Below are 280,460 nucleotides of genomic sequence, written 5' to 3'. Positions count from 1 at the left end.
CAAACTCTGCCATTGTTTTATCAACTAAGTGTATATAATTATAAATCCTTTGCTGTCATTTCAACAATGCTGTGAACAACTTCACCAGGAGTAGATTCTATCTCAAGTGACCACTTTCTTTGCTTGTCTATAAGAAGCAACTCCTAAACCATTCAAGTCTTATGAAATTGAGCAATTTAGTCATATATTCAGGCTCCACTTGTAATTTTAATTCTCTTGCTATTTCTACCACACCTGCAATTACTTCCTGCTTTGAAGTTTGAACCCCCAGAGTCATTCAGGAGGGTTGGAACCAACTTCTTCCAAACTCCTGTTAATGTTGACTTTTTGATCTCCTCCCATGAATTATGAGTGTTCTTAATGGCATGTACAATGGTGAATCTTTTCCAGAAGGTTATCAATTTACTTTGCCCAGATCCAACAGAAGAATCACTATTTATGATAGCTATATCCTTACAAAATTTATTTCTTAAATAATAAGGCTTGAAAGTTAAAATTACTCCTTTATTCATGGGCTGCAAGATGGATGTTGTTTTGCCAGGCATGAAAACAACATTAATCTCTTCTTACATCTCCATCAACTCCTGAGTGACAAAGTGTGACATTAACCAGCAATAATAATTAGAAAGAAACATTTTTTTTTGAGCAGTAGGTCTTAATAGTGGACTTAAAATGTTCAATAAACCATGCTGTGAACAGATGCGCTGCCATTCAAGTTTTGTTATTCCATTTATAGAGCACAGGCAGAATATATTTAGCATAATCCTTAAGGGCTCTAAAATTTTCAGAATGGTAAATCAGCATTGGCTTCAGTGTAAAGTCACCAGCTACTTTTGCCCCTAACAAGAGAGTCAGTTTGTCCTTTGAAGCTTTGCAACCAGGTATTGACTTCTTTGTAGCTATGAAAATCCTTGATAGCATCTTCTTCCAGTATAAGGCTGTTTCGTCTGTATTGAAATGCGTTGTTTAGTGTAGCCACCTTCATCAGTGATCTTAGCCAGATCTTCTGGAGAACTTGCTACAGCTTCGGCATCAGCCCTTGCTGCTTCACCTTACATTCATGTTATGGAGATGACTTCTTTCTTTAAACCTCATGAGCCAGTCTCTGCTAGCTTCCAACTTTTCTTCTGCAGATTCATTACCTCTCTCAGGCTTTATAGAATTGAAGAGAGTTAGGGCTTTGCCCCAGATTAGGCTGTGGTTAAGGGAAGGTTGTGACTGCTTTGATCAGGTTTGATCCAGACCACTCAAACTTTCCCCATATCAGCAAGAAGACTGTTTCACTTCCTTATCATTTGTGGGTTCACTGAAGTAGCACTTCTAATCTCATTCAAGAAGTTTTCTTTTGCATTCACAGCTTGAATAACTTGCACAAGAGACCTAGCTTTTGGCCTATCTCAGCTTTCAACATGCCTTCCTCACTAAATTTAATCATTTCTAGCTTTTGATTTAAGGTGAGAGACAAGTGACTCTTCCTTTCATGTGAATACTTGGAGGCCATTGTAGGGTTATTAACACAATATTGTTGTGTCTCAGAGAATGGAGAGGCCTGAGAAGAGGGAGAGAGGTGGGGAAATGGCTGGCCGGTGGAGCAGTCAGAACACACACAAGATTTATTGATTCAATTCAGGGTCTTATATGGGCATGGTTCACGGTTCCCCAAAATAATTACAATGGTGATATCAAAGATCACTGATCACAGATCACCATAACAGATAAAATATAATGAAAAAGCTTGAAATATTGTGAGAATTACCAAAATGTGACATAGAGACATCAAGTGAGCACATGGCATTGGAAAAATGGCACCAATAGATTTGCTTAACACGGGGATGCCACAAACCAATTTGTTAAAAATGCAGTAGCTCACACCTGTAATTCCAGCACTTTGAGAGGCCGAGGCAGGCGGGCAAATCACGAGGTCAGGAGATCAAGGCCATTCTGGTTAACGTGGTGAAACCCTGTCTTTACTAAAATACAAAACATTGGCCGGGTGTGGTGGTGGGCGCCTGTAGCCCCAGCTATTCAGGAGGCTGAGGCAGGAGAATCGCTTGAACCTGGGAGGCAGAGGTTGCAGTGAGCCGAGATTAGCCTGGGCAACACAGCGAGATTCCGTCAAAAAAAAAAAAAAATGAAGAGAAGCACAATAAGATGAGGTGTGCCTGTAAAGGTCTGATGCTATGCCGTGGACAGAGGAAGAGAACATGGTTTTACAATACTGAGCCATCACTCTTAGTGGAGATATGAAGGTAGGTTTCCACAAGCCGTGGTTCCAACATTTTTGTCAGTTCATCAATACACAATTTTATGTATATTTTAGTTTAAAGACACTTTATTTCATGTATATCATGTATATTGTTGCTTCATTAACATTGAGCTCACAGTCAACAGCACTAGAACTCATACCAGAATCAAGTTTATTAAGCTTATTTCATGTATATATTTTCTCTCTAAGGCACATCACAACCGTTTTGCACCTAGGAACACTAGATAGTACTTCAATGCTATCCCTGGGGGCCCAGAAAAATCACCAAAAAAAAAAAAAAAAAAAAAGGTTTACTTATAAACTGGAGGACAAAACAAGAGGGCAGAGCCGCCTTGCTTTTCCTCAGCAGGAAACTTGAGTCTTCTGGGGTCTCTGTCCATGAGTCCCTGTAGGTTGTACTTGTAGGTCGATGAGGCAGTCATGTTTTCAGACAGGACTAGAAATTCACAGCCCTGTTCCAAGGCTTGCCTGGTAATGAGATTAGAAAGCATGACAAGGAGTAAGAAATATCAGCTCCCATCTCTACTCCACTGCCTTTTGGGTGTTACAGATCTCCCCTTTTTCTCAACATCTACACAATCTTCATCTGTAAAATACAATGTGGTACTTATTTACATTTGGTCTTGAATAGTTTGCCATTTGGGTTTTGTTTCCTCTTCCTTTCTTAAAATAGATGTTAAAGTCTGTCAGAGTTGAGTGTGGATATTATGTTAAACCTCCCATAATTCCTGCAAAAAAGTCTTATAAAAATTTCGTAGCTCAAAAGATTTATTTAATAAACAATTTACTAATCAGTAGGTTATATTTTATCCATGCCCAAGTTTGCACAGTATAGACTAATAAACATAAATGGAGTCTTACATTTTTTTCTTGAAAGAAAGAATACTATTCATGGTTTCCTGGCACATGTACAAGCACCTCAGTGTGTTTTTTGTTATGTTGAAGATTTCACTGATTTGTAATCATTGCCATTAAAATTACTGTGTAGAACACTAAGCATAGGGCTTTTAAATGACTTTTGGTAATAGTGACTAGGGATGCATGAAGTGAAGAATCAGTGCTTAAATCACTGTTAGAGTCTATTCAGTTGTTCTGGTCTTCTATACCCTGGAAATTAAACAACAGGTTAGGGTTGACTCCCAGCTGCTAAAATGAGCTAAAAATAATTAATGATTTTCCAGCTTGAGTCATCTAACCATCTACACTCTGACTCATTTTTCTGATTTATAACATTTTAAGTTACTACCCTTTTAATTTTTCAATCATTATTTATACCAATAATAAAATATTGGTATTCATTCCGAAATAGTTATTGAACATCTATATGCCAGGGACTGTGCTAGATGCTAAGGACATGATCCTTTCTTACCAGGGAGTTCACGATCTGGTGAGAAGGAGGGAGAAACAGGTTTTTATAAAGCAGCACCTCATGGTAAGTGCTGTGCATAGAGGGTAAGCTGAGTGCGTCTGTTAGCACTGAGGGAAGCCTCCTAACTCAGGCTGGTGAGAAGATGCAGAAATGTTTCTTTCAAAATGCTTGCCTCAACTGTGTCTTAAGAGTAAAGGAATTAGCTGGGTAAGTTTGTGTTATCCCCCAAATAACGGTTTAGCCAAAGAAGACTATTATTGAAGTTAACATTTTATAAAAATGAAGATTTTTCTATTTTGTCTTTTCTGTCTTTGTCTTTTCCTTGTCACTTAAGATGGTGAACTTTCTTAACTTCTTTAAAGGTTAGTAAAACAGCCACCTTCACCCCCTCCTTCATCTCTATAGCCACTCCACATGGAAAACGCTGGGCAAGTGGTTGATTGACTCAATGAAATTCTGTTTAAAAATACCTTACTTAATGTATTTCGTTGCTTTAACATTAACATTGGCGTTGACATTAACATTAACATGAGACAGTCATGTTTTCAGACAAGACTAGAAACTCACAGTCCTGTTCCATGGCTTGCCTGGTCATGCGATTAGAAAGCATGACAAGGGGTAAGAAATATCAGCTCACGTCTCTACCAACAGCACTCTAACTCATATAAGTACGAAGTTTGTTTAGAAAGTTGATCATTCTGTAGGGGTGAAATGCAGTAGGAATCTCAACTGTCCAAAGGGAAATTGTATTCAACAGTTTTTACTTACACCAGTTCCCGGTCACTTATAATGTATGGGTGTGAAGGCATCTTGGGAGGTGGAAGGGGCACAGAAATGAGAGGAATGAGTAGAAAGGACAGGTGAAGTGTGCTGCTCTGGCCTATGAACCTTACAAATACATTGAAAGAGAACATGAGCTTTGGGGCTCTATTAGATTCTCACTCTGAAAACTACCAGCTGTATCACCTAAAGGAAGTGTCTCAGCCTCTCTGCGCCTGGCTTTCTGCATTTGCGTCAGGATGTTATTGGAGGTATTAATGGACGTGTTCTTTCCCTCCTCTTCCACTGGGCACCTGTACTTTTAAAGCAGTGGTTTCCAGCCATCTTCTACATTAGCACCACATGAGTGGTTTTTAAACATTTCTAATACCTGGGTTCTAACCCCCAAGTATTCTGATTTGTCTTTTGAAATCTCTCTCGGTGATACTGATGTGCTTCCAAGATTCACAATGACCATTTTAGAAACTGTCCACAACAAAGATGAAAGGATCTATATTCTCAGCTTTTAAATTAAAACGTTGTCACCCAAGTAAGCAGACAATAATGAAAAAGAAATATGAGCAGGCAGCACTAGAATTTTTACCCCTAATTACAGGGGAGTTGGAGAGATAAAAAACACTGGGGAGGGCAGAGAAGTATGAAAGACTTAGACATGGTTCTGCCTACAGATTTCACCCTTCCTCTTCCTACTCCCATGAGAGCAAAGAGGACCTGGCCTCGACAGTTGCACTGGGAACTCTGATGGTCAGATAGTTTTAAGAACCTTAGGGATAGAACAAGTGCTCTTTGTCACTTTGCATTTTTCACCCTCTCAAGTGGTGTAGGAAGGCAGAGAGGAGTTTCCTTGAAGCCCCAGGTGGGCTGTGGAAGTTAGTGGGAGAGAGAACTAGCTAGTAAGTCAATACTACCAGGAGGCTGGAAAAGGCAGCTTCCATTTCCTGAAGCCACATGAAGAAAAGGGTGAACAGAATCATTCATGAGGGTAGGAGGGGCTACACAAAGGCAGAGGCACTCAGAACTCAGCCTAGCTGGAGGACATACTGACTTCACCCCACATCGTGCTACTAAGCTGGGCAAAAGGAATAAAGAGAGATAGTTTGCTCAGAAAGGGGGCCAGCACCACCTTTTTTCCACCTCTACCAACTTCCCAGTTCTCAGGAAACTTGGAAATTGGAGTCTACCCACCAGAGAGTTGGCTTTGGTGGTGGCACACACCTGTAGTCCCAGCTCCTTGGGAAGCTGAGGCAGGAGAACTGCTTGAACCCACGAAGCGGAGGTTGCAGTGAGCCAAGATCATGCCACTTCACTCCAGCCTGGATGGCAGAGCGAGATTCAGTATCCAAAAAAAAAAAAAAAAAGTTTTTTACTTATTTATTCAAAGATGCTTTTTTTTTTCTTTACAGCTCCAGGATGGCTTTTTGCTGATTAGAGGATTTTTATGTTGGTGGTAATGTTTTCCATGACTCCACTTGCATAGTTTGACCTCTAAGTAAATGAATATTACTATACCGTTCTCATACAATAAAAGCAGAAAGTCGTATGTCATCAGGTTCCTTTCAAACACAAATGTGCACTTCTGGACTCATTGTTTACAGGTGACATAGACAAATTAAAGAAAGTTTAAGTAGAATGTCACAAAGATTATTGATAATGTCTTTAGGGAAACTTAAAGGAGTCCGAAGGCTCATTAATTTTTGAAAGCAGAAATCTGGGTGATAGCTTGATCATGGCAAACACGTCTATTGTTCATGATCACAGAGTAGACCATAAGCAACACTGCAAACCGCAAATAATTGCTTGGTGACAACAATAGCCAGTTTCTAAATCTTCGATGTGACTTTCACATGTTGACACAGTCTAAACTGAATCTTCAATAAACATGATGGACAATATAAAAATAAAAAAAATCTATGTAGTAGGTCAATAGGAACATGGCACAGTAAGCTCTGTTACACTAGCTGATGTCAAATTCAAGGACCTGGCCTAGTAGGTAGACTTTGTCTCAGTTAAGACCCAATGAGAATGTCAGCTCTGCTAGGGATGTAAATAAGTGAATTAATTTTTGATTTGGCAAACCATAAAATAGAATGAAACAATTTAAACTTGAATTTGAATTACTGCATATTACCCAATGTTTCAGCATATTGTGGAAGAAGGAAAAATGTCTAGCATAAATAATTATTTAAGGAATCATTTTGCAATTTAAAAATTCTTATGAGCACTACAAAATTCAGTTCTTCAAATATTCTACTATTAAACTTTTGAATAAAAGCCAGCAAAGAAAATGCACTTATAGAATTTTGCAGAGAAAAACATTTTCATGAGCTATCTCTTAGGAGTTGTTTTTTGGTGGTAAGTTCCTTCTCATGGTAATAGTTGAAGCACAGAACTCAATTCTTCAGGGAATATTCCTACAATCAGTTTATGAAGCAAATTTATATCAGAAAAATTAGAAGTCAAATATATCCCATATAATACTGTTGGGGCTCAGAGAACAATACCGCAAAGTGTGGTACTTTGACATGCTGAGTACTTTGAACCAAAGAAGGAAGTACTGGAAGGGCTCGGAAGCAGTCTCAGATGCAGTCTCCCTCTGATCTTCTCCTACCCCCCTGTCTCCCATTCCTTTTTCTCACCCAAAGCAAGTTATAGAAACCAGAATTCCTCTTCCCATGATGAGTGTATGTGTCTATTCTCACACTGCTATGAAGAGATACCTGAGACTGGGTGATTTATAAGAAAAGAGATTTGATGGACTCACAGTTCCACATGGCTGGGGAGGCCTCAGGAGACTTACAATCAAGGCGAAAGGCACCTTTTCTCAGGGCAGCAGGAGAGAAAATGAGTGCCAGCAGGGGAAATGCCACACTCTTATAAAACCAGCAGGGCCAGGCATGGTGGCTCACACCTGTAATCCCAGCACTTTGGGAGGCCGATATGGGTGGATCATCTGAGGTCAGGAGTTTGAGACCAGCCTGGGTAACATGGTGAAACCCTGTTTCTACTAAAAATACAAAAAATCAGCTGGGTGTGGTGGCACTTGCCTATAATCCAAGCTACTTGGGAGGCTGAGGCAGAAGAATTGCTTGAACTTGGGAGGTAGAGGTTGCAGTGAGCCGAGATCACACCATTGCACTCTGGTTTGGGCAACAAGAGGGAAACTCCATCTCAAAAAATAAAAAATAAAACCATCAGATCATGTGAGAACTCACTCACTATCATGAGAACAGCAAGGGGGAAACTGCCCCCATGATTCAATTACCTTCCACTAGGTTCCCCCCATGACACTTGGGGATTACAGGGATTAAAATTCAAGATGAGATTTGGGTGGGGACGAAGCCAAACCACATCAGTGGGTCATAGAAATTGGAACCCCTCAATCCCAAAAGCAGTCAGAAAACCTAGAAACATTATTCTAACCTTAACCTGCCTTTCAGTATACCAGTTGGCCATAAGGAAAATGTCTAATCTACCTTGTCTGATAGCAGATCATAAGACTCATTCCAGAGGCGCCCTGCTTCATATCCAGGAGGAAGGAATGCCACACAGAAAGACAGAGAAGAATCTGAGCAGCGAGGCCTTGCTGGGTTTCCCTCCTCAGTCTATTACCATAAGATGATTCCCTTTTGTCCAATCACATTTCTACACAGCTGTCTATTCTTTAATGAATGTAAGCATTAAAATAGACTGTTTTACCTGGATCTTTGTTTGTGAAGTATCCCGGGTCACGACAAACTTTGATTGCACAAATTTGTTGTGCTTTTGCCTTGTTAACTTGTCTTTTGTTATAGTAATGTTGGCTGTGACCCTTATGATGGGTGAGGAAAGGTATCACACCTTTGCCTCCCTTACATTACTAGGTTATAATTAATTCAGGAATTATTTACATTTTACATTCACTAATTCCAATCAATCACACAATCTATGTAAAAAGAACTCTGTAAGTTTTATTTTGTTGTTCATGTTTACAGAATTGTTATATTAGTTTATTAATTTCAAAACTTCAAACAATTGTTTAAGCATAAAACAATCATGTTCTCTTAGTGAAAATCTGTGAGTTACTTTTAATAAGACTAAACAAAAAATTTATAAATTTTATTTAAAAATGAGAAAAAGAATCCAAGAATTTCCATCATTCATTTAGGTTTCTGATTTGGAACTTTGAAAAAAAATAATTTATGCATTCATTTCACTCCATACATCAAAATTAATTCCATAGAAATTAAAATATTGAATATTTTTAAAATGTAGAAAAGCTAGAATAGAATATAATTGAATATTAAATTTTAAAGTGTAAGTAGTACTTTCAGAGTTCAAAAGTGATAGAGAGATATCATTAAGGGAAAGGTTAACATATGTGGCTTCAAAAATTAAAAATTCTGTCCATCAAAAATGACCAAAATTAGCAAATTTAAAAATAATTTAACAAAAAGATGTAGAGAACAAAAAAGTATTTCCAGCTACCCTTCCAGGTTCTTTGGCTGGTCTATGTATTAAACTGGCATAAGAAAGATCAACAGAAGAAAAACAATTTTAATTATGTCCATAGAGGAGTTTGACAAAAATGTAAGACTCACCAGATAATTAGGCTTACATATCATCCTGACCTACAGAAAGGAATAGGAGTTTAGGGATTCTAGGTAATAGTAGAGGCAAATTATGTGAGGGCAAACGGAGGAAATGTGTTGTGAATAGAGGTTGCTTTCTTACACAAGTAAAAGTCTCTCAGGTGATGCAATTGTCGCATATCTTTACTAATGAAAATTTCCTTCATGGGTGTAAATTCCTGCACACAAGGGAACTTTTATGTTTTATTTTAGGATGTTGAAGGGGAGAAAGAGCTTTTCTTGCTTTGACTGGCTCTCAATTATTTTTAGCTCAAAGTAATCAGTATGCCAAAGTGGCATATTTGGCCTATTCTGATATCCTAGAGTCATATTTTGGGATGGTATGTCCTAAACTTCATGAATAGAAAATGGACTAAATTCTCTAGACTCTAAAAGACCTTGTATGGCTATAGCCTTGATGCCAAAACCCAACAAGAACAGTCTTAGGAAAGATGTTATGAAAAATTATTACTATCATTGCAAACATTCTAAATAAAATGAAGGCAATTCAAATTCCATTGTGTATTAAGTGTGTGTGTGTGCTTGTGTGTGTGTATCACTTTACCCGTCCAGGTTGAACTGAGGAATCAATGGATGGTTTCAACTCCAGAAAATGTAGCAGTGAAAGCAGTGGATTATTGGAGCCAGTTGATACTGTCTGATGAAAGCTGATTGTCAAATTTTCAAATAAAATGTAAAAGAATTTTATTCAGGCAAGAAGAAAATGAATCTGGATGAAAGGTAAAAAATACAGAAGGAAATGAAAAGAAATTGAAATGGTAAATATGAGTGGTAAAGCAAAATAAACAGACTGCATAATAAAATTAAAAATAGTGTCATTTTGTGGTTTAAAATATGCAGGAATTAAAATGTACGGCACAGAGTCCATGCACCAACTCTTAAAGTGATACACAGAACAAAGGCCTGGACATTAAGCAATGAATTCCAGTTGTGTTTTGAAGGTTTTGTTTACTTGTGTGCTTTTTCTTCTGCTGCTTTTTTAAAATCTTAACTGGGGAAGGATTGAATTGGATTGCCTAGAGCAAGCTTTTCCAACCCGTGCTGGCGGGCCGCGTGCTGCCCAGGACGGCTTTCAATGCTGCCTAATACAAATTCCTGAACCCCTTAAAACACTGTAAGACTCTTTTGCGACTTTTTTATTTTTTTATTTTTATTTTTTTAGCTCAGTAGCTATTTTTTAGTGTTAGTGTATTTTACATGTGTCCCAAGACAATTCTTCCTCCAATGTGGCACAGAGAAGCCAAAAGATTGGACACCCCAGCCTGGAGTTTCAAGTTTGCATACTGCCAGCGGTGCTTAAGAATCAACTGGGCATGTAATTGATCAAGGAGAATGGAATATTTTAATGCCATGGGAGGTGAGGGGGATGGAAGGAAGCACAATGGACATATATCTCTAGAGCATTAGGTGTGAGTTTTGAAAGATCTGGGAAAAGACAAGGAATATGGTATAATTGCATCTATGTCAGGAGTTAAAGTGCTCTAAGAATCCTGGATTGTCTGGAAAGAAGGTAAAACCACCACTTAATGTTATAATTTCCTAAGTCAAGGATAAACGTTTTATTTAATCACTTACAAATCAAGACAAAAAGATATTAACCTAATAAAATTGGTCAAAGGTGAGTGAGATAGTTTAGATATTTGTCTCTGCCCAAATCTCATGCTGAGATGTAATCTCCAATGTTTGAGGGTGGGGCCTGGTGGGAGGTGTTTGGATCATGGAGTGGATCCCTCAAGGCTTTTGCTGTATTTGGATAGTGAGTGAGTTCTCATGAGCTCTGCTTGTTGTAAAATGTGGTACCACCCCCTCACTCTCTCTCTTGCTCTTATTCTCACCATCTGAGACGTCTGCTCCCCGTTTATCTTCTGCCATGAATAAAAGCTCCTTGGGGCCCTCACCAGAAGCCATGCAGATGCCAGTGTCATGCTTTGTATAGATGAGGGCCTGCAGACCCATGGAAAGATAAAGCCCCTTTCTTTATAAATTACTCAGCTTCAGGTATTTCTTTATAGCAAGAATGGCCTAATACAGTAATGAAAACGTGATTCAAGAAGAAACATCAGTGGTTCATAAATTGATGAAAAGTATTCAAACTCACTGGAAATCAAAGAAATGCAAATTCACATCATAAGATATTATTGCACATTCATCAATTTTTAAAAGGTAAAAAGAACTAACAATTGTGTGGGTGGGACAAGGAGAATTATAAATTCTCACCCATTATTGGTGGAAGTGTAAATTTAGATGACAGCATGGGAGGACAAGTTGGCAATGTCTAGTAAAGTTGAAGAGGCAGATCTACATCCCAGACTTAAAGAAACGCTTGCCCACATGCATGAGGAGACATGCACAGATACTGATTGCTATATTGGTTGCAATTGCAAAATGTTTTAAGCAGCCTAAATGTCTAGCAACCAGACAGTGGATAAATAAGTGTATACTTCTATGAAATACAAGAGATAAGTTGAAATAAACTAATTGGAGTTAAAAGTATCACTATGGTTAAATCTCAGCAATTATAATGATGAGCAAAAAAAAAAAAAAAAAAAGCAACTTATAAAATATTTACTGTATTCTCTTTTTCTATAAAGTTTAAAAATATGTGAAACAATGCTTTATGATACTAATGGGTATGACATATTTATCAATAGTATAAACGATTTCCAGGAATGAAATGTAGCAAATTCATAATAATATGGAAGGAAGGGAAGAGAATGGAATCAAGTAGAAGCACGCAGGGTTTTAACAATTTCAGTAGTGTTTTGTTTTTAAAATCTGACACAACATTGGCAAAATGTAAGCATTGGATAGAATTAGATAGTAAGAACACAGGATTTATTTTATACTATGTCCTTTACAGTACTATTTTTATATATTTTATAATTAAATGAAAGTTTTAAAAAGATAGTTGCAGGGGTAGAAATAGATCAGAACAGACAAAGGTGATGTTTGTGAAAATGGAAAGAAGTGGAGGGATGTGAGAAGTACTTGGAAGATAAAAGCAATAAGATGTAACATGTGGTATGGATTATGTACGGGGGTGAAGGAAATGAAAGTGGCATGGGATTCACTCTGCAGGCTTGCACAACTGGTTGGAAGATGGAATCATTCACAGACTGGAAACAACATCCAAACTACAATTTCATGTATGATCCCACTTTCAAACATGAGGTTAATATTCTACGAAATGGGAAATGAGGGAGAGTAAATTGGTGCAACCCTTTCGACATTTAACATTAACATTTAACTATGGCTGGGACGTTTAGAATTTTCCCAGTAATGCCATTCATAGTAATCTATCCTAAAATCATTTCTAAGTGCAGAAAAAGTTTATGCACAAAATCACGTTCGAATTGTCCCAGTAATTACACTTATAATAATCTATCCTAAAGTCATTTTTAAGTGCAGAAAAAACTTTATGCACAAAATCATATTTATGGAGATTTATTATCATAAAAATTTGCAAAAACTCAAAAATTCCAACTGTGGGAGAATTCCTAAATACATTGATTTTTTTTTTTTTTTTTTTTTTTTTTTTGAGACGGAGTCTCGCTCCGTCGCCCAGGCTGGAGTGCAGTGGCTCGATCTCCACTCACTGCAAGCTCTGCCTCCCGGGTTCACGCCATTCTCCTGCCTCAGCCTCCCAAGTAGCTGGGACTACAGGCGCCCACCACCATGCCCGGCTAGTTTTTTGTACTTTTTAAGTAGAGACGGGGTTTCACCGTGTTAGCCAGGATGGTCTCAATCTCCTGACCTTGTGATCCGCCCATCTCAGCCTCCCAAAGTGCTGGGATTACAGGCTTGAGCCACCGTGCCCAGCCATAAATTGAAATATTTACTTGGAGAAACATTAAATGTTCTTTAAAATTATGATTTCAAAGAGAGGTGAATAAAAAATAGAAGGTATCATGAAAAAGGATATGATATAATGTTTTTCAAATAAAAAAAGTTAAAAATTATATAAAAAAATGTATTTCAACTACATTTCAAGGCAAAAAACAAATGTTTTTAAAAGACTGAAGGAAATGTAACATTTTTGTTTTATTGAGTTGTGGCTGTTTGAGCTATGGAAGTATGAGCGATTTGATTTCTGAGTTTTTCCCGTTCTCTGCTTTTCTAATGAACAAAATGAAAACTTTAAAACTTTAAAATTACATTAAGAAAACAAACAAGTGTAATTTTGGTTGGGCTAAATATGTAACACAATTTATGTATCCATTCCTCTCTTAAATGTCCTTTATTTCTAGGTTTGTGCTATCATAAATCAGGGCTACTATAAACATTCTTGTAAATATATTCTGGTGTAATTGTACAATATTTCTGTTAACAGGTATACTTAAAAGTGGAATTGCTGAATTGAAGGGAGTGCATATATTATTCAATTTTATGATATAATTCCAAATTAGTTTTAAAATTATTTGCATTCCCATTCATACTTTCTTAGCAGTGTACTGTAAGAATTACTCTTGCTCCATGTCCTTCCTGACATGTAAAAATATTTTGTAAATTGTAAAGGCTGTACAAATAGAATGGACAAATATAATCAATATTGTTCTTTATTATTATCTGCACACACTTCATCAATGTGTGTTTATTTTTATAAACATTTTAAAAAATTAAATATTCCTGAAGTATTGTCAAACTAGTGGGTATAAAATCACATTATATTGTACTCCTAAAATAGATTTCCCAGAACAATAATGAGATTAAGTATCTTTCTGTTTCCTCCTTTGTAATATATGCTCATGTCTTTTGTTCACTTTTTTATTGGATTGCTGGCATTTTCTGGTCGACTTCTGGGAGTTCTTCACATATTCTACGTGTATGTTCTTTGTCAGTTACATGGATTGCAAACATTATCTCCACTTTGAGACTCCTCCCTTTTTTCTATATCTTTGATTAAAAGGCACTCTCATTTTAATATGATAAACTGATCAGTTTTCACTTACTTTTTGTACTTTTGTGTTTAGCAAGGGAAAACATTCATTACCCTGGAGTTACAAATATATTCTTATTGTATTTTCTCCGAAAAGTCTTAATATTTTGCCTTTCTTATTTAAATAAAATTTTCTTCCAATGTAAGTAAATTTAATATTGCTTATAGTGTGAGGAAGGGGTCCAAGTGCATTCTTCTGCATATAGGCCCGGTACAATTCTATTAATAGTATAATTTTTCCTCTGAGATTTGTAATGCCAACTCAATCATATATCACATTTCCACATGCATGATTTTATTTCTGAAATATCTATTCTATTTCACTGTTCAATTTGTTCACCACTAGGTCAATACTACAGCATCTTAATTAATAAAGCTTTATACTAAATTTTAATATCTGCTTAAGAATATCTCCCAGTTTATACTTCTCCTTCAAATGCATCTTGGCTCTCGATGGCCCTTATCCTTTCACACATGTGTTAGAATCAGCAAGACAAATTCTACAAATACTACTATAAGACTTTTTATCTAAATTTTATGGAATCTACAGGTAAATGTAAAAAAATTTGAATTTCTCATCCATAAACAGAGTAACCCTTTCTATTTATTTAAGCCTTTTTAAATGTCTTTCAATAGAATTGTATCATATTCTTAATAAAGACTTCATATATGTTTTGTTATATTGATCCCTAAGCTCCTTGTATATTTTGTTGCTATTAATAATAGAGGTCCTTTAAATGACCATCTCTAGCCTTTCGATGTTCAGAAATGTTAATATTGATTTAATATTGATTTTTTACTTACTATATGTGCTAAGCTCTCAATTATTTTTGTAGATTCCTTTGAGTTTTCTTGGTAAATAATTATATAATTTTCAAACACAACTTTTTTTCCCTTCCAATTACTGCTATAAAAATATTTTTGTATGGATGCAAAGTGTTAATAGGCAATGTCCATTCAGAACAGCCTGTATTTCTTTTATCATATTGTCCTCATCAGTAATTAATGTCAAGGTTATATTAGTCTCCTAGAATCAGATGGCTAGAGTTCTCTACTTATGTATGTCAGCATGGTTGTATAAGTTTGGAATTATTTCTTTACTGACTGTAGTAGAACACACATGTAAAATCATTTGGGCTGGAAATTTTCTTGTAGACAGACTTTGAACTGCTTGTTCAATTTCGTTAGTTGTTTGTAGGGCAATTTTAGTGTATTTCTTTTTGATCAATTTCAGTGGGCTGTATTTTTTAGGAATTTGTCTATTTCTTTGCAATTTTCAAATTTATTGGCATCAAATTAGCAATCTTCTATTTTTTCTCTTTATTAATTCCTGCTTTTATTATTATTAATGCCTTTCTTCTACATTCTTTATTCTTTTATTATTTTTCTGACTTATTTCATGTTTGTCTTTATTTTTTGTTTCTTTTTTGATTTTTATTTTTTGAGATAAGGTCTCCATCTGTTACCCAGGCTGGAGTACAGTGGAGCAATTATTGCTCACTGTAATCTCGAATTCCTGGGCTTAAGCAATCCTCCCACCTTAGCCACCCAAGTAGCTGGGACTACAGGTGTGCTACCATGTCCAGCTAATTTTTAAAATTTTTTTTGTAAAGGTGGGGTCTCACTATGTTGCCTAGACTGGTCTTCTTTATCTACTATATACATAGAGGGTTTTATATATCCCTTCTGAGTTTTGCCATGTAGTGTTTCTATTATAATGCAGTTCTAAGTAATTTTAAATTTTTATTTTTACTTCGTTTTTGACCTAAGAATTGTTTGAGAATTCTGTTTTAAATTTCTAAATATGTGGGGTATTGTTGGGGTACAATTCCTTTTGTGTGTTTTTATTTCCAATTTATTTTTTATTTTATTTATTTTTTGTGTGTGTGATGATGTCTCGCTCTGTTGCCCTGGCTGGAGTAAAAGTGGCATGATTTCAGCTCACTGCAACCTCTGCCTCCTGGTTCAAGCAATTCTCCTGCCTCAGCCTTCCGAGTAGCTGAGATTATAGTTAGGCACCACCACACCTGGCTAATTTTTGCATTTTTAGTAGAGATGGGGTTTCACCATGTTGGCCAGGTTGGTCTTGAACTTCTGACCTCAAGTGATCCACCCTCCTCGGGTCGCCAAAGTGCTGGGATTAGAGACATGAACCACCATGACCGGCTCCAATTTAATTTTATTGTGTTTAATAAATGTGGTCTCTAGGATAGTATTTCTCTGAAATCTGTTGAGACATACTATGTCATCTAATAGATGATCAATTTTTATAAGTGTTTCACTTATGTTTGAAAGAAATGTGTATACTGCCACTTACAGATATGTATATGTTTTTAGATCAAACTTGTTCATTATGTTTAAACATCTTCAATATTCTCACTGATTTTTTTCTGTACAATTACTAAGAATTGTGTTTTAAAAGTTTCTATTAAATAGCTTAGTTCCTCCTATTTAAAGTGGTGAAAAATCTGTCTTAACAAGTATTAATATAGGTATATTGCATTTCTTTGAGTTTGTAGTTGCTTGATATAACTATTTCCAAGATTTAATTTAAATTTTTCTGTGTTGTCTCTTATAAAAAAAAATAGCACTGGATTTTTATTTCTTTTACATAGTCTGACAATTTATTAATTCAACATCAATTGTAATTATGTATATGTATGAATTTATTTTTACCATCTTATTGTTTGCATTTCCTTCTTTCTAAAATTTACTTTTCCCCAAATCTTTTATCTTACTCCATTTATTTCTCTGTCTGATTATATACACAATAATTATATTCTTCTAGTGATTGCCCTTTATATTTAACATGCACATTTAAGAAAGTCTAAAGTTAGGGCCAGACATGGTGGTTCATGCCCATAATCTCGGCATTTCGGTAGGCTGAGGTGGGAGGATCACTTGAGACTAGGCATATCACTTGAGGTTAGGAGTTTGAGACCGGTCTGGGCCACACAGCAACGTCCTGTCTCTACAGAAAATTTCAAACTTAGCTGGGTATGGTGGTGCATACTTGTAGTCTCAGCTCCTTGGGAGACTGAGATGAGAGCTTGAGCCTAAGAGCTTGAGGCTGCAGTGACTTATAATCATACCTCTGAACTCTAGCATGGGTGACAGAGCAAGACCCTGTCTCTGGAGAAAAAAAAAAAAAAAGTCTAAAGTTAGGCAATATCTTTATCTCTTCCTGCATAATACAAAGTATTTAAGAAAGATTTAACACCAATCATTTCTTCCCCACCTTATATATAATTGTGTTCATTAATTTAGCTCTGTCATATTATTTTTAACTCTAGGCTAAACATTATCATTATTGTTTTATATCATTGTACATTTTTAAAAATTCACTCTCCTGCATTTCAGATCTTCTGGGAACATTTAACTTTGTAGTAATTATGTCTTTTAGAAATTGCTTTCCCATTTGTTTCTGAAAGATTGTTATTTAATTCTAGGTTAAAAATTGATTTCTTTCATAATTTTGAAATATTATTACACTGTCTTATGCCTTTAATCATTCCAGTTGAAAAGTTAGCTATTAATAAAATAAAATAATGTTTTTTATTTGTAAATAATCTCTGTTTTTTCTTCCAGCTACTTTTAAGATACTCTCTGTTTCTTTGGTGTTTTATTCTGCAGTTCTTTTAACATTTGTCTATGTTTGAATTCTTTATATGTTATGCTTGGTTTTGCTATGCTGCACTTCCATCAAGTCTGAAAAATCTTTAATCATTTTGAATATGGCTTTTTCCTCTATTCTCTTGCCACCTCTTTATATAATTCTGGTGTAACATATAGTAATCTTTATTATCAAGCTTACATACGCTTTAAAGCTTTCATATATTTCATGTATTTGTCTCACATCCTTTTTATCTATGAAATTTCTCTAGTTATACTTTCCAGTAAACAATTCTCTCTTTAGCAGTGTTTGGACTTCTTTATTTCTTATATTTAATATATTTTATATATTTATATTAGTATATAATTTTAATTTATTATATACTGTATATGGTTACAATATTTACATTTAATATTAAATATCACTTTTAATTTGTAAAAGTTTAATTTTGTTCTTTTAAAAAAAGTATCTTGTTGTTCTTATCTCATGCTATTTAATCATTGTATTCATTGCCTATAGCTGCTATAAATTGCCACAAGTTTCGCAGCTTAAAATGAAGAAATTTATACTTTCATAGTTCTAGAGGTCAGAAGTCTAAAATTAGTATCACTGAGTTGAAATGCAGCTGTTGGCAGGGCTGTACTTTCTCCAGAGACACTAGGAAAGAATCTGTTCTTTGCTTCTTCTAATTTCTGTGGTTGCATTACTCTCGTCTTGTCTTTGAGGTCATATTGCCTTCTTCTCTTCTCTTCTCTTCTGCTTTCCTGTGTCAAATCCTCCTCTGTCTCCCTCTTAGACAGATACATGTGATGGCATTTAGGGCTTACCTGGCTAACCCAGAATAGTAGCATCTCAAAATCTTTAACTGAATCACATCTGCAAAACCACTTTTTGGCCGTATATAGTAACATTCATACCAGAGATTATAATACAGCTATCTTTTGAGGGGTCATTTTCCAGCCTACCACAATCATGATTTAATTCTCCTTTTAACTTTTTAAAATGTAGTATACATACTTACTTTGTATTATGTCTAGTCATTCTAATAAAAGTCATTGATTCTGTTGATTATTACTAGTGGTGTCTATTTCATTTTATGTTTTGTGATTTTTCATTTTGATTCCATGTTTCTGAAACTCTATCTGCAGTATGTTTATGCCTTAGGAGGAGCATTTGTTCATCTTGAAAAAAATTGCCTTTGCTTCTGCCAGACAACTGAAGATCCACTTTAAATTACAATTCCAGGCTAGTATTTTTTTTTTTTTTTTGAACCATGCAAATGGTGTTAATTCAGTCCTCAGACCCAAATGATGACCAGCCTTTGTGAATACATTTTTGGGAAAAGTGTTTTAACCTTCAGCCAAAGACAGAGTTGAGTCTTGTATACTTCTGAGGCTTAGGATTTATTCAAATATTCTGATAAAAGAAAAACTTCAGCCTAATTAAATTTAAAGAAGATTAATTGAGCAATGAATGATTCACAAATCAGGCAGCCTTCCCAGCCAAAGTTGAAGAAGATTTATGGGCAGAAAAAGGTGAGTGACATATAGAAAATGAAAGCGAGGTACAGAAACAGCTGGATTGGTTACAGCTCAGCATTTGCCTTATTTGAACATGATTCAAACAGTTGGCTACATTTGATTGGCCAAAACTCAGTGATTAGCACTGGTATAGGCTACGGTCTGTTTACACCTCCACTTGTTATATATAGTTCATGGTGTACAGAAAAACCTAGGTTTTTTTTTTTTTTTTTTTTTTTTTTTTTGAGATGGAGATAGAGTCTTGCTCTGTCACCCAGGCTGGAGTGCATTGGCACAATCTCAGCTCACTGCAACCACTGCCTCCCGGGTTCAAGTGATTCTCCTGTCTCAGACTCCTGAGTAGCTGGGATTACAGGTGCACACCACCACGCCTGGCTAATTTTTGTATTTTCAGTAGAGATGGGGTTTTGCCCTGTTGGTCAGGCTGGTCTCGAACTCCTGAACTCAAGCAATCTGCCTGCCTCAGCCTCCCAAAGTGCTGGGATTACAGTCATGAGCCACCACACCCAGCCCAGAAAAATCTTTAGGCTTAGTTAAAAATATGTAGGGAGGCAGCTTTAAGCTGAACTTGATTTAACAATTCCCCCCTTTTGGTCATTTTAATTTCGAGAGATTGACCAAAAGTTTAGTAATTGATGTCACTATCACCATTGGTCTTGAAACCCAGTGGGAAACAATAGAACAATGTTTTGCAAGGTAGAAATAATGATTGAGTAGAGGGTACCTCTTTGTGCTGAAGTGTTCTGTTTACAGGAGAAAAGCAAACCTGGTTCATACTGGGATGTATGTGTTTCCTTAAAGTCTTAGGACTTTAAGACTGTGATCTTTTCCTGTTGGACAAGGCCTTTTTACCATTATATAATGTCCCTCTTTGTCTCTTTTAACTGCTGTTGCTTTAAAGTTTGTTTCGTCTGATATTAGAATAGCTACCCCTGCTGGCTTTTGGTGTCCACTTGCATGAAATACCTTTTTCCATCCCTTTTCTTTAAGTTTATGTGAGTCCTTATGTGTTAGATGAGTTTCCTGAAGGCAGCCGATAGTTGGTTGGTGAGTTCTTATCCATTCTGCGGTTCTGTATCTTTTAAGTGGAGCATTTAGGCCGTTTACATTCAATGTCCGTATCGAAATGTGAGGTACTGTTGCATTCATCATGCTTTTTGTTGCCTGTGTCCTTTGGTTTTATTGTTTTTGTTTTTGCTTTTTAACTTGTAGTTTTGTTTTATAGGTCCTGTGTGATTTCTGCTTTAAAGAGGTTTTGTTTTGATGTGTTTCCAGGATTTGTTTCAAGATTTAGAGCTCCTTTTAGCAGTTCTTGTAGTAGAAGCTTGGTAATGCGAATTCTGTCAGCATTTGTTTGTCTGAAAAAAGACTGCATCTTTCCTTCATATATGATTCTTAGTTTCACTGGATACAAAATTCTTGGCTGATAATTGCTTTATTTGAGAAGGCTAAAGGCTTGTAGGGTTTCTGCTGAGAAGCCTGCTGTTAATCTGATAGATTTTCCTTTATAGGTTACCTGGTGCCTTTGTCTCACAGCTCTTAAGATTCTTTCCTCCATCTTAACTTTGGATAACCTGATGACAATGTGCCTAGGCAAAGATCTTTTTATGATTAATTTTCCAGGTGTTGTTTGTGCTTCTTGTATTCGGATGTCTAGGCTCTAGCTATGTCAGGAAATTTTTCCTTGATTATTCCCCTGAATATGTTTTCCAAGCTTTTGGAATTCTCTTCTTCCTTAGGAAAACTGATTATTCTTAAGTTTGGTAGTTTAACATAATCCCAGATTTCTTGGAGACTTTGTTCATATTTTGTTATTCTTTTTGCTTTGTCTTTGTTGGATTGGGTTAATTCAAAGACCTTGTCTTCGAGTTCTGAATTTCTTTCTTCTACTTGTTCAATTCTATTGTTGAGACTTTCCAGAGCATTTAGCATTTCTAAAACTGTTTCCAAAGTTTCCTGAATTTTTTATTTTTTATTTATTTATTTTTTTAAGCTATCTATTTCCTTTGTAGCAGGACGAGTCATGGACAAAACCCCACAGGCACCAAGATAGTGAAGGAAGTGGCTTTAATCAGCTGGAAGCATCGGCAGACTACCGTCTTAAAATCCGAGCTTGTCAGGTGCCCAACTTCTGTCCCTTTTAAGGGCTCACAGCTCTAAGGGGGTCCGCATGAGAGGGTCGTGATCGATTGAGCAAGCCCGGGGGTACATAACAGGGTCTGCAAGCACCCGTGGTCAGAGTGAAACAGAACAGAATGGGAGCTTTCACAATGTCCTTCCATACAATGTCTGGAATCTAGAGATAACATCCGTTGCTAGGTCAGGGGTGGAATTTTAACTACCAGGCTTAGGTCAGGCAGGCCCAGGCCTGGGCGCCAGGCTACCTGCCTTTTGTTTCGCTTTTCTTTCCTTTTCTGAGTATAAAACAATATAAAACAATACGAGAGGGTCTGTCTCTCTTCTCTCACCTTGAATATTTCTCCCTTCACTTTTGTATCTTTTTTTGGATTTCCTTGCATTGGGCTTTGCCTTTCTCTGATTAGCTTAATAACTAACCTCCTGAATTCTTTTTCAGGTAAATCATGGATTTCTTCTTTGTTTGGATCAATTGCTGGTGAACTATTGTGATTTTTTGGGGGGGTGCTGAAGAGCTTTGTTTTGTCCTATTACCAGGGTTGGTTTTCTGGTTCCTTCTCATTTGGGTAGGCTATGTCAAAGGGAAGGTCTAGGGCTGAAGGCTGCTGTTCAGATTTCTTTGTCCCATGGGGTGTTCCCTTGATGTAGTACTCTCCTCCTTTTCCTATGGATATGGCTTCCTATGAGCTTAACTTCAGTGATTATTATCTCTCTTCTGAGTCAAACCACCCAGTGAGTCTATCTGGCTCTGGGCTAGTACTGGAAGATGTCTGCATAGAGTCCTGCGAAAGGATCTCTTAGCCATGGATACCAGCACCTGTTCTGGTGGAGACAACCGCGGGTGGGTGGGGAGCAGTGTGCAATAGAACCCAATGAGGGTTCTAAGCTTTGGTGTTTTAATACTCTATTTTTGTGCTGGTTAGTCTCCTCCCAGGAGGTGGTACTATCCAGAAAACATCAGTTGTAGAAGTATAGAGAGGGATTGGCAGTGGGCGGGGCCCTAGAACTCCCAGGAGTATATGCCCTTTGTCTTCTGCTAACAGGGTGTGTAGGGAAGGACCATCAGGTAGGGGCAGGGCTAGGCGTGTCTGAGCTCAGACTTTCCTTGGGAGGGTCTTGTTGTGGCTGCTGTTGGGGATGAGGATGACACTTCCCGGTCATTGGAGCTGTGTACCTAGGAGGATTATGGCTGGCTCTGCTGAGTCATGCAGGTTGTCAGGGAAGTGGGGGAAAGCTGGCAGCCACAGGCCTCACCCAGCTCCCACGCAAAACGAAGGGCCAGTCTCACTCTCACTGTGACCCCTCCACAGACAGCCCCGAGTCTGTTGCCAGGCAGAGGGCACGATGGGGTTGAAAACTTGCCCTGAGCTACTCCACCTCCCAGCTGCAAGAGAAAAGGGCTTAGTTCTCCCCCAACCTGTGGAGTCTGCGCAACAGATTCGCACCCTCCCCCGAGTTCTGGCAAGGAGGCTTCTGTCCCATTCAAAACATTACAAAGTTCAGCTAGAGATTTCCTTCTCCCTGTGTGGTTTTACCCCCTGCTCCTTTGGTCACCCACCTGATGGGTCCCTGTGGTGGCAGGCAGGAATGGCCTGCTAGGGGACCCAGCGAGCTCCCAGGGCCTTTTTGCTGCTTCCTCTACCCCTGCACTTCACTTGGTTCTCTAAATTGGCTCAGCTCCAGGTAAGGTCAGAAACTTCTCCTGCAAACAGACCTTCCTCTTCTCCAGTGGGGGTGTGTGTTCAGGAGAGGAGGGTCACCCTTTTCCACTTCTGTAGTTGGGGCCCTCACAGTATTTGGGGTGTCTCCCGGGTCCTGCAGGAGCAGTCCACTTCCTTCAGAGGCTCTGTGGGTCCTCTCAGGATTGTTGGTTTATTCTTGCAGTCAATCCGGAGCCAAAATTTACAATGAGAGCTTTCGCAAACTCCTCAGTCTGGAGCTGCAATCTAGTCCTGCCTCCCATCTGCCATGATTATCTCTCTTCCATCCTATTTAATTTAAAACAACCCTTTAACCCTCTAAACTAGGCAAAAATGTACATTCCCATGTCTTCTTATAATCTTTTACTAAAGGCACATTTCACTTTCTTCACACACCTGGCATGTAAAACTATTTTCTTTAGAAGTCTCCAGTACATGTTATACTGTTAACTCTTAGCAATTTTAGTGAAAAACTTGGTCAGTAAGTAATTTTAATTATGTATTAGGTTTGAACCTAGGACATCAGACAGAAGTACAGATAAGGTCTGACTCTTTCCAGCATAGCTAGGGGGCATGACTAACTCCACACATCCCCAGGCCTTACCTAGCTGTAAAGCAGGCATGTTGAACAATTTTCAAAAGTCAAAGCAGTTCACAACCTTAAAGCGTTTAGTAAATATCTGACCTGCCTAATTTGGACCAAATGTCTACATTTTACCAATGATCTTTTTTTTTTTTTTTTTTTTTTTCCGAGACGGAGTCTCGCTCTGTCACCCAGGCTGGAGTGCAGTGGCCGGATCTCAGCTCACTGCAAGCTCCGCCTCCCGGGTTCACGCCATTCTCCTGCCTCAGCCTCCCGAGCAGCTGGGACCACAGGCGCCCGCCACCTCGCCCGGCCAAGTTTTTTTTGTATTTTTAGTAGAGACGGGGTTTCACCGTGTCAGCCAGGATGGTCTCGATCTCCTGACCTCGTGATCCGCCCGTCTCGGCCTCCCAAAGTGCCGGGACTACAGGCTTGAGCCACCGCGCCCGGCCTTTACCAATGATCTTTAAAGCTGTTTTTATTTCCTAAAGATGACTAAAGTCACATAAACTAAAAGGAATTATAGCTTTTATTTTTCTTTCAAAATATTTAAGTACTTATTTTTCTTTAAGCCAATTAATTAGAGCTCTTTTATATAAACATTAGACACACAACATATATATAACTATACAGACAGATAGAAGACGCAGTGGTTGTAGGATTTTTCATTTACCAGTTTGTAAGTTTCTTAATTGGATTACTGGCTTTAGGGTGGAGTCCTTGGAGGAACAGAGAAGGAAAACAATACAGTTTCTAAGACCTAATAAGCAGGCACAGTTGAAAGGCAAAAATAGATCTCCAAAATTAAGAGTCCCATTTTTATATCACATCCTGGATCCCCAAAAAGAAGGAAATGCTATGGAATAAGACAGTGCAATGCTTTTACTATGCATTTTATTGCAAAGCAACCCAAAATCAATCAGTCAGTCAGCCCATTCTGTGATTAACCCATCTCCCACGGGAGTCTTATCTCAGTGGCGAGTGGAGATATTTTCATACTTTCTAGGTGGCCAAGAGTATGCTTCTCTAATCCAAAGGTGCAAAAGCAAAATATTCCCTCATAACTGCCATTAGCCATTACTAAAGTATATTTCCTACCTAGGTATTGAACACCAAAGTGTTCTCATAATGAGAAGTAATTTCTGATATCCCCCAAAGCCAAAAATGTCAGAGTATGCAACGCGAAACAGAGCAGAGCCCCAAATTTTGAGAGGGGTCTATCTGACTCCAATTCCTGGGGTTTCATGAGGAAATCAGATGTTCTTCCAAAAACAGGGTTGGTGGTACCTCCTGTTTTTCCCAGGGAGCCCCAGGCTCCTAGAGCTTGAATACCCACTTTTAATTAAACTGACTTTTAACCATAGCACTCTTAAAAAGAAAAAAAAAAAAAAGTCCTTTTAAATTTCTTATTACTAGACTCTAGCTAAGCCAAATGGTCAGTATTTCTGGCCTTTGAACTTTACCAAAGGTAACCTCCCAGGTACTTAAAAAAAGGAAAATTCAAGAAGGGATGCCAGAAGTTGTTCATGGAGGGGAAGAGAATCAACAAATAGTAAAGGTCACACAGATATCAACCAAAAAGTACTTATTCCCTAAGCCAGGATTGAACCTAGGCTGCTATTGCAAAATGGCAAAGCCTTAGCTGCTGAGTTACAGCATTGGGCAGTTTCCATTGCCCTTCCCAGAAGGAGACTACAGCAGTCCATTTTGAGCTTGCAATGGCTTTTAACTGCTCAAGATAATGTTTAGAGCTAACTATGACATTGTTACAGGTAGTTAGGCATGAGCAGGGCAGGAGAGGGCTCTCCCCACCCAATAAGAATGTTGAGTGATGGCTCAGAAATGATCACATTGCCTCTCTAAGAGTGATAAATTGGCAGCCAGCACCAGGGAGAGGCCATTTCCTGATGGTCCACACCTGCTGCATTAAAGTGTTAATTGAACGCAGATGCCAGGGAGAAGCAAAAAGGGGCTTCCAATAAAATCTCAGGTATTTTGCAAGTTGGCCCAGGAATGTGCATTAAGAGACAAAATGGCACTCTGCTTAGCACCCAATATCAAATTGGCAAGTCTCAAACTTGGCCCTGGATGGGCCCTGTCATCTTTAATTCCTTTAAAGTGGATTAAAAGATTTTCAACATGTGGTCTCTGGGGAAGATGGTTGCACCAAGTAACAGAAAAGATAAGAAAGGGAAAGGAGAGAGAGAGAGACAGAAAAGCATTGCCTGTGGCAGTCGGGAAGGCAGGAGCTTAGGGAAGCCAGAGAAAGACCCACCCATCCCAGTGATGCTGATCAAAAGTTCAGGCAGTTGCTTGTCAGCCACAAAGGGATCTTTTCCAGCAGTCCCAACAGCTCTCATGTTTCCGGCTTTGGAAAGAAAGAAAGCTCCCCATGTCCGATGATCCTATACATGCCTCATCCTGTCACCCATAGCTGTCAGCAAAAAGTGCAAGGCAGATTTAATTTTTTAAACTTAATTAGTCGCTTAAGTTTTTTATTTGCCTTTTGTAAAGTCTTTAAATGAAAATACTGAAATCTTTTTAGAAACTTCTGCATATCAATAGGCATGCCTACAGGAGACTAATTTGGGAGCCCTCATTTTCAAATGCACTTCAGTGCAGTTTTGTTCATTTGGAATGTTCCACTGTAAGTTATCTTTAGTAAGATTTCACTATTACTCTAAGACTTCACTACTTCTGGGGTCTAATCCTTAAGCATGTATAAGCTGGAGGGAACTCAGTTTTCCAAAAATTAAGGATCTCATTTTTTACCTAAAATATTGGTTTTGTTTTCAGATTCCCTTGACTGACTTAGTCAATGATTTTTTTTTTCCTACCTAAGCGCGCAAGAAATGAGAGAAAAAAAAAGGTAGAACACAAAAATCCCTTTGAATTTTCAAAAGCCAAATTTTTACACCCCCTGCAATATTACTATTTACTACCAGTTTCTTTCTGACCCAGTCAGATGTGAGAGGCCTCTAAGTGGATCCAAGTCAGTTAATTACTGGATCAAATCTGATCCTGGACCCAGTCCAGTTTCTGTCATGACTTCCAAAGCCAGTTTGGATCAGAAATTTGCTCAAAGAAACTCAGAGAGTTCAAAACACATATCCTCGGAGCTCTGAAATGTCAGAGAGAACTTACCACAATCCCCAGCTGCTCCAATAGATCAATGGAACTAAATGGGTCCTGTAGGTACTTCACTTGGTCACTCAGCTCTCCTGAGGGTCGCTGGAAGCACTACTTCGGATCCCATCCTCATCGCTATCTGATAAAAGAAAAGTTTGGCTGGGCACGGTGGCTCACGACTGTAATCCCAGCACTTTGGGAGGCAGAGGCAGGTGGATCACAATGTCAGGAGATTGAGACCATCCTGGCTAATACTGCGAAACTCTGTCTCTACTAAAAATACAAAAAATTAGCCAAGCGTGGTGGCGGGCGCCCGTAGTTCCAGCTACTCGGGAGGCTGAGGCAGGAGAACGGCGTGAACCCGGGAGGCGGAGCTTGCAGTGAGCCGAGATAGCGCCACTGCACTCCAGCCTGGGCGACAGAGCGAGACTCCGTCTCAGAAAAGAAAAAAAAGAAAAGCTTCAGCAGAATTAAATGAAAAGGAATTTAATTTAATAAAGCGTTCACGAATTGGGCAGCCTTCACAGCCAGAGTAGTCTCTGAGACTCCGGAGCAGCCACATGGTAGCTTTATGGATAGAAAAAAGAAAATGACATACAGAAAATGGAAGAGCGGTAAAGAAACAGCTGGATTGGTTACAGCTCGGTGTTTGCTTTATTTGAACAGGTTTGAACAGTTGGCTACATTTGATTGGCCAAAAGTTGGTGATTGGTACAGGTGTAGGCTACAGTCTGTTTACACCTTCACTTGTTATAGTTCATGATGTACAGAAAAACCTTTAGGCCTAACTTGAAATGTGTAGGGAGGCAGCTTTACGCTCAACTTGATTTAACAATTCCTTTATCTGAGGTTATAGTTCTTTTTGAGTTGGAACTTTATAAAGGATATTCTCCCATTTGGCTTTTTACCCTTTGTAATTACAAGACTTCCCCCCCGCAACCACGCCCCTTATTTCTCTCATCATGGAAATAGGAAACTGTGTATGCCTCCAAGGATCCTTATCTCTCCAGATACCCTCTGACAGTTCTCTCCATCTTCATATTTACTTTACTATTTTTTAGTCTTATCTCTTTGTATAAAAAGTATATTTAACATTTTCAACAATGTAAATATATACACATTTGTATTTAGTGGAATGGTATCAGGTTGTCTAGTGTATCATATTGTTAGAATTGAAGAATTTCAAAATGTTCTTTTGTAAAATTCAAATTTACAATAATAATACCATATTTTCTCATTCCTAGTTTTTCCTTTCTCATTCCCTAGACATTGAAGAAGTAATAGTTGTCATCTTCAAATCTTACCCTATGGAACTAGGATGCACTGAAAGAGGAACAAAGCAGACACACATCGCCTTGGGGTGTTAATGAGGTGTCAATACAGCTCTTTGCCAAAAATAACTCCTGACTCTTAAGATGATGCTTGAAATCTTCCTGTGAGTCACTATTCTGGATACCTTGAAGACAGTTGTTTTTAACATATTTGTTAAAAACCAAGTATTTTCCTACAAATGGGTGATATATTAATTCGTTGTCATATGTGAATGCATGTTTTGTATAAATTTCTGGGATACAAATGCAATTTTGTACATGCATAGATTGTGTAATGGTCAACTCTAAGGTTTTTATAGTATCCATCACCTGAATAACATATATTTACTCATTAAGTAATTTCTCATTTTCTACCTCCTTTTCACACCCCCGTATGCTAATATCTCAAAAAAAGAATTAGGGACTTGAGTTTGGTAAGTTGGATTGAGAAAAATAAAAATAGTGTGTCACTTCAAAGTGAAGGTTCATTTGGAGTGTCTAGAGAATAGAATTTATTGAAAGCAAGAAAGATGGTTCCAAAGAATGTTCAAAGAATGTTAAAAAAAAAAACTTCTGAGATATCGTTCATTATCTATAATATGATGGTTATACTTGTAAAAAAAGTTTACAAATGTTAAATATGATGATTGGGATTTCAGAACTTTCAGAATCAGTGTGTTTAATAGCAATCTCAGGCAGTATTTAAGAAGAAGTAGGTAGACTTCGAGCAAGACGTCATGCAATCAGATCTGTGTAGTGAGATGGTTGATGGGGAGAAGGAAAGGCTTTTTAAGGAGTTGGAAAAAAGTATGAGACAGATACAAGAATAGCAGAGGTGGAGGAAGGCTGGTTAATAAGGCTAGCCCCACTGAAATGCTGGGTTAATTCTGAGAATTAGTTATAGATAAGGTTGGATAGGTAAGTGGGTAAGTGGAACCCACGGAGAATCTGGAAAGCCTGATGGTTCTATTAGCAATAGTATTAGAAGTTATGTTCCAATGTTCATTTTGAAAGGAAAAACCAAAGTAATTATACTAGTTTAAGTAAATATTAGCAAGTTTATTTTGACTGTGCTAAAATAATCATCATATACACAAACACACGTACACGTGTGTGTGTGTGTGTGTGTGTGTAACACCTCTTTGGAGGTTGGTGTTATTATCCTCATTTTACAGATGAAGAAACTGAGTCTTAGATCATTTGACTGGCTTAGATCAAACAGCTAATAACAGTGGAGTTGGGACATAAGCCAAGACTAACTCCTCAGTCTTTGTTCTTCACCATTATGCCACATTGCCTCCAATTTCTAGTTTTCTTTCTCTCCATTCCTGGGAATACTTAAATAATTACTATCACAGTGCATCCGATAAAAAACATTAGCAAATATTCAGTGAAAATACAAATTAACAACCAAGGTTAGTGGATTAAATTTACTTGAAGTAAATGTTGCACCAATTTGGTGGACAAACTTGAAAAAAGAAAAAAATATGCAACTTCCTCTTAAATATATTGACCTCCATCTATACCAGAATGCTTCATTTTCTGCATCTCTAATGGCATCTGTTAAACAATCATCTGTTTTTTTCAGAGGAGGAAGAAAAGGGCTGCTCTATGCATGAGCTGGGTCAACAGTTCAAAGCATTCACTAGAAAAATGAAGAAAATTAACACAATTTGACAAGCTGTAGGAACTTTCATGCAATGTGACATTTTAAACTAGTTCAGTAAGGAAAATACATAATTATTGCTCATAGCTGTCACATGAATATAGCAGCCACTCTAAATGCTGGTGAAGAAAATCAATCTGAGAGCAAACAAGATCCATCAAACTGCTTGCATAATTCAATGGCCTGTAGAAAAAAAGTGTTCTTCCCTTTTAACTCAAATATTCAAGGAATTTTGCCTTCTACCTTATTATCTTTTCTCCTTCCTCCTCTCCCTATTTCCAGCTTACCTGCACTAACACACACACACACACATACACACACACATTCACTCCCTCATCTGGTTTCAATAACTCACAAATGATAATAGTCATGATTGATTTCTACAATTCATAAGCTAGAGTGCTCCACCTAGATCTATGTTTTCAATAAAAGCAGCAGAATATTGACATACATTCTTTATTTATAATAATTATAGTTATATTCTGTAATTTATGCATTGCTGTGGAGCATTTATTATATGTTTGATTCTGTCATCACAATTCCCTGTTCGTTATTACTCAAATTTGCTTAATGTTATACTAATTTCTGATTGGCATGTAATATTTATATATCTTTCTATGAAGTCTGTCAGTTCTTTTTGTCACTTGGGTAGTATCATTTCTTCCAACAAGGATCATTGCTTTATTTAATGAGTCTCTTTTTTGAAGAGCATAAACTACTGCCCTTGAATTTGCTATACCCTAAATCTGTTTTTATGCTCTCATAGTGTAAAATTCATGACACACACAGTGAGTGTGTTACATTTTCTACATGTGTATTAGGGTTGATCCAGTCATCATCTAGCTTATTTGGCAGCTTCTAGTTTTCTCCCCCTGAAAGTCACAACCATATTGTTATCCATGATCTAATAATGTTATTGCTATCACAAATCTAAGCATGTTATTACTATCTTCATATATTAAAAAAACTCTCCATAACCCAAGGACGTTTCACAAAATTTGATCTACCTGATGTTATCTATATTGCTTCCAAAATAAATAAAAACAAATCAGATAACATTTTTTAAAAGTAAACAGATTTCAAGATCAAACACATTGTGAAATCTTCATATTAACACTCCCTCTTATCATTTTATTATATTGTAACAATATCTATAGTTAAAAACAAAATTCTGCTTAATTTGGTTTAACTCAGCGTTTCCCAAAGTTGACTACACACACACACACACACACACACACACACACACACACACCCCACAAATACACATATTTCAATAGTGGTGGGAACATTTCTGAAAATTTCATGAGCCTCTATTTTTGCAGAAGTGATGAATCTACAGTAAGCAAGTCCACAGTATTCTGCATGACACAGGAGGCCTTACCTAGTGGGGCCTCTGCCCACTTCTCTCCCAGCATTGCCCATCTCTGGCCAATCATTCATTGCACTCTGGGGTCCAGCCATTTATAACAACTTGCAGTTTCCCCAAGAGGCAAGTGTTTCCACAACTCTTTGCATTCACATGTACTTTAGTCTCTCTTGGGAAAGTTCTTTGCCTATCAAACTAACTTCTCATCATTCTTGCTTCAATTTTGAAAAATAACCTTATTTTTTGTGACAGCTTCCCTGAACCCTCATACCATAAAACCTATTTATATAAAATTAGCTTTTCCAAAGTGTTGTATGAGGTATGATTCTAGTTGGCACTCAAAGGAAGAATGTTTTATGTTAATAGTTATGTATTCATTTTAGCATATATTAAAACATACTGGTTTTCTATCATAATGATTAAAATTGGCTTGTGTAATATATTGAGTTTATCTTAAGAAGTAAGTCAACTTAAATAGAAATTTAAAATAAAAACAGCTTATTTGGATATGGTAAAATAGCATGTAAATGATCATCACTAACTGATTACATTATTAACACTTATCAACTGATTCAAAATTGCAGGGCCCATGATGAACATCAGAGGGCGCCAAATCATAAACACTTTAAGACATAAGCATGTTAAAGATGACTTTATTTCAATGGTAAATTCAATGATAATAACTATAATTTCTTGATTAGCTATTTGTTCTAAGCACTTTGTTAGGCAATTTACATATATAAACTCATTTTCTTCTCACAATATTTATTAAAAGTAACTATTATTATCTCCGTTCTCTAAATGAGACTATTTCAGATCATAACAATGTTTCATTGTTTTGTTTTTGTTTTGATTTGTTTTTTTGTATTTAACATTGCTCAAAGGACTGTGCTAAGGCATCGATGTAAATGACCTCGGTTATAATTTGCAGTAACCCTGTGAGTTATGGTATATTGCATTCCTTGTTTGTAGATGAAGACACTGAAGCTTAGAGAGATTAATTAATTTGCTCAAAGTACATGGTAAGGCAGTTATTCGTGGAGACAATTCTGTCGGAAGCTAAAACTACATGTTTTACTAAGGCAAATGACCTGCCAGGGATCTCAAAATAAATTCTCTCCCTTTATCTCTTTCTGCATTTTCATGTGCATTAAATACATAATATCTCAGAGTGACGTCAGCAAGATGGCCAATTTGAGTTAACTGGATTTCATCCTAACCACAGAAAGGAGCAAAAACAATGAATAAACAACTGTATTTCAGGTAGAGTGGCCGAGGAAGAACGCCGAGAGCACCAGGGATACAGCAAAAACTCTGTGGAGAACAGAAATCCAGAAGAGTAGCTTAGCGAGCAAAGCAAGGCATCCTACCTCTGCCACACGCCTCCCACAGAGAGAACAACTTGGAGTCAGAGGCAACTTCTTTCTACAAGGAAAAGGTGAGCTGGAGAACCCTAGTGGCCTCCATTGCTTCCATGTATGCTAGCAGTCCTTGCTATAGGAGAGCATCTCAGTCCTCACAGGCTGTAAATCAAGTCTAGAGTGTAGCTGGGAGTCTGTGCAGTTACACTGTCTCATAGTAAAACTCTTTTTGAGTATGCTCCACCACCACAACCTACACTGTTCCAGTTTGGTGCCACCTTGAAACTGGGACCACTACTAGAGTGTGTCCTGCTCTGTGGTCACTAGCAACTGATTCCATTGCTAAGACCCTGCCATTGTGCCACCATGTTCACACAAGGGCCTGCAATACCATAGTTCCAGCTGTCTAGAGTATAAACCAGATGGAATGACCAAGAACCCAGCATCTGAACCCATACAGCATATCACCCCTCCAGAGAACAGGTGGAACTGCATACAGGAGAAGCTGCCAAACAGCCTATCAGCTGCCAGGCCTGCACACACCCACACTGCACAGCTAATAGATCCACCAAGCTTTGTGGGCTCCCACCTGGCCTGACAGCTGGTCCTGTGGCAGCCTGGCCTGAAGGATATACTACTGCATTCTGCCCAGCTCCACTGTGCCCATGAATACCCATCCACAGCCTGACAGCTGGTCCTGAAGTAACCTCATCCTTCTGAACAAGCTACCACAGAGCTACCTGGTCTTGAATGCACCCAGTAGCACCCCTACCTGGCCTCTAACAGCAGGCCTGGCAGTAGCCCTGCCCTCTGAACAGACCACTGCAGAACCGCCTGGCCCCATTGCACCCATGAGTGCCCATGCCTGGCCTCTGACAGCCAGCCAAGCAGCTGCCACTGTCTCCTCAAAGAGCCCACAGAACTACCTGGCAGTCCTCCACAAATACATTTTTTCTGGCCCAACATCCAGCCTAGTGCCCCCGTCTTCAGCAAAACCACACCATCACAAACACCAGCAGCCTTGGTCATTGAGGCAATCACAGACATATTTGACAAGCATTACAATGGAAGAAACTACACAGAGACCAAAATACCGAGTTCACTCAGAACTAAATCCAACTCTCTACAGCCAACCAACATCCTAAAACCCACCTAGAGGAAAAAGTTTCTCACTCAAAAGCTACTTCACAAAATTGGAAAAAGTGACTTTTATACTAGATGTGCAGCTATCAACATAGAAACATAAGAAACATGAAAAAGGAAGAAAACATGACACTCCCAAAACTCAAAAACTCAAATAGGCCTCAAGAAATATCTGAGAAGGGATTCAAAATAATCTTAAGGAAACTCAGTAAGATAGAAGAGAACATAGGCACACAATTCAATTCAATTAAGAAAACACTTTATGGCCAGGTGCAGTGGCTCATGCCTGTAATCCCCATACTTAAGGAAGCCAAGGCAGGTGGATCACTTGAGATCAGGAGTTTCAGACAGGCCTGGCCAACATGGTGAAACCCTATCTCTACTAAAAACACAAAAATTAGCCAGACATGGTGGCACATGCCTGTAATTCCAGCTAGTTGGGAGCTGAGGCAGAATAATTGCTTGAACCTGGAGGCAGAGGTTGCAGTAAGCCAAGATTGCACCAATGCACTCCAGCCTGGGTGACAGAGTGAGACACAGTCTCAAAAAATAATTATGAACTGAAGGAGAAATCCAACAAAGAGATAAATATCATTAAAAAGAATCAAACAAGTCTTGGAGGTAAATAATTCAATAAATGAATAACAAATATAATTGAGAGCTTCAACAACAGGTTAGATCAAGAAGGAGACACACTTTTTGAACTTGAAGACAGATCTTTTGAAATAAGCCAGTCAGTGGACAAAAAAAAAGTAAAGAAGAGGGAAGAAGACCTGTGAGACTTACGACACACTATTAAATGAACAAATACTTATTTACATTATAGCTACACCAAGGAAAAAGGATGGAGAAAGATGTAAAAACCTGTTTAAGGAAACAATAACTGAAAACTTCCCCCAAGTATTGGAAGAGATATGGACATCCAGATTCAGGAAGCTCAAGAGTTTCCAAATAGATTCAACCCAAAAAGTTCCTCTCCAAGGCACATTATAATGAGACAAAGACAAAGAGCAAATTCTAAAAGCTTCAAGAGAAAAATGTCAAGTTACATATAAGCGAATTCCTATGAGACTATCATCAGATTTCTCAGCAGAAACCTTGTAGGTCAAGAGAGAATGACCGTATTTTCAAAGTGCTGAAAGAAAAAAAGAAGGTCAGCCAGTAACACTATATCCAGAAAAGCTGATCACCACTAGACCAGTGTCTTCTTAGTCCATTTGCATTGCCATAAAGAAATACGTTGGGCTGGGTGATTTGTAGAGAAAAGGGCTTATTTGTCTCAGAGCTCTGCAGACTATAAAGAAATGTGGTGCCAGCATCTGCTTCTGGTAAGGGATTCAGGGAACTTCCACTCAGGGCAGAAGGTGAAGGAATTTAGTGTGTTACATGATGAGGGTGGGACCAAGAGAGAAGAGAGAAGATGCCAGATGGTTTTTGACAATTAGATCTCCTGAAAACTAAGAGTGACAACTCACTTACTATTGGGGAAATGGCATCAAGCCATTCATGAGAGATCCAGCCCTGTGACCTAAACACTTCCCACAAGGCCCCACATCCAACATTGGGGATCAAATTTCAAAGGATATGTGGAGGGGAAAATATCCAAAATATATCAACCAGTCTTACAAAAAATTCTTAACAGAGTGTTACAACTAAAGTGAAACAACAATAATCACTGACATAAAAACCTAAAAGTATAAAACTCAGGACGGTTAGGATAAACTCATAAATCAAACTCAGATTACTCCAGTTATGTAACGGTGCTATGTAAATCTTTTAACTCTCTAGTATGAAAGTTTAAAGCCAAATGGTCAAAAACAACAACAGCTACTATTAGTAGCTAAGGTACACATAACAGATAAAGAAGTACATTAAAGCAACAAATGTAAATTATTTGGGAGAGGGAGAGGGGAGGAAGTGTAGAGTATTATCATATGACTACAGTTAAGTTTTTAATAAGCTTAAAATAGTCTATTATATCTACAAGACTCTTTGTGTTACTCTATGGTAACTACAAAGAATGAAATTACAGCACATACACAAATGAGAGAGAGAAAGGAAACAAAGTATAACACTCCAAAAAAAACAAACCAAGCAGTAAACAAAAAGAGAATAGATCTACAAAACAACCAGAAAACAATTAAGGAAATTATGAAAGTCCTTATTTATCAATAAAAACTTTGAATGTAAAGTAATTAAATTATCTATTTAAAAGATATTGAGTGACTGAATGGATAAAGAAACAAGACCCAACTATATGCTGCCTCAAAGCGACCAATCTCATCATGAAAGACAACCATTGGTTGAAAATGAAAGAATAGAAAAAGATATTTCATGGAAACAGAAAGCAAAAGTAAGCCGGAATAGCTATATTTACATCAGATAAAATAGACCTTAAGACAAAAACTATAAAAACTGACAAGGTTATTATATAATGATAAAGGAACCAATTCAACAAGAGGATATAACAATTATAACTATATATGCACCCAACACCAGAAGACACAAATATGTAAGGCAAATATTATTAGATCTGAAGGGAGAGATACAGTGTAATACAGTAATAGTAGGGGACTTCAACACTTCACTCTGAACAGTGAACAGATTATCTAGACAGAAAATCAACAAAGAAACATCAGATTTGAACTACCTTAGACTAAATAAACCTAACAGATATTTACAGAACATTTTATCTAACAGCTGCAGAATACTTGTTCTTCTCAACTGTACATGGAGCATTCTTCAGGAAAGATCATATATTAGGCCACAAAAGAAGTCTTAGCAAATTTAAGAAGATAGAGATCATATCAAGCATCTTTTTGAACCACAATGGTTTAAAACTAGAAATCAACAAAAGAAACTTCAGAAACATTACAAATACATGCAAATTGAACAATATGCTCCTAAATAACCAATGGGTCAATGAAGAAATAAGGGGAACTCTACAAATTCCTTGAAACAAATGAGAATGATGAACACAGCAAAAACAGTTCTAAGAGAGAAATGCACAGCAACAAAGGGCCACATAAAAAAAGAAGAAATATTCCTAAATAACAACCAAATCATGAACCTCAAAAAGCTAGAAAACTAAGAACAAATAATACTTCTTTCAAATTAAGTTGAAAGAAGGAAGGAAATAATAAAGCTCAAGGCAGAAATAAATGAAATAGAGACTAAAAAAATTCAAAAGATCAATGAAATTGATACGGTTTATCTTTGTGTCCCCACCCAAATCTCATCTTTAATTGTTATCTCATGTTGAGGGAGGAACCTAGTGGGAGGTGACTGGATCATGGGGGAGGTTTTCCCCCATGCTGTTCTCATAATAGTGATTGAGTTCTCATGAGATCTGATGGTTGTATGTGTGTTTGGCGAGTTCTTCCTTTGCTCACTCTCTCTCTCTCTCCTGCTGTCTTGGTCCCTGCTTCCCCTTCTTCCATGACTGTGCATTTTCTGAGGCCTCTCCAGCCATGCAGAACCATGAGTCAATTAAACCTCCTTTGTTTATAAATTACCCAATCTCAGGTAGTATCTTTACCGCAATGTGAGAATGAACTAATACAGAAATGAAGGGTTGGTGTTTTAAAAGATAAACAACATCAACAAACTTTTAACTACACTAGCCAACACAAAAAAAGAAAAGATACAAATAAAATCAGAAATGAAAAGGGGACATTACAACTGATACCACAGAAATATAAAGGATCATAAGAGACTATTATGAACTATTATATATCAACAAATTTGAGAACATAGAATATGTGAATAAACTCCTGGACAATACAGCCTACCAAGATTAAATTATGAAGAAATAGAAAATACAAACAAACCAATAATAAGTGAGGAAATTGAATCAGCAGTAAAAAGTCTTCTATCCAAAAGAAAAAAAAAATTTAGACTTGTGTCTTCTCTGCTGAATTCTGCCAACCATTTAAAGAACTACCAGCCTGAGCAACAAAGCAAGACCTGTCTCTACAAAAATACAAAAAATAAATAAAAATAAAACTTAGCCAGCCATGGTGGTGGATGCCTATATTCCTAGTCACTTGAGAGGCTAGGGTAGGAGGACTGTTTGAGCCCAGAAGTTTGAAGCTGCAACGAGCCATGGTTGTACCACTGCACTCCAGCCAGGGCAACAGAGTGAGCTCCCATCTAAACAAATAAATGAATACATTTTATGAGGCCAGCATTACCCTGGTTTCAAAATCAGACAAAAACAACACAAAAATGAAAGCTGCAGGCCAATATCCCTCATGAACATAGAGGCAAAAATTCTCAACAAGATAGTAGCAAAACAAATTCAACTGCATATCAAAAAGATAATTCACTCTGATTAAGTGGGATTCACCGAAGGTTGCAAGGATGATTCAACATATGCAAATCAATAACCATGATACATTACATTAACAAAAAGAAAGACAAAACGCATATGGTCATTTCAACAGACGCAAAATTAAAAGCAGTTGACAAAAATCAACATTACTTTATGAATAAACTCTCAAAAAATTAGGCACAGAAGGTGTGTATCATAACAATAAAGTCCATATATAGCAAACCCATAGCTAACATTATACTGAATGAGGGAAAAGCTGAAAACTTTTTCTGTAAGACTAGGAACAAGACAAAGATGCCCACTTTCACCACTTCTGTACGACATATTAATAGTACTGGAAGTATTAACCAGAGTAATTGGGCAAAAGAAAGAAATGAAAAGCATCCAAGTTGGAAAAGAGGAAGTCAAATTGTTCCTCTTTGCATATGACATAGTCTTATATACAGAAATACTCCACCAAATACTGTCAGTATTGATGATGATTTACAGTACTCCCAAATACTCTACCAAAAACCTGTTATAATTAATAAACAAATGTATTAACATTGCAGGATGCAAAATCAAAATACAAAAATGAGTAGTGTTTATATATGCTAATAACGAACTGTCTGAAAAACAAATCAAGAAAGCAATTCCATTTACAATATTAATGAAAAATAATATATCTAAGAATAAACTTAACCAAGGGGTAGAATATCTCTACTTGGAAAATTATAAACGTTGATTAAATTGAAGAAGACACAAATAAATAGAAAGATAACCTGTGTTCGTGGACTGGAATAATTAATATTGTTAAAGGAGAGAATCACTTGAGACCAGGAGTTTGAGACCACTCTGAGCAACACAACAAGACTCTGTCTCTACAAAACCTAAAAAAAATATTAGTTGGGGTTGGTGGTGCATGCCTATAGTTCCGGCTACGTGAGAGGCTGAGGAGAGAGGATTACTTGGACCCAGGAATTCAAGGTTGCAGTGAGCTATGATCACATCACTGGACTCCAACCTGGGCTACAGGGGAAGACCGTGTCTCAAAAAAAAAAAAAAAAAAAAAGCTTTATTTACCTTTACCTTATCCCAACCACCCTGTATTGATACCTCTTATGCTCTGTCTCACATTTCCTAGGTCCGTCCTTTTACTTCAGCCATATAGAGGCAATCAGTTGCTAGCAAGTATAATCAGTCAACACCTTTCCTCAGATTTCTGGTTACCTTATGGTTACCTATAGCTTTAAACACATTTGTTCAGCCTTAAAGAAATTTTTAGGTTGAAGATTTAGAGCCTTTTTTGTTTGTTTGTTTAAGAATAACAGCACCGGCCAGGCACGGTGGCTCATGCCTGCAATCCCAGCACTTTGGGAAGCTGAGGCAGGCGGATCACCTGAGGTTGGTAGTTCAAGACCAGCCTGACCAACATGGAGAACCCACATCTCTACTAAAGATACAAAATTAGCTGGGCATGGTGACACATGCCTGTAATCCCAGCTACTTGGGAGGCTGACGCAGGAGAACCGCCTGAACCTGGGAGGCAGAGTTTGCCATGAGTGGAGATCGTGCCATTGCACTCCAGCCTGGGCAACAAGATGAAATTCCGTCTCAAAAACAAAACAAAACAAAAACAAAAACAAAAACAAAACAGAATAACAGCACCAAGTTAAGTTGAACTGTTCATCTGGGATAGGTTTCAGATGAACATTTGATTGCCTTTACTACTTCCCGCTTCTGTTCCTGGACATATGCCTAATAATTAGATTATTGCTATTTTCCAGGTCTTTGTATTTTATTTGTGGTGAATATAAGCAATAAGAAAAATGTTCTTCAGGGCTCTCAGCAAAGATATAAGAGGTGTTTGAAAGTGTTTTCTAATAATCTGGTAATTGTTTAACAACGATGTGTGAAGTGTTCCAATAGAAACTTCTTATTGCCTCCAGTGGACTTAAAAAAATCAGCTTCTGCTTTCTTTTTATTTTCATAATTACTGTTAGTCTAATACTGAGTTAAGCTTGAATACAAAATAATAGAATATGAGAAAAATTGGATCAATCAATCTTCTTTATGCTTTTCATTTAACAAAACGCCATCAGCATTTAGCCACACAGCAGATTTAATACCCAGTCACTATGAAGCAACTCTGAGAATAATGGAATGATTTGGAGTGCCTCTGGTGGTTACAGGAAATTTTACAGTGATTTGTGTGGTGTTTAGCTCACAGATTTCTTCCTCAGAAGACTGAATGGTTTTAGCAACGAGCTAGCAACATGACTCCACAAGTTCTTTGAGTAGCCTTTATTCTTGTTGCACAGGATTCCGGCTTCTGGCCTCCTGGAGTTAATTGCAGCCGCCAGCCTTTCCTGCAGAGCCAGCTGCTTTTTATGGTCAGAGGAGATAAACAGAGGCTCAATAAGAGATCTATTTCTAGGCATTGAAAGGGCCTCTGTGCCGCTGGTTGAGGGGAAAATCATCCAATCTCCCTCATGAAATGCCTGGACCATTTCTTGGAGCTGTCCTCCTTAAACTGGCACTTCCTGTACCCAATTTAAATAGTAGATAGGCTAAAAAATATAAGCCTTAAAAAGTCTTAAGGTATGAAATCATGTCTAACTGAGCAAAACAACATTCTAAATTGGCAAGCTAATATGTGTTCATCCAATGTTGAATTAATGGCCAGTATGGGAAGCATATTAATTTGAGGTCACAATTATAACCCAGCAGTTGTCAATAACATTTTCTGGGTGAAGAGTCATTTGCTTGACGGAAGGGGAAGGGAGTTTCCATTCATTGAATACTACTTTGGTCTTCCTACATGAATGGTATCCAAAGTACACTTATTCCCATTGTATAGTTATTAAAGCAAAATTTAACTTTATAAAATTGTAAAAGAGGATTATAATTGCTGTAGTTTGATTTTATTGCACATTCTTGGTTATATAGTATGGTATAAGTATGTGAGAAAGCTGGTTCCCCTTATAGTCAAGGGAAGGAAATCTGGCTACAGGGTTGAGCACCTGGTCCAAGGCCGCAGCACCAAGGACGAGGCAATAGAAACCAGGCTTTTCGACTCCTGACTCAATGTCCATTTCACTACCCGGACCACCTTATTTATATGATGTAAGTTTCTTGATTAGGAAGCAAGTCAAGAATAAAACCCCTAGTTTCAATCGTAACGTTAAGAATAAACATCTTCTTTTACAATGATTTTTATTTCCGAAAAGAAATAGCCTTCTGTCAAGAAACAATGCGCTTTTAAGATATTTTTCACTATTACCAAATGATTACATAAAAATGCATACTGTAGAAGGAGACAGAATGACTTGATTCCAGCTCTAAGAAATAAATGTGCTGCTCAAATGATTTTCTAATAAGATAGAATCTGCTTATACTGCTATTTAAAAACTATTTAGGTCCATTTAAATTAGTTAGAATCACCTTCACAAATAGGAGTGTGCCTTTAAATTCAATGCAATACATATGGAAATAGGTTCTCTAAGGTTTAAAGACTTTTGAATTTTAGTGTAAGATGTTGTTGACTTTGTTCTGTAATAAAAACACATATATTTTCTAGAAGGAAAACTCTGCCTGTATCAAATTAGTTGTATGTCCCCTGCATCCTAAAACCAGATTATTCTGAGGAACAGTGGATGTGGAGTGGGTTTTCTAACATGGAAGGCTGGGGTGCTCCCTGGACAGTGCTGTGGCCTGTCCTGGGGCCCCTGCTATTGTGGGGTTGGCTGTCCCAATACTCCAGGGAATTCCATATAGGGAAGAAGGGAATGTGTTCTTTCATTCCTTCAAAAATATTTGTTGAGTCATTGATTACTATGTATTAGACACTGTTCTAGTTACGGAAGCACCACATACCGGACATTTTAAAGTCACAACAACCCTTTCCCATAAGTCTATTATAATTTTATAGATGAAGAATCTGATATACAAACAGATTAAGTACCTTGCCCCAGGTCCCTGAGCTAAAAGGTAGTAAAAATTGGAGCCTAAATTTGTATAGGCCCAATGTCTATGTTCTTTCTATCATGTCTAGTGTACATGTGTAAACATATGTGTGTATATATATACACACACACACATATATATATCTCACATTTAGGACATACTTATGCTAAAAATTACTGCTTGTCTATCTGAAATTAAAATGTAACTGAGTGTATTATATTTAATCAGGTAACCCCTTGGAAATGTTTTTCAGGGCCAGCAATGAGGCAACAGGATATTATCACGTTTCCCTTATTTCTTTCCTTTGCATGTTTCAAAGTAAATTGCATACAGAAATTCAAAGATGCTTTAAGAAATCTTTTGTTCAAGAAGAACAGTATTTTGTTTTGAAGGATGTTACTGAAACAAGGAAACTAGGAAAGCATGCAGCTTTCCTTCCTTTTTTCCCCTTTCCTTCCTCTGTCTTTCCTGTTATTATTCTCTTTCTTTTCTTTTACTTTTTACTTCCTTTCTTCGTTCCCCCTTTGTAGAGCACATATTAAGGGCCAGGACTTGTGCCATGTTGGGAATAATTGTCCCTGCCTTGGAGGAACACAAAGACCTTGAGGAAACTGTGAAAAGTGCTGTAATGGGTTGAATGGTGTCTTCCCAAAAGTTAATGTTCTCTTGGAACCTCAGAATGTGACTTTATTTGAAGTAGGTTGTTTGTGAATGTCATTGTAGTATTTAAGTCAAGGTCTGTATTCCTTTGTTAGGGCTGTCATAACAAGGTACCACAGACCCGGGGTGGGAGGGACTTAAACAATAGAAAGTTATTTTCTCACAGTTCTGAAGGCTAGAAGTCCAAGATCAAGGTGTAAGCAGGGTTGATTTCTTCTGAGACCTCTCTCTTTGGCTTGCAGTTGGCCATCTTTTCTCTATGTCTTCAGCATAACCTTTCCTCTGCGTATGCCTGTGTCCCAGTCTCCTCTTATGAGGATGCCAGTCATATTGGGTAAGGGCCCACCCGTATGACCTCATTATACCTTAATTACCTCTGTTAAGATTCTATCTCCAAATACAGTCACAGTCTGAGGTTGTGGGGATTAGGACTTCAACATATGAATTTAGAGAGAACACATTTCTGCCCCAAAGATGACACTGGATAAGGTTGGGTCCTAAATCCAATGACTGATGTGAAGATACAGCAAGTCAAAGAATGCCGTGAATTGCTGGCAACCACCAGAAGCGAGGAGAGAGACAAAAAACAGAGTCTCCTTCAGAGCCTCCAGAGGGAAACAGTGCTGCTGACGCTTTGATTTCAGACGTTAGGCCTCTCTATGAGAGAATAAGTTTGTTGTTTTAACCCACCCAGTTTGTGGTATTTTGCTACTTCTACCCTAGAAAACTAATACAAGTGCCTTACTCAGTGGTGACTTACAAAGAGTCCTTATGGTGATGCACCCTGGATGGTACCGGCAGGATGGCATCTAACAGGAGAAAATGTTGGGGCTGTGGACGATGAAGAAGTAGGAGTTAGGAGGAGGAGGAGGAGGTAGAGACCCAGTCTATGGGAGTATGCAGATGCACAGCCTCTTGACAGGGCCTGTCTGGGTTAGAGAAATAACAGAATTGAACAATTGGAACGAACTTTAAATATAGGTTACATGGACCGACATTTAATTGCTGAAAGAGATCTTAGACATTACCCTTGCACTCCTTGATTTTAGACCAAAGTCTGGGAAGGTATGTGGCTATGCCAATATCACAGAGCAAATTAATGTAAGAATTCAAGATAGGAATCCATTTGTCCTAAATCTTTGCCTAGTACTCTCCACAATCCCAGGATTGGAGTCCAGCCTTCACCAAACTGCACATACAGGGTAGGTCTAATAACACAGGAGGAGCCCTAAACATGCTTACTACTACTACTAATCAACTGAATTAAGTAATATTGAATAAACTTTCAATGAATTGAATGCCAGAAAGAAAATAACTCGTATTGTACTATGTACTTTCAGATACACTGTCTCATTTTATGGGAACAAAAACTTCATACCTGTTTTGTTATTATTACCCAGTTTCCAATTACTCTTTTAGAGTTGCAGATGTGAAAGGACAGTTTGGGTACCCTGCCTGAGAGTCCCTGGTTAACAAGAGAAGGGCTCTGAGACGCAGTCTAGCCTGATAGCTCAGGGCTCCCAGGCCCAGGTTTAGATCACACCTCTGTCCTTGCAGACTCTGTGATGGGGGGAGGTTATTCAGTCTCTGTCAAGGCTAATAAATAATGCAACAATGGTGATTCTAATAGTTTAAAACGGATCGGGACACCCTGATGTAGTGGGAAAAAACTTGCCCTTGGTATTCAAATCACCTTGATGATGCAACTCTGTCCTGACTTCACTTTCCTCATTTCTGAAACGGGAATAATGCTTAACTCATAAGGTTGTGAGGATTTTCCAGGAAAATCACACACAACCCCGCACGTTTCTACTCGTTAAAGGAACCCAGTCAGCTGAAGTTCTTGCCACCTTTCGTCCCCACCCCATCCCCAGGGCTCCTCCTGGTGGACCCTCTTTCCTAGCCTATTTTTTAAATTTTTCTCTTCATTTTGTCTTTCCTTTCTCTCTCCATTTCATCTCCTTCTCCTTCCATTCCTTTTCTTTTGGGTTACCTTTTTAATGAGATGTAGAAAATGTATCAGTAGGTTTATGAAAAATGAACTGGCAGATGATGTCATCAGGACACTGAGGAAAACTGTTTTCTAACCCCCGCCAAAGTACTTTAATTTAATTCATACATTTACTTCCTCAAAAAAAAAAAAAAAAGAAAAAAAAAAAAAGCTTTTATGCTTTCAGCACGCAGGTAATGGAGACAGCCTCGGGTCGTGTTGCCCACGCGCAGATGCTGCTTGCTGCCTCCCAGTCGCTTTCCTCGCGCATCTTCCCAGGGGACATCTGCCCTCCCGGGACTGTGCTCCAAACAGGGGCAGGGAGGTGACGAGCAGCAGGGGCAGGGAGGTGACAAGCAGCGTCCCGCAGTGTGCACCGTGCGCTTCACTCCGCACTCCTCTCGGTGCACCCAGACCCAGAGCAGCCCCCGCCGGGCAGGCAGCACAACTGCTCTGGACCACAGGCCGCCGCCCTCTGCGTGCCGGGGCTGCGGGGGACGAAGATGCCACGTGCACCAGCTCCGGTTTCCCGAAAGAAGGTTTTCGCAGCCATGGGCAGTGGACCTTGAGTCTCCTGCTCCGTGCGCTGGGAAGGGATCAACTGAGCGGAGCGGAGCCATCAGCGGTCTCTGTGTGGAGGCTGCAGCCCCGCCGACGCCCTCGCCCTCGCCCTCGACTTCGCCCTCGCCCTCGCCCTCGCCCTCGCCCTCGCCCTCTATACTGTGGACAAAGGCAATCCGGATTTGTTTTTGTTTTCGTTGTTGGTGATGGGAGCTGGAAATTGGAGAGGAGAGAATTTTGCAGTTGTGAAAGGGCATCTGTCTCTTCCCTTACTTATTATTTGCTTAAGAGATAACAGAATTTTCCCAGGGCAGGAACCGCAGGCTGGCAAGCAGGAGACTTGAGTTTGATTTGAGACTTTGCTGTGTGACCTCAAACAAACCATTGAACTGTACTTTTTAAAATTTTATTTATTTATTTATTTTAGTTTAGCTGGGTTTAGCTTTGTTTTTTTCTTTCCCACATTGTTTATAAAATGAGGATACTAATAACACTACAGAGGGTTTGTAAGGATTACATACACGTGGACAGACTATGTGAACACATAGTAGGCGCTAGATAAATGTTTGTTTTGAAATTATCCATAACAAGACCTACAATATAAGGAATAAGAAACCGAGGAAGCCCAGAGAGGGCAAGTTAGCGTGCCAGCTGGAGGATGAGAACCGAGGCTGGAACTAAGGTTTCCCGTTTCCAGCCTCGTGTTCTTCCCATTTCCTGCTCCTCCACTGATTCTAACCTAGTGCACTTACAACTCCGGAGAAGGAAGACCCAGTTGGAATCCCTGGCTTCATCATTACGAAGTTGAGGTGTCTTGGGCACATCTCTTATAAAACATTTTTGCTTTATAGTTTTATAATTTGTTCCTCAAACATTTCAATGCCTATGATGTACCTGCCAGTTACCATAGATGGTGCAGGGGATCCAAAAATGAATAGAACATGATCCCTGACCTCAGGGAATTCACATTCTTGCTAGAAGGCCTCATGCATAATATAAGCAAAAATAGATAACCAATCTGTTGTTGATCATATTAATAGAGCATGGTGGAAGGAAGAGTTCTGTTTAATGTCAGGGGTTGGGGGATCCCAATGTCTCAACGGTGAGCGAGGACTGGAAAGGTAACTTGGAACGTGCTATCCAGGTTCCATCTGCACCCCTTACCTTTCCCCATGCCCTCCTCCTGCCCCAAGCTACTCTGTCTCGTCCCAACCACCCACTCCCAGGGCTGATTCATTCACTGCCCAGCCTGAGAGTGTTGATGACTGACAGTTCTAAGCTGAACCCACTCTGGAGTGTTCTCAGCTGAAAGAGTCACCTCCTCCCAAAGTCATGCTCCCAAGGGCAGCTCCCATTCGATGACTGATCTATGCAGAGTGTTAAGGCTTACCCTTATTTCAATTTGGGACAACTCTCTGCAGGGCCTTCCCAGCTTCCGGGGATAGGTTATGACTGATGAGCTCAGGCCTGTGTGGGGACTTCATTGCAGTCTTGTTTCTCTCTCTGCCCAATCCTGTTTATTTCACTCCTTCCTAGATGTGCAGTAAACCTTAGCAATAAACGTCCGGCATGCAAATTTCCATTTAGGAATCTGCTTCTCAGAAAACCCCATCCTGAGACAGAAGTGATAAAGTCAGATTGTTTTTTGTAGCATCACCCTAATAGCACTGTGAAGGATGCAGTGGACAGTGCCTATGGCCAGTCACATCACAGGCATGGACAAAACAGAGGGGAAACCTGAAGGCAAGAATCCCAATGCTTGCTATTATCTGAATAAGAAATAAGGACAATCTGAATTAAGGGGTGAAGGTGAATAGAGAGAAGTTATTTAGGATATATAATTGAGAGGGCTGATGATAGATTGAGCTAGGTTGGGTGAAAGGTAGCCAGACAGGACGAACTCCAGCTTTTTGTCTTGGGCATCTCAAATCCATGCCCCAAAGGTTGAACTTCTCACCCTCACATATCTGAAGGTTTGAATGCCGAAGTCCACTAAACTATTCTTGGTTAAGCGTAAAATAGCTGTGTAAGTTTTTCTGGACCAGCTTTTGAGAATTTTGAAAAAATTGTGAGTTTGACTCTCACACAGAGATTTGCCATTCTCTTTTGGGGATCCATGACAACATGGGCATCCTCCTATGGGTGCTCAATAGCTATTTATTGAATGAATACAGAGAAAAACTATTACCAAGGAAGTGATTTGGTTTTCACTAGTGAAGATGGGGAGAAGTTCAGCTGTGTGAAGAAGAATACGGCCATTATTTATTTTGGAGCTGTCCTTCTGGCCAGCTGATCTGTACCTTTTTCTTCTGTCCATTTGCTTCACTCTAGTCTCATTGCAGCAGCCAGAATGATCCTGTTGAGACTTAGGGTTGGCCATATCACCCTTCTGCCTACAAACTTCAGTGGACTTTTCCTCTCACTCAAACTGAATGCAAATGCACCATAATTACTCACCTACATTTGCAGCACTGCCCCCACCTCTCTGTTTATCCTCCTCTCCTCTCCTATTCCAGCTTACTCTGGAGTCTTGCCTTTCTGAGCCCTTGTCTCTGCTGTTTGCTCTGCCTAGAATGCTTTGTTAGCTCATCAATACAGCTCTCTTGCCTGTCTCATACTTTTGCTCAAACTTTACCTTCCCAGAAGCCCATGCCCTTTTACCCCCACTATCTGTCACTTTCCCCTGCTTTATTTTTCTCCCTTCACTCCTATGATTTACTTATTTAGCTTATTTGTCTGTTTCCTGTACTAGAACGTAACCTTCCTATGGCAGACATTTTTTGTCTCTTGTTCACTAATCTATAACCATGATTTATAGTGTCTGGCATGTAGTAGGAACTCAAAAAATATTTGTTGCATGAATAAATGGCAACTGTGCCTCAGAGAGTCAATCTCTATAGGTCAGGAGACAGGGACAAGGTTCATGATCTGCTGTGACTGTTTCCATGGTGTGGTACCGGGTTTTGGGTCCAGGCTTTAAGAAAATGGTAGCTTTGGCCGGGTGCAGTGGCTCACGCCTGTAATCCCAGCACTTTGGGAGGCCGAGGCAGGTGGATTACAAGGTCAGGAGATTGATACCATCCTGGCTAAGACGGTGAAACTCCATCTCTACTAAAAATACAAAAAAAAAAAAAAAAATTAGCTGGGCCTGGTGGCAGGCGCCTGTAGTCCCAGCCACTCGGGAGGCTGAGGCAGGAGAATGGCGTGAACCCCGGGAGGCAGAGCTTGCGGTGAGCTGATATCGCACCACTGCACTCCAGCCTGGGCGAGAGAGCAAAGACTCCACCTCAAAAATAAATAAATAAACAAATAAAAATAAAAATAAAAAAAGAGAGAGAAAAGAAAATGGTAGCTTCAATTTCCAGGCTATTTGGGATGTTGCTCTCAGAATTCAGCCACCATATTGGTAGAAGGCCAGAGAAGCTTGCTGTGAGGCCTATGGGAAAAAGAACCCAGGCCCTAGCTCACATAACCAAGTGCTTGGAAAAAACAGAGGAACAATGAGGTCTCTGGGATGATGGAGATTCTTGAGAATGCTGCCAGGATTGTTCCAGCTTCATCTCACATTCTCTCTGTCAGCAGCTTCATTCTAAACTGAGGGTGTTGAAAGAAGAGAAATGTGTAGTCTCACAGTTCTGCAGGCTAGAAGTCTGAAATCAAGATGTTGGCAGGGTCATGCTCTTTCTGACAGTTCTAGAGGAGAATCCTTCCCTGTCTCTTCCAGTTTCTGGTGTTTGTTGGCAATCTTTGTCATTCCTTGGCTTTAAGTGAATCACTTTAGTCACATGACTCTCTCTTGTAGGTGGCAGAAACATAGCTTCTGGAAGCTTCCAAGCTCACATTTCACAGCTACATCATTAAAAGGGGACAGAGACAGGCTTTTTATTGTCTCAAGTTCAAAAATCCTAGGGAGCGGATTAATTGGCTTAACTTGACTTGGGTGTCCCTCTGTGAACCAATTGGTGTCATTGATGGGAGAAGCATGAGAAAAGATGGCAGCTTCCTAATGAACAACATGGTTGGGTGGGTAAGACAGAATTACTCAGAGGACAGAACAATAGATGTCAGCTAACATATGATAATTGACTCTTTGAGCAAAACTTTATATTTAACCAACATGCTACTCTAGAAATGTACATGTTAAGCATTATCCATTAAAATAATTTGCCTTTTAGAATGCTTCATATCACAGCCCTGACACAATGTCTAGGAGTGATACTAAGCCAGTATTCTGCACTACTTGTAACTGACATCAATGAATCATTTTGTGTTGGCCAACATGTTTAAAATGAAGCACGGTCACTAACAAGAACTAACATTTACTGAAAGCTTGTTAAGAGCAAGGCATTATTTTAAGTGCTTAAGCATGTATTAAAACTCAGTTAATCCTCACAACTAACCTTGGAGGCATTGCACTGTTATTCCCAATTTACAGGAAACTGAGTCACAGAGAGGTTAAATAACATACCCAAGATTATATAGCCTGAAAGAAGCCAACTTGGGGTTTAAATACAGGAGCCTAGCGTCAGAGCTCTTACCTTCTTCACAAACCTACCTTAATTGTGATTTGAGAGTTAAAACCGGGCCTATCAGGAGTTTCATTTTTAATAATCTAACCATTTCACTTTCAATACCAGTCTCCTTATTGAAATATACATTTAATTAACAAGTATGTGGAGCACAGTATTGGGCAAGGGTGAGTAAGAAACTCCCTAAGCAGGGGCTCCATTGGTGACTGACTCATCATCTTTCAATGGACTATTCCAGCTACATTAAAGGCATTAGAAAAAATTGTTGTGTACCAGACGACATAATTGGCTCAAAATAAGGGGGTATGTAGTTTGATAAACACTATTAAATGCCAGAATCACATTCGGCCTGCTCAACACTGGAAGTGGTACTCTGCAACCAGGACGCCAGAAGATACAGGAGATTCATGATTCCCATCTCATGTTTATGTTGGAGCATATGTCATGACACATATTTGTGGTAAATTGTGTAAGTTAAATACGTCTCTGCTGTTCTATGTATGTGTGTGTTGGCAACTGTAGCTATAATAAAAAGATATCACCAGTTTTGTATTTAAACATAGCAGCTTGGGGCTTGGAAATATAGGAAAACAGAAGGAAATTATGAGGGCTTATTACCATGAAAGGAACTAAATGCAAATGGATTTAAGGAAAAGTTAATTTAGAAAACACATTTGGCACTGTGTGTTTGTGTGTGTGTGTCTGATTTAAAAAGATTAGATGCCATTTTTTACCTGTCAAATTGGCAAGTATTTTTTAAAAAGAGATAAAATAGTTTTAGTGAAAATGAAATGAAATAAATACTCTTGTAAACTGGTGATGGGAGCATAAATTTGCATCAACTTGAAATGGTATCATTTGGATATATGTGGGAGCACATGCTTCATAATTGTTTTCAGAATTTGACCTTGCAAGTCCATTACTAAGGGTTTATCTCAAGATTTTTGTTCAAGAATTTTCACTGTAGTCTGCTGATAGCAGGAAACTATAAATAGCTAAAATATATGCCATTTGAAAGGTTAACATCATGTTTTCAAAGGATTTTAGTGACCCAAGAAAGACAATGTAGTATCTTTTTTGCTCCACTAATTTTTAAAATGGAAGCATAAAATACATTCCAGATTTTCTTTTTTCTTTCTTTTTTAGACAGAGTTTCCCGTTGCCCATGCTGGAGTGCCGTGGTGCAATCTCCACTCACTGCAACCTCTGCCTCCTGGGTTCAAGGGATTCTCCTGCCTCATCCTCCCCAGTAGCTGGGATTACAGGCACCCGCCCCACGCCTGGCTAATTTTTGTATTTTTAGTAGAGACAGGTTCCCCATGTTGGCCAGATTCGTCTTGAATTCCTGATTTCCGGTGACCTGCTTGCCTTGGCCTCACAAAGTGCTGGGATTACAGGCTTGAGCCACTGCGCCCGATCCAGATTTTTTTTTTTTTTTTTGAGACTGAGTCTGGCTTTGTCGCCTAGGCTGGAGTGTAGTGGCGCGATCTCGGCTCACTGCAACCTCCAACTCTTGGGTTCAAGCGATTCTCCTGTCTCAGCCTCCCGAGTAGCTGGTACTACAGGTGCACACCACCATGCCTGGCTAATTTTTTGTTTTGTATTTTTAGGAGAGACAGGGTTTCACTATGTTAGCCAGGATGCCCTTGAGCTCCTGAACTCATGATCCGTCTGCCTCAGCCTCCCAAATAACACCCTCATGAAGTAACAGACTATTTCTATAATCGTAGATTTTTTATTTTCCTTACCAGTCAATAATACCCACCCCAAAAGTAATCACTGTTCTGACTTCTATTATCATTGATCAGTTTTGTCTGTTTTAGATCATCATATAAATGTGATCCTACAATATATATACTCTATTGTGCCTGGCTTCATCTGCTTAACATAGTATCTGTGAGAGTCAACTGTATTTTTGCATGGATTGCTCTAATTTTTAGAAATTAAGATTATTTTCATTCCAATTGTTCTATAATATTCCATTCTATGAATATAGTACAACATGTTCATGATTTTACTGTTGAGGAAAATTCTTGTACTTACCCTTTGGTCAACAAAGGCCATTCTTTCCTTAGTGACAGATCCAGGAAAATAATTGCTAGGTTATAGAGTAGGCATATATATTTGGCTTTAGCAGTTTAGTGGTTTCCGCTTTCCCATCCCTGTATAGGCCCCTTGCTATAGAGAGTAATGACCACTCTAAGCTAATCTCTTACTTCCACACTCTTTGCTTCTTTTTCATGCCTCATGCAGAATATTCGCACTGATCTTCACTATTCTGTGCTCTTTCCCCAAAACATGCCACAGCAACACAACGCAATCCACCTTCCCAAAAGCACACCCTTGGTTCATTCCTGCTCCTCCATTTCTAGAATCCAATGTAGAAATTACTCCAGTAACTCTAGGCATGATAGTTTTGTTGCTGTCAAATTTTATTTTTTAATTTTTAAAAAATTCAAATCTATTGGAAAAAAAGACAAGAATTTTCTCTTTTAAAAACTTTTATTACGCATTGCTAAATAACATTGCACGATGTATTGCACACATCATGCGGTAAACAGCACTCCACAGTAATCCATACAATAGCTCGTACAATGACAATCAAAATAGTTTGAAAACCATTATAGTTTTCATTTGAGTGTCTTTATATTCTTCCATGCATCTGATTTCATAATTAAGATTACTCTTCCATTCTAAAGCAACCAACCAAAAATAATTTTTTGTAAAAGCCCAACCACAAGAAAAGGTCATTGAGACATTATGAAAAGTCCGAAATTAGACTCCAAAATATCACAAGGTGTCCGTCTTTTGAAAGACTTGTCCCTAAAATTTGTGTGATCTGACACTTGGGTTGGTTTTACTGCCAGCAGCACGAGAGACTGTACTTACTAAGAAGGAGCAGTACATTGACACATTGACTGAAAATTCTTGAGGTAATAGATTTTTAAATTTCACTGCTTAAAAAAAAAAAATCTCTTAATGTTCAGGTCCTGTCCAGCAGGACCTACCTGTTGGCAGGAAGATTCTTTTCCTTTTTCTTTGTCAAATATTTACACATATCTGCATATACAACCTGTCTTTGTCTTTTCTAAGCACATGGTTTATTTTAATTATTCAGCATACATTCATCAGGAAAAGTTGAATTATATATTATGATACATAAAGAATATAACAAACCCAGTATTTTGTATAAAGCTAAAACAAAAGGCACAGATCAAGAAGAGCAAAATAACATATTATACAAAAAGGCTTGATGTTGATAAAGCTCACTGGGAATGAATAACATGTAAATTGCAGACACCATGGTTCTCCAGCATCTGTATGAAAGTATATTACTGACAAAATATTGCCAAGAATAAGTTGTAAGGAACTGGTCAAATTCCTGAAGTACCATACAGTTACTTTTATTTTTAATGCTTTTGGTAATTTTGTCCTAATTGGAGCTATAGATAAAACGGAGAGTCATTTCAACTCCTGTTCTAAACTTAATTAGCATTTGTTATGGTTTTAAAGTACAGTTCAATTTTAATGGCTTTAATTTCTGGTGTTTAATATCCATTTGTATAGATTAGCTTAAAAATGAACAATGAATTTAGGAAAAATACATTGGCTAACCTGCTGTTCTAGAGATAATTCAGTAGATTAAGGTAGCAAATGCAGCCCATGTACAACCCTAAAGATACGCTGTCTCCTTAGCACTTTAAATAGAGGGACCAAAGAACACTCACAAAAAATATATGGCTCTTTAGATAAGAAATAAAGTCAAGTGAAAAAAATAAGGCACTATTAACATATATAAATGTTATATACTCATCACACAAAGCACCATATGGAAGATTAAAGGGATTATACATTAGTGCTATGGGAAAAAGAGAATAAACCCAGTTTCCCTGGCTTTTATTCACCAACTTCTTCCTTTACTTTCAGCAATCAGAGTGTAAATGCTAACGTGGAAGAAAAGTATATACTATGCTAAAAACACAATTCATGGAACCAACAGCATGAAATAATCATTTGGAAATAAGTTGATTGCTCTAAAAAGTGTAAGAAATCAGGTTTTTAAGATACTCCTTATTTCCTAACATTTCATCTCAACAGAATTTTTCCTTTGCAATTTCTTTTGAGAGATTTCCACGTATCAACATTGTCTAATTAAAAAAAAATTTACTCTACCCCCTCTTTCATAAAATATATTCAGAATGATTTCTTCCACATAGTTTTGTGATTATCAAAGTTAATAGTATAACTAATGAAATAGAGAAAAAGTTAAAAAATAAAATTGCATAAATATTTTCCAATATCATTAAAAAGAATCAATGACATCTCTTTTCAACCAGGCCCATTTTAAACTTGAAAAATATTATAACTTTATTTGGAAAATGGCAATAAATTTTATAGAAAACTAAAAATATGCAATCTAATGAAATGATGGACAAGATCTGGTACAAATTACTATTCATCTTATAATCAAGAAATTTCTTCTAATTTTCTATCGTTAAGGAGAATATAATTAAAATGGAATATATTCTGATATTTAAGTAAAAGATGGCAATAATTCCTTAAAACTGTAATTTCTGAATATACAGTAATAACAGATAAACACTCAATTTTTTTCTCTTTATTATTTTACTCTATTTGGGAAAAGAATGAATAATTTAATTGTCCACAGTTTTGAAATATACATTGATATAAATATATTTGTTTCATAAAAATGCCTTACAATTTTGTTTAAATAGAATCAAAACAACTAGTTCGTTAATATTTTAACATCACTGTTGTGTTCCTTCTATAGAAAATCATTTCTGTCATCTCTCAGAATTTACTAATTACTATGTTAATAATTGCTTCTAAAAGGAACAAAATTGTCAATTAATTTTCATATTAAAAATGTGTAACATTGTCCTTGGTCAAGGTAAATGGTTTTATACGTATATGCACACACACACACACACACATACACACAAACTAATTATTCTGTTTCATGTGAAATATAAAGTTGGTCTACTTTTTAAAATACCATCTAGAGGATTGTAATTGTGATGAAAATGATCAAATAATAAAAGTTATTGAGGAGTTGCCATATGACACTTAAAAAATGGGTCTTAGAAGGGTTTGTTGTCCGCTGATAATGAAATTATGATGCTTTATCTAAAATTTTCATTATAAAGAAATATAAAGCATGCTAATTTTCTATAAAATGAAAGAATTTAGATATTTATATCAAATATTTAGATACTAGTGGCTTGAAACAATACAGATATATTGGGATATTGAAGAAGTAATACATTCACAAAAGTGCTATTTTTAAGAATTTGATTGGATTACTAATAATACTTCCCAAGCTGGGACATGGTGAGGTGAACACATCACAAATTTGCAGAGAACCAATGACAGCATAGCTTGCCAGTCACAAGAATCTAAAAGGACATTTCAGCAATTTCTGGGGTCCTTTAACACTCAAGTCTGCCTCTCCCTTGTTCTTTTCTGTTATGTACTGAATCTATACTAAATACATTGTGACTTATACCTAATTCATATCAATAAAAAAGTCAAACACTTGCAAATGACAAATGTTTTCTCTAGAATAGGATTAATATCAGTTACATTCAATGTGATCTACTTTAGATTATCAAAAATCTAACAATGTTCACAGAGTATGAATCCATGACTGAATCTTATATACAAATGCTACACTATGTAAATCCACCCTAAGTCCAAGCTGTAGGACTTTTTGCTGAAACAAAGACCATAAACCATACCTATAACCCTTTTTGGATGGAGAATGAATGACCTGGGGTCAGGTTGGATGAATGTCCACACATGCTTTCTGTCCAACTAATATGCAAACACAATATTGATCTTACAACAGTCACGAAGCAATTTCTGAAGCTTGGTTTTAGAGTATTATTAGGCCCTCTGATCCAACTGGTATCTTCATTTGCTTGACTTACTTCTTGGCAGAGGGCTAGGCAGTGTTCTCCAACTCCTATAAAGAGGAAAAGTGTTCCAGGCACTCCTGATACATTTCCATTTACCGATAAAATAAGCCAAGGTAAATTATGCTCACTACCAGAGCTAAATTCTGGAGTGCGTTCTTTGTTGAATTCATTTCATTACAGTGAAAGGAGTTAAGGGCGAGACAGAATTTATCCCACACTTGGCCAAGATGGGAAGAAGACTGAAAAGGCAAAAATCAAGATAATTAGGAAATTTAAGAGAAAAAGGAGCTCGATGGTGAAGTATGTGAGTATCATTTCACAAGGAAAGTCATTTAGTATTAATAATGGAATAGAGTGACACAATATAGCACAGAACTGAAAAAAAGTATTTCTTGTGTTAGTAAGTCTGAATAATTTAAGTGATACAAAGTTAGATACACCAAATGAAAATTTTTAAAAGAAAAAAGGAAGTGACAAAAAAAGGCAATGGCAATGTTTTGTGTATTAAAAAAATTATTGCCTTTTACATTCATATTGTTATTCTGAAATAGTTCTTTAGCCGAAAAGATATATATAATTTGTAACATGCATAATTACATTATTTTAAAACTGGCAATATGTATAGGGATTTTGTAAGGTATGTGATATAGTAACGCTTCAGCTAATGCTCCAAAGTAGCAATGAGAATAGTCTCACTACTGTGACTCTGTTTCTTGGATTTGGAAGAAGTCAACTAAAGTTCCAGCCTTACAAATAGTAACAATAGAAGTCCCACACAATTTTTGGCTATGAAATGTGTATTTGTTCTATTTTCAAAATTACAGTTACAAAGGAGTCCCACTGTAATTCTCTCTAAATGTTTGTATCACTGGTTTGCATCCAAAAGGTAACATTTCACAATCTTAAAATACTCCCCAAACTTTGGAACTCTGATTTATCAAATTAATAATTGTGGCTATACAAATGAACAATGTGATTTTGAAGACAGGCATAGTAGGTGCATGCTTGTAATCCCAGCTACTCCAGAGGCAAAGGAGGAGGGATCGCTTGAGTCCAAGAGTTCGAGACCAGCCTGGGCAACATGGAGAGAACCCCGGTCTCAAAAAAAAAAAAAAAAAAAAAGAATTTTATAACTTATTTTCCATATTAGGGGGGACAGTATCATAATTAAATTATAATAACTTTAAATACAAAATATGCTTGAACTTGGGATTGGTATGCAAAACTGGTAGTTTTGATTGATCATATTTTTAGTCAGGGAGATTTCTTTTACAGAACTCATGAATTATGAAACTGCAGTTAAAACTTTCAGTAGAAATTAACTCAATATTTTAAACAAACATTCCAAGTAGATATATTAGGTGACACTTAGTGAGTATTATTTGCTAGGTTTGGGGTCCTGATAACCATTCCAAGATTACTATAATTTCAGAAATTGCTACTTTTCTTCAGGTATGTTTTGTTTTAAATCTTTAGCTTCTGATTCCTCCCAAATTTAAAGAGATGACACACTCTTTAAACTAACACTGTTATCCTACTGTCTCCATTGAAATATATGTATATTGTATATTGTCTCCATTAAAATGTATGCATTGATTGCTTTAACTTTGTCATTATTTAAATGGCACAAGTACTTTAAAGTGCATTACAAAATTTTAAGGCTATGTTTATAACAGATATTAACATAAAACAATAAAGCAGACCATGGGAAAGATCACTTTCAATAGTTGGGAGAGATTTCAGCCACAAATATGGAAGAATAAAAATATAATCCAATGTGAAGACTCACATTAAGGCTTATGTGCAACTTGCTTATAAAATCAAAATCTAAAAATGTTTTTTGGCATAAATTTTCTTGTTTTTATACTTAATAAAGTATGCCAATTAAGTTTATAGAGGCCACTAAATTTTTCATAACTCTAAATGTAACAGCCAGTGTAAAAGTGTAATGTTAAAAAAAATTCATTTAACAAGGGAGCAGCTGAATCGATGTCTTGGCAGATGTGCCCTCATTTGACAAAGGTCAGGAAGGAATGCTAATGCTTTGCACATGCCAGAGTGAGTTTTTTGGCCCCTCCTGTCTCTCCTCTTCTCCGTCAGTGAAGAGGAATAGTTAGAATAGCAGAGGTATGGAGAAAAATGAGGATGAGGAGGGGCACCCGGGACTGGAAACGATTACAGTGGTTCATAGGTATTTTAGGAGAGCAGTTGGTCATATATCTGGGTGGTAAGATTGAAAGATAAAGGCTCAGTTGGAGCCTTGGGACTCAAGAGATAGTGGGTGTCACAGAATAAGGTATTTTCTGACAAGCACCACTGAATCTTGATACCACAGCAGAGAAAGTACAATTACAGATATCATGTTGTAACCTGACTTGTGTTTAATTATCTTTGTTTTCTTGTCTGTTCTACTCTTAGGATACAATAGCACCTATGAGAAAATCAAGGTGGTGGCAACACGATGTTGCTTGTACCAAAAGGTCTGACCCCTCTCTTCTAACTCCACATACATACATTATTCCATGATTTATAATTATCCCACCAAATCACTAAATCATACACAATCTATTTTTCTGGGAATTGCTGTGGGCATTTATAATTGCCAACATATTCTTTCCTACTTTTCACAATGGCATAATTAAGTTCCTCTGTCAAGCAACATACACAAAAATGGATAGTGTTATTAAAAATGTGAAAAGTATCACCAATTTGGCTTGAGTATTTCATTTAAATCCCTCAAGTTTTAAAATGAGGCAATCCGAAAGTCAATTCATCTTTATCTGACAGACATCTCCTCAAATTTTATTTTTATTGAAAAATGATTTCCTATTGCAAGTTTTGGCAAGGTATTTATTTGGCTAATCAGGCAGAAAGGGAATTATCCTTCAAAAGATGATTTTCTTTAAAAATTATGCACTCCTGTACAATCTTTCTTTTTATCCAAAAAAGGGTCTCATATTATTTCTATGACCTCATCTCCTGAAATTACATTACAATGTTTATTACAAAGATCTTGTAAAAAACAAATATACAATCTTATGGATATGTTCACGCAAGGTGACAAAATTATATGCAAAAGGGTCTTCACTCTTGCTTTCTTTGTAATACAGAAGTGAAAATAATCTTGTAGTCCATTCAACAGGGGACTAATTCAATAAATTAAAGTATACCCCTAGAATGGATTATGCAGTAATTTATAAAAGAATGAGGTAAATCTATTTAAACACTTACGGAAAGGTATCTACTGATATATAATAAAATGACAAAGAGTCGTAGCACAGTAAGAATATTTTTCTATTTGTATAAAATGAATACACACACAGACACATACACAAACACACTTATTTGTATATTTGTAGAAAGTGTCTGCAAGGACACATACCAAACCATTAACAGTGGTTACCCCTAGAAAATAAGGGGTGGGGTAAGCAGAGAAAGTTGCATTTTATAAATTCTGTATGGTTCAATTTTTTAAAGTAGTATATATTAAATTTACAATAAAAGCATATAAAATGACAGGCCATGGATAGAAAGATACTTATTTTATGTGCACGTTTCTTTTTAAAGTAGTTTTTAGAATTTCTCCCAAAAGTTACTACTATTGTTTTACCTTCAAAGTTGGCACTGACGTATAAATAATACTTTTTATTTTCTTCTCTCTTTTAAAGATCTTGATGAAACTTAGTAAAAAATTCACAAATAATCATTTTAAGTTACCAGCAGGGAAAGGCCTAATAGATATGACCCTTTAAGGAGAAAAATGTGTATGTTAATTTAAAAATATCTACTCAATAGAAAAATGAAAAACCTGTGCAACACAGCGCACACTACTTCAAGCATTGGTGAAATAGCCTTCACTGAAAACAGACACCACTTTGTAACAGGAATATTGGAAAGTTTTCTAAATAATATAAAAATATGTTCAAAAGATAAGTTATTTAAAGAAAGAAATAAAAATCCCTGAGTAGGCCAAAGATAACAGATACATAACCTAGAAAACAGATTATCCAAGACCGAAGAGTATGTTATTCAGCCAGTCGGTACATATGTATATGGCATATGTGTTCATATGCAGTTATGGGAATATTTCATATATACCATACATATGACATATATACATCACACATATACAGATCAGCTAGGTTTAGAGTTCATCATAGTCACATATTGCCAAACTAATGCCTAAGTTCAGGAAAGATGAATTTACAAAACCTAAGTACTCTTATGACAGGCTAGAAATTCTCCTTCCTTCAGTCTTAACACTAGAACACCTAAAATAGGCACTCAATAAATATCTGTCAAATGGATGGATGGGTGAATGAAAAGATAAGTTTGTGAAACCAGGACATCACTATTTCTTGTATTATATTCTGCTTTAGAAATATGCTATTCTCGAACCATAAATGTCACACACTCCTCTAAGTGGAAATAGACAACTAATCCAGAAACTGTAGTACAGTTATTCTGTGTTATTTGGAAAGAATGAAAGCATGCTGGCTTCTTATTCACGCAAGTAAACTTCACTTTTTATGTCAAACAAAAATAAAATATTCTTACACTCTGGAGCTCAACAAAAACAAACTACTCATGTTAATGCATGTTTTATCATATCATCTATTTCAAATCAGACAAGGTTGCTGACAAATGTACATCTAAGACAGATGACTAATTTTAAGAATTTGGAGACAATTCAAAGCTTTAGGCTTTTTAGGGGTCTTTTTTTTTTTTCCTGTTTGCTGATGAACTTTTGTGATGAAAACAAAGGCATATCAGAGTCTAGTTACTTGTCCATTTCTTATTTTTAAAGCTTTCGTAGGTTAGAAAAACTTCCTGAAAATATTTCCTTCACTTTTTTATTTCCTTCTCTAAAAGCAGCTGATATTGGACAAACTCAAGAACATAAAAAGTTTTCAAACTAACTCCTCCATAAGAAGATGCCCCCCAAAATATTACATGTTTGAGCAGTTAAATGTAAGAAAAAATCCTTCAAAACTAGTATTTCTTTTTATGAAAAACCTTGAGAACAAATAAAAACAGAGAGGAGGAGGCAAGAGAGAACAGGGTTAGGATATTAAATGATGTAAGACCTTGACCTAAAGCAGAATTATCTATAATTACAAGTTGGTTAAAAAAATTAGCAGAATAGGATTTTTTTTAAAAAGGCTTAAGCAGTTCTCTACAGCAAATTTGTTTTTGAGATTAAATAATCCCAATGCGAAGGATCTATCTATAGAGTGAAGCATGTATTTCAAAATATAAGATTTTTAAAAAGATTGAATATTTGGATCTTGAGAATTTCCTAAAAGCAGCCAGTTTTGTCAGTTTACAAAGCTTAATACTCCTTGGGGTGACATTGCACAAATTTCTGTGTTTGTGTGACAAAAAGAAAGAGCAAGAAATAGAAAAGTTCAGCATCAAAATAGCCTGTTGTCTACGTTGACTTTAATTTAATACATTGCCAAATTACGTCCACAAAGGAACCATCATCTTTCAACAGGTCTACAAAAATGTGGAAAAATAGTGTAGCAGTATGGAACTGGGTAAGTACAAGGTTGCTGGGCCTAGTTTTAATACATATTTATATACACACACATTCACACCCCTACACATATACACTTCAGTAACTTAGTATTCTTCTCATTAATTTACTTTCACTCATTCCCTTTTGGACATTGAGACTTTTAGCAATTATAACATTGGAAAGATAAAGAAATTATACTGCTGGGGCCACAGATTATAATAGGTGCATTCAGTGAACTCTTATCTTCTGAAAAGTGGCCTTGCTTGTTGGTACAGATAGGACTTCAGCTATTCACACCAAGTCTCACAAGATGGCCTGGAAGGAGGTGTAGAGTTCAAAGACAGTCCAAGCAGTTCTCAGAAGAGGTGTGCTCAGAAGAATTCTGAGGATAACTGGTTCTTAAAGTGTCTTCTTCCAAGAACCACAAAGGTCAGAGTTATGATACAGATGTTTATAGTTTATGAAAGTGACCATTTTTTAAAAGCAGCAGCAATTTGTTTAGGGAAAGGACAGGATACCATGTTGGGAGTGCACCATAGCTAGAGGCATTGTGGCCCACGGAGAATCACTGGGAGATGAGATGGTAGAAGTTTCCTCTCAGTATTTTTCAAGATGTGACTCACAGATGGGTGTACCATTTGGTATCGCTCCTACTCCAACCAGCTTAGCTGGATGAAATCATCCGCGTGCTACCAGTGCATACCTGTCCGTGATCGTTTTCTCTGTTTTTTACAAAGGCAATAGATAGGAAATACAAATAAACCTAGGGATAAAACAATTAAAGTTAGTTAGGATGAGAGGCATTTAGGTTTTCCTATTTTAAAATATCCATGTTTATTTGTTTGCAATCTATGAACATGAAAAGAGGAAGGCATCTACGCTATGAAATGTATTTACTTCTACAATAATTCATTCTTTAATATTTCCCTTTAGCTTTTCTCCCCTTCTAGCACCCTCAGTGATACCAGTTTAATAATAATGATTCCTATCAAAATATCAAAACTTTGGTTTAAATCTCCTTTATTGTCCACAGTCATATCATTTGCACACTATGATACTCATACTTGTTTCAGGCAGTATAGCGTATCACTTAACAATACAGGCTGTGGAGCCAAATGTTGGGTTTGATTGCCAGTTCTACCACTTATGAGGTCCTAGTAAGTCTTAATTTCTTCAACTGTATAATACAGATAATAATATCTATTTCATAATGTCCTAACTCACATTGCAAGAACTTAAATGTCAGATGCTTTATAATTCTGTCCTGCACATTTATTACTTGCTAAACAGAAGTTGACACATGAAAATCATTTTTTTAGCAAAAAAAAAAAAAAAAAATCTAATATATGGAACAATGATCAAAGCAGCCTTTATCTATAGCATTTAGCTTAAAGTTATTAAAGCAATAGTTCTCAAAGTATGGTCCTTGAACCAGCTGCATGAGTATCACCTGGGAACTTTTTAAAAATAAAAATCAATGGACTTTTCCCATATACTGAGTCAGAAACTGCAGATAGAAACCAGCAATCTGTGTTTTATCCAGCCCTTGAGGATATTCTAAAGCATGTTAGAGTCTGAGAATCGCTGCTTTTTTTTTTTTTTTTTTTTTGTTCTGAGACGGAGTCTCGCTCTGTCGCCCAGGCTGGAGTGCAGTGGCCGGATCTCGGCTCACTGCAAGCTCTGCCTCCCGGGTTTACGCCATTCTCCTGCCTCAGCCTCCCGAGTAGCTGGGACTACAGGCACCCGCCACCTGGCCCGGCTAGTTTTTTGTATTTTTTTTTAGTAGAGAAGGGGTTTCACCGTGTTAGCCAGGATGGTCTCGATCTCCTGACCTCGTGATCCGCCCGTCTCGGCCTCCCAAAGTGCTGGGATTACAGGCTTGAGCCACCGCGCCCGGCCGAGAATCACTGCTTTAAAATATGTATGTTAATATACTTGCATAAATAAAACTAGGAAAGCAAATCACTGCAAGGTTTTCTATTTGTCAGTGCTCAAGTGTATGTTGGGAATATGTTCCTGTACACACTGATTATCTGTTTGTATCCATGGCATCTTTTATGGGACCAAACGAAACACATAAGGTGCACTAGAACTTCTTTTCCTTGATGCTTTAACCTGAACTCAGAATTAGAAAATTTGGGTTCTATTCCACTTGCCTTTTTCCCTAAGATACTAATTCTATTAACTTTGTATCATAAAAGGGTTAATAATGCTTTATAAGATACATGAATCACAATGTTTATAGACTGAAAAATTCATACTAACATATCCTACAGGAAACATACTCCTCTGATCTTTTAAATGCTATGCTGGTACTCTATCTAAAGCAGGCACACAATAGAAATTATGTCCATTTAATAACTGATTCATATTATTACATTTACACTCATATTCTCTCTATGGCCCTCAGATAATTCTAATCTCAGATACATGAAGTGTTTCTTACCGATTACAACCGCTATGGCCCCTAGTGCCAATCCCAAAACCATAATTAGAGGTGCAATGAATAATTTTCCAGCTGGAAAACAAAAGGGAAAATAATTTAAGGCGTCTTAAAACTAACTTACCATATAATTACAGTGATGCGTTTTAAATACCACAGTGTATATTATTTTTTAAGTAGTCTGATTACACTGAAGGCTGTATATATCTAAGAAATATATCAGGATTAGCTATAGAACAGATACACATGTGTAAGTTTAGTAACTTCACCAAAGCCCTGAGCACATGCATCAAACATAAATCACTTATCCTTTCTAACCAAAAACATTCCAAAGCAACTGGCTTACTGTATTCTACAAGACAGTTAATCTTTGTGCTTTTCCTTAAGATCCTTTCCATTTTCAGTGTTCGCAATGCTAAAAGATTAAGAAAGAAGTGGCACATAAGAGTTGGTAGGGGAAGAGTCGGTAGGGGAAAATCTTGTTAGCTCACAACATGGAGAGCTGGTAGGTCCTACAGAGGGCTTCTGTCCAAGCCCACATCTAAAGAAGTGGTTTATTTACATCCTGGGTCCAAAGAAAACTAATAATATGAACGCCTAACAGACTGAACTACAAAGGGGACATTTCAAGATGTTAGAGAAAACTACGAATAAATATGCAGTATGTTGAAAGTTACTCAAGTGAATCATTTTAACAAATTGAAAAAGGAAGCACTTATAAAAAGTCAAAAGTGCTGGTAAGGATGTCAAGTGATATCAGCCAGAACTTTCTTTTCTAAATGAATCATTAAGCAGTGATGATAAACTTTAGCCATAAGTATACATAGCACAGTACAAAATCAGAATCCCACTGACTTTGAAAGACACGGGCACAAAAAAGAGGTTAATAAATAACATATTGTTTTTGTATTTTAAACCGTAAGGCATGTGACACAGCTTCAGAGCTGCACAACTCAAATGCCACAAGAGATGAGAGAGAGAAACTTTGCAGTAGACTCACATAGCAGTTTAAGAATGAAACAGCAACATCATTCTATAAATTAAGTAAGTAATTTAGAATAACCAATTACATTAAAAAAAGAAACTAACACAGCCATTTGTTGGAAGTTTGTCAAAACATATTAACTTTTTTATTCTTAAGAAATGATCTTTGGAACCAGATGACCAGGTATGTATACAATACTGTTTTAAATATCTAATTTAAAAAGATCGCCATTCAATTAGCAACATGTCTAGACATGGGTTTTATTTATATTTTTTGCCAATGACAGAATCCAAGTAAGTAGTAAGTGCCATTGAACAATTACATTTAGTACACTCTTAAAGTGATGCTTAAGAGTTTAGAATATATAAGCACATATATTTTAAAAGAATGTGTTTTTCTCCTATGGACATAGCTCAGTCTGTTCATTCATATTTCCTTTTAATTATCAGTATATTTTCCTAAGAAAAAAACATGACTTAAAAAGTAACAGCATTGATTTTCTTTTTCCTCTCAAACATCACAGAATTCAAGGAACCAGATAGGAAATAAGCTTATTCCAATTATGTAATCCACGTTCAAAACATGTTTACATCTACTTTTGAAACTGTCTTAAGGGACTGGGCATACTGTCTCTTATTCCTAGGTTAGTAACATTGTTCTAAAACATCATATTCAATTGCTGAAATAATATTCTATCATATCCATATATCATATTTTATTTAAATATTCCTATACTTTTTTGTTCCTTTTTCCCTGTTTTAAATTATGCTTGCACATAAACCATTTTCAGTCTATCTAGATTTATCATGTTTCAAAATGTACTTCACATTAGTATCAAATTTCTTTGAGAAAGAATTGTACAAAATTTTCAATTCATTAAGCATGAAAGTCCAGTATTAAGTATTAACTTGATAAAACATTTGCTAGTCAATAGTTAGCAGATGTTTTATCAGGTTAATACTTAATACTCAAAGTATCTCATTTTGAGACTGCTGATTTACATTTCTTTGACAGCTAATAACACTGAATATTTTTGAACATATGTATTGGCTATTTGTATTTCTTCAATTCTGGCTCCAGGCTTGTCTCTTTTTTAAACTGGGTATTCGTTTTCAGAGACGGCTTCACTGTTTTTGTTTATATAAATTATTTGCCATCTAGAAATCAATTGAAGACCTATTCTTAAAAATTATATGACTTGATTTAAAAACTCAGAATTTTTGTATGGAGTAATATGAGAATTTAAAATTTATCCTCAGCCACTTTTATTCCCAGTACGCCCACACCTCACTGGGGAGATGCCCCTACCTCAGAGGCTGCTAATCATCCCCAAATCTCTCTTCTCCTTTATAATATATGAGCAGAACCTCTGATCTCTAGCTGATCACGTGGTTACAGGTCACATAGAATGAAGACAATGTTTCTAACCCTTCAGCTGTGAGAGATGAAGGCCCTTTCTCTGCCTCTGGCCAAGGACCACATGAGGCTGTATTCCAAGACTGAGGGAGCAAGTTGTGTTACATCACACAAGGACAGTGGGTGGGAGGGCTTCCCTATACTCCATCTTCTCTCTGAAATGGCAGGGAGTAAGTAACTTTGTAAATTACAACATTACTTTTCCTGCTTTTTGTGGAGATGGGGGAGGGAGGACCACTTCACTTGGAGTTATGGTCCAACAGCAATTAGAGGCAGCTGTGCTTGGGGTGGGGAAAGTATGTGTGGATGAAAGAGTTTATCTTAAAGCCAGCTGCTTCCTACTTTGACAGGTTTAACCTGATGTGATTTTATGTGCACACATGCACATGTACCCACAAAAGACAGGCCAAAAAGGAGGCTGAGAGGTTGGGTCTTTAAGAGGTGATTAGGTCTTGAGAGCAGAGCCCTTATGACTGGATTAATACCACTATCATAGAATTGTGTTAGTTATCAGTGGAGTGGGTTCCTGACAAAAGGGTAAGTTTGGCTCCCATTTTCTCTGTCTTCTGGGCTTGCTGGTCCTTCTGCCATGCTATGATGCAGCACAAAGGCCCTCACCAGATGCAGCCACTGGATCTTGGACTGCTCATCCTCCAGAACCATGAGCCAAATAAATGTCTTCTCTATTTAATATAAGGAATGGAAGGAAACATGCTGCCATGACAAAATTAGCGGTGGCACTGAAGTAGAAAATAAAATAGCAATGCAGAAAATACAGTATTTTGTGTTTTCATGTTGCTCTCTGCATATACAGATTTGCAAATAGATTCTATCTCAAAACTTAATTTGCAATTGATTTTCTCATGGTATTAGAGGTTAAGGTTAGATTCCCTAGTTATCCCTCCAATGTCTGTTTAATACATATATATTGGTTATGTAAGGATAACATCCACCATATTTGCAAATTAAGAAGTGGCACACACTGGAAAATCATTAAAAGCAGTCTTGACTATTGAAAGTTATTGGCTGTGGAAAATTATGCTCAATTAACCTCAGGAAGAATATTTTTATAGAGATCACATAGATTTTAGAAAATGACGGCATTGGTTTCCATATGTGAAAGTGCATTTGCATGTATATGTTCTATCTTTTACCTCATAGAAATCTATCACTAACATCAGCTTTGTTCTGATCAGGTATCATACGCTTCTAAGGAGGAAAATGGTTCACAACAGTCATGAAGTGACCAAGGGCTAAGGAGAGATATAAAGATTTTCATTAAGTAACTAGGCAAAAGTAGAAGGAACACGGAAATGTGGAAGATGATAAAAAGTGTTGCCTATACATGAGAAACACTGCCAGAAAAGGAATTCTAACAGACATCCACATGACGAAAAAGGGGAAGAAATCTCACATGGTTACATTCCAGATCAGCAGGGAATGGAATACATTCCAGAGGAGTAGAAGAAGAAATATTCAGTCAAAGAACCCTGTATTACCCAAAGGCAGTGGCATTTGGCCAGGGTGATTTGTCTATGGGCAGGTGTCTGTGTTTCTGTTTGCGTATTTGTGTGCCAGTGTGGGAAGGGGTTGTGTATGTGTTGTTGAGGAAGAGGGGGTCAATCCACAAAAGCATTTTCACTTGGGTAATTCACTTGGATAATTAAACTTGGGTTTGTATGCACTGAGGGCATTTGATATTATTATATTAACTGTTACCTATTAATAATTAAAACAATGGAAAATATATACAACTTATCAATTATATAGATATAATGGAACTCTATTACAGGGCTCTAAAAGGTAGATTTCTTTCCCCTGCCTTCCTAAACTATGCTCCATGCTGTAATGTATTGCATGTCCTCCATGAATGAGTGGAGGATATTGACCTGCTGCTGGATATTGTCCATTACAAAAATATACATGACACGGCCCCTCTTGTTAAGTGGCTTACAACAGGGTTTCAGAAATTTAAGAGGCAAATAACTTGAGATTTCTATGTGTGATGACTAAATTGCTTTTTCGAACAAAATCTACTTGCTCATATAAGTAGTGTCCTGGTAACAAAATTTAAATTTAAAATTTTAATCTTAAAGGGTGAGAGAATATCCTCCTGTAAATACTGGGCACATGGCAGGTGCTCTGAATTACCATGGCTGCACATTTCCAAGTTCTATTTTCACTACTTAATTCCCAGGGAAGATACCCATAAGCATATCAGACACTCACCACAGACTGACCCTCGCACTAATCTCCTTAAATGAGGTCTCTCTGGGAGGTAGCGATATTTGCATCCAAATATACTGAGGTTTGATGTGTGGTCTCCAAAAAATCGGAGCTGGCGGTATCTCTCACCACATCGGTAACAAAAATTAGTGTTACATTGTGAGCAGGTCATATGGTCACATCCTTCAGTTCGCTGGATGTGGATCTGTATCAGCAAGAGAGGGAAAGAGAAGGAAAGTTAGTCAAGTTTTTAAAAAGTAAAATCACAAATTTTATGAAACAACACTTACCAGTTTCACCAAAATAAGAGTCTCTCATAGCACTCCTGAGGCTGTGAATTTGCTTATAATCCTACCCTCCAAGATTATCTTTTTACCAAATACTTTCATGTGTGCAGAGCTTGATAATATTTCAAGTACTCAATCTGTTGACTTGTCTTGACCAATATAAAAGCAAACACATTCCAAGGAAGACACATTTATCTTTCCGGACATACCCCTAGCTCAGTGGTTAGAAGGCAATTTAAAATGCTTTGAAAATATATTTTGTTTTTGCTATGATCAGCAGGAATGAGCCAGCTTGGGGGAATAAGCAGAGATAAAGAGTATCCCTTAAAAGAAAGGATTACATAGAAGTTTTTGTGAATAAATATCAAAAAGCAGAAGTCTCTTTGTTGAAGGAAATGATAGCAGATATAAATGTATTTGCAATATCATTTTAGTTTTCAGCTCTAATATTTGTAAATGTGTTGTCTGTAGAACTGTTTGTACAATGCCATCTGTGCAACTAAGCACTTTCTTCTATTGTTGCAGTCAAGTTACATGTAAACACAGCTTCACCCATCATGTAACAAGGATTTCATTTTTGGGTAGTTCACCATATATACATATATATGTACACCATATATACCATACAGTCCTGGCATGGTATATATACGTGTCATGGTATATATACAGTCACTGCCTCAAGCACTGAGACCATGTTATAATCAAGGCTTTACTCTTTGAGATAAAATTGGAAATTCAACTTAGAATCCTCATGGAAAGGTACTGTATGTAAATTAGAGCCATCTTTATCTGTGCATACTTCGCTGCATGAATAATTATAAAAGACAACATAAATTAACTTAACATTATTTAATCAAAATAAATAATATTTTGGTTACACTGCTGATACGGTATGGCTTTGCGTCCCCACCTAAATCTCACCTTGAATTGTAACAATCCCCACGTGTCAAGGGCAGGGCCAAGTGGAGGGAATTGCATCATGGGGGCAGTTTCCTTTATGCTGCTCTTGTGATAAGGAGTGAGTCTCAGATCTGATAGTTTTATAAGCATCTGGCATTTCCCCTGCTTGCATTCATTCTCTCTCCTGCCGCCCTGTGAAGATGTGCCTTCTGCCATGATTTTAAGTTTCCTGTGGCCTTCGAGTCAATTAAACCTCTCTTTCTTTATAAATTACCCAATCTCAGGTATTTCTTCATAGCAGCATGATAATAGACTAATACAATTGCCCAGCTCTCCTGTTACTAAAATGAGACCTCCTAAAACAAGTCTATTTCACTACTGCAGGGGTGTCCAATCTTTTGACCACACTGGAAGAAGAAGAATTGTCTTGGGCCACACATAAAATACACTAACACTAATGATAGCTGATGAGCTAAAATAAATTGCAAAAAAAATCTCATAATGTTTTAAGAAAGTTTACAAATTTGTGTTGGGCCACATTCAAAGCTGTCCTGGGCAGCAAGGGGCCCGCAGGTTGGACAAGCTTGCACTTGCAGTAGGTACTTGCTCCATTCAAGTCACATCTTTACTCATTCATATGTGAGTTCTTTGCTTACAAATTTTATTTAAAACGCTCTCAATACCATTTTGATTAGTGTAAGCTTCTATTCATTGTGTTGTTTCGGGACTAGAGTGTCAGTGAATATTTTAAAGCAATTGGGAATTTTACAATTAACAAGTGTTTCAAATCCTTCAGTAGTTGTTTGACTCTTGTCAGTCAAGCCTTGGCCACAGGCCACAACTTTGCATATTTCCTTTATAACTACATTAAAAAAAACTGGTCAATGATTATGGAGGTGGGATAAAATCATCCAGGAAAAAGAGAAGAGCTCTGTGAAAGGAGAAATGAAAAGGTTGAGAGATGAAAATTTTTCTTTACTTTAAAATAAAACCTTGTTGTACAGCTTTTAGGAATAAAAATTTTTTGAAGCTCCTAACTCCAAATTATGTGCAGTATTTCAGTTTTAGGGACTAAATAACTAAAATATAAAACTGCAATTTAAAGGAACAATATGAATTTCAAAAGAACTCATGAGGCTGCTTGTAAACTAGTAATGGCCGTTAATCATAAAAATTTCACTTAAATGATAACACCTCTCTCTCCCCCTTCCTCCCACTTCTATCTATCTATCTATCTATCTATCTATCTATCTATCTATCTATCTATCTATCTATCTATCTATCTTCTGTCTACCTACCTACCTAACTGGAAGTTTCTTAGTGACTGTGACCATTCTGAAGAAGTAATAATTAAGTGGAACACAGCATATTACAGGCGGGCACTTCATACACGGGGAAAGGAAGTGATCAAGGAAAAAAAGTTTGCCAATTGGCTGGTAGGACTCTATGTATTCAAAATCGTTAGGTGAACTGGGAGATGAAATGTTCATTCCTTTCCAGTGGCTGGCTGATACCTGGCAGGTAAGCTTCAGCGTTACAGGGAGGTTGGAAAGAACATGAGCTTTGACTTCACAAAGCCCTGTGTTTGAATTCTAGCTCCACTAGCTGTTTAAAAAGAAGTTACTTTACCTCTCCCAAGCGTCAAGTTAGAAAATATTCCTTACCCAGCAGGGTAAAATGTGATAACCTATACACAGTGCCAAACTCGTTTTGGCCCATATAGAGTCAGGTCAATATAAGTTGTTTCCCATCTACGCATTCCCATTTACCCACTTAAAATGCCAGAAATCAAATACCTGGGTATTTTAGCTGTAAGTTCCTGGATTGCCAGGCAGTCCCCTTTCTTACTGCTTCATATGGGCAATTCTTAGGCTGACGCTGGACCAGAGAGTGCTTTCCTAGATAGGCAAGGGTGCGGTCAAGGGCATATAAGCACCTAGGGTCAAGGGTTACCAACAAATCATGATTTGGGCAAGAAAAGCAAAATCATGTTTCTTGTTATGGGTTGCCTCATCCTTTTTTAGTCATGGTGATTTTTTTTTCCCTTTTACAGGACAGACCAGTAGCAGTGGATCCACATTTTGCGAGGCCTGTAGATTAATTTGAGAAGCCTTCTTTAAGCAAAATAATGCAACGTACAAATATCAATTAGATACAAAGCCTAAGAAGAACCCTGTGCAGGTGAAGGTCTTTGAAGCTTAAGCCCTTTGCTTTCTGTAAGTCAGTCCCTAGTCCAGCACTTACCCTCTGTTGTTCATGTTTATCAATGGTTACTATAGCCACATCCATTTAGCACAGTAAATGGCATTAGGAATACCACAGGCCAACAGCCCTACAGGACCTCTGAATCATTTCTGATCCTTATTTAAATCACATGAGCACCAGGACATGTTTCAAGACAACTGCTGAAAACCCGAAGCATCGTACACTCAACTTTTTGACTATATATTGTGTTTGATCTTAAAGTGGAGATAATACGACTTAACAAATTTCCTGATTTGACACTGATAGCAGTGTTGTGGGTGATCTACCAAGGAAAGAGCGCTGATTTTTGCTTACAGCCTATTATGTGCCAAGCATTGTACACAGATTAGCACTTTGAAGCCTTACAACGGCACCATAAGATTGGCATTCTTTTTCATAACCAGAGCTCAGAAAAGTAATCTGCCTGAGCGATAATCCTTGTGAGTGAGAAAGGATTTTGAATTCATGTCTGTTTCTCTATTATGCTAAGTAGTCTCTTATTACGAACTTAAAAGGTAACACCAGAATATCAATCATATTATTTGCCAACCAGTCAGACAAACATGTCAGCTCTCCCTCCACAAGGTATAGCTGTGTCTTCTTGTTTTTGCCATTCTATGCCCTTCTTCCTTCAAATGGCATCACTTTTCCTGACAGAAAAACTTGTTCTAATAAGTTTTGCCTCATATTTCACATATAATTTTCAGTGTAATTTTGTATCTGTTTGTCATATTGCTTCCTTGGGTTCTAAAATCTTTATGTGGCCTACTTATTATTTCATTTAAATAATTAAGATTGCAATTTCTAGCCTTTCTCTTTTAACAGTCTTTCCTTATTAGCATTATTATATTCCAAACACAGCAGGCAACTAAAATACTGTTGATCAAATAATATTTCTGTATAGGAAGTGGTAAAATTGTAAGCTCTATAGTAACCTTGTACATTTTGGGATTATATGGCTCTATAGATTAATTTGAGTATTTTATACACATAATCATGGAAAAAATTGTTTCATCATTTACCAACTTTCAAGTACACAGTGCTGCCTTTAATATTATTATGAATATATCTTGATTATATATGAATATTTTATTATTTGACACTAAGAGAAATAAACTAACAAAATGCAATTTAATCTGTAACAGGAGACATTATTTTTCACATTTGTTAAGCAAGCTGTAATTCTGAACTCATACCACCAGGGTGTAATACATTTCTTATGCTAATGAATTCCGCAAGTACACCTTTATCAGTCTCACTTTGTAACAGTGTCAGCTTTGTTTTTAAAACATAAAGTCTTAAAACATAGGTTTAAATTGTATTTACAGAAAGTTCATTTTGTTCTCAATGAAGCTGTTTTTATTTTTTATTACAGCTCCCAAAATATTCATCAGTTTAGCTCTGTTAAAAAATAAACTAATTGCTCAAATGGCTAAAATTTAGTACCAAAATTCTCTTTTTACTTAAAAGATGGAGAAAGATTAGGTAATCCTAATCCATTAGATAAAACTGACCACTCATAAACCACGAATGACATTTGATTTGTTAGTACTCATAGTTTCTTCTATCTGTAACAAATAAGGATGACATTTAAGGAACTGAATATTTAGGCATTAAGCATTACTTATATCTTTCTATACTTAATGTGGTAAGATGAAATGTTCAGAATAAGCTAGATATTCCCTTTTAAGAGTTTGATATTAAGTCTACATTGTAGTAGATGGAAATGACACAGGAGCCATTTTTGTCCCTAGGATATTCTTCAGAGGATAGATGAAAACCTGTAATAAGAGATTAATCTATATATAAACATACTGGCAGATGCTCCAAGCTGAAAATATCATTGGTTGAAAATGGGCAATTTGTAGACATGAGATGTGAAAACACAAAACATAACATCCAAAAAATGCTGGCAACCCAGTCCACTATGGGTATCAGTTGTTCACCCTCGTGATGGTGTGCGTGACTGCCAGCTGCAGCTCGCTGCCACTGCCCGGCTTACTGTGAGCCTGGGAAAAGATCAAAATTCAAAATTCAAAGTATGGTTTCTACCAAATGCATGTTACTCTCACATCACGGAAAAGTTGAAAAATGATGAGAAAAGTCGAAACCAGGTCAGACCATCCTAACTTGGGAACCATTTGCATGAAGAAAACAGTATCTGTCCTCCTCAAGTGGTTTACATTTAGTTCAATAAAATGCCCACAAAGTATCTAAAAAAATAGAACTGGAACGTGGCCTTTTATTTTCAAACAAGGTTCTACCTAATCATAAGGTAGAAGAATAACAATAAATGAGCTGCTAAACCTACAATGTTTTAAGACTAAGTCAGTATACATCTGTATTTGTCTCCAGTTTCACCAAGAAATGAAGGCTTACTTTATTGTTTAAGCAGCATTCAATAACTAAATTGACTGTTATGTATTACTGCTCCCAACAAATATTTTACTCTAGATAAAATCCTAACCTCTAACTTATTTTTAAAAGTATTTTTATATATGTATTTCCTGCAATGACTTTTGATACCTGGAAGAATTAATTAGAAACAAAAGTTACAAGGAAAGCTTTAAAAAAAATTTCCTGAAACTCAAACAAATCCCATAAAAAAGTGGACAAAGGACATGAACAGACATTTCTCAAAATAAGATATACAAACATATGAAATAAGTCAACAAACATATGAAAAAATGCTAGCATCATTAATTATCAGGGAAATGCAAATTAAAAACACAACGAGATACCACCTTACTCCTACAAGAATGGCCATAATTAAAAAGTCAAAAAACAATAGATGTTGGCGTGAATGTGGTGAAAAGAAAACACTTTTATGTTTGTGGAACTGCAAGTTAGTACAATCAGTATGGAAAACAGATTCCTTGAAGAACTAAAAGTAAAACTACCATTTGATCCAGCAATCCCACTGCTGAGTATCTATTCAAAAGAACAGAAGTCATTATATGAAAAATACACGTGCACGCACATGTTTACAGCAGCACAATTCACAGCTGCAAAGATGTGGAACCAACCTAAGTACCTATCAACCAATGAGTGGATAATGAAAACATGCTATATAGACACCATGGAATACTACTCAGGAGCATAAAAGAAATGAAATAATGTCTTTTGCAGAAACTTGGATGGAGCTGGAGGCCATTACTCTAAGTGAAGTAACTCAGAGATGGAAAACCAAATATCACATGGTCTCAATGATAAGTGGGAGCTAAGTTATGGGAATGCAAAGGTATAAAGATGATCTCATGAAGTTTGGGGACTTGGAGTAGGGGGTAAGAGTGGGAAAGGGATGAGGGATAAAAGACTACGTACTGGGTACAGTGTACACTGCTCGGATAATGGGTGCACTATAATCTCAGAAATCACCACTGAAGAATTTACCCATGTAACCAAAAACCAACTGTACTCCAAAAACTATTGAAATAAAAAAATCCCCTGAGATTTCACACCAGTCAGAATGGATATTATTAAAACGTCAAAAAACAGATGCTGGTGAGGCTGCAGAGAAAAGGGAATGCTTATACACTATTGCTGGGAATGTGGATTAGTTCAGTCACTGTGGAAAGCAGTTTGGAGATTTCTCAAAGAACTTAGAACTACTGTTGGACCCACAAGTCCTATCACTGGGTATATACCCAAAAGAAAATCATTTATGAAAAAGATGTACTTGCATGTTCATTGCAGCACTATTCACAATAGCAAACAAACTGAATCAACCTAGGTGCCCATCAACAGTGGATCGGATAAAGAAAATGTGGTATAGATAGACCATGGAATACTACTGAGCCGTAAAAAAGAATGAAATCACATCCTTTGCAGCAATATGAATGCAGCTAAATTCAAGTAAGTAAAATGAATCATCAACTGCCATGTCAGGGAGTCAATAGACAATTTCAAGGACTAGGTGTAAAAGACTACTATTTAGAGGTAATTATCAGATGTAAAACTCCAAATGAACAAGAAGCAGTTGCTTCTATCACAGGGGACTATTTTGCAAAAATAAATAAGATGCTGATTTCAATATTATTTGGTGTCTCCTGCTATAATGTTAGCTTTTTAAGGCCAATATGCTGATAGCATTTTGTCTCCAATGTACCGAGGTTTTTTTTTGTTATAGAAAATTTCATATATTTCAAGTTATGTCTTATCATTAATTTATAATGACAAGAATTCATTAAAGTGCAGTATACTGTCCAAATCTCATTCCTCAGGGTAGAGCCGTACAATAAATGAGCCTAGTTTTCTTCCTTCTTCTTTACCACACTACTTCCCTTGATCCCACTGCCCCATATTCTCAGAAATCTTCAGATGCCAGTTTTCCCCTCCTTCAGCTTCATCTTCACCTCTCCTCTCTGTGATTATACATCCCATCCTGCTAAATCCTTCCTTTAATTCCACCTGACCCTCTACCCAATGATTACCCTTACCTTTTCATATTTAACACATTTTTCCAAAGAATACTCTACTCACTGTTCTTACTTGCATGTCAATTCCACCTAAGCTGTCTGCAATCCCATGTTGCTGAAACATCTAGCTGTCTTTCATTCATTTATTCATTCAACAAATAGTTTGTTCATTGGTAAAATCTGACAGGGCTCCTGCCTTTAAGGAGCTTATAGGTGTAGACAGATAGTAATTGATTGTACTAACAAATATATATTCATAAACTATGCCAAATGCTGTGAAGGAAAAGTAGAAAGTATGAAGACAGAACTCAATAGACGAGCTTGACCTGGTGTAAGGGTCAAAGGAGGTTTCTCTAATAAAATGACATTTGATCTAAGAAATGAAGGACAAGTAGCAGCTCACCAGTTAAAGGGACTTAAAGGTAGGGAGAGAATTCTAAATACAGCATATTTATGGCATTGTATCTACTAACTGAGAAGCACCCTGCACTAGCCCTGTTGCAGCATTCCTCACTCTACATTTTAAAACTCTTTAATTATCTATATCCCTCCATTCAGACTCTCTACTCTCCCAGGCTATAAAATCTACAGGGGCCCAGATCATGTACTTCTTTTTCATTACCTCATTAAAGGGTCTTGCACAGTACCAACACACAACATGTTCTTGATAAATACTTTTTAAAAAAACATGAATATTATACATGATCCCCTATCTGCCAAATATAATGAACATGTTTTAAATTTTTATCTTATTGTAGCTCTGTGTCATTTAATCAGTCGCTCAGTACCTCCTTCCTGACCTTTGATGTACTCTTGCTTCAGTGACATCTTTTTTCCAGTTTCTCCTCTCCTCTCGGAGGTTTCTGTTCCTTCACCGAGCCCTTAATTCCATCCATGACTCACCACACTGCATTTGCTCCTTGGGTGATCACTTCCACATTCAAATGGTTTCAACTTTATTCCAACAAAGGTGGATCTTTATTTCTACTGACCTGGCTCCTGAGCTTCTAACTCACATAGCAACTGTTTGCTACTCAGATACACCTATATCCCTTACAGCCATTTCAAAGTCAAGTGAACAAAACCAAACTCATCATCATTTCATGATTCACCACTGCAACAGAAAATAAATAAATCTAACTCTGTCTCCATCATTTTATTTTAGTTTATGGTATCACCATCCATTTAGATACCCATACTAAATATTCAGTGGTTATCCTGTTTTTACTTCCCACATTCAACTTTCCATAAAGGTCAGATAGTTTTAGCCCCACAATATTTATCTAATTCTTTTCTCCTCCAGCCCTTTGACAACTAGCCTAGTTCATATTGTCATTATTTCCTTTTACACGTCTACAGCTACCACCATAAAATAAATAAGCAGCCAACCTAAAATATAAATCTGATACCATTACTCTCCTGCTTTTATTTTTCAATGGCCCCTATAGTCTGGAGGATACAACCCAACTATCTTAATGTTGTTTGCAAAGTCCCAGCTCTTGGTAGCTTCTCCAGCCCCACCTGTCACCACTTCCTTCCATAAACCATACGCTAAGTTAACCACAAAGTGCCTATGGCTCCCATAGACATCAAACACTTCCTGGCTCTGTGCCTTTGCAGTTTTAATTGTAATCTCCCTCTTCAGGATACCTTTCAACATGTCATAATCCATCCAACAATCCTCCACAACCTAGCTCCCTCGGATTCCTCAAGATGGTGTTAAGTCCTTTTGCTATAAACCCTCGTATAATACTCTCTGCAACATTCCACTTAAGTGTAATAGTGTTTATCACTGTCAGTCTAAGGACTATGTCTCCCCTTCTGCAAGTTCCACGAGAAAAAGAACCGCATCTTACAGTGCACACAACAAATTCTCATTAAAAGTCCTTATAACGTAGAATGAAAAAGTATATTCATTTATTTATTCAGCCATTATCTATTATTTAGTGTTATCCAAAGCCTGGTAGCAGCTCTAAATACTAGAGGTAACTCAGAGAATAAAATAGATCAAATATCTGCTCTCATGGCTGCAAAATATATTCATTATTTTATGTAGTGATAAGTAATATAATACTATGGAGAAAAAATAAGGCATATGGGAGGGGATAGTACCTACTGAGGCAGGGGAGAGTGGTTTGAAATTATAGATAAAGTGACCAAGGGAAGTTTTACTGAGAAGCTGAATTTTCCTCAAAAACATGTAAGAAGTGAGAGAGCTGGCCATGCACACATCTGTGGCAAGAACATTCCAGACAGAGGGACAAGGCAAGTCTGAGACCCTGAGAAGGGAGAATACCTGCTGTTTTGAAGCACAGCCAGCAGTGAAATTTGACAGTAGCGGGGTGAAGGAAGGAAAGATGAGGCTAGAGGAGTCACAGAGTGGGGACATGTCCAGAGGGTGACAGGTTCTATGGTCGTCATAGGACTAACTTTGTTCTGTGTGAGATAGGAACCACAGACAATTTTGAGCAGTGATGTAATCTGCGTTATGTTTAACAGCATCATTCTAGCTGCTAGATTAAGAATGTAGTGAAGAATGAGAAACCAGTTAGGAGGTTATCATACAAATCCTGGAGAGGGAAAGGTGATGATGGCTTGCCTCAGGTTAGTGATAGTGGGGGTGCTGCGATGTGGTCAGATTCTAAATACATTTTAGTGGCACAATCTACAAAATGTAATGACTCATGGGACGTGAGAAATGAAAGAAGCAGAGTCTGGGATAACCTAAAGTTCTTGGCCTGAGCAGCTGGAAGACTGGAGTGGCCATTTACTGAGACGGAGAAGCTATGAGAAGAACTGTATTGCAGAGAAGAGAACATACTGTATTGGAGAAGTCTATTAGATCCGGTTGAAGATGGTGAGTAGCTATTTGGATGTATAGCTTTTCTCACAGTTCCCCAAAACTTTATGATCTGCCTACCGACTGAGCCAACAGCAAAATGTGTGCTCTGTTTTTAATTCTATGGGTAGTTTGCTGTAGAAAGAGAAAGCAACTCTTAGAACCTGAAAGGAAATGAAAATGGAAACTAATGAATTACATAAGAAAGCTTTAGATCCTTTAGCAGAAATGTCTCCATCAGCACCCACATGGAAAATGGACAGCCTTTTACTCAACTTCCTGTCTACCTAGATCACTGGAATTCATCCTTTGCAGAATCCCTCATCATCTATAACAGAGCCCTTAACAGGCGCTCTCATGCCCCAGGAGACGCTTCAGAATTTAGTTGTCGTTGTTGGCATGTCTAGTTGTCACAAAGATGGTGGGGCTGGCATTTATGGATGTCCTGCAATGCTTAGCATATCCTGCACAATACACCACTGAGCTTTTTTCGTGTAATTTTTAAATGCATCCGACATTCATATTGGTAAAATTCTGTTTGAAATATCTTGAGTTAAAACCAAACTCTATTTTACATAGAAACACAAAATAACATTTGCATGGTTTTAATATACAATGAATTTTTCAGTTCTATAACTACTGTGTAAATTGATGAGACTGGTTATATTTAGAACCTAATTCTACTTTATATAAGCCCAAAACATGTTTGCATGGTTTTAATGTACACTACATTTTCTAGTACCCTAACTATATATATATATATACACACACACGTACATACACACACATAAATACATGTATGTATATACATACAACTATAGATGACATGCTATATATATATATATAAAATAAATACACACATACTTATTTTGTCCTCATTTAAAAATATTAAATATAAAGGATAGGCATTGATAACGTTCAAATTTCACTTCAAGGTTTCTTAAATCTAAATGCATGCACAAATTTGACTGCTTCATTATTTCTTCATTTCTTCTTTTATTTCTTCATTTTTGGGTACCATAAACTGTCATGGTATCTGAGTATTTACATGTTAAAATATGCATTATTTCATTATTTCATTATAATATTTTCACATTTCTATTTTATAACTAAGACAACATATTGATTTTTAAAATAAAATATTATAAGTAGTCACATTATATTTAATCTCAGGACAGTAAGCAAGTACTAACATTATTTGTCACAAAAACAGGGATTGGATACAATGCAGTTAATATCCTAGAAAGTATGTGCCATCAAACAATCATACTTCTAACAACTAAGGTCTAGAGCTTGGCATACCATAACAACAGTGCCAATGATAACCCTTGCTCCAGAGTTAGTGATTTCAAGCAATCTGAGAGTTAAAAATGGTTTATCAGTAATTCAGGGAAAGCTATTTTATCCTGAATGGGCACTATTTGAAAGTAGTCATCAGCCTCTGAATGTGCTTTTGCAGTGATATATGACGTACTAAGGAATTGCAGGATACCTATAAGATACAACATTAATACTTCACATTCTTATTTCAGCAACTGCAAGTTACACAGCCACAGATCTAAGAGACCACAAAAATGGCTTTTGTGTTGACCTTACGTGAACAGGGGAAAATTATCCATTTTCTTTGAGTCAATACATTCTTGCCCAAAGCATTCTGTTATAGGATTTAAGGGAATAAAATATCTAAAGGGAAATATCATGACAAGTAAATCCCTGTAATTCCATATTTATCATAAATTATGATGAAATACAATTCACTTTTTTTTGCTTGCTTTTTTGGTCATTACTTAAAGTCTCTGAAACTCGTTCTGCATCTTGAAATGGTGGTAATCACCTCTTGTTTACAACTTTCTTTTGAGAATTGAGACAACAAATGTAACTTACATACTACCAAGCCTGTTATGCTACAATTATTGTGCAAAACCTTAAAGTTTTATCAAATCACTTAATAATGATGATCTGAATGGTACACTGAAAATCAGAATCTTAGTATCACATCTGAAGTTTGGATGAGAAAATATATTTACAGTAACTACAAAGGAGACTGACATGCAATAAATGTCAGTACATGTTAGTGTTATTATTACTGTGTTAACACCACAAACAAAGCGCACCGGACAAAGGTACTTTGTATAGAGATGGCATATCAGAATACAGAAATGACCATTCACATTTGATATTTCTTTTAAAGACAGAAAAGTAACTTCCTGTCATCTAGAAATCATGAATATGTTGACCCTAGAATAAAATATATTGCAATTTAGTGTATGTATGTGTGACAGTGCTTAACTGTTTATTTGCTTTTATAATGTATAATCCTGTTTTTAGCTGCATCTCACTTTTAATTTTTGACTTAGAAACTTTTCTTCTTAACTCAGACTTTAGTATCTAATCTGTGGTATAAAACAGTCTAAAATGAATTTTTGCATGACATTGAACAAATACTCTAATACCTCCAACAAAATGTAGATTGCCTACTTGCTTTAAATTTAATATTAAAACGATTACGAACTAGATTTGGTTTTGTAATGACTAAGTCTACAAACTAGATTTATTTTTGTGATAACGAAGATAACTAAAGAAGGCATTTCAAAATTAGCACATATTTTCCATAGGCTAAGAATTTACATTAAGTAGAAAACTCATTGTTAAGATAAAAAATGGTATTTCATAAGTGACTGAAAAATACTTTGCATTAAGAAGCAATGAGGCTGTGGCTCATGCCTGTAATCCAGTACTGTGGGAGGCTGAGGCGGGCGGATCACCTGAGATCAGGAGTTCCAGATCAGCCTGGTCAACGTGGTGAAACCTCGTCTCTACTAAAAATACAAAAATTAGCCGGGTATGGTGGTGGGCACCTGTAATCCCAACTACTCGTGAGACTGACCCAGGAGAATCTCTTAAGCCCGGGAGGTGAAGGTTGCAGCGAGCCGAGACAGCACCACTGCACTCCATCCTGGGTGAGAAGAGCGAGACTCTGTCTCAAAAAAACAAACAAACAAAAAAATCAAAGAAAGGAACAATGAGATTCAAATAAAAAAGGCTAAGTAAAATTGATCTTAACGTGGTAGTGTTATGTTTTCATAAAAATATTCTATAAATAAATTCTAGATATGTTTGTATATTTTTATCTTATTATAAAAACCATACTTGTAAGTAAGTATCTTGATTATGAGGAAAAAACTTTCAATGTTCATCAGTATTATCTGCCATAATACAATTATAAATAAAAATTTTGATTTCTAAGCACAAGTCAAATCTCTTCATAATACTATATCATGTATTAAATTGGTCTATCCATTTGAGAAAAAGGTAAAAGCTCACTAAGAGAGAAGCAATGTTTATAAATAAATAAGATAAAATTTTGTTGCATTTAGAATACTAATTAAAATAATGAATTAACAGATTATCAAACCTTGCCTAGATTAGCAAATTTAACAAAGACATAATCATTTAAAACTCACCAGTGTAAGTACAAAATTTTCTTTAAAAATTAGCAGCAAGAAAAGAGACTATCATGTATTATAGTTTAAGATATTGTAATTTAAGATATAATTTAGAGATAAATTACAAATCATTTGATAAGGGGAAAGTCATCCCATAAACACAATTAGGTTAGATGGTTTCAATTTGGAAAAATATTACTTCAGGTACCCAATGCATAATAAACACTAAAATAAATTATGGTTGGATTAAAGAGTTAAAATATTAAAAAATCAAATAGTTAAAAGAAAGGAAGAAAATTGATCTTTTAATCAAACTTCTGAATAAATGACTTTTTAAACTTAGAAGCAACATGTTTACAAAAGATATACAAAGATATGTAAATATGTAAAAATATGTATTTATATCATATATGTGCTTGCGTATGTGACCACAAAGAAAGAGAATAATTTGGTCAAACAAAAATAAAAAAAATTAAACAATACATATGCAAATCAATTAAGTAAAAAAAAACAAAAACAAAAACAAAAAAACAAAACCTACCACTCAAATAAAAAGGAAGAAACAGAAAATAGGGAAAATGTGGAGAAAATAATGCCAGAAGTGGAATTTAAATATCTAAATAAAGAGCTCATATAATTTGATAATAAAAATATGCACCAAATTTCTATCTGATGTTATATCACCTTGATAAACAAATCATCTGAAAATCAAAATATGCACCCACATAAATGGGCAAAGGGTATGAACAGAAAATTTTAAAAGGGAGCATTACAAACTCAAAAATACATGAATTTATATTCAGCTTACAAGCAAACAGGAAAATATAAAATATAAGAAAAAATACTTTAAAATTATTAAATTAATATTTAAAAAGCACTTAAAATGCCAACAAATGCTCATACTGAAACATGTCCTCAAACTTTCTAGGTGGAATTATAAATTGATTCATTCCTTTTAGAAAGCAAATTGCCAATATGTGCTAAATACTAAAAACTTGGATATTCTTTAACCCAATCATTCTACCTTTATAAATATATCCTTTCAAAGGTATAAAATATGGAAAAAAATTCTAGATGAATATCATCCACACATTATTTATAATACACAATTATTTTTTATTCCCAGAACAAACCAAGCAAGCCTTGGTATCCAATAGTGGAGGAATATTTAAGCAAGTGTTATACAGTTCATAGTTAATGAAATACATGTTTTGAAAACTATTTAGTAATATGAGAAATGTTTGCAATGTTAGGTGAAAATACTAATGATATTAAATTACTTGAACATCACAACTAAAGCTTTTTAAAAAGCCATTTAAATAGGGTGAAAGACCAAGGGCACACAATAAGATGTTAGGAGTGAGTATACTGGAGCAGCAGAATTCTGGGTGAATATTTTCCCTCTCTTTTCCAAATTTCTATCTGATGTTATATCACCTTGATAAATAAATCATCTGAAAATCAAAATATGGTTGGGCGCGGTGGCTCCTACCTGTAATCCCAGCACTTTGGGAGGCTGAGGCAGGTGGATCACTTGAGGTCAGGAGTTTGAGACCAACCTGGCCACAATGGTGAAACCCTGTCTCTACTTAAAAAACAATTTTTTTTTTTTTTTCCAGGCATGGTGGCTCATGCCTGTAATCCCAGCTACTTGGGAGGCTGAGGCATGAGAATTGCTTGAGCCTGGGAGGCGGAGGTCGCAGTGAGCCGAGATAGTGCCATTGTACTCCAGGCTGGGGAACAGAGCGAGACTCTGTCTCAAAATAAATAAATAACAATATTTACTAAAATTATGAACTAATTTAAAACATATACCTATAGTAGCGTACAAATGTATATACTTTCATAACAAAATTGTAAATACATTTGGTTTTCATGATTGAAAGCTTTATATGAAAATATGTGATAATTGTTTACCTGGAGGCATTATGTGAGAACTTCTTCATTTCTTTTTCACAAATTCCTGTCATCTTCCTACTTTATATTTAAAAATGGTAAAAGATATATTTATGAAAAGAAAGCCTTACAGTATAAAACAAAAATCAGTTCACTGAGTAATATCTCCTCATGGGTTTCTGTTATAACAATAGAAATGTTTCATGGGGCAAAACGTAATTTTAAGGTCCAACAAAAAAGGTAAAGTTTTTTTTTTATATTTATTTATTTATTTATTTATTTATTTATTTATTTTTAATTTTTTTTTGAGACGGAGTCTCGCTCTGTCGCCCAGGCTGGAGTGCAGTGGCCGGGTCTCAGCTCACTGCAAGCTCCGCCTCCCGGGTTCGGGCCATTCTCCTCTCTCAGCCTCCTGAGTAGCTGGGACTACAGGCGCCCGCCACCTCGCCCGGCTAGTTTTTTGTATTTTTTAGTAGAGACGGGGTTTCACCGTGTTAGCCAGGATGGTCTCGATCTTCTGACCTAGTGATCCACCCGTCTCGGCCTCCCAAAGTACTGGGATTACAGGCTTGAGCCACCGCGCCCGGCCAAAAGGTAAAGTTTTAAAGTCACGCTTAAGAGAGAAAGAAAAATGAAACCATTTATACTCCAAATAAATCATAAAATATGACTTAGACAGAAACTTCATAGAACCCAAATCCCACCAGAAAGTAGGCTCTCCGCTACAATGTAATAATGTCAACTGATTCCATGGGTCTTTTCCTTTCAGCTATTTAAAAGGTAATCCCTTTTAAAGCCCTGACCTTTTAGCTACTACTTCAAAAGGGAACCAACATTTATGCTTTCTCTTAACAGTTTATCTACATTTGTTACAACTGTGGGAAGGTGTTAGAGTAATCAGTAAATTCCCCATGGTTGGCTTCTTTTTCTTTCCTTACATTATAGTCCATTTAAGGTTGGGTTAACAGATTGCAGTAATAAATGTATATATTTTGTGTGACATCAGTTTATTCAGAATTTCCCCAATGTATAATGCTGTAGTGGTGTTCATTCCAAATCCAGCTGTAGAACCAGGCTAACTTGTAATTGTTTTTACAGCTTTCCAAAGGATATAAAGTGTACTTACGAATAACTGTTAAGTAGAATAACTTAACAGTACTCTAAGTCCCTATTGGTCTTTGTTTTGTTTGAAACTGAGCAGTAGCTTTGAATAAACTAAAAACGAAAGAGAAAGGGGGGAAAGGCCTCATTTTCTAGTTGTTCTTTAATGGAATGAAAAATGAGAGCACTGAGCAACTGATGCAGTGATCTGAAATAGCCCAAAACAAAATGGGTGACTGTGGATGAATTTGCCTTCTACCAGGAAAACAAAGAGAACTTTAGGCCAAATATCTTTAGACATCACTTCTATTAGAAAGCCAGGTCATGTAAACTATTTCAAAATTTCTTCCAATTGCTAAAAATGTAACACGTTATTTCATACAATACTTTTTCCTTACTATATTTATAAACTAGTATGTGAATTTGGTATAGTAAATCTGTACATTTATTATTATTATGGTCATTTATAGGCTTAGAATATACTTTTACTTCTAATTGTATTCATAATTATTGAATTTTAAATTTTTTGGCAACAAGTTTCATTTATCTGGTGATAAGTCTCCAAGAAGTAATTGCAGAATTGTGCTTAAAAGATAATTAGGCCAATTTAGAGATTCTTTCCAAAAATAAATTTGGCAAACGGTAGAAACCACATATGGCAAAGTGTACACGAACATATGATTTTCTAAAGCAAGATTTTTTAAAACTTTCAAACTTCAACAGAACCCTATACTATAACTATCAAATGCAAAGTTTTCTGGTTGAATTTACTGGCTGACCTCCCCATAGGAGAGTCTTCCCTCGCTGTTTACTTGGCTAACTTTGAACACATCTAGGTCTGAGCTCAAAGTGCCTGCTAAGTCTTCATTACTTGCGTGATTATCAAAAGAAAGATGAAAAGTGGGATTCATAAAATCCCTAAGTCCTGATTTTAGCTATGAGCTTTTATTTCACCAGATTTGCAAAAAAGCAAAACAATCAGTTCAATTTAATATAATTTTTTAAGTGATCAGCAATGTCACCAAGGAAAGAAAAGCAAGATTGCAAGGATTCAAAACCTATGTAATTGAGAAGTAATTATAGTACATGTGGCAGACTAGAAATAATACTTTTATATCACTTTTATGCTATATTTTTCCTATAAAGTACATCCTCATTTTTAAATGTAATATAAGGACTCCAGTATCTTAAGTCAATATTTATATGTGGCCTCCTTAAATTTTGAAGGGTAATGCAAATAATAAGAATATACATTGTTTATCTATAAAAATTTTCAGTTTAATTATATAATTACTTTTCTAAAATAAAAAAGCAAATACTCTTTTTCTACATACCTGCATTAAGACAGTTATAATTTGCTTCAATATTGTAAATATTGTTCAGTCATATCCAGATGTACATGTTTTTTCTTTTCCTCCTAAAAGTTATCTCACCTTGCACTTTGGACACTTCTGGGCATTCCTCTGCCCATGCTCAATTTCGCTGGCCCAGTGACGCAACAATTTGTCTCCTTTTTTGTACTCCTTGCAGTTAACACCTTCATGCCAAGGAGAGTGGCACTTAAAACACCAGACGAATTGGCAGGTAGGGCACTGGATCTGTGTAAGAAAAAAATCATATTAATTACTAGTGGACATACTGAAAGTGTCTAAAAGGGTAAGAAGGTGATGCTTGGGGAAATTAGCTAAAAGTTTATAATTTAAAATGCCTCCCCATCTATAAGACCAAAACTACACTAAGATATGAATACTCTGTTACTAGGGGAAAGAATTGCTTTGGCGAGGATGACTTGGCTCTTTGTAGGCTGTCCTGGAGTTAAACATTTGATTCTGGAAACCAATTTAGCTTTAGGAAAATCTCCCAGATTTTAAGTGCAATCTCCCAGATTGAACCTGAAGGCTCACAAGGCCCCAAATCCACACACTCAGGCTGCCCTTTAATTCACCTTTCCCTTGAACGAATTACCCAGCCGTTTCCATTGTCTTCTTAAGAATGGCTTATTTCATTTTATTTTTTAAAAGCCCCACAGATGCTTCATCAAATAAAAAACACAATAGCAGTCTGGGTGCAGTGGCTTATGCCTGTAATCCTAGCACTTTGGGAGGCTGAGGCGGGTGGATCACTTGAGGTCAGGAGTTACAGACCAGCCTGGCCAACATGGTGAAACCCCACCTCTACTAAAAATACAAAAATTAGGTGGGCATGTTGGTGCATGCTTGTAATCCCAGCTACTCAGGAGGATGACACGAGACATGAGAATCTCTTGAACCCAGCAGAGGTTGCAGTTGAGCCGAGATCGTGCCACTGCACTCCAGCCTGGGCTACAGTGAGACTCTGTCTCAAAACAACAACAACAACAACAACAAAAACACAGTAAGAAACTGCTAGAACAGCATTTGCTATGAAGCAGCATCTAAAATAATGGATACTCCTGGTGTGCTACCAATGTAAGGGAGGCTAATTATAAAAATAATGCAAAGCATTCTATTATTAGAAATATATCAATATAGTGGCCCTGTGGCCTGTACTTAGAAAACCATCAGAAACGGGCCTTCATATTTCACTATGTGGAGGGTATATGACAGTGCACGTGTAAGTTTAGTAAGAATATGTCTTCTGCTTGACATGGAAGATATTTTATCTGACTTCCTTTATTTTGAATGATAGTGGAATATTCCATTCATACACATTATTTTCACTCCTAACTCTCTAAAAGCATATGAGTATAGCCTGACTTAACAGAGCCTCATGTGATTACAATGGATTATAAATTGCCTCATTATGAATTATATTTATAACTGACCACTCTCTTTGCTCCTCTATGTCACGTCACTGCAGCACATGTGAATTTGCTGACTACATTTTAAAGGTTAGAATTTCCTTTGGTAAACTATACACAATATTGTCACTTAATTTTTTGGAAAACAACTTTTTTGACAATGGAGGTTCTACTATATAGATTAATTAGCTGAGTGGCAATTACAATCACAGCTCTTCTGTTAACAACTCAAAGCACTGTAATTTTCACTTATGTCAAGAATGGATAATGCTCTTCCTGTGAAAATATGAAGTAAAAGTACTTTTGTTATTAACTTTATGTAAAAATGGCATTCTGTCATAAGGCTTAAAAGATTTTCATGTTTATTTATTTATTAAAATTCTGTTCAATGGTAATATCTATGCTTAATATGTTACATGCATTATTTATTTTCATCCTCAAAATAATGCTGGAAGGTAGATATGAACATCATCAGTTTACAGATGATGAAAATGAGACTCAGATAGATTAAATCACTTGCTGAAGGTAACACAGAAAATATGTGTTAAGAAGGAATTTAAACGTAAGTTTGTCTGGCTCCACATTTAGCATACTTTTCACTATACTTCTTATACCAAACGGCATTTGTTCTTTGACAACTGGCAACTTAAAAATGTAGTAGTCAAAGATGGTCATGTCATTAAACTATTCAATAAGTCAGAATTCCACATGATTATCAAGATAAGGTGAACTTTGAAAATTCTTTTCAAGATCTACTCTATACAAATTGAGAAACTACTTGGTTTAACTAAAAAAATTAAAAAAAAAAGGATGTTACTATTTAGTTATTTAAAATAACTGTTTTTTTCCTTTTTGATCATTACAATTAAAATAAATCATTTTTAAAAGACAACAAGTTGAAGTAGATGAGATTCAGCTAAGAAAACAATATAAAATGTTTACTTCCAAAATGTTTACTTCCATTTGTCATTGAGCAATGAAGACTAGATGTAAATATCACATGGAGCCTTCCTTTTGAATGTAATGAATGAAATGAGGAAAGTAGGAAAAAATTGCTTTTCCTTAGGCATCTACCATTAAGTCAGAAGACCTGAATAGTTAATTTAGTTATTTTCTACTGGACGTTATTCATAATTCTGAATCACTAGATTCTAGCATCATTAAATAAACTTTTTGAAAAGATCTCTCTAGTTTTTAACCAGTCTTAGATTATATTTACGAAATATTAGAATGAATGTAAAGATGCTTTGAAACTGGGATTCGCTCTATAAATGTCTGACATTGAATGGCTCAAAGATCTTTGTGAATAAGTGCTGAACTATCACATTTGTGAATCTCTAATGAAGACAATTACAGCAATGCATGATTCTCCTAAGGCACCAGAATAATAAAGAATCTGTCGTGTTGTTTCCACCCTGGGACTCTGGCTCATAATAAACAACTAAGTCCTACTGCAGATCCTATTGCAAATCCTCACCAACAGCACAGACTTAGTGGGAAACTGTGACCAAAGTTATGGGACAGGCTCTCAAGTGAATACGAATAAGTTAAATTCATACTGGATTGCTATCTCTCACTGAAAACATCAAAATCACTATTTGCTTGGGATTAAAATCATAAAAGGACTAACAGCCAACTCCAACAACTTGGGTATTAAAAGACTACATGTGAAATTGTCCCAGATTTTTTGTTCTGAAGATGCCTCATTCATTTTGAACTTAATCACATTCAAAATTGGCCTTATGTAAACACATATAGACATCAACACTGCATCTTCCTCCACTCTTTTATTTACAGTTATTCTTCCACATGAAATGCTATCTCACAACCATAGACTCACCACATAGAGTGCCTGCCTTCTTAGTAATTACAGTCACACAGAAGTCGTCCTGCCCTGTTCTTGTGGCTCAAAGTGTGATTGCAGGGCCAGAAACATCAGTATCACCTGAGAACTTGGTGAATTCATGAATCCTTAGACCTTAGAGCCAAAAGTGCTCATTTTCACAAGGTCCGAAGGTGATTCGTATGCCTCCTAAAGTTTGAGAGGCTCTGCTTTATACCATGTGACTCCATCGCTCAGACCACAATTTATTGGACCAGGAATGAGTCCCTAAGCCAAAAACACGTATCCACTAGTTGGCAAGCTGCCTAAGCGGTGGCATGAGCTTTGTGTAGCGGGGGTGCTCATTGTTGAATGGAGATTAGCCAAGATAGATTTTTCTCTCTTGAGGAGTGTCATGGAGATACAAAGGATGCCTTCATGGAGGAAAAGACAGAGAAGAGCTAAGTGACTACAATGCAGACCACTGAAGAAGGACACAGACATTGACTTTTGGTGAGATGACAGACGGGCTCTCACACTACCAGAGCTTGTGTCTGATTCTCTATGAGGCCTGCCTGGGCAGCTGCGGAGAGTATTTTCCTGCCCTTCCTACTCCCCATGGAGCCTTACGGTAAACCTCACTAATTGAGGTAGCCCAAGAAATAGCACATTTCTGCTTCTGGTAACTGGGAGAGTCCAATGAATTACATCTACTAAAATCTTATCTTGATCAAATGCTCCTTTCTTCAAGTTGTCTTCCCTATTCCTTGCAACTAGATTCAGTACCTTTCTTATGGAACTTCCATTAGGGATGTAGATGTCTAATCTCTCCAACAGCCCACAAGTTCACTCCTCAGTGAACTGTGTTTGTCAAAGGCTTTGTCTCATGTAAAATGAATGATTTTGCACACAGTTTGGATACCACGTATCAGTTAACATTAAATGAATACAAAGAAAAACCAACATATCTAATTTATGACTAGCGGCTGAGATGGTATTACTAATTCCTATATTATCAGATGATGTTTACTAAACACATTATCCTAATGAACTTTTACTGAACACTATGATCAATGCACAAACTCTTCTAAAAGAGGCAAGCAGGGCTTCAAGTGCTTCAAGAATCAAGTTATCAAAGCTAAGAATCTTGATTAGCTTTCTCCAGAATCCACAAAAGATAAAAGAACTTTACATTAGATTTTTGACTTTTGAATACCCTTAGTTTTACCAGAAATCTGTGCTATACTGAGATGAAAGTACACCAACTCACCTGCCCTAGGAAAATGGCATTTTCTCCTGATAATTCATCAAGTCAAGTAAGGAAACAACCCACAAAATAAAAACAGTGTCTAAAACCAAAGAAAACCCCAGATCATTATTTTCCTGCTTAAATGCTAGACACCCCTATACACATCATTATTTCAAATAAATCACAAAGTCTTTACTTATCAAATTCAAAATACTAGACAACACCCATGTGTAAAGTAGCACTGCAAATATAAGAGCTAATTCAGTTTTCCAAAAAGGATTGCTTTACTAGAACCTCAGGTTCAGATTCCCAATAATGAAACACATTTATCAATTCATTTTCCTATTCAACAAATATTTATTGGGCACCTTCAGGTAGCAGGAACTGCCTATGTTGATTGCAGGCAGAAAGAAATGAAAATACTTGTCCTTAAGGAACTTACTGGGCTCTGACAGATATAAACCAAAAGAGCTATAAAGGCATATAGTAACTGCTAGAATAGAAGCTAGGACAAGTGGGTGCCAGGGAAACAGGCTTCAGTGAAGGCTGGAACATAAGCGTTCAGAGAGAATGTGACCTTCAACAATGAGTAGAATGTTACCGAGACAAGTGTTGAGGTAACACTTTGGGTAGAGGGTCCATCCTGAGCCACCACACAGAGGCCCAAGAGCACATGATGCACTGGGGAAACAGCAAGTGTTCTAATGTAGCCTGAACAGAGATGTCACTTCAGCTAGCTCAACTTTGATCCTTGCTAAGTGTACAATAAACAGAGCCAGTAAGTTCCTATAATCCTGGCATGTCCCCCAAAATATACCATGGTCCAGAAACTCTGCATAGGAAACACGTAAAAATCATGGCTGTCAGATTCGGGTATGTCCTAAAGAAATGAACCAAAATGGTAAATAACTGGGAAATCTTGTAGTTATTAGTTATAAAAATGTTTTAAAAACTGAAGATGCTTTTCTTGAAGATGAGATGTGGAGAGGTACAGCATGTTATAGAGAGGAGAAAATGAGTCTTGATGCATGGCTTCAAATACTTTTAAGGAAGCACTGTTCGCTCCCTTATAACATCAAATCCTAAAGCCAGATTGTGGCTTTGGAAAGAAAGGGTGGCAATGGAAAGAAATTCTCCATATGGGAAAATAAAGTTTTGACTTCTTGCCTTGATCTTACTCCCTGAGATTTCACTGCCTACTTGGGGAGCTCTCCATGCATGGAAATGCCAGTAACATACAGCCTTCATGAGGCACTGCACCCTTGAACACAGTGCGAATGTGGCCAAGTGATCCTTGCCTTAGTTTCTCACAGCACAGCTAAAACTAAGCTGGAAAGGGAAAGAGAAACTTTCCTAAAGGCTGAGGACCAACAGCAGACCAAAATAAAACAAACAAACAAAACCACACACACACACACACACACACAATGTAGAGTAACACATGACAAGGTAAGCTATATTGAGATATGGTGCCTATTTATGTAAATAACCTTACTGAACTCCCTCAATACTGATTTCCTTTTACATATGCAACACAATTATTTATTGCACAATGCATTCACCTCAATACTAGCTTTTATGTTCAAGCCAGACTCATGCATTTTTTTGGACAGCATGTTGGAACTTGAGAATGGGGGTTGTTTGAAAAAGTACTCTCTCCCTAATTTGAAAATCACTATTCCATATTAGTCTGTCTTGCTCCTACCACCTGGAAACACCTTAGGCATTTACAGACTCTTCCTGTAAACACAGAGAGCAAAGCCCAGAGAAGTATTTGTCTGGGTCTATTTCTTGTCTGAGGACCCACTTCTTCACTAGTGAATACAAAGGGTACTGGAAAATTCTTCCCTGATTTGCATAGCCCAAAGTCCTGGCCAGAAAAATGTGGTATCATATTGTTTTGAACAAGATGTCCTGTTCTGAACACAACAGCATCAGGATGACATCTCACATAAAGCAGCAAGAGGTCCATTGTGTTACAGTGTACAAAAGGAAATGGGAATATTTTCTGTGAGGAATAAGTGAAGGCAGGAGGGAAGCATACCTTAGCCCAAAGGTAACAATGAATTCTTTCAAATCTGAGGTTTTTGAAAATGGAAAGGAATGATTTATTAACAACAAGTTCCTTAACAAAAGCAGTGTTCAGAGTCTGCATGGCCAACTGGTAGGCATATTGTAGAGGGGATCTGTGAACTGTGTACACAGCACCAGCAGATTATCTTACAAATCTAAGTAGGTAAATATGGAAAAGTAGTACTACAGAGAGTGGTAGATAACAAATGTAAGGTCTTCACTTCATTTCTTTCAGAATATCTTCCAGACCATTTTATAATGAACACCACACTTGGTCTACTTTAACACACTAACACGGGGGCCATCAGAGAGAGACGATTCTTCACTTGTTCATTGTGCTAAAGACCCAATGACAATGGGATAAAGTGAAAACAGTTCTTAGTACCACTGCAGGTCAATTTATCCTAGCTGCAAGATTTGATTATTACTATAGTTTTTTTTGTATGTTTGTTTGTTTTTAAGGTGAAGTGTAGGCTAAAATATCAGATAAAGCTCAACATTTGGCTGTTAGAAGTTCAAGCACAAGTTAAAAACCTCTAAAAAATATTGTGTCTAATTTATGCATCAAAAAAGCAAACAAAGAACAGCCTTAGCAAAACACTTCATTAGTAACTGGAGAAAGAAATGCTAATATAATTTAGTAGGCTTGCATCATAGCTGAGTGTTACACATTTTTTCAAGGGTAATGTATGTAACACACACTTTGTTTACACTGGCGTCTATCAACAGGGCTAGACAACTTTGTCTTTATCTGCCTCATAAATCTATGCCAACAACAACCATTTAAGAAACTACACTTTTTTTTCTATCGGCTCCTGACATGAGTGATATATTAATCCCAAGAGAAATCAGTGTGTGTTGTAAGCTACCCTAACCTTGTAGGGAAGATGCACAACCAGAGTCTCCATTTGTAAACACTGTCAACTTAAAGTGATGGTGTCAGGGAAAACTGGAACAAAACAGCATACTAATTACATGTTCATGGGAAAACTTTACACATTTTTACATATGGGAAACAGTTCTCAAGTCATCTTTACCAGAAGGAAGATTAAGCACGTTTTAAAGTACACCTGTTCTCAACAACCAATTCATTTGACTGTATTCTTAAAGCCCTTAGAAAATTCTTTTACCACATGAGAAAATATTTGTTTAGTGTTTATAAAAGGTAATTTCTACTCAGAGGATTTATAAGAAAGAAAAAAAGACAGCTAGAGAACTAAGGTAAGAACACAGACAGAATTTCTCCAGGGAATTTTATTGGTTTTTTTCTTTCACCTGGTGGTAAAAGATGCGTCAAACATGCCATTATATAAATTATCAAGATTCTGCTTAACATTTGTGGGAAGAAGAGTGGGGATTATTAGTCTTGTCTGAAGAAAACCAACAAGAGAATTACCTCTAACATCTTTTCTAACATGCTGATGAGCATGACCTTCAACTCTTTCTCCAAATCGATATGAAAAGGGGGATCATTTCTTAAGTCTACACTTGGAATAAGAATGAAACCTAGAATTGCACCTACCTCAGTAAAACTTGTATGAGTAAAATAACTACTTTTAATCCTTTAGATGTCTCTCCTCTCTTCCATAAAGAACTGCTATCACCTCCTCTATCTCCCAAAGAATATTTTTTTTATTTTCGTAAGTTCAATGACCATCCCCTTCACTGCCCCCAATATTGATGACTTCCAGCAAATTACTCCTGAGTCATGTTTTCTAGGCATCTCTTTGATGCCCTAACGGGTCTTCAAACTTAACACTGTCAACATATTTCAAACTAAATTAATTTTCCATTTCCCAAACCTGCTCCTCCTCTTCCAGACATAGTCAATTTTACCCCTCCTTTCTGCCCATTGTCCACCACTCACCCCATGTTTTACTTCAACTATATTCTTTTTTACTCCCCCATGCCCTTCTCAGTACCCAGGGTTGCTCATTCTGCTCTCTTTGCCTAATAATAATAACAATCATAATCCTTTCCAGTATGTATCATACATGGTGCTAAGCAATTTATATGTGTGATCTCATTTAATTCTTACTACATTCTTATGACATAGGTACTATTACTATCCCCAGTTAAAGACGTGGAAACGATACTCAAGGTGACAGAGCTAATATGTGACAGGCTGAGAGTTTAATTCCAGTTTGAAAGCAGTGCTCTGACCTGCCTTTTCCACCTTGGTAAATGCAACATCTCAAGGCTTAATGTGTTTACTCTTACATGAATTCTTCAACAAATATATTTTGAGTGCACCCTCTACCAGACATAGTGCTTGACACAGGTTATCAGCAGTGAATGAAGTGAATTTGGACCTGGACTCCTAGAGACCAGTTAGAAAGAAAAACTTAAAGCAAATAACCACAAACATATATCATAAAATCCCAGGTGATAATTGCTATAGTGAAAAGCTTTCAGTGTGGGTGATTTGTTTGTCTCCAGGCATCACATGAGGACATTAGAGTCACAACTTCAACATTTTTTATTTCTCCATCATTAACTTGTTCTCTTATTGATATGTGGTTGCTGTTGCACTGATAAATTATAGGAACTATTCAGGTTAGAAATTAGATTTCTAGTTGGAAATTGAAGTCAATTTTGTAGAAATGGAATGGTAAGCCTTTTTGGCATCATGACAAGAGTTTTAGGGAGAGGAAGACAGAAATACTATGAGTGAAAAAGTGAGACTGGATTTGACAAAAGGCAAGGTTGTCTGAATGTAAATCTCTCAATTCACAAATGCACTTGTTCTATTTGATATAGTATGAGTTTGACAATGTTCAGAACATAATATAAAGCTCTATTTACTCAAATTTTTGCCAGAAGGGAATTGTTGGGTGTTGGGCCTAGAAGGATAAATGGACAGGTAGGAGCTCTAGTTACTGCTTATTGTTATATTCTTTTTACCCTTTATCCACCTGCCGAGTACAAACAATTTGACAAGTGGTCTTTACAAAAATTAAAACCCCCAAATATGATATTTTAAGTCTCAAACTTCATGTGAGAAGCACTAACGCAGCTATAAAACAGTTATAATATTTTCAAACAGCTGAACTGATGGCAAAGGCCATAATAAATTTCCAAAGAATGGCATCTTGGATCAAGATACTGTAAATCAATGACTCAGAATAATATTAAAATAAACATTACAAGGGTTGTATCAATAGATACAAACCCACTTAAGCCTGTAAACATTACTATAAAGAGACGTTAAATTGCACAGAAATGACAGACAATAGCAGCAATCTTTTTTTTTTTTTTTTCTGTTTCTGTTGCCTTATGATGCAATGTATTGTGTGTGAGTACTTAAATTCACTCCTCTTAAAGTTACAATAAATGACACCAATTTGGAACTACCTTATTCTATTGGGGAAACTGAATTTTTAAAAATATTGCAAAATAAAAAATGTTCACCTGTTCATCGCAAAGAACAAAGATCTTACTCTCAGTACAGGGTGTCATACTGGGCCCATGAATTTCACAGTTGTTTGGCTGGGGTATCCATGTCAGTGCTCTCCTTACCTATAATACCCAGACAGGTATGGGCATGTAAACCAAGCAGTTAATGTTAATGTAGACCACAGAGTTTCATGATGAAAAATGTTATATAAACTTTACACTAAAATAAGTAAAAATTATTGCTTCAGGAATTACTTGAATCATCGTTAGAACTTTGTACAACATAGATCAAGGAGATTACGGACTTCTGTTATCGATCTTCTCTTCTACACTAGTAAAGAAGAGTAACAAAAATAATCATCCTCAAATTCTGTGGTAGTTTTACTCTTTTGAAATTTGCTGAAGTTTCATTTTATAGTGTAATGAGATTTCCACCTCACACCCACTGCTGAGGATCTTAACTGCTTCATAATCAACATTTATTGTGTTGTTGAATTCCTCCTCACACCAAAGCAAATTTTTCTTTTCCTCTACTAATCGAAAGGAGTCAGTTGAGTTTAACAAATTTAAGATGTTGATCCATTTGCCCCAGCTTCTCTTCTTACCCACAACAAATCGATGGACATTGGAGAAGCCTGACCTCTGGGAAATGTTATCAGAATAGCATGGGATCACTCAAAATTATATAAATATAGAATCTTCTATTTGTCAATTTTTACACATTTCACTCTCAGTACATGTGTACTGTGATACATTACACTCATCACAACATGATTTTGGTGATTTTAGATGAAATGAGATATAAAACATTTCACTGTTGCCATAATTTTGACTGAAATTATAACTCTATTATCCATTTCATGAAAACAACACATTTAAAAATTACTCAATTATTCCCACTCTAACTCAATTTTGTACATGTTTTAATTACTGCAATTTTAAAAATTAGTATAGTCTGAGTTTCTATATATCAAATATTAGAAAAAAATTGAATATCCTAATTGATGGAATTACAAGCCCTTCTAAATTCCTGTTCTTATACAGTAACACACAACTGCAATAAAAATAACAACATAATCTAAGGATATATAGCATGATATAAAAGTATTCTATTAATGTTCAGTTAGCTTTCAACAGCACTGTAGGGCAATACTTTAGTTATACAATTTTGTAACCTCAAAAATAATGCTTTTTATAGAAGGGAAAAAAAGGATTTTATTCTAACAGTTATACCTGATAGAGAATGGCCTACATAAAAACAGTAAATTAACTATGAGAGTCAAGCAGTTTCAAAGGACGACTCATGAAGAAGCTTTGATTAATCTACAAATACTGTAGCTTATCACTGCAACAGCAGAGGAAACTACCTACTAAACAATGGTCCCCTCAAAGCTACAAGATGAATAATGTAACCGCTGCTCTCAAGAAAGGGAACGTGACCAGAAACTTACCTTAAATGGAGAGGACTTCAAACAGCCTTTGAAACCACTTCATCCTGCCATTTTGCTGTAATGACAAGGATGAAAACTACTGCCACAGCCTCACTGGTTTTCTGCTTCATTTACTGCAAACATTCTCTGCTGTGGATTAGTCACCTGGTGAGGCTCAAAACTTTGGAAGACAATTGTTCTGGGGTGGGCCTGGGGCACTGGTGTGTCATGAAAGCTCTTGGGTGATTCTAATACACAATCAGGGCTGTGAAGAAATGCTCTGCTGCCACAGTTGTTGCCTTGGTTTCCCAGGCTTCTGTCTGGCCCTCTTGTGATAGCTTCTGTGAATGCTGCCAGATGACATTTCTCTAATTCTCTAATGCTTACAGAGTTAAATGCAAACTTCTGCGCAAACTGCACAAGACTCAACATGATCTGCTCTTATCTGCTTGATCAGCTGCCTCTCCCCTACTCTCCACCAGCTCTAGAAGCACTTGATTGCAACAAGCCTGGCCTTAGCCTCAGGGGCCGTGCACTTACTCATTCCTTGCTTTGAAATGCTCACCATGTTTATCTGTCTGGAGAACTGCACCTCCTCTGTGAAGCCATTCCTGACATCCTAGAGCCCAACCCTCCTTTGAGTGTTCTCAAAGCATCCTATATGTACACAGTTTTGTGTTTTTTTCTAATCATATTGGACGGTCATTTTTAGAACACATGTCTCTCCCATCTTCGTTAGACTTTTTTGAAGCAGGGACTATATCACATTTGCTCTATAGCCCCCAAACTTAGCACACTGCCTAGCATATACAGCATTCTGTATTTGTTGAATAAATGAATGATATAATTTATACTATTTTTACCTATTATAGATATAGCAAGAGGAGACTTACATTGGGACCACTGGAAAAAAATCAAGTCCATAATAATAAAGAAAAAGTCTTAGTATTTATTTAGTATTTGGTAGTAGTAACTATTATTAAAGATCAGCCTTCCAATGAGGTTACTAGATTAATTTTCAACATGGTTAAAGTCAAAGACAAAACTGTAATTAATTCCTTAAGAGTGCGCTCTTATCATCAGCCTCCCCAAACCATATGCTTTCAGAATGATGGCCAATAAATGCTCACCTTCAGCTCCATAAAGAAACCCCCTTAATGCCCACCACAAGTGGATCTAATCTGGCTGCTTCTGCTATGTGACGTCTAACCCACAACTCTGGTGAAAATGCTTACTTTGTATTTGCTTTCTGATCTGGAAGGGGTGGGAATATGTCCTTTTTTCTTGAAGGTTGTAAAGTGCTTGCACTGAGGACATGGCTTGGTGCTGGAATCAATACGGCCAAGTTCCAAGAAGTACTTATACTTGATGGAGTCTTCATGCGTTAAGTTATAGACAACAGTTGTTTCTTCCAAGAATTCAAAACACTCTGTGATGGGGCATTTGATTTCTACTTGGCCAAGTTGTACCTGCATGATGGAAGAGCAGATGGAAGGAAAAAAAAGTCACTGGTTATTTTCTTTCATTTTTTTTTTTGTATACAGTATTACTTATTTCATGATTGCAATAAAGGATTGTGTGCAATTTTTAAGATAACATAATCAATGTTAATCACCTTGATACCTGCTTTCGGCAATACCAAAATAATCACTATATAATGTTTCCGAAATGATTTAAAGGGCATTTAAGTCTTCTCTGATTATTGTTTTTGTGACAAGAAATGGACCTAAGCCACAGGCTCACCAAAGAAGCAAATGATCATCTCATGTTTCTGGAAACTGCAAGGTTACACAGCATTCAGATGATGCACCGACTGCAAGAACTGCAGGGTCACGCAGCATTTAGACAACATGCCAACTAAAAGGTGTTTCATATTTTTCAACATCACTGCAGAATACTTCAGCACTAAACTCTGGGCACATTTTACTATTTTAAAAGGACTAAAGAGATTCTGTAATGTAGAATGCCTAATAGTTTAAAAAATGTTACAAAAAATAACTGTTTCCTCTGACCCTTCTGTGTTAAGAACATAAAGTAAGTAGTTCCTATATAATGAGAATCATAGGAACAAGTAAGAAAATGAAACCAGCTACAACAGTGTAAAAAAATCCTTATGAAATCTGGCTACTACTGAGATAATTTACAAAATTAATGTATTCAAAGGACTATGGCGCTAGATTAGGAGAGAAGGGAGGATACATCAAAACGCGACATTTAGTATGTGGTATGGAGTACTAGATATGGTTAGCATTAAATATTACAATAAAAGATTACAGCACAAAGTATGGACACAACTAATTTTTAAATGATTAAAATAAACAACTTTGAAATAATGAGTAGCTAGAGTGTTTTTCGTAAGTGGTGAACAATAACTCTTTATATTCATGGCATTACAATCTCTTTTGTCCATCCTAATGTAGTAAAGGGAGGCACTAAAAACTCCAGATGACAAACAACACCAAACCCTTTCTATTTTATTTGGGTGAATCTGACATTCTCAGAAAGCAAAGCATACACACTTGCAGTAGAAAAGTATGCTATGAAGACTCAGGTAGGAGTAGGAGAAAGCCATGCAGTTTGGGGAAAGAAAAACACCACAGAGAGCAGTTAAAAAAAGAAAACTAAATTCATAGTAACTGTTAACATTGCTATTTATCTGGCACAAGCTTGAGGTAAGGTAGTTAAGAAGTTGCAGGCTGACATGTTGAATATCAGTAAAGAGCATGAGCTAAGCTGAAAGCAAAATGAAAGAGGCTGGCTTTGGATAATTCTCCTTATTAGTATTGACCTGTTAAAAGTATAAGCTTTGCATAATTTTATGCTACTATTGTACAAAACACGGCCCAGAGAGGATTTAAAAATATGTGCCCATTTTTTTCTACTTTTTCTGATGAGTCTGCTCACAGTCCCAATCAGATTTTATTATTCATGTTACAGTGTTATGATGCTATTATAATTCAAATTATGTTTTAGAATAAATTATTTTGTTCTGCCTCAAGACAAAAATTCTCAGGAGATTTTTGTGTAGATAAAAAACCCTGTGTAACATACTAAGAACCTGGTTTAATGAAGTATAGAACTTAAGCATTAAAAAATGACTAAATGTTTCCTCTCTTAATATTCTGTAGACATTTATCGAGCACGATTCTGAGGCAGGTACGGGCTAGGTACTGAAGCTTTCCAGATGCAGGTCAGTAAAGAGGCAATCAGGATGCAAAATGGTGAGTACAAGGTGTCAGGAGAAGTACAGTAATCTCATACTTGGGGGGATCCGAAGAGGTTTCTTGGAAGAAGTGAGGTTTCAAGTGAGAGCTTAAGACTAGCAGGATTTAGCCAAACAAAGGTGAGAAGGGGTTCCAAGCAGACAAAAGAGACAACTTGGGCAAAGGCCTGGAGGAAAGGGAACACAGCACTAGCATACCCCAAATGCACATGCATCTGAACTTAAAGATCACAGCCTTGGGACAGCTCTTAAAGATGAGCAGCAGCCTGGACCACAATGTGTGAGTAAGGAAAGATGAGGCTGTTATGCAAAGATGAACCAGCTTGGACCAGAGCACAAGGGCCGAGCATGAAGCCATCTTAGGAGTCTGTATGTTTTTCCGATTTAAATAGAAAGCTATGCAGTTTTCAGAATGTGAAAGATAGTTTTTTTTTAAGTCCACAGAAAATGGGCTTACTTGGGCCACCTCGAGAGGCACTTGTTATTGGGCAGCAGTACATTTTTATGATTAAGAGCCTGAATTTTTTATTGTCAGGTCAGTGTTCGAATCCAGTCTTCCTCACCTATGAGTTTATTTTAACTATATAAATGATAACAATGGAGGCAGCAATTTCACAGCCACTCAGGAATGACCAGGTGTTATGGAAACTGAATGCAGTTTAGGGACTAGAACAATCCAAGGCAGCTAAAGAGGGCAGGTTGTCTTGATACTCCTTCAGCAGTGGGTATTTATTACTCAACCACATCAGGATACCATCCAACATCCAATCAAACACTTACTTTTCTACTGCAGTATTGCTCAAATCTGCAAACCTATTCAATTTCCATAGAATATATTACTTCCTCTAGATTTCATACCCTCTGCATTGACTATTCCTTCCCTTCCCTTCTTTCTCAAGGCTCCAAAATCCCTATCCTACTACATTGAACCAAAGACCTCATATTTTATTGAACACATAGAGGCAATCAGATGCATATTCCCATACCTACCCACTACCAGCTCTAGCAATTTACATCTCTGTTTTCTGTCTTCCCTCTATAGAGGGCTGAATCTATTTCCAGAACAACTGTATACGAGTCTCTTAAAGTGTCTGTAAAGTGTCTGTTGGGCATTCCAGTTTCCTGGCCCACTCAAGGCCTACAGAACTGGGATCATTGTTGACAAGCCAGTAATTGGCAGTTTGGAACAGCTACTCATACAATCATTCTTCTTCATACTAACAGTATCCTCTTTTTCACAATATAGTGTTACTCATCACCTATGCAATCTCTTGGCCTCTCTCTACATGCAATATCTTTTTCAGAAAATTGTCCTCAAAAGATCACTAGCAAACAACTAATTATGATTAAGTGAAGTACACTTTTTCATGTGTTCAACAAGGTATGTATTTCATCAATTCAAGAATGCATTTTAAAAGCACATTTTAATTTCTTGAAAGTCAAGTTTTTTATAATCAAAAGAAATTAGTATTGTACATAGTTTACTTGGCAGTGTTTTTACTTTCTTGGTGGTGCATAACCGAATACTGCATCCTACTATTGATCACATCTTTGATTTCAGTGAAATGTGGTTTCTGTGAGCTAAGTAGTGTGATGGACTTCTGGAGAGATAAGAGGAGAGAGAAACACAGGGTTTGTACTGGAGGAAATGAATAATAAACAAGCAAATAAACAAGGCAGATTGTAACCTGTGTTATGAATGAACTACACATCATGGAAGCAATCTCTAAGGAAATGACAACCTGAGTTGAGAACTGAAAGGCCTGTCATGCAGAGAACATGGGGAAGAGACAGCAAATAGAGGAAACAAGAACATTGGCTCCAGCCAGAAGGTGTCTGATGTGCCTCTGCTCAGAGCACAGAACTCAGTGACAAAAATACATACTAAAGGAAGGAGAGAACAGTATGAGATGAAGTTGGAGAGTTAGGCAGAAGACAGATCACATGGACCTTGTTGGCCATGGTAAAAGGTCTGTATTATAGACAATACGAATCACTGGTTTTAAGAGGATGACTGACATGCTCTTCTTGGAGAAGAGACTGTAGAGGAATAAAAGTGAAGGCTGGGAGAATTCTGGAAGTCTGGATTCAATGACTCTTCCCACAAGTGATGTCTAACTGTTACAGGCAGTTGATAGACGACTGAGAGGTAACAAGATACAGGGTGTATTTTGGAAGTGGAATCAATGAGATTTTTTTAAATTGACAAAAATTTTATGTATTTATGGTATGCAACATGAGGTTTTAATATATATGTACAGATAATATATATTAATCAAGCAAATTAATAAATGCATTACTTCACTGCTAATTTTTTAACAGAAGTAAGAACAAAGATCATTAATAGGAGTGGTGAGAGAGGGCATCCTTGTCTTGTGCCAGTTTTCAAAGGGAATGTTTCCAGCTTTTGCCCATTCAGTATGATATTGGCTATGGGTTTGTCATAAATAGCTCTTATTATTTTGAGATGTTACATCAATACCTAATTTATTGAGAGTTAACATGAAGGAATGTTGAATTTTATCGGAGGCCTTTTCTGCATCTATTGAGATAATCATGTGGTTTTTGTCACTGATTCTGTTTACGTGATTGATTAAATTTATTGATTTGCATATGTTGAATCAGTCTTGCATCCCAGGGATGAAGCCAACTTGATCATGGTGGATAAACTTTTTGGTGTGCTGCTGGATTTGGTTTGCCAGTATTTTATTGAGGATTTTCGCATCCATGTTCATGAGGGATTTTGGCCTGAAGTTTTCTTTTTTTGTTGGGTCTCTGCCAGGTTTTGGAATCAGGATGATGCTGGCATCATAAAATGAGTTAGGGAGGAGTCCCTCCTTTTCAATTGTTTGGAATAGTTTCAGAAGGAATGATATTAGCTCCTCTGTACCTCTGGCAGAATTCAACAGTGAATCCGTCTGGTCCCGGGCATTTTTTCGTTGGTAGGCTATTAATTACTGCCTCTATTTCAGAACTTGTTATTGGTCTATTCAGGGATTCGACTTCTTCCTGGTTTAGTCTTGGGAGGGTGTATGTGTCCAGGGATTTATCCATTTCTTCTAGATTTTCTGGTTTATTTATGTAGAGGTGTTTATAGTATTCTCTGATGGTAGTTTCTATTGCTGTGGGATCAGTGGTGATATCCCCATTATCATTTTTATTGTGCCTATTGGATCCCCCTCTCTTTTCTTCTTTATTAGTCTACCTAGTGGTCTATCTATTTTGTTAATTTTTTCAAAAACACACCTCCTGGATTCATTGATTTTTTTCGAAGGTTTTTCATGTCTCTATCTCCTTCAATTCTGCTCTGATCTTAGTTATTTCTTGTCTTCTGTTAGCTTTTGAATTTGTTTGCTCTTGCTTTTCTACAGTTGTGATGTTAGGGTATTGATTTCAGATCTTTCCAGCTTTCTGATGTCGGCATTTAGTGCTCTAAATTTCCCTCTAAACACTGCTTTAGCAGCGTCCCAGAGATTCTGCTATGTTGTCTCTTTGTTCTCATTGGTTTCAAAGAACTTCTTGGTTTCTGCCTTAATTTTGTTATTTACCCAGGAGTCATTCAGGAGCAGGTTGTTCAATTTCCATGTAGTTGTGTGGTTTTGAATGAGTTTCTTAATCCTAAGTTCTAATTTGATTGCACTATGGACTGAGAGACTGTATGTTATGATTTCAGTTCTTTTGCATTTGCTGAGGAATGTTTTACTTCCATTTATGTGGTTGATTTTAGAATAAGTGCCATGTGGCACTGAGACAAATGTATATTCTGTTGATTTAGGGTGGAGAGTTCTGTAGATGTCTATTACGTCCACTTGATCCAGAGCTGAGTTCAAGTCCTGGATGTCCTTGTTAATTTTCTGTCTTGTTGATCTGTCTAATATTGATAATGTGGTGTTAAAGTCTCCCACTATTATTGTGTGGGAGTCTAAGTCTCTTTGTAGGTCTTTAAGAACTTGTTTTATGAATCAGGGTGCTCCTGTATCGGGTGCATATATATTTAGGACAGTTAGCTCTTCTTGTTGCATTGATCCCTTTACCAATATGTAATGCCCTTCTTTGTCTTTTTTTGATCTTTGTTGGTTTAAGGTCTGTTTTATCAGAGACTAGGATTGCACCCCCTGCTTTGGTACATGCATCCCAGAACTTAAAGTAAAATTTTTTTAAAAAAGAAAAAAAAATGTGGTACATATGCATCATGGAATACTATGCAGCCATACAAAGGAATGAGGCCATGTCCTTTATAGGGACATGGATGGAGCTGGAAGGTATTATCCTCAGCAAACTAAAGCAGGAACAGAAAACCAAACATCACATATTCTCACTTATAAGTGGGAGTTGAACAACAAGAACACATGGACATAGCAGGGGTGGGGGGCAAGAAGGAACAACACATACTGGGCCTGTCAGGGGATGGGGTGGAGGGAGGGAGAGCATTAGGAAAAACAGCTAATGCATGTGGGGCTTAGTACCCAGCTGACAGGTTGATAGTTGCAGCAAACCACCCTGGCACATGTTTACCTATGCAACAAATCTACACATCCTGCACATGTATCACAGAACTTAAAAAATTAAATTAGAAAAGAAAGATCATTAATACACCAAAAAAAACTTGTATCAAGCTCCTAACAATAGGATAGGTAATATAAAAAGTTCATAGTATAAAGTGAATTAAGCCATGAATCCTGCCTTCATAGACCTTGAGAATGTAGCAATTAAACTGGTATTGATAGTCTTCTAGCAATTGGGATTTGTTGGTATTAATTCATCTAATATTTACCCAATAGTTTAAAAAACTTTTTATTAGGGATAATTAAAAGTATATGTGAAGGTTGGCAGATTAGCATTACGAATCCTTAAACAGCCATCCTCTAGCTTACATTGTCAACTTATAGCCAATCTTATTTCTTCGATACCCTGAGTAATATGGCCCTCCCATGTTATTTTGAAGAAAATACCAGATATCATGTCATTTCATTCATAAATATTTCAGTATGGGGCTAAAAAATTAAGAAGTCTTTTTAAAACCATAACCATGATACCATATATCTCCAAAAATGTCAATTTTTTAGTATCAAGTTAACATTCTAAATAACATATCATCTAAATTCTGTTTACTGGATTTTATCTCCTATTAAGTACTTAAAGATATTTTGCTGCTCAGTGTGTTCAATGTTAATACAACTATTTATACCACTGAAAAAGATGCTCTTCAGTTTTTCTGAACAAAAACATTTCCAACCTTGAAAGAAAAAAATTGCTTAACTCTAAAGGCATCTATAAGGCATCATTAAGAGACACTATTATCCACTTAATGTTCAAGCTACATGGCTAATTTGCCACCCGGGAGAACTCAAAAGTAACTTAATGACTCAGGTGATGAAGACCTTTGGAAAAGTGGCAGACTAATTAATTAAATTCTCCAAAGAAAAGGATGAGAAAAAGTACAAGCTCAATTTATCAAATGTGTGGTTTATGACTCTGATCATGGTTTTAAGTGGTCATGACAGTTTACAAGGTGCTTTGGATTTTGCTCATTTGATACTAGAGGATTTCATATTTCCTCTGTTTTGAAAAATGGAAATATGTTAATATGACAGAGAGAAAAGAATACTGTAACGAAAACGGTAACAATAATCACAAAATACACATAGATCTACTACAGGCAAAGCACAGCTCCAGGTAGTTTGTGTGGATTAATTACTTTGAGGTGCACCATGGGGGCAGATTGATTTCAGACTCACTGATGTCCCCATCACTTTACTCATCAGTGATTATGGGAAGGTGCCTGCTATACTGACACACATGGGTTTTTGTTTATTCAGAAGCTACTACAGGGCTTAGTGCTAGATGCCTTTGAATTTTTCTAGAAATGATTTAAAAAATCAAGTCAAAAATTCTAGAAATCTCTTAACTCTAAGCAAGATAAATACAGTACAAAGACAACCACATTTAAGTACATCAACTAAAAGTGATATACCAAACACACAGTAACAAGAAGTAACCAGAGAAAAAGGCATATTCCCAAGTAGAAAACTTCAGCCTCAAGTGCCTTGCTGGTAGCTTGCTGTTTAAAAGCTACTCAGTTTTTGGTATTTTGATACAACAGCCTGAATAGACTACTACTCTTGATCTAGAAAAATAAAGTCGTAAAACTATTTCTGCCAGAAATAAGACTGATCATAAAGCTACAAGAATTACATTAGTATGACAGTGGCACAAGGATAGATAATAGAACAATGGAACAGAAAAGAGAATAGAACAAAACCACTTCCATATGAACACTACAGAGCAGTGGGGAGGGTGCTTTTTTTTTTTTTTTTTTTTTTTTTAATAAATTGTGCTGTTGGTTTAATATCCATTAAAAAAATCAGTCTTGAAGAATCGTCACACTGTCTTCCACATTGGTTGAACTAATTTACACTCCTACCAACAGTGTAAAAGCATTCCTATTTCTCCACATCCTCTCCAGCATCTGTTGTTTCCTGGCTTTTTAATCACCATTAGTCGCCATTCTAACTGGCATGAGATGGTATCTCATTGTGGTTTTGATTTGCATTTCTCTAATGACCAGTGATGATGAGCATTTTTTCACATTTGTTGGCTGCATAAATGTCTTCTTTTAGGAAGTGTCTGTTCATATCCTTCACCTACTTTTTGATGTTTTTTTTTTTCTTGTAAATTTGTTTAAGTTACTTGTGGATTCTGGATATTAGCCCTTTGTCAGATGGATAGATTGCAAACATTTTCTCCCACTCTGTAGGGTGCCTGTTCACTCTGACGATAGTTTCTTTTGCTGTGTAGTTCTTTAGTTTAATTAGATCCCATTTGTCAATTTTGGCTTTTGTTGCAATTGCTTTTGGATCTGGAACGAGGAATACCATTTGACCCAGAAATCCCATTACTGGGTATATACCCAAAGGATAATAAGTCATTCTAGTATGAGGACACATGCACACGTATGTTTATTGCAGCACTATTCACAATAGCAAAGACTTGGAACCAACCCAAATGCCCATCAATGATAGACTGGATAAAGAAAATGTGGCACATATACAGCATGGAATAATATTCAGCCATGAAAAAGAATGAGTTCATATCCTTTGCAGGGACATGGATGAAGCTGGAAACCATCATTCTCTGCAAACTAACACAAGAACAGAAAACCAAACACCGCATGTTCTCACTCATAAGTGGGAGTCGAATGATTAGAACACATGGACACAGGGAGAGGAACATCACACACCGAGGCATGTCAGAGGTTAGGGGGCAAGGGGAGAGATAGCATTAGGAGAAATAACTAATGCATGCGGAGCTTAAAGCCTAGATGATGGGTTGATGGGTGCAGCAAACCACCATGGAACAAGTATATCTATATAACAATCCAGCACGTTCTGCACATGTATCCCAGAACTTAAAATATAATAAAATAAATATATAAATAAAAGTAAAATTGAAAAAAAAAAAAACTTTAACAGATGAGGAGCTGCAAAACACACACACACACACACGCACATACACAAATCAGTCTTGACTTTTATCTCAAACCAAGTAGACTGAAACTGTAAATATAAAAGGTGAATGAAAAAGTTTCTAAAGATAATAAAAAAGAATATCTTAGGGGCATGCCCAAGATGGCCAAATAGGAACAGCTCCAGCCTCCAGCTCCCAGTGTGAGCAACACAGAAGATGGGTAATTTCTGCATTTTCAACTGAGGTGCAGACCGACACCTCACACCTCACACAGCGGGGTACACCCCTGAGACGAAGCTTCCAGAGCAAGAATCAGAAGCAACACTTGCCGTTCAGCAATATTCTATCTTCTGCAGCCTCCGCTGATACCCAGGCAAACAGGGTCTGGAGTGGACCTCAAATAAACTCCAACAGACCTACAGCTGAGGGTCCTGATTGTTAGAAGGAAAACTAACAAACAGAAAGGACACCCACACCAAAACTCCATCAGTACATCACCATCATCAAAGACCAAAGACAGATAAAACCACAAAGATGGGAAAAAAGCAGAGCAGAAAAGCTGGAAATTCAAAAAATCAGAGCACATCTCCCCCTCCAAAGGAACGCAGCTCATCGCCAGCAATGGAACAAAGCTGGATGGAGAATGACTTTGACGAGTTGAGAGAAGACAGCTTCAGTCGATCAAACTTCTCAGAGCTAAAGGAGGAACTATGTAACCAGTGCAAAGAAACTGAAAACCTTGAAAAAAGATTTGATGAATGGCTAACTAGAATAACCAATGTAGAGAAGTCCTTAAAAGAACTGATAGAGATGAAAACCATAACATGAGAACTACGTGACAAATGCACAAGCTTCAGTAACTGACTCGATCATCTGGAAGAAAGAGTATCAGCGATTGAAGATCAAATGAATGAAATGAAGTGAGAAGAGAAGTGTAGAGAAAAAAGAGTAAAAAGAAATGAACAAAGCCTCCAAGAAATATGGGATTATGTGAAAAGAACAAATCTACATCTGATTGGTGTGCCTGAAAGTGACAGGGAAAATGGAAACAAGTTGGAAAACACTCTTCAGGATATCATCCAGGAGAACTTCCCCAACCTAGTAAGGCAGGCCAACATTCAAATTCAGGAAATACACAGAACGCCACAAAGATACTCCTTGAGAAGAGCAACTCTAAGACACATAATTATCAGATTCACTAAAGTTGAAATGAAGGAAAAAATGTTAAGGGCAGCCAGAGAGAAAGGTCGGGTTACACACAAAGGGAAGCCCATCAGACTAACAGCAGATCTCTTGGCAGAAACTCTCCAAGCCAGAAGAGAGTGGGGGCCAATATTCAACATTCTTAAAGAAAAGAATTTTCAACCCAGAATTTCATATCCAGCCAAACTAAGTTTCATAAGTGAAGGAGAAATAAAATCCTTTACAGACAAGCAAATGTTTAGAGATTTTGTCACCATCAGGCCTGCCCGACAAGAGATCCTGAAGGAAGCACTAAACATGGAAAGGAACAACAGGTACCAGCCATTGCAAAAACATGTCAAAATGTAAAGTCCATCGATGCTAGGAAGAAACTGCATCAACTAGCTAGCAAAATAACCAGCTAATATCATAATGACAGGATCAAGTTCACACATAACAATATTAACCTTAAATGTAAATGGACTAAATGGTCCAATTAAAAGACACAGACTGTCAAATTGGATAAAGAGTCAAGACCCATCAGTTTGCTGTATTCAGGAGACCCATCTCACATGCAGAGACATACATAGGCTCAAAATAAAGGGATGGAGAAAGATCTACCAAGCGAATGGTAAACAAAAAAAAAAAAAGCAGGGTTGCAATCCTAGTCTCTGATAAAACAGACTTTAAACCATCAAAGATCAAAAGAGACAAAGAAGGTCATTACATAATGGTAAAGGGATCAATTCATCAGGAAGAGTTAACTATCCTAAATATATATGCACCCAATATAGGAGCACCCAGATTCATAAAGCAAGTCCTTAGAGACTTACAAAGAGACTTAGACTCCCATACAATAATAATGGGAGACTTTAACACCCCACTGTCAACATTAGACAGATCAATGAGACAGAAAGTCAACAAGGATATCCAGGAATTGAACTAAACTCTGCACCAAGTGGACCTAACAAACATCTACAGAACTCTCCACCCCAAATCAACAGAATATACATTCTTCTCAGCACCACCTTGTACTTATTCCAAAATTGACCACATAGTTGGAAGTAAAGCACTCCTCAGCAAAAGTAAAAGAACAGAAATTATAACAAACTGTCTCTCAGACCACAGTGCAATTAAACTAGAACTCAGGACTAAGAAACTCAATCAAAACCCCTCAACTACATGGAAACTGAACAACCTGCTCCTGAATGACTACTGGGTACATAACAAAATGAAGGCAGAAATAAAGATGTTCTTTGAAACCAATGAGAACAAAGATACAACATACCAGAATCTTTGGGACACATTTAAAGCAGTGTGTAGAGGGAAATTTATAGCACTAAATGCCCACAAGAGAAAGCAGGAAAGATCTAAAATTGACACCCTAGCATCACAATTAAAAGAACTAGAGAAGCAAGAGCAAACACATTCAAAAGCTAGCAGAAGGCAAGAAGTAACTAAGATCAGAGCAGAACTGAAGGAGACAGAGACACAAAAAACCTTCCAAAAAAATCAATGAATCCAGGAGCCGGTTTTTTGAAAAGATCAACAAAATTGATAGACCGCTAGCAAGACTAATAAAGAAGAAAAGAGAGAAGAATCAAACAGATGCAATAAAAAATGATAAAGGGGATATCACCACTGACCCCACAGAAATACAAACGACCATCAGAGAATACTATAAACACTTTTACGCAAATTAACTAGAAAACCTAGAAGAAATGGATAATTTCCTGGACACTTACACTCTCCCAAGACTAAACCAGGAAGAAGTTGAATCTGTGAATAGACCAATAGCAAGCTCTGAAATTGAGGCAATAATTAATAGCCTACCAATCAAAAAAAGTCCAGGACCAGACGGATTCACAGCCAAATTCTACCAGAGGTACAAGGAGGCGCTGGTACCATTCCTTCTGAAACTATTCCAATCAATAGAAAAAGAGGGAATCCTCCCTAACTCATTTTACGAGGCCAACATCATCCTGATACCAAAGCCTGACAGAGATACAATAAAAAAAGAGAATTTTAGACCCATCGATGTAAAAATCCTCAATAAAATACTGGCAAACGGAATCCAGCAGCACATCAAAAAGCTTATCCACCATGATCAAGTGGGCTTCATCCCTGGGATGCAAGGCTGGTTCAACATATGCAAATCAATAAACGTAATCCAGCATATAAACAGAACCAAAGACAAAAACCACATGATAATCTCAATAGATGCAGAAAAGGCCTCTGACAAAATTCAACAGCCCTTCATGCTAAAAATTCTCAATAAATTCGGTATTGATGGAATGTATCTCAAAATAATAAGAGCTATTTATGACAAACACACAGCCAATATCATACTGAATGGGCAAAAACTGGAAAAATTCCCTTTGAAAACTGGCACAAGACAGGGATGCCCTCTCTCACCACTCCTATTCAACACAGTGTTGGAAGTTCTGGCTAGGGCAATCAAGCAAGAGAAAGAAATAAAGTGTATTCAGGTAGGAAAAGAAGAAGTCAAATTGTCACTCTTTGCAGATGACATGACTTTATATTTAGAAAACCCCATTGTCTCAGCCCAAAATCTCCTTAAGCTGATAAGCAACTTGAGCAAAGTCTCAGGATACAAAATCAATGTGCAATAATGACAAGCATTCTTATATACCAGTAACAGACAAACAGACAAACAAATTATGAATGAACTCCCATTCACAATAGCTTCAAAGAGAATAAAATACCTAGGAATCCAACTTACAAGGGATATAAAGGACCTCTTCAAGGAGAACTACAAACCGTTGCTCAGTGAAATAAAAGAGGACACAAATGGAAGAATGTCTTCCTATGCTCATGGATAGGAAGAATCAATATTGTGAAAATGGCCATACTGCCCAAAGTAGTTTAAAGATTCAATGCCATCCCCATTAAGCTACCAATGACTTTCTTCACAGAATTGGAAAAAACTGCTTTAAAGTTCATATGGAACCAAAAAAGACCCCGCATTGCCAAGACAATCCTAAGACAAAAGAACAAAGCTGGAGGCATCACACTACCTGACTTCAAACAATACTACAAGGCTACAGTAACCAAAACAGCATAGTACTGGTACCAAAACAGAGATATAGAACAATGAAACAGAACAGAGCCCTCAGAAATAATACCACACATCTACAGCCATCTGATCTTTGACAAACCTGAGAAAAACAAGAAATGGGGAAAAGATTCCCTATTTAATAAATGGTGCTGAGAAAATTGGCTAGCCATAAGTAGAAAGCTGAAACTAGATCCTTTCCTTACTCCTTATACGAAAATTAATTCAAGATGGATTAGAGACTTAAATGTTAGACCTAAAACCATAAAAACCCTAGAAGAAAACCTACGTAATACCATTCAGGACATAGGCATGGGCAAGGACTTCATGTCTAAAACACCAAAAGCAACGGCAACAAAAGCCAAAATTGACAAATGGGATCTAATTAAACGAAAGAGCTTCTGCAGAGCAAAAGAAACTACCATCAGAGTGAACAGGCAACCTACAGAATGGGAGAAAATGTTGGCAATCTACTCATCTGACAAAGGGCTAATATCCAGAACCTATAAAGAACTCAATCAAATTAACAAGAAAAAAACAAACAACCCCATCAAAAAGTGGGCCAAAGATATGAATAGACTCTTCTCAAAAGAAGACTTTCATACAGCCAAGAGACACATGAAAAAATGCTCATCATCACTTGTCATCAGAGAAATGCAAATCAAAACCACAATGAGATACCATCTCACACCAGTTAGAATGGCAATCATTAAAAAATCAGGAAACAACAGGTGCTGGAGAGGATGTGGAGAAATAGGAACACTTTTACACTGTTGGTGGGACTGTAAACTAGTTCAACCATTGTGGAAAACAGTGTGGCGATTCCTCAACGATCTAGAACTAGAAATACCATTTGACCCAGCCATCCCATTACTGGGGATATACCCAAAGGATTATAAATCATGCTGCTATAAAGACACACGCACACGTATGTTTATTGCAGCACTATTCACAATAGCAGACTTGGAATCAACCCAAATTTCCATCAGTGACAGATTGGATTAAGAAAATGTGGCACATATACACCATGGAATACTATGCAGCCATAAAAAAGGATGAGTTCACGTCCTTTGTAGGGACATGGATGCAGCTGGAAACCATCATTCTCAGCAAACTATCGCAAGGACAAAAAACCAAATACTGCATGTTCTCACTCATAGGTGGGAACCGAACAATGAGATCACTTGGACACAGGAAGGGGAACATCACATACCGGGTCCTATTGTGGGGAGTGGGGACGGGGGAGGGATAGCATTAGGAGATATACCTAATGCAAATGACGAGTTAATGGGTGCAGCACACCAACATGGCACATGTATACATATGTAACAAACCTGCACATTGTGCACATGTACCCTAGAACTTAAAGTATAATAATAATAATAAAATAAATCAAATAAAATATAAAAAAATAAAAAAGAATATCTTCATGATATTGGGGAAGGGAAAGATTTCTTACACATGATATTAAAAACACCATAACATTTTGATAAATTGGATTGATTATAATTTAAATCTTTGTTTACCAATTGATATTGTTAAGAGAGAAGAGATGCAAACAAAAGTGTGAGAAAAGATTTGGAATACATAAATGACAAGTTTTGTATATCCAGAACATATAAAGAACTCCAAAGCAATGAGAAACATGCAGACAACAAACCTATAAGAAAAACAGTCGAGACTTTATGGGTACTTCATAAAAGACAATGTTCAAATGACCAGTGAGCATATGAAAATATGTTCAACTTCATGGGTCGTCAGGGAAAAGTATAATAAAACCACACTCGCATGCAATTTGGAAAGAATTGAGTTATCATAGTACTTAAAAGTTCACCAAAACAATGTTTAAATATTACAGTTAAAATAATGCTGTGCAATTAATGAGACATTAATGCTTTATGAAACCAGTCCAAATGTACTTTTCTACAATAATCTTTTTTACATTACTTAAACTTTTCTTCCCTTCCTACTATCTGAATGTTTGTACTCCCTTATTCTCTTATGCAAAATTTTAAATTTTTAATTCAGTTTTTAAAATAAGTTCAAAAATTATCATAGTTCATCAACCAAAAAGTATAACATAGACATACAATTATCTCTTACAACTGTCCTCTTTTCTCCATTCATCCCACAAAATGGTTGTCGTTTCCTTCCAGGAACTTGTAAAGCATATACATGAAATACAAATATACATATTTTTGTCCTTTTTTAACTTAAATATTTAACCCAAATGTTAGCAAATAATATTCACCTAGCTTTCTTTACTTGACAAAATATTTTGGAGGTAAGATATATATATATGTATATATATATAGCATAAGTGTTTCCTAACTATGGTAGATATTAGATGCAGAATTGACAGTAAAACCAAATCTTTCAATTGGTCTTGAAAATAAGGCAGATTATTGAGAATTATGGGTATAGAGTTCTACCTATCAAAATTGAATTAGGAATATTATTTAAGTTTGTTTCTGAATACATTTGTTAGTCTCAGTTTCTATCCCACATCCTTGCACTAATGAATTGTGGGTTTTCTCCTAACCCTCTTTACTGTGTGATGGAGAAAGCAGCTGATATGGTTTGGCTGTGTCGCCACCCAAATCTCAACTTGAATTGTATTTCTCAGAATTCTCACTTGTTGTGGGAGGGACCCAGGGGGAGGTAACCGAATCATGGGGGGAGCCGGTCCTTCCCATGCTATTCTTGTGATAATGAGTAAGTCTCACGAGATCTGATGGGTTTCCACTTTTGCATCTTCCTCATTTTCTCTTGCTGCTGCCATGTAAGGAGTGCCTTTCACCTCCCACCATGATTCTGAGGCCTCCCCAGACATGCAGAGCTGTAAGTCCAATTAAACCTCTTTTTCTTCCCAGTCTCGAGTATGTCTTTGTCAGCAGTGTGAAAACGAATTAATATAGTAAATTGGTACCAGTAGAGTGGGGCGTTGTTGAAAAGATACCAGAAAATGTGGAACCAACTTTGGAACTAGGTAACAGGCAGAGGTTGGAACAGCTTGGAGGGCTCAGAAGAAGATAGGAAAATGTGGGAAAGTTTGGAACTTCTTAGAGACTGGTTGAATGGCTTTAATGAAAATGCTAAAAGTGATATGAACAATAAGGTCCAGGCTGAGGTGGTCTCAGATGGAGATGAGAAACTTGTTGGGAATTGGAACAAAGGTGACTCTCATTATGATTGAGCAAAGAAACTGGCAGCATTTTGCCCCTGCCCTAGAGATTTGTGGAACTTTGAACTTGAGAGAGATGATTTAGAGTATCCGGTGAAAAAAATTTCTAAGTAGCAAAGCATTTAAGAGGTGACTTGGGTGTTGTTAAAAGCGTTCAGTTTTTAAAGGGAAACAGAGCATAAAAGTTTGGAAAATGTGAAGCCTGACAATGTGATAGACAAGAAAAAACCCATTTTTCTAGGGAGAAATTCAAGCCAGCTGCAGTAATTCGCATATGTAGCAAGAAGCCTAATGTTAATCCCCAAGATCATGAGGAAAATGTCTCCAGGCCATGTCACAGACCTTCATGGCAGCCCCTCACATCACAGGCCCAGAGACACTGGCAGAAAAAGTGGTTTCGTGGGCTGGGTCCACAGTCCCCGGGGTGTGTGCAGCTGAGGGACTTGGTACCCTGTGTCCCAGCTGCTCCAACCATGGCTGGAAGGGGCCAATGGACAGCTCGGGCTGTGGCTTCATAGGGTGGAAGCTCCAAACCTTGGCAGCTTCCATGTGGTGTTCAGCCTGCAGGTGCAAAGAAGTCAAGAACTGATGTTTGGAAACCTCCGCCTACATCTCAGAAGATGTACGGAAACTCCTGGATGCCCAGGCAAAAGTGTGCTGCAGGGTCAGGGCCCTCATGTAGGACCTCTGCTAGGGCAGTGCGGGAGGAAAATGTGGGGTCGGAGCCCCTACACAGTGTCCCTATTGGGGCACTGCCTAGTGGAGCTGTGAGAAGAGGGCCACTGTCCTCCAGAACCCAGAATGGTACATCCACCGACAGCTTGCACTGTGTGCCTGGAAAAGCCACAGACACTCAATGCCAGCCCATGAAAGCAGCCAGGAGGGAGACTGTACCCTGCACAGCCACAGATGCAGAACTGCCCAAGACCATGGGAACCCACCTCTTGCATCAGCGTGACCTGGATGTGAGACCTGGAGTCAAAGGAGATCATTTTGGAACTTTAAAATTTGACTGCCCCACTGGATTTCGGACTTGCATGGGTCCTGTAAACCCTTTGTTTTGGCCAATATCTCCTATTTGGAATGACTGTATTTACCCAATACCTGTATTCCCATTGTATCTAGGAAGTAACTAGCGTGCTTTTGATTTTACAGATTCTTAGGCTGAAGGGAGTTGCCTTGTCTCAGATGAGACTTTGGACTGTGGACTTTTGGGTTAATTCTGAAATGAGTTAAGACTTTGAGGGACTGTTAGGAAGGCATGACTGTTTTTTGAAATGTGAGAACATGAGATTTAGAGGGGCCAGGGGCAGAATGATATAGTTTGGCTGTGCCCCCACTGATACCACAACCTGAATTGTATCTCTCGGAATTCCTACATGTTGTGGGAGGAACCCAGCGGGAGGTAACTGAATCATGGGAGCCGGTCTTTCCCATTCTATTCTTGTGATAGTGAGTAAGTCTCACAAGATCTGATGGGTTTATCAGGGGTTTCTGCTTTTGCTTCTTCCTCATTTTCTCTTGCTGCTGCCATGTAAGAAGTGCCTTTCACCTCCCGCCATGATTCTGAGGCCTCTTCCCTAGCCACGTGAACTCTTAAATCCAATTATAGCTGCTTTTCTTCCCAGTCTGGGGTATGTCTTTGTCAGCAGCATGAAAACAGAGTAACAAAGCAGCTATGTCCTAAGTAAACTAAGCCCTATGGGAATCCCACCCTACACAATGCTGTCGTCATCTGAGTTAATTCACAGAAAGCAATGTTCATTTTATGTAGCTGATTTCAAAAAATTTTTTTTATTCCAAAACTTTTCATCTTCAAAACTACTTAACAGATACAACAAGATCATTTCTTATGATAATAATTGCAAACCTGGGAGGTAATCAATATTTGACACTTTAAAAAAATACATGTTCTACATTTTTACTAACAACATTTAAACTTTTTCCCCCTACAGATTTTGGTCTTTCAAAACTGACAAGTATCAATGCCTTCTTAGATGTTAAACCAAGTTAACATAGTTCTTTAACAGAAATTTCAACGGAGCCTTTTCATGCCAAAACAAAGTATCTTTGTGCACCATAAACCCAGTTCTACGAATGGTCTGTTCATTACCTGGAGTTTTTAGATTCAATAAAGAAAGAAATAATTTCTTCCTTCCTGGCTTCTATTCATTACTCCCAAATATAAAATGCTGTTTAGTGTAGAGGAACCATATTTTCCTTTATATCCCCCAGGAACTAAATTAAAGTGTATTTGAATATGAAAAAAGCAAAGAATACAAATGTTTTTAAAAAGCTGTCTTTGCTTTTGATGTTTAATACCTTCAAAATAGGGAGAAAACTTATTCTAGGAATATAACAATGTCTCTTAAAAATATTACTGGATTAGAGAGGTGTCCAAAAAGGACTTCCATGCTGAAAGAATATACTCCAAACTCTTACTGCAAAGTTTGCAATTAGGTTGAAAGGGGGTTGGAATATTCAGTTTTAAACATCTTGTTATTGAAAATACATTTTAGAGAATCCTGTTCTGCTTCAACTGAGCTTTCTAATTTCTTTGGGTGATTCAAATACAGTTAAAACTTCTTGATTTGCTATTGGTCAACCAAGTAAATATTTTCTCACATGTTACGACTGAGATAGATCAAATGTGAAGTTTGATTGAAATAATTCACTTAAGAAAACTAGCTAAGATAAAATATATAAAAGGCAGTAAGACAGCACATCAGAAGACTTACATAAGCAGTAAAAAAAGCCCAGTGGAACACATCACAGTAATTTAACAGAGTAAATAATAAGTAAAACTAAAAAAGAAAAAACTTATTTTAAAACGCTCTTACACCATTCTCTTTTAAGTGAAACATAGGTACAAGTGTAAAAAGAGAATAATTGCATAATTTAAGGATTTTCATATAGTGCAATTTTGCATTAGTTATTATTTCCAGTTTTATTTTATGCTCTTTCTACTTTTTAATACTGAATTACAATACATTTTGTCATAATATATATTCTAGAAACATATTTCTTTTGGAACCACACTAAGTATATACACTGAGAAACTCAGTGTGGTTCCAAAAGAAATTTTGCACTATATTCACTCAGTACAGTTCCAAAATATACATTGTATACACTATATACACTCAGTGTAGTTCCAAAAGAAATATATAACAACCTAATTAAAAAATGAGCAAAATATTTGAATAGACATTTCTCAAAAGAAGACCTACAAATGGCAAACAGGCATATGAAAAGGTGCTCCTAACTTGAGGTCCTCAAATTATCTTTGTGTGTTATTCACGTGTGTATTGTTGGGAGTAGATACTCCTAGATTTTGTCATATATTTAAAGGGGTACTAAACCAAAAAAGGGGGATTAAGATAAACTAACAAACTATATCTGGCATTAAGAATAGGACACACAGGAAACCAAAACAAACCTGGACAAATGGGATCACATTAAGTTAAAAAGCTTCTACACAGCAAAGGATATAACCAACAAAGTGAAGAGACAACCCACAGAATGGGAGAAAGTATTTTCAAACTACCCTTTGACAAGAAATTAATCACCAGAATATATAAGGAGCCCAAACAACTCTATAGGAAAAAAATCTAATAATCCGATTAAAAATGGGCAATGATTTGAATAAACATTTCTCAAAAAGAACACATAAAAATGGTGAACAGGCATATGACAAGGAAGGAAGGAAGGGATATTTTCAAATATCAACATCACTGATATCAGAGAAATGCAAATCAAAACTACAAGAGATACCATCTCACCCCAGTTAAAATGGCTTGTATCCAAAAGACAGGCAATAATAAATGCTGGCGAGGATATGGAAAAAAAGGCAACCTTTGTATACTTTTGGTAGGAATTTAAATTAGTACAACCACTACTTCTAGGATGATTATTTCCACCTGCCTTGTCAGGAATCTCACCTCCCTCTGCTAACTTCGGACACTCAAGTTGATAAGCATGCTTAAGTTTCTCCCAATACAAAAGCAAAAGAAAACAAAAAACTCATTAGGATTGTGTGCCTTGGTCTCCACTCCTTAACCTCTTTCCATTTGCAGCCAAGCCAAATGAAAGATTATTTAATGTACTTGTGTTCATGTCCACATTAAAAAACCCACTGCTATCTGTCTCACTTCCTCCACTTTCATTCTCTACAAAACTATCAATCACTTTTTGGTTACTAAATATCCATTTGAATCCCTATCTTGCTGCCTGCCTCCTTTGCAGGATCTGACACTGTTGAGTTCTGTTACTCAACAGTGACCCTAGAACATCACATTCTTGACTTTCCTGATTTCTTTCAGTCCCCTGTATCCTCCTTTGTGGATTTTTTCTGCGTCTATCCTTTAAGGCTTCCTGAGTCTCTGAGGTTGCATTTATAATGAGTTGCTCTCATTGGTTAATCTTTCTGAGGGGTAGTTACTCTTCCACCCTCATGGTTTCAACTCCACATATATATATAGTGAAAGCTTCCACATGTTAAACACCAGTTCAGATCTCTATACTAAGTTTCTGATATCTACGTTTAATTCCCTACTTGATGTCTTCAGTCAAATACCTCAAACTCAACAGTCTAAAAGCAAACTCATCACTTCCCATGACCCCTGAATGCCCACTTTCACTCAAGTTCTTTTTTTGGAAACAGAGTCTCACTCTGTCACCCAGGCTGGAGTACAGTGGCATGATCTCAGCTCACTGCAACATCTGCCTCCCAGGCTCAAGTGATTCTCTCGTGCCTGAGCCTCCTGAGTTGCTGGGATTCCAGGCATGCACCACCACACCCGGCTAATTTTTGGTATTTTAGTGGAGACGGGGTTTTACCATGTTGCTCAGGGTGGTCTCGAACTCCTGACCTCAGGTGATCCGCCTGCTTCAGCCTCCCAAAGTGAGCCACCGCGCCTGGCCTCTTTCATGTTCCTTATCATGAAAACGGCACAGAAAGCAAAGTAATAACCCCTCCTGACTTTTCTTCTGCTTCCTCTCTCCCTCAACCATCAACAAAATCCTACTTTATTAATTCTTAAAACAATCATTTACATCTTTTGATCTCCACTGCTACTAAGTTAGTCCAGGCTCTGGAGTACTTTTTGTTTCATTTTGTTTACTTCACATATTTGTGGTGAAAGTACTTAAAATCTACTCTTTTGGCAATTTTTAAGTATACAATGCATTGTTATTAACTATAGTCACCATGTTGTACAACAGGTTGCTTGAACTTATTCCTCCTAACCGAAATTTTGCATGTTTTGAACATCTCCTTAGTCCTTTTCCCCTGACACCCATCCCCTGGTAACCAACATTCTATTTTCTGCTTCTATGAGTCTGACTTCTTAAGATTCCATATATAAGTGGGACCATGTGGCATTTGTCTTTCTGTGCCTGGTCTATTCTACTCAACATAATGTCCTCCAGGTTCATCTATATTGCTGCCAATGACAATATTTCCTTCTTTTTAAAGACTGATTATTATCCCAGGGTTAAATATACCAGATATTCTTTATCCACTCATCTATCAATGGGCACCTAGGTGGTTTCCATATCTTGGCTATTGTGAACAGTGCACAATGAGCATGAGAGTACAGCTATCTCTTCAACATACTAATTTCATTTCCTTGAGATATAGAAGCAATAGTGAGATTCTGGATCATCTGGTAGTTCTATTTTAAGTTTTTTGAGGATCCTCCATACTGTCTTCTGTAATGGCTGTACTACTTCACATTCCCACCAAGAGTATACAAGCGTTCCCTTTTCTCTGGAGCACTCTTTTTAAAACACAGTCTGATCATATAACTCCAGTAATTAAAATACTTCAATAATGCCCTTGTGTTCAGGATAAAGTGAAAACTCCCTCCATGTGAAAATGTGACCACTTTTCTGGACTCCCTCTTGCCCCATTGCAGGCTATGACTCAGTCATATTTGATTTTGTCTCTGGGCCCTTCTGCATGCTTTTGTTCTACCCAGGACATACTTTACACATATTTTTCTTGCTTAAATCCTTCAGGTCTTACCTCAGACATTAAATTCCTTTGGAAGCCTTTTGTAATCCCTCAAAACTGTATCAGGTGATCCTTAACAGGACTTGCTCCTGTAGCAACCTGTGCTTATTCCTGTCATTTTTACTTATCCTACTGTAGCATAATTGTTTGTTTTCCCTATTATCCTATGAATTCTTTGAGGGCAGAAACTGTGCCTTGTTTATTCTTGCATCTCTAATACCTTGCTCACTAACCTGACATAAAGTAGTTGCTTAAGAAATAATTGTTGAAATTCAAAAAGGTTAATAGAGATAGTGTAAGGTTTTTCTAAATAATGATCTCTAGCCACAGAAAACTCAAGGTCAAGCAGGGCTATAGGTGACAAAGGACAGCACCAGGCCACTAGTCCAAGGGACATTAATTAAAGGGAAGGAAGTGTGATTACGTATGTTTGTTTTGTCTAGGGTGCAATGTGTAATTGTAAGTAGAAAAATCAGCATCCTGTTCTGGACTATTCTAAGGGGTTCATGGGGTGGGGAGAGATGACGGCCAAATTGGCCTTGATCACTGGTTTATAAGAAGATAAAAATGTTCAGTCTTAAACTACCAGGGCAGAGGCCGCATGTAGGCCAGAAGTCCAGCCTCCCTTAAAGGAACCACCACACCCCTGGCTGGCTGCAGTTCAGTTGTTGCTCTCAGTGAGGTAATTGAAAGAAAAAGGGCAGAGATGTAGAGAAAGAAAACCCTTCTGGCTCTGTCAGTCATCCTTCCTAGTCCAACTTCCTCAGAGTTTCCTAGGCTGAACAGGTTAAAGAACGTTAATTGTTACTTATTTTTGTTAATGTGCTAATTTTCAAAACTGTTAATGCCTAAAATTTCACTGAACTCGTACTCTACATAATGGAGCTATATAAATTTTACCTAGCTATTGAATACTCTCTTCATGTTTTGAGGGAGAATAGAAATGTATTTTCTCTTATAAACCAAATACATCTGCTGTGGGTCTCACTCGCTAGAACCAGCAGGAAAACAGGCCAGGCTGGTGGTGCAGGCCTGTAATCCCAGCAATTTGGGAGGCCGAGGTAGGTGGTCACCTAAGGTAAGGAGTTCGAGAGCAGCCTGGCCAACATGGTGAAACCCCGTCTCTACTAAAAATACAAAAATTAGCCAGACGTGGTGGTGCATGCTTGTAATCCCAGCTACCTGGGAGGCTGAGGCAGGAGAATGGCTTGAACCTGGGAGGCAGAGGTTGCAGTGAGCTGAGATCATGCCAGTGCACTCCAGCCTGGGCGACGGAGTGAGACTCCATCTCAAAAAAACTGGGGAAGGCGTGGGAAAGTGTTTAATGACAGTCCTGGGAGTGAGTGGTCTTACTTATTGAAGAGCACAATGTCTGATCTTCCTAGTCAATTTTTCAGTTATACAGGGGAAGTAAGGTCACCTGTGTTTGTGCAGCTGATAAATGATTTTATAAAGGAAACTGGGAAAACAGAAAAATGGGGAAAAAAATCAGGCTTTGTCTTACCATCCCAATACTATCAATATTAACATTTTCATATAATTCCTTGTAGAATATATGATATCTACTCTACATGTACTCTGAATTCAAGTACTACATGTACTTGGTATCTTGCTTTTCCATGTAACATAAGGTAAGCATTTTCCACATTACTACTGTCTATAATCATTGTTTCTGAACATTGTATAATGCTTCAGAGAGTAGAGGAACCACAGTTAAACTCCACATGGAGGCCGTCTCCAACTTAATGCTATTATAAATAATGTGGGATGAATAACTTTTGCATAAAGTTTATTCTGGGTTTCCTTAGGGTAGATTCCTAGAACTGAAAATATTGGGTTAAAGTATCTGATTACTGTAAGACTTTTAACACATATTGCCAAACTGCTTTCTTAAAGCTGTATTTATTTACACTCCATGATAGTAAATACAACTTGCCATGATGAGTTCTATCATTTAGAAAAATAAGCATACAAACAAACAAATGCAAAAACCCTCCAAAACTTTTGCCTTTCATTTGATAAGCAAAAATGGCAATATTATTATTTTAATGCTTGTGTGTATCTTACTAATTATAAGCTTTAATATATGTTAAGAGTATTTAAGAGTATTTATTTGTTGTTTTCCCCTCTTCCATGAATTTTCTAGGCATGTGTTGACCTGTAATAGTCCATACATAGTACACAGTATTCATGGAGATTATATAATATTCCATGTGAAGTAAAAATAGTTTCCAACAAGTCAAGCCACAGCAGCAAGTCTTTATCTAGAATCCTACCCTGAATAGACGTTTACTTGGCAGCCCAGTGACAGTAATTAACATCAGAAAGCAGGGCAATTAAAAAAAAAAAAAAAGGCAACAACAACCAGATCTCACATCCATGAATCATGGTTCTATAAAGTCCCAAACCATCTGGTTGACTGGGCTCCAGCCCTCCACTCTGAGAAAGACCTGCATGATAGTAGTAAAAACTAGGGGGACTTGTGAATGCCAAATGCTCACAGAATATTGTCTGCCTCTGAAATCATTTCACATTCTCTACCCTTTTAATAACAGATATTGATTTGTCTCAAGTACTCTTTCTCTGGATTATATACTTCTCATAGGCACATACCAGATTTTATTTGTCTTGGCATCTTAGGGAACACCAGGACTTTGCCCTGCATACAGTAAGCACTTAGTATTTGTTTGTCGAAATACACTAAAATAGTATAATCAAGACCTTGGCAGACATCTGAGCCTAAGCCAGCGGGTGTCTGTGAATTGCACTGGTAGCTATTTATCATTCTCATGAACAGCTCTAAGTTCTGCTGAAGGTGGGAAGTCTGGCACAGGGAACTCACCCCAGCAGCACTGCATGGGAAAAAACCAGAGACCAGCACTTGGCCCCTTGAGACAGGCGGGACGCCTTCACAGCACCTGGAGTCCCTCGCCCAGGGTTACTGTGCTCTTCTCCACAAAGCTGACTAAGCTAAGAGGCAAACAGCAACTTTAATCTGTTGGGCAAAAATGGCAACATGTTATTTTAATATACATTATTTTAATAGAGGATTTTTTCACTTTCCCAAAAATAAAAATAAAAATAAAACAATGATGACAGGTGATTTTCAAGGAAAGGGATTTTCAAAGGGTGTACAACTGAAGTGGCAACCTGGATTTTCATTCTAACACCTCGATGCTATTAGATTACATATTTTCAAAACATTTAACTAACATCTAGTCCACGTTTTAGGAAAACTGTTGATTGCCTTCAATTCCATTCTAGGTGAAGAGTTTCGTAAAATCCAAACTTCAAACTCTTTACCAAGTCCCTGTATTGGCAAAGAATCTACTAAAGCACTTAAAAAAATACACAAACCCTCCTTTTTTCTCATTTTATGCATAACCATTAAGAGTTAGTAGAGTTCTTTTATTTAATCAAAATATAATCATCTCATCAGGAAACTTGGCACAAATAAAGTGGTTTTAACCTCATATAAACTCCATATTCATATTTTCCCAATTGTTTCCCAAATGTTCTTTATGGCTTATTAAAAAAAAATTTAGTACCCAATCAAGGATCACACAATAACTTTCATTTCTCTTTCACCTGTTTTAATCCTTCCACTTTATTAAAAAAAACCTGTAATTAAAAATTTGAAATAGTCAGGCATGTTTTGTAGAATGTGCCACAATCTGAATTTGTCAATTATCTCCTTGAAATAAAAGTCTATTTAATCATTTTTGGTGATGGGTATGTAATCTGTAGTTGATACTTAACCATGCGACAATATTGTGTTCCCCAACAACTTTACCCAGTGGTTTCACCATCCACTGATGACCTGAATCAAACACTGCATGGGTGGTTACAAAATTGTAATTTTTCTAGTTCTATTGTTCCTTCTACATTTATTAGCTCACATTCTTCTGTTTAAAAAAGCATTTTCATGCCACTTTAAAAAAATATCACCATAAACTTAGAATATCTTTTTTTATTCCATATGTTGTAATCCATTACTCTCTTTCAAATTGTCCCAATTTGGCCAGTGGTGATCTCTTTAACTCATGATCCTTCTGATGGGTCTGCATTAGCCTTGAATGATTCCTTGTCCTGCAGCCCAGATCAGCTGATTCTCCAGAGTCCTGTTTCTTTTAGGGGAGAATGATATTTTGAAACCAAGGTCCACACTTTAGATGCATTTAATTTCTACTAGAATATCACTGCCTGTAGGCTCTTTTGGTGATGAGTCATTTATCAGTTGTATACAGATTTCTTCCCTTTGTTTTAAATCACAACTTCACACCGATGCCTCAGATTCTAACCCAATACTACAAGGGTTCTCCTTCATCTTCCCTCATTCCATATTTGTAACTCTCTTCTCCCACAGAGTACAGATATTAACTTACTTATTAACTTGCTTTATCTTCTAATAAATACAGAAGAGTTTCCTAAGTACTGTACCAACAAACTGGCACCAACAAACCACTACATACAGACCAAGATTTTTTGAAATTCTTTTTCTACTCAGAACATAGAGCACTGTGTTTAAAAATTGTCTGAATGAATTTTTCCGTGTGATTATGCAATCAATTTGATAAATAGCTTAGTTCCTTGGTTTCTGTTCTTATTCTTTTTTCAGGCTTGCTTTCTAAAAAAGCCTTTTTGATTTAATTTCATTTTTGCTAAGTAAAAATTAATATGGTCCAAATGTCAAAACTACATGAAAAGTATACTAGGAGTATTTTCACTCAGAGAGTATTTGTACTTAGAAAGGCATACTCAGAGTATTTTTACTACACACTATCTCTTCCACAGCATTCCCACTCACCTCCATAGGTGACCCTTTCAATGTTTCTAGTTTATCCTTTCCATGTTTCTTCTTGAAAAATAAGCAATCAGATTCATATACTCCTATTTTTCTTTCATGTTGCTCTAAAGTATTTTAATCTAATTGAAGAGACAAAGAATTCTCACATAAAAGTTAGCTAAAGAATACCAGGCAGAATACTGGTGCCAGAAGTAGTACAGAAAATACATATACTTTCAGTAAATATTCTGGTGGTCTTCTCTAGTATATCTGTAAGAGGTATTTAGAGACAGAATTTGACAATCAGATTAATCATGCTTGGAATTTAATAATCTATAAACTTCCAAAGCTTTGCATTACCAAATACATAGTACAGTAAGATTCTTTTCCTAACTGAAGACAATTTTCAATTCTCACACAAATGGTAGTCATTATGTGCATTTATTCTCAAACATCAAATGAGCACTAACAATGTGCCATGTGCTTGAGAAGGAGCTATTACACATAGAAAACACTGGAAACCGTGAAAACCTGCCTTAGCACCAAATTTTAGAAATGTTTAGCAACATAAGTAGGTATAAGCTAAAAGCTCCCTTTTTTATTTTTAAATGTATTTTATTTTTAATATTTTTATTTTACTTTAGGTTCCAAGATACATGTACAGAATGTACAGGTTTGTTACATAGGTATACGTGTGCCACAGCGGTTTGCTGCACCTATTGACCTGTCCTCTAAGTTCCCTCCCTTTGTCCCCAACCCCCCAACAGTCCCTGGTGTGTGTTGTTCCCCTCCCTGTGTCTGTATGTTCGCATTGTTCAATAGCCACTTATTGGGAGCTGAACTCTCAGTCACTTACGAGAACATGTTTGGTGTTTGGTTATCTGTTCCTGTGTTAGTTTGCTGAGGATGATGGCTTCCAGCTTCACCCATGTCCCTGCAAAGGATATGATCTCATTCCTTTTTACGGCTACATAGTATTCCATGGAAAATACACTATTATTTTTTATACACTTCCTTATTGATTTTAATTTCCTATTATTTCTTTTTTAATTATACTTTAAGTTCTGTGATACATGTGCAGAACGTGAAGGTTTGTTACATAGGTATACACGTGCCAGGGCATTTTGCTGCACCCATCAACCCATCATCTACATTAGGTATTACCTAATGTTATCCCTCCCCTTGCCCCCCTCCTCGACAGGCCCTGATGTGTGATGCTCCCCTCCCTGTGTCCATGTGTTCTCATTGTTCAACTCCCGCTAATGAGTGAAAACATGCGGTGTTTGGTTTTCTGTTCCTGTGTTAGTTTGCAGAGAATGATGGTTTCCAGCTTCATCCGTGTCCCTGCAAAGGACACGAACTCATCCTTTCCTTATGGCTGCACGGTATTCCATGGTGTATATGTGTCACATTTGCTTTATCCAGTCTATCACTGATGGGGATTTGGGTTGGTTCCAAGTCTTTGCTATTGTGAATAGTGCTGCAATAAACATACGTGTGCATGTGTCTTTATAGTAGAATGATTTATAATCCTTTGGTTGTATACCCAGTAATGGGATTGCTAGGTCAAATGATATTTCTAGTTCTAGATCCTTAAGGAATTGCCACACTGTCTTACACAATGGTTGAACCAATTTATACTCCCATCAACAGTGCAAAAGCGTTCCTATTTCTCCACATCTTCTCCAGCATCTGTTGTTTCCTGACTTTTTAATGATCACCATTCTAACTGGCGTGAGATGGTATCTCATTGTAGTTTTGATTTGCATTTCTCTCATGACCAATGATGATGAGCTTTTTTCACGTTTTTCATGTTTGTTGTGTCACATAAATGTCTTCTTCTGAGAAGTGTCTGTTCATATCCTTCACCTACTTTTTGATGGGGTTGTTTTTTTCTTGTAAATCTATTTAAGTTATTTGTAGATTCTGGATATTAGCCCTTTGTCAGATGCATAGATTGCAAAACTTTTCCGCCACGCTGTAGGTGGCCTGTTCACTCTGAAGATAATTCCTTTCTTTTTTTTTTTTTTTTTTTTTTTTGAGACAGAGTCTTGCTCTGTCACCCAGGCTGGAGTGTAGTGATGCAATCTCGGCTTACTGCAACCTCTGCCTCCCGGATTCAAGCAATTCTCCTGCCTCAGCCTCCCAATTAGCTGGGATTACAGGCATGCACCACCAAGTCCGGCTAACGATAGTTTCTTTTGATGTGCAGAAGCTCTTTAGTTTAATTAGATCCCATTTGTCAATTTTGGCTTTTGTTGCCATTGCTTTTGGTGTTTAGTCAGGAAGTTGTTGCCCATGCCTACGTCCTGAATGGTATTGCCTAGGTTTTCTTCTAGGGTTTTTATGGTTTTAGGTCTTATGTTTAAGTCTTTAATCCATCTTGAGCTAATTTTTGTGTAAGGTGTAAGGAAAGGGTCCAGTTTCAGTTTTATGCATATGGCCAGCCAGTTTTCCCAACACCATTTATTAAATAGGGAATCATTTCCCCATTGTTTGTTTCTGTCAGGTTTGTCAAATCTACATGGTTGTAGATGTGCAGCATTATTTCTGAGGTCTCTATTCAGTTCCATTGGTCTATATTTCTGTTTTGGTACCAGTACCATGCTGTTTTGGTTACTGTAGCCTTGTAGCATAGTTTGAAGTCAGGTAGCATGATACCTCCTGCTTTGTTCTTTTTGCTTAGGATTGTCTTGGCTATACAGGCTCTATTTTGGTTCCATATGAAATTTAAAGTAGTTTTTTCTAATTCTGTGAAGGAAGTCAATGGTAAGGCTCACTTTAAAATAGAGAATACAAGCTAAAGCTTCACTTTAAAAGGGAAAACTCAAAACAAAGGGTTTTAGTAAATAACTCTAACTGGCCTTAGAAGTACCAATGTTTTCCGTGATATGACCTTCAATTAGAAATTCCTTAAATATCCAGATGCAATCATTTCTGACTTTAAGGGTAATAAAGTAAAGCCAAAGTGCTATTCAGATGTAATCTGATTTCTCACAGCTTATAAAAACTTAACAGATTTGATAGTTAAATACATTTGTAGTAAAATATCAAAACAATATTAACCATACGCAATATTGATAATATGTTCCAAACATGATACCAAGTGCTTTTGTGTGTATCATTTTGTTTTCTCTTCATAATATTCATTTGAGGTTATTTTATTGTATTTATTATTATTACCCTCGTTTTACAAATAATGAAACTAAAACCTTTCAGAAGGTCAGTAACATTCTCAAAGTCACAGAGCAATAAAATCATGTCTAAGAAATGTAAAATTCAGAGTTAGGTAAGTCACCTACATGTATTGTCTACTCTATTTTTATCAATATTATACATGTATGTTACTTTTTAAAAGTGAAAATGATTCTTACAAGGAGGGTAATAAAAACAGAGATCCAACCCTAACTCTTATTCCTCAGAGGCAAAGAGTTTTCCAATCTTAGCTATTTATTTTGGTATTACCTTAATGTTTCTAAGTATACTTATGCTCCTGTATTAGAGATTGACTTCCTATTACAAAAGATTAGAACTTACAACTCTGCTATCTTTCTTACCATTTTACCCACCTCCAACCATCCATCCTCTCAATAGCCATAGTACAGTTTTTTGTTAATTAATAATCTACATTTAGAATATTGTGACTATATAAGCAACACTTATTATTTATTGCTGAGTCTAACAATACATATGTTATTCTCATATAACGATTACATTCCTAAACCTAAATTTTTCCCTTTTTATTTTTTAGCTTTCTATACTAATTACGAATTAATTTCTAACCCTTATTACCTTTTACTGTCCACTTGAATTATAAACTTCTCCGAAGATCATTTTCCACCAAATCAGACGAATAATTTAGTTTCTCAAGTTCCATTTTTTTCCTTCTTAGAGCACACTTTCTGGTGCCCTCTCTCTTTCTACAACACCTACTGGTGCTAGGCCTGCTACTTTTCTCCAACACTGAAGCCTTTGGTCTCCTGGATTCCATGTTGCCTGCTCTCTTGCTTGATGTTCCCTTTTTTGATGGAGAAGATTCTCATGGAGGTGTCATGAAATTTACATTTAAGAGAGAGGCAGTAGGAAGCTAACTGGAAGATCTGTGAGCCAGCCTCATTGGCTAATTGCATCACAGTGATCAGGGGCAAGCAGGCTTTTTCACTGGGAGATCAAGTGTCCCAAGCAGCAGTAACCTAGGGTCTCTTCCTTGGGGCTATACACTTTCTCCAGAGAAGAATCCCCCAGTTTTATCCCTGGAGGTGTATGTCCAGCTGCCAGTGCTAGAACATGTGGCCAAATGGAGTCAGGGGAGATTTACCACCCTTTATATGGATTCCCCATAGATTCCCTACTTTCAGTATGGTGCCTCTATCTTACCACACTGCAGTACCTCCAGTGCACACCTCCAGTCTTCATTACTCTGGGAGAGCGGTAGTCACCTGATTATGGTCAAGAGAGGTGAGGGGGGTAGCATTCCTCTTCCTTATTTAGGTTTTCAACTAGTCCTACTACCATCTTTACCAAAAACTTTCTGAGATTCACTGGTGCACACTAGCCTCTTTATTGTTGATATTTCTTTTTTAATCGTCTTAGTTAACAAACAGCTTTGCTAAGACAGTTTATCCATCTATCCTTTTTTTTCCCTAAAAATAAATCTGATTTCTGGTTCACTGTTGGCTTTTCCTTTTCTCTCACTGTCTTTGTGAGTTAAAGCTCAAGTTTTATAAATGCTAATGTGTTTGAAAGGTCTTCAACAAAAACAGGATGCTATGTTTTCACCAAAAATCTTGTGCTCAAAGAGAACTGTCCCTTAAATAAAATATCGTTCTGTTGCATAACTAAAGCCAAATTCTGAAGAAAATACTATAAATAATTCTATTTTCTTACTCAATACCAGTGCCCCCTGGATTTCCATTAGTCACCTAATCTTATAAAGATAAAGATAATTGTTAATTTTCCTCAAATGAAAAGGGGAAGGCTTAAGTAAGAAATTATTTAAAACACTGTACAAAATACAGATATAAAACAGTGACATTATATGATTCTATACTACCTCTAATTAACGCTCATTTGTAAGTAAGGAACCCTCACACCATGTCTCTATAAAAAACATACAACTTTTCTTAAACAATTCCATGTTACCCTACCACAAATTATTGAATAACTACTGTTAGAAATGGATACCTGTTATACTTATAAAAACACTAAGTCAATTGATTATGTACTACTAGAAGATTGGATATAACCAAAAATATTTTAAATGCATCAGAAAGTATGTGTCATGAAAATATATGGTACCCTCTTTATAAAGTGAATTCTTTATCTTAGCAGTGGCAATGCTATGTTTCATTCTGACCTTTCACCACTGCTTATGTTAATCTATTTATTATGCTATGCTTGTGTCAGAAAAACTACTGAACACAGTTTGAATAGAAGGATTAAAATGACTAGTGCCCACAATACAAAAATACACTCAGTTAATATGTAATAATAACCTCCCAAAGTCAATGGCGTTTAAATATAAATAATTAAGAAAAGAATTTAATCCCTATTTTAATGATAGGGTTATACAGACTTGAGCTTAAAGTCCTACAGAACAGATGATCCTAGTACCAAGTGCAGAGATATGTGAACACTTCTCATAATAAGATTACCTACACAGAAGTCTTCTTTCCCCAAGGTAGGTTATCCTTGTTATTTTAGCCACTCATACACTTGTTTTGTATACCTAATTTGTAATTCCACAGAACAACCTTAAAGCAGCTTATGACAATAGAGACAAATAAAGCTACCAAAGACGGGGAAGGAACACCTGCCAGTTCATCGAAGAGCTAATACTGCTGATTCAAAAACCTTGCTTAGGACAACTACCAATTAATCCTCACATTTAACAGTTTCCCAGTGAAAAGGCAAATGAAAAATACAGTATGGCGTATAACTGTTTTTGTTCAATAAAGAAAAACATACTAACTCATTGGGCTAGAGGAAGTTTTCCATACATGAAATGCTAAGAAAATTCATATGACATATTTACACTGAAAGGCAGTGTCATCAAAAGCTTTCAACACATATTTTCTTATGACCATGTCTTTTTAAAAATTTTAAGTTGTACTCACAGCTATGATTTACTACAGCAAAAGTGAAAAGAAGCAAAGAGAAACGGTGCATGGGGCGAAGTCCAGAGGAAACCAGGCTCAAGTTTCCAAGAGTCTTCTCCCAGTGAAGTCACACAGAATGTGCGTAATTCCTCCAGTAATTGCGTGTGTGATGTGTCATCTATCAGGGAAGTTCATTAGAGACTTGCAACTCAAGGTTTTTCCTGGAAACTGCTCACGTAGGCTCCCTCTGTCTAGCAAGCACTAAAACTCCAGAATTCCAGAAGAAAGGCATGTTTTCAGCATTACTGTGAGCACCAACAATTTAGGCACTGTAAGCCACTCTTATCATTTAGGGAAAGTTTTCTATCAGGGTAGGAAAAGGCTTAGTAGTCACGTTCCCATACGTCAGCCAAGCGTCAAACTTACAAAGAGAACTTTCTAAGGACAGCAGTCCCAACCCTGTTAACTCTTTTCTGCACAGATTCCATTAAAAATAATGGAGTGACCATTAAATAATGGACTAAAATAATGGAATGGTCAGTAATGACCCACTACATTGATTTCATATCCCATTGAAAAGTCATGGCTCAATTCAAAACACAGCTTTAGTATATCCCATCTTTAAAAAAAAAATCTATTGACAATGTATTCCCCTCAAGCTTCTGATGTTTTCCTCTTCTCTCCTTCACTGTAAAATTTGAGTGCTCTAAATTTTGTCTTTACTTTCTTGCCAACACTTAGGTGTTTAATTTTTTGAGAAATTTCTTAAAGCCTGGAAAAGTACAAAGAATAATGAAAGAACCATATGCCTCTAGCTGTTATTAAGTTGTTATGTTTGCTTACAGACTTCATCTATCTATCCATTTATTGAAGTCTCTTTTAACCAGACCCTTTCCCCTCATATTCTCATTTCTTCCTCCAGTTGGCATTCAATGCCATTAGATTTGTGGGCTCCTTGTATTTTATGTACCAGTGAATCCATTCACATAACAGTGGACACATACTGCTCTGTATTGTGCTTTCTTCACACAACATTTTTTGAGATCTACTTATGCTAGTGAACAAAAATTTATTTTTTTTGCTGAAATGCTACATTATATTCTATCGTATGAATATACTATATTTTATTAATCTAATCTCTAATTGCTAGACTTTGAAGTTGTTTCCAAATGTTCTTAGAAATAGTACAGCAATGAATGCCCCTGTACATGTTACGGATGTGTGTGAATTAGAAGGAAAATTCTTGAGTTTTGAGAAGCCATGTCTCTTTTTATATTACTATTTTCTTTCTGAGCATGTGAAAATGTAGAAAATAGAGAAAATATACAGTATGTAGCAGTACCAATATATATACTATTATAATGTGTATATATATTAAAATTTAAGTAAAATAGGGATCATACTCTACATATTATCATAACTTGGCATTTATGTTTATTATAACCGCTTTTCTTTTCTAAAATAGCATAAAGTTCCTCCATATACAAGCATCCTACTATTTATGTAATTAATCTCTACCATTCAGCATTTAGAGTTTTCCATGTTTTCTCTACTATATTGTAGTGATGAATATCCTAGTGTATTTGTTTGTGGGCACTTCTGATTATTTTCTTAGAAAAACTGATAAAATTGCTGACAAGTATGAACTTTTTAAAAGATGTCTTATAAAACCGATATATAGCCATTTTTAAAAAATCAACACATCTAATGAAGGTTTTTTTTTACAGGAATGTAAAGTAATAGAGTTTAGGTATACAGCTTTCTGAAGATGTGACTTCAAACTATGTAATATGTTCCTTTGCTTCCTTTTCTGGAATATCAACTATTTTAGGTGACTTTCTGATAAAAACCAGATAGCACACACATTGTTATCAAGCAAACAAGTGACTCTAAGTGACTTGTTAAGTGTTAGGTGAAAGTGACTTCACCTAAGTGACTGCTAAGTGTTAGGTGAAAGTCTATATGCTTCAGACATGAAGTAGCTAAATGGCAATGTTGCTGGCTTTCTGTCAAAATAAAAACACATATTTAAATATAGTTATACAATCACAGGACCAGTTCATCTCAGTGCACATGTGGCCTGAAGAGGATTTTGAGCAGGGTCAACATGGTTTATTGGGAAGGCGCTTTGGGTTTGCTCCAAAGTTCAGTCAAGCACATGCATGACTGAGTCCCTAACAATACTACACTAAAGTACAAAAGAGATACCTTGACATTCAATGGTATTAATTTTTATTTTAAAACGTAACTTCCTTTCATCACAAACGTGAGTTCATGGGAAGATTGCATCCCAGGTAAATGAACGAATCACTAGGAGAATGAAGTTTTCATACTATCAGAATAAGACTCTAACCCATGAGAAAAGTTTGGTTTTAGTGTGTGTGATTTTGAACTGCTTCTGACCATAATTGGCTAAAGACTCAGTTATCTCTGGAGGCTGATTACTCCAGCTACAGTGAGATGATGCAATCATCAGAGATGGATTCATAGCTCATTTCCTGCACCAGAAAGGCATATACATTGTTTGAATAATAGCTGTACCAAATAACTTAATGATAACATTAAATAAGAGGAAAGCAGAGCTTGATATCAATTATAATTTGATTTTTCTCTCTGTAATTCAGTTTCCTCATCTACATATACCTCACAGAATTTGTACCGAGGCTGTGGTGAGCTAATCCATGCAAGGCATTTAGAGTACAGCCTGGAATGCAGTACAAACTCAATAACTGTGAGTGATTGCTATCATCATTTCCAAAATCTCTTCCCATCTACTCTATGGTGGTATTTTGATAAAGGCATGCAAGAGTTTTCAATCTATTCCAGGATCACTTGGTTTAGTTAATGACCATCCATTCTGACCAAGTCCAGGGAAAACAATGTAAATGGTGCTATGTGAAGTTGTCTAAGCAAACAGCATCCTCTGGATGTGTGTACACACTAGCCCTGAACGAAATCCAGAGTCAGTTCCCATTTAGAGAACAACAGGCAGACAAATAAAAACCTTAAATAAAATAAATTCCTTTTATAAATAGTCTACAGGATGACAGTATAACTTGCATATATAGTCGGTGGGGCATTATGTTTCCAGGATTTATGTTAACACATTTCATAAATTAATAAGAACTGCTTTTATTTGTTGCTGCTGTTAAATGTCCTTTACCTTAGAAACATCATCCAGTAGGTACATGACAGAAGAATGGGGATTTGGAAATAGATCTGCTAGACTAAAGTCTTGTGCTCTTTCTGGTTACCACTCAGATGACACAATGAATGATTAGGATGTAATTGATATATATGGAGTATTCTTGCTATTATATATCCATTTTCTCAGAATTCACATACTTCTCTTTTACTGTATTATTTAACATGCATTAGATATGGTAGCTGAATATGAACTGTATAAGTCTTTACTAAAAGAAAATAGCCAAAGCTTTCAGACTTTTTTTTTTTTTTTTTTTTTTTGAGACGGAGTCTTGCTCTGTCACCCAGGCTGGAGTGCAGTGGCCGGATCTCAGCTCACTGCAAGCTCCTCCTCTCGGGTTCACGCCATTCTCCTGCCTCAGCCTCCCGAGTAGCTGGGACTACAGGCACCCGCCACTTCGCCCGGCTAGTTTTTTGTATTTTTTTAGTAGAGACGGGGTTTCACCGTATTAGCCAGGATGGTCTCGATCTCCTGACCTCATGATCCGCCCGTCTCGGCCTCCCAAAGTGCTGGGATTACAGGCTTGAGCCACCGCGCCCGGCCTTTTTTTTTTTTTTAACCCAGGCATATTCTGGCCTCAGGGCTATGGTACCTGCTTGACATTCTCCTGGAAAGCTCCTCCTCTAGGTGTTCCATGACTCATTTCCATAGTTCTCTTGCATCATTCAGGTCTCTTATTAACATCCCCTCATCCATGAACCATTCCATGACCATACTCTCAAAAACAGCACACTCATGCACGCAAGCACGTACCTTTCTTTTCGGCCTATTCCTACCCTTCTTCTTATGTTAGCTTTGTTCTTCTGGTAATATTAACCATTATCACCCCTGTCTTGTTATGTGTATTTGTTTATTACCTGTTTCTTCTCACTAAATTATAATCTCCAAAAAGCAGGACTCATTTTGTTTAATCGCTATATCTCCAGAACCATGAACAGTTTATAATATATGGATAGGTGAATATATTGTTTCATACTGAAACAATGAAAAAAATCAGAACTAAATGTCAATGATTTCAAGTATGTTTCAATTCTTTTGTTCTTATGGGCATATAAGAAGAATCAAGACAGAAATGTTAACTTTCTGGAAATAAACATTTAATATTCTGTATCTGAAAAACTACCCATGAAAAAGACTGGGTTGTTCAAAGATATTTTACTAGAAGTTCTGAAAAGATACCTTCAATTTAAGGAGTTATAAAATAAGGATTTGAAAAGGAAGTGGAATATAGTGGTCAAAACATAAGCACATAAATAAGAAATTCAAAGATGATCATAGATTTGCTAACAAAGCCAAACATCAAATTAAAGCATCACATCTGCTTTATTCAAATATTAGTGACACTTGCACATTACAAAACTAAAATAAAACTGTAACTCCCAAAACTGTCCGCTACCATATTACACTAAGGAGCACCGAAGGAAAACATAGGAACAAATTCATGAAAATTCTGCATAGAATAAATTTCTGCAAAACACAAAACTAATGCCTTCTAGGAATACGTCAAATACTCTAGTTATAAATCTACCATTATCAATGAGGTTCATGTTGAATTATAATCATGCAAATATATTTCAAACAGAAGATCCAAAGTAGTATAAACAATTGTGAACCATTACCCAATAATGGGTATATTCAGTAGGCATATATAAAATGGGTATACATAAAAACACACTGTAGACATGACGGAGTACCTTAAAAGTATTTGCTGTACATATCTCAAATTCATCAGTAAATGTTAATTTGCACAAATTATCCAAATTCTGTCATATAAGCGATTCAAACTGAAAAATACTCATTCTGTTGTGCTTACCAGGATAGCTCTTAGCAATGCTTTCATTTTTAGTATTGTATATGCTATATTTTAAATATTTGGAAACATTTAAAGTGCTTCAATTCCTTCCTATTCCTTCGTAGTTTCTTATTCCTTAGTAGTTTCCTATTGTTTCTTTTTAAGTATCTTTTTCTTTTGCAAGACTACATACCAAACTACCTCTGACTAACTCTTTTATTTAACCTAAGGCTTTTAATTAGATTCAGTATATATTTGTTCAATGAGTATCCTTTTAAAAGTAGAAAGTGGCTTTTGATTTTAAAGATGCATCTGGCCAGTCCCTCCTGATGGGGACTCCACATCACACTAAAATGCATATGAAAGAGTCAAGAACTCAGCACCAAAAATTAGGGCTGGTGGTTATTATCTCACCAAGAAGAATTTCTTTAAACAACACAGCTGATCAAAGTAGATACAGAGGAAAATGAGCAAAGAAAAGAAAAATGAAATGCAATGGAAAGTAAAGAACTAGATGGGAAAATACCATGAAAGAAATAATACTGGCTTCCTAGTAAATCATTTTTTAAAAAATTAAAGGTGACTTTTTTAGAACCTGACATTCCTTGCTCTCTCATGTGAAACTATGGGATCTAATCCAATAAAAAATGTATCTACACTAATGTCAGTAGATGCTTTCAGACATTAACCAAGTGATATTTTTCAAAGTAATTACATTTAAAAAATTGTTAACAAGGCTAAAATAATAGATCAAGAAACTGAAAATCATGAGGTGAGATGAACAAAGTAGGGGGCTCGGGAATTGGAGCATGCTGGGTCTAAAACCCAATTCAACATGTATCTGGCCCAATAAGTGATCGTCTAATCTCGCTGAGCCTTCAGTTTCTGATTTTCCAAGTGAATATGATAATGCCAAAATTGTCAGGCTGTAATAAAAGAAGGTGGCACCTGGCACATAACAAATACCTAATAAATGATGGTCATTATTATTACCTATATCATTGGAGGTGAGAGCCCAATTACATGTAATATTTACTTGCTTTCAGTCTTTAGCTTTCTACTGTCCCCAAAGGTTAAACTTATTATGGTCAGCCTTAGACAAAACTTTAAAAGAAGAAACACTTGTCTTTGGTGTTCTGCTTCTTTGCCTTTTTAACAGCTCCATTTCTTTTCTTAACATTCTTGGTACCCTATACCACCACCATACTACCTTGAAAAATACTGCTTTCCAAAGTGATTTAAGAAATCTTAAGAGTCAGTGCTAATGTGTCTGGCATGCCAGTGGATTAGGTGTCAACCTTCTCACGTTATAACTGAATTCAACCCCCTGTCTTTTTGAAGGTACATCTTAACTGAAACATTGAGTCTAACTGCAGAATTGTAGGTACTGTAGTAGCCCCGGGAGGGCTGGACTTTGGAGCTGGCAGACCTTAGATCATTCCTCAGCTCTCTCTGCTACACCCAGGCACAGCAGCATCAGGGAGACTACTAAACACACATGAACCCCAGAGTCCCTGGTTTAACCTGTGGGTAATAGGGTAGTAGGTACAAAGAAACAAAAAAGTACCCTTTCTGTAAATTTTGCCTAAGGCATTAAGTAGAATAGGTAGTTTATTAGTAAATTGTAAAAGATCTATTTTTTTTAACACAGCAAACTATTTTTATTGCATAAAATAAACTTAAGCTTGTTTAAACTGAAGCACATTTAAGCAAAATTTCCTGGAGATTTAATGTGAAATTGTTTGCATCAGAAGAAGCGGAAATTGGTATAGACATCCAAATCTGCCAAATACGATATTCCTTTGAGCTATTTCATGAATTGCTTGTTTAGAAGAGAATTACAGTAAGGCAGATATCTAATCTTATTATAACTTCTTACATCAAGTCACTTCATGCATTACACCTAAAAAGCACATTATAATGAGAAGAATCAATTGAAACTAAAACTGAACATACTTGATCACTAATAAACGAGAATAAAATAGACAAAAACATGGTCAATTGTTATACTCTGGCAATTCTTAAGGGGAAATAATTACCAGTCACACTGAGCAGTCCAGTGTCTGCACCTTAGTAACACTATCTTCATTCCTTTAGAGCAAAATAGGGAACGAGCATAATGTAAGAAAACGTTCATTTCAGATACATGAAATGGATCACACGCAGAGAACAGGCAGTACACCCTGAGGGTGCTGGCCAACTGCAGTCTTCTCTTCCTCTTTTCTCTGTGAAAGCCAAATCTGCTGTCTGAAGACCTGTCTGACCCTCAGATTTAGTTAAAAAAAAAAAAAAATTGCTAAGCTGTCTTCAATTCACATTAGCAAAAGAGAACAGAAAACGACAAGCATGAACCAAAAAACTATTTTCTGAAACTAGTCTAAAATAGCTGGAGCAATATGGGAATCTGAACATTTTTAAAGATTGTGTAATATAACATGGGTCAGGTTAACTGAAAATAAAATTGAGAGGACATAAATAGTTTTTGCTGAAAGTTCTCCCAACAAATGTGCATGGAGATGGAATGCAGCTTGTCAGCAATTTATCTCTGATACTAGTTAGGAGAGCAAAGCTTTGATATCTGTCTACGTTTTCAGAGGGATCACACAACAGAGGTTAAAAAAAATAGAAAGAAAAGGAAGGAAGGGCAGGAGGGAGAAAGGAAGAGAAAGGAAAGAAAAAAGAGCCGATAATTATAATGCAATAGAGTAGTCAGCTGCCAGGCACCAACATCCTACCATCATAATAAATGATTACATGGATATAGCTCTCCACGGTAAATAGTCTCTGTTTCTTTTCTTTTCTTTTCTTTTCTTTTCTGCCTTCTTACATTCTTTCTAGAAAGAGATGGCACCATCTGAAAGAAAATCACTTATACTCGAGGAAAGTGAAAAAATCTACTCTTCCAGGCTCTATGTCTGTGAGAGGGCTTTGCAGGAGATGTTCTGAAGAGATTACAAGGGCTCCTGCAGCAAAAATAAATGTGGCTTCTTCATCTATGTACTTTACCTTCATCCCTTTCTTGAACTGGTTTATGGGTGTGGATGAGAAGAGAACTAATTATACAACAGCTTTGATTCTCCTACTCTTTATCTTTACTCAAGTGCCAGCAACGCACCTATGAATATGAGAAGAGAAAAAATGCAAAAGGTCAAAGAACAAATCCCTTTATGCATACATTTCTAACATGTCTATTCAGGGAAGCACATTCTATCTACTTCCTTGTTCTCTATGAACCAGTGATATAAAATTACATGCAATAATATATCATTTTCAACCATTAAACCAGGGGAAATACATTTTATGATAACAATGCTAATGTCAGTATGGAGAAACTAATATGCACACGTTGCTGGTGGCATAGTAAAGTAGGCTGGTGGTTTTCAGTTCAATATGGGGAATTGAGCTGATAAGGAAAATCTCTCCACCAGTCACACACACATAAAAGTATTAAACACAACATTTTTACTATCTAATTAAGCTTGAAACAAAGAGAAGGAAATCTACAGGATTAAAAAATAATAAATAAAAAAATAAATAAAAAGGTAGCCCCTGGGAAAGGACCAGATAGATACAAGCTGGGGCTGAGGGCGATCAAAGGAAGAGAAATGATACAGTCACAAGGAAAGCTTGACCTGACCTAAATGCATAAAGCCACGGAGGGCTGCTATATTTGCAGGACTAATCAGCACTCTGTCAAGGGCACAAAGCTTTTCATCAGCTTGACTAAGGGTAGAGAAAGAATAACTCCAAGAAGCTGGAAACCAAGACCTGGACTGTGCTGATGACTGGGATATTCAGACTCACAGTATATGTGTGATTCATGGACCCTGAGCAGAAAAAAGGTAGGATGGCAGGTCCAGGATTAGTTAGTGCTTAACTTCCTTCCAAGTACAGAAGTCCCACTTTATCTATGGTTTTGCTTTCCATGATTTCACTTACGTGTGTTCAATTATGGTCCCAGAATAGGTGAGTACTACTGTAAGATATTTTGAGAGAGACCACATTCACATAACTTTTTTTTTTTTTTTTTTTTTTTTTTTTGAGACGGAGTCTCACTCTGTCACCCAGACTGGAATGCAATGGTGCCTTCTCGGCTCACTGCAAGCTCCACCTCCCGGGTTTACGCCATTCTCCTGCCTCAGCCTCCCGAGTAGCTGGGACTACAGGCGCCCGCCACCACACCCGGCTAATTTTTTGTATTTTGCGTAGAGACGGGGTTTCACCGTGTTAGCCAGGATGGTTTTGATCTCCTGACCTCGTGATCTACCAGCCTCGGCCTCCCAAAGTGCTGGGATTACAGGCATAAGCCACCACTCCTGGCCACATAACATTTATTATAGCATATTTTTACAACTTCTTAATTTTATTAGTAGTTGTTGATCTCTTATTCTGCCTGATTTATAAATTACACTTTATAACAGGTATGTACGTATTAAAAAATAGTATATATAGTGTTCAGTACTATCTGTGATTTTAGGTATCCACTGGGGGCCTTGGAACATATGCCCCCTACATAAAAAGTACTACTGTCTGGTCCTTTAACCTGAAGTATAAGGGATGTCTGTGGAAAATAGTTTCCCCCCAGTAAAGATGACTATAAGACAGTGCAAGCCAAAGTTAAGAACAAGAAAACAGACATGTGAGAAGCATTAGTCACCACAAACAAAAGATGTCTGCACACCAAGCACTGAAGAAAACAGAACAAATGGGAAGATACTTTAAAATAGCTATGTTTAAAATGCTCAAAGTCAGCTGGGAGCGGTGGTTCACACCTGTAATCCCAGCACTTTGGGAGGCTGAGGCGGGCGGATCACCTGAGGTCGGGAGTTTGAGACCAGCCTGACCAACATGGAGAAAACCCGTCTCTACTAAAAATACAGAAAATTAGCCAGGCGTGGTGGCACATGCCTATAATCCCAGCTACCTGGGAGGCTGAAGCAGGAGAATCACTTGAACCTAGGAGGCGGATGTTGCAGTGAGCCAAGATCGTGCCATTGCACACCAGCCTGGGCAACAAGAGCAAAACTCCATCTCAAAAAAAAAAAAAATGTTCAAAGTGATAAAAGGAAGAACTGAAGCTATTAGGCAAGAAGAAGCCTGCATGAAAAAAATGATGTAAACAATACAAATTCTAGATAAGGAGCACATTCTTTGAAATAATTCAACTGACAAGTAGATTTATAGACTAGATACAGCTGAAGACAAAATTTGTGAACTAGATAACAAATTTCACAATTAATTGTCTAGAACTTTATTTACATATTTAATAATTACTGTAACAGAACAAATAAAAATCAGACAAAGCTGTATACACAAAGATGTCTATCATGCATTCTTATTTATTTATTTATTTTTTGAGACGGAGTTTCGCTGTTGTCGCCCAGGCTGGAATGCAATGGCGCAATCTCGGCTCACTGCAACCTCTGCCTCCTGGGTTCCATTGATTCTCCTGCCTCAGCCTCCCGAGTAGCTGGGATTATAGGTGTGTACCAGCACACCTGGCTAATTTTTATATTTTTAGTAGAGATGGGGTTTCACCATGTTGGCCAGGCTGGTCTTGAACTCCTGACCTCAGATGATCTGCCCACCTTGGCCTCCCAAAGTGCTGGGATTATAGGCATGAGCCACTGCGCCCAGCCCATGCATTCAACTTTAATAATAAAAATCAAAACTCAGAAATAATTTTTAATGTCCACTGATAGGAGACTATTAGGTTGTTATATATTCGCTCAGAATAGTATGCTTTCATTGAAACTAATTATGAAGTTTATGAAGCAAATTGGAAAATGTATGTTAAATACATTTAACATCTAAGTTTAAAAAAGCATGCTGTAAATTTCTACGGATTATAACTACATAACATAATAGAAAAAATGAGTACAAGTAAAATAACATTATAATAGTAACTGTGCTAGGAAAGTGAGATTAAACTATTTTAACTTTTCTGTAGCCCTTTGGTTAGGAGTTGAGTAGTACTAATCACCTGCACCGAATAACTCTTTTAATGGAAATTTCTCAACTCCTGCATCACAGTTATAATGTAAATTTTGGAAACTCGAGTCAAAAGTTCATCACTCTTTTCTCTTCATTTATTGCAACATAAACATCTCCAACATAAAGGCATACTCTACTTTTATGCTCCACTCTTCATTCACACTTCAACTGACAGAGTCACCTCCGAAAAAGCAGGAGTTCCTGGGAAGTATCCTCAAGCCTCTTATCATTTGCAGGAGCTATGGAAACAGTACAGACTTGGAAAGCACTTTCCTGGGTCTGGCAGCGTGCCTTAAAAACTATTTAATTAATTAACAGCCCATTACCAAGTTCTTATAACAAACACCTTTTCTGACCTATTCCTCAAGGCTGGCACAGTATAAATTATTTTTATCTGAATTTTAAATACTATTCTTAGAGTGTGACATAAATCAAGTCTGAATTTCCAGTATAAATAATAATAATTTCCCATAATTCCTAACTATGCTAATACCTTATGTTCTATATAAACCATATTTAATTAAACAAGTCTATATTTGAAAGCTTTCTATTGCATACAGTTTTATCTAAGAGAATAACAGAATAATCACATGAAATCATATTTAGAATGTAACATGGTACATGAATTTCTAGCATTAGAAGAATCTTAAAGATTCTTAAAAATTAAGTGCTCCTTCAAGATTTCAAAGGTATGGATTTAAGAAAAAAAGTTCTTTCATAAGATTTTCAAGGAAACTTTTTTTTTTTTTTGAGACAGAGTCTCGCTCGCTCTGTCGCCTAGGCTGGAGTGCAGTGGCGCAATCTCGGCTCACTGCAAGCTCCGCCTCCCAGGTTCATGCCTTTCTCCTGACTCAGCCTCCCGAGTAGCTGGGACTACAGGCACCCGCCACCATGCCCGGCTAATTTTTTGTATTTTTAGTAGAGACGGAGTTTCACTGTTAGCCAAGATGGTCTCGATCTCCTGACCTCGTGATCCATCCGCCTCAGCCTCCCAAAGTGCTGGGATTACAAGCGTAAGCCACTGCACCCGGCCTCAAAGGAAACTTTAAAGAGCTGTTGTTCAGTGGTGACCAGTTCAGTGAAGCTTCAGTGATGACCAGTTAATGACTGAAAACCCAATCCAAACATATCTGTTTTTAATCATGACTTTCCTGCAGAGATCAAGTTTATTCTCCTGCCTGCAAAATACAATTTCTTTCTGCTTACTCATCATGATTAAGGTGTTTCACCTTGTACCCTTATGTTATGCAAGCCATATCTGTCTTTAAGTTGCAGAGTCAACATTTTGCACAGAATTTTTTATCCTTTGATGTCTCAATATGCTGATATTTCAGAATGAAGAAGCTTTAGACACTTTCCTGACTGACCTGAGGTGCCAAGTTTGAGGCTGAGTTTACATCAGTCCTTTCCATCATAGTTATAAACCTAACATACAGGCCTGTTATAGTTTGAACATCCCCTCTGAAGTTCATGTTGAAATTTAATTGCCATTGCAACATTATGAGGAGGTGGGACTTTAAGAGGTAATTAGGTCATGAGGGTTATGCCCTCATGAAGAGATTAATGCTGTTATCCTGGGAGTTTTGCCCCCTTTTCCTCTCTGCCTGGCACCCTGGCTTGGCCTTCTATCATGGAATAACACAGCATGAAAACCTTCACTAGACACCAGCACCATACACTTGGACTTCCCAGCCTCCAGAATCATAAGCCAAATCAATCTCTTTTCTTTATAAATTACCCAGTCTGTGGTGTTCTGTTATAGCAGCAAAAAATGGACTAAGACAAGGCCTTTAGAAAGTGCCTTTATTTCCTTTTGTCAACTACTAAAAAAACCTGTATAGTTTGTATAATTATTAATATAAAGTAGTGAGACTTTCGAAGAAACACACCAGAATTTATATTTACACACGAGCTGTGTTTCTTGTCCTTTGTGCATATATTTATGCATTTATAATTTTAACTTTCCCTTTCAGCAACAGGTGAAACAGAGGATCATTTAAAAAGACTTAGGCCTTCACAGCACTTCACTAAAAGCCTTGTTCTTCTCCCAGTGATACTATCCCAACTTAGAACACTTTTGCACCTACCTTTGGAGGCAATTTCGTAGCCAGGGAAGAAATTTGCCAGACACTTATTCTCCCCAGGGCTAGGTTCTTCACCGGTCTGCTCATCTCCCCTCAACTTCCACCCTCATCCCTCTTATCATGTGATTCATCAGCCACAGGAAAACTATCTTGGCTAGACAGTGCTGGTACAATCCAAGGGTAAGGGCATAAGTAATGGCACCTAACTAGGATGCAGGACAGAGAAATTGCACCTGATGCCAGCTGTTCCTGTGCCAGGCGTTCCTGTTGACTGTGATTACTTTCGTGGTCACAATCAAACTGTAACTCAGTAACAGGGTAAGGATTAGATGTGTGCCCTACAACAAAAGGGGAAATATAACTGGCAAGCCCTGTTTTCTTTAATATAATTTAACATTTGTCTAATATTTCCTTTTAGATTTTATTTCAAAGCTACTTCTAAGAAAGGCAACCTTATTTGATTGATGAATTTTAAAGAAAAAAACTTCAACCCATCGTTTAAAAAAAAGATTAGAATTTAAAAATCTAATCTAAAAAGTGTGTTTTAGGTGCAGATTTTTGCAGCACTTGACGTCATTTGGCTACTGGACAACAAGTTTAAACACAGATGTTGGGATCAATTAGTTCTGAGTTCCCATGAGAGGCCTTCCCTAACATATCTGAACCTCAATTTCTCCTTCAAAACCACATACCTAACAAGGAGATTATGAGGACTACAAGACATATCGTATGAGAAGCTTCGTGGTATGAACTCTGACAATAGATATAGACAATAGAAAAATCACATTGGGTTTTCCTTTGCTGTAACTACCTGTATTTTTAAAATTGACAAATAATTATATATACATATTTATAAGGTATAATGTGATATTTTAATATAGCTATATATTATGGAATGATTAAATCAAGCTAATTAACAAATCCATCATCTCATATGTTTAAGAATATTTAGGCCGGGCGCGGTGGCTCAAGCCTGTAATCCCAGCACTTTGGGAGGCCGAGACGGGTGGATCACGAGGTCAGGAGATCGAGACTATCCTGGCTAACACGGTGAAACCCCGTCTCTACTAAAAAATACAAAAAACTAGCCGGGCGAGGTGGCGGGCACCTGTAGTCCCAGCTACTCGGGAGGCTGAGGCAGGAGAATGGTGTGAACCCGGGAGGCGGAGCTTGCAGTGAGCTGAGATCCGGCCACTGCACTCCAGCCTGGGCGACAGAGCGAGACTCCGTCTCAACAAAAAAAAAAAAAAAAAAAAAAAAAAAAAAAAAAAAAAAAAAAAAAAAGAATATTTAAAATCTACTCTTTTAGCAATATCGAAATATAAATTAAATACAGTCACCATGCTGTGCAGTGAATCTCTAAAGTTTATTCCTATAATCATCTTTGGATGATGATGATGATGATAATGATGTTGCTATCTAATAATTTCTGAGTATTTATTATGTAGTAGTTACTGTATCACCATTGTAACATGAAGACACTGAGGCTTAAGGAAGCTAAGTAACTTTTCCAAGGTTACAAGCCAAAAAACAGCAGTGCTGGGATTTTAATCCCTATCGGTCTGACTCCAGAGCCAGTGTTATTTTCCACTATGATATGGTTACTTCATTATCTTATCAGTGATTTTAGAACCATACAGCCACTCGATTCTGCTAATCACTAAATCCTATGATCTCAGTGTTGAAAATCAAATGTTAAATCTCTTCTACTCACCCATATATCTGATTTTTAGCCTCCTTTACAAATCTGAAGGTGAATAGGTATAAGGTGTGTGTGTGTTTAAAATGACAAAGGGCTCACTACTTACTAAGGTAGGCCATTTAATCTTTGGCTACCACTATTATTACTAAATCAGTCCTTTTAATATGCAAACAATTTTTTATACTTTCTTATTATTAGGATAATAACAATACTTCCTGACTCCACAGCATCCTGGTAGCTCTGATTTATATGATATAATTGCCTTACACTGTAGACCCAGAACTATTACAATATACCAAGTAGCCTCCTCTGCCTAATAAAGTCTGCAAGAGTCTCCTTCATCTAGCTATAATAGAACCAAATAGATTCCACAATACGCATTAAGTACTTAGTTACAAAAATAATGTAATGGGGAAAAGTTCCCATATAAGGGATATGAAGTTTGATAAGCCAGCACAAAAATCACGTGGACACTATCAGAAAGTAGAGAGGAGGAGAGAGACCTAGCAAGACTTCAAACAGGAACATACGGGGCCAGCATGACGCTGACAATTACAAGCAAGAAGAGGAAAATGGGGTGGCTGTGGTAGTAGATAACAAGGTTAAAAAAATTCTTTGGGGATGAAAGTCAAGGAAGGTATTCAGGTTGGAAGTAAATAAGGAAATGAAACCAAAACAAAGCAAAGAGAAGCAAGCAGTTCTCTAAGTCTCAAGGGAAGATGGGGATAAGAGGTGCGCAGGGGCCACGACAGCATTTGGATACAGAAATGGAAGCAGAAGTAGAGCAGTAATTAAAAGTAACTTGGGCCAGTTAAAGACCATGAAGCTTGTGACGAGGAGGATTAGAAGGTTTGAGGTCATGGTTTCCTTAATCCACGAATGGGCACATTGTTCCAGTGCCTGGAAAGTGCAGCTAAATTCCTCAGCAGCCAAACAAGATTCCTCACACTCAGTAGCAACAGACCAGACAGAAAGGCACTTCATTTAGAAGCTAACAACAAGACAAAGATGTCCTGGCTAGGCTCATCAAAGTAGGCCATTCTGGAGATGATTATTCTCTCCAGTATTTTACTCTCACAATACAAAAGTAATTCAATGTATACCATCCATTAGGAGTTTGGGGTTCATAAAAAGATATGTAACTAAAGATCTTATTTCTTTGGAGAATACAACAGCACCTAAAATACAGGTGGAGAAATTATTTTAGTACACCCTGCCTAGATGGAAACAGTGATTCCAGAGGTCTGCCTGAGAATATACCCTCATCTGTCAGGGATAATTGATGGGAGTAACATTTGTTCTACAGCTGCTATGCATTTTTTCACTTATCTTTGCTTTGAATCATTCCACTCAGCATTAGAAAATAATCATTTTGTTTCCCTCTCTCAGCACAAATAATACAAAATCAATGCAGTGATGCATGAAGGATTTCATTACAATGTGTTCCTATCACACAAGAGAGAAATCCTATACTTCGTTCAAAATTGCAAACTTAAAGGGAAAGACCAAGACAAGTGTGTGAACTCTGGATTAGTAAGCAATAATCCCTAATTTTAACAACTGTGATTCAAATTTTACTTTACATTTTATCACTAAAACACCATACTTCTAGGAATTATCAGGAAGAAGTTTACTTATTTCAATTGTCATATTTTAATTACTAGTTGCCAAAACATATCATTACATCTTTGTCTGCCATGTTATAAGACAGGTGGTAACATTAATATGGGATTCTCTGTGCCCCAGACTTCACTAGTTCCTTCATGCTACCATTCTCAAATTAAGTCCAACAAGTCTAGAAAAGACAACTCCATTTACTACTGACCTCAAAAGCATAGCCTCTAAGAATGGGGGGTGGGCAGAGGAGAACAAACACACAAAAACTGATAACAAGAAAAAAAACCCACTAAAAATACAAGAAAACTTAGATAGAATTTCACATAAATACTGAATTCAACATTCCCTAATATAACTAGCTCCAATCTTCAAAAAACTTGACTTCTTTTGTTTCCCTTATAAGAAAAGCCTCATAAATCAGCAGTAGGTGCTATTAATCAATAGAAAAATCAAAGAACAATCTAAAAATTAATATTTTGCAAAATGCCAAATCAATAAGTAAAAGGTAATCTTCGAGTTGGTGACTGGATATTTCAGACTCTATATTCCAAGGTCATTTTAGAATGTTTTCACTATACGTAATTGAAAGATATTTCAAACATCATACTTCCATACTTTTGAAATATCCATGGCATTAAATATAAAAGAAAGAACAAAAAACCCTATGTTATGCATGTTATGCTTGAATTCTAGGGAGTAACGCTTATTCTATTTTTTAAAAAATCTTTTTACTACAGTTATCCATTCAGGACTACCGCTTCCAGTAATATGGCACACTGCCAGACTATGAACTTAGTTGAAGTAGGAATATGGAAAACTTCCTTACAATGTAGGCACATAGATACTCATGTATTTCAGCCAGTATATTTAGATAAAATATATTCTAAGGTATCTATTTCTCTAATAGGCATACAAATCTGAAATGTACCATATTTTCCTAGAATACCTGATTAATGTGAGGACCAAAATGTCCCTAGTAAATTATAAAATAATAAGATATTTAGGAATTAATCAGTAGTTGTAGTTTTCAAAAAATAATACTTTTTTTCTTTATAGAATGTTGTATCATATAAAAATGGCTGAACAATTTACAACTATTGTCTGATATCTATAATACCCCTCTTACATTTACACATTGTGTATTATATATAACATATCAAATATTATAACATTATGTGTGTTTCTCAAAGTGTAACCTAATATACAGCAACTATCACTATATTAAGAGTCTTGTTTTAATCAGCTTTAAGACAAATTTTTAAGTAATAATTCATGTCATAATACCATTCAACAGAATACATTTTTAGTTTCTAGAATCTCAAATAAATTAAAACACCAACTTAAATTCAAAATAATGGTATGATGTGGCAAGTATATTAATACTATTTGCCAAGCACTAGAGAAAAATAAACAGAGATGTAAATTCAGAAAGTAAATATTAAATAATGGGACCATAAGCCAAGGTTTCTCTAGCCTAAACAGAGACATGGCTTGAGAGAACTGAATCATTACATGACCAGTGGCAGTAATCAGTACAATGCTCAGTTACACTACTTTAGTTTCAGCAAACAGCAGCAAAAACAACAATATTGTTCATTAAACTGATCTTGTCAATTTGTAAATAAGCTATTGTTCGTACTATTGTTCTGGGACCTTTTTCATAAATTTATTTCAGTTTAATAGCTGTTTATCTGTATAAAAGAATTAAGTATAGAGTACATGAAAAGTACAACTGGATTTTCTTTTTTTTAACATTACAGTGCTAAGTCAATACCAGGGGTCCATGATAATTTTTTCCTTTAAAGGTTATCTGAACACTTCTCAATGTGGAAAAATTCTGCTCCAAGCTTTTCAAAGCAGTTTTCATCATTTTATCTGATCCAGAGAACAGCCCTAAGGCTCACCCTCACTTTCAAGATTAAGCAAATGTGGCACAGGTAGGTCACCTGGCTTGACTGTAGTTATACTTTAGGCTCTGGCAGAGCTACAGTCTATGAGCCTGAAGTACAGTGCATTTTCTACAAGATCACACTAACCATAACAATGAGTTTGAACTACAATTTTAATGCTTGAAAAAAAAAAAAGGTAAAGGCCATTTGTATTTGCTCTTTTTCAGGGCCTCTTTTTCATGGTTTCCTTAATCCACGAATGGGGATTCAGGGCCCTGAAGTGGGAAAGATGAGAGAAGAGATACACTTATAGGAATTCACAAGACAGAAAGCATGCAGTGAAACTAGAGAAGGGATCTGTTGGGGCATCGGCTAAGGAAGAAATGAATCCCTGTCAGCTCGAAGTGCCAACTTCCCCGTGCACCTGCGGTTAGCCACTCATGTCACGGGCAGGCTAAAAATGGAATGGTATTCCTACAAGAGAAAATTTAAAATGAAATATCCCAAAGACCAACCAGTCTCAGAACTGGACTAGGGGCCACCAGGCCTTGTTTGTCTTCAGCATGATACACAGTATGTTTTTCCAAGTACGCGTTTTAGAGGCTCGAAGTCACCTTGAGAAAGAAGTTGTGTTTTATGCTAAATATTGCTATAAATCAACTGCAGGCTCTATACTATATGTAAAGGTATAAAGACGTGTATCTGTTTTTGAAAACAAAAACCGGCAGCAAAAGGCACTTTTTTTTTTTTTGGAAACGGAGTCTCCCTCTGTCGCCCAGGCTGGAGCGCAGTGGCGCGATCTCGGCTCACTGCAAGCTCCGCCTCCCGGGTTCACGCCATTCTCCTACCTCAGCCTCCCAAGTAGCTGGGACTACAGGCACCCGCCACCACGCCCGGCTAAGTTTTTGTATTTTTAGTCGAGACGGGGTTTCACCGTGTTAGCCAGGATGGTCTCGATCTCCTGACCTCGTGATTCACCTGCCTCGGCCTCCCAAAGTGCTGGGATTACAGGCGTGAGCCACCGCACCCGGCCAAAAGGCACTTTTGAAGGAGTCAATTTCACATGCATTTTTTTCAGGGCCTCTTATATGAAAGGCATTGTTCTGGACCAAAGTGAGAATAGATTCCTTGCCCACTACATGTTTATAACCATACAGGTGCTTATAATCTCATGTTGACAAAATATTACACTTTTTTTTTTGTTTGTTTTTGAGACAGAGTGTCGCTGTGTTGCCCAGGCTGGAGTGCAGGGGTGCGATCTTGGCTCACGACAGCCTCCACCTCCTGGGTTCCAGCGATTCTCCTGCCTCGGCCTCCCAAGTAGCTGGGACTACAGGCGCACACCACCATGCCCGGCTAATTTTTTTTTTGTATTTTTAGTAGCCATAGGGTTTCACCATGTTGGTCAGGATGGTCTCAATCTCCTGACCTCATGATCTGTCCACCTTGGCCTCCCACAGTATTGGGATTACAGGCTTGAGCCAAGGTGCCTGGCCTTCTACACAGTTTTTTAATGTGATGACCAATAAAAAAAAAAGTATATAGAAAAATGGTAGAGAAATTCTGAATTTCGGGATCATGGACAAAGTGAAGATGGAGATAAGCAGATGGATTTACATAAGGCTTTAGGAAAAGTTGAATTCGTCTTCACTCCCCCTTGTCCATATCCCACAGCAGTTTGTACCTCTGTTAGAGAATCTGAAATGGGAGAAAAGAGCTGAGGGAAGAAAAAAGGCAGATGTAAGTGACATATAAGGTAAATCCATAGGATAGGAGAGTAGAGGGGCGAAATGAGGGAAGTAAAGTGTGAGAAAATGAGGTAACAGAGATGACGAAGATTTGAGGCTACATGACTGGGAGAATGAAAATGACTGGAGCTGAGAAGAGAAATGACTGGAACATGGAAGGATGAAATGGTGAATGGTCTGGAAGAAATATTAAAACTTTGCTCTGAACAAATATAATCTGAGGCATCTATGAGCCATGTCAATTAGGAGATGCCCCTTGCTCACAATCAGAAAAGGGACTCTGGAGTCTGGGAGACATACCAGGATTCAACATGGAAATTTTGGAGTCACCCTCACATAAGAACAGGTAAGGACAGTTCAAGCGGTGGGATCAGTAAGGTCAAAGGGATACTTACAGGATGAAAAAATTAAAAGCAAGGCAGATATTGGACAAATACTGTTAGAACAGTCTAGAGAAGCCTTTGAAGGAGAACCAACTAAAGGTACGAAAGTAAAGAAAACAAGCAAGGCAAAGTGTTCAGGGTTGTAGAGAGAGTGAGCAGATTAAAGATGCAGGACTTACCCTGAAACTAGTGTCCGGGTATCTCATCGCCACAGGCTGTTTCCAAGGACCTAGGAATGTGCTCATGCGTCAGATGTTTTTGCAGGAGTAAGAGATTTAACTGTAATTCGTTAAGACCCCTGTCACTTTCCACTCTGACTTCCCCACCATCACTGTGTCTGCTGTCATTATTACAGTTATCAGCGAACATTTTTTGGATTTGCCTAAGGACTATTTGAGTTGGGAATATATTAACTCTTGAGTTGTGCGAACCTGTCTGTGATTTACAGTCACTTTTGAGTATGATTAAGTAATTGGCAGAGCCCTAGGGTAGGAATGATTTCCAGGAATATCTTCCATTCTTTTGTGCCGACTTACCTGGAGTCATGACTTAAGCACAAGGATTGTAATACATGTTCTATAAAGCTCAGGGTGGGGAATATGTGAGTAGTGAAGCAGCCATACATGGAAATATATGGAGCCATGAGCTCTTCTATGGAAAAATCCTTTCAATCATGAAACAGAACATTTTAAACAGAGGATTCTCTTTCTATGTCTGGTCAAACCAGAAATTCTCTTCTCATCAGCTTAACAAATGAAAACACACCAGACCAAAACAGAAAACAAATTCTTTTTCGATAGAAATGATAAAAATACAATCTACCAGCACGTCCATGTTTGTAGAACATAAATTTGCAGGAGTACTACAAACAAGTCTGTGTGAAGAGGAACATATTTTATGCAACTCAACTGTCAATACTGAACCATATTAAGATGATTTAAAGAAAATATGGATCGTTTTTACACTCAATCTTTCAAAACTACATTACAAAATTTTCATTATACAAAGGTAATCAGGCTTTATATAGTAAAAAAAAAATAGATAAGTGATATAAAGATATACAAGGCAGTTAAGAGGAATGTTATATTTTAAAACTGCAATATCTGTAGTATTTGGTAGCTTTTAAAATGTGTAATTGTTGTGATTTATAGTCTCATTCTAATCATTTACCTTTTCATCTAACTTTATATTCATAACTTAGTCTTAAAGAGTGTGTTCACACTGTATATGCTTCAGGTTACACAAAACTTGACTCTTTCCCTCATTATGAAGTTTGCCTTCAAGAGCCAATGTCAATAGAGCTGTGGGGACAGAATTCAGATTGCAATAAATTAAAGATAATTAAAACTCTTCATAAAAAGACATCATAAAAATAGAAGAAGAATTGGTAGAAGATATCCACAACACATTTAACAAAAGATTAGTATTGAGGGTATAAAAACAGTATTGAGGGTATAAAAACAGTATTGAAGGTATAAAAACAGTATTGAGGGTATAAAAACTCCTATGAATCAGCAAGAAACAACCCAAGAGACAAACAGAAAAAGGGGCTAAAGATATGAAAAAGCACATCAGAGAAAACATAAATGATCTTCAAAAATTAAAACAAATCTTCAAAATTAAAAATCTTCAAAAATTAAAAAAAGCTCAAGCTAATTATAAATGAGGGTAATGAATACATAAAATCACAAGATGTTTATTCATACCCTGCAGACTGGCAAAACACTTAAATATACTACGAAGTACTGTTGAGGTTATGGAGCAATGGGAACTTTCATCAGCTGTGGGAGCAAGTATTAACTGGCACAACCCACTTTGGAAAACAATTTGGCAATACCAAGCCAGGTTAAAGTTCCACGGCCTTGTGAAGCAACCATATAAAAAAAAATCTGGAAAAATTCCTATACATGTACATAGTCTATAAGAGAAATAGGAAAAAAAAAAAAAACAAATATTCCAAATATTTTTCTTTTCTTGATTCTTTTTCTTTTTTGAGACAGAGTCTTGCTCATCACCCACGCTGGAATGCAGTGGCATGATCTCGGCTCACTGCAACCTCCGCCTCCTGGGTTCACATGATTCTCCTATCCTAGATTCCGAGTAGCTGGGATTACAGATGTCCATCACCACGCCCGGTTAATTTTTGTAATTTTAGTTGAGATGGGGTTTTGCCATGTTGGTCAGGCTGGTCTCGAACTCCTGACCTCAGGTGATCCACCCACCTCGACCTCCCAAAGTGCTGGGATTACAGGCATGAGCCACAGCATCCGCCCTCCAAATGTTTTTCAATAGGCAAAGTGTAAGTAAATCGGGTTATATTCATACAGCAAACTCCAAAACAGCAATGAAAAATGAACAAGTTGCTGTCTCATATAAAAGAATCTCAAAATGTTAACTTTGAATAAAGTAAAATTCCTATAAAAACATACAAAGAATGTTTTCATTTTTATAAAAGCGATTAAAAATCTGCACAACTAAGCAACAGTGTTTAGGAATGCATACATTTGTAATGAAACTAAATTAATAAATAATTCAATAAAATCCAGGACATTGCTTAGCTCTGAATCAGAGTGCACAGCGTGTTTTGGATGGGCACCATCATGGCCTTCAGTATTGTTACTGTTCTATTTTTTATGTGAGCTTTCATTTTATTACTGTTTTTAAAACTATATCCATGTGTTATACTCTTTTGTATGTATAATATTTTACAAAATAAAATTTGTAAAAGAGATTAGAGGCAATAAAAGTACACTAACTTTTAATAAAATACGGATGAAGAAGGTGATGGTATAAATAACTGACAAACCACAGACATCTCCCTACTCAAGGGTACAAATACAGTCAACAAAGAGAAATAATTTTGTTTTAATTTTTCTTAATAGAACTATAAGTTATCCTTAGGTTAATATTTGGATATGTAACATCCCATTTTTACACAATATTAGTAGCCTGAATTTACAAAGTTGTCTATCCCTGGATCATAAAAAATTCTTGTAGTATATCCTCAACTTTCTCAGTACTACCTCTTTTAGATAGTGAGCTCCAAATCTCTGAGCCTGCCAACAGTCAGCCACGGAGCTATAAAATTCAGGCTCAAGTAACAGGTGTACAGTTTTTCAAGTATAATTCTTACTCTTAAAAAAGATGAAAGCATAGTTGGAAATATAACACCATACAACTGCCTAATGTAGCACTTACTAGCACCAAAGAAAACACTTGGGCAGCTCAGGATGTAGTAGTTTCAGGATATATACAAAAAGCAGGTTGTAGAAACTTTTGCACCTACCTAATATCATGCTAGTAACTAACTTTTTTTCTCCAATTTGGGAGCAGCAAAGCAGCTGTGTATGGGAGAAAGCAGATTCACACATCTGAAGTCAGAAGTCTAGACAGTCTTAGTTACTTCACTTACAAGTTTGTGAAGTCTACCATTCATGAGGCAACTGGAAATTTGAATACTAAGTATATAATGATATTAAGAAATGATTATTATTTAGGTGTAATTATGTTTACGTTCAAAAGAATAAGTCCTTACTTTAGAGAGATACATACTGAAAGATTTGCAGATGAAATCATGTCAGGATTTTGCTTCAAAATAAGAAAGGGAAGGGGAAGTGAGTGGGAATACAGATGCAACACAATTGCTCATAAGTCACTAATTGTGGTTGTGTGACAGGTACACGGGGTTAGACTATTCTACCTATGTTTTAAAAATATGTTTAAACACTTATAAAACAAAAAGATGCACACATATCCCATATATTTTTTTCTCTAGGCTAATATTTTAAACTTCCATTGTCTTCCAAACTTGCTTTTTCCTCTTCCTTCCATCATGACCCCTTCCCTCTTTCCAATCCCTTCTCCACACTCCAGCCAGAGTAATTTGTTTTTTCAAATGCAAAATGTTTTCAATGACTTTCAATCACTGCCCACTACCTTCAGAATAAAGGCCACAATTCCTTGTCAGATTAATGGCTCGAATTCCTACTCACCTCTCCAGAGGATCTCCTGCTTCTTCTGAGCCACTGCAATTCACTGAAGAAGTATGCCATCTCAGCTGTGGTGCTCTTAGCCCTGATACACTCTTTACACAGCCCCTTCTTTATCTAGCTAACTCCTACTTACCCTTAGATCTCATCTGAGGCCTCACTATTCCTTACAAAACTCTCCCTGACAAACAGCCGGCCTTCCTATGTGCCGCCCAGCACCTGCACCCAGCTCTAATGTAGCACCTACTACACTGTAAGACAAGTGATTTTACTTATATATCACCCAAATAGGCTACAATTCCCTGACTTGAAAACATGACAGGTTCACCTTTGCACTTCCAAGATCTGGAATACTGCATGCCGCAACTAGAAAGCCCTCAGTGAATATTTGGGCAACTGAGAAATCATCTTATTCTCTCATATTTCCTACACTTCTTCATCAAAGAAAGGAAAACCTAACCAAATTTTGGTTATCAGATGGGCTAACGATAATCATTTTAGTGGAAAGGGGAGGAGAAGATCTAATATTTATTTGTAATTACTATCTGCCAGTTATTGTTCTCAGCACTCTATTTATATTGTTCACTTAGTCAGAAAACCCAAGGTATTTGTTAAAAATACAGATTCCTAGGACATACCCCAGAGTTACTAAATCAGAATTTCTTGGGGCAAGACCTCAGGAATCTATTTTTAATAGATGCCTCATGCATTTATGATAGTGTCAACTTTAGGCATAACTGGCCAGCAGTAGAGACCAAAAGAAAGTTCATATATCAAGGACATTTTACAATTTGAAGTCAATTATTACAAAATATATATTATTTGATTATGCTCTATAAGTTTGCCAATACTACTACTGTAGGCAGGACCACTGACAGTTGTTTCTTAGTCTATAAAATGAACAAATATTCTATTACACTGGAAAATTTAGACAGTTTCATGGCAGTGTCTTTTTCTGACACCTAAATGTAACATCATCAAAGACATAAACTGTTTTAGGTAAAAGCTGGGTGGTCATCTGTATAAGCAACTAAGGATAAGTATATTAAATTTATTTAAAGTAAATTTATTACATTTACTAACCAGTAATTTATTAAAGTAATCCAATTACTTTACAATCAGAATTTGACAAAAAAATCGTCAAAACAAAGAATGATGTCCGGCTAATGAATTATTCTTTACAAAATTTGGAACAGAAAAATTCAATGTACTTTTATAATTCAAAAGATAGTATCATACTTTCCAAAATCAAATCCACATTCTGAAACAAAATGGAACAAGTCAATTTCAACAAGAAAAACCTCCCGTCCTCTCACTATTCTAAACTTTTATTATATAATACACTAGAATGAGCTAACCACATCCAGTATCTTGCTATAGACGTTAGCAGAACAGCCATTACATCTACACAGCATTAAAAATGTAAACCACAAACCAGCCTATGTCAAGTACATTCTTAAAATCAATGTTCTATAGCCTCTTAGTTTCTTGTTTGCTCCTGCTTGGCTATGATTTATCAAGTTTTCATTTGGGAATAGAAAACATGTTTTAATATATGTAGCTTTGTACAAAACCAGTATTTAAGGTTTCAGCTAGTTTTATTAGGAAACATTATTCTAATTACAAAATATACCTTTGCAGCAAAAATGAATATATGTCCTACTTAAAATGTTCAAAGGAGTTATTCCTTAATATTTTAGAGCATTCTACAACCTTGCTACTTAAAGTGTGATGCTGCAGGTCCGCATTACCGGCTTTACTTTGTAGCTCGTTTGAATTGTAAAAGTGTGGGCCCCCATCTCAGACTTCGTGAACCAGAATTTGCAATGTTAACAAGATCCCCAGGGCATTTCTATGAGAAGGGATACTTTGTAATTTTCATAAATCATTTGAGTCCCCTGGATTCAGTATCAGTCATGGACTAATGACCTGCATGACCTTGGGGAATCCATGGGCCCCGGGCTGTCCAATAGAGCTCTCTGGTATGACAGAAAAGTGCTATACCTGAGCGGTCAAATACAGCAGCCCCTGAACACAAGAGCCCTTAAAATGTTACTACTAGGACTGAGGAACTAAATCTTTACTTAATTTTAATTTATATTTGAATAGTACCATGTGGCTATTAGCACAGGTTTAGAAACTACTTATAAAATCCCTTCCAGCTCTAAAATATTACAAAATTGTTTTCAAGATACTATTTAAAACAAATGTCTGTTGATCACCTACTACGTGTCAAGCACGCAGGCCTCATGAATGAACAAAACTAAACAAAATTCTTATCCTCATGGCCTACAGACTTGCAGAGAGAAAAAGACAACAAAAATGAATCTAATAAAACACATCATTATTCGAAGATAATAAAGCTATGAAAAAATAGAGCAGATTAAACAAGGAAGAAGAATACTGGTATGAGGGGGATGAGGGTTGGTAGCATGTATACATGGGGTGCTAAAAGAAGGCCACTAGGAGAAATTGGTATTTGAGCACAGACTGGAAACAGATTAAGAGCTAGCCATGTAAATATTAGGGGAAAGATGAACAGCTATTGGAAAGGTCCTAATGTGGACGTGGGTGTGATGTGAGAAAGAGCAAAGAGTCCGAGAAGCTTGTTCTGAGTGAGCAATGGCAGGAGGAATAGAAAATGGAGTCAGGGAGGTCAGAAAGGAAACAGCGTGGGGGAACAGAGTCATGGATCACATAGGGAATTGCAGGCCACTGCGAGATCTTTGGCCTTTACTCTGAGGAGCCATTGTAAAAGAGCAACATGTCAGGTCTTACATTTTTAAATGATCTCTGTGGCTTCACTGTGTCACCCAGGCTTTGCAGTCATGTGATCTTGGCTCACTGCAACCTCAAAATCCTGGGCTCAAGTGATCTTCCCACCTCCCTTTGGGGTAGCTAGGACTACAGGAATGAGCTACTGTGCCCAGCTAATTATCTATTTTTATTTTTGTAGAGATGGGGGTCTTGTTTTGTTGCTCAGGCTGGTCTCGAACTCCTGGCCTCAAGTAATCTTCCCACCTCAGCCTCTCAAAGTGCTGGGATTAAAGACTTGAGCCACCATGCCCAATTTGGCTTCACTCTTGAGATCACCCTACAAAGGTACTAGAGCAGGGAGAACAGTTAAGATTTTACTGCTAGATTCCTGGTGAGAATGATGACGGCATGGTTCATAGTGGTAACAGGGGAAATGGTGAGAAGTGGCTCAATTCTGGTTATATTTTAAAGATAGCTCTAACAATCACCCATGAAAAATAAGAATGTGCTATCACAGAAAGAAGAGTCAGAGTTGACTCCAAAGTTCTGATCTAAGCAACTGGAAAAATGGAATGGCCATCAACTGAAATGGTAAAAACTATAAATAAAACAGGTTTACAGGGTAATGTAAAGAACTGAGTTTTTGAAATGTCAAATTTGAGATATCTCTTATGAAATCAATTGCAGATGTATTACATAGATGTATAAACAAGTCTGGAGTTCCATGAAACTGCCTGAGCTCGGGATATAAATTAGAAAGCCAGTGGCAGATAGAGAATACTTACCAGAAATTGGATAAGATAATAAGAGCAGTGAGCATACACAGAGAAGATAAAAGGACCAAGACTTATAAGAGTCAAAACAAAAGTTAAGAAGTAACTCAGAAGGAGATTAATTAACAACAAATCATAAAATAAATATCCCGTGTGGAAGGAAGAAAATGAAGACTACAGTGTCCTTGAAGTCAAGGGAAGAAAGTATTTCAAGGAGCATAGAGTGATCAATTGTGTCAGATACTTACAAAAGCAGTTACAGTGGGGAGGTAGAGGCAAAGCTTGATTTAAATGGGTTCAAGAGAAAATGGAAAGGAAATAAGAGATGGGAGTGGGGACAACTTTTGCAAAGCATTATAAAGAAAGCAAACAAGAGGAACGCTAGCTGCAAGGAAAAATGGAGCCATACAAGGAGGGTTTCCTTGTCTTTATTTTGTTGGTTTTTTTTTTAAAGAAGAGCACACAGCTGGTTTGTATGCTAATAAGAAAGATCCAATAAAGAGAAAATCAATAATGTAGGACAGAGTTCTGTAAACTATTTGGTCCATGGGCCAAATCTAACCTGCTGCCTGTTTGGTACAGCCTACGAGCTGTGAATGACTTCTACCTTTCTAAATGGTTAAATAGAAAAATAAAAAGAATAGTAATAATTGATAACATATGAAAATTATATCATACTCAAATTTAATAAAGCTTTATTGGAACACAGCTATGCTCATCATTTATGCACTGTTTATGGCTGCTTTTGTGTGACAATAGCAGAGCTGAGTTGTGACGGAGATCACAGGTGACATTCTCATTGATTCCCACTATTGCTCAGTTCACTATGAGTCACAGTGACAGTTAAAACTTGACAGCATTTGGAGTACCATGCATATCACCTTACCATGACTCTTGTATTACTTTTTTCATTACTATTGCATATGTCAAAAGAAGAAACAAGATAAATAAACTTCAAGTGTCATGTTTGAAGGCACAATGGAGTGTGGATTATTCTGCTATATAATTACATGACAAATAACTTTGTTTATTATGCAGTGACACTGTAGTTATACTAAAACAATACAATAAATGACAACATTACTAACATTACTAGCATAAGCACTCATCAAAATATTACCAACCAGCAGTAAAGTGATGGTTAAAAAAACAGTAAATTTAAAAAAAACAATATTCCATCACATAGAACTTCACAAAATGTAAACATGAAAATGAAGCTGCAACCAAAGTAACTTTTCAAATGGCACATTTGTTAGACAAGCAAAGAAAGCTATTTACCAATGGTAAGGTAATTAAATTATATTATATTGTAGCAGATACATGCTTATAAAGAAAATAAACTCGTTTAAGACTGTTAGCATTTTGGTGATACCCCTGTCCAAAGAGCTGCGAAACTTGGAAGCAACATTAACATGCAATTTAAAAACAAGGTAAATGGTTTCAAGTTGTTTTCCTTGGCTCTTTACATGTCAACTGACATACAGATATGGCTTAATTGTTACTGTTTATTTGAGGAGTCAAAGCTGAGTTTGAAGTGACCTGGAAAATTAGTCTCTATGAATGAACATTCTCTGTGGAATAACTACAGGCAAAGATTAAAGGTGTTAATGATTAAAGAACTTTAATTAAAGTAGTTTAAAGGTTAAACAAATTGAGAAAACACAAATTCAGTACAATCTCAAGTAGAACCTGCTAAAATGTGTTACAATGGATGGTGGCAAAAATGTGTAGGATAGAAAAAGGCTTAGTTTGACAAATTTAAAAAGCTAGTGAACATTTTGGGTGCTTAACGGTTGTGGGTATTCACTGTATTACTTATCAGCAGGTACTTTGTGAAAAATACTCAAATCTATCATGTGTTATTGAACCAATAGTGTCACTTATAAAATTCATTTGATTTCATGGATTTAACAATCATTCTGTGAATTCTATCATGAGTAGAAGCGGAATATCCTGATGTGCCTTACCCACTAATTTGATGGGTTTAGCAGTCATAAAGTTTTATTGCAGTATTTTGAGCTTAGGCTGAAACTTTTCAGAATAGGAAAAACTGCTGTAGACCATTGAATGCAGTCGTCCCCAACCTTTTGGGCACTAGGCACTAGTATCATGGAAGACAACTCTTCCATGGATGAGGGTCAGGGGCGATGGTGTTGGGATGAAACTGTTCCATTTCAGATCATCAGGCATTAGATTCTCATAAGGAGTGTGCAACCCAGATCCCTCGCATGTGCAGTTCACAATAGAGTTAACACTCCCATGAGAATCTGATGCCTCCACTGAGCTGACAGGAGGCGGAGCTCAGGTAATAATGCTCGCTCACCCGAGCATTACCTCCTCCTATGTGGCCTGGTTCCTAAAAGTACAGGGATGGATCCCTGGGTTGGGGACACTTACTCTAACGGCTTTGGAAATTAGCTTTTGCTGCAGACTTTCTAATGTATATTAATTAATGCAATCTAAAATCACAAGAAACCATAGAATGTACAAGTTAATACTGCAGTAAGATCACTGTAACAACTAATATTTGAATCACAAGATTCAAATGTTGAGCTGCTATATCAACTTCTCATCCTGTCAAAAATTAAAATAAGAGCCAGGCAAGGTATAGTCCCAGCTATACCAAGGGTTGAGGCAGGAGGATCACTTGAGCCTAGGAGTTCAAAGCCAGCCTGGGCAACATAGCCAGACTCTGTCTCTAAAAATAAGCAAATAATAATTTTAAAAAACAAGAAGCAAGATCTCTATTTTCACACAAATTTTGCAGTAGATACATTTTCTGAGCTCAGTTTATGATTTCAATATTCCAGCAGCATTTTTTGGACCTTGACGCAGTGCACAGAAATTTCCTTATTTCAAAATCCATTTGTCAGTTACAAAAGACCACATATTGCATGACTCTATTTATATAAAATGTCCAGAAAAAGCAATTCTATAGAAACAGAAACTAGATTCATGGTTTCTTAGGATGGGGATGGGAGGCCTGGGCTGAGGGCAGGGAATGATGAATAATGGGTATGGGATTTCTCTTAGGGGGAATAAAAAATGTTTCAAAATTAGGTAGTGATACTGGTCTCATATCCTGCGAATATACTAAATAATAATTATATACTTTAAATATGTGAACTATATGATATGTGAAACACATTTCAATAAGGAATTTTTTAAAAATCTATTTGACTGTGCAACTGAGGAGCTTCCACCTAATCTTCAATTGGAAGTATTTTGCACTGTAATGAAATTCTAAAAGGCAAATATCAAGAGATGAATTTAATGAATTGTATAAAAAACTTCCAAATTACGAATGTGCATACATGCTAGTAGACTAATATCTATATTTGGCAAAACCTATATGTGTGAAAAGATATTTTAAATATGAAATATGTAACATTTCAACACAGATCAGTATGACAGATGAATATTTAAAATTAATACTAATGACAGGAAACATTAATGTTGAACCCCAGTCAAGCAAAACATTACCTCAAAAGAAATAATTCTATTATTCACATTAGTAAATCTATATTACAAATTTCAAGATACTTTGTTATTATTACTAATATTATTATATTTTCAATTTTCTCAATAAAATATATGGAAATTTGTCCTTTCTCTTATATTACAAGTACCTACATAATATTCTTCATTTTGCCTCTTGGCCTACAAAACCTAAAATATGTACTATCTGGCCCTTTACAGAAAATGTCTGCCAGCCTTTGATATAAGACAAAGAAGAGATAGATGTTATAAAATTCTTTTGAATAGACACAAAAAGAAAGCTATTGCACCAATAATTGAAAAATTCTATTTGAAATGATTAGGCATGATTACTAACATGAAGACAGGGCATACAATATCAAAATACATTAAAGCAAAGGCTGAAGACAACTGGAGGAAGGGATCTGATGGAAGCCATGCATTAGAGTATCTTTGTAAAAACCCAAAGGACACCTTAAGAGCAGTACTTGAATATGACATCAAAGGAAGTCAGATGGTTGTCCTCCCCTTCTAACCAAAAAACCTTCTCGATGTGGGGGGAAAAGGGTCAACCTGACAATCATCAAAAACGAGGTCACAAAAGAAGGTAAGGCATTTATAGAAATAGCAATCTTTGGCTTTGTAAATAGAGAAAGTTACAAATCAGACTAAAGCCAGCCTGGCAGAGAAAACAAATGCATTATTTGTACTTGGAAGGGTAATCAAGGGATGCAATCTGAATTATGCTCCTCTAATGGAGATGATCATTTCTACCTTTGTGACATATCTAGAATTCATTTTAAAAGGCAATGAAAGAAATGAGCTCTCATGACCTGTATCACCTCCCAAAGGCCCGCCTCATCTCTTAACACTATTGCATTGATGGCTGAGTTTCAACACATTAATTTTGGGAGGAAACAGACATTCAGATCTTAGCAGCACTTATTTTCCAAAAATCAAAGAAGTATCAAAAAGTTGATTAATATAACATAACCATGTTCACAATACCCCTTTATTAACAAATGTTAATATTTTACCATTCTGCTTCCTATTTTTTATATAAAACGTACATTACAAAGAATACAATTCCTTGCTATACCTCTCTTCCTTCCCACAACTAGACACTCATAAATCCGATTTATGTTTTTTTTACTATACTATACACATTTCTCTGAACCGTATTTTGTGGCTTTATGTGTTTTTAAAATTTCACTGCTTTAAAACTGCTTAAATTCTGAAATTTGATCTTCTTTTCCTTAATATTGTATTTCCAATACATATTTTCATGTTAATATGTAGAGATTTAGTTAAGATTATGTGCAGTTGAATATTCTACTTTATGAATATATCAGAGTTCTCTCATCCATTTCCTAAAGACAGAAATTCATTTCCAAAATAACTAAGAGAGTATAATTGGATTATTTGTATCACAAAGAATAAATGTTTGAGTGGAAGAATATCCCATTTTCCATAATGTGATTATTAAGTATTACATGCCTGTATCAAAATACCTCATACAACCCATAAATACACATACCTATTATGTACCCACAAAAATAAAAAAAAAAATAAAAGAAAAACAGAAATTTGTTTCCAATTTTTTACTATTACAAATAATGCTGTAATATATAAACTCATATATACATCTTACACATGTGCAGGAGTTTTTCTCAGAACAAACAGTGTGTGAACATCCCTTTTTCTTCGATCCTAACCAGCACTTGGTATACCCCAGACTTTTGGATCTTGCACTTTTAAGTGTGAGACACTAACTGGTTTTGTTGACTTGCATTATTCTATTAGTATGGATCACATGACCTAAGAATGAGTATGAGCTTTTTTGTATACATTTATTAGCCATTAATGTCATTAAACTTTGCATTTCTTTTCTATTGGGTGCTTTGTCTTTTGCTTATTGATTCGTATGAGTTTGCATATACTATGGATAATAACCTTTTATGTCTTACATATATTATAAAACTATTTTCCCAGATGTGAATTGTCTTTTGTCTCAGTTTATAGTATCATTTTCCCCCTTCAGGAATTATTTGCTTAGAGGGAATCAAGCTTAGTCATTTCCTTTCAGAGTTGTATTTCTCCAGTTCTAAGAAATATTTTTCCGTACCAAGGTTATACAGACATCAGAAAATCAATTCTACTAGTACACTTAAAATTTGATTACACATCCAGGTCTTCAACATATCTGGACTTTATTTCTCCATATGATGAGATTTTTTAAAAACCTCATTTTTTATATGGAAAGCCTACCATCCTTGCACTTTTATCGAAATGTCCACTCCCCTCCACTCTATTTTCTTTCTTTCTTTTCTTGAAAAAAGGTCTCAGTCTGTTGTCCAGGCTGGAAGTGTGATCACAACTCACTGCAGCCTTGGCCTCGCAGTCTTGGGTGATTCCCCCACCTCAAGTCTCCCTAGTAGCTGGGACTATAGGCATGCACCACCACACCTGGTTACTTTTTTGTATTTTCTGTACAGACAGGGTTGCTCTATGTTGCCCAGGTTGGTCTTGAACACCTGGGCTCAAATGATCCACCCACTTCTCCTTCCCAAAGTGCTGGAATTACAGGCGTGAGCCACCACGCCCGGCCACTCTATTTTATGGACTATAGCACAACTACAATTATGTCCCAAGTTCCTATACACAAGTGGGTCTCATTATTAGCACTTTTCTCTGTTCCAATAAATTGTCTGTACCTATAAAAACACAAAATGATTTAACTTATTGCTGTGGTGTGAATATTTGCTTCTCCCTAAAATTAATGTTGAAACCTAACACCCAAGGTGAATGGTATTAAGAAATGGGGCTTTTGGGAGGTGATTGAGGGCTCTGCCCTAATAAACAGGATAAATATCCTATAAAAGAGGCTTCAGAGAGCTTGTTTTGCCCCTTCTGTCATCTGAGGATGCACAGAAGGTGCCATGCATGAGGAGCAGGCCCTCACCAGACACTGAATCTTCTGGTGCCTTGATGTTGAACTCTCAGCTTACAGAATTGTGAGCAATAAATTTCTGTTGTTTATAAATTACCCAGTCTCAGTATTTTGTTGTAGCAGCACAGACTAAGACACTAACCCATTAAATATCTTTTCCAAGAGTCTTACAGTTATTAGAGGGCAAAGATTAAACCCAAATTATCTAATTCCAAGCCTCTTCCTACTGAGCCAGTAAGCATTTGCAATATAGCCACAAAACACCATAGGAAATCATCAATTAATTAATTTTACTAGGGGTAAAAACATCATTATGTATCTCCCCCACCCCCTTATGAAAGTGAAGGCTACCACAGAAGATGGAATAGAATGAGTGGTATTAGTTTGAGTATTTAGTATCTACCTTTAATTATATAACCTGTAAGGTCCTTTTCATTAGTGACAAGTGAGGACATAAAACCACTAAACCACCACTCAGACTCTAAATTTACATTTGTCCTGACCATATTTCACTCACTACCTTAATTTTCTCATGTTTGTGTCCTCCTCTGTATACTAAATAAAGTACATAGTCAGAGTTCTATCCCACATCTTAGTTACCATGAAAACCAAATAATCCCCAGAATCTGATTGTCTCTACATCACAAGACACAAAAGCCTTTTAAAACCAGTGGCTCTAAACCTTGTTGGGTAATGGTCCAAAGACTTAATAAACATTATGGACCCACTCATAAGAGAAAAATTGATTTTACATAAAAGTTCAGAACATTTATGACCCTTCTGAAGACAATACATGAACAAATAGACTCTCAAGTTAAGAACCTCTATTTGTGGTGGGGTGGGGGAGTGTTGAAGAAGAAATATATAGAAAGCTTTTCCTTAAAACAAATTACTCTATGAAGTGATCCTTTTACTGTGACGTCTTTATGTGCTTCTTCCCTTTTCTTACCCTTTCATGAACCAGCAGCAAACCTGCTAGCGAAGGAAAGATGAATGAATTCCCTTCACAGCCCTTCAATATATTCATCAAAGGTAACATGCGAATAATAGAACCCCATTCCCATTCTTCTCACCAGGAAGTGAGTAAATAACTTCCATATACCATTAAGTCATCAACTCTGGACATATTTTACTTTATAAATCTATCAATTATGTACCAAAGATGACTTGAGAAACCAGTGTTTTCATATCATCTAGAAACCAAATGCCTTTAGAGGGTAGGTACATAAAGCAATTGTTTAATATTTTGTTTTCAGGAAGGATCTAGCATAGACTCATATGTAAATATATTATTAATAATAAATGATCTAAAAATGGCAATGATTATAAATTATTATGCAAAATGTGTTACTGAAACAAAATTCAATGCAGGAATCCTTTTTTTGTTTTTTTCTTTTTTGGAGGCTGGGGGTGGGGTTTAGACTACAGAATTTTCCCATACATGAGGTACCAATAACCACATTTTTGCTATAGAAAATATCCAAGTATCTAGAAAGTGAGATAAATATTGAAAAAGTATCTTGTATTACCTTATGAAATATCTTCTGTTTTTCAATAAAGTTGGTACTTTTGAGGAAAAATGCTAAACTGTCATGATCCAAAAATTAAATCCTATCACATTTACAGAGAAACTTCTTGCAAACATTGAACTTTCTTTGAAGTGAGTTGATTCTTGACAGAAAGATTAACATGAGTGTGAAAGGCAAATAAGTCTCGGGACCCCAAAAATCACTAAGCCAAGGGAAAAGTCAAGCTGGAAACTACATCAGGCAAACCTGCTTCCCCTTTTATTCTTAAATAAGATAGCTACAAACATAAAAAAGCTACATAGCTACATACATCTCTCACAATTTGCCCACAAGGAAATTCCTTGTGGGCCTCAAGATCTTTTTTTTTTTTTTTTTTTTGAGATGGAGTCTCGCTCTGTCGCCAGGCTGGAGTGCAGTGGCACGATCTCAACTCACTGCAACCTCTGCCTTCCAGGTTCAAGCGATTCTTCTGCCTCAGCCCCCAGAGAAGCTGGGACTACAGGCGCCCATTACCACGCCTTGTTATTTTTTATTTTTTATTTTTTTTTTCGTATTTTTGGTAGAGATAGGGTTTCACCATGTTCGCCAGGATATTCTCTATCTCTCCGCCTGGGCCTCCCAAAGTGCTGGGATTACAGGCGTGAGCCACCGCGCGCGGCCAAAATCTTTACTCTATGTTAAACAGTTCTGTTGAATTGCACCCTGGCAATAAATGATAGCGTATCTTCACAAGTCCAGGACAGAAAGTCATCCCTCTGCTCAACTGAGGCAAATGCATATCTGATTGCTTTCTGTGCCTTACTGTTTATGTAAAAATGCAGATTCACTGAGCCAGACTGAATTGTATATTCAGTGAATGGCTGATCAAGGACTCAAACGAATCTTTTGTTTCTTACCTACCTATGACCTGGAAGTCACCCCCTCACCAAACCAATGTTTCGTCACATACTGATTGATGTCTCATGTCTTCCTAAAAGGTATAAAAGCAAGCTGTACTCCGCCCACCTTGGGCACACATTGTCAGGACCTCCTGGGGATATGTCACAGTGCATCCCTAACCTTTGCAAAATAAACTTTCTAAATTAATTGAAACCTGTCTCGGATATTTTGTGTTCACATGGGGAAAAATTACAGTTAAATGTCCTGTAAAGGATTTAAAGAGATATTACAAATTTAATGAATGTTCTAAACATAAAATATAAAATCACATTTTTCATTACTTTAATTCTTATCAATTTTTTCAAAAACATTATAAACAGTATTCTTCAGCACCATACAGTGTCTGTGACTGCTCACACCATGTAATTTGAAAATATTTTAAATTGAGTAAATTACTGCTCCTTAAATTACATTTATCCAGATAGGCAGAGAAAACTGAGAAATCAGTAATTAAACAAACGTACAGAGTTTATGTTCTTCTAAAATATAGACAACATGCACATGGAACATATCTATTTTAAAGATAAATACTTGAGAATTTCTCATAAATTTTTTTTTAAATCACACTGACATTTTAGTACCTTCCACTGAAACACTACTGGTATTATGATCAATATAGAGTGTAATTAGAGGGAAATTTCAGGACTCTATGAAATTAACAAATCAAAGTATGGAGGGAGAGGCAATTCAGTCATTCAGCATAAAATCAACAAAGCAAATCTTTGTTTAAGTTGTTACTTTATCACTCTTCTCTAACTAAAAACAAAGAAAAGGACAGGCACAATCAAAACAGCTATTGTATCGTTAAGCCATGACCCCAAGGCCTTTGCCATTAAAGGTAGAGGATGTGGAACTTACACCAGAAGGGAACATTGTTATACAAAAAAAGAATTAGAAGGAAGAGAAGAATATGTGTAAATAAATAGGAATTAACTGGGGAAGCAAATAAGTTATCCAAAACAATTCAACAAACCAAAAACAAGAACTAAATAGAATTACCAAAAATTCCAATGACATTCTCTCAGAACTCAAGGTTGGCCAGTAAAACCTTTGTTATCTCTGGGAAGGGGAGGGTAGTAGTTCCTATTTGTTTTAAAAAGTAATGAAGATACACTGTTGAGCATCAAATTAAGGAAAGACTTAAAAAAAGCAAATTGCAAAATATTAAGAAGCAGAGGATGGCTCAACTTTTTTGAAAAACTGATTCTGACAATTAGTGAACTAACTATGGACATCTTCTCAAAAGATGTTTCCAAAATTTTTGGCCAGTGACTTTTTACATGTCTCTGAAACCAAACATTAAAAACAAACAAACAAAAAAAATCCCTCCCAGATGGGTAAAATATGAGAGAATCAAGTTGAACAGAGGCTAATCCTATGTTGCTTGAAAGATAAAAACTACAGCTGGTACATAGAGTTGTAAAACCTGGGATGTCTCAGCAGAAAGGCTGCAAGGATGTTCTGCTGCACTGAAGGCAATGCACTTCCAATACTTTTTAAAGGCAAAGATCCAATAAGTGATAGGACACGAGACAGAGCCATCTCCACCACTTGTACACTAATGCAAACCACTGTCATCTCTGACTACTGAAGTTGCCTCCTAACCCATTTCCCTGCTTCTACTCTTGCCAACTCAACCCTTAAACACAATTCATTCTCCATATAGAAGCTAGAATCTTCTTAAAGCATTAATTGTCATGTTACAGCTCAAGCAAACTGTCTGAAGATTTGCCATCATAGTATAAATAAAGTATAATTTCCATGGAGGATCTATACTATCTGACCCTCATATTACCTTTGTAAGTCATCCCCTTCAGGTTCCCCTCTGCTCTCTGTGCTACTGCAACCTCACTGCCTCCCTCAGTTGTTAAAACGTGCCATGCCTGTGCCCACCCCAGGCTTTGCACACTTGCTCAGGTGCCTCTGCCTTTGGTGCTCTGCACTGTGCTGGTATCTGTTCTGCTGACTCTTGCTGTCACCATTCCACTCTCACCTTCCTACCTGTATTTGCCACACTGCCTTTCTGAACCCCTCTCCAGTCATGGTCACTTGCACACCCTCTCTATTTCCACATGCTTGCTCACTTAGAGAGCTGCCCACCCCTAACTCCTTTCTCCTACCCTCCCTATGCAGCAACAACCATTTTTCAGACAATAGCCAAGTTCTAAATTTTTCTACTCCTACAAAGACAGCTTTCTCTTCCTAGAACACCTTAAGTCAACAATCAGCATCACATAATTGATAGTAACAGAGGACAGACAAATTTGTAGGCAGACAGGGTCAGGTCCCTGGTGAAACCTGACCTTCAAGTCAAGACAGCTTGAAGCCTGAAAACCAAACTGCCAGCTCTGGATAGAGTCAATGACCAGAGTGAGAACTTCTATCACCATCTTACACTCTCTCTCGACCGGTTTCTTCTGGATGATACCTGTTAGCCAATCGAATGGTGCTTTTTCCAAAGACCACCCATGGACCAATCAGTATGCATTCCCACATTCCACGCCCATAAAAACCTTGGACTCAGCCACACAGGCAGAAAGCCGAACTGCTTTCAGGGTCCCTTTTCAGCTGACAGCTTTGCTTCTGTTGCTCAATAAAATTATTCTCTGCCTTACTCAGTCTCTGATGTCCATGTACCTTATTCCTCTCGGTCACGGGACAACAGCCCAGACTTGCCGGGCTGTGGGCAGTGAGAACAAATGAGTTGTAACCCTCAAATTCACCAAGTTGCAGGCACCAGGAATGAATGATCTGTAATCCTCCCTTTTGCCCACTAAGCTGTCGGCAACAAGTATAAAGGAGCTGCAGCACACTCCTGCTTGTCAGACCATGGGAGAAAGAAAGCTGTAACATGCTCCCGCTCACTGAGCTATGGGAGTGAATAGCTGTAACACTTTTGGGAACTCAGATGTTGGGACTCCACAAGCAAGAGCTGCAACACCCCTTGGGGCTCCACAGTTGCTGGCATCTCTGAGTTATCAGGAGCCACCGCATTCCCCTCATCTAGTTGCTGGCACCCAAGGCGGAAGCTTCTCACAGCATGCCTGGTTGATCCATGGGTTGAGCGCAGAGCCATGGTGGGCACAGGATCTGGTCTGGGGCACAAGCAGAATGCAGCCTGCCAGGCTGAGCAGGTGAAGCAAGCCCAGCAGGCCCTGAGCGAGGCCCATGCAGAGGCAGCGGTCGCCAAAGAGATTTCTGACTGGTGAAGAAGCACAGAAGGAATCCTGTAACACAATTTATTCATATACATGGCCCAATATTTGCCTGGAGAGCTTTATTTTAACCTACTGAAGTTCTAAACTTCCTAAGAAGCTGGACCATGGACTACTCTATAGGGACACATTGTTTCTTTTTATCATAATGATTAGCATGGGGCTAAGCAACTATTTTGTGCTCAGTATGTTTTTATAAATTTTTTTATCATTTTATCTTTAACAGAATAAGAATATGCCAGCTTCCCTCCCTTTTGAGTCTCTTAAACCAACTGTATACTAGAGAACAGATCTACCATGGTTTAACTACAGTAAAAAGAAGGAAAGTCTTAGCCAGTGGAAGAAAAGATTTCTCTATGTAAAATCTCTGCAACTCACTAATAACCTGAACATGTGCTTCAATTTGCTTTTTCAGAAGAGTTGATGAGATTAACAGTAATTTCTCCATCTTGTCTCAGTCACAGTCTTATGACTAGAAGCAGACATTTTATGATATGACTGTGCAGGGTTAAGGGTAGTTTATGGCCACAGGGCAGTATGTTGTTAACGAGGCTGTGAGGAGACTGCCTGCTTGACCTTGACCTCCTTACCACCCTAAGCAAACCAACAGAGCTCTGTCAAATCCATTTAGATTGTAATAAGCCAAAAGCATATTAGAACAGAGCAATCTCAATGCTGCCATGATTTTTTTCAGCATCTTAATTTTAATACATGAATTAATGATATAAAACATTTTGCTGTCACCAGTAATTGTGAAAGCAATGTTTTAGAACTGGCTTCATTATTTTATAATCTTTGTTCAGCATTTAGTGATCCTAAGCTTCTAAGGTCTATGTACAATTTATTTCAGTATTTTGTTTTAACAACTATTATAACTGAAAAGACACTTCATATAGGCAAAGAGATGCAAAAGTATGCACTGTTGCTTGTGCTTTCTAAATCATTATACTTACTTTGGTGTCTCATCTATCAATTATGCAAAGGTTGTTGCTGAAATTCAGCTAGTACATTCGTGCTTTCCCTGATGTCAATCTTGCAGCTAGTCAGAAAGTGTTAATGTTTTATATTATTTTAAAAAAAGGTTAAAAACTCTCTCTGAAGCTCTTCATTTGGATGATTTTTAAGCAGGATGGAAAATTCTGATTCCAAGTTTTTAGTTTGTAGACATACTAGTGATTTTAAAGAGAAAAGCATGTATGAACAGTTTGTTTTCAAAAATACTGAGAACAAACAAAAAAAATGAGCAAAGTGTCAGAAAAAAATTACTATCCTTTCAGGGTTTTCCTGCTCAGCATTCCTTCTAAGCTTTCCCTTCATCTCGAAGGAAAAGCCTCAATGATTCAAAAGGTGACATAATAAAAACTAAGAACAAAGGAAAGGTAAACCCAAGAGTTATCTATTCTGGTTGATTTAAGTTACACCTGAAGCCAGATGCATTGGCTCACACCTGTAATCCCTGCACTTTGGGAGGCCTAGGCAGGTGGATCACTTGAGGCCAGGAGTTCGAAACCAGCCTGGTCAACATGGTGAAACCTCATCTCTACAAAAAGCACACACAAAAAAATTAGCTGGGTGTGGTGGTATGCACCTGTAGTCCCAGCTACTCGGGAGGCTGAGGCACAAGAATCACTATGAAGAATCCGTCTCAAAAAATAAATAAATAGGCCAGGCGTGGTGGCTCACGCCTACAATGCCAGCACTTTGGGAGGCCAAGGCAGGTGGATCATGAGGTCAGGAGTTTGAGACCAGCCTGGCTAACATAGTGAAACCCCGTCTCTACTAAAAATACAAAACTTAGCGGGCACCTGTAATCCCCTTTACTCAGGAGGCTGAGGCAGGAGAATTGTTTGAACCCAGGAGATGGAGGTTGCCGTGAGCCGAAATTGCGCCACTGCACTCCAGCCCAGGCGACAGTGTGAGGAAGGCAGGAAGGGAGAGAGAGAGGGAGGGAGGGAGGAGAAACTACACCTGAAATACATGAACTTAACTAGAAATGACTAGGCTTAGATTTTTTTTAATTAAGATCAGCAAATATTCCCCTTGTGACACAAAAATAACTGTGAGAACTTGACAAACAGTATGTATACATATGTCTATGTATACATATATACATACATACACATATACTATATAGGTTTAACATAAAGCACCAACACTTGAAGACACAGGGAATACTTCTTTCTTTAATTTTAGGAGCCTATTGTTTTCAAAGTGTTTGTTTTAAAAAATATCTTGAGGAGGAAAAATTGTAACATAGGAAAAATATTTTTTAAAAATCTTGAGGCAGAAAAATGATAACATAGGAAAAATAAAACACTGAAGTTAAAACTAGTTAAAAGTAGGATTAAATGAGAATTTGGGGATTGCACCTATTGTTTTCCACCAAGAGCATCTCTGGCAAGAGAATGAAAGTCACTTTTCCCACTTTGCTTATATATTCATATGAAAAAAATGGACTGATTGCGGTGGCTCACATGTGTAATCCCAGCACTTTGGGAGGCCCAGGTGGTTAGATCTCTTGAGCCCAGGAGTTCAAGACCGGCCTGGACAACATGGAAAACTCTATAGCTACTAAAAACAAATAAACAAAAAATTAGCCAGGTATGGTGGTGCACGCCTGTAGTCCCAGCTATTTGGGAGGCTGAGGTGGGAGGATTGCTTAAGCCTAGAAGGTGGAGGCTGCAGTGAACCATGATTGAGGCACTGCACTCCTGCCCAGGCAACAGAGCAAGACACTGTCTCAATGAATGAATGAATTATTCATTAATTAATTACTTTCAAAAAGATGGGCTACAATCTGGCCATATGAGAGTCACTTGTGATTTCACCCAATAGCTCTACTTAGACGAACACACATTAATAATACACTAAACTCTAAACATTAGGAAAAATGGCTTACAAGCAATTGTTTCATTTTGCCTGCTGCTTTAAATTGTTAAGCAACCAGGGGAAAAGCTGTGGTGATTAAACTTGCCACATACAACTCAGAGCTCATGAGTTTCATGAACACTGAGTATGGCCAATAATCATGTAAGGAAAGAAAGCAAGAATCAACACCACAAAAGGGAAGCAATTTGCCAGGTACCCTATAATTAAGTTTTGAATCTTACAGTAGAGAATATTATTGAGGCAAATAGCTTAGAAAGATTTACAAAGGGATTAGTCATTCACATGAATGAAAAAGCCCAGAATTTAGTTACCTGAGCCAGGGGCAAAGGTGGAGTGGGGCAAACATCATAAAAGCAACATGCCTCCTCTGTTCCAGAGAATACAGATCTCTAACAGGAAGAAACTCGAAGACAACATACATGCTTCTGGAAATTTAAACAGCTATCTATTCAAGAAGATACAGGTCACACGATAACATCACCCACACAAACTAGAATACCACAAACAAACAGTAGGCCAATTTCACAAAGATTGACTAGGGTGGTTAATTCTGCAGTGTCATTAGATACAATACTATTTCTATACAAAATGTATCTAGACTACAAAAAAAAATCTGTTACATGAACTCCTTTTATTCAGAAAGATAGTGCTAAGCTTTTCAAATATTTTAACTGTAGCTGAAGTTGTAATTTTGATATACTCTAATGGAAAGGAAATTATGCTATACAGAATAAGATTAAGTGTTGTTAATCAGAATTATTGGAAGCTGACCCTGACACCTTGACATATTTCAATTACAGTGGAAATACTTAAAATATTTAATTTTAAAAGAGAATAGCTTTCACATAAGTTTTCTTTAAAACTACGTGAATCTGTATTATTAAATTATTTAAAGATAAAGCACAAAAACACACCAACAAAGTATTTACTAATAGAATGATATGAATTGGAAATATTTAAGGAAATGATAGAAAATATATAATTTTTTTTAATTAAAATTCAGGCTCGAAAGCCAATTCAACACATTCTTGATTTTTCTCTTAAGTAGTGGAGGTTTTAAAATATGGCCCCAAATTCTCTGACACTTGCCCACAATAAATTGGGGTCAATGTCCCTTCCCCTTGAATCTGGGCAGGCTCATCACTGCCTCACCAAAGTGATGCTGAGGCCCTTCCAAACTTCGGGCAGAAAATGTCATGCAGTTTCCACATCCCTTGGGATGCTGGCTCCGGGTGAGGCCAATCTGCAAGTAAGAAGCTCTGCGACTGCCATGCCGGCAAGGCCATGTGTGGGCACTCTGTAGACAGCCACAGCTGAGCTCACTGACAGCAGCCGGCATCAGCTGCCAGCCAAGCAAGTGACCTGACATCTGACTACAACTGCATGAGAAATCCCGAAGGTGAACTGACTGGCTGAGGCCTTCCCAAATCCTGACCCACAATGTCATCATCAAAATAAAATGGTGTTTTTGTTTGTTTTTTTAATGTTCGTAGGTTCTGGAAGAATCTGTTAAACAGGAGACAGTAACCAGAACAGGTATTGGAATTAAAGAAGACACACCTCAGTGATAGACGGGATGCTAGCATAAAGACTCAGGCCACAGTAGTTCACTGGATTGATGCAAAAGTCATTGCAGTTTCTGCCATTACTTTTGCACCAATCTAAATGAATGCATTGTAGAATAATATGTCAAAAGTTCAGATTAAAAGAGTTACCTTACTTTTGATAGCAAACATAATTTATTTTCAATCATTCACTCTCTTCTGGGCTCTGTGCTAGGTGCTAATTATGAAAGTAGCTCGGCCGGGCGCGGTGGCTCAAGCCTGTAATCCCAGCACTTTGGGAGGCCGAGACGGGCGGATCACGAGGTCAGAAGATCGAGACCATCCTGGCTAACACGGTGAAACCCCGTCTCTACTAAAAAATACAAAAAACTAGCCGGGCGAGGTGGTGGGCGCCTGTAGTCCCAGCTACTCGGGAGGCTGAGGCAGAAGAATGGCGTAAACCCGGGAGGCGGAGCTTGCAGTGAGCTGAGATCCGGCCACCGCACTCCAGCCTGGAGGACAGAGCGAGACTCCGTCTCAAAAAAAAAAAAAAAGAAAAAAGAAAAAAGAAAGTAGCTCAAAGAATAATGGGGGAGCATTGACGTAATAAACATCAAATTATCACATACCATTTAATTATAAAAAGAGGTAAATAAAGTGGTGGCAGAGGAAAAAGGACTCTAAGAACCTTAACAGGACTAACTCAGTCTGGTGATATAAGGAAGACGGAGTCAGTGAACTGAAATTAACCATGAGAAGAATACTCTGGAGGGAGGAGAGCTGGAGTGACAGAAGAAGGGACTGAAGAAGATGCAGAGGCCAAATCTTACCCACAGTGTTATGAGTTGGAATCTCTATGTGAAGCAATGAGGAGGTCTTACAGGTTTTTAAACAAGAAAATGAAATATTCAAATTTTCATTTAAAGATATCACTTTGCCTATCCAAATAGTTTACATATTGACAATATTAGCTTCTACTGTATTATTTATTTGTGGAATAAATTTAAACATCCACTCTACTTATAGAGTCTATATAACACACAAAGTGTTAGGAAATTAGGGAAAAAAATTACATGCATCAAGCTTTGTAGTCTAATGGAACCACAGAGCAGGAAACAGGCGATTTAAATACAGGGAAACAAGAATAATTGTATAGAAGATTCCTATATAGTTTGATAACCTTAGGTAAAGAGGGTTATCAAAGAATATAGGAAGGATGCTTAATCAGAGGGTCAAGAAGATTCTCCCAGAAGAATGTCTAAGCTGAACTAGCAGAATGAGTGTGAACGGGGCAAAGAGAGTTAGGGCAGCAAGGAAAGAAAGAGGATTCCCCTAAGACAAAACTTCATGTCACTAAAGGCAAAGGCTCATAATTCAGAGTCATGGAGCATTCAAAGAAGAAGAAATTTAATATCTCTATAGGTGTCGTGGGACAGTTGAGAAAGAAATCTCGGAGGGACACACAGGAGTCAGAATGCACAGGGACATAAAGATATTGTTATAAAGTTTAAATTCTAATTTATTAGCAAGAAGCAGGTGTTGAAAGGCTAGGAAGGAGAGTGCCAAGACTGGTCCAGCATTTTATAAAGAACCCTCCGGCATATGTGTGGACAGTAAGTCGGAGAGAGTCAAGAGAGCATCACTGGGACCAAGTAGGAAACTCTCATAAGAATCCAGGAGAGAAATGGTAGAGGCTGAGCAAGTGAAATGACAGCAGAAACAGAAAATGGTAGAGAGTACAGATATATTTTAAAGATGTAGAATTGAAAGGACCTGGTGATTAATTAGATGTGGGAGATAAGGGAAAAGAATAGCTCAGTGATGACCCCCAAGTTTCTGACCTGGGTACAATTACTGGAAACGGAATCTCAAAAAAGAAGCAAGGCTTTGAGCATGTGGCAAAGAAGGGGAGGAAAGGGGGGTTTAGTTTTGAGAAGTTTAAGGTGCCTATGTATGGGACATCCACTACAGTTGTTCAGGAGAGAGATGGCTATATAATACTGTTGACTGGGGATAGAGATAAAGATTTGGGAACCAACAACAGGTAGGTGTTAGTTGAAACCATGAGAGTGGGTAAGATGGCCCCACTAACAGTATACAAAGTGAGAAGAGAAGAGGTTTAGCACAGGACCACGCAGGCAGCAACATTAAGAGATGGTAATTAATACAAGAAAGTTCTAACAAAAGGAATGACCAGAAACTTAGGAAGAAAACAGGAGAGTATGCTGCCATTAAAACTCAACAGTAAATCGGCCAGGCCCCGTGGCTCATGCCTGTAATCTCAGCACTTCAGGAGGCCGAGGCGGGAGGATCACCAGGTCAAGAGATCAAGACCATACTGGCCAACCTGGTGAAACCCCATCTCTACTAAAAATACAAAAATTAGCTGAGCGTGGTGGCGCGCACCTGTAGTCCCAATTACTCGGAAGGCTGAGGTAGGAGAATCGCTTGAGCCTGGGAGGTGGAGGTTTCAGTGAGCCGAGATCACGCCACTGCGCTCCACCCTGGTGACAGAGTGAGACTCCATCTCAAACAAAACAAAACAAAACAAAAAAACTTAACAGTAAATCATATCAAATCATAGCTTTCCTAAGCCAAATTCCTCTTCACTTCCTTACATGAAGATGAGACTGAGTTTGGCTGTAATCTCTAGATCTAAGCGTGAATGGGAGCCTTTCACTTCCTCAAAACATGTAATTAAGTGTCTTCTCCTTCTTGGATTGGAAGACTTGTGCTTTTTGTACAATATGTGTATCAACTTAAAAGAAAAAGAAAAATACAGGTTTACCTTATAAATGAGATAATCAATTTAAAGAATGCAAAAAAGCCATAGGTTTTGAGCCAAACATCTGAATTTCACTTCCACCTTTGCCATTCCCTTGCTTTGAGACTTTGGGCAAGTTATTTAATCTCTCTAACCTTGAGTTCCCTCATATAACATTCTACTACCTGCAGTACAAAAACAGAGTTGTTCCTGTTCTCTTGAACCCACTCTAACCTGAAAACCATTCCACGGCTGCCAATGAAAACAGCACTAGGCTCACAGTTACCAATAAACTCCTTGTTGGGAAATCTGATGGTCAATTTCAAACCTCATCCTGCTGGAACTATCAGAAGCATTAGACACAGATCATTATCCCTTTTAAAACACTGTCTTTGACTTCTGGGTAAGTACTCTCAGTACTCTTCTTGCCTAATTAGCTCACTCCCTTTTAGACTCTTTGCTTGTTCTTTCTGATGTCCCAGACTCCATATTCGTGAACACTGGAATGCTCGGACTCAATCTCCTATCCTTCTTCTCTAGCTAGTGACACTCCACAGGTGACCTCATCCAGTCTAATAGCTTTAAATACCATCTATATGCCATCTACGTTCAACTGTATATCTTCTGCTTAGATCTCTCTTCTGAATGCCAGACACCAACTGCCTACTCAACATCCCTTCATGAATGTCTAAACGGCATGTCAAATTTCTCATTCTCCCTAAACCTAGTCCTCCTACACTATTCCTCATCTTATTAAACGGCAACCCCAGTTTTCTAATTGCTTGGGCTCAGAACCTGACTCATGCTTGACTCTTTTTCTCTCATCCCACGTGCAATCACTGGCATTCTGTCAGTTCTAACCTCACAATATATTCCAAATTCCACCAGTTCAAACCACGTTCGCCTGTATCACTCTAGTCTGAATTGTATTGTCTCTCCTTTGATTTATTCCATAGTCTTCTAACTGATCTTTTTACTTCCAGTCTTGACTCCTACAGTATATTTTCCACAAAGAGATGGAGTAATCTCTTTTAAAGGGAAAGGCATATCTGGTTAGTCTTTTGCTCAGTATCTTCTTACAAGATCTTATTTTAGGGAAATGAAGATACTTGATGGGCTTAATCCCTGCCCGACCAGCTTTCCCCACTCCTTCTGCTGTATTCTTTTTAGCACTGCCCACTTCATTCTCTATGCTTCAGCCATGCAGATCTCCTTATAATTCCTGGAAACTCGCAAGTATGCCCCTACCTTTGGAACTTTACACCTTATAATTCTATTAGATATATTCATGGTTTGTTCCTTCATTTGCATCACGAAGATCTCTTCTCAAAAGTCCCTTCCTAAAACATATCCTCCCTGACGACTCCCCCCAAAACTATAAAGTTGTCAAGGAAAATCCCTCCCCAATATCACCTTTCCCTTATTTCTCCTTCTCCATAGCCCTTATTATCTCCTAATATGCTAAATAATTTACTTATCTCATTGTCCATCTCTACAGCCTAGCATATAATTCCATAAGGTCAGGAGCTTTAAATGTTTTAGTTTCTTGTATCCCCGGAGCCTAAAACAGTGCCTTATATGTAATAAGTATTTAATATGTAAATGAATTAAAATTAAATAAAAATACATGTAAGAATGTTTACAAGATAGATGTCCAATAAATGGTTTTTCTTACTGTTTGTAAAAACTTACAAATTCAAGTGCAATTATCCAAAAATTGGTGGGGCAAATAGTAGTGATAAAGTTGATAGAGAACGATATAAACCAGGAGCCATTCTCCCATACACATTGAAGTTTTAAAGCAAAACTTCAATTTGGGAAGGTTCATTTTGTTTATAATGTAAAACCCTTCTGACAAACTGAATTTGAAAAAAATAAATATTTTTAAGTATGTCATGAATGATCCAAAACAAACTGAGCAAAACTGTGTTTTCTTTTAAATAAAGGCAGAAAATATTTTGAAATGAACAAAATACATACATCTTTATATTTACTAATATATTTTCAGCAATCAAAAATAGTTGAGAAATATTTATATTAAGAAATGAGTAATAGATTTATAACTTTGGATTAAACATAACAGAAGGAGTAGTAAGTAAGATTAATAAAAAGATAGCTGGTGTCCCAGAACTGGCTTAATAAAAATCTCCCAGAGAGAAAGAAGATCCATAGCTGTCTGGTAACTTTTTTTTAAAAAAGTTTATTTATGCCATCACATAAAGCTGGGAAAAATACTGCCAACAAGGCTATAAGATGGTTCCTTTAGAACATTTAACACATTTATAGAGTATCTCATGGTGCTTGTCATACAGGTAGCCCAATAAATGCTTGTTAAATGCACAAAAAGTACACTGATAAGTGAAAAATTATAAGAAATTACCGCTCAGGTATGCCTACCTTGTCCATCACAAACCCGTAATAAAAAACTGAGAGTTTAAATTCTAATGATCTCTTTTTTATGTCTTTTGTATCAGGAGTTAAGGAAGAGCCTTCAGGTATAAAAGCTGAGCTCTACTCTAGGAGGGAAAAATCACACGCTAAAGGTATCAGCTGATGCCTTAGGTCAGTAGTACTTGTAATGTTATTTGAGATATTTTAGGCAGTGGAACGCAATGCAAGGTTCCTCTATGTAGTCTCATCTCCAGACAACTGAAAGAGAAAGGAAATACCCATGCAACATGCCTCGGAAAAAGTTCTGCTGGCCCCAGGGCTTAGCATTTGACAGAGGATTCCTCTAGAGAAATCAAATGGCAATTAAAATCAGATTTCAAAAAGTAAAAGAACAAGGGAAAGAAAAAAGAAAAATTATTGAAGAGCAATGATGTAGAGAGTGGAGGAAAATAATGGAATGAGTAAGGCATGAAAGCAAATGTTACTACACCCCCAAAAACACACACACACACACACACACACATTTTGCACACAGAAGGATAAGTTTAAATATGCCTTAATTCCCACTTTTCAAATTTTTAGAGTGACTTCAACGAATTTCAGTCTCGTATTATTCTTTACATTTTCAGGACTACCAACACCATGACGGGCATGACAGGTTCTATAAATTCACCTGTGTGAAGACAACTGCATTCAAACTCAACACTGAACATGATGGTTTCTAAAAATATGCAGGGTGCTTTAAGGTTTAAAGGAAATGAATTTATGGGGCCAGGATCAGTGGCTCATGCCTGTAATCCCCGAGCACTTTGGGAGTCCAAGGCAGGTGGATCACCTGAGGTCAGGAGTTTGAGACCAGCCTGGCCAACATGGTGAAACCCTGTCTCTACTAAAAATACAAAAAATTAGCTGGGCTTCGTGGCATGCACCTGTAATCCCAGCTACTCGGGAGGTTGAAGCAGGAGAATCGCTTGAACCCGGGAGGCAAAGGTTGCAGTGAGCCGAGATCAAGACATTGCACTCCAGCCTGGGGGACAAGAGCAAGACACTGTCTCAAAGAAAAAAAAAAAAAAAAGAATCTATGTTACACTTTTACCCATGAAGATTTGGATGACTCATAATTTAATAATAGGATATATAAGCTTTCACCTCTGGGTCACTGATTCTAGGGTGACTACAGTAGACAGTCATTTTAGGACTTTATCATCTAGCAGCTGTTTTGTTCACAATCTGTAGAAGAAATGTGTTGCTTGTATCTATTAATACTCATTGGACAGGTGTATACATTCCAAGTTATATGCGTCTGCCAATCTCTAGCACTTTTAGGCAGAGTGGTGGAATCCACAACAGCTGTCACCTTTAGCAAGTCCTTTGGCATCCTCATTTCTCGTCCTTTCTTCATCTAAAATACTAAATATTAATATTTCATATTTATGACAGATTTTTCTCTCTAAACCAAATCATAAAAGAAAGATTATCTGTGGAGGATTTCTGAAATGAACATAGCATCATTCTATGAAACAAAGAAGGCAACAGAAAATATTTCCTCCTAGGAAAATGTGGTAAAGACCAAGCCAGCTGAGAAGACCAATACTGAGAAGGGTTAAGAGACCTGCAGGATATTGCAGGCATCCCTGGGACTACATGCTTTAGCCATATTCACACATGCATACACAGGTCACTGGGAAATGTACTTCTGAAATGAATGTGCCAGAGATTTATGTACATGAGCAATATAATATCAATAATAGAACTATCTCTGTCCTGGAGCTCTACAGCTTCTAAATCAACATCTACTGCGGTGCTAAAGATTTATAATCTATTAGTCCACCCCTTCACCATGACAATCAGAAATCGGATGACACCCACTGCACTGTAAAGTTATTCCACTAAGAAGGGCTCCCTAGCCACAGTCATGGCAATAACTGGAGAAGAACTATGTTTTGAAAAATAAAACTACAATTTTATACACAGCATAGAGGTACTTAAGTCACCATCTAATTTGCTATGTCTATATTGAAATATTGATGACACCTACCAATTGGCCTTTGTCACAGATTAGTCCATGGCACTGGTGAAAACATACTGTCTAAAAATCCACATTCCTGTCTTCCAAGTTCATATCTTCTTTCAAAGAACTCTGCATCTCCTTTTAGAAAAATATTCATTTAACCAGGCAATAGTCCAACTCACATTTAATATGCATTTTAATGTTGGCATGAAATGTTTAATAGGGACTCTTTTATTTTCTTAAATGATGTTAAATAATGCACTATGTGGCACAAACTAAAAGAAATGGTGGGAAAAAAGTCACTAATAGCTCTTTATCTCAAATACATCATTTTTTGTAAAGGTTTTAAGAACCTTGAAAGTTTAGGCTTGACACATTTGCTTCTGTCAAACCTAAGAGAACTTTTAAGGTGAGAAAGAAAGCACTCACTATGCCCTTTTGATGTGGTTCAGTAGGACAGAAAAATAACCATGCAGTTTGATTTTGTTTTGCTTTGGAACTGGTGGGTTATTACAGATTGTCTGCAATTATATTTCATTGAGGAGGAAATTAAGGCATAGAGAGGTTAAGTGACAGAGAAACACAACCTTTGAGTAGAAGGGACCATAGAATTGCCATAGATCAAAAATGTTACAACCACAATCCTGTATTTTCACTCACTGAAAAAGGCTATTTTACGTATAAGCTACAAGTTTATCTAAGCTCTTTAATTCTAAGTTTAATTACAAACTTAGCAAACCTGTTACTTTTGTCCACTTTAAGCCTTTGTCTTTTGTCTTAAATATCAAGAAGCTCAGAACAGAATTTAGTGCCAATGCGGAACACCACTTCCTAGCCTTGGTTTCTGGGGCAATCTCAGGCCTTTCATAAATTCAGTAAGTTCTGGCTGCCCATCTGTTATAGACCAGACAACGCTATAAATGCTAAAGATACAGAAGTGTACAAATCATGTGAAAACTTCTGTCGTGACTTAATGAAGTGTAAGACAGAGTATGTTAGTGCTATGGAGAAAATGAAAAGCAGGAAAAAAGAGAGCGTGTGGGCTGGTCAGTGAAAGTCACAGGGGATGACGTTTGAATATAGCCCTGAAAAGGAGTACAGTGAGCAGATAAGACGGCCATGGAGGGAACCTTCCTGGAACAGGTAAAACCAAGTACAAAAGCCCTGAGGTGAAAGCATGCCCGGTATCTATGACTCATCTTTTTGTTGCTGTTTATTATTTTAAATAATGTATATTATTATTATTATTTTATTTATTTATTTATTTATTTATTTATTTTTTGAGATGGAGTTTCGCTCTGTCACCAGGCTGGAGTGCAATGGTGTGATCCTGGCTCACTGCAACCTCTGCCTCCCGGGTTCAAGCAATTCTCCTGCCTCAGCCTTCCAAGTAGCTGGGATTACACGTATGCGTCACCACGTCACCATGCCCAGTTAATTTTGTATTTTTAGTAGAGACAGGGTTTCACCATATTGGTCAGGCTGGTCTTGAACTCCTCAGGTAATCCACCTACCTCAGCCTCCCAAAGTGCTGGGATTACAGGCGTGAGCCACCACACCCGGCCAATAATGTATATTATTCTTTATTGAAAGTCCCAGCAAATACTTTGGAAGAAGGTTAGGAACATACATACAATCAGAAATGCTGCAGACAAGCTTCAGATACCGTGTCACTGTAGAGTAGTTTTTAGTGGTTGTACTGTACACTGCAATGACCACTTGACTATCTCCCTCTGTCTCCCTACCACCATTACTAAAACTTCCTGAAACTAACTTATGAGATTTAATAAAGAAAAAGAAAACTGCTTTGGGGAAAGGGCCCACCATAAGGAAATCAAACTGCTAGTTAAAGTGCCCCAAGCCACAATGACTACCTCCCTTGAATTTCTGGTACGTGTATCCAGCATTTAACAGGAAGTGCTATCTGGAATTGTTACTCTATTGACATCTCATCCCATGCTACCTTGTATTGTTCTTTTGTACACATCTGCTCTCACAGTGACTTCCCTGGAGCCAGGCTTATGTTTTGGAAATGTCTGAATCCCATCACAGGGCAGTGAAATCTGTTTGAGGATGATGGTACAGAAACTACCACAACCAGCAGCAGACATTCCTCCTGTTTTTAAGAATCTCTGTAGATAACGCATGAAAGAAACAACAGTCTCTCAGAGGCTTTTCAATAATCTCCACTATTTCAGCCAACTTACTGTTTATGTAACATACCGTTATAAGTGTCTGTTTGCATTTTCAGTTAGGGACTGTATACACTTTCAGTCTAGACCCAAGCATGAGTTAGACACAAAAAACAGAGGAATCACATGGTATGGAGCCCTGTTCAGTTTGCGCCGGCCAATGTTATTAAAAACACTATGATGTGCAAGGGACTCAACATGAAGCTACCACATATGGGACTCTCAGACATTGTCCAGACAGTCTAACAAGACAAGCAGACACGAAAGAAACAACTTCAGTGCATGTAAGATACTGTGAAAGTATATAAGCAGTGACTTGGAGGGTGAAGCAACGCTTCACAGAAGAGTTGGCACCTGAACACACAGGGTTTTGAAAGATGAATAGGCCTAGGACAATTGGACACAGGATCAAAGGGCATTCAGGATTGTGCAAAACACTGGCAGACACATCACAGATTGAGAACTGCTGGAAGAACGCATTCACCCTCAGTGAAGGAAAGCTGGTCTGGTGCACTCTCCAGCTTTCCAAGAAAAAAACCAAGTTTTCAAATAAAAGCAGAGGACGAAAGTTTCACCAGTACTTGTTTTGAGAAACCTCTTAGCCTCTCTTTGCTTTGTTTTGCTCTTTCTGTTTTGCTTCCCTCTTAAAGAGCGCTGGCTTAAAACCTCAGTGAAAAAAAAAGTACTTCAACTTTACTGTGGAAAAAGGAAACTGAAAAGTAGGCAAAGGCCAAGGGATAAATTTTGTTAAACATTCACGCTTTTCTGGAATATATAAATGAAGCAAAATTACAAATTCATGTATCATGGGTCTAAAATATTTGTTCCAATTCTTTTCTCCACCAGCTCCATAAATATTTATTCTATGCCCACTGCTTGTTAGTTTCTGGGATACCAGGCCGATGAGGCAGTCTCTTGCTCTCCTCCTTTGAGCAAGCTCGTGCTTGCAATCCTGTATAAGAAATAAGAGGAGGGCAAAGACTTGTATCTTGTGCCTTCTACACCTGCCAACCATAGCCTGAAGTTCACAGCAAAGTTAAATTCCAGTTAAGTCAACCAGTGAGGTCAAAAGGCACTTAAATAACAATCGAGACGTGAGAAACTAACATAGATCCTCAGTAAGTGTGTCCGTCACCTCTTCGTGCGAGCAGGGAGATCAGATTGAGAGCAGGACCTCCTCGCCAGTGATTTGGAACGATAAATGGGGAAGAGAAGGGGGTGAAGTTACCTGGGCGCTCAGGTAGACTTTGAGGCACTCCTCGCACACGGCCTTCTTGCAGCAAGGCAGGGGCTTGATGGGCTTGTCTTCCAGGCACACCCGGCACATCAGCACCATGAGGGGCGCATAGGGATCCCCTACACCGCCCAGGCCAGAGTAGGGTGGAGCTCCCAACAGGCTGGGCATGGAGAACGGCTCGGGCGCCAGGTAGAACTCCAGCTCGATGCTGCCGCCGTCGGGGGAGAGGGAATCCGTTGGGAGGGACAGTCGGGGGCTGGGGAAGGAAGAGCGGGTGCTGGGAGGGTTCAGCACTGGCGGAGCCCCAGGTGGCGACGCGGGCGGCGAGAGCTGCTCCGAGGCGGGGGCCTCTGGCAGGTCGCTCTCCACGCAGTACACGGAGCAAAAGACTTGTCTCTTGGCGAGGGGCGGGCGCCGCTGACCCAGCACGTCCAGGACCAGTCCGTCGGCGGCCCCCGCGCGGGTCCTGGGCTCCAGCTCCTCGCCGGGGGGCGCCTCCTGCTGTTCATCCCCTCCCTCTTTTCGATCCCCAGCTTCCTCCTGTTCCTCCTCCAGCTCCAACTGCAGTTGCAAGGTCTGGGGGTTGAGAGGCCCGGTGAGTGCCAGTCCCGCAGGCTGCGCCGGTGCTCGGCTCTTCCTCCAGCCCGGGGCCCCCAGGCTCCTCGCGGGCTCCGGGGCGCTGGTGTCCGCGCAGCCCCAGTCGCTTCCGCAGCCACCGCCGCTCGGTTCGGCGGAGGCGGCGCGCAGCGGGGGTGCCCGGGCGCTGTCCCCCTGAGGCCTCGGGGGCTCAGGGAGGCCCGCAGTGCCACCGGCCAGGGTCTGCGACTCCTGGGGCCCGCCGCCGCCGCTCACCGTGCTCTGCTCCTCGCCCATCGCCGCCCGCGGCCCGCGCCGCCGCTGCCCATCCAGCCGCCGGGACCCCCACCCGGCGCCGGCGGGCAGCGGGGGCAGTGGCTGGGCTCGACTCGCGGCTCCGCTTCTGCTTCCGGGTCCCTCCTCCTGGGCTGGGACGCCCCAAGTCCCCTCCGGGGAGCCCGTGCTCCGGGGCCGAGGCGCGTGGGGAGCCTGGCCCGGCCCGCCGCTCCTCCTCCTCGTACTCTGGCGCGGCCAGGCACCGCCTCGGGGGCGCCGAGGGCCGCTGGCTCTGGGCTCGGGCGCGCCCGCCCCACATGCAGCTCAGGGCGGCGCCGCAGCCCCAGCGAGCCTCGGGCGGGACAGAGGGGTCCCGGTGGAGACTGCCGTCAGTCCCGCGCCATCACCGGTCCCGGCTGCCGGACGCGCGGTCGGAGGGCGGTGGTCAAAGGGTCGAGGGGCCTGTGGCGCCGCCGCGGCGCGCACCAGGAGGTGCAGCCGGAGCGCTGACCAGCCGCAGGGCCCCTGGGGGAGAGGCCGAAGCGGGCGACCTCCCTCTCCCCGCGCTTCACCTACAGCCCTCCTCGCCGCCCCTCACCCCACCCCTTTGGTGCACACCTCCCCACACGTACACACGCGCGCAGGCACCCGCGCGCGCACACACACACGCACACCCTGAGTGGGTGTGATCTAAGAGCTGAGATGCGCTCTCTCGCCCAGAGTTCACACTCGGCCTCAACAAAACCCTCAAAGCAGGCAGGCACCCCTTTGGTCTCCGCATTCAGTAGAACTTCCTACAAAACTACTAAACACTCAGCTCTGGAATTAGAAAACGCTGGCTATTTAGGATGTCGAGTTCAGAGAAATAATGCTAACGATTATGAATTCTAAATGCTGTATATTACACCTCTGTTTTTCTGCCTAGTGGAGTAGAAAGAATCTTTGAAACCCATAAATAATCGAAAAAGTACTTTCGATCTACTCCTCCAACTGTAATCCTTACAAGAGTGGGTAACTAATTTAAGATTTGTCCCTTTTTCTTCCCCTACAGAAGTGAGAAGGTTTTTTTGTTTTTTGTTTTTTTAACCCTTTTCAGTATTCCAAAATGGATAGCACAAGGTGGAAAAATGTCCAGGCCTAGTTAATAAACTGGATCATTAGTGGAAATCATGGGCAGTTTCATTAGCATAACCATATTTATCCTCAAAACTGTTTCCAAAACAACAATTATATTTGAGCCAGAACTTAATTATGTGTTGATCTATCTTTATTTTACAGGAAGTATTACTCACCCAGACACTGGTGTGTTTTAGTTCCCTAAAGCCAATGAAAACATTTTTGGGAAGCCAGCCCTTGTTTTTTTCCTCCTGAGAGGGAATTCAATTTACACATTCATGTAATAGCACGGAGCTGTAAAGTGTGTAGAATTTTATTTTTTAATCTCGAATTTGTTATTGGGTTGTTCTAAAATATTTTCCAAATCAAATGCAAATGATACAAACTAAGAAAGCAGTGTAATGTCAAAGAACATTTCCATCATATATGTGTGTCTGATGCTCAGTTGCAAGCGAAGGTATGAATTCGATGTCTAAACGCCATGTCATCTATCGGTCTGACCCGAGAATGGAAAATTCTTATTTTGAAGATTAAATGCTATTCGAGGATTCTTTTCTTTTTTATCTCAGCTAAGTGATTTCCTGGTAACTGCTGTTTTCTCCGAATGATACTTTAAGTGCTTATTGTTTTAAAGACAGAGACAAGAAACCTACTTTTGTGTGCCTTTTGAGTGTGCCAACTGATGGCCAAGCCACTATTCTTTCCAGAGATATAAAAGTAATCTGCGTTTTCCAGGTGACAACAGGCTAAAACTAGAGTATCAATAATGGATGCCAAAAAGTATATTCCCACAGCGTCTATTGGAATAAAACCTCTCAAAGTCCTCTTACAGTTTTGGGAACCCCTCCTCACACACATTTTTCACTCGTATTCTGAGAACTTGTTCTTCCAGTGTTTACCATTTTATTCCTTATCCCTTAGGTTCCAGCTTACTGGAAGTGGCTGTCCTCTACACCAAACCCATTAGAAGTCCCTGCTGGGACACCTGATGGTCGCCCATATCTCTGCTGGTTAAAACTGCAGCCCTTTATTCTTCACTATAGAATTCATCGGGCCTTTGTGAAAATAGAATAATATATGGTTCCCTATTTCCACCCTCCAGATTGGCCCAAACTTGCCTGAATCCTTGACCCACCACCCCGGCATTCAATCTAGCGCTCATGGGACTCCAGCAGCAGGGAAATGAATTAAATTAAAAAGTTAACATGGTGGTTCCACCAGGAATTTTCTCTGAAGTGCACGAAGCACCAGTAATGATTGTGCCAATGGGATTAATTTTTTTAAAGAAGGATTGGTTGAAAATATTTTATTAACTAATATTTAATATTTTAGCAAAAATTCCATTTATGTACCACAAATTTAATATTCTCAAAACTCAAACCATCTGCTCCATCTCAGGTTGTATACAACTGTTGATACAACGTAGGTACTATCACTAATATCCTGCTCCTACATCAAAGCCTCAAAATGTCTTAATCTGCAGTGAATTGTGTACCTTCCCTAAAATCCAGACTTCAGTATCAGAAAACTATGTCAGTTTTAGAATGCAGTTTTTTCTATTATTGCCTTTCTTATTCTGGCATTAAAACATGACTTGTTTTTGGCTCCCTTGAATTTTTTTTTATCATTTTTATTAATGCATAATATTTGAACATATTTGTGAGATATGCATGATATTTTGATACATGTGTACGATGTGTAATGATCAAATAAAGGTACACAGGGATTCATCACCTTGAACAGTTATTATTTCTTTGCATTGGAAACATTTCAGATATTCTCTTCTAGCTATTTTGAAATATACAATATATAGCTATAGTCAGCCTACTGTGCTATTGAACACGAACTTAGTCCTTCTATCTAACTATATGTTTGTATACATATAACCAACTTCTCTTCATCTGCCCCTATGTTTCCAGCCTCTGGGAACTATCATTCTCCTCTCTATTTTCATGAGATCAACTTTTTAAACTCCCATAATCAAGAACATGTGGTATTTGTCTTTCTGCACCTGCCTTATTTCATTTAACATAATGATCTCCAGTGCCATCTATGTTGCTGTAAATGACAAAATTTCATTTTTATGGCTAAATAGTATTTTATTGAATATACATACCATATTTTCTTTATCCATTCATCTGTTGATAGACACTTAGTTTGATTCCATATCAACCTATTGTGAATAGTGCTGTAATAAATACAGGAGTGCAGATGTCACTTTGATTTATTTCCTTTCCTGTTACTGGATAAATACCCAGTAATGAGATTTCTGGATCATATGGTAGTTCTATTTTTAGTTTTTTGAGAAACTTCCATACTATTTTCTATAATGGCTGTACATATTTACATTCCCATCAAGAGTGTATAAAACTTCCTTCTTCTATGCATCCTGGCCACCATTTGTTATTTTTTGTCTTTTTGATAATAGTCATTCTAACTGCGGTAAGATGATATTTCATTGTGGTTTTGATTTGCATTTCTCTGATGATTGATGATGCTGGGCATTTTAAAAATAAACTTGTTAGCCATTTGTATGACTTCTTTTGAGAAAGAAAGTGTAAAAGAAAGTCTTTTAAGTTGATTTGTGTGATCAACTGTGTGAGTGATAGGTGTCTAGTTTCATTCTTCTGCATATGGATTTCCAGTTTTCTCAGCATCATTTATTGAAGAGAATGTCTTTTCCCCAATCTTTATTCTTGGCACCTTTGTTGGAAATTAGTTGGCCATAAATATGTGGACTTAATAATATTTCTGGAATCTCTATTCTGTTTCATTGGTCTATGAGTCTGTTTTTATACAGACTTTCTTTTATACAAACAAGAAATGTCTATTAATTTCCTTTGCCCAATTTTTAGTGCAATTATTATATACATTATACTGTTGAGTTTTTTGAGTTCCTTTTATATTCTGGATATTAGTCCCTTGTGGGATGACTAGTTTGCAAATATTTCCTCCCATTCTGCAGTTTGTGTCTTTGCTCTCTTGATTGTTTCCTTTGCTGTGCAGAAGTGTTTTAGTTTGCTGTAATCCCATTTGTCTATTTTCCCCTTTACTGCCTGTGTTTTTGCAGTCTCAGTCATGAAATTATTGCCTAGACCAATCTCCTAGAGCATTTCCCTTATGGCTTCTTGTAATAGTTTTATAATTTCAGGATTTGCATTTGTATTTAATCCTTTTTGAGTTGATTTTTGTATATAGTGAGTGATAGGGACCTAGTTTTATTATTCTGTATATGGATTTTCAGTTTTCTCAGCACCATTTATTAAAGAGGGTGTCCTTTCCACAGTGTTTTTGCTTAGTGCCTTTGTTGAAAACCCAGTCGGCTGTAAATATGGGGACTTATTTCTGGATCTCTATTTTGCTTCATTGGTCTAGAGTCTGTGTTTATAACACTACCATGCTGGTTTGTTTACTATGGCATTGTAATATAATTTGAAGTCAGGTAGTGTGATGCTTTCAGCTTTGTTCTTTTTGCTCAGCATTGCTTTGGATACTTGGGCTCTTTTTTATTGCATTTGAACTTTATATTTTTTCCTCTATTTCCATGAAAAATGACATTGGTATTTTGATAGATTGCATTAAATTTGTAGATTGCTTTAGGTAATATGGTCATTTTAACGATGTTCTTCTTATCCATGAGCATCGGATGTCTGTCCATTTGTTTGTGTCCTCTTTACTTTTTCATCAGTGTTTCACAGATTTTTTTCTAGAGATCTTTTACCTTCTTGGTTAAATGTATTCATATGTATTTTATTTATTTATTTATTTTTAAAGATTGCAAATGGGATTATCTTCTTGATTTCTTTCTCAGCTAGTTCATTATTGTTGTACAGAAGTGCTACTGATTTGTAGATGTTGGTTTTGTATTCTATAACTTTGCTGAATTTATCTGTCATAACTAGTAGTTTCTTTGATGCCTTTGCTCATCTCTTCTCCTTCAGGAACACCCAAAATTTGAATATTTGGTCGCTTTTTTGTCCCATACTTTATTGTAGGCTTTGTTCATTCTTTTTTATTCTTTTTTGTTTTTCATCTGGTGGGATTATCGCAAAAGGCGTCTTCAAGTTCAGAATTTTTTTCTGCTTGACTTAGTGTATTTTGAAGCTCTACATTGTATTTCTTATTTCATTCATTGACTTACTCAGTTTTAGGATTTCTGTTGGTCCTTTTCTATGATATCTCTTTGTTGAGTTTTTCATTCAGATCATGAAGTGTTTTTTTCTGATTTGTTTTTGTTTTTTAATCTATGTTCTTTTGTATCTCACCAAGCTTCTTTAATTTCATTATTTTGAATTCTTTTTCAGTCAATTGATTTCTTTTTTGTTGGAATCTGTTGCTGGAGAATTATTGTGTTCCTTTGGAGGTGTCATGTTTCCTTGCCTTTTCATGTTTCTTGTGTCCTTGCACATGTCATGTAACCGTCACTTCTTAATATTTTGGATTGGCTTTTGTAAGGAAAGTCTTTTCCCATAGATGTATCTATGGTGTTGGTTGGATAGGGCGCCTTAGCTTTGATTCTGGGTGTGTGTAGTTTCTGTATGATTTCTTCAGCTGTAATCAGCATCAGTGGTATCTTTGAGTTCCTCAGTAGCTTAGGTTGCAATTGTTAGTGGAGGATGTGGTGAGGCTATCCTGGGATGGGAGACACCAGGTGGGCTGGTTATTGAGCTCTGATGGTGATGGTGGTGGCAGGACAATTGGGCCCATCCTTGGGCCCCCAGGTGATATACACTGTCTCTGGTGTTTGCAGGTCCAGGCAGGCAGCCAGGCAGCTTGCTTAGGTTCCAACAGTGGCAGAGGTGGGTCAAGCAAGTGGGCATGTCCATAGGCCCCTTGGTGGCATGTGTGGTATCCACAATGACAGTAACAGTGGCATGCCAATACTCAGGCCCTCAGGCACCACTTCTGGTTGCATGTTGGTGGGTGGCAGCCTTTGTGGTAGTGACAAGCTGGGAGGGCCCATCCTCAAGCCCCCAGGAGAACTGCACAGACATCAGTAATGGCAGACTGTGTAATCAATCCCTAGGCCCCCAGATAACGCTTGCCAGCAATGACATGCCTGGCACCAGGCGAGACTGTTCTGTCCTCAGGCCCCAGGTGTTACACGTGGGTGTAGGCTGTGGTGGCTGGGACTGCTTGATTCTCAGGCTCCCAGTTTATTTGCACAGGTGCTGGCAGGCTGAGCAGGCCTGTCCTCAGGCCTCTGGAAGGCATTCATGGGCACTGGTGGCAGCAAATGAGGTGGGTCAATTCCAAGGCCCCCAGAGAGCATGCTTTGGCACCATTGGCAGGCAGGCTGGGTCTGTTGTTAGGCCCAGCTGGCAACGACAAAGCTACTGATGCTGTGTGCATATGCCAATGGTTCAGGCAGGGCAGGCCAATCTCCAGGACTGCAGATGGCACACCTGAGCACTGGCAAGCATGGTGCCAGGCATGGCAGGCTTGTCCTTTGTTCCCCTGATAGTGTACGTGTGCACAGGCTGTAGTGTGTGAGGCGGGGCAATCCCCAGTGTCCCAGACAGCTTGTATAGGCACCGGTGCTAGGTAGACTGGGTCTGCTGTTAGGGCCCCCTGACAATGCACTCATAGCAGAAGCAGCAGGTAGGGTGGGTTGGTCCCCAAGCCTTCAGCTGTTGTGCTGGTAATAGCAGCAGTGAACAAGGTGTGCCTGTCCTCAGACCCTTGGATGACATCTGTGTGGACCAGTCACCAGGTCCATTGAAGGCATGTACATGTGCATGGTGGCCCTTCTGCTGGGATGACCAGGCTGGCTGTCCGTGGCAGTGGTGGTCTTCAGGCTCTGGGGAGTGCACATTTTGCCTTACTTCTTCCTGGGTGCATCCTCCCCAGTGTGCTGCACTGCCTGTTCCCTGGGGTGTAAGACCCTGCATGGGCTAGAGGGCTTAGAACACAGCAGCACCATTAGGTTCAGCCAGTGTCTCAGTGTTGCAGGGCTCTGGGTTGAATATTGGCAGGGTTCCAGGAATGTGAAGATGCAGGGGCTTTTGGGCCTCAGGGCAGGAGGTAGGCTGCTGGGGGCTCTCAAAATAGCACCACGCTGCTTGGGTCTGGGGAATGTGTTAGACCCAGCAAGAGCTCCCCTCTGGAACAGTTCTGTTGCATGGACTTTAGGCAGCTCCCTATACTATTCTCAGTACTTAGGGCTGCAGGAGTCCACTTTTGGGGATCTCTCTCTTACCCTTTCCCTACACTGGGGAGCCTCTTTTGACTCCTCTCGGATCCCAACTGGGCCGGCTGCCTTGTTTCTCTCTCCTTCCATGCCTCAGATAGTCCCTGTGATTTCCTTGCTGAATTCCAGTGTTCTCTCTTTGATGCTGTAGTTGATCTATGATTATCTACTTACTGTTTTGCTCCTTCTCTGTGGAGGAGATGAGTGCTGGGTGCTTCTAGTTAGCCATTTTGAACTCTCTGAAATTTTTTATCCAGACATTAAAGAGTTGAGATGTATTAACTCATTAAAAATGTTATATTAGAAAAACTATGACTCATTTTAGTTTTACATATCAAAGCCAAAACTAATTTCTTCTGAACTATTGTGGAGAAAAAATACATAATATTTAAATACCATGAAGCAATTATACAGCAAATACCTGACTTGCTTTTTTTACCAATCTCTCAATTATCAAAATAGGCATAAAAATACAGAAACAATTTAACTTAAAAAATCAATTCCTAAAAAGCAATGTATGGGATGGAATTTTTTCTATGTCTGCTTCTGAAAGTTGCAGTGTGATGTTCATCCTACCTTTCCTATTTCTTCCCTCTCATATGTGGAGGAAGACAATTTGGAATCATGAAAGAAAGGGCACATCAGGTGGAAAAGAGAGGAACACAATCATTTCACTTTCTTTTTCCACCTAAATCCCCTAAGGAAAAATCCAAATAGCCAACTTGTATGAGAGAAAGTTAAAAATAAAACAAAACAGTATAATTTCTTTAAATTTTAAAAGTAATAAAAATCCAAATGTTTAGAACACAAAGGAAACCAAGAAAAGGGAGGAAGAGGAGAAAACGAGGAAGGAAATAAGAGAAGGAAGGAGAGAGAGAGGAAGGGAGGAAGGCAGGCAGACAGGAAGGAAAAAAGGTCTTCACTTGTAACTTATTACTCAAAATAACCACTTTAACACATTGGTATATTTCTTTCTAGTGTTTGCATTTGTGTGTATAAAATATATATTAATAAATGGCCCTATTGCCAGAATAAAATAATAATACTCCTTTCCTGCTTTTGTTAATTAGTAATGTATCCTCAACACTTTTCATGCAACTAATATATCTTTACATTATCATGATTCATAGCCATACAGTATTTTACTATATAGATATGTTAGAATTTATTTCACTAATTGCATTATACTAAAAGTATATCATTCTTGATTTTAATAAAATATGTAAATATATGTTAATATGTCATATAATTAATATATTTTATTAACATGTAACATGATCTTTGCATTCCTAATATATCACAGAATAAAGTCGTAGAATTAAATTGATGCAGAAAGGGTGGATGTATTTTCAAGGCTTTTGGCACACATTATCACAGAAACTTATCACCAATTTATAATCCCATCTGATAGTGTGAGTGTGACAGAGTCTACTTCCTTAGTCATTCTAAAGAGATTTTTTAAAATTAAAAAAAAAAACATATATAACATCACACTTTGAAATTAATGGGTATATTCTTTTAAATTAAAAGGGTAAAATTAAATATCAACTGTTAATCTTCTGCACTTACAAATTTGCATTACATGTTATGGTTTTCTTTCTCAGGTGATGGTTCTGACAGTTCCCCTTCCTCATCTGTTTTGAATTTTCTTGTAACTTCTTCCAATGGCAAGAGTGTTCTAATAAATTAAACTTGGTCATAGTTAATATTTATTAATTTTTGATGCTAATTCCTATTTCTGCTTTTATAATGAACTAGAAAGAGAAAGTTGTTGTTGTTGTTGTTGTTGTTGTTGTTTTTGAGTGAAAGTTTCATCCCAATGAACAGAGAAATAAGTTTGGTGTTAAAAGCTATTATTTGCATGCACATCCAAGACAGAGCGAGGTAAGCAAGTCTTCCTTTTTTGTGTTACAATTGAATTCAACAAACATTTCCTGGATGTCTGTTAGATCCTGCGTCAAGCTCTGGAAAATTTAGTTTACTAACTTGTTTAATAGAGAAAATAATCTTTTCTCCAGATTTCCCTTTATTATTAACTTTATAACATCTATGAAACACTTCAAACTTTCCAGAGCAGATTTTACCTGTATATGGAAACCCAGTTCCTAGCATTTTACACATATTTCAATCCCAAAAAAGCATTTTTAAGGGAAATAAACAATATAATAATTCTATTCTGTAGTAACTTAAAGCATCATATGGAACTGAACTTTCCAAATTATGGGTTGAGGTGTTCTGAAGCACTGCAACAAACCCATAGGATCACATGGAACATTACAAATTCTTGAGGGAATCACAGCATTACCTTTCAACATATGCAAATGCTACTGTTAAGTTGTTTAGACCCAATTACTATTAGGAATTTATTTTGGCCTAAAAGCCACTATGAAAAATAATAGAAGAGCACCATAAATCAAGACAGCTTGGAACCTTGGATTGGACACTTCAGGTACAGGGTAGAAACAATAGAATGGAGACCCTATTCTCTAGAAATGTATATTTTAAATTTACAAGGCACACTTGTATAGTAAAGGATCAACCTTGCCTAAAGAAAGGTTTGCCTCTTGCCCCAGCTCCTGAGAGGTAGGTAACCTCAAAGCTTTTGGAATGGCCAGCCAGATGAGTGTCTTTATTTGACTTGGGGTCCTTGAGCCATGCCACATAGTCTGTGCTAACAATGTGATTTATGGTGGAGGCCTTGAGTCAGGCAGTATAGGCTTGACCTCTGGAGGTGCTAGAAACTCAGGTCAGCTATGTGGGTGGTTATCCCCCAATAAAAACCCCAGACACCAAGGTTCAGTTGAGTTTCCTGGTTGGCAATACTCAATGCATATAGTCACACATTATTGCTGAGAGAAATAAGCATTGCTTGCACAACTCCACCAGGAGAAGACCACTAGTAACTCTGTCTGGTCTCTCCTGGACCATGCTTTATGTGCCCTTTCTTGGTGTTGATTTTAATCTGTGTCTTTTCAGTGTAATAAACTATAATTGTGGGTAAATGGCTTTGCTGAATTATGTGAGTCCTTCTATAGCAATATTGAACCTGAGAGGAGTCTTGGAAGCTCCTGACTACCACTGACTAACCACTAAACCATTAACTTTTACAGGTTTTCATTTGTGATTTTTTTCCCCCCAGAAAGATGTATTGAGAAGATATAGCATCCACTAATGTAAGAATAAGATAAGTTTAATATAAAAAATACCTGATCTTGTCACACAAGAAAGTTCATTTTATCAAGTAATATAGATAAGAAACCTGCCATTTTTATTTATGAACTACATGAAATTGGTTTTGACATTTTGCATGACAAAATCAGCAAGAATATTAAATGATTCTGAAAGTTTTGAAACTGACAGCTTAAGCGATACAGTAGTATTTATTTTAAAATATGGCAAATAATTTTATCTATTTATCTTTTAAGACACTGCTACCAAGTTGGAATGGGAGAACCCAGCTGCCATCTTTTGCAGGATGTTAAATACCACAAGCTGTTTTACAAACATTGTGTTATCAATAAAGCTCAAAATATTTTCTCAAATACTTTCTAAAAATTTCCCAACATGCAAGTATTTTAAAAAAGCTTTTTACTTACGTATTCCTAACTCACTTACATTTTATTTTTTCTTATCTTTGTAAGACTTTGGAGCTTCTATTAAGAGCTTTATGACAGTGATGTTTGTTCCATATTTGTATGGGAAAGATACCAGACCATGCAAGTAAATATCTTTATTCTAGTTCTATTGTACCATTAATTGTCCATTTGCCTGCAATTTTTGGGTCTCATGTTTTACTTCTATAAATTGGGCAGATTGAACTGGATGACTCCAGGGTTCATTTCAATACTAAAATTACCATTTTCAACTTAATCAATGTACATGAATCACTACTTGTGTGCTTTGTTGTGGTACACATAGGGCCTATAAATGGTTAATTCAAGTCCTGAGGAATCTTGCAATTACATAAAGAAGACAGATCCTTAACTATAATATCAGACAGATTTTGGTGGATACAATTAGAGAATTGTAAACTCAGGAGACTCTGGGAGTTGCAATGCAGGGGTCATTTCTTCCTAGGGGGATCTTAGAATGTTTCATGGAGGGCCTGGAAGATGAGTTAGATTTTTACAGATGGAGAAGGTTGAAAATACAGTAAGTATTTTAGAAGATGGACTATATAAGCAAACTACATGATAGCAGAACATGTAGAGTGCCTTGAGTGGCACTGGTCCTGGATGTCCTTGTTGTTCAAATGGTTCTGGATGTCTGATTGTATGTTATTTCTTAAGAAAGAACAAGAGATGAGACAGGAAAGATAAGCTGACACAAAGTTTTTTAGGGACTGTATTAGTCCATTATTATGCTGCTAATAAAGATATACCCTAGAGTAATTCATAAAGGATAGAAGTTTCATTGACTCATAATTCTGCATGGCTGAGGAGGCCTCAAGAAACTTACAGTCATGGCAGAAGGGGAAGAAAATGCACCCTTCTTCACATGGCAGTAGCAAGGAGAGGAATGAGAGCAAAGTCAGGGGAAAACCCCTTATAAAGCCATCAGATCTCGTGAGAACTCATTCACTATCACTAGATAATCATGGTAACCTCCTCCATGATTCAATCACCTCCCACCGGGTCCCTCCCACAACACATTATGGGAACTACAATTCAAGATGAGATTTGGGTGGGGGCGCAGCCAAACCGTATCAGGCACTTTGTGCAAGATAGTTCTATTTTTTTCTAGCTTCTTTTTCTTCTTTTGTCCACCCTCTGTGCCCCTGGAGGCTGATCCACCGAGGCACACATCAAAGGCTTCGATTACCCTCTTTCAATTTAGTTCAGCAAATGAAAGGTAACTGCAGGTAATCAGAGGGCTGAGGATGTTTATTTTTTCAGCTCTCAATCGCCATTTACCTGTCTGCTGTATTGAAGGCCATAGGTGCTACCACAGCAGGGTTCTGAAAGTTTCTCCCTTTGGGCCAAAGGGAGTTGTATTAGTTTCCTAGTTTCCAAAGTACCATAAACTGGATACGTTAAAACAACAAAAATTTATTTTCTCATAGTTCTGAAATCAAGTCATTGAGAGGGCCAGGCTCCCTCTGAAACCTGTAGGGAATAGCCCTTCCTTCCCTCTTCTAGCTGTTGGTGCTTGCTAGCAATCCTCGGTGTTCCTCAGCTTGTGGGTGCATCACTCCAATCCCTGTCATCTTCTCCCTATGTGCCTATCTCTGTGTTTCTCCTTCTCTTCTTATAAAAACACCAGTCAGGTTGGATTGAGCCCATTCTACTCCAGTATGACCTCATCTGAAATAATTAGTTCTGCAACAACCCTATTTCCAAAGATCGCATTCTAAAGTACTTGAGGTTATGACTTTATATATCTTTTGTAGGGACACAATTCAACCCATTTCAGGGGATAAAACTTCCCAGGGTTGTTAATCTCAGGTTACTGCGCTATCTGTTATTCGAAACCCAAACTTTGTCTGTTTCTAATAGAAGAGTCGTAATCAGTTCTGAGTTAAAAAACAAACAGATATTATTGCAAAGTAAAATATGCACTAGAGGGAGGAGATCCAGGAGGCAAGACATGAGGTTATTGCTATGCTGTGTTATGTTATTGTTATGCCTATTGTTATGCTGCATTGTTATGTTGAGACATGGATGGGGTATGAAGTGGGAAGGGGCACCAGTGGCTTCCTAAGTTAAAATCCAAAGTCTTCCTTCAGGCCTTTTATATGGTGCCATCTTTTCGCCACACACACCCTTCATGCCACACCTTCACCCCCAATCATTTCACAGACTGCCACCTTCTTCAAATGTCCCATTCATGCTTTCACCAGAGAACCTTGATCTGTGTTCCCTTTGCCTGGAATGCCCTTGCTCCTTGTCATACGCAGCCACCCACACGTTTTATTTATTTTATTTTATTTTTTTCTGAGACATCTTCTTGTTCTGTCACCCAGCCTGGAGTAGAGTGGCATGATCATAGCTCACTGCAGCCTCAGTTTCTCAGACTCAAGTCATCCTCCTACCTCAGCCTCCTGGATAGCTGGGACTATAGGTGTGCACCACTGTATTCAGCTAATTTTATTATTTTTTTAAAGACAGAGTCTCACAGTGTTGCTTAGGTTGTTTTCCACCCCCAACTTTCTTCAGGTCACTGTTCAATATATCCCTTTGTCAGAAAAGCCTTCCTTAAACAACCTAAATAAAATATCACCACCACCCCCAACACCTCATCCTCAGTCACCTCTATCCCTTTATCTTATTTTTCCTCTTGGTACTCACCCAGCTGATGTAGTATGTATTTGTGTTTTCATTTGTTAATTGTCTTACCCCCACCTCCCATTATATTTTAACCTCCATGAGAACAGGGACTCTTTGGCTCCTGTTCTGACCCAGTTGATAGAACTGTGCCTGACACAGAGTAAGTGTTCGATAGACATTTACTAGGTGGCAGTCACCATTAGAGGTAGAATCTGTAGGATATGGTGATAGTGGTAATGTGGTAAAAAGAGTGACAGAGAAGGAATTAAATGACTCCCAGGGTTTCTTTTTGTTGTTGTTGTTTTTCCTCTTGGGTTAACCTGATTTCATATAAGTAATTTTTATGCCTTTCTTATAAAACAAGAGCTAACCCAGTTATTTTCGCATTTTACATTTTGAAGGGTAATTTTGTCATTTCCAGTATCATTTTAAAAGTTCCAAGGTTAGTCATAGAAATCAGTAATTCCAATGAGAAATGTGAGTAGGTTGTGATTCATAAATGCCTTTTTGAGATTGTGCTTCTGATTTGTATTCTGTTATTCTATTAACAGATTCTATTGATAATATTCTATTCTGTCCGTGGGTTGTGGCTGGGAGTTCTAGGGCTTTTTTTCCCTGTAACTCATGTAATAGTCTTATTATTCATATGCCTTACCAGTTGATTCAGTGCTCCCCTCTTTTCATCAAATAGTTAAGTTCAAGAATTAGTCAATGTGTTTAACATGATTATTCAGCTTGTTCTGTGATGCATGATATTTGTTATTTGATTATTTGCTTCTAAATTTAGGTGTGACTAAGAGATATCGTGAAATTACAACTCAACAATGATTTACAGCACAGGCCTTTCACAACTAAGAGACTGTCCAGCATGGTACCAGTGATTCTGAAAATGGCATGTGTGTATAAAATTCTACAGGCATATGGGGTCGCGATCTGCTAATCTCCAGTTATTACAGTGAGTCATAGATCTGCAAGAATTCTCAGTCCTTTGCTCTAGAAAATATGCTATGCTATTATTTTAAGAATAATCTTTAAATTCATAGAAAAAAATGAATAAAATTAGGGTAATTTTTAATGTTATCAGTAATAAATGTCAATGAACTTGAATTAAGACTTGATTCTTGAGAAAACTTGCTTGTTTCTCCCAGAAAATCATGATTCATAAAGTATTTTTATATCCCCTAGACAAAATTATTTTATGTACATTAAAAGGCAGTAGCAAAAACTCAGAGTATGATCATTTTTAAATTTACAATACTCATTTGAAAGACTATGAAACAAAAGTTTGTTGAAAAAATACATTAAAAGTAATTATGAGAAAGTCAAATTATGACATATTCTTAGCTAGAGATGACTAAATGACTGGTTTTAGCCATTTTTGTCTAATTCAAAAGCAACCAGATTCTTTTTGCTAAGGTTGGATTTACAAAATTATTGTGAAATAATCAACATGTGTGTGGGTGTTCCCTGCCTTACCTTACTCATGGTATAAGTGCCAGGATCATGCTACTCCTTGGAAAATACTGTCTCCCACCATTTTTCTGGAATTTTCATACCTCATTCCTCCCATGAAAACCTACCTTATCTCTGTACAATTCCCTCAGGCCTTTGTGCTGCCCTCCAAATGACAATGGGTAACTATTACCATTAATAATATCACACATATGAATAGCATGATTTGCAATGTTTTCTACCTGTGTTATCTCATCTGATGCTTCAATATTTTACAACAGGAATTCTAACATGCGGAAGTTGGCAAACTATAGTCTACCACCTGTTTTTGTATAGCTCTAAAGCTAAGAATGATTTTCACATTTCTAAGGGGCTGGTAAACAAATAATATACAATGGAATGTTGTTCACAAAATCTAAAAGAGTTGCTATCTGCCACTTTACAGATAAAGTTTTCCTACCCCTGGATTAGTGTTATAATTCTCCTTAGAAGATGAGCAGACAGAGACAAAGCTACATATAGGTGAAGAGCTAGATGCCTTTTGACTTCATTATCCTATGTATACCGACCACTCAAGACACCCCGTGATTCTTAGCAGCTCATAAAATAATATAGCTGTAAATACACCCAAAAGAGAGATCGTAATATGTAGTGATATATTATGGAAGTAAAATTCCAGTGGATGTGCGACATCAGTGAACTTTAGCTGATTCTGATGTATGCTGATGTTTAAATCACATAATCATTTGGTCTTCAATTTCTCATCTGTAAAATTAGAAGGTTTACCTGTGTCACTTGAATCTATTCCATTTCTACAGAATCTATGTGTCTGAAATCTCAACACTAGCTCAACTGTAGACAATTGTTCCTTCTAGGTCTAAAGTATACTAACTGTTACAATAAAATGTTGCAAAGGGGTCGTTTCATGACTTTGACTCTTCTGAAGGCTATGAAAGTAAACTGGGAGCTAGTTCAAGAGAAAATACAACTTCTCTAAATACGTATCTATTGTCCTTGACATTTAGGACTCTGCAATTGGTATTTTTCTTCTAGAGACTTAACAATTCTGTAGGTTTTTAAAATTTCAAAAACTGACAACCAAATTTGACTTTCATGGCCATGTGAGCTCCTAGTGGATTGACCCTCCTCATGCAACAGCTATATAGTGAATCAAAAGCAAAAATAAAACAAGTAGAAACCACACACACACACACACACACACACACACACACTACCTGAAAGCTCTGGACAAAAGCAAGCATATTCTAGAAGTAAGTCACTCATAAAGATGTAACTGGCTTATAATGAGACTTCCACTTACATGGCTTTTACCTAGGACTGGCCATGGTCTACACTGTACAGGGAGGCAGAAACCTTGATAGAAAAATCATGGGTTTGAATTTCCAGAGGAGAAAGTTTAGGCAACATCAATTGCCAGAAAATGAAAAGCAAATCCCAGAAAGAGAGAGCCAGAAGGGTAAACCACGAATTCTATGTATTAATGCTGCCACAATCCCTGCCTGACCCTGAAACACAGAAGCACAGGGCACACTGCAAGCAGCCAAGCTAATAATAAAATAAACTGAGATGCAAGCTGCTACAAAGAGACAGCACTGATCGTTGGAATCTAGCCACGTCAATTGCTTGTTAAAGCAGCAAATATCAACAATTTGGAGAAATATAAAGAACTGAGAGTTTTTACAACATGATATTTCCAATGTTCAGGATACAATCCAAAATTATTTGACATAAACAACAAAGTAAACGTGATCCATTTTCAGAAAGCAAAATAATCAATGGAGAGCAATCACAAGATAACCCAGTTGTTGGGATTAGCAAATACTTAAAGCAGATATTTTAATTATACTCTGTGAGTTGAAGGAAAATCTCATAATAAATTTTAAATTTTCAGCAAAACTACAAATACTTGAAAACAGAACCAAATAAAAATTCTAGCAGAAGAAGACAATGTGTGAAATTTTATAATTCATTTCCTGAGAATGACAGCAGAATGATGATGACACAGGAAAGAGCCAATAAAATTTGAAGACAGATGAATACAAATTATTTAATCTGAAAATGAGGGTAACATTTTTTGAAATAGCGAAAGCCCCAGGAACCAGTAAGGGAAGAGCAAAATATCTCATATGCAAGTAACTAGAGTCTCAGAAGGAGAGGAGAGAGATCATGGAGTGAAAAATATTTAAGAAAATAATATCTCAAGGTTTCCCTAATTTAGTAATCAAGGATTTTGACAAACTTCAAGCAGGATAAATATAAAGAAAATTCAATGTTTGCTTATCATAGTCTAGTTGCTGAAAACCAAATATAAGTAACATTTTTAGAGCAACCAGAGAAAACTTACACATTACATAAAGGAGACCACTGCTTCCAATTATTACTGACCTTTTTATCTGAAACTATGGAGGCCAAAATATATTGGAACAACATTTTTAAAGTGTAAAACAATAAGAGCATACAACTGTCAACTTAGAATTATACACTCAATGAATATATCCTTCAAGAGTAAAGGTGAAATAAAGACATTTTAGATCAAAGAAAACTAAAATAAATCATTACCAATAAACCTACTTCTACTAGAGTAGTGCTAAAGAAACTTCTTCAGGCTGAACAGAAATGACACTAGAAAGAAATTGTTATCTTAAAATATTAAGAGGGTCAGAAATGTTAAATATTGTATTATTTAAACATAAAATACGTTTTATTTTCAATTTATTTAAATTACATATTCTTTAAAGCAAAAGTTATAACAATGCTTTCTGGGAATTATTTTTTATTCTGAGTTTATTCCCTTCTTTTTTTCTGTTTTAAAATGTCCTGCCTTACAAGGGAAGGATGCCCACTCTTTCCATCTATATTCAACATTATATTGGAGGTCTTAGTCAGTGCAACAAGAAAAAAAAAGTGATACTAGAGGAAAAAAAAGCAACTAGTAGCCAGGTTACATAAGTAATTCCTGTGACTCAATAATAAAAAAGTTAAACAATCCAATAAAATTAGGTAAAGGATTTGTGAAGAGAAATTCACAAAAAAAAAGATATATGAATGAATAACATGCACAAGAAAAACGCACATCATTAGCCATCAGAAAAATACATTTTAAAACCTCAAGGGGCTACATATCTGTTAAAATGAGTAGAATTCAAAAGACTAGGCCAGGCGCGGTGGCTCACGCCTGTAATCTCAGCACTTTGGGAGGCCGAGGCGGGCGGATCACAAGGTCAGGAGATTGAGACCATCCTGGCTAACTCGGTGAAACCCCTCTCTACTAAAAATACAAAAAATTAGCCAGGCGCGGTGGCGGGCGCCTGTAGTCCCAGCTACTCGGGAGGCTGAGGCAGGAGAATGACGTGAACTCGGCAGGTGGAGCTTGCAGTGAGCTGAGATCGCCCGCCACTGCACTCCAACCTGGGTGACAGAGCCAGACTCCGTCTCAAAAAAAAGAAAAAAAAAAAAAAAAAAAAAAACAGACTGATAATATCAAATATTGCTAAGGATGTGAAGCAAGTAGAATTCTCATTCATAAAAATATCTAACAATTGAACATAAACTAAACATACGTATCCTATAACCCAATAATTCCAATTCTATTTTTTTTACCCAAGGAAAACAAAAACAAGTGTTTTATGCATAATAGCCAAAACCCAGAAGTGTAGGGAAATGTATTTGAAAACCTGTAGTATACTTACATAATGTAATATAATCCAGCAATACAAAAAGAATAAACAAGTGATACACACATTAACGTGATATATCTTTAAAATATTATACTAAGTGAGAGATACCTTACAAAAAAGCACCTATGATATTATTCCATTTATATGAAGTTTTAAAAACAGGTCAATATAAAACATAGTAGAAGGAATCAGAACAATAGTTGCCTTTGGCAGGAGAGGAAGGGATTCTTTGGGAAGGAGGGTGAGAAACTTTCTGAGGGGATGATAAAGTCTCGGTGCAGGGTTGGGTTATATCAATACATACATTTGCCAATGCTTATAAATTTAAAAAATATTCTAAATATGCATGCTCAAGTATTTAAAGGAAGTGTACATATGTCAGCAATTTATTTGGAATTATATCATAAACATCAGATGGATTAATGATTGGAAAGATGGATAGATGAATAGATCAATGAAAAACATAGTTAAATATTAAATATTAACGGTAGTATTTAGGTGGTGGGTATGTGAGTGTTTACCATAATATTCTTTCAAATTTTCTTTATGTTTGAAACTTTTCATAAAACTGTTAAAATGTTGGAACAAAATCAGAACTATTTGTGAGAATGACTAAAATGTAATCTTATTTAAAACTCTTGTTGGGTTTGCTTGAAGATGTTTTAGAAAGCTTCTTTGTGCCCCATTCAATTAAATAAGCATCAGGGGAAATTTCAATTCCATATTAATCTCTACAATCTTAAAATGTAATTCTAATGATAGTAATCTAAAATTATCAACAACTCAATTAGTAATTTACAGATAAACTAAGTTATTCATGAAAAGGAGAGAAAAGCACAAACTAAGTCTAATTGTTTTATACAGAAATTCAGATTTAATCCAGAGTGAAAACTAGAGAAGATGGTCTCTGGGAGAAACATGGCCTGATTGGTTCTCATATGAGGAATAAGCTCCAAGTCCCTCAAAGGCATTGTCCATTAACAATTATCTTCTTGCTCTCTTTGGCTCTCTATAGGAATTTAGACATGAAAGAGTGGAATATATTCTGTTTTAAAAATATGATTGTAAATTGTTGCACCTGTGCATCTCTTCCAGACTACTTTGAAAAGACACTTTCCAGCTATCAGTACACTATCTCACAATTACCCTTGAACCAGAAGACAATAAATGATTTGCTAAACAGATGGCATAGTCCTATGACACGCATCATATGTGTGAGCAATCACAGAAGGTATAGCTTTCCTCATGGGATATTTTCAGACAAACATTTTAAGTTAATCTAACATTCACTAACTCTACCTACGGATTTTAGGTAGATTTCCTTTCTCCAAATAAATATTTTTAAATAAAAAAATTCATTGTATTGCACTATATTTTATTGGTTATCAGCAGCACCATGTTCTTAGTTTTTGTTTTTTAAAAAAATAAATGTTTAATGAGTTGGAATATTTGTGTCTTTAAGCAAGGGGTTCCCTCATTTTTCGTGTCTTTTCTGGCTTGATTTGAAGTTATTCCTGGGTATCAATATTCTACACACATTGTCTACTGCTTACCTCCAACACAGCATTTATTTCACTATCATGTAATTATTTGTTTGCTCATCTCTCTTTCCCATGACTATCAACTCCTTGAAGGTAGGGCCATCATTTATACGTCTTATAACTGAAGCTTATGGCATCGGATCAATTATATAGTCAGAACACAATGTTTGTTGCAGAATAAATGAATAAACTTTGTTAACTCACTCAGGTCTAACTAGCCTCCTACATGATGAAATATAGCTAAGAAAATTTAAAGTAGAGTTCCACAAAAGAAAAACAAAGTAAATATCAATTTATTAATTTATAATTTGATCCAAAGACCAATTTCCAAGAGGCTCTCTCAGGTATCAAATTGCTAAAGTCCTTCTCTAGGACATCTCCCTTCCTAGTGTCAAAGTATATGGAAAACTGAAGCTTTAAGCAAAAGATGGCTTGGGTATATATTTAACCTAGCTTCTGCTGAAGCATCCCTAGTCTGCAAATAACACATTTCTCTAGTGACCATCTTCATGTCTCTAAGCCTTAGACAATACTAGTTAAAACACTAACAGATATTATGTTTCCGAATATGTGCTTTATTTGCTAGTTATCCTATTTCTAATGACATATTCAGTAGATTTGTTTATGTTATAAAATGAAGTGCTATCAATTTATTGTTATCATGAACAGTCAGAATAAATATTGAAACCTCTTATTTGGGTAAAAACATGATCTGGCTCATTTTACTTTCTCGACTTCATCCCATAGTGTTCTCACTTTCTCACACTATGCTGTATACCTATGAGACTCCTGTATATGCCAAGCTTATTTCTATCTCAGGGCCTTTGCACCTGCTATTTCCCTGCTTAGGATGTACTTTCCCCACCCCCATTCAGCCCCATTTAGGCATAGCTGTTTCCTTCTCTGCATCCGAGTCTCAGCCGAAATATAACCTTCACAGTTATTCTCTGTCACATCACTCAGAGTTATTTTGTTCATAGCATTTATCACCAGATGAAACTATCTTTTTTATTTATTTTGTTTATTTATTTGTTGACTTTCCATTCGAATGAAGGCTCCATATGAAATAGAACATTGTGACAGTTTTTCACTACCATAAAATCTGCCCCAGTGTTTAGACGAAAGCTTGTCATTTAAGCCTTACAGGCCTCAAAAATATTTGTTTAATGAATGACTAAAGACAGAAGACAGTTTTCTCTCATCACCTGTTGATATTTACACTGATTTTTGGAGTCTTGAGAACATTTGCAGCCTGCAACCTCACTTACCTTTCAAATATTATCACCCACTAATCCCTTCTTCTTATTTTCAGTTTCTCTGTTAGTCCATCTATTGTGATCTACAGATCATTTTAAGTACTTTGAGGTTAGGGCTTTTTTCTTATTTTTCTTTAAAATTCTGCACCCTTGTTTCCTCGGTAGTGATTGTGTGTTGATTTTTTTTGCTTGTTTGTTTGAGATGGAGTCTCGCTCTGTCACCCAGGCTGGAGTGTAGTGGTGTGATCTCAGCTCACTGCAACTTTGGCCTCCTAGGTTTAAATGATTCTCCTGCCTCAGCCTCCTGAGTAGCTTGGATTACAGGCGCCCGTCACTATGCCCGGCTAATTTTTGTATTTTTAGTAGAGATGGAGTTTCACCATGTTGGCCAGGCTGGTCTTGAACTCCTGACCTCAAGTGATTTTCCAGCTTTGACCTCCCACCTCCCAAAGTGCTGGGATTACAGGCGTGAGCCACCACGCCTGGCCTTGTGTGTTGATTGTTTAATGGTTGCCCTTCCAAGAGAAGATGCTTTTTAGGCAGCTGGAAATATAGAACTACTCTGTAGTAAGAAACAGGGTACTAATTCACAATAAAAAAAATATGGAAACAGCCTAAATACCCATCAACCGAAGAGTGGATTAAGAAAATGTGGTATATGTACACCATGAAATGCTACTCAGCTAATAAAAGGAATGAAATAATGGCGTTTGCAGCAACCTGGGTGGCGTTGGAGACCATTATTCTATGGGACGTAACTCAGGAATGGAAAACCAAATATCGTATGTTCTCACTTATAAGTGGGAGCTAAACTACAAGGGTGAAAAAACATAAGAATAATATAATGGACTTTGTGGGACTCAGGGGGGAAGGGTGGGAGGGGGTTAAGGGAAAAAAGACCACACATTGGGTACAGTGTACACTGCTCGGGTGACAGGCACACCAGAATCTCAGAAATTGCCACTAAGGAAATTATTCATGTAACTAAAAGCCACCTGTTTCCCCAAAAAGACTGAAATTTTAAAAAATAAATTAAAAAGAAACAAGGTACTCAGATTGGGATTCACTAACATGGGGATGAAACTGTGGGGTAAAATTCTCACTACAAGTTGAGTACCAAGAGGAGCAGAAGATCCTGGCAAGGAATTCTGTGAGATAAATTAGGAGAGGCAGAAGCAAAACAGGAGAGTATTCACTTAGAGGAGGAGGGAAGGTGGGAGTGGGGAAGTTATTAGGATAGAAGCAAGATATAATTCTAAGGAGTTAACAGCAGTGGATTTGGATAGGAAAAGCAGTTTCTCTGAAACTGTGCAATCAAAACATGATTACAAAATGTTCTGGAAGAGAGTACTTAGCCATATATTTGGCATTAAAAATTCCTTCTTTACTTCCTTAGCAAGCAAAATATTGGATAAATTATTGTGATTTAATGGACTAGATTGTTTGACCTAATTTTCCAGATGGAACATCCACACAAATGTATTTCTATTACCTTAGATTTATTGGTTTCAAATGTAACTGTATCTGGATATTCTCCATTTGTCTGCACTTCATTTTATTTCCTGATAACCTCCTACGTTTCAGTACCTTCTCTTTTGCTATCATCTTGCCTCTGCACCACTCCCAAAGTCATTTTAAAATGTCTGGTGGTGATGCTAGTTCACTGGAATATATTGAAGAGATCTCAGAGAAAACACAATGTCCATAGATAAAAAGGTAGGATATGGTAGATAAGAATTCCATCCTTCCATTCTTACCGTAAGAAGGAAGAAGGATGTGTCTACTGAAAATCTACCCAAGGTACCTTATAAAGGTAACTGGGAGGAGAGCAAGCTTTCTTGGAACATTAGACCCTTGGGATGAGTGTATAAAAGCAAGTAGAATTATAACTCTTTTCAAAGAAGTTAATTAGTTCATTCAAGTTGGGGTTGAGCAGAAAGAACATGGTGTTCTAGTGCCAAATTGGTCACCAACTGGTTATATAATTGAATCAAGTTATTTAGCTTTCATGATTTCAGTTCTCATGTTTGAGTGATGAGAGGCCAAACTAGGTGGCCTCTAAGATCTAGCTGAGATCTAACATTCTGTCATCCTTTACAGAAGACAATTTGAATATAAAAAATAATAAAATACAGAAATGAAAAAAATCAGTTTGTTAGCTTTCTTGTTTAGATATTTAGTCCAGAACAACATTTCTGTTCTTAAAGTTTCCACATTTTGAAATCCCTTAATGATTTCGGAATTTCTCAATTATTTCCATTTAAAAATTATGCAATTTTTCTTTACTACCAAACAAGCAAAACACAGAACACATTAACACATTTAGTAGAATTTTCAAAAACTAAAAGAGAAGATAAATACCAAATAAAAGTTTTCTAACTTGGTTAATTCCTAAGTTATACTTACTTCTAAAAACCAAAACCTCATAGTCAACAGAAGGGAGAGTTGAGGTAATGATTTTGGTTACCGTCAGGATAGGATAAAAAAGAATTTCCGTAAATAATATGATATGGTATAGAGAGAAGCGTGTTTTCTTTATTTAGGCCCACAAGTTGAGAGAGAGAAAAGAGAGAGAGAGAGAGACAGAGAGAGAGAGAGTCCTAATCATAATCTTTGGTGATTTTTCTACTTACTGGTTTAGGTGTATTAAAGATATTAATCCACTGCCTATTATAGATATTAATTTGCTTAGTAGATGAATAATATTATGATAGCCAATAACATATTATTGTACTCAACAATTGTTTTACATAGGCATTCATGATTTTATTGGTACAAGAAATTAAGATACCAAGCTACAGATCAGTAGTTAGAGGAAATATGTTAAGGTCTTGTATGCACCTTTCTAATAAACTACGGTTTTTAAAGTCTCCCATTAATAATTTGAAACAGTTGGATTATAGCGCATTGACTGAACTGCAGATCCAGTTAACGAGGACTCTTCTATGTACCTAACAGTTCCATCCCATATAATAATGTTTGAGGTGTTATACTTACTCCTATAAATGCTTTCTGGCGCACAGGACCTTATCCTTCAATAATTCAGTTACAAAAGCACCAGAATCTCATCAGAGACCTTAAAAAAATAAAGAGACAAGAGAAATTATTGTCTATCAGGGCCTGCTTTGGGAAAGAAATGGAAGAAATTTCACAAATAGGTCATCTTGACTTTATGTCATAACTAAAATGAACAACAAAAAAATAAGAACCTAATTTTAGTGCTAGAATTGTGGAATCAGAATGAAACAATTTTGTCCAATTTTATGTTCTTTGGAAAAGTTTTAGGAGAAGTCAGAAATGAGAATTCAATTTATTGAGAGCTACAATCACATGAGAATAATCTAAATACTAGAAATATTTTTTTGTTTCACGAAGAAGGAAATATTTGTGCAATTTTTAAATGCTACATTTATATTAAGAGTTAAATATTTCCATGGTATTAAATGACAAACAAGCAGACAAAAATTATGACAAAGAAGCAAATGAATTATAACAGAAGTTATTAAATTAACCAGCTGTTCATTCTAATATACAAGTGAATGTTGGAACAAATTAAGACTAAGTCATTGTGTTATCCAAATTAGATCATGTATAATTCTCAACAGAACAGCTATTCTTATCATTTCCTTTGTATTTTTTCTTACCTGAAACCTTATTAAGCACTGAACATTTGTAAAACATTCATTAAGAGTAGCAATATTATAAAACCTCTTTTCATCATTTAGAAAGTTTCACAATATTAACAATTTTAAAAGTATTCTGGAATATAATCAAATTAAGCAATTAAATATGGTCAATGTGTATGGGCACCTGAGATGGCTTAAATTTACCATTTAATTCCATTTCTTTTCTTCAGGCAAAATTCTCCTTCAGAATTACATTAAAAAGAAGACTCTTATATGAGTAGGTAAAATAAAACTTCCTTTATCATCTTATGTCATATAATCTATTTGTTTCCTAAAAAAATTCACTTTATCCTGGTCAGGCATGGTGGCTCACGTCTGTGATCCCAGCACTTTGGGAGGCCGAGGTGAGTGGATCACGAGGTCAGGAGATTGAGACCATCCTGGCTAACATGGTGAAACCCCATCTCTACTAAAAATACAAAAAATTAGCTGGGCATGGTGGCGGGCGCCTGTAGTCCCAGTTCCAGCTATTGGGGAGGCTGAGGGCGGGGGAATGGCGTGTACCCAGGAGAGGGAGCTTTCAGTGAGCCGAGATCGCGCCGCTGCATTCCAGTCGGGGCAACAAGAGCCAGACTCCCTCTCAAAAAAAAAAAAAACAAAAAAAAAATTCACTTTATCCTTTAAAGCTTCTGTGCTAATTGTAATATGACTCTTTAAATAAAGTTACATTTCAATAAATTAAAGTTAGTGCCTAAAGTGACGTAATGAAATGCAAAATTACATTATCTTTGAATAATAAGTAAAACACTTGTAGTTTATAGACTCATTACTATTTCTTTTTTTTTTTTTTTTTTTTTTTTGAGACGGAGTCTTTGCTCTGTCACCCAGGCTGGGGTGCAGTGGCGCGAACTCGGCTCACTACAAGCTCCGCCTCCTGGGTTTACGCCATTCTCCAACCTCAGCCTCCCGAGTAGCTGGGACTACAGGCGCCCGCCACCTCGCCCGGCTAGTTTTTTTTGTACTTTTAGTAGAGACGGGGTTTCACCGTGTTAGCCAGGATGGTCTCGATCTCCTGACCTTGTGATCCGCCCGTCTCGGACTCCCAAAGTGCTGGGATTACAGGCGTGAGCCACCGCGCCCGGCCCGACTCATTACTATTTCTTATGAACAGTTTAATTGCCAGGACATGTGGTCCAGAGAGTCCTTAAATTTTCTTTTTTTTTTTAAAGCTACTCAGGTAATCACAGATTGATATTGTTTGGCTCTGTGCTCCTACCCAAATCTCACCTTGAATTGTAATACCTATGTGTCAGTGGAGGGATCATGTGGGAGGTGATTGCATTATGGGGGCAGTTTCCCCCATGCTGTTCTCCTGATAGTGAGTTCTCATGAAAGCTGATGGTTTTAAAGTGTTGCACTTCCTTGTTCTTGCACAGACTCCTTCCTGTTGCCTTGTGAAGAAGGCTCTTGTTTCCCCTTCACCTTCTGGGTGAGTATAAGTTTCCTGAGGCCTCCTAGCCACGCTTCTTGTTCAGTCCGCGGAACTGTGAGTCCATTAAACCTCTTTTCTTTATAATTACCCAGTCTCAGGTAGTACTCTTTATAGCAGTGTGAGAAAGAACTGATACACAGATTGATTACAATGTTAGAAATATTTTTTAGAGCACATTTTTCTCAAACTTAAAAAAAATTAATTAATTTTTTTGCTTCAGCACATCAATAATTCTGGGGAAAATCATGGTGGCCTGGTCGCTTGGGCTATATATTAGAAACTAGGGATGTGATGATGCTTATCTCCCTCACCCTGAATTAAAATCACTCTTCTATGTAATTGGTTGACAACCTTTTTGTGTGTGGGACACCCTTTTGAATACAACTGTTGCTAAAAATTTGTAACAGTTTAAAGTCTCAAAACAAATCAGAAAAATTTACAATAAAAACATTCCTGCTTATAACAAGATCCCACAGACTTTAGAAAAGCATCCATAGACAGCACATTATTTATTTGATTGCTTTTCTGAACCTTGCCTTTGAGAAAAACTCTTTACTGTTCTACATTCTGTCTTATAGTCACAAAACAAATTTCTTGTCTAGCCTTGTGAATACATAATTTTTCTTTAATATTGTTTGGACATTATACCTTCCTATCTTTTCCTTAGAGCTAGCTGTATCCCACTTTGTCAAGTCTACTCTAAGTGCTCACATTGTAATATTATGTAGCTGCATTTCTAACAGAAATGATTTTTTCACACTGAAAAATTCCACAGTTCCCAGAACATTCCCAGCAACACCATGAGACACAGCACATAAGAACTGAGAAATGCTCGTCCAGAATCTAGTCTGCTTATGTCTCTTTCATTTACTCCTGATTCATGCTTTCATACCCTATCTAAATTTCCCGTTGTTCTGCATCATTTAATATTTTCCAGACATGTAGTGAGCATTGCTTCGTTTCCCCTTTTTTTGTTACTGCTGAGTAGTTAGCCTTTTAAGTTCACCTTTTACTAAATCTGCTACCAATGATTGCTTTTCTTTGGATTAACTCCAACTTTTGTAGGTACCTTATCATAGAAGTAGAGGGAAAATTAAGAAATCTTTAGATCTAGGCTCCTAAAATAGGGGCAGAGAAACACAGTAGCATTTGGAGTATTCTCTTCTCTTCCATTCTTTTCTTTGTCTAGAATGTAGACCATCTGAGTAGCTTTGGAGGGAGTGCCATTTCAGAGCCTAAGACTTGGTGTAAGTCCAAAATCGTAATGTTTAGGAGCCAATTTTAGGCAAAATTGGTTTATTCAGTAATGGTATAATGCCATTACATTATTTCCCAAGGACTTATTTAAGATTTAATTTTCATTGATAATCTATGGGCAATATATTGTCATATAGGGAAATTAAGAAAGCTAATTTTGGGGAATGTAAGAAAAACCAGCACATAAATAAAATTTTTAAAATTTATTTTTACTGTATATGGAGATAGATACGAATTAAGAATGAAGAGACTATATAAAAATTAAAATATCAATAAGTTAAGGGACGTATTGGAAAGCCAGACTAAATGAAAACACTAGCTGAGTAAATGAATAAATGGCATAAAATGTATATATAAATGCTTGGATGAATGCTTACAATAACATTTGTAGAAGGAAAAATAACCCCATCACTTTCAATCTAGTATCCTTATTTTGTAGATGAGGAAACCAAAGTCATAAATGGTTAAGAAATTTACTGTCACATAGTCAGTTAAACTGACTCCTTGGGTATTGATCAAGTGCTAAATAAACCAGAAAATATGAAATTATACCTTAAAAATAAATTATATAAACACTAATGTTAAAAATAGTTATAAACTTGCAGCATTGTGATTAGAGAACACACAAGTTTTTACATGTATAATTGTGGTAATTAGCTCCCAAAAGTTTCCAAATGCATAAATTCATATGAATATTTGAGAAATATTGTAAATATTGATAACGATATGGAGAAAACTTATTTAAAAGTTTTATTGGCATAATTAAAATGATAGAGGTTATCTTAAAATGTCAGTGTAGCACATTCCATTCCAAAAAATGCCATTTTATCCTAAGACGTACTAAAGCTGAGCCTATTTCCCAGTCAGAAATATAAATTTGTTTTTCTCTTGGTGATGTTTTGAGACAGACCCAGGAGGCTTTTAGAAAGAAAATCGGTGCTTGGGTAAAGGGACACAAAAGTACAAGAAAGATAGAAAGAATACCAAAAAGTACAGCTATTATTTGTAATAGAGTAACCGAAGGTAGTCACTGGAATGATCTTTAAAAATAAATCAGATCAAGTTCTGCTGTTGCTCATAATTGCTCAATGGCTTTCCAAAATTAAGTTCAATAGAAAGTCCTTCCTATGGCCTGTAAGGTTGGCCTGACTCCTCTTAAGTGACCCTTCTCTCCTCCAACTCCACCATAGATAGTTTCCCTTTTCCCCAAGTTAATTTCCTCCTTGGGGCCTAAATACTTTTCTTGGGGCCTTTTGGACTTTGCCTTCAGATGTAAGCATGGCTGATGTCTGCGGATCAGGCAGATCTCTGTGCACATATCGCCCTGGCAGAGTGGTCTTCCCTGTCTTGCACAACCTTCCACACAACTGTCTGACATTTTTCTCCTGTTTTATTTTCCTGCCCTGCACTTACCACTACCTGGAATTATATTATCTATTGCCTGCCTCCTCCATGAGGATATAACATCCATAAGGGCAGAAATTAATACTTTGGAAAAAAATATGTGTTTTCACTTATAGAAGAATAGTAAGATTTCTTTTACATTTACTATGACTTCTGCATTATAAGTTCTTTTACATGCATTGTTTCATTTAGCCTTTATACTACCCTTATTAGGAAAATACTATTATTATCATCATTTGCACATGGGGAAATTGAAGCTTATAGATGTTTAAAATGTGCCATAGTTTACACCGTTACTACATATCTGGGACAGGATTCAAACTTAGGTCTTTTTGGCTTTACGTCCTGAGCTGAAAAGAATATGAGAAATGGGATTTCACGGCGTGTAAGTGACATAAATACTCATATATACAAAGTGAAAGAGCTATGGCAGAATGCAGGTATCATGACTCTTAAAGAATAGAATTACAAAGAGAATTTTTACAGAGCACTAAAAAATGTATTACATTGTTGAAGATAAACATAGCTGAATATGTAATAAGCTCTTAAAAATAAAGTTTGCACTGCATGACAGCATTTTGGTCAATGACGAACCACATATGTGATAGTAGTTTTATTGGAGCTGAAAATTTTCTATCACCTAGTTACGTTGTAGCCATCTTAACATCACAGCACAACTCATTACTCACGTGTTTGTAGTGATGCTGGCACAAATGAACCTACTGTGCTGTCAGTCGTATAAAAGCATAGCACACACAATTATGTACAGTACATAATACTTGGTAATGATAATAAATGACGGTTTCTAGCTTATGTATTTACTATATATACTTATTTTTGTTATTTTAGAGTGTACTCCTTCTGATTATTATTAAAAAAAAGTAACCGTAAAACAGCCTCAGGCAGGTTCTTCAGGAGGAGTTCCAGAAGAAGGCAGTGTTCTCATAGGAGATAACAGCTCCATGCATGTTATTGCCATTGAAGACCTCACAGTGGGACAAATTGTGGAGGCAGAGGACAGTGACATTGATGATCCTGACCCTGTGTAGGCCTAAGCTAATGTGTGTGTGTGTGTTTGTGTTTTAATTTTTTAACAAAAAAGTTAAAAAAGTTAAAAAAATAATAATAATAGAATAAAAGCTTATAGAATAAGTGTATTAGGCCATTCTTGCATTACTATAAGGAAATGCCTAAGACTGGATAATTTATAAGAAAAGAGGTTTAATTGGCTCACGGTTCAGCAGACTTTACAAGAAGCATGGCACTTGCGTCTACTCAGCTTCTAGTGAGGCCTCAGGAGGCTTACAATCATGGCAGAAAGTGAAGCGGCAGCAGTTATGTCACATGACAAAAGCAGGCACGAGAGAGAGAGTGGGGCATGGGGGAGGTACTGCACACTTTCAAACAACCAGATCTCCTGTGAACTTAGAGTTAGAGCTCACTAATCACCAAGGGGATGGCCCAAGCCATTCATGAGGAATCTGATTAAAACACCTCCCACCCTGCTCTGCCTCCAACATTGAGGATTACATTTCAACATGAGATTTGGAGGGGACAAATGTCCACGCTATATTAATACTGATATAAAGAAAAAAATATTTTTGTACAGTTGTACTACGTGTTTGTATTTTAAGCTGTGTTATTAGAAAATAGTCAAAAAGTTACAAAATTTAAAAGTTTATGAAGTAAAAAAGTAACGGTAAGCTAAGGTTAATATATTTTAAGTGAATGTGTATAGCTTAAGTGTACAGCGTTATAAAGTCTAGAGTCCTAGGTCCTCACATTCACTCACCGCTCACTCACTGACTCACCTAGCGCAACTTTCCATCCTGCTAGCTCCATTTAAGTGCCCTACACAGGCGCATCCTTTGTTATCTTTTATAGTTTATTTTTACTGTACCTTTTCTATGTTTAGATATGGTTAGAGATGCAAATATTTAGTATTGTGTTACAATTGCCTATAAGTATTCAGTACAGTAACATGCTGCACGGGTTGGTAGCCTAGGAGAAGAGGCTATACTGTATAGCCTATGTGTGTCGTAGGTTGTACAATCTAGCTTTCTGTAAGTACACTCCATGATGTTTGCACAATGAATTCACTTAATGATGCATTTCTCAGGATGTATCCCCATTGTTAAGCAATGCATCACTGTTTGCTAAATTGATGCAAAAAATTGTTTATACTATTTTCAAGTCTATTATATCATCATGTTTGAATATAGAATTTTAGATTCTTAGAAGTGGACAATGTTTTAAGAGCTCTTTATTCCCTGGCTTCTTGGTTCATTGAGGTTAATCTAAAATATCACAAAGAAAGAACTCTTCATGTATCAAGTATTCTTGGAGTCCAGTTTTTCTTTTCTTCCCTTTGGCCAAATAAATTCTTCCCCCTTTTAACCTATACTTAGTGTTTTTGTTTTTGTTTTTGTTTTTGTTTTTGTTTTTGTTTTGTTTTGTTTTGTTTTATTTTTCCCCCAAAGTTTCTTTTTTTTGTTGTTCAGTGCTTTTGTGGAGTTTGGAGAACAAAATATCTGTGTTTCTGTATCATAATTCATTTTGGTTATAGATTTCCTAGTTCTACACAGTTGCACTGGCGTTAAAGAGACCCTTTGATTTCTCAGTAACCAATTCCTCCCTTTACATGGACTATGAAACTTAAGAGCTGACTGAAAGGTGAGAGAGAATTTCTGTTATCTCTTAAGTAGCTGGAAAATTGCTAACTGTTCTGAAGTGAGCTTGTTTTCTTGGTCATCTCTTTGGGATCCTCAAGTAGACTGAAGTACATCTTCAGAGGACTAAGCCCTGGCAACACAAAGACTGTGGTATCAGATACAAAGTCACCACATTGTAGAACTGGGATGGAAGTTGAATTCATTGTGGTTGAGTAAGTCTAGTCAAAGCTAGTCTCTCTAAGTCAGGCTTCTGCTTAAATGAACAGATTATGAGCTGATTATTCTACATGAAACACAATGGGCTCATTTGCCTCTTGGTGCTTAAAGAGAAAACCAATAGCGTAGATTGGCTCCAATTAAATTCAGTGAATCAAGCTTCCTATGGAATTAACCAAACAATTATGTCTAGTACTGTCCCAAGCATGCTCTCGGGATTTTTGGATGATGATGTAGTGATTAAGAGTGGCAATGATGGGTCTAGACCATGCAGGCACAGCTCTGCTAACCACAAATATTTCTTTTGATAGGTAGGGTACAGAGTAACTCTTGTCTTTAAAATCTCTAATGAAATCCTTAAAAGCATGGAATATAATTAAATTCGGAGTTTTTCAGGTGATGGAGGTTGCCTGTGTGAATAAACATGTGGTTCAGTTGGACCAGCTTAAAAATTCCTTGGTTGGCTTGTCTGTGTTTGCTCTTGGCTGCTTTAATGCTTTAAAATGGTCCAGTTAAATCAGACTGTCAAAATGGTGAGGTTCCTATTTGATTTACTCATGCCACATAAACCCACACAGAGTGTTATGAATGCCACATTTGAGAAAATCTCCCATTTGTGAAAACATATTGGGTCACATTAAAAAGGAGATTAAATGAATCCCTTTTTCAAAAAGTTTTGGTAGGTAGAAAGGAATGCTGAGGTGACGCCTGTGTAATGGCAGAACTACAGATGCCTCTTTTTCGTGGAAATATGTTCTATGGGCTAAATTTCATCACATCGGGGGAGGGGAGACTATAAGAAGCAGGCTTCAAATTACCCTTCAATGGAAGGCTGGCAAATTAAATCCTGACCTTCTGCATGGTATTTAGAGCGCAGAGCAAGAAGCAGCTCACACATTCTCGAAAGAAACCCCATTGTAAGCATTGCTATACCTCAGCACTGCTGGGCCTGCTCTCCTTCACTGTTCCACATTGTAGAATACATGCAATTGCATGTGTGACCCACTTATTTTACTTCTACAGCATTTACTGCAGGCATACTTTCTTTGAAAGTTCTCAATGCTATTCAATTTAAATAGATTTATAAGGCCAATGGATTTAAATGCACAAATAGGTATACTATATAGATGTGTCCTAAGTTAGATAAGATGGGATTTTATAGAAAGGATAGTGTCTTCCAGATTGGTGTGTGTACCACTGTCCAGCAGGGTACATGTAAAGCTCATCTGATGACTAATGATGACTCCTGGAACCTTAATTCATGGGGAACAAAGGGCTTTTATGGTCAATACTAGACAAGACTCTCCAATTTCATGTCCTTCCTCTAAGGTGAACTTGCAGTCAGACCCTTAAGAAATGATTCAAACACTACTGTTCCTCATTCCTCTTGAAAACTGGCACAAGACAGGGATGCCCTCTCTTACCAGTCGTGTTCAACATAGTGTTGGAAGTTCTGGCAAGGGCAATCAAGCAAGAGAAAGAAATAAAGGGTATTCAATTAGGAAAAGAGGAAGTCAAATTGTCCCTGTTTGCAGATGACATGATTGTATATTTAGAAAATCCCATCGTCTCAGCCCAAAATTTCCTTAAGCTGATAAGCAACTTCAGCAAAGTCTCAGGATACAAAATCAATGTGCAAAAGTCACTAACATTCTTATACACCAATTACAGACAAACAGAGAGCCAAATCATGTGTGAACTCCCATTCATAATTGCTTCAAAAAGAGTAAAATACCTAAGAATCCAACTTACAAGGGATGTGAAGGACCTCTTCAAGGAGAACTACAAACCACTGCTCGGTGAAATAAAAGAGGACACAAACAAATGGAAGAACATTCCATGCTCATGGATAGGAAGAATCAATAGCCTGAAAATGGCCGTACTGTCCAAGGTAATTTATAGATTCAATGCCATCCCCATTAAGCTACCAATGACTTTCTTCACAGAATTGGAAAAAACTACTTTAAAGTTCATATGGGCCAAAAAAGAGCCCGCATTGCCAAGACAGTCCTAAGCCAAAAGAACAAAGCTGCAGGCATCACACTACCTGACTTCAAACTATACTACATGGCTACAGTAACCAAAACAGCATGATACTGGTACCAAAACAGAGAGATAGACTAATGGAACAGAACAGAGCCCTCAGAAATAATACCACACATCTACAACCATCTGATTTTTGACAAACCTGACAAAAACAAGAAATGGGGAAAAGATTCCCTATTTAATAAATGGTGCTGGGAAAACTGGCTAGCCATAACTAGAAAGCTGAAACTGGATCCCTTCCTTACACCTTATACAAAATTAATTCAAGATGGATTAGAGACTTAAATGTTAGACCTAAAACCATAAAAAACCCTAGAAGAAAACTTAGGCAATACCATTCAGGACATAGGCATGGGCAAGGACTTCATGTCTAAAATACCAAAAGCAATGGCAACAAAAGCCAAAATTGACAAATGAGATCTAATTAAACTAAAGAGCTTCTGCACAGCAAAAGAAACTACCATCAGAGTGAATAGGCAACCTACAAGATGGGAGAAAATTTTTGCAATCTACTCATCTGTCAAAGGGCTAATATCCAGAACCTACAAAGAACTCAAACAAATTTACAAAAAAAAAAAAAAATTAAAAAGTGGGCAAACGATATGAACAGACACGTCTCAAAAGAAGACATTTATGCAGCCAACAGACACATGAAAAAATGCTCATCATCACTAGCCATCAGAGAAATGCAAATCAAAACCACAATGAGATACCATCTCACACCAGTTAGAATGACGATCATTAAAAAGTCAGGAAACAACAGGTGCTGGAGAGGATATGGAGAAATAGGAACACTCTTACACTGTTGGTGGGACTGTAAACTAGTTCAACCATTGTGGAAGACAGTGTGGTGATTCCTCAAGGATCTAGAACTAGAAATATCATTTGATCCAGCCATCCCATTACTGGTTATACACCCAAAGGATTATAAATCATGCTGCTATAAAGACACATGCACATGTCTGTTTATTGTGGCACTATTCACAATAGCAAAGACTTGGAACCAACCCAAATGTCCATCAATGACAGACTGGATTAAGAAAATGTGGCACATATACACCATGGAATACTATGGAGTCATAAAAAAGGATGAGTTCAAGTCCTTTGTAGGGACATGGATGCAGCTGGAAACCATAATTCTCAGCAAACTATTGCAAGAACAGAAAACCAAACGCCGCATGTTCTCACTCATAGGTGGGAATCAAACAATCAGAACATTTGGACACAGGAAGGGGAACATCACACACCAGGACCAGTTGTGGGGTGGGGGAAGGGGGGAGGGATAGCATTAGGAGATATACCTAATGTAAATGATGAGTTAATGGGTGCAGCACACCAACATGACACATGTATACATATGTAACAAACCTGCACATTGTGCACATGTACCCTAGAATTTAAAGTATAATAATAATAATAAATTTAAAAAATTTAAAAAAAACACTACTGCTTCTTATTAACTGAAAACACAAAGATTCTAGATAGATGATCAACAGAAAGCTTTGTTGTGTGAGGTAGGTATGAGACAACTATTTTATTTCTTTGAAAGCAGAAAAGTTGCTAAAATTGTCATGTATTTTTGGTTGCATTTTTACTGCTTCAAGACTTAAGTTTCACAAGCAATTAAAAGGTTTAAAGATGTTCCATTTATTAAAGTCACGTATTTGTATTCTTTGACATAATTTGCTGCAAATGAGTCCTATTGGAGTCATATCCCAACAACAGTTGCAAGCCATTACCAACATTACTGCATTATTGGGGTTTAATGGGGCAAAACACATTCACGTAGCTTTTCTGGAGCTCTGTATTTAGTAGCCTCTCACACTTAATTTTGCTTCTGTCCCTTTAGTATTACAAAACAAGCTACCTTTAAAGCCAAATACTTAGTGTTTGAAGCACTATATTTCAGAGATTTAAAAAAGACCTAAGTGGTCAGGCATGGTGGCTCATACCTTTAATCCCAGCACTTTGGGAGGCCGAGGCCGGTGGATCATGAGATCAGGAGATGGAGACCATCCTGGCTAAGATGGTGAAACCCCGTTTCTACTAAAAATACAAAAAAATGAGCCAGGCGTGGTGGCAGGCGCCTGTAATCCCAGCTACTGGGGAGGCTAAGGCAGGAGAATGGTGTGAACCCAGGAGGCGGAGCTTGCAGTGAGCCAAGATGGCGCCACTGCACTGCACTCTAGCCTGGGCGACAGAGCAAGACTCTGTCTCAAAAAAAAAAAAAAAAAAAAAAGCCTAAATACCTAAGTAAAAAGGACAAGCTAGCATGTTTATTGCTATACATTTTCCCTTTCAGACAGGATGAGAGTAAGAAATGCTACCTACAACTACAAGGAAAAATGTTCTCCCTTATCTATTTGCAAAATCCTTCACACTGTTAACTTACATTAAAGCCCAGGTGAGTTGAAAATGAAATATATATAAAGGGTACATTTTATGTATCATATGTCTGGGGTTGTGTCTGCAGGGCCCTAAATGTTTAAAATAAAAATTGTAGATGACAGTGGACATAGGGATAGAGGACATTTGACAGTGTGTTAGAAGAGGGACGAAACATAGCAAAAACACGATTGGCCATGAGTTGCATGGACAGTAGGGGTTGCTAGCCAGGATGATTCCTTCCCCTAAGCATGAGCATGGCCAATATGGAGACTGTCCTTTTTAAAAGTGACGTGAGGCTTGTGTGTTAGCACTACCTGCAAAGAATAGACTTTGATCTCACTCAAATCAATGTTGAGTCTAATCCAGCAAAGTGCTATGTTAATGTATCAAATAGATTAATTTGGGTTCTAAGTGATTTCTTCCAAAAGGCAGTCACATGGCAAGAACTTAAAGGTCAACATGATCATTAGTCTATTATTTAATTTTGTTATTTGGCAATATACAATTTAACCCTTGTAGGAGAAGAAAAAAAACTTTCCCTGTACTCTGCTATGCTTATTTCCTGGGGTTTGTGAATTAAATGGACAACAGATAGATTAACAAAGGAAATAATTTATCTGTATGCATATGGGAGCCGACAAAAGACAGCTCCTTAAATGGTTAGAGACTCATATACCTACCTTAGCAGGAGAAAGAGAGTGGGGACAAAAGGCATATATGAGAAAGACAAATAGATCTTCTCTTCTTAGGAGAAGAAATGAAAGCAGAATGTGATAATATTTGTCTATATAGGTTTAGAATAGTCTTTTCCTCTCTTTCAGGGCCATAAAACTTCATTGGAGAAGCGATTTGATGTAGGTTTTATTCACCTTCTCCCTTCTAAGGTTAGATCCATCTTGAAGAGGAAATTTATGGTAGCCCTGTTTCCCAGAATATGCTGCTATTAGTCAGATAAGGGAAACTTATTTGTGCATCTGTTGATTCTCAATTGCCTCTGCCAAAGTGACATATTATGGGTGGCATATTTGGATACCCTTCACTCTATAAGCAGCAGTCATAATAAAACTATTATAAGCATTGATTTAACATCCTTGATAAGTAGTTAGAGACTTTTTACTAAGTGACAAGATTTTGGTGGGTTCTTGGCATGTGAGGGTGAGAAAATGTAATAATTATCTTATTTTCAAATTCCAACATCAAAGTTTTTTTCCTCAAACAGATTGGACAAAATCCATTGTTCCTTAAGGTTTACATAATGTTAAAAATAAGAAGCAATATTTTGGCAGGAGAACATGTAGCAGAGGCAGAATTTACTAAGTTGTATATTTCATGATAGCACAATAGTGACAATATATTGAAGAACAAATTTAGTAGAACCATTTTAAATTTTACCATATCAATTGTAAGAGGCATTTGAAAAATAATAGAAGAAACACTTAAAGGAATAATTATTATTAATATATGCTTCACTTAGAGTTTACATTTGTAACTCAAAAATTTACCTAAAATTTTGGATAAAGGAAACATGGTATATGTAAACAATGGAATACAATTTAGCCTTACAAAATAAAGAGGCCAGGCGCGATGGCTCAAGCCTGCAATCCCAGCACTTTGGGAGGCCGAGGAGGGCGAATCACAAGGTGAGGAGGGCGGATCATAAGCTCAGGAGATCGAGACCATCCTGGCTAACACGGTGAAACCCCGTATCTACTAAACATACAAAAAATTAGCGGGGCGTGGTGGCGAGAGCCTGTAGTCCCAGCTACTCCGGAGGTTGAGGCAGGACAATGGCATGAATCCGGGAGGTGGAGCTTGCAGTGAGCCGAGATTGGCGCCACCGAACTTCAGCCTGGGCGATTGAGCGAGACTCCGTCTAAAAAAAAAAAAAAAAAGAAAGAAAGAAAGGAAGAGAAATTCTGGCTGAGTGGTGTAGTGGTTCACACTTGTAAACCTAGCCCTTAGGGAGGCAGACAGAGGTAGGTGGATAGATTGCTTTAGCCCAGGAATTCGAGACCTGCCTGGGCAACACAGTGAGACCCTCTTCTCTGCAAAAAGGGAATAAAAAGAAAGAAAAGAAGAAAGAAATTCTGCTATATGTGACTACATGGATGAACTTGTTCCTAAACAAGTCAGACACAGAAAGATGAATATGGCATGACTTCATTTATATGGGATATCTAAAATATTCAAGCTCACAGAAACAGAGAGTAGAGTGGAAGCTACCAGGGTGTGAGAGTGGGGAGGAAGGGGAGTTGCTATTAAATGGTTTAAAATAATTAATTGTGTGGTTGGTAGACTAAGATGGCTCCAGTGCCCCGGGTTCCCGTGTAAGCAAACTGAAGCCCAACGCTGCATAAATTGTCTTAACCAATCAGAAAGCACCAACTTACCTCTAGCTACCAGACTTTCCACTCGAATGATCAAAATAAGGATACCGCTCCTCTTTAATCAATCAAATATTTTCTTTGGCTTGCTTCCATCTTTACCCTCTAAAAGCATTCTCCTCATGCCCCTGGATAGAGCCCCAGAACTGCTTCTAGTTTGAAGCTGCCCAATTTATGAATCTTGTCTACTCAAATAAACTCTATAAAAGTTTAATATGCCAAAGTTTATCTTTTAACAATGAGAATAAAGTTTAAGTTATGCAAGATGATTAAGTTTAGAGTTCTGCTGTACAGCATTGTACCTGTAGTTGACAATACTGTATTGTACACTTAAAAATTTGCTAAAAGGATAGATCTCAATAGATCTCATGTTAAATGTTCTTACCAGAAAAAATTATTGAAAATACCTGGACTGGCCGGGCGCGGTGGCTCAAGCCTGTAATCCCAGCACTTTGGGAGGCCGAGACGGGCGGATCACAAGGTCAGGAGATCGAGACCATCCTGGCTAACATGGTGAAACCCCGTCTCTACTAAAAATACAAAAAACTAGCCAGGCGAGGTGGCGGGCGCCTGTAGTCCCAGCTACTCGGGAGGCTGAGGCAGGAGAATGGCGTGAACCCGGGAGGCGGAGCTTGCAGTGAGCTGAGACCTGGCCACTGCACTCCAGCCTGGGTGACAGAGCGAGACTCCGTCTCAAAAAAAAAAAAAAAAAAAAAAAAAAAAAAAAAAAAAAAGAAAATACCTGGACTTAGAGAAAATTTTGTAAAGAATCCTCTCTATGGGATCGACCATCCATCTGTGGATAGAAAATTGGAAGATGTACATCATTTAGCAGTCTAAAAAGTAACAAAGTTCAGCAAAATGCACTTATAACAGCTTTGTTTTACATGGTGATTTTTAAAAATAAACAATAACAGTATAATATTAGCTAAAGCACATCGCACTTACTATAGGTCAGATATTGTTTGACTCTTTACATATCTTAACTCATTTAATTCTAACTACAACCCTCTAAGGCAGGTGTTGTTTATGGCTGCATTTTATAGATGAAGAAACTCAGGCACTGAGAAAAGAAACATATACAAGTATATTGTCTTGGTCTGTTTATACTGCTATTTAAAAATACCTGAGACTGAATAATTTATAAACAACAGAAATTTATTCTTCACAGTTCTGAAAGTGAGGAAGCCCAAGATCAAGGTGCAACCATGTTAGGTGTCTGGTGAGGGCCCATTCCTTATAGATGACACTGTCTAGGTATCCTCACACAGCTGAAGAAATTGAAGGGCAAAGAGGGTAGTGGTGAACAGCTTTTTCTCATCTTTTATAAGGTCCTGAATCCCATTCATTAGAGCTGTATCCTCATGACTTAGTCACCTAAGACCCCACCTCTTATTACTATTACAAAGTCAATTAAGTTTTAACACATGAATTTTTGGGGACACACTTAGTCTATAGCAGACATAGTATGAAATTATGAAATAGTTGGTTAAATTATTAACTACTCACTCAACAAATACTTATTGAGCCTCTATTACTTGCCAGACACTTTTCTGAGGTCCAGGGAATACAGTAGTGAGCAAGACTGCAGTGTTTTTGTCCCTAGTGGGAAAGAGGAAAATACACAAAGGTAATATTGAATGTGATAGGTACCATGAAAGGGTATTAAGTGTTTAGTGATGGAATAACCTAGTTTGTGAGAAGGTGAAGCTGGGAACTGACAGAGGAGTCAGCTTGGTGGATGGGGGAAAGAAGGACATTCCAGGTATGGAAATAGCATGTATAAGGCTGATATGGGAAGAACCTGATGTATGAGAGGAAATGAAAGGGGTCTCAAGTGGTTAGACCATAATTAACAAGGTGGAGTGACAGAAGATGGGTTAGAAAGGTAGTGAAGGGTGTGATCATCTGAGATTTGTAGGACATTTTAAAAAAATGCTGGTTCTAGGCCAGGCAAGGTGGCTCACACCTGTAATCCCAGCACTTTGGGAGGCCAAGGTGGGTGGATCACTTGAGTCCAGGAATTTGAGACCAGCCTGGCCAACATGGTGAAACCACATCTCTACTAAAAATACAAAAAATTAGCTGAGCATGGTGGCACATGCCTGTAATCACAGAGACTTGGGAGACTGAGACATCAGAATTGCTTGAACCCAGGAGTCTGAGGTAGCAGTGAGCTGAGGTCACAGCACTTCACTTCATGCTGGGTAACAGTGAGACTCTGTCTCAGGAAAAAAAATGCTGGTCTTATTTACAACTTTCCGTGGCAGAACAGTTAGGAACTTATGATAATAGTTCGTTGAGAGATATCCATAGGCGAAACTAGTGGCAGATGCAAAGAACAAAAGGTATGGTTGAGAAAGGTCAATCAGATTTGGATGTAATAAAAGAGGGCAGGTGGTATGAGGCTTCCAGCTTGAACAACGAAGTGGATGTTTAGGGTGGGGGGAGAGATGATGATTTCAGTTTTAGATTGGTTGAATTTTAAGTGTTCATGAAATATTTGAATGGACACAATGAGAGAAAACTAGATATATGTGCCTTGATCTCTCAAGAGAGGTCTGAGTTGGAGTTATTGGATGTTAATAGCCTGTAGATGGTAGTTAAAGACCTGCAAGTATATATGATTATGCTACAGAAAGAGTCCAGAGGGAAAGGATGAGGGCTCAAGATTGAAAAAAAATTAATAAATACTCTTTGAATGAATGGACAAGGTTTCATAACACATGATGACAGGGCAGACAGGCCAGTATTTTTTTTTTTTTTCTCTTTTAGGAGCTAACAATCCTTAATAACATAAGACAATATATTATAGGAATTGATATAGTTTGGCTGTGTCCCCACACAAATCTCATCTTGAATTGCAGCTCCCATAATCTCCATGTGTAATCAGAGGGACCCGGTGGGAGGTAATTGAATCATGGGGGCAGATTTTTTCCCATGCTGTTCTCATGATAGTGAATAAGTCTCATGAGATCTGATGGTTTTATAAATGGCAGTTCCTCTGCACACATTTGCTTGCCTGCTGCTATGTAAGACATGCCTTTGTTCCTCTTTCACCTTCTGCCATGATTGTGAGGTTTTCCCAGTCACGTGAAACTGTGCATCGATTAAACGTCTTTTTCTTTAGTAATTACCCAGTATCAGGTATGTCTTTATCAGCAGTGTGAGAACAGACTAATTCAGTAAATTGGTGCCAATAGAGTGGGATACCACTACAAGGATACCTGAAAATGTGGAAATGACTTTGGAACTGGGTAACAGGCAGAGGTTGGAACAGTTTGGAGGACTCAGAAGAAGACAGGAAAATGTAGGAAACTTTGGAGCTTCCTAGAGACTTGGAGGTCTCAGAAGACAGGGAGATGTAGGAAAGCTTGGAACTTCCTAGAGACTTGTTGAATGACTTCAACCAAAATGCTGATAATGATATGGACAATAAAGGCTAGGCTGAGGGGCTCTTGGATGGAGATAAGGAACTTGTTGAGAACTGAAATAAAGGTAACTCTTGCTATGTTCTTGCCCCTGGCCTAGAGATCTGTGGAACTTTGAACTTGAGAGAGATGATTTAGTGTATTTGGTGGAAAAAATTTATAAGCAGCAAAGCATTCAAGAGGTAACTTGGGTGCTGTAAAAAAAAAAATCTAGTTTTATGTATTTACAAATATATTGTTTGGAATTGGAACTTATATTTAAAAGGGAAGCAGAGCATAAAAGTTTGGAAAACTTGCAGCCTGATAATGCAATAGAAAAGAAAACTCCACTTCCTGAGGAGAAATACAAACCAGCTACAGAAATTTGCATAAGTAACAGGAAGCCAAATGTTAATCACCAAGACAATAGGGAAAATGTCTCCAGGGTATGCCAGAGGTCTTCAGGGCAGCCCCTCCTGTCACAAGCCAGGAGGCCTAGGCAGAAAAAAATGGTTTTGTGGGCCAGGCCCAGTGCCTTGCTGCTATGTGAAGTGCCCTGGATTTGGTGCCCTGTGTCCCAGCAGTGGCTAAAAGGGTCAGCGTACAGCTCAGGCAGCTGCTTCAGATGGTTCAGATGGTGAAAACCCCAAGCCTTGGCTGCTTCCACGTGGTGTTGAGCCTGTGGGTGCACAGAAGTCAAGAATTAAGGTTTGGGAATCTTCACCTAGATTTCAGAGGATGTATGGAAATGCATGGATGTCCAGGCAGAAGTTTGCAGCAGAGTTGGAACCCTCACAGAGAACCTCTGCTAGGGCAGTGCAGAAGGGAAATGTGGGGTGGAAGCCCCTACACAGAGTCCCCACTGGTGCACTGCCTAGTGTAACTGTGAAAAGAGAGCCACCATCCCCTAGGCCCCAGAATGGTAGATCCACCAACAGCTTGCATTGTGCACCTAGAAAAGCCACAGACACTCAATGCCAGTTTGTGAAAGCAGCCAGGAGGGGGGCTATACCCTGTAAAGCCAGAGGAGTGGAGCTACCCAAGGCCATGGGTGCCCACCTCTTGCATCAGCATGGTCTGGATGTGAGACATGAAGTCAAAGGAAGTCCTTTTGGAGTTTTACCATTTGACTGCCCTGCTGGATTTTGGACTTGCACAGGGCCTATAGTCCTTCGTTTTGGCAAACTTCTCCAATTTGGAATGGGTGTATTTATCCAATTCCTGTACCCTACCCCCATCGTATCTAGGAAGTAACTAACTTGCTTTTGATTTTACAGGGTTATAGGCAGAGAGGATTTCCCTTGTCTCAGATGAGACTTTGGACTGTGGACTTTTGAGTTAATGCTGGAATGAGTTAGGACTTTGGGAGATTGTTGGGAAGGCATGATTGTTTTTGAAACGTAAGGGCATGAGATTTGGGAGGGGCCAGAGGTGGAAATGATATGGTGTGTCTGTGTCCCCACCCAAATCTCATATTGTATTGTAGCTCTCATTATCGTCATGTGTCATGGGAGGAACCAGGTAGGAGGTAATTGGATCAAGCGGGCAGGTTTTTCCCATACTGTTCTTGTAACAGTGAATAAGTCTCATGAGATCTGACAGTTTTAGAAAGGGCAGTTCCCCTGCACATGCTCTCCTGCCTGCTGCCATGTAAGATATGCCTTTGCTCCTCCTTTGCCTTCTGCCATGATTGTGAGGCCTCCCCAGCCATGTGGAACTGTGAGTCCATTAAACCTCTTTTTCTTTATAAATTACCCAGTCTCAGGTATGTCTTTATTAGCAGTGTGAGAACAGACTAATACAGGAATCAAAGTAGTAGATGTGGGAAATGTTGTAGGCAATCGATAGAGTAAGGAATTAGTTTTAGAATGGTCAGGAAGGCCGTATCAAAAGAATAGAGCCCTAGTAGGATATTGAGATGACCAAGTGGGAGGGGAGTTTAAATGAAATGTGAGGAGAAAGGAAGGCACAAGGCAGACTTTGCATAGTATCTGCCAAAAGAAGCAAAAGAAATAGAGATGATGATTTCTGTCCTCATGGAACTTACATATAAATGAAAAGACCATAAACAGAAAAAAAACATAAAATATTTAAAAGAACCATATTTTATGGACTATGTTAATTAATATTATGAGTTGTCTATATGCAATGCTGAAGAAGCATTAGAGTAGAAGTGCTATTCTGGTATTAGGAGAGTATTGTGAAGGAAATGGGTTTGGGGTCACAGTTTAAAGAGAGTCATGGATGTGAATTTCTTACACTTAATTCATATTCTCACTAAAGAATTTGATTGCCTAGTAAATATATATTGACTGTCCATTCTGTAGCAGATTTTCAAAGCCTAATAAACTGCATTTGAAAGGTTTTCCCCTTTATTGTTCATTATAAATGTAACTTGTAATCGCTACAATGAACCATAATTACTTAAAGCCAGATTAGATGAAATGTAAGTGCCATTACTAGCTCCCTTAATTAGGGAAAGCAAACTCAGGGGAAAATGAAAATGGATGCAGTGATGATTGCTTGTACTCAAGTGCAACAAGGACACTCAAGATAAGTTATACTACAGTATTCTAATTCTAAGCTTATTAATGCATTAAAAAGTTGACCATTTAATAAATGTTCTTACTGCTATTTTGAAGCCACATCTCATATCCTGAAATCTCTAGTTTGGTTTTTCCATTAATAAGTCATTTAAATATTTGTATCCAGTGAAAATCCCTCTTCTGACAACTAAATATAGAAAGCTAATCACTTCGTGGTTAGAACCAATGAACAACAAGCTTCTCAGACTTAGTACTCACGGATTTTTTTTTTTTTGCTTCAATTGAATGTCAGTTGTTTCATTTTCCCATTATTATGATTTCTAAGGGAAGATAACTCTAACCTAGCTTAGATGGAGGAGACAGAAGAAATAGACTTGTTTTTCTACAGAGAATATAAATTCACAAATGTAAAAGACTCTTGCCCCATTTGCTTCCTTCTTTTCTCGCTCCCTTCATTATGGAAGTGGTAGTAAATAATTCCTGGAGAATGATATAGATTAATTGCTGTCAGGAAAACAAAACCCAAACCAAAGTAACAACTAAAGAATGATACAGAACTTCTTGTGCACTCTTTGAGCATAATGTCTGCTTTATGTCTCTCACAAGGCAAGATCTCTGCAACTCAGGCCTCCTAAGGGACCACTATTACCAGGCTGTAAAGACTTAGTAGGAATGTTTGAACATTAACATAGTTAAGAGCTTTTTAATTTTCTTTCAATTAACAAAGTTTTATTGTCATCATGCAGGACCTCTAGAACTATATCTGATGAATTATTAAAAAAGTGTTGTGAAACAGGTTCACTGTGCATTGATTACCAACTTGTCTGAATCTAGTGAGACAGAATACCCCTCACACAAGTTATATTTAGATATTTTATTATAGATAGCAGCAAGAGTTTACAGAAACCTGGGATTCATTGTGAGCCAGTTCTTCATGGCTCAGGAAAGCTGCCCAAGGCAGTTGAGAAACCCCAGAAAGCAGCCTTCCCTGGTTTTATGCCCCAGGGGGTCATGACATGCTGAGCTAAAGTATTAAAGAACATCCTGTTCCGGGGGGTTGGAACAAGCCAGAGCTATTTGGGCTAGCTCCTCTTTATCCCAGCACATTCTATAGTTATTCTTGAGAACTAAAAGGGAAAAGGGCAGAAGAATGGGGTTTGTCCAAGGGGGCACCCAGAGAACTGTCCTACAGAAGGTAAAGCAGGTAGAAGCTTATACATATTTTATATGGGAGTTTGGATGCAAAACAATGTGGTGCCTAAGGATATAACATTTCCAGTAAAAAAAACAAAAACAAAAAAAAATCACAACCCAGAGTTTGAATAACTCTTGCTGTGTGACTTTAGAGAACTCCCCATCTCCCCATTTTTTAAAACAAAACATTTTTCTTACTACAAAATAATGTATGACAGTTGTAATAAAAATATTCAAAACATCATTAAGAAATTGTATTAAGTCATTCTTGCATTACTAAAAAGAAATACTTGAGGGTGGGTAATTTATAAAGAAAAGAGGTTTAATTGGCTGACTGTTCTGCAGGCTGTACACTGAAAGCATAACTCCAGCATCTGCTCTGCTTCTGGGGAGGCCTTAAGGAGCTTTTACTCATGATAGAAGGCAAAGTGGAAGCAGGTACATCACAGGGCCAAAACAGGAGACAGAGAGAGAGAAAGTGGGGTGGGGGAGGTGCCACACACTTTTAAATGACCAGATCTTGTGAAAACTCACTCATTCGCAAAAGAGCACCAAGCCATGAGAGATCTACTGCCATGATCCAAACACCTCCCACGAGGCTCTACCTCCAGCATTGGGGATTATAATTCAACATGAGTTTTGGGTGGGGAAATATAATCAAACTATGTCAGAAACAAACAGTAAAAATCGATCATCTATTTTCTCTTTCAGTTTTATTACCCAGAGGAAACCATATTTACAGTATGTTCATAGGAACTTTTTTCATATATCTTCTTTTTCTGTCATGTAGATACTAATTTTAAAAACAACAAAAATCAGATTATATTTGTTTGACAAAAATACTTCTGGAAATTACGTAATTATGTGAGTGAATTACTTAAACTCTTTAAGCCTTAGTGTCCTCAACTATAAAGTGAGGATCTTTTTCCTATTTCAAAAAATTTGATGAGGAATAGATGAGTTAAAAGCAAAGTGACTGAAATATGGAAAAGGTTCAATAAATGCTGCATGTTATTTATCCAGGGCTCTTGCTCCTTTTCATTTCTCTGGTTGCAGTGTACTTTCAGTGTTCTATATGTAGTTGCACAAGTGCATGTTATCTGTTTATATCAGCCCATATCCTAGAACCAGTAACAGTTCATGGAAGATGCTTAATCAGTGATCACTGAATGAGTGAACACACCATGAGTCTAATACTTATTGACCTGCTTTGCAAACATTTATTATGTCAGTTTCTCTCCTATTTTTTTCCTCAAAGCTCCTTGAAGGCAGTGACCTCCTTGTCTCATTCATTTTTTTTTTCTACATCACACAAAGTAGGTCTTAACCAATATTTGGTAAACATAGGCATGCTCCCAATCTAGTCAAACTTAGAGCTACTCTTTACTTCTGCAGAAGAAATTTGAAAGGAGCACATTCTAAAGGTCGACTGTGGAGTAGAAGCAGTGCCTCACAGCCTTATTCATCTCAGGCAATCTGCCATTGTTTTAAAGAGCTGAATAATCCTTTCTAGGTCCTTGTGACATTTTGATCTAGAATGCTTGCTTGGAAACTACCAAGAAAAGGAGATCTGATGTTCAGGATTATGATTTATCTTTGAAAGAACCCACAAGGGAGAGAGAGTTCATAGAGCTGAGGAAAAGCCAAAGATCTCTGGGGTCTTTTCCAGTTGGTCACCAGGCCTGGATTGACTTCTCTCTTCAAGCCCTCTGCATTTTTGCAGCAAAATCTTTATGAAAACTCTTCATTTTCATTTGAAAAATTACTCAATCTACTTGACTTTCCAATTTGGGTATATATCTTCTGGTATTTATCTGGAGAAATTAAATAATCATTTTCCTCTTAAGTTGCTTTTCAACGTATAATTTACATAAAAATCTTCCAGTTGAGGTGGAGGTGGTGGTGAGCCGAGATCACGCCATTGCACTCCAGCCCAAGCAACAAGAGTGAAACTCCGTCTCAAACAAAACAAACAAACAAAAATCTTCCAGTTTACTTTCCAGAATGTCTTGGATGCTTTTTTATTTATTTGCAGTGCCACATCATCAGTTTCCCTACCTTGAAGCATAAATCCACCCATAAAAGCAGGAATTATCAATATTTCCATGTTCCCTATAATAAGTTTCAAACTTCCCATAGGTAGTCAACTACACACATAATAGTTTCTTTTTATTCTAGACAACATCTAAGGACGTTTTCATTTCATAAAATATTATTATATCTGAGACAGTGAAGTAGTCTCTATAAAAATAGTGGTAAAATAGATAAAACAAAATGTTTCATTTTAACCATTTTAAAGTTTGCAATTCAGTGGCACTACATACATTTAAAATGTGTGTAATCATCACCACGATCTATTTCTAGAACTCTTCTATCATCCCAAATAGAAACTCAAAATAAACCTTTTTAAATGAGACTTTAAAAATCATTAATTCTGAAAGCATGTTGAAAACATTTGTGGAATTCTTTTTCAAAGTTGGAAAAGTACATGAAAAGACAAATTATAGATACTATGTAAGGAGTTATTTGAGCTTTCTTTTTTAACCACAGCTTTAAAAATAATGTAAAAACAGATTAGAAGTATCCAACATTGCATATAGAACTAAAGTAGAATTAGAAAGTAGAATAACAAATTAATTAACAAATATACCCCTACCCCACTTGACTTTCTAAGTTTTTTTGCACTGAGTTCAAATTTCACTTCCTCCTTAAGAAAATGTTCTTTGTTAACCTTCAGCAGAAATAATTTCTTACTTCTTTGAAATTTGCTTGGTTGTTAGTTTCTTTTACTTCACGTTTACTTTGTATCTCATTTAGAACACATCTCCCCCACCAGAGAAATAGGTCCTTGACAACAAAGTCCCATTCATTCATGAATAAAATATGTAATTGTGTTCCTGTGATAAAATGTTTATTTTAATCATACTTTTAAGTTCATTTACTTTCACATGAAAAAGTTAACTTTTCTCAAATAACCAAACAATCTTGCCTCAGAACAAGTTTGGAGATCCCATATTTTCTGATTTTAAAATTTACTATAAAGCCATGGTAATCAATGTAGTGTGGTACTGCCATAAAGACACACACATAGAGGAATGGAGTAGAATAGACAGACCAGAAGTAAAATCTTGCATGTATGGTCAAGTGTGTATTTCACAAGCATATATTTGATAAACTTGCATATATTTGACAAGTGGGCCAAGACCATTCAATGGGAAAAAACAATCTTTTCAATAAATGATGCTGAGAAAACGGAATATCCACATGCAGAAAGAAAGAAAGAAAGAAAGAAAGAAAGAAAGAAAGAAAGAAAGAAAGAAAAGAAAGAAAGAAAGAAAGAAAGAAAGAAAGAAAGAAAGAAAGAAAGAAAGAAAGTTGGAGACTTATCTTACACCATATACAAAAATGAACTCAAAATGAATCAAAGACCTAAATATAACTGATAAAAATTATAAAACTCATAGAAGAAATTTTAAAAAACTCTTCATAATGCTGAATTTGGCAATGACTTTCTGGATATGACACCAAAACACAAGAAACAAAATTTAAAAAGCAGGTAAGTTGGACTTCATCAAAATTAAAAATTTTTGCACACAAAAGGATACTAGCAATGCAATGAAAAATGCAAACCCACAGAATGGGAAAAAATACTTGCAAGTCATATATCTGATAAAGGATTGACATCAAGAATATCTTTGAAAAGAAACTCCTGTCTTACTGTCTTAGTCCATTTGTGTTGCTGTAACCAAATACCATAAGCTGGGTAATTCATATGGAACATAAATTTGTCACAGTTCTGAAGGCTGAGAAGCCCAAGAGTAAGAGCAAGCAGTGAAGGCCCATTTCTCATGCACGATGCTGTATATATATCTTCATGTGGTGAAAGAGCAGGAGAACAAAAGACCTAAACTACTTTCCTCCAGCCCTTTTATAAGGCACCGATCCATTCTTGAAGGTGGATCCCTCATGAATTTCTTCACTTTACAAAAGGCCCCACCTCTTAACGCCACTAAAATGGGAATTGAGTTTCAACATGGATTTTGGAGGGGACACATTCAAACTATAGTAGTTTTTAACAACTCAAGATCAAGAAACCAAATAACCCAATTAAAAATGGGCAAAGGACGTAAATAGACATTTCTTCAACAAAGGTATACAAGTAGCAATCCTATGAAAAGATGCTCAACATCACTAGTCATTAGGGACATGCAAATGAAAACCGTAATGGGATACCATCTTACACCCGTTAGCATAGCTATTGTCAAAACAAAAACAAAATAAATACAGAAAATAGCAAGTATTGGCAAGGATGTGGAGAAATGGGGGCCCTTGTGCATTGTTGGTGGAAATGTAAATGGTGTAGCACTGTGGAAAATGGCATGGCAGTTCTTCAAAAAAAATTAGCATAGGATTATCACAAAATATAAATGCCACATGGATATATACCCTTGAAACATGAAAGCAGGGATTCAAACAGATATTTGTACACCCATGTTCGTAGCAGCATTATTCACAATAGCTAAAATGGAAGCGACCCTAGTGTCTATCAACAGATGAATGAATAAGCAAAATTCTGTATGTATACATGCTGTACAATGGAATATGATTCAGCCTTAAACAGGAAGGAAATTCTGACACAAGGTACAATACGGATGAAACTTGAAAACACTATGGTAAATAAAATAAGCCAGTCACAAAAGGAGAAAGATTGCATTTTTTTAGATGAGGTTCCTAGAAGAGTCAAATTCATAGAGACAGAAAATCAAATATGGCTGTCAGGGGCTGGGAGGAGGGAGAAATGAGAAGTTAGTGTTTAATGGTTACAGTTTCAGTAGGGAAGATGATGGCAGAAGAGGATGATAGTGATGGTTTTATAATGATATGAATATATTTAACGACAAAGAACTGTGTGCCTAATGGTTAACATGCACATTTTATGTTTTATATATTTTACCACAAAATTTTTTATTTTTTTCAGGCTTACATTTTTTATTTTCCTAACTGCCTAAAAGAAGATTTGATAAGAAAAAATTTTTCTCTTAATGACCTTAAAATTTTCTCTTATTGAACAAGGTCATTCTGGACCTTGTTCTGGAACAAAAATGATCTAGTGAGATTTAATCAATTATACTCTGGAAGCATTTGTGACGTCTATAATTTTTCCCAGAACGGAAAATCAGCAACAGAATCCTTGAGCTCAAAGATAATCAAATCTAACTCCTGAGTTTCACAGACAAATATGCGGAGACCTGGGGGAATATCGTGACTTGAGAAAATAACACAGCTGCTCTCTGAGGCAGTAAGTCCCTTGGCATTACTGCTTTACCAGAGGCTGGGAGGCTTACAGTCTGTGTACTACTTGGGCAAATCATATTAGCCAAGAAAGCAAAGTACTGATGAATTCAGTAAACAAGACAGCCATTAGAAAAGCAGGATTAGGAAACGGCTTGAAAGAAGTTTCAAGGCAGTTATGTTTTAAGATTATGAAGCCTTTGATTCCTAGACATAGCACTCAGTAGTTGTATGACCAAGGACACTAAACAATTCACTTCCATCTTCTGCAAATTGAGTACAATTGCAGGACATACCATACGCCATAGAGCTCCTAGGAGATTCAGTAAAATAGCGCATATAGAGTGTCTGGCATAGGATATGCACTCTATCAATGTTAACCTTTGCTATGTAATCCAAAGTGATCTATTCCATAAGGAAAAAATGAGTTTGTTTTTTGTTTGCTTTTCCTGAATTCATCAGCACATAAGGCAGGGGTTTCACGGAAATACAGTCTTGAAGAAAAAATTAAATATTTTCCCCTGAGAGATGGAAATACATGTGAAAATAAATAAGTAGGAGCACAGGAGCTGGAGTAAACCTCTAGAGCAGGGGTTCCCAACCCCAGTCTGTGGCCTGTTAGGAGCCCAGCCGCACAGCAGGAGGTGAGTGGTGGGCAAGTTAATATTATCACCTGAGCTCCACCTCCTGTGAGATCAGCAGCGGCATTAGATTCTGATAGAAGCATGAACACTATTGGGAGCTCTGCATGTGAGGGATCTAGGTTGTGTGCTCCTTATGATAATCTAATGCTTGATGATCTGAGGTGAAACAGTTTCATCTGAAAACATTCCACCCACCACTCCGTCCATGGAAAAATGGTCTTCCATGAAGGCAGTCGCTGGTGTCAAAAATGTCGTGGACCACTGCCCTATAGACCTGTTTTTTAGTTTAGTTTAGTTTAGTTTAGTTTTTAGTTTGAGATGAATTCTGTCTCTGTCGCCAGGCTGGAGTGCAGTGGCGCCATCTCTGCCCACTGCAACCTCCGCCTCCCGGGTTCAAGCGATTGTCCTGCCTCAGCCTCCTGAGTAGCTGGGATTACAGGTGCATGCCACCACACCCAGTTAATTTTTGTATTTTTAGTAGAGATGGGGTTTCACCATGTTGGCCAGGATGGTCTCGAACTCTTGACCTTGTGATCTGCCCGCTTCAGTCTCCCAAAGTGCTGGGATTACAGGCATGAGCCACCGCACCCAGCTTAGAGACCTCTTTTAAAGGGACTCCTCAACAGGCTCCTCAGTTCAGGGGCTGTGCCCTCTCCCTTGTGGCTCCTGTCTCTCCAGGGCCAGCCATGCAAAAGCATGTATCTCTCAGATCTCCCTTCCCTGGTAATTCTTTCCATTTTAAGGGTTTTATTGATATTCACTATAGAGAAACAAACAAATAATATGTTGGGCAGGAGCAAAGGTTCAGGAAATTTCAAAAGGATCTTTTAGTGGTCACTTCCTGGCTTATGCTAAACTGCAAATGATACTAGATTTACCTTTTTCAGAGACTATTTCTACTTTTAGATGGACCTGTGGAATGATTCTCTTATTATTTCTGATTCTTTTATTCTAAAAAATGGAGCAGTCCAAATTTGCACAATGGCCATGCTATCACAACCCCAAAACTATAAAATTGTGCTATATACCTTTTAAACTTTTTTCTTATATATAGATTTTGTTCACCAAGTCGCTGCCTCAAATATCTGGGAAATTGTGCTGAGAGATATTATTCTTAGGTATTCTGTATAGTATTTGAAAGATTAAGAAATATTTAATAGTAAGTTTATTAATAATTATTTATGCTTATTAGAAACTTATTAGCTACAGTAATTTGGGGTTTCCAGTTACAACAGATGCTAGACCGTAAGATCTTTGACGAAAAGAACATTGCCTCATCTCTGCTTCTCTAACTAGAGTTGTAGGCACATAATAGATTATCATTGGATGGTCAAATAAGTAAAAGAACTAATACAGAAATAATAAGCTGGTTGTTCATTGTTCAGTGAAACCAAATGGTCTTAATTATTTTCTAAATGTATATTTGATCTAATTGTACTATCATTTTGATCAAATTCTTTCTTTAACAAGTACTTAAGGATTAATGAAATCCTTTACATAAAAAGTACTTTAGATTAAAAAATAGTTTGCATTTTAAAACTCTGTAAAATGTGCACTAAGGTCCACACTGATGCCCAATGTGCAGCCTATAACTACAGAAGCTTTTAAAATATTTGGATGCAGATTTTGAAGTCCTAACATATGCTGCTCCAATTTCATAAAAAATTTTACTTAGCAAATGAAACAACTATGTATTTCAGTTCCAAAAGAAAAATAAAATTATTTCCATGGGTTACACAAAGAATAAAAACTGTTGCATTGAGATACCAAAAACATGGTTCAGTGAAGTATAACTAAACAAAATACAAAAATCAATATATGATATATAAAAATCAGTGATATTTCCATATGATGGTAATGAACAATCTGAAAATGAAATTAAGAAAACAATTCTATTTGCAATAGCATCCAAAATAATAAAACAGAAATAAATTTTACAAAATAAGTGCAAAACTTACATTCTCATTTATAATGCTGAAAGAAATGTTAACAGACCTAAATAACTGGGAAGATATATCATGTTCATGGATTGAAGGACTCAATATTTTAAGAAGACAATACTTTCCAAATTGATCTAGAGATTCATTACTACCCCTATCAAAGTCTTAGCTCACGTTTTTGCAGAAATTGATGAACCAACTCTAAAATTCGTATGGGAATTGAAAGAACCCATAATAGTCAAAATAGTCTTAAAAGAGAAAAAAATTAGCGTACTCACATTTTGCAATTTCAAATGTGCTACAAAGCTACAATCATCAAGACATTATGAAACTGGCATAAAATTTGACATGTAGATGAATGGAATAGAAGTGAGAGCCAAAATATAGCTTCATATCTATGATTTACTGATTTTCAACAAGGACATTGAAGCAATTTAATGGAGGAAGAATATTCTTTTCAACAAATGATGCTAGGACAACTGGGTATCAACCTGCAAAAGAATGAAGTTGAACTTCTAGCTCACACTATATAAAAAATCAACTTAAAATAGATCAAAGACTAATGTCACAGCTAAAACTAGAAAACCCTTAGAAGAAAATAAGCATAAACCTTTGTGACCTGTTGTTAGGCAATGATTTCTTAGATATGACACCAAACACACAAGGAATCAAACAAAAAAAAAATAGATAAATTAGACTTATTCAAAATAAAAAACACTTTGTGCTTCAAAGGACAATACCAAGAAAGTGAAGAGAAACAGAAAGAAAGAAAATATTTGCAAATCATTACATCTGATAAGGGATTTGAATTTGGAATATAAAAGAACACTGAGAACTCAACAATTAAAAGACAGCCCAACTGAAAAATAGGCAAATAATCTGAATAGACATTTTTCTAAAGAAGACATGTAAATGACAAAAAGCCCATGAAAAGATGCTCAACACCATCGGTCATTAGAAAAATAAAAATCAAAGCCACAATGAGACACCAATTTATATTTACTAAAATGACTATAATAAAAAAGACAAATCATAACAAGGGTTGGCAAAGGTGTAGAGAAATTAGAATTTTCATACATTGCTTGTGGAAAGGTACACAGACACTTTGGAAAACAGCTTGGTACTTCCTTCAAATGTTAAAAAGAGTAACCATGTGGTCCAGTAATTCCACTCCTAGTTATATACCCAAGAGAAAGCAAAACATACGCTCAAATAAAAATTTATTCATAAATCTTCATAGCAGCAGTATTCATAATAGGCAAAATGTGAAAACAACCGAAAGTCTGTCAACTGATAAGCAAAATATTATATATTCAATACGCAGAAATATTATTCTGTCTGAAAATGAATATAGTACTGATGCTTCAACAACATGGATTCTACAAAGTGAATAAATCTTGAAAACATTATGCTAAGTTAAAGCATAATGGGAGGAAATGGAGAGTGACTAATAATAAACATGTGATTTCTTTTCAGTGTGATGAAAATGTTCTAAAATTGATTGTGGTGATGGTTGTATAACTGTGAACATACTAAAAACCAAAGAGTTGTACACTTTAAATGGTTTCATTGTATGGTACACAAATTATATCTCAATAAAGCTATTAAAAAGATGTCATAGTTGAACCTGTGTGCTGAAACTAGGTTTACAGTCAAACCTTCTCTCTCATATTTTATAGATAATTTACTAAAGCAAAGCTAATAATAATTTCATAATGACACTCATTCCAGATGAGGAAACTAATTCTTCCTTTTAGGCCAAGGAAATTAAAAACAATTTCCTATCTGAAGATTCGCTGACACAGGCAAGAAAGAGACCATATTTTTAATGTCCTGCCTCATCTCTTCTGAAGATGGCAGGGAGACTCTAGTTTGTAACACAATAGTGAGGATTCAGAGTCAGCCACTTGGAGACCAAACAACTTGCTCATGTGGTGCAGCCCCATATCATTCCTGATTCCAAAATGCATCCTCTTTTAGGGACAGGTGACTATCATATTATAACATCATCTCACTTAGGCAGAGTCGTCTTCCTTAAATGAGTCAACTCATGGAAGACAAACACCAGGTGGGTCTGTCTCAGTGCTCAGCGGTGATTGAAAATTTTGGGCCAAGCACAGTGGCTCATGCATGTAATCCCAGTACTTCGGGAGGCCAAAGCAGGAGGATTACTTGAGCTCAGGAGTTCAAGACCAGCCTGAGCAACATGGCAAGACTCTGTCTCTACAAAAAATACAAAAACTACTGGGTGTGGTGGCGTGGTGCGTGTCTGTGGTCTTGAGAGACTGATGCACGAGGCTCACTTGAGCGCAGGAAGTTGAGGCTGCAGTGAGCCTACTGTTACATAACAGTAACAGAACTGTTTATGAGCAAAAGTAGATTGCCTTGTGGAAGGTAGCAACTAGATACAGTAGAAAATAAGGAGGTAAGTTGACAAGTAGGTACTTTATATCTATCTCTCAGAGCATGATTTTTTGATGACAATAATGTTAAGTTTCTGAACATGCAAATATATTAATCAAATTCTGGACATAGTGACTCCTCTTCAATCAATATATTGTACTATGTAACCACTCCAAGAAGCCCAGCCTTGAAATTGTAAGCATTAACCATATTGCTATTTATTTTTAAATTACTTTAAGGCTAAAAACAGATGAACACCAAATACAGTGCATAAACTTTTATTAATTTCTCTATTTAAAAAGTACAAGTAAGCATACTATTTAAAAAATGGGAAACTTTAAATATTGACCATATATTTGATGATATTATTGAATTGTTATTAACTCTCCTGGGTGTGGTAATTACATTGTAGATATAAAGGAGAATGTCTTTTTCTTAGGACATATGTGCCCACATATTTAAGAGTGAAGTGTTTTGACATCTACAATGTGTTTTCAAATGTTTTAGAAAAATAAATACATATATAGAGAGGAAAATTGTATCTGAGAACATGTTGACAATTGGTAAATCTGAGTGAAGGTTATATAGGTGTTCATTGTCCTATTCTTTCAACTCTTTGGCAGCTTTTAATTTTTCAAAATTAAAAGGAAAAGTTATTATTATATTACATATCAATGACAACCATATCTATATTCAATGGTCTGCTTTGTTTTCTGGTATTAATTCTACTCATTTGTTTATGTACTTATGCATTTGTTCATATGATTAATGTTTACTGAGCACCTACTATGGGCCAGAAGGTAAGGATAAATGGATGAATATGGCATGGCTCCTACCGTCAAATAATTCATCATAGCCTATCACTTAACAGGAAAGGACACATTTCAGAATCAAAGATGCTGCAGTGACTCTCAGGAGGTGGACTACATTCAGAAAATCAAAGGAAAGGAGGGAGTATGGATAAATGTTAATATGTATTGAGCATTCCCTTTACTGCAGTGAGGGGAGGTATGTGATTAAACATGCAATTACAGTAAGCTATGACTAGTGTTCTGTTATGACTGTAGGGTGTTATGGCAGTACATAGCTGCAGGGTCCTAACTTAGTCTGGAACACAAACTTGTGGCAGAAATGGCATTTATCTAAAACTTCAATTAATTACCCAACTAGACAGTGGAAAAGCCACAGTGGGAAATCATTTGCAAAGTTATTTGCAAAGTTATGATATTGAGCTAGAGCACAGCACCTAAGTTTATTTGTTTCAGTACGGTTGAAGCATACATTAAATCCTAGAGGAGAAGCTAGAAATCAGACAAGACAGCAGTCAGGAGCACAATCATGAGGCATCTCTAAGCCTTGATAAAGAGTTCAGCCTTCATCCTAAAAGAATAGGAGGATTTCAAGCGAGGGAATGACATGACAGGATCTGCATTTTAGGAAGAACATGCTTTCCACACTGAGGAAAATGGATTGGGGGGAACAATATCAGATCTAGGCAGACCTAAGGTATTGTACATTTTGTTTTATTTGCCCCGAAGTCTACTTTATCTGATATTAATATAGCTGTCCTACTTTCCTTTGAGTAATATTTGCGTAGTTTATCTTTTTCTATCCTTCCACTTTAAATCTGCCTATATTGTTATATTTGAAGTGAGTTTCTTATAAAAAGCATATATTTTGGTCATGTTTTTAACAAACTGTTCCAATCTCTGTCTTTTAACGGGTGTATATAGGCCATGCATATTCAATGTAAATACTGATATGTTGAAACTTAAGTCTTCCATTTTTTCCTGTTTGTTCTATTGTTTTCTGTTTTGTTTTTCCTGCCATTCTGTGAGTAACTTAAACATTTTTTAGAATTCCATTCTGATGTACCCATACCATTTTTTCGAGTATATATCTTTGTATAGCTTTTTAAAGTGGTTGCTTTAGTGGCTATGTGTATATACACACACACACACACACACATATTTATGTATATATATGCACATAAATATATATAGCCACTATATATGTTTATATATTAGATATGTATAGCCACTATATATATTTATATATTAAATATGTATAGCCACTATATATATTTATATATTAAATATATATAGCCACTATATATATATAAATGTAAAACTTACCACAGCCTATTGATGTTGTAATTTTACCAGTCTAAGTGTAGAAATCATATCTGCTTTTACATTTTTTGTCTTAAATATTTCCACAATCCATATTTATAACCACATCAGATTGTTCCAATCTTTGCTTCAACAGCCAGAATTCTTTAAAAAACTCAAGAGGAAAAAAAAAGTCTACTTTATTTACCCATATTTTTGCTTACCATGTTCTTTATTTGTAATCTTTCAAAAAGATTTCTTCTCTTATCATTTTATTTCTGTTTAGGAATCTTCTTTCAGGAATTTTTAAAGGGTAGGTCTGCTGGTGATAAATTCTCTTAGTTTTTCTTTATCTGATAATGTCTTGATTTCTTCATTCATGAGGGATATTTTTGGTGGGTATAGGATTTGGGGTTGATAATTCTTTTTTTTTTTTTTCTTTCAGAACTTGAAAAAATGTTTTCTATTTCCTTCTGGCCTGCATGGTTTCTGGTGAAAAGTCTCTTTAAATTTAAATTGTTTTTCCTATTAGATAAGGTGTCATTTCTGTCTCTCTGCTTTCAAGATTTTTTTCTTTGTCTTTAGTTTTTACAAGTTTGACTATTATATGTCTTGGTATGAATTTCTTTGGGCTTCTCCTTTTTGGGGGTCACTTAACTTTTTGAATCTGTACATTTATATCTTATGTCAAATTTGGAATGTTTTTAGCTATTGTTTGTTAGAGTATTTACCAGCTCTGCTGTCTTTTTCCTCTCCCTTCAAAACTCTAATTACAATAACGCTAAATCTTTTGTTATGGTCTCACAGGTCCCTGAGGCTCTATTCACTTTTTGTTTAGTCTTTCTTCTCTCTGTTATCCATATTGTATAATTTCTATTGATATCTCTTCAGGTTCATTGACTATTTCTTCTGTCCCCTCTGTTCTGCTGCTGAGTCCTTCCACTGAGTTTTACAATTGGATTCTTCTGTTGTTTTAGTTCTAAAATTCACATTGGTTTTTATTTATATCTCCTACTTCTTTATTTCCTTTTATTTGCTTTTTATTGCTGTTTATTATTCCATTTGAAGCAATACTTTTTATGATGGCTGCTTTAAAACCTTTTTTCAGATAATTCTAACATTTCTATTAGCTCAGTGTTGACATCTGTCGATTGGTGTATTACACCATTCTCCCACTGCTATGAAGAAATACCCAAGACTGGGTAATTTATAAAGGAAAGGGGTTTACTTCACTCACAGTTCCACATGGCTAGGGAGGCCTCAGGAAACTTACAATCACGGCAGAAGGCAAAGGAGAAGCAGGCACCCTCTTCACAGGGTGGCAGGACTGAGTGAGTGCAAGCAGAGGAAATGCCAGACTCTTATGAAAGGGAAGAGGCTTTCTACTTCCTGGTGAGGGTGAGAGTACCAGTTTCCTACTGTCATCCATCTGACACCACCCTAGTGGGGAATGTGAGGTGGTGGTTTGGACACCTAGCTTGAGGTGTACAAGACTGGAAATCTAGGCTCCCACTGGGCCTTTGCTGGCTTGTGTGGGAATGGGCCATAGTTTTTTTCTGTGGTGTCTGGCTTGAGCAGAGAGATTATTATCTAAGAATTTTTGGTTTTTCTAGCTCTTTGACTAGAGAGAGCAGCTTTTTGTTGGGGGTTAACATCTGCATTGCTATGTAGTCAGATTCTTCAGCTCTGAGTCTGAGATCTATAAGGCAAAAGCAAATAAAAAAAAATGCAGGGAACTCACCACATTTTTCTTTGCTTCCAATGTCCCTAGCCAGTCTGCCATCTTCTCTCCCACGTTCAGAGTCTTTTTGTGCTTGTTTTATATATAATGGTCAGAAATTTTAGTTGTACTTCAGGGGAGAAATAGACAAAAGTATATCTACTCAATCTTCCCCAAAGCAGAAGTTCCCTTTTTGTGTTTATTGAAAATTTAGGATACAGAATTAGCTTGACCTGATTTGTTAAATGTGGACCTTAGAAAGTGTTGTCTAAGGGCTTTAGAGCAATAATGCCCCAATTTTGGGCATCCCTTTATCCCAGGCCCAACGTCTCTGTTTCTGTGAAAACAGATTTAGTTATAATTTTGTGTTATAATTTTAGTTATATTGCCTGTGTTGATAAAGAACATTCCAAGCACTTTGGGAGGCTGAGGCGAGTAGATCACGAGATCAGGAGATCAAGACCATCCTGGCTAACACGGTGAAACCCCGTCTCTACTAAAAATACAAAAAAAAGTTAACCAGGTGTGGTGGTGGGCCCCTGTAGTCCCAGCTACTCGGGAGGCTGAGGCAGGAGAATGGCGTGAATCAGGGAGGCAGAGCTTGCAGTGAGCTGAGATCCCGCCACTGCACTCCAGCCTGGGTGACAGAGCGAGAGTCCATCTCAAACAAACAAATAAACAAACAAACAATTCCAGACTACGCCAGGGATTAAGAGTGGTAAGAGAACACTTTGGTGATATTCTAGAGTGAGGCGGAACAATTAACATACTAAGGATGAAGGACTAGGTTCCGGGCTTAAGGTGACATCAGTGGATATCAGACTTATTTGAAAATTGGTCTTTTTTTTTTCTATGATGATCTTGTTTTATCTTAAACCATTTTAATCAGTATTTTTTTACATTAATTTATATTAATTCTGATTGTTAATTTTTTTCCCCTCACTTTCTCTTTTTTGGTCATTTCTTTTATCACAAATAAGGTAAAATTTTCTTCTACCATTGTTTTCTGTTCCTCCAAGCCTATAAAAGTATTCATTAAGTACAATTACAGTATCGTGTGAAATAAACGTTGCAGAAATCTGATGTGATTTATAATCATAACCAAGCTTATAAAAGTATTCATAAAGTACAATTATAGTATTATGTGAAATAGACATTGCAGAAATCGGATGTGATTTATAATCATTTGGGGGTTGGAATAGAACTACTAGTCATGTATAAAAAAAGCATTTCATTTGCTGCAATCTGGTAAATAACTATTAAATCTATTCTCTGATTTTCTGGCTACTTTTGCAAGAAAGAATTATGGTAGTTTTGAAAGTAAATTTTACTTTCAATATTGAAAAGATTTTTTAAAAAATACTGTAGGAATATTAGTTTTTATTTATTTAACAACTTTCTATTATCACAGAAATTAAATTGAGGATTATATATTAATTCCAGGAAAAGCAGCTGTTTTAACTATTATCTCCTTTTGGCAGAAGGATATATATAAATTCAGAGAATATAGAAGAATAATTAAAAAAAAAAATTTCAACCCTACTTGGTCAATTTAACATCTAAACTCAAAGTTGCTGATATAGTTTGAATATTTGCCCCACCCGAAGCTCATGTTGAAATGTAATCCCCAGTGTTGGAGGTGGGGCCTGATGGGAGGTGATTAGATCATCCGGGTGAATTTCTCATGAATGGTTTAGCGCCAGTCCTTTGATGCTGTCCTCGTGAGGGTGAGAGAGTTCACGCGAGATCTGGTTGTTGTACAGTGTGGTGCAACCCCTCCACCCTGCTCCTGCTTGCTCCATGTGATATTCTGCTCCCTCTTTGCCTTCTGCCATGATTGGAAGCTTCTTGAGGCCTCCCAGAAGCAGATGCTGCTCTGTTTCTTGTACAGCCTGCAGAACTGTGAGCCAATCAAACTTTTCTTCATAAATTATCCAGTCTTGGGTATTTATTTATAGCTATGCAAGAACACCCTAATACAGTTGCTTTTAAAATATTAATAATAAGAACTTTGAGAATTTGGTTGATGTGATGGAAAGACTAGAGAGACAGCATCTCTGTTTCCCTAATCATTTTTTTTCCTAGCATCAGTTTATCAACAATCTCAGAGCTCACTCAATTTAGACATAGAATAATTTGTTAAAATTGTTTCCTTAAAATCTTGATCCACATTTCTAACTTTCCTACTGTCTGTTTTAGAACTGGTGCATCTGAAGAATTTGCTTTTCATTCCAGAAAATAGTATTGGGCTTATTACTGTATTTCATATTATCTCAGCAAAACTTCCCTCTTGGTGTATGTTGAGAGCTGATTTAAAAAAATATCCAGATGCAAGCAGTTTCTTAACTGCTTTCTGCCAACCTCTCATTAGCATGTAGTCAAGGTGATTCATGACAAGCATGAGTATTACCATTGATTCAGTACTAAGATGAGTACAATTGGCAATGTAGAGTTCAAGGGAATAGTGGAAGGCCTCATGAAAAGACATGATGTCACTGATGGAAAGTGTAGTATATGGAAGCAGGTGATAAAGGCAACAATGGTATGGGGTGATCATTTATTGTTCTTGATACAAATGGAGAATTTATGATAATGAAATCTAAGTCCTAGTGATACACCTGCATGTTCTAGGAACAAGGGGGAGGCCAGGGTAGACAGCAAGGAATGAGCAAATGGAAAGAAGATGGAACTTGATATCTAAATAAAGAGAGGTAACAGGATTACTCGAGTGTCTGTGTTAAGAATGGACTCTAGGCAGGAGAATGGCATGAACCCGGGAAGCGGTGAGCCAAGATCGCGCCACTGCACTCCAGCCTGGGTGACACAGCGAGACTCCTTCTCAAAAAAAAAAAAAAAAAAGAATGTACTATAGGGAAAAAGTTGAATGAAAGTTTTGAAGCCAGAAGCGCTAGGATATGCTAATACAAAATGTGGAAAATGAGAGAAAAGAGGCAGTTCATTCTATATTTACTGAGTCAGTATAGGTATCAGACATAGTGCCAAGTATCTTGGCATAGAAAGATAAAAAAAAGATGATCTATTTTTTTTTCCTTTTTACTGCAAGAGTAAAAGCTAAATTTTATCTTGTGCCCTAGTACCCACATGTTGTATGTTTGTGTTTGCATAACTGAAACAAAGGTTTCAAAAAACTATATTTACCCATGCAATATATAATAATATAAAACATAAGATAAATTTAAAATATGACCTTAATAGTATTAAAATACAATGTTCTTTTGTACTTCATTTTCAAAATGCTGGTCACAATTGATTAAATCAGTGATTCTCAAGCATTTTGATCTCAGGAACTCTACTCCCTTAAAAATTGCTGAGGACCGGCCGGGCGCGGTGGCTCAAGCCTGTAATCCCAGCACTTTGGGAGGCCGAGACGGGGAGATCACGAGGTCAGGAGATCAAGAACATCCTGGCTAACACGGTGAAACCCCGTCTCTACTAAAAAAATACAAAAAAAAAAAAATTAGCCGGGCGTGGTGGTGGGCGCCTGTAGTCCCACCTACTCGGGAGGCTGAGGCAGGAGAATGGCGTGAACCCGGGAGGCGGAGCTTGCAGTGAGCTGAGATCCGGCCACTGCACTCCAGTCTGGGCGACAGAGCGAGACTCCGTCTCAAAAAAAAAAAAAAAGTTGCTGAGGACCATACAAAGCTTTCTTAAAAGTTACTTGCAGCATCGAATCTAAAACTGTGTCAATAAACTTCAAGTACATTTTCATTAAAATTAATTGACTTATCTTGTACTGTGAATGGATCTTTTACCCATGTATGATTTTGGATTATCATGCATTGGCCATTTGGAAAATATTGGTTCACTGAGTTATGAAGATTTTCCAAATATTTGCAAACTTCATTATATAATAGTTAAAAATCACATTTGTTAATATCACCATTGATCTCTTCCAAAGAGTCATTAAGTTTTCGGGAAGCTGTCAAGCTCACAGTGTTGGATACAAGGTTTTTGAAGTTCTAGTTTTCCTTGAAACTTAAACTTTCTGGTGGGCAAAAATGATATAAAATAACGTTGTTCATGTTAAAGAAAATCTCAGCCAAATATCCTAGTCTGCATAACAATAGAGTCAGTCATTCTTGAAAGTAAAAATGGTGTCCCACCAAAAAAAGTACCTAGTACAGCTTGCAACTGAATTGAATAATTTCTCTCAAGATAACATCTTACTTCACTATTCCCATTTTGTCACAAAGAATATTAGAAAGATGTATACTAAAGGAGAGATGAATAATAATACTTTTTCAGTTTTTTTAGGACATTTTAAAGTGAAAGGCATTTTTCTTTGAAACGGTGAACTAAAGCAGTGAGGAATAAGTACTGGGTACAGTGTGGTACCACCATTAGTGCAAATGTCAGCATAATGGAAAAGGCAACTCGCATCTTAATGTTATGATGACAGTTTTGACTTCATAGATTTCCTGAAAAGTCTTGGGACCCCCAGGGCCCCATAGATCACACTTTGGGAACTACAAGTTGTTTTGACAACTCACTATCAGGTGGCAAACCACAGTTTGATATACAGAGCACGCTAGGGCAGGAAAATTTTGAAAGATAGAAATTTGGAGAAAATAAAAAAAATCTTTGAGCCGGATTTTAATTTCATCCCCACCTACTAAAATCATGGCTAATAATGGGATGAGATAGAATTAAATTTAAGTTTATTCAACTGCAAAGCCTTTATTCTTTCCAATGTGAATGCCATCGTTTCATTAAAAAAAATCAAAAATAATTAATTTTTTCAAAAAATATTTACTTAGTATCTGCTATAAGCAAGATCCTCTTCTAGCATAAGAATCCCTGTGATTCTAGGTACAATAGATAAGAGTATTCTTTTAGTGTGGTGGTAAGAAATCTTTTTAAAAGTAGATGAAACAAGCAAAATAATATTTTAGATAGTGCTAAATCCTATAATAGAAATATGGAAATGTTAGAGTGGTACTACCCAGGCCTCACACTTTAAAGGGCTCCACTGTGGCCCTGCTGTCACACCCCTACTTACAAAGCCTCCCTGGGGACAAGAGCCACAGGGGTGAACACTCACAGGATTGTTTGGCAAAGTAGGGAGGCTGGACTGAGCTCTACATAGATACTAGTGCAAGGCTTTTCTTTGTCCGGGATGAAGTGGGATGGGAAGGAAGGTGGGCATGGGGCAGGAGGCTCCATTTATACTTTTGCCTTTGCCTGAAAATGTTAAGAGTAGGCCTCCAGGTAGGTGGATTTCTTGAGTCCAACAGTTCGAGACCAACGTGGGCAACATAGTGAAACCTTGTCTCTACAAAAAATAGAAAAAATATCCTGGTGTGGTGGCAGGTGCCTGTAATCTCAGCTACTCAGGAGGCTGAGGTGGGAGGATCACTTGAGCCTGGGAGGCACAGGTTGCAGTGAGGTGAGATCATACCACTGCACTCCAGCCTGGGCAACAGAGTGGACCTTGTCTCAAAAAAAAAAAAAAAAAAAAAAAAAAAAAAAAGAAGTAGGCCTGAATAAAGGGATGGACTGGGTGCTAAGTTTAGGCCTACTTCTTACAGTAGAGAAAAACAGTAAGTAATAGTCAAACATAGACTAGGCACTTTTGTAGACATCTCACCTCACATCACATCAAACATCAAAAATATACCACAGTAAATGTTAACTTTTGCTATAAAAATTTTGAGACATCTTTGTAGTTTTGTTCTTGCTAGAATTTGGCCATGAGAAACTCATATTTAAGTTATGATTTGATTTTTTTGGCAATTATTATGTATACTTGGGAATTCTTGAGAAAAGGAAAAGTATAAACAACAAATTATTTAGAAACAATGCAATTTGTTCATTTTTTTTTTAAATTAAAAATATGACCAGCAATGGTGGCTTGTGCCTGTAATTGAGAGGCTGTGGTGTGGGCAGATCACTTGAGGTCAGGAGTTCGAGACCAGCCTGGCCAACATAGTGAAACCACACAGCTGCTAAAAATAATAAAATAAAATAAAATAAAATAAATAGCTGGGGCATGGTGGGCCATGCCTGTAATCTCAGCTACCCAGGAGGCTAAGGCATGAGAATCGCTTGAGTCTAGGAGGTCAAGGCTGCAGTGAGCTGAGATCACACCACTGCACTCTAGGGAGACAGAGTGAGACTCTGCCTCAAAAAAAAAAGTTTAAAATATTTAAAATGGACAGAACATGCTTAATAATATTTACTTATGTTATATCAAAATATTTATTATTTGTGAATCTGAGGCTTGTTTAAATTTTGCAATAATATTGTTTTCAGATCTCACATATTTCCTAGGTCCTTGAAAAGTTTATATTATGTACAATGGGCTCAATTCTTACAGTATAATTTGATATTCTAGGGCCTAGACTTACAGTTTGTTGTTCAATAGAGTATCCACTAGCCACATACAGCTATTTAAATTTAAATCTATGAAAATTAAATATTCAGTACCCCAGATACAATAGCCACATTTCAAGTGCCCAGTGGGTGTTAGTGGCTACCATATGGAAGAGCACAAATATGGGACATTTGCATCATTGAGAAAGTTTTATTGGACATCATTGATCTAACCCAATCTTAGCTGTGGAATTACAAACACTGATGTTATCTTCAGGCTACAAATTGAGTTAGGTATAACGTAGTGGGAGAAAGTTCTCTCAGTGAGATTGTAAAGGAAAAGGGTATGAAGAAGACAGATAGAGCTTGCAGACTGCTTTGGAGAGAGATCTCCAAACCACGTACAAATAAATAACTGGGAACTGACTGCAGAGTGAAAAGAAAGGCTGCGGGAAAATGTGAACAAATAAGAAGATAGGAAAGCTGATACAGATAACTTATAAAAAAATGGAAAACCTTGAAAATGAGGACTTGTGGCTCATGAGAAAATGAGAGACTATTTAGTCAAAGATGAGAAAATCTGATTCAGGTATTCCCCTGTGCATTGAGAGGAAGAGGCAGACCTCCGAGATAATACAGAGAATATAACAACCAAATATGGTAGCTTATTAAATGTGATAAGGAAACAAAAGCCCCTAGAAGACAGAAGACAAAGGAGAGATAACTCTGCAGAGCTAGTGCAATTGAGAAGGGTACTTTTTGTGACTGGTGAAAACTGGAGAGGAAACAGACACTTGAGTGTTCATGCTTTTCAACTGAGAGGGTGGTTTAGAGTGTGTCACCATCAGAAAACAGGAAGAAATGTGGGATTTGGTGCAGCCAGGGGTCAGTGAGTAAATCATTCACCAAAAAAGAAAGCAAAAGACCTGAAACAGATGGATTTTCTCAAGGAAGGAAGAAAATCAACAGAATCCTTGTTTGAAGGGACCCTCTGCTCAGTGAGAGGAAAGAAAAGCAATGTTAAAAGGAATGCAAAAGAAAGTGTCAGTAAGGTGTGAAACGCCCAGAAGACAGACACTTCTGAAAGTTAGTAGGAAGATCTTAGGGGAAAGGAACATAGAGAACCATGAGTACAAAAAAACTTTGAGATAAAAATAGAAAATGAGTAGATCTGTAACTTTAACTACCTCACTGAAAACTTTTCTCTTAGTGCTTGAACATGAAGGCAAGAAATACCTTGGCCCTAAAATATGGTGAAATAGAAAATTCTGGAATTGGGACTTTTCATATAAGAAAAATAGGCACACAAATTTGTGAGGTGACAACAGAGGATATATGGTTCAATGATTAAGCCAGGGTTTAAAAGAGCTGAGGCATACATTCAGTTATTCAGTTAGAACAACTAAAACTTGTAAAGCACTTATTGCTTCCAGAGGTCTTTTCCTTGAGCGTATTATCTTATTTAAGCTCTAACATGCAGCCTGTGAAGAAGGCAGTACTCTCACTCCCATTTCACAGATGGTCAGTGAATGAATTGGGGTAAGAAGATCATTATTTGTTTCGGTATAGCAGGAAGCGACAGACAACAAGCTAAATGTCAGCTTTATCTTCTGTAGTCCTTTCAGTCCTTCTTTCTGAATCAGGAAAGATTCCCTTGTACCCCTCGCAGGATGTGTGATGGGAATGTGGCTCGCTTCTTCGGTCCCCCGCTGCTCAAACCTCTAGGGGAACATACAGGCAGGCAGGCTGTGGGGCTCTGACCCCATGGCAGTGTCCAGGGGTGAATGTTTGCAGCTTCTGAAGCCCCAGTGGGTGTGTGTTACAGGGTGCTCTCTTACTTTGCCAATCTATAGGCAGCTTGTGTTAACCAGTTTAATCAGACCCCCTTCTTTATCACAAGGACAGAGGGATTTCTGATCCTGGGGTTCTTGCCTTGGTGTACTGGTAGAATTGGATCACTTGTGGGCTTGGAGAATGAGTATAAAGTTTTATTGAGTGGAAGTAGCTCTTAGCCAATGGGGGATCCACAGGGGAGATGGTCTTCCCGTGGAGTTGGGCCCTAGCTCTCCTCTGAGTGCCCCGGCCAAACTCTGCCTCATCTCATTGGTGGGTGGCCTGACTGCATGCTGGTGCTGACAAGCGTGCTCTTCTGGATGCCCACTCTAAACAACCAGCGTCTTGAATCTTCTTCTGACGATGTGCTCCTCTTGACGTCTGACCTCCTCTGTGTCTGCCTGCTAGCGTCTCCGGGGCTTTCTATCTTTCTATGGGCACAGGATCGGGGTGTGGCAGGCCAGGATGGTCTTGGGAAATGAAACATTTGGGCACGAAGGTAGGAGTGCCTGTCCTTACCTAGGTCCATGGGGGTGGAGCCCTACCCAGGGACCACGCCCTCCTCTAGCCAGCACTTCCCTTCTCCACTTACCTATCATTTAAAGGGACCATGCTCTTCCCTTCCCAGCCCTTCTGTATTATTTCTACAGGCTTTAGGCTGCATTTAGGGATTGTGTAAAATGTTTTTCCTACAACAACAAGCTTACACTTGTCTGTTGAACCCACCACCAATTTTGCTGACTAGAATCTATTTGCCCTAGAACTATGTAATATTCTAAAAGTTCAGCCTTGGCCTGAAAAAATAGAAAAAGAGAGGTTTCCAAAGTACTAGCCTCTTTAGGTTTCTGTGTTACAAAATTGGTTTATATTTTGGCTTAAACCTATTGGAGGTACCTTATACCAGGGTAGATTTTGTGTCTTTCTAATGTTACCAAGGTTGTTTTGTCATAGAAGATGAGAAGTTCCAGACCCTATTGCTAGCAACAGGGTTTGAGGTATTAAAGTAAAATTTTATGTAGATGAAGCTGTACTTTACTAGTAACTCCCACAAAGAAAAAAAAAGTGTCGAGAGAAGTTTATTACTTTAAGAGCAAAGCAGAGCAGCAATTCTTATTTGGGAGCTTGAATCAAGAGTAGTTTTCTCATTGGAGACATGGATTAGCGACTTTTTTCTGTTTCTGCTGTGTGCATAAGAGAATGTAAAAGGGAATTAGAGACAATAAGTCTGATTTAAGATTCTAAAAAGATAAAGGAAACCCTTTGCAAACAATTTAAAGAAGGTGGACAGCATCCTCATGTCAGTTTTCTAGTTAAAGGTTTCCTGTGGCTCTTACCTCCTCCTGGAAAGTCTAGATTGCTTAGCTTGCAAAGGGATGTCCCTCATCGGCTGCCACCAGCTTATCTTTCCAGTCTCATCACCTGCCAGTTTTAACATGTACTCTCCACTTCAATCATGCGGAAAGCTCCAAATGCACAATTGTGTTTGATGCCTCTATGTGCAATACACAGTTCCCATTGTCTGGAACCTTTTCCCTATATTCTGTTTGGTAAACTCTTACTCATTCTTCAAGATCCACTTCTAATTTCACCTCCTTGTGAAACTTCTGGACCTCCCTGAGGCTGAGAATCTTAGTCAATTAGGGCTGCTATAATAAAATATCATAGACTGGGTGGGTTATAAACAACAGAAATTTACTCCTCCCAGTTCTAGAGGCTGGAAGTCTGAGATCAGTGTGCTCGCATAGTCAGGCTCTGTTGAGGGCCCTGTTCCAGGCTGCAGACTGACTTCTCCTTGGTTTCTCAGGCAGAAAGAGAGCAAGAGAGCACTCTGGAGTCCCTTTTAGAAAGGCACACATCCCATTGTTTTAGGGCTGTACCCCCATGATCTAAATTATCTCTCAAGGTCCCCACCTCTTAATATCATTGCACTAGGGGTTAGGACATCAACATGTGAATTTTGAGGAGACACAAACATTCAGTTCATAATACTGAGCCACTTTCCACTGGGTTTGCAGAGAACTTCCTAGAAACTCCTACTGTAATGTGTCTTACTCCATTCATTGCTTATGCATTTTCTCTGCCTCTAGTTTTTAAGCTCATTGAGGTAAAGGATGCCGCCTTAATAATCTCTGTGGTTGGGTGACAGCCTCCAAATATTTTAATATCAAGCATCATTTAATCTATAAACCTACAGCCTGCTGAAGAAAGAGATGACTATATAATTGGTGTGAGGTGAATTGGAAGGGGGCTGAGGTATGAGGACAGGTGAAGGATGAGTAAGCAAACTAGCAGAGTTTTTGTTTATGTCTCCAAGGAATTTGCTCTAGAGTTTCGATTTTTTAAATAGTTGATGTACAGTTGACTTCAACAGCTCAACAAGAGTGAACTAGTTTTTCGTGTCTCATTCTCTGATAAGGCATACACCTTATGTTTTGGATCACTTGTGGTGGTGGAATATTCAGTTACTTCAGTGGAAGAATATGTATGGAAGAACAATGAAGCCTCTGAATATCATTTACTTTAAAGTGGTAGCAAGCACTACAGCAAGCCAAGGGGATTAGATTAATTGGGAAAAATATGCATAATTTATAATCTTAGAAATGAATGCAAATGCTTTTCATCTGATTAGACTGTTTTCTTCTAGTGCAGTTTAGATATATTCTAGATTTGTGATTTCTAAAGGGGAGTTTAATAAAACACAGGTTCTGCAGACTATTAATAAGAATTATGTTTAAAAAGAATTTCATTGTCAACTTTGGGAAATATGTGGTTAAAAAGAATTAAGGTGGCTTTTCTAGTATTGTTTTTCCTACCCGAATGTGCATTATAAATCTCCAAGAGATGTACATGGTATAAAGCACTTTAAATTTTCTTGACAAGAGCCTCTTCTCTCTCTATTGTAATATATCTAGGGGTACCATTGATTAATGAAACACTGAGAAATCCTGTTTTACATTAAGAGCTTTATAAGAACTTAGTTCCCTACATCTACACTCCATATACCTGTTGTAACATTTTCTGTCAAGCAAATGTGTATAAAGACTAAGTATGCAGCGTCTAGCTTTTCATTTTTGCTAGCCAGGCTATGAATGAATATTCTTCAAAGACATTTTTTTAAAATCTCTCTGCTATCTTTAAAAAAAAAACAACACTGTGGAATATCAGCTTGCCTGAATCTTTATTAATTTTTATTTTTTTCTTTTAAATCAGGGGACGACAGAAGAGTAAATGCCTCTATAATTTATATCCAGGTGAGTCCCAATATAAGCTACAGCTTCCCAGGATGCCTAGGTAATGTGATGGGAAGAGAGAAACAGAGAGAGAGATAGAGAGAGAGAACCAGAGAGAGAGAGAGAAAAAGAGAGAGAAAGAGAGAGTGACCATTTCCCTAAGGGAGCAGTGAACAGCTGTAAGGATTTTTATTTTTTTGAAATGGAGTCTCACTGTGTTGCCAGGCTGGACTGCAGTGGTGCAATCTCAGCTCCACTGCAATCCCTCCCTCCTGGGTTCAAGCAGTTCCCCTGTCTCAGCCTCTTGAGTAGATGGGACTATAGGCGCGTGCCACCATGGCCAGCTAATTTTTGTATTTTTAGTAGAGACAGGGTTTCATCATGTTGACCAGGATGGTCTTGATCTCTTGACCTCGTGATCTGCCTGCCTCGGCCTCCCAAAGTGCTGGGATTACAGGCGTGAACCACCACATCTGGCCAGGATTTTTTTTTTTTTTTTTTAAGATTCAGGAGGTACTTGTGCAGGATTTTTACATGGGTACAGTGCATACTGCTGAGTTTGGGGCTTCCATTGAGCCCAAAGTAGTGAACATAGTACCTAGCAGGTAGTTTTTCCACCTTTGTCCCTCTGCCTCCTTCCCCGCTTTTGGAGTCCCCGGTGTCTATTGTTTCCATCTTTATGTCCAAGACAAGGATGTCCACTTTCACCACTCCTATTTAGCATAGTACTGGAAATCCTAGCCAGAGCAATCAAGCAAGAGAAACAAACAAAAGGCATCCAAATAGGAAAAGAGAACGTCAAATTACCTCTGTTTGCCCATGATATGCTAAATAAATACTAAGAACACTTCAAGAAGGTGGAAATGGCTGACTCCTGCAGGTTACTGCTCAAAAGATTTGAATAGCACAGATATGAAAGTATTAAATGTTGTAAGTTAGTGATAGAGTAAGAGAGAGAGAAAGATAATTGTCTAAATGAAAAGGCAGATGATCAATCTATTTCCATGGGTTAGTTTTGTTTTGTTCTAGTGCTGAAAATTTTTCCTGTCATAAGCTAGACACTCACACCTGTATCTACCACTTTCACATCAACAAAACAGTGTAAGGATAAGAATGGAGAGAAAGAGGAAGTGCTTTTGAACTATAAATCACTAGAGGCTTGATATAAAGTCCACTTTCAAGAAGTGAACTTTATTTTGAGCAATGATTACAACATGAGATGCCAGGGTATTTCACAATGTGAGTAATGTATTTGACCAACAAAACAATACAAAACAAAGGCAACCAAGTTAAGAACAAATTACAGAATAATGCTTGACTCACTTGAAAACTGTCCCTGATGAAATTTCATTTGACAATTTGTACTTTTCTGGTTTTGGCTGTTTGGGGGTCTTTATCCTTCTTTGCAAGAACTTGACAGGAAATGATTATTTCCACTGAGTCAAAGAGGGCATATTTACATAGTTCCTCATGATGTGACCAGGAAATCCTGTGCAGGAAAAAGTTGCTGAAAAAAGAGGGGAAAAGTGTAGCCTGCTTATGTTTTCTTAAACTCCTCCTGCCCCACCCTGGAGCCATTTAAGATACAATCTCACTTTTCTTTTCTTTCTTTTTCTTTTCTTTTCTTCTCTTCTCTTTTCTTTCTTTCTTCTTTCCTTCTTTCTTTCCTTTCTTTTTCTTTTTTCTCTCTTTCTTTTTCTTTCTTTCACATAGATTTCAGCACAAAAGCTCATATATTTGGGCTTGCTTTTTTCTTCTCAATGAAAGTCTTAGAAGGTAGAGATTTCAGATGCATTTTTCTCTCTTTCCTGAGTCTGTCCAATAACAACAGGGATAGTTGAAAATCTCCATACCTAGGAAAAGGTTCTTGCTTTGCAGGTTTCTAATCTCATTCCTGACAAGTCATCTGGTCTCCTGCTGACGTCTGGGAGATGCACATCAAAGGCAGAAATGATATAGGCTTTGTGATCTCTCTTCTGAATGACAGTGATGCTGCCAGCCAGGAGGGGGTTGTCACTTCAGACTCTCCAGCAAACTTGAGCAACTGCAGCTGTCGCCTGAGGGAAAACCAGATGCATCAGTATTTTGAATGTGCTTTCAGATTTGCTAGGAATGCCCAGACGTGTTGCAATTGCTTTGCAGGACTCTGCTATTTGAAATCTGTCACAAAGTCAATTCCAATTTGGATAATAATATGATGACTGTTCGAGTGCTAGATTCCATGTTCTAAATTTTACATGAGGGTTCATATATTTTTACCAACAAGTTCTATGAACCCCATGTGATAAACAGGGAACCTACGCAGGATGTCTAAGAAACATAGTGAACCAGTTCTGTAAATGGCAATCTGGCAGTACATCTATTCTCCAATAACTTTCAACCATTTATGTTCACCCTATAACCTACTCTATCCTTGGGCAGGATAGGGGCCATTTATTGCCACCTGGGAATAAAAAATTAGCAAGTTAATCAATTGCTCTAGTTCAAATTTGCATGGAAGGAAGTATTATTATTGTAGTTCAGAGATAGAAAATGATGCCTTTTATATTATGTGAATTTGTCTATGTTGGTTACTGGGTATTCAAATGTGACTCACTCTCACGTTGCTTTTCTTTGTAAAGAAGGCCAGCCACTTTTGCATTTTCCAAATCTGGTTCTCTCCTTCTATAGCTATTTCCCAAGTTTGCTGTTTCTGTCACTTAGAAAGTTTGAGCATGATAACTTAAGATTGTATCACAGAGTTCAAAGTTTTAAAGACCATAATTCTTCCTTGTTCTTTTGACTGAGGATCTTGACCCTTAACCTAAGAGATATTTAAGATGTCTGACACTTAGTTGAATTCTTTGATCAACTAATAAGGGTTTGCATTAAGCAAAAGCAAAAACAGGAGTAATTAAAGTCCTAACGTGTTCAACTTACGCTTCAGGAGACTTTACTTCTAAGGAAGAGGATATGGGCATGTTACCTAAGCAAGGATATTTTTTGCTTTGCTCTTTCTCTGTCTCAGACACATAGGACAGTGCCTGCCTAAGGTAGGAACTCTAATCGTATACTATTTATTGAAGGAAAGCATGAATGAATGAATAAGCAAACAAATAAATTGGATGCTTTCAGCAGGAGCTTTGGATGAAAGAGAACATTGTTATTCTTGGAGAAAAAGAAAAGACTGAATGAACTGTCCTATCCATTTCTTTTATCCTCACCTTTAATAACATAAATGTTGCATGCATTGGAGGTACTAAGGTATGGTCTCTGTCCTCAAGATGTTTTCATAATAGCAACTGATTCTGATGGCTAACCTCCAGTCCTCAGGTCTTCTAATGTTAGAGATATACCAGATTTCCCTGGTAAGAGTCTGGTATGCTATCTTCAAGATTCAGAGAACATGTACCGTGTGGTATGCATCATTGCTTTTCATTTATGGATTTCTTTCAGCTCTGCTTTATTACATATTATTGGTGTAACAATATTATTTATTATATATTATTGGTGTAATAATATGTAATAAAGAGATGAAGAAGCTAAGTTTCAAGACGTGCACATAGAGAGCCAAAATTAAGCTATCTCTATAAAGCTAGAAGCTATTAAGGCTGCTCAAGCTATAAAAATAAGGCCAGAAAACATTTTTTTCTAAAAATATTTATTGAATGATTCATCTTATGCCTATTAATTTAATTTAATTTATTTTTTAAAACTTTTAGATTCAAAGGTACATGGTAGGTTTGTTATACAGGTAAATTGCATGTCATGAGGATTTGGTGTACGGATTATTTTGTCATCCGGGTAATAAGCATAGTACCCAATAGGTAGTTTTTCAGTTCTCTTCCTCTTCTCATCCTCTACCTACAAGTACGTCTTAGTGTCTCCTGTTCCTTTCTTAGTGCCCATGGATTCTCAATGTTTAGCTCCCACCTATAATTAAGAACAGGCAGTATTTGGTTTTCTGTTCCTGCATTAATTTCCTTAGGATAATGGCCTCCAACTCCATCCATGTTGCTGCAAAGGACTTGATCATATTCTTCTTTTATGACTCTGTAGTATTCCATGGTGTATATATGTCACATTTTCTTTATCCAGTCTACTGTTGATGGGCATTTAGGTTGATTCCAGGTCTTTGCTATTGTGAGTAGTGCTGCGATGAATACACACACACATTGTCTTTATGGTAGAATGATTCATATCGAGTGGGGGCTGGGGACTCACAGAGAAGAGAGACTGGGTTTCTTTCCACACAGTGACTGTGGCATGCTGGAGGTGCCAGCATAGCAACCAGGCTCTTAGTTCCCTCCCCAGCTTGAGGGCAATAAGGGCAGTCACTGCAGTTGCAAAGGCAGAGGGCTGTGGGCTGTCTCTGGGATTTCCTCCCCAGAGAAACACAGAGCTGCCACCAACTGAAATGCTCAGGCTGGGGCAACGTTTTTGTGATGAGGGGCCCAGTTCAAGAGACCTTGTCCATTGAGGAGTAGTGGGGTGGGACCACATGAAAGGCAATCTGGCCACTGTTCTGTAAGGCTGCTGCTCTGCTGGGTACCCAGATTAGTCTCTAATCATTTCGTTCCTTCTAGAGCCTGAGGGGAACAGGAGCTAGGGCTGTGGAGCAGAAAAAATGGCACCTGGCCTGCTACCTCTGGGAGCTCCATCCCAGGGAAATGCAGAGCTGCTTCTGGCCACAAAGCTCAGGCAGGGCTGGGGTGGTCACAGTAGAGTCCCAGGCCATTGGGCCTTACCTGATGAAGTACAGTGGAGGCTATAGTCTATCTGCTGCTCAGCCCCATGGATTCAGCCCCTATCCAGGGGTCGTGTGAGGGAGCCTGGCCTGTTTCCAGAGCTGCAGCTGCTGGTGCCAGGATGCCCAGGGATGCAAGGCTCCAAAGACTTCTCATGTGCCTGAGTGTTGGCTCCGTCCAGACTCCATGTAGCTCTCTCTGTCAGTCTGAAGGCCTGAGGGTTGGGGAGGTGGTAGTCACAGGGGTTCTCCCAAGCCTAGGGTTGCAAAGGTCCATAGCAGGAGTGTGAGTCCCCAGGGATGCTCACTCACTCTTTCTCAGTAGTGGGCGGCCTGCCTTGGCTCTGCACCACTCCCAGGTGGATGATTGTCCTGCTGCTCTCCTCCATTCTCTGTGAGTCATGCTGCTTCCTTGATGAACCCAGTGTGTCCACCTGGATGATCTAGTCGAAGAGCTAATGTTTACTCAACAGTCTTTTTTCCCTCTGTGACAGCGGCGCACATTAGCTGCTTCTAGTCAGCCATATTGGCTGGAATTCAGAAAATATCCTCTGGCCTTGGGGATATGAAAAAATTATTTAATTATATGATTATTATTTTTTAATTGTTTAATTTTAAATTTTTGTGAGTACATAGTAGATGTATATATTTATGGAGTACATGAGATATTTTAATACAGGCATACAATGTGTAATCAAATCAAGGTAAATAAGGTATCCATCGTCTCAAGCATTTATCCTTTCTTTGTTATAAACAACCCAATTATAATCTTTTAGTTATTTTTAAATGTACAATAAATTATTGATGACTGTAGTCATCATATTGTGTTATCAAATGCTAGATCTTATTCATTCTGTCTAATTATATTTTTGTATACATTAACCTTCCCCACTCACTCCAACCCCAACTACCTTTCTCAGCCTCTGGTAATGATCATTCTACTCTCTATCTCCATAAGTTCAATGGTTTTAATTTTTGCCTTCTACAAATAAGTGAGAACGTGAAGTTTCTCTTTCTGCACCTGGCTTATTTTACTTAACATAGTATCCTTCCATTCCATCCATGTTGTTGAAAATGACAGGATCTCATTCTTTTTAATGGCTGAATGGTACTGCACTGTAGTATGTACCACATTTTCTTTATCCATTCATCTGTTGATGTACACTCAGGTTGCTTCCAAACTTGGCTATTGTAAATAGTGCTGCAATAATCACTGGAATGCAGATCTCTCTTTGATCCACTCATTTCCTTTCTTCTGGGTATATACCTAATAGTGGGATTGCTAGGTCATATGGTAGCTCTATTTTTTAGGTTTTGAAGAACCTCCAAACTGTTCTCCATAGTGGTTGTACTCATTTTTATTCCCACCAACAGTGTGTGAGGACTCTTTTTACTCCACATCCTCACCGACATTCACTATTGTATGTCTTTTGGATAAAAGCCATTTTAACTGGGGTGAGATGATATCTCATCATAGCTTTGATTTGCATTTCTCTGATGAAAAATGATATTGAACACACCTGTTCTTATACTTGTTTGCCATTTGTATAATCTTATTTTGAGGAATCTATTCAGATCTTGAAAGGAACATTTTTATTCCCAACAGTTTCATAGATGAAAAACTGTCACCTTCAAAAAATAGATGTGCAAAACAACTATTTGGTCCTAATTAATGTTATTCACAATTTATGAAGATTTTAGGCCAATAAAATGAACCTAACTACATGCTATGTGTAAAAAACACTTCATATTCAGTGACATAGGTAGCTTGAAAGTAAAAAAGATGGAAAAAAAAGATATATCGTGCTAATATTAATGGAAAAGGAAGGAATGGTTTAATATCTCATAAAGTAGACTTCAGAGCAATACAAATTATTGGAGAAAAAGATGGACATTATGTGATGTCATAACAAACTTAACTGTGTACACACTGAAAAACATATGAAGGGAAAAGAAACATGAAGCAAAAATTGATAGAGCTGAAAAAGAAAGTAGACAAATCCAAAATTATAGTTATCAAGTACATGGAAGACCTGAACAATATGATCCACCAACAGATGTAATTGACATACAGAATACTACACCCTATCATAGTAGAATGTATTTTTAAAGCCTCCATAGAAGACTAACCAAGATAAACTATATCCTGGGCCATGAAATGATATAGAGTGTGCTTTCTGACCACGGTACAATCAAATTAGAAATTAACAGTGTAAAGACAAGAGGAACCTCTCCGAGCACTTTAAAATAAACAACACACTTACAAATATTAATGGATCAAAGAGCAAGTCAAAACAAACAACAGCTACAGGAAAAAAAAACAACAACAAAACAAAACCAAAAAAAAAAACATGAAATGAAAAGACACCATATAAAAATCTATGGGATATAGCATTAAATGCTTATGTGAGAAGTAAGGAAAGTTTGCAAATCAGTATTTTAGGTTTCTGGCTCAAGAAACTAGAAACCAAAGAGTAAAATAAACTCAAAAGAAGCAGAAGAAAGAAAATAAAAAACAAATCAATAAAATTAAAAATAGAAAACAGTGGAGAAAATTAATGAAACAAAAAGCTGTTTTTTCACAAAAAATCAATAAAATCGATAACAAATTTAACAAAACTAATGTACATAAAAAGTAAAAACCAGAAATAATATCAGAAATGAAGTAGGAGCTTTCACTACTTATACTGCAGCCATTATTAGGATAATAAGGGAATCCTGCAAACAATATTACTCACATATTTGACAGTTTGGAAGAAATTGACCAATTCTTTGAAAAACTCATACTACCACAACTCAACCATGAAGAAATAATTAATTTGAGTAGTTCTATAGTCAGTCAAGAAATTGTAATCATAATCATAAAACTTTCTTAAAAAGATCTCCAGGTCCAGATGGTTTCACTGGTGAATTTCACCAAACATTTAAAGAAGAAAGAATATCAATTTTACACAATATTTTTCAGAGAAAGAGGGCATACTTAACCAACTTATTTTATGAGGTCAGTATTACTCTGATACCAAAACTAGCCAAGTACAATAAAAAAAGTGAAAGAAGACTACAGACAACTCTCGTGAACTTAAAGGCAAAAATCTGTAGTAAAATATTTGCAAACTGCATTTAACAATGTATGAAACATTACATACCATGATAAAGTGGAATTTGTTCTGGGTATACAAGATTAGTTCAACGTTTGAAAATCAATTAGTGCAGTCTACCATACTAACAGACTAGAGAAGAAAAATTATATGATCACATCAATTCACAGAAAAATAATTTTGGTCAAATCTAAGAGTTCATGATAAAAAACTAACTATTAGGATTAGAAGGAAATTACCTCAACTTGTTAAGGAATACATACAAAAAAACCCATACCCAACTTCACACTTGATTTCAAAGACTGAATAAGATGGGAAACAAGGCAAAGGTGTCCTTTATTCTCACTCTTAATTCAAAATAGTAATGGAAGTACCAGACATAATAACAAAACAAGAAACATATAAAATGCATACAGATTAGAAACGAAGAAATAAAAGTTTCTATCTTTATGAAGATAAAATAATTGTCCATGTAGAAAATGCCAACGCATCTACAAAACATCAAAAAATCCCTGCTAGAATTAACAAGTGAGTTCAACAAGGTTGTAGGATACAAGAAAAACACAAAAAAATTAATGGAATTTCCACGTGCATGAAGATACAGAAAAAAATAAAAACATTTGTAAACACCCAAGAGAAAACTAAATACTTAGGTATACACTTCATGAAACATGTAAAGTATCCATATGATGGAAATTCTTAAAAATGTTAATGAAAGGACTCAAAGAAGACCTAAACAAATGGACATATTCCATTCATGGATTGTAGGGCTCAACACAGTAAAAGATGGCAGTTTTCTTCAAATCCATGTGCAGATTCATTACAATTTCAATAAAAATTCCAGTGACATTATTGTATTTTAAAATTTTCTTTATTTACTTTTTATTTTTTAACTTCTACTTTAAGTTGAGGGGTATATGTGCAGGTTTCTTATATAGGTAAGCTTGTGTCATGAGGGTTTGTTGTACAGATTATTTCATTGCCGGGGTATTAAGCACACTACTTATTAGTTATTTTTTTCTGATTCTCCTCCTCCTCCCATCTTCCACCCTCCAACAGGCCCCAGTGTGTGTTGTTCCCCTATATGTCTCCATGTGTTCTCATCATTTAGCTCCCAATTATAAGTGAGAACATGCAGTATTTGATTTTCTGTGTCTGTGTTAGTTTGTGAAGGATAGTGGCCTCGAGCTTCATCCACGTCACTAAAAAGGGCATGATCTCATTCTTTTTATGGCTGCGTAGCATTTTATGGATATATGCACCACATTTTTAAATCCAGTCTGTCATTGATGGGCATTTATGTTGATTCCATGTCTTTGTTATTGTAAATAGTGCTGCAATGAACATACAAGTCCTTGTGTCTTTATAATATAATAATTTATATTTCCTTGGGTATATACCTAGTAATGGGATTGCTAGGTTGAAAGGTACTTCTCTCTTTAGGTCTTTGAGGAATCACCATATTGTCTTCCACAATGGCTGAACTAATTTACACTCCCACCAACAGTATATAAACATTCCTTTTTCTCCACAACCTTGCCAGCATCTGTTATTTTTTGACTTTTTAATAATAGCCAATTCAACTGGTGTGAGATGGTTTAATAAAACCACAATTCATGTGGTTTTGATTTGTATTTCTCTAATGATCACTGTTGTTGAGCTTTTTTCTCATATGATTCTTTGCCACATGTACGTCTTCTTTGGAAAAGTGGTCTGTTCATATCCTTTGCCCACTTTTTAATGGAGTTGTTTATGTTTTTTCTCATAAATTTGTTTAAGTTCCTTATAGATGTTGGATACTAGACCTTTGTCAGGTGCACAGTTTGCAAAAATATTCTCCCATTCTGTAGGGTGTCTGTTCACTCTGTTGATAGCTTCCTTTTTTGTGCTGGGACTCTTTAGTTTAATTAGATTCCACTTGTCAATTTTTGCTTTTGTTGCAATTACTTTTGCCATCTTCATTCTTTGCCCTGTCCTGAGTCCAGAATGACATTGCCTAGGTTGTCTTCCGGGGATTTTGTAGTCTTGGGTTTTGCATTTTACAATGACATATTTTTTAGTCACAGACAAATATATTATAAAATTTAATATGGAAAGGTGCAGGGTCTAGAATAGCTAAAATAATCTTTACAATGAATATGTAGGAGGACTCACCCAACCTAATGATTATGCTTACTATAGAGCTACAGTAATCAAGACAGTGAGTTGCCAGAGGGATAGACACAGATCAATGGAAGGGAGTGGAGAAACCACAAATCGACTCACACAAATGTGCTTAACTTGTTTTTGACAAAGGTGCAAAAACAATTAAGTGAAGGAAGGGTAGCCTTTTCAACAAATGGTGTTGGAGCAACTGAATATCCACAGGCAAACAATGAATCTCTACCTAAACCTCACACTTCATATAAAACTTAAATTAAAATGGACCTAAATGTAATAGATAAAATTTAAAAACTAAATATATAAGCATATATACGTAAATAATATATAAAACACATTCAGCAATGAGTATAGTAATTGGGGAAATGTTAGCAAACTCAGTGAATTGTACAATATTAGGATCCTGGTTGTGAAACTATACTATTATTTTGCAAGATGTTACCATTGAGAGAAACTGGGTAAAGGATGCAGAGGATCTCTCAGTGTTATTAAAACTGCACATGGATGTGTAATTATCTCAATAAGAATGTCAATTTAAAAAATTGGCCCTGAACTGGCAAAACCAATAGCGCCTTGGCAGAGAAAAGTGAGAAGCTACCATATATAAATGCTTCCAATAAGAAGCCCCTTCACACTCTTAGCTCATGAAAACAACACTGTCTTGGGCCATTCAAGCTGCTATAACAAAATACCTTCCTCTGGGTGACTTATAAACAACAGAAGTTTATTTCTCATAATTCTACAGTCTAAGAAGTTCAAGAACAATCCTCTGGCATTGTTGCGTCTGTGGGGGCTTCTTTCTGGTTCACAGATGGCATCTTCTAGCCATGTCCTCACATGGCAGAAGTGGGGATGTAGCTCTCTGGGGTCTCCTCCTTAAGAGCATAACCCCATTCATGACAGCTCCATAACACTGCTGAAAAGGACTATATGTTTAAAATGTTAAGGCTCATGAGAAAATGAACCACTACAAAAGAATGTCAGAAGGTGAAACACATGTGAGGTTCACATCCAATTATTCAAGATGGAAGAATTTGAAGAAAACCTGTCAAACTTGTCTGTTTGAAATTTTTTAGGAAATGGTGGGAAGAAAAGAAGCCATAAATCAATGACAAGAATATTCTGGAAATTTTTCAATAAGGATGATTGAAAAAAGAACCAACTAGAAATTATAGCTATAAAAGTATATCTAATAAAATAAAGAATTTTGTGAAGAGGCTAAACTAGACAACCAAAAAGAACTTAAGATAAATTTAATGACTAGATGAGAGAGATGAGGAAATGGATCAGAATGTAGTACAGAAAGAAAAGGACATGGAAAGTGTAAAAACAAACAAAAAAATTAAGAGATGACAAAAGCTGCAATTAAAGAATAGAAAGAAGACAATGGACTCAAGACACTGGTAGATTTTAGAGACTGATTACGAAAGATATGTGGGAATTGTAAGAGAGGGGATTGACAATGGGTGTGAGATCTTTGTTTTGGAAGACATTGGGAATTTGAGGTATCTGCAGAAAATTTCAGCATGATGCACAGTATTCAGTTTTGTTTATGAACCTGGGCTTCGGGGCAAGCAACACACTGGAAAGACCTAGTTTTACAGAGAAGAAAACTAAAGTCCAGAAATGTGGTGGAAACTTTCCTGAAGTGGAGGAGCAGAAATTTACACCTACATGTCGGAAGGATTGATTTACAGACAACCAACTCAAGCTGAGTGTGGAGCAGATAAAAATCAGCATTAAGAGTTAAAAGCATTTGTTTCTTCCCAGACTTTTTAAGAGGACCATATGATAAGGTTAAGCCTAATAGTTCAGTTACATAAAAACTTTTGATACATTGCAATAAACGAGCATCTTACCCTGAAAAGTAGCTCATTAAAGTATAATTATTTTGAGAGAATAAATGAAATAAATTAGCTGCTTTGGAGGTAGTTACTAGGTAATTCTTGATAAGCGTAAGGAGCATATTGCTAGAGTTAATGATGGTTGATTTTAGGGAGGTGATTACTGGTCAATATAATTTCTTTTTCAGTATTATTCAAACAGAATGAGCATTTTTGCAAGTAATATCTGTTGAGCTTTACGCATTAATGAATGAAAAGGATATGTTTACTCATTTATACATTAATATGCTGTGTCAGTGTCAATACATTTAGAACTTTACTATTAATTTACTTCCATTTACTAGATTTTCTGTTTTGTAGGGCAAAGTCATAGTAGATAATGGTATAGGAATCTATCTAAAATGATGGGACTGGAGATTGTGATGTATAGATTAGTCAGATTAGCAGGATTGGAACATATATACAATAAATTTGCTTAGGAACTTGTTAAAATATACTGAGAGTTGAAACCCTACTGCAAATCATGTGTACTCAAACCTTCTGTTTCAGAAGATGCTTGAGCAGTGAGGGGAATGGTTAAGAATTTTGGTTTTGTGGTCAAACACATTTGCTTTGTTGAGCAGTAGCTGTGAGGTTTTGAAACAATTAAGAAGCCTCTCCATGCCTTCATGGGTAAGTGGATGACAATAACAGGACTTATATCGAAGGATAATAATGAAGATTAAATTAACTGTAGCCTGTGATATACAATGCCTAATAGGCAGTTAGTGCTCCAAAAAGTTTTAGGTTTTATTAGAATTTGACATTGCCTTGGTGTTATCATTACATAATCAACCACCAATCTATGTATGAGAAAGCCTTGATATAGAAATCTTTTGATAGTCTTCTGTATGTGGTTTGTATATTTTTTATTATTTATTTATTTATTGATTTTTTTTTTTCAAGATGGAGTCTTGCTCTGTTGCCCAGGCTGGAGTGCAGTGGCGCGATCTCGGCTCACTGCAACCTCTGCCTCCTGGGTTTAAGCAATTCTCCTGCCTCAGCCTCCCGAGCAGCTGTGTAATCCTTATGCCAGTAATAGCATGAGGTTGTTGTGACAACTAAAATAAACAAAATGCATAGCTGGTGAATTCAGACATCAAGGTCCTGTCCTCTGTCCACTAATACATGAAGAATGGCAGAGTTAAGTGCAAAAAGAGTGTTGTAGAAAAGAGAAGAGTTTGTGACTTATTTACTTATTCAGTCACTCATTTAACAAGCATGATTAAATGTGTGGATTGTAGAGTATATGTTGTTAAAATAAGCATGTGCCACCGCCCCGAACTTATTTTTGTATTTTTAGTAGAGATGGGGTTTCACCATGTTGGCCAGGCTGGTCTCGAATTCCTGACCTCGTGATCTGCCTGCCTCAGCCTCCCAAAGTGCTGGGATTACTGGCATAAGCCACGGTGCCCAGTCTGGTTTGTATTAAAGCCCAAACTTTAGTGATAGAGGCTTTATAAAATTAGAAAAGAAGACAGGCATTTATATTGAGTAACTGTGTTATAGGCACTGTGTAAAAAACTTGCACCCATATATTATTTCATTTAATCTGTCCAACAGCCTTGTAGAATAGTAATTATTCTTCTCATTTCAAAGTTAAGATAAGCAAAATTCTATGTTTTAAGAGTCTCAGAGATAGTGACAGAGCCATTTTCAAATCCCCAGTCCCTCATTTTTACATCCTCATTTCACATCATTACCCTCATTTTACATCACATTTTACATAGAAAATGTGAGTAAGCAATAATATTGATTGAATGGAGATGATTTTTTTCTCTTCTTGGTGCTTCATATAAAGTAATTGACTGAAGTAGTACATGCCCTAATCCTTTGCTCCTTCTGTTTTGTATATAACTGTGCTGGAATTAAGTTGTGAAGTAATTATGGTTTTCATACTTTCTGGTAATGTCTGAAAAATTACTAATATATAGATTGTGAGGTTTGAACTGATAAAATTATAAAGAGAGAGAGAAAGATAGAGAAGGAGACAGCAGGATAATTATAGATATAGCTATTAAAAACAATAAGAACCAGTCAGATTTGACCATAAATGGATAAAAGACTACTTCTGCCAAGAATCGTAGAGATTTGACATTTGTATCGCCTTAGGAATGTGTTTCTAAATTTTAGCAACACGGAGAATTAGACTAGAAGAAAGTTGTAACAAATAGAAAAATGACCCCATTCTTTACATATTCTCAAACATTTTTATGCACAAAACGGGTAGATTATCACACATAGGAAAAACTTACAAATACTTGTATGTATTTAAATATATCAGTGGACTTTTAAAAATAAACATGTCTTGAAAGCAAACATGTCATGTTCATGACATTAAAGGAGTTTATATTGAGTTTGGGACAAAAGATAAATTATTCCATATTTAAATCCTTGGATGATGGATCAGAATTTTTTTTGCTGTCTTCTTGAATTTATATAGTTTAGATATTTTTGGTTTAGAGTTTGTTTATGCAGGTTCAAAAATTTGATCAAGTTTTAGTTTTAAGAAAGCTGGAGTTTGAATTCCAGGCTTAGAGCTCCCTCTTGTGCTTACTGGTAGATATGGGAAATCCTGGGTTTTTATCAATGGATTCTAAGATTATGTCAAAATTCCTACATCTATATTTTTCAATTAATTTTCTGAAACATAACTGTAATTTATTACTTTTGATAGATAGTGATTAACCAGTTTACCTGAAAAAAATGTGTGATAACCAGGGATCAGGAACCTCTAAAAAATACTTATATTTAGGAGAAATGTATGTACCAGAAACCTCTAAAAAAATGCTTATATTTAGGAGACAAAATTATAGGGGTCAAATGGAAACGTCATAAGGACAGAAGAAAGAAGGAAAGTAATGTTATTGGTAGTTATATGTTAAGCAAAGTACTATGTATTCCCAGCCATTATCTCAAGGAGTTTAATGATTGCTGGTTTGACAAATGAGAGAATTGAGGTACAAAGAGTTTAAGTGACTTTCCCAAGCTCATGTAGCTGGTGAATTCAGACATCAAGGTCCTGTCCTCTGTCCACTAATACATGAAGAACATCAGAGTCAAGTGCAAAAAGAGTGTTGTAGAAAAGAGAAGAGTTTGTGACTCATTTATTTATTCAGTCACTCATTTAACAGGCATGATTAAATGTGTGGATTGTAGAGTATATATTGTTATAATAAATAGATTCTAATTTGTAATATTTTAATGGGCAAATAGACTAATTATAAATACTGTTAGATATTACATAATCTCTTCATTGTTGTAAGTACTAAGATTGTGTTCTTATTTGTGTTTTTCAAAGTCAAAAGAGAGGGAAAGAAACAGACTGATTTTTATTTAGTGTAGACTATGTGCTAAGTGTTTGTGTATTTTTATTAGTTGTCACAACAACCTCACGGTATTAGGCATTTACTTTTTTCTTTCTTCCTTTTTAACAATTAATAGATGTTATTTCTTGGAGCGATTTTGGGTTCACAGCAAAACTGAGCTGAAGGTGTATATATATATATATATATATATATATATATATATTCCCTCCCGCTACATATGTACAACCTTCCCCACTATCAACATCCTCCACCAAAATGGTATATTTGTTACAACTGATGAGCCTACATTGACACATAATCACTGGAAGTGCGTAGTTTACATTAGTGTTCACTCTTGGTATTTTACATTCTACGTGGTTGGCCAAATTTATAAGGACGTGTAATTACTATTATAGTATCATTCAGAGTAGTTTCCCTGTCCTAAAAAATCCATGTGCTCTGCCTACTCATTGTTTCCTGGCTTTTAATCCATGGCAACCACTGATGTTTTTACTGTCTCCATAGTTTCATCTTTCCCCAGAATGTCATATATTTGGATTCATACAGCATGTAGCTCTTTCAGATTGGTTTCTTTCACTGGGTAATATGAATTTAAGTTTTTTCCATGTCTTCTTATGGCTTGATACCTGATTTCTTTTTAATGCTGAATAATCTTCTGTTGTCTGGATATACCAAAGTTTACGCACCCATCTACTGAAGGACATCTTAGTTGTTTCTAAGTTTTGGCAATTATGAATGAAGCTACTGTAAACATCAATGTGCATATTTTTATAAGGACATAAGTTTTCCATTTATTGGGTAAATACCAAAGGGCACAATTGCTGGATCTCCAGGTAAAATTGTGTTTACTTTTGCAAGAAACTGTCAAACTGTTTTCCAAAGTGACTGCACCATTTTGCATCCCCATCAGCAATGAATGAGAGCTCCTGTTGTTCCACATCCTTACCTGCATTTAGTGTTGTCAGTGTAGGCACTGGTTTTTAATTATCCTGATATGATGGCCATACATCCTGGCTTGCCTCTGTCTCATAGTCTGGGTTAATCCTGTCATGCTCGTTTAATTATTAACAGTACCCCTCTCCCCTATTTCACTCTTTGAAGAATCTTGATTCAGAAAACGTGTTATATATCCTTCTAATTATCCATACGTTAAACTTGTAAAAACTAAGGTTCAGAGAGGTTAAGCAACTTGCCCAAAGTGACCGGTTTGTAAATTGCCAAGTACTGGGACTGGGAGAAAAGTCTGCCTGACCCTAAAGCCCATACTCTTCCCACTGTGCGAAGGTTGTATCTGTCTGCAACATCTTCCAAATGTCTTCAGGGCCTTTCTGACTCTTCTTTGCCAATTGAGGGATATGATTCATTGCTTATCTTTTAGACTTTATAAGATAGTCATACCTGTGATTCAACATTCCACATAAAATACAATTCCATTTTCAAAATGAAACAGAGGTCTTGTTGACACAACTACTTATGAATGCTAACAGCTTTAAATGGCTGCATTGGTTGCTTTCTATATTGATCACCATACAATGCTTTACCAGGTCATATCAAAAGGCTCTTATGATATTGATAGACCGTATTTTCTTTGTGTAATTTTTTTTTGTGTGTAAGCTTTTCCTATAAGGCTCTGTCAGATGACAGTGTTAACCTTGTTGAATAATAATTTTGCAAATGATTATTCTGGTAAAATTGTGACATTGTCAGAGACAAGAGAGTCTTTTGTATTAAAACTTTCAATGGTGGAATCATCAAATGTATAAATCCTCAAAATTTATCTTCTGGAACATTTTACACGGGCAAAACATGACATATGAACACAGGGTCAGCATGGGTTAAAGCCAAAATGTGAAATGCATAGCAATAGCACCCTTGGGGGAAGAACTTATAAAAAGGCAGCCTAGGGGGTATAGGAAGGATGTGCCTAAAGGGAAGTGGTTTTACCCCCTTTTCCTTAAGGATAGTGGTGGGCTCTGAACAGCTGGAGAGTAAGATACTGTACTTGATGAAACACATTTATTTTAATGTGACTTAAAACATGTCTTTCCCCATGAGTATTTGAATTTTAAAAAATGATAAGGTAGACAGAAATCTCTGCATTAGTTGACAGCCTAGACAAGGATACATACAACAGTAAGGGGTCTGTCTGGAAAGGCTCAATTCAAAGTTTATCTACTCACAATTTGTAAGACACCTACCAGGACAGTGGTATGGATTTTGCTGGGTTTAAAGAAACATTGTGAATGATGTTTTTAAAAAGCTGTTTTCTTCCTGGGCTTTGTTTCTGATACAAAAAAAAAAAAAAATCCAAATTATATATTATTTTACTTCTCTCTCTCGGCTTAAAATAATATATACATAACAAAAGTATGCCATAAGCTTTCTTACTTTTGTGTCTACATAGTGAGAAAAGAATTTTTGTGTGTGTGGATAATGAGGGAGAAGGAAAGAGAAATATTTTAAAATCAGCACTTTCTACAGAGAAAAACTGTTCTAAAATCTTGCAGAAGCACTTCCACAAAGTCAACTGGCTGAGAACCTGTCCAATTTTTGCAAAATCCAATTGGAAGAATTCTTTACCGTTTTCTCAGTATCTTCTTTCTCATGTTGCTTGTTAGGGATTGCCAAAATGTATTCCAAAGTACATTACCAGAACCTTCCCTTTATTTTTCTACTTACAGGTCCTTGTCTGTGGCTTTTTAATAGCCCATAATCAGGTGAATTGTTTATGCTGCAGTTAAGAGAAGAAGGCCTTATGCTGGAGGCACCCTGGTATGTTGCCATGGAAATGCCATGATCACTAATTCAGCATTAGGATTTTTGGTCACACTATGGAAATGAGCATAGAGAGAAGGCAGGTTGAGATTTTCTTTAAAATGATCCAAAATAACCTCAGTTATACTTGTCCCTTGCTTATGCAACAGACATGTTCTTTGACGAGTTATTTTTTAAATATATAACTTTAAAAATAAAATCCTATTAGAGATGTTTTAAAGTAGCTTGATAACTATCATTGGCTGGAAACAAACAATAGGAAGATTTTTGTTGTTGCTATTGTTTTTAGTGATAACAGTACCTATCACCGGGTTATACTATTTTTTGGAAAACTAAATTTGATAATATATGGAATTTATTATGTCAGCATGGCACTTCACACTACAGTAGGCAGATTTCTAAAGCTGTCCATCCAAGATTTCCATCCCCTGGTTATTCAACCAAATATTAATCTAGACATTGTCCTGAAAGTCTCTATACATGTGATTAAGGTCACTAATCAGCTGACTCTAATTGGGCCCACTGTAATCATATGAGCCCTCACAGGCAGAAAATGGTGGCAGAAACATTAGAGATATGGCAGATGGGGAAGTCAGAGGGAGTCAAAGCATGTGAAAGACTTGGTCCAATGTTGCTGTGAGCCAAGGAACGTGGGCAGTAACCTGTTCTCAACCTGAAGCTGAGAACAACCCCTGGCCTATAGCTAGCAAGAAAACAAGTGCCCCAGTCCTACAACTGCATGTAATCAATTCTGCCAAAGTGGAATCAGATTCATCTTCAGAGATTCCAGAAAGGAGTCCAGCCCTGTGGATGTCTTGATTTCAGTCTTGCGGGACCCAGAGAAACTATCCAAGCGTAGGATTTCTGACTTACAGAACTGTGAGATAATAAACTTGTGTTGTTTTAAAGAGCTAAATTCGTGGTTATGTCTTATGGCAGCACTAGAAAACTAAAAGAGGCACCAAGCAATGACCAATAGATATTTTTGCTTCTTTCTGCTTTCCCTGTCACCCATTCACTGCTCCATCATGGCCTCCTCCTTTATCAGTAACCCTAGCTTTCTTTGCATGTGTTTGTGTCTGGGTGTTACTCATACACTTAAAATCAGAGGAAGTGAGAGAGAGAGAAGCCTCACTCTCTGTTTAGAGTCTTACTTTGTCCCTGCTCTCCTTAGAGTGCTCATTAGTCCCACAGACCCTTCTTCTTCTTCTCCCCTTGTCTTGAGTATCCTTTTTCCTGTTTCCTCAGTAGTCTCAAGGTGGTAGGCTGTGGTACCCGAGAGTATGAACAAGATTATTTGGGGGGTGGGAAAATAATATTCCACTCATTTCTTCACACACACACACACACACACACACACACACACACACACACACCCTTGTACCCTATTCTTAAGTAAAGGCAGATTTCAACAAAAACAAAGATAGAAAAAAGATGAAAGTATTTGACTTAATCCTTTTCTGCTGCTATGCAAAATACTGTAGAGTAGGATAATTTATAAAGCATAAAAATTTATTTCTCACAGTTCTGGAGTCTGTGGTGTAGTGTCCAAGGTGCTGGCAGATTTAGGGTCTAGTAACTGCTGACACTATGCTTCCCACATTGTGCCTTTTGACCGCATCTTCCCAAGGAAATGAACATCGTGTTCTTACGTGGCAGAAGGGACCAAAGGGCCAGGTCACTCTCTGAAGCCTCTTTTAAAAGGGCATTAATTCATGAGGGTGGAGCCCTCATAAGTTAATCACTTCTCAAAAAAGTCCATCCTCTTAATTCCATCGCAATGAGGATTAAGTTTCAACTTGACCTTTGGAGGAACACAACATCCAGACCGCAGCAGGAATAGGCTTGTTTTTAAATGTAGTGCTTGCTTGTTTTTTTAAAACATTGTAGAGGTGATTGAGAAGGTAGTAATCATGAGTTTG

General features: G+C 37.2%; 1 protein-coding gene and 2 long non-coding RNA genes across 5 annotated transcripts; 1 reads left to right on the top strand and 2 right to left on the bottom strand.

Moving 5' to 3' along the window:
- Positions 1–53,616: 53,616 nt before the first annotated feature.
- Positions 53,617–189,065, bottom strand: LOC105465545 (ring finger protein 217). 3 transcript variants are annotated; one of them, XM_071096405.1, is made up of 7 exons: positions 188,047–189,065; positions 99,191–99,424; positions 96,541–96,648; positions 86,640–86,804; positions 68,079–68,280; positions 63,452–63,523; positions 53,617–61,768 (listed from the first exon to the last, which is right to left on the bottom strand). In XM_071096405.1, exons 1-7 carry the CDS (start codon positions 188,926–188,928, stop codon positions 61,695–61,697), a joined length of 1,737 nt encoding a protein of 578 aa, XP_070952506.1. In that variant the 5' UTR covers positions 188,929–189,065; the 3' UTR covers positions 53,617–61,694. The 3 variants fall into 3 exon arrangements, with proteins under 3 accessions (XP_070952506.1, XP_011712300.2, XP_024643620.2); XM_011713998.3 differs by lacking the exon at positions 96,541–96,648; XM_024787852.2 differs by lacking the exons at positions 96,541–96,648; positions 99,191–99,424.
- On the top strand, positions 91,712–118,152 carry LOC112423816 (uncharacterized). Its single transcript, XR_011623334.1, has 3 exons — positions 91,712–91,834; positions 101,084–101,176; positions 118,043–118,152. It is a non-coding gene; the product is annotated as an uncharacterized lncRNA (long non-coding RNA).
- Positions 117,615–188,040, bottom strand: LOC139363293 (uncharacterized). Its single transcript, XR_011623333.1, has 2 exons — positions 140,988–188,040; positions 117,615–126,227 (listed from the first exon to the last, which is right to left on the bottom strand). It is a non-coding gene; the product is annotated as an uncharacterized lncRNA (long non-coding RNA).
- Positions 189,066–280,460: the final 91,395 nt, after the last annotated feature.

This window comes from Macaca nemestrina, chromosome 5 (assembly GCF_043159975.1).
Source record: "Macaca nemestrina isolate mMacNem1 chromosome 5, mMacNem.hap1, whole genome shotgun sequence".
NCBI lineage: Eukaryota > Metazoa > Chordata > Mammalia > Primates > Cercopithecidae > Macaca > Macaca nemestrina.
The sequence above is the reverse complement of the archived record's forward strand: the minus strand, read 5'-3'. Positions and strand labels throughout refer to the sequence as shown.

Bases quoted from the DNA above. Each gene is read 5' to 3' on its own strand.
- LOC105465545 (XM_071096405.1), bottom strand. From the start codon at position 188,928: ATGGGCGAGGAGCAGAGCACGGTGAGCGGCGGCGGCGGGCCCCAGGAG. The intron at 96,649-99,190 runs GTAAGCATTTTC...TGGGTATTATAG, and splicing joins GATCAGAAAGCAAATACAAA to GTAAGGAGAGCACTGACATG. The intron at 61,769-63,451 runs GTAAGAAACACT...TTTTATCCCTAG, and splicing joins GGCCATAGCGGTTGTAATCG to GTTTATTTGTATTTCCTATC.